General features: G+C 42.0%; 4 protein-coding genes across 14 annotated transcripts in view; 2 read left to right on the forward strand and 2 right to left on the reverse strand.

The window, feature by feature from the left end:
• Nucleotides 1-6802: 6802 nt before the first annotated feature.
• Nucleotides 6803-61814, reverse strand: ccdc172 (coiled-coil domain containing 172). Of its 3 annotated transcripts, none has more exons than XM_054799723.1 (8): nucleotides 61371-61814; nucleotides 59356-59441; nucleotides 57177-57293; nucleotides 56864-57029; nucleotides 56248-56349; nucleotides 54292-54394; nucleotides 40382-40531; nucleotides 26789-40317 (listed from the first exon to the last, which is right to left on the reverse strand). In XM_054799723.1, exons 1-7 carry the CDS (start codon nucleotides 61447-61449, stop codon nucleotides 40414-40416), a joined length of 771 nt encoding a protein of 256 aa, XP_054655698.1. In that variant the 5' UTR covers nucleotides 61450-61814; the 3' UTR covers nucleotides 26789-40317; nucleotides 40382-40413. The 3 variants fall into 3 exon arrangements, with proteins under 3 accessions (XP_054655700.1, XP_054655698.1, XP_054655697.1); XM_054799722.1 differs by having other exon boundaries at nucleotides 40444-40531; nucleotides 61371-61763; XM_054799725.1 differs by lacking the exons at nucleotides 26789-40317; nucleotides 40382-40531 and adding an exon at nucleotides 6803-11663 and having other exon boundaries at nucleotides 61371-61759.
• si:ch1073-126c3.2 (uncharacterized protein LOC555816 homolog) lies at nucleotides 36426-38752 on the forward strand. The gene is made up of 6 exons (XM_054799726.1): nucleotides 36426-36511; nucleotides 36577-36659; nucleotides 36765-36879; nucleotides 38145-38257; nucleotides 38334-38448; nucleotides 38538-38752. Exons 1-6 carry the CDS (start codon nucleotides 36466-36468, stop codon nucleotides 38711-38713), a joined length of 648 nt encoding a protein of 215 aa, XP_054655701.1. The 5' UTR covers nucleotides 36426-36465; the 3' UTR covers nucleotides 38714-38752.
• On the forward strand, nucleotides 56891-163693 carry gfra1a (gdnf family receptor alpha 1a). 2 transcript variants are annotated; one of them, XM_054799720.1, is made up of 11 exons: nucleotides 56891-62479; nucleotides 62705-63010; nucleotides 66409-66489; nucleotides 91768-91923; nucleotides 143185-143363; nucleotides 146271-146443; nucleotides 148048-148157; nucleotides 149749-149883; nucleotides 155947-156125; nucleotides 159448-159495; nucleotides 160744-163693. In XM_054799720.1, exons 1-11 carry the CDS (start codon nucleotides 62440-62442, stop codon nucleotides 160876-160878), a joined length of 1542 nt encoding a protein of 513 aa, XP_054655695.1. In that variant the 5' UTR covers nucleotides 56891-62439; the 3' UTR covers nucleotides 160879-163693. The 2 variants fall into 2 exon arrangements, with proteins under 2 accessions (XP_054655695.1, XP_054655696.1); XM_054799721.1 differs by lacking the exon at nucleotides 91768-91923 and having other exon boundaries at nucleotides 56899-62479; nucleotides 160744-163690.
• Nucleotides 163694-170561: 6868 nt separating this feature from the next.
• atrnl1a (attractin-like 1a) overlaps nucleotides 170562-288358 on the reverse strand; it is a 157182-nt gene continuing 39385 nt past the window's right edge. For 5 of the 8 annotated variants that reach the window (XM_054798007.1, XM_054798011.1, XM_054798009.1 and 2 more), the window contains 12 exons: nucleotides 277753-278004; nucleotides 277539-277676; nucleotides 270764-270857; nucleotides 262757-262809; nucleotides 258620-258714; nucleotides 258459-258537; nucleotides 255752-255909; nucleotides 241991-242052; nucleotides 230834-230912; nucleotides 190302-190397; nucleotides 175020-175134; nucleotides 170562-171059 (listed from right to left, as the gene is read on the reverse strand). In XM_054798007.1, coding sequence (XP_054653982.1) covers nucleotides 170947-171059; nucleotides 175020-175134; nucleotides 190302-190397; nucleotides 230834-230912; nucleotides 241991-242052; nucleotides 255752-255909; nucleotides 258459-258537; nucleotides 258620-258714; nucleotides 262757-262809; nucleotides 270764-270857; nucleotides 277539-277676; nucleotides 277753-278004 — 1334 coding nt within the window. In that variant the 3' untranslated portion in view covers nucleotides 170562-170946. Of the gene's footprint in view, nucleotides 171060-175019; nucleotides 175135-190301; nucleotides 190398-230833; nucleotides 230913-238153; nucleotides 239712-241990; nucleotides 242053-255751; nucleotides 255910-256010; nucleotides 256096-258458; nucleotides 258538-258619; nucleotides 258715-262756; nucleotides 262810-270763; nucleotides 270858-277538; nucleotides 277677-277752; nucleotides 278005-288358 lie in introns of those variants that run through there. The other 3 variants (XM_054798012.1, XM_054798010.1, XR_008573579.1) reach the window with 3 other exon arrangements.

Below are 288358 nucleotides of genomic sequence, written 5' to 3' on the forward strand. Positions count from 1 at the left end.
AATAATAATTATTATTATTATTATTATTATTATTATTATTATTATTATTATTATTATTATTATAACATCATTATTATTAGTAGTAATAATAACATTATTATTATTATTATTATTATTATTATTATTATTATTATTATAACATCATTATTATTAGTAGTAATAATAACATTATTATTATTATTATTATTATTATTATTATTATTATTATTATTATTATTAAGTCATTTATTTTACAGGCAGCTTTCTGGGCACTCAAGTACAAACAAAAAATAAGGATCAATAAAGGCAAAACAATTTTTTTATGAAACATAAAATGCAAGACTTCAATTAAAATTTCAAATGTGAGCTAAAACAATCAAAGTGAATAAGATGTCCGGGATAAGTGTTTTTAGTCTGAAGAGGGTAAAAGCAGCCCAGGCTGTGGTGTGTTTAAGAGATTGACTGTCAAGCGGTTGCTCGTCTTGCGATACCCGGTGATGTCTCTACAATCCCTCCATCTGATGGCCGCCTCGCGAAACTCATCGCCAACGCGTAGCAAATCATGCACACGGGAGGCAACCAGCGTCTGTGACCAGCGACACCCGTGAGTGACGTGTTCACATCCAGAGCGAATTGTATGAGTCTCCCACGGTTTTGATTGGCTGTCCGATGTGGGGGGAATTTGGGGGTATCAAAGTAGTTCAGAGGAGGAAAAGCAGCCGGTGTTGATCAAGTATTCTTGCTAGAACCGGATCTTGCATTGAAGATAAACTTACATAAATGTCTGTGTAAAATGCAGGTTCCATTGAAAATGAATGGAGTAGAGGCGATGTCACCTCCAGCGCTCGTAAGGATTTATGGCTGAGGAGGTTGCTACCATGCAGCTTCATCTCTCGCTTGTCAAACTGGATATCTGGTCACGTCGGCTTATCCTTCACAACCCTAGTTATTTCATGTTTGCAGGGCTCTAATGGTGTTAAAAATATTGATAAGGTACTAAACAGGTTTTCTATGCTCAACTATGAAAATATTCCATTTATAAGGAATCCTAATTCGCCCATGTACACTTATTTCGGTCAGGTCTGGAACCAATTAACCGCAATAAACGAGGAATTACTGTACAGTAGTATTTGATGTGGAACACAATTTCATGCCAAGGAAAATGTGGTCCTGAAGTTGAAAAAGACAACTACCAAAATGACGACTAATCTGTGTTTACAAAGCCATCGATCGCAACTGGACTGTTGGGGTTGTCTTAGGAGACGTTCCGCCTGTCATCCGAGCAGGGTCACGGGTACTGGACAAAGAATCACATTTTACTGACTACAAATGTATTAAAATTTTGGAAAAAACAACTCAACTGGTCCTTACCTCAAAGCAACTCTTCTTTCCTCTTCCTACCCAAGCTGCATCACGAGTGCTCAAAGAAGACCCGAGTTTCACTGACTCACAGGTAGGCCTACTCGATGAAGACTTGACTTTCACTGACTTGCAGATACTTGACAAAGACTCCAGTTTCACTTACTCATGGGTGCTCAACAAAGACTCCAGTTTCACTGACTTACAAGTACTTGACGAAGACTTGAGTTTCACTGACTTGGGGATACTGGACGAAGACTTCGGTTTCACTGACTCACGAGTACTGGACAAAGACTGGATTTTGACTGACTCATGATTATTCAACAAAGACTCCAGTTTCACTGAGTCACAAGTCCTCAACAAAGACTCAAGTTTCACTGACTCACGAGTACTGGACAAAGACTCGAATTTCACTAACTCGCAAGTCACAAGTACTGGACAAAGAATGTAATTTTACTGACGCATGGGTACTTGACTCATCCGAGCAGGCTTCATTAGTTCATACTCAAAGATTAGACAGGATAGGTGAAGTCTGACTATTTAGGACAGCTCTAGTCAGACTAGACGACAGACTAGAGGTTTTACTAGTCTGACTAGATAGGACAGCTGTCATGCTCTTCTTTACAACCTGAACGGTCCGGTTGCGATGGATTCAACGGCCTGAGGGTACAATGACCTGCATGAATGACAACATTGACAGGCATGAAGTGATCTAAATGAGGACCTTCCAATGTGAAGGAGACTTGAGGGAGGACGTGAGGGTCTTTATGAACGGGAATAAGCAAATGAAGCAGTGTTAGGATGCAAGGATGAGGCACTGTGACACGGCTGCAAAAGAACGTAAGATTGCACTAAGCTCCATTAGTAGAAAGTCTTGTTTGGATCCTTGGAGGCTTTGTGAGTTTAAGACGTTTAAGACCGCCGGTGTTGCTAAACTCTGAGCTTTAGAGGGTCTGTCTGTCAGAGTCAGAACAGATGCCGACCCGCCTGACTCGAATAATAAAGAGGCGTGCAAGCTGCTTGAAATAAAGTGTCTTTCTTGTTCAGGTGAGCACAATTACACACCTAACGTTCTCTTTTTTATCTCGGTGAAGGAGAGACTACTACAAAGAGAATAAGAAAACAAAGACATATTTGACGAGTAGTAAACGATGCTGAGAGCTTTGCAGACTCTCATGTCTGCCTCAGAAAATGAGACTCAACAGGGATGGTCACAGTAAAAATGTTCTTACCAGAGGAAAATAACTAGCTTCCCTCAAGCAGTAGCGTGGCCGAAGTCCAACACAAACGCGACAATGTACAATGTTTTCCCTGCTTGCACATGTAAACTAAAGCCAAGAAGACGTCCCTCAGGTTGGACCGCAGGCTGCGTGAACTTGAACGTCGCCTCCATCTTGAGTCCGCAGACGAGGGAGAAAGGGAGAGCAAGACCCCTGCTTCCTGTCAACACAGACAGCGGCAGTGAAAGGGCGAGGCGCCTGCATGCCGTGTTAGTCGCGACGCCATGCTCTCGTGCACAGGCTCACTGCGGCGACCCAAACTGATATGTGTGACTTCCCTGTCCCGTTGTAACAAGTCACACAGGTGCTTATCTGACATTATCTGAAGAAACACTCAGACGCCACAAGCAAAATCCATCTTTAATAAATAAAAGGCTAGCTTACCTTCACACACAAAGAGGCAAAACTAACAATGGCTGCATGTCCATGCACACAACATTCACGTATTAAAAATACAGTAAACATAACATTTGAGATTGCCAATTCCAACTGAAGGTCATTTTTTGGTTATTAACAATTCGGACCCCTGGCATCTGCAACAACCCTACCATCAACACAAAACACATCTGACTGGAATATTGAAGTCATTACTGCGCAGATTGCAAAGGATTTGGGGATTTGTTTGTAACATAAAGGCAAACATTTTGTCTTTGGGATTCAGTTTTTCAGCGGAAAAAAACCAATATTATGATTATGCTGATTTACATGTAAACAGAGATATTCTTTTTGCTTCTGAATGCAAAGACTGAAAGACGTTTCAACCTTCACCACAAAATTGAGTGCATACAAACATGGTCATTGAGTGAGGGTGCAAACCCCAACAAGAAATGAACTGAGGACTGAAAGCATTAGAGATGTGCGAGTCATGAACGAGTCTTTCAAAACTCACTCATGGGTACTCGCCTCCATTAATGCGTACACTTACCCCTGCTACAGCTGGCTAAATAAAAAAATGAAAGCAGGTAACATTGCATGAATTGTGCAACTGTTAATCTAACTGCCTTTATACTGTATAAATGTGCAGTATTAACCCTGTGGAAAAAAAAACAACCCAACTGGTACTTGCCTCAAAGCAACTCTCCTTTCCCCCTCCGACCCAAGCTGCATCACGGGTCCTCAACGGAGACTCCAGTTTCACTGACCTACTGGCACTCGACAAAGACTCAGGTTTCACTGACGTACAGGTGATCAATGAAGACTCAAGTTTCACTGTCTCATGAGTACTCAACAGACCCCCGAGTTTCTCTGACTCACGGGTGCTTGCCGAGCAACTCGATAAAGACTCGAGCTCACTCGGGGATCATGAATTCTGGACAAAGCATCTAATTTTACTAACTCGTGGGTACTCAAAAAAAGATTTGAGTTTTACTGACTTGCGGGTACTGGACCAAGACTCCAGCCGCAGTGACTCTCGAGTCCTGGACAAAGACTCAAGTTTCACTGACTCACGGGTGATCGATGAAGACTCAAGTTTCACTTGCTCATGGGTACTCAACAAACACTCCAGTTTCACTGACTTACGGCTGCTTGCCGAACTAATCTATGAAGAGTCCAGTTTCAATGACTCACAAGTACTCGATGAAGACCCAAATTTTACTGACTCATGGGTCACAAGTACTACTCAATGAAGACTTGAGTATCACTGATTCTCAGGTATTGGATGAAGACTCCAGTTTCACCCAATCACGAGTACTGAAGGAAAACTCAAAATTTACTGACTCGTGGGTCACAAGAACTAGACAAAGAATCTAATTTTACTGACTCACGGGTGCTGGACAAAGGTTCAAGTTTCACTTTCTCAGGGGTACTCAATGAAGACTCGCATTTCACTGACTGGCGGGTACTCAACAAAGACTCACGTTTCACTGATTCACGGGTGCTTGCCGAGCAACTCGATGAAAACTCCAGTTTCACTTACTCATGTGTACTTGACAAAGACTCAAGTTTCACTGACTCACGAGTATTGGACAAAGAATGTAATTTTACTGACTCACAGGTACTCGACGAAGACGTGTGTCACTGACTCACAGATGATCGACGAAGACTCAAGTTTCACTGACTCTTGGGTATTTGAAAAAGACTCAAATTTTACTGATTCGTGGGTCATGAATCAATTTTTTCTGACTTACGACTACTCCACAAAGACCGAGTTTCATTGATTCATGGGTAGTGGACAAAGATTGCAGTTTTACTGACTCATGAGTACTGGACGAAGCCTCAAATTTTATTGACGCGCGGGTCACGAGTACTGGACAAAGACTCAAATTTTTTCTGACTCATGGGTACTCGACAAAGACTCAAGTTTCACTCAGCCGCATGTCATCAATGAAGACTTCACTGACTTATGGGTACTCAACAAAGACTCAGGTGTCACTGACTCACGGGTGCTTGCCGAGCATCTACATCTTGAACTGGAGTCAGTAAAAGAAATGGAGTTTGCCATCACTAGAAAGCATGATATGTCATGATTTGAGTTTCTGGCCCTTGAGGTCAAGAAGTTGAGTCTAGCGCTCAAACATGACAAGCATGATGAAGCTTGAGCTTCTCACAGGATGAGCAAGAAAATTAAGCTACGGTAAAGTATGTCTGTGTGGGTGTCATTGTACAAACATTTTTCTTCAGTTCCAAATGGACTCTTTAGAAGACAAAGTGAAGAATCAAACAAGCCTTCACTTTATACATCATTGTTTGATAAACCTTCTCTATCAGCATTGTGAGATTTAATTAAGTACAGGCCAGCTCAGGGCGATATTGCAAAATCATTGGTAATTGCTTTAAGAGCTCCAAGTACTCGAGGATTGTGTTTCACATAGTGAATGAGCACAATTTGGCCCAAGAAGCGACTGATCGTGTTCTGATTGCAGGCGTCGGCAGACAGAACGGAATCAAATATGACAAACGACCTTGTGAGCTTTCAGTAAAATGAAGGAATTTTCTTTTGAGAGGGACATATTTAAATGTAAATAGATCATTTGCAACCAGTCTGAGCACAAAGTGATCCATTATCTCCCTGATTGGTTGAGTCACACAGTTGCCATTGATACAAGTTTCTTCTGAAAGTAAAAGGCCTTGAGTGGTAATGATGTTCTACACAGACAATTCACCTCAATGCTTGTGTTCATGCAGAGCATTTATGTTTGCTTTAGCACGGACAATGCTGGGAAGCAAAGTTTTGTCAACATGATTTACATGTTCCTATTTCCTGTTAAGTGAGGAGGATCTAGCATTGTGTCAATCAATAGCAACGCTGCTAGAATGTGTCGATTGGGCCACATCAATGCGGGCCCATCAGTATCGAAACTTCTGCCTCCCTCTTGGATGTGTGGGAAGTACAGCAGTTATCAATGACATCACTGGGATCAATACAGAAATCAAAATATCACCGCTCGGCTCACACACAAGAGAACACTATAGGGAAGTGCTAAAGTTAAAAGCCTCACTTAAACCAACGCTGTCCAGTGTCATTTGACGATGCAGCACCTCAGACAAAGTGACCCCTTGAGCGTTGAACCCATCATGTATTCATCCTTGGAGGCTGGAGGACGTTTTTCCAACACTGACGATGGATTTACACAACGTTGCTCAGCATTTATTTGAATGTGTGTCATGCCAGTTATGCAAAACAAAAGATCTTCAAACATGAATCAGGCTTGGATGATTTCCATAAAATCAGACATGAACGGGATATCTGTCAGTGTGACGGATCAGAGATCCCCTTTTATGGTACTACGAATAGCAATGGTTTACTGTTTTTCAAACATGCTTAAGAAAGGGCTGGAGTTTCAGATCAAGGTGACCAAGACTCGGTGCGCGGGCCAGTTGATAGCGCCCCGGCCTGCCTGACATCTCCTTTTCCTCACACTACTACTAATCGTTTAAATACTGTGCCGCTCGTGAATCAGTGAGGATACAGTACCTCTTTCTGTGGCAGGAGCCAATCACGAGCTATAAGTGAACTCACGATGAGCTTGTCAACGCATGGGAAATTGCAGACGGTCATTACTCAATATAACAGTCTGACTCACGGTGTCATCTTACAAAGAACACTAAAATCATCACACAGCAACCTAACACTCAAAAGCTAGGTAAAAAATATCTACAATTTATACATCTATAATTTCATTTGAATATAACTGATGGACAGAACAATATTTCTGGAGTGAAATTTGGTTTATTGGATTAACAAAAGGTGTGCAATTTGCATCACCACAGCACTTTCTTCCAAAATGAAGCTGGTTTGTCAAAATGTTCTTTTTGCATTCCTCAGGTGACTCTGTGTTGATGTTGTAGTTTTTTGGAAGTGGTCTGTGAGTTGTCTTTGACAGTTTTCATCATCTTTCTCCTTTGCCTTTCTGGTATTTTTCCTGGGCTCAGACCTCTCACGCTCGTCTCACCCAAAACTCTGGAAACTCGAGAGAAAATGTTTGGTCGTAATGTTTGGTCAATAGTAGTGATCTCATGATATTTCGTTAGGACAAATCTACAGGTACAGTCAGTCAAATTCAACTTTGCTTGAGTGGTTCATACCTCCAGGTGTGCCCAACACCATATACGACACTGAGAAGAGATAAAGACAGTCATAACAGCATTGAACATTCACATGGACAGTGTAACCCATGACGGGGCGACATGAGGATGTGTCCTATGGACCTGCGGCTCTGCAGGTTGCACAGCTGAACATTGCTTGAGAGGTTCAAGTATGGCCAGACCTTTGAGAGGGAGTGTGGGGAATGGCTCCAGGCTAGCGTGTTTGATTTGTCTCTGACTGCGTCTGTTCCACCACCAGGTTTGGTCAGACTTGAGTGCTGCCTTTCATCCGTCTGCACTCCACTCCTCCAAGGCGGAATATTAAAGAGTGAACAAATGGAATTTTCAGGTTCAAAGGTCTGAGAGTGCTCTACTTGGGTGCGAGAGGCTGCTTCAACTGGTATTAGGAGTTATATTTAGTTGCTGAAAAAGATAATTATATCAATCCAGGGAGCAATGTGAGAACATGCATGTCATCATTCCTTGATACAACACAAATGAGTCTCTTCTGGAAAAAAAAAGAAAAAAGACAGCAGCGGGGGAGAAAGAAATCAATTGTTGCCATAGCGACCCTGCTTGTGCACAGAGATGTAAACACCTTGTCTCCAACATCACTCTAAATCAATAGGAATCGTGAACGGACATAAGGCTATAATGCCTGGAAATTTAGGGACCTGCAGAACTCTCCATGGACACAGTGGAGCAGACTGATTGGAAATTAGGGCTGCACAATAATTATCAGAAAAATAGTTATCGGTCTGATATTAGGGAATTATGACATCATACCAATAAATCCAATAACATTAAAAATAGCTAAAACAACTATCCATTATATATATATATATATATATATATATATACAAAATATCCATTTTTCTCCTGCCTGTGACATTCACGACATTCATCGTAATTTTCCTTGAGTGCACTTTGCTGGGCCACAGAGGTGGCTCCTCCCGCTCTATACTCTGGTTCTCTTGAGAGTAGTGATGTGGTAGTAGTAATGTCATAATATTTGATTAGGATAAATCAACAGGTACAGTTGGTGAAATCCTAATTTGTTCCAAACCTTCTTACCTCCAGGTGTGCTGCAGTTCAATCTAAATAAAAAAGTAGATCTAAAGAAGTTATCGGCCTTGAAAAGCACAAAGTTATCGGTTTGAAAAAAAAGATAACGTGCATCGCTCATTGACGACATCTGCAAAGTCTGACTTTGCATTCATGATGAAATGACGCTAGGAGGGAGTACGTAAATTCACCGTACAGTATGGGTTCAAAAACTATTCATTTAGCACTGACTGTTGCACATGAACTTTTCTTCCCTAAGTATCTGTTGCAGTACTTTGAGAAGGGAAAGTATAGTAAACGGCAAAGCATACAAACGGAGTGATGGAGGACGCTAATCCTGTTAGCCACCTAATCGCCGTCAACACGTGGTCCAGACAGGCAATATGTGCGTAGAGACGTAGGAAGCTGCGGCCTCAGCATCACTCCAGCGTGTCTGTGAGGGAGGTGTCCGCAGATCCATTACCCATTATCATCCTTGGCTCTTGGGGATTAATGTGGATAAAGTGAGAGAGAAGGAGAGAAAGGGAAAGAATAAAGACTTAGCCTCATATCCTGTTGGCTTTTCGCCAGGGTAGCCTTCTCGCGGCACACTTACTGGGTCGAGGGAAAAGTCATTCTATCCCCTGTGTCAGTAATTGAAAAGTAGATTAAATAACTTCATATGTTTGCAGGCAGGAAAAGCCTCAGTGAGGTGTGTCAAGTCCAGTCTTGCTCCTCGATAGATGGAGGTGGAATCATTTCACTGAGTCAAAAGTATCGGAACTCAGCTCTTAATAAGTCATCATCAGTCTGTGACATTCAGTGTTTCCTGAGAAGGTTCGCAGCTGAGTGTGAAGCTGCCGAGATGAAATCAGGACCTCCAGAGGCTACGGTGCTTAGTGGGAAAAGAGTGGATTTCCAGAGTTCCTGGTACATCAAACTGGGAGCAAACCTCATACAAGACTTAGGATATGTTGGATGGAATGTCTCAAAGTTGGCCAGAGAATGCCTCTGGGTCCATCTGATGGAACTAGGGGAGGTGGCCGAGGACAAGAAAGTCTGGGAAGTCTGTTTCGACTGCTGACGCTGCTGACCTGGATCGATGTTCAACTTTCTACACTTGACCTGCTTAACCAATCCTATTTAGGAATGTGTACTGAAACTCAGTACCATAATGTGCTGGCACCATACCATACCATACCACACCATACGGTGCCAACATAAATGGTAGTAGTCAGAACAAAAACTAACAACAAAAGTAAATATCTATGCCTCATTTCTCTACTAAATTTTGTGGCGCTGAAGTGAGGCAAAGATGAGGTACAGTGGATATTCCCAAATTTTTTTTTTTGTGCTCTCTAAAAAGAGGCAGTTGTTTCCACAGAAAACACATCTCATTCCCCTGTATGTAATGCCAGGGTAGGGACTCTCAGGCTCGAGAGCCAGACATGGGTCTTTTGATGACTGCATCTGGCTCTCTTAACGCGCTAAAATCGCTCATCCCGGCGGATCCCGAGGCGTTCCCAGGCAAGTTGAGAGACAGTCACTCCAACGTGTTCCCCGAAGCCTTCTACCGGTCAGACGTACCCTGAACACCTCCCCAGGGAGGCGTCCGGGAGGCATCCTCCTCATCAGCCATCCTCATCTGGTTCCTCTCAATGGGAAGGAACAGCGGTTCTACTCTGAGTTTCTCGCAGATGACAGTGCTTCTCACCTTATCTCTAAGGGAGAGCCCAGCCACCCTACGGAGAAAACTCATTTTTGCTGCTTGTACGCCCCATTTTGTTCTTTCGGTCACTACCCAAACCTCATGACCATAGGTGAGGGTAGGAACGTAGATCCACGGGTAAATTGAGAGCATGGCCTTTCGGCTCAGCTCCCTCTTCAGCACAACAGACCAATGCAGACTCCGCATTACTTCAGACGTCGCACCAATCCGCCCATCAATGTCGTGTTCAATCCTTCCCTCACCCATGAACAAGACACAGAGGTACTTAAACGCCTCCACTTGGGGCAGGATCTCATCCCCGACTTGGAGATGGCACTCCACCGTTTTCCGAGCGAGAACCATCGACTCGGACTTACAGGTGTTCATTCTTACCCTAGCCGCTTCACACTCGGCTGCGAACTGATCCAGTGATCACAGCCCGCTGAAGCCAGCAGGACCACATCATCTGCAAAAAGCAGAGACCCAATCCTAAAGCCACCAAACCGGATTCCCTTAACACCCTGGCTGTGCCTAGAAATGTTGTCCATAAAAGTAATGAACCGAATTGGTGACAAAGAGCAGCCTGGTGGAGTCCAACCCTCGCTGGAAATGAGTCTGACTTACTGCCAGTAATGTGGACTAAGCTCTGACAGCAGTCATATAGGGAACAAACAGCCTGAAGTAGGTGGTCCGGTACTTTAAATGTGTATTGGATAACATGTAAATGTTACCCAACCCTAATCTTATTATGCCAGAAAAAGAGCTCTCTGATTCTGGTATCTGGACGCACATTGGTGAGGTCTTATCACATATTTCAGCTAATCTTCAAACTTGCGGGACCCCTGCTGATGTGACCACAAGGGCTCAAATCCTGTTGGTCACATGTGTCTTGACTTTCTGGTGCTTTCAGAAATGTTTCTTCATGGAGAGAGTCGTTGGATGCTTGATATGATATCATTTTTTGACTCCCCTAATGCTTTAGTCTGCTGCTCCTCTCACCATGCCACAGCACAGATGACTCATGCAGAGCAGAGGACGTTATGAAGTGAATGTCCTGCTGTTGTCAGCGAAGGCGCCAGGTCTCGTTCTCTAACTGACGGCCACTTTAATCGCCGTGTTCGACTATCCCCAATTTGCCTTTAATTATGATGCACTAAGCGCTAGCTTGCCATGCCCGGGAGGAAATGAAACATGTACAAATGACAGCAGCTTGCCGCTGAAAATCAAATCTGGCTCTTCAGCGACACAGACGGGCCACACCAGAGCCAGAGCGACTGACACCTTGCCAATCAGTGGAAAACTGGGTCGTGCTCGTCCATTACGAATAGGCGAGTTGTGCTGAGCGTTGTAATTTAGCAACGGTTCACACTTCGCCTGACTACAGGGTTGGCAATAGATGCTGTGCAGGTTGGTAGTCAGGAGTGGAAGCAGTCTTCATGTGGGCAGAAAGCTGAGATTAGGAGGAGGTGAAGGAAGGTGGCGCTCATTAAAGATGAATATGCTACAACAATGCTCTGCTTCATCTGGATGTGATGACGCACTGAAGCTCTGTTTCCTCTGCGGGCTCTTAGATTCATCATTTGGAAGCTGCTTTGGAGAGAGAGGTTTTGTATTACTGTGTGTGTGTGTGTGTGTTTCCTGGAAGTGCTTGTTTTCCTCAAAGCCTATGCGACGTGATGCCACACTGCCATCTGTGGGTTGCTGACTGGCCTGCACCACGCTGAAGCTTCTGATGAGATGATGCGTGATGTCACAGCTGGGAGAACCTGCCGGACAGGGCCAACCCAGTTAACATGTGACCCACGCGCTAACAAAGTAAGTCTGCCACTTTTTCGGGACTCATTGGCAGCAATTCGGTGATGCGCTGACCCGAGATCCACCCTGGCAGAGGGAATTTATCTCTGTCAACAGTTTTTTCTTACTGGATCCAACTTTTCTTTCTGTCGAAGTCTGGCTGCTTCCCCTTCCCTTTCTTGTCTCTCTCCCGCTCGTGTGCTCAGAGCTGGCTCACCCCGGTCGATGGCCGCTAATGAAAGGAGCCTTTATGAAGGTGTCAGCTGCTTTCCCTCACCGGAGCAAACTGCTCTAATTGGAAGTAATGGTTATTAGCTGGGCCGTTGATTTATTGAGCTGGTGATTAGTGCACTGTATCAGCAATGCTTGGTGGAGGAAGGCCACAGCGGGTGGGCGGCAGAAGAAGGCGAGCGTGTGCAGGTGTGTTTGATGTGGGAGGAAACATTCAGGCCCTCTCCATACGGAAAATGTTCCTGGGATTTTTGCTTTGTGGAAGGTTGAAAAAAATTTGCATCCACACTGTGCCAGATTAGCAAACAGTTGTGGTGTAAATTTGGTTCTTTTGGCTCGGCTCACTAAAAAGAGACGGCTTTTTCGGCTCCCAGGTGGCTCCTTAGATTTTATTTTGTCTAATTTTATTACCAATTTACATGTATTTTGTATAATAATATGTTAAGTACAAAAAGAAAAACCCGTCTCAAGAGACAAGGTCAAATCTCTGCATGCAAATTTCAAACTATTTACAATCAACACAGCAAAACATCAACAGAACACAAATGAAAACATGCAAAACAAAAAGAAAAAAGCAGCAACCAGGTAGCAGTTGTGTCTTTACTGAAGATTGGCATTAAAAAAAAAAAACAAGTGCCTCAGCTTTGAGGGGCCGGATCAGCTTTCTGTTATGATGTGAAGTGAGTAAAAACAACTTCAGTTTAGAACTACAAATAACAGAATAAATAGCTTGCTGACATCCACCCCGGCGGCATCCCGCACACTGACTGCTTTGGAGCGGGACGGACCAGCGGAGTAAGAACAGAAACTGCGGAACAATACATGCTTTCGCTTTTAAGTCCCCAAATACCAAAAAACTCTCCAACGACACCAGAAAAAGTTGTTAGTGCTGCCAGTAAATAGTTGCATCTAGACTGGAACGGATCACTTGGTGAAAAGGATGTAATACACGAGGCACACCTACATGTGGCGCTGTAAACAGACACACATACGGAACCACGTAACACACCAAACTATAGAAGAAGAAAGAACACATGCACATAGGTTTTTCGTCTTCTGGTTTCCAAGGCTCATCTATACTAGAGAAGTGGAATTACTTCTGTGAGTCATTTTGAAGAATAAGACAAGAAAATATGAGGAGAATGGCAACTGGGGTGAATCATGTCCATCCAAATATTCTGATATTATGTTGGCTTGTCATCAAAGGTCACTTATGGTCACGTGACGGTGAGGGGTCAGGGACGTCATCGTTTTTGTAAAACAGCGGTTTCGCCTGTCTCCACGGACGCGACAAGCCTGCATTTTCAGATTTTCCCACTCTGGAAGCCGTTTTCAAAAAATACAGTTTCAGGGCACCCAGAACGGCATTAACGTTGTGGATGAAAGGCTGAAACCATGAAATACTTTGCTGTAGGGCTGGGCAATTGTGGCAGCAATCAAAATCACGCTGAATTGAATGTCTAACCTCGATTTCGGTTCATGTACGATTAACCCAAACTCAGCTATTTATTCTGTAAATATGTATTGTAAAATATGTATTTTCAAACAAGTGACTCACTACTTTTTGGTCGACGTCATCCTCTTTGAAGTCAAAGTATGTCCCAACTACACATCACACGTAATTCCTTTCGGGAACAAGCTGCTCACTGCTGTACCGTCGACTCCATAGACTTTAAAAAGGTGCTGTGGTTTGATTCTTCCTCCACATTTCTCTGTAGTGTAGCAGTCAGACTGGATAGTGTCACGTGTTTACTTCTTCTGTTGGTGTTCTGGCAGCCTTGACGCTTTGTGTCCCCCGGCGACCTGTTGCGTAACTACACGACCGGTAGTGAACCCACCACGGCGGGACCCGAAATAACCAACACGGCAGTTTTATGTCGATTAGAAGCTCTAAATGTCGATTTTGGTTGTTTTTCAATTAATCGCCCACCACTACTTTGCTGTTTTGACCTGAAAACATTTCCGTGTGGACAGCCCCTTAGACCACTCCTGGCAAGACTCATCGCTGTCCTGGTTGAACATGCCTTCATCGCAAGCTAAACACTGTGGGTGCACTTTGGAGTGCTGGTTTCTACTTAGTAGTCCAGTCCAGCTGATATGAAGATAGCACAGGGATATCATGAATCAATACAGCAAAGTAACCAAAGGACAACATGGGCGTACATGTTGACCATTCTCTGTCTGTTGTCCTTTTGGTACCTCACCACTGCGCTTTCAGGGTTCCCAATCTTTACCTGAAATTATTTTCCAGGACTTTAACAAAACCAACTCTCCCTACCCTCACCTATGGTCATGAGCTTTGGGTAGTGACCAAAAGGACAAGATCGCAAGTACAAGTGGCCGAAATGAGTTTTCTCCGTAGGGTGGCTGGGCTCTCCCTTAGAGATAAGGTGAGAAGGGCTGTCATCAGGGAGAAGCTCGGAGTAGAACTGCTGCTCCTCCGAAATTGCTGTGTCTCCACATTGAGAGGAGCCAGATGAGGTGGGTTTGTGCTTCTGGTAAGAATGCCTCTCAGACCCCTTTCCGGGGACGTGTTCAGGGCACATCCGGCCGGTAGGAGGCCTTGGGGAAAACCCACAACATGTTTGAGAGACTCTCTCAACTGGCCTGGGAACGCCTCGGGATCCGTCGGGAGCAGCTGGACGAAGTGGCCGAGGAGGGGGAAGTCTGGGCTTCCCTGCTTTGGCTGCTGCCTCTGCGACCCGACTTCGGTTAAGCGGAAGAAGATACTGTAGATGGATGGATTTACCAAAACATTACTCCCAACACTGGTCATTACAAATACATCATGTTAGCATCCCTGCCCTATTCCTGAAGGATACAGTTGACCATAAATACATGTTGAACTGTCACAGTAAGAAGAGACATTTTCTCTTTCATGCACACAAGGCCTGCAGGGTCACAAAGAAAGCAGAACCACTATGTTCCACTTCATGTGAGGAGCCATAACCGTGAAAATGAATTTGAATAAGGACAAAAATGAGATGGCCTGTCACCTCACCGGGCCATTTTGTCGCGAGCCTCTTTCCTCGCGGCGGGCCGTCAGGTAGGCCGGTACTTCCATTAAGTAGGCTAATGGCGTACAGAGACAAGAAGCTGATATTAGCCACGGGGAAAGCTATTAAGAAGTGGGCCGGAGACAGCGGTGATGAAGAGCTGATTACAAAATCACTGAAAGGAAAATGACTCGGGAGGTCGAATCGAAGCGGAGCTCAGCCTCCGTGGAAAAATGCGAGAGCAGGTCAGATAAAGAAAAAAGCTCAGTCGCTGTGTGATAGTCCAGCTTAATAGATTTCCTGGTCTTTCTCACTTTCTGTGGGGAAAGAGTTGACTTGTGCTAATTATCCACAGATAGCATGAAAATATGTGTTATTTAGCATTACGTATCGTCAAATGAACACAACATTATGATCTTTGTCAAGCCAGATGGTAGACAGATAGAATGATCGATCGCAAGATACGTTATTCATCCCCAACAGGGGAAATTCATTTGTCCGGCAGCACATAGAAATCAATTCGCCAAATATACAGCTGTCATCAATAACAATAATACCTCTGACACATAACAGTCTCTCTATAAAGTGGACATTTGCTGCTGTTGAGTTTTCTAAAGCTGTTAAAGGAAAAATGTTTGCGTTTTTGAGTTTGGAAGAGTTAACGCTAGGTGTAGCGTTCCTTTCTATGTTGCTATGTGAAATCAATGCCCCGAGGAAGGAAGTTCTGCTAATGCTTCAAATGAGCAAAATACTGTAAGTATTCCATGTTATCATGAATGTAGCTGTTACTACCTGCTCACAGCATGGATAGAAAACCATAAAACCTTGTTGGAGGTTTTTGGAAGGTGTTTAATATCAGCCTTTGTGAGCGGAATAGGTGCGTCCCATTACATGTATTCTTAGCTGCCTCTTTTTACCTGTTTTTAGATCTTTATAACGCACAGGAAAGAGAAAGATGTGTGTTCATGTCTCACATAAGGACTGTGGACGATGGGCAAAATTCTAAATAAAGTGCACTTTTCGTTTAGAGTTGTAGTTATTAAGCTGTTCCAAAAAGTCCATCAAAAACCAAATTTTACAAAAAACAATTGTTTTTCCTATAAGAAATAATCTAAATCTGGGTTTATTCGTCCGTATTGAAGTGATGGCCCTTGCAACTATTTTTGGTCCCATGGTGGGATATTTTTCAGCCGTATGTATTTTTTTTTACATGAAGAAAGGCAGACTTGTGGTGTAACTGTGTTAGTCAGCAAAGAACAACGGTCAAGTGGTGATGATGTCATAGCGGGACGACGGAGTTAGTGGTGATTGAGACACGTTACACAAATTTGTTTTAAAAAAAAACTTTATTTCAAATATTTAATCTTGTTTACGATTCAGTTTTTACAGTGTATCATGTCCCATGATCTTTAAGTCTGTCGACGTTCGTTGTCTGTGATCTGGGTCATTCCAGAATTGGATGACATTATGAAAACACCGATTAGCTTAGCTCAGGTTTCATACACTAAACAAAAATATAAAGGTGATTCTCCTGGAGGGGGTACCAGAGAGGGTGCTGTGACTTTGAGTAGCATGACGCACAGACTAAAGTGATTTGACGCTATAACCATCTCAAAATATAGTGCAAACATATTGAATAAACAAGGGAAAGTGTTGGAAAAAAATAAAAATAAACACATGTTGTGAAAACAGTTGACTTATTCATAACGCCACAAGACTGAGGCAACAACGCGTGGGATTCTTTGTTTAGGCCCTTGGACTAGTTTGCTAGGCGCAATGTTTGATTGTACAATACCCAAGACAGTGAAGGAAAACCGAGACATATTTCTAGCAATCATTTTTGTTGCGCATAAAAACCGAGGTACCACAGTCTTTGTGTCCACTCTGTGTTGTTTATTTAGCAGAGTGCTGCTGTGCAAACACTCCAGTGTCCTCAGCGTAGTGTGAACGGGCCCCGGGGTCACTGAATGTGTTTGTCCATCTGGTCGTCTTCCTAACGGCTTCAAATGAACCACTGCCATGTGGTGACGTTCTCTTACTGTTGAACACAAATAATTACTGCAGTTTCTTTTCTGTGGCTTTAATATCACGCCGTTTACGTGAGGACTGAGAATACACTCCTGATTAAAAATGTCAAGAATGTACATTTTGCACTGTTGGATCTTAAGGAGGTTCTAAGATGCTTCACAATATAAAAATAAGAAATAGGAGTGAGACAAAAAAGCAATTTATTGCAAAAAAGCATGAAAGTGAAATAATCTGTTCTTCAGCTGCCTTTAAAAGGCAAAATATTGGCAAAAATGTGGGTTGATTGTGATTTAGTGTCAGGTGTGCACACTGTCATGCACTCTTGATGGCAAAGGCAAAAAAGCTTTCTCTCTTTGAACGCAGTGGGATTGTTGAGCTGCGTAAGCAAGGCCTCAACCAGCGCGCCATTGATGCTGAGGTTGTATGCAGTAAGACAGTCGTTTCAAACTTCTCGAAAAAAAAAAAGTGGTAGACCCCAAAAAAATGAGCTGTACGTCAAGACACAGGACCATCCTCAGCCCAAAAGATGGTTTTTACTGGTGCCGAGAGCAGTCCAATAACCATCAGACAGCACCTGCCAGAGAAGGCTTTTAAGAAGAAACACCGTCTTCAAAGGCCTCGTCTCCTTCAAGGTTTGGAATTTGCAGGAGAGCACCAAACATGGGACATTGAAAGGTGGAAGAAAGTTTTATTCTCCCTTGACGGTCCTGATGGCTTCCAACGTTACTGGCATGACAAGGAGATCCCACCTGAGATGTTTTTCCACACGGCACAGTGGAGGGGGCGCCATCATGATCCATCAATGGAACAATTGAGCTTCAGGTTGTGCAGGGGCGTCAAACGGCAGCCGGCTATGTGGAGATGTTGCAGGGGGCATCCCTCATGACTGAAGGCCCTCGTCTGTGTGGTGATGACTGGCTTTTCAACAGGACAACGCTGCACTTCACAAAGAACTTCTTCCAGAGGAATAAGCTCACTCTTTTGGACCATCCTGCGTGTTCCCCTCATCTAAATCCAATGAGTTCTTTTCTCTCCGTTCAGCTGATGGAGACTGCTGCGACGGGAGACTCTCCATCCGCTCATATAAACACTGTTGAACACACACGACAATGGACAGGCGAGAGTGCATAGTGATACGAACAGAGAGAAAATAACGCAGAGCGACAGAGAGGTCGGACTTTTTTGTTTGCAATAGTTTTGTGATGCACATGTATTACTCTCTTGAACGCATATTGTTTTGAGAAGCCAAACTCTTTACTTAAGTGACCCCAGCAACTAACCGGAACTACGTTCCTCCTCACCGAAATCCGACCAGAACTCGGGACAGCGTGGGGGGAAGTCACCGTTGATGCACTACACTGCTGATGGGGATGTCATACAACTTCATGTCAAAAAATCCCCACAATCCCTTTAAGATACCACAAGGATGTTGAAGACTTTCCGTGGAAAGCAGATGGTGACTCGATGAAGCTGGTGTGTGTGTCACATGTTTGATTTCACCTTTAGCGACACCAAGGCGGAGGAAAGAGACGACTTTCTTACAAGTGTCAACCACAGCTACTGCAGGAGTTCAGTGTGAGACAGTTTGTAATCCAAAAGACAATGCTGACACTTCAAAGTGACGCGGGAAGGAGCGCTCACTCTGATGAGGCGTCTGCTTTCGTTTTTTTTTGTGGAGATGAACAGAAGAGCACCTTTTTCCTTTTGTATTTTTATTTTTTTGTTGAGGTAAACACGAGCCGACGTGGGTGTCTGCTGTCTTTGGCGGCTATGCATTCTGTGGACGTGACTCGCATGCAAACGATGACCCACACAAAGGAAACGTTTATGGCAAGATGGTATAAAAATAGATGATGACCTGCGAGACAAAGTGAAGAGAGCTGCTTGATGGCTCTAATTGGATGCATTTAACGACCAAAGGACGTGTGATGCATCCACTTCTTACTCACTTTGCATTTCAGCTGACACAATCGATCATATGAAGCAGGGGTAGGGAACCTACGGCTCCGGAGCCAGATGTTGCTCTTTTGATGACTGTATCGGGCTTTCAGACATTTCTTAACACAATAAAATGTATATAATATAAATGTGTATGTTTTTTTTTGCTGACATTTTAAAGTGAAACATTACAGAAATCACAATGTTGAAAATAACATTCAAAACCTTCTTATGCATTTTAATCTGTATATCCATTTTCTAGCTCAATGTGGGTGGCCAGAGTCAATGCCAGCTTTATTTCCCATATTTTCCAGGTCAGAGCTGGAAGATGGAGCTGATTATTATTGGATAATGCAGTAGCCTCCTCCGGTCATTGAGATGTCAAGAAGTAAGCTTCCCTCCTCCCCCTGCTAAATCTGCAGAGCAAAAACTTTTGACGAAGAAGATGGCAAAAAGAAAGATGCAAAACCATGCAGAACCACAAGTTGCATTAATGGTAAGAAGTATTTTATTTATTATTGGATAGCTCCGGTATATCAATATTATTAAAAGCCATACATTCAGAGACTCATTATTCTGAAATTGTTGGTTTTGCTTAAAAATTAACATTTTTAGTTCGTATGCAATGTTGAAAAATCGTACGGCTCCCATGGAAATCAATTTTACAATATGTGGCTTCCATGGCTCTCTTAGCAACAAATGTTTCCTGCTATGAACAATGTTACAGAGGTAAGGGAGTTGTTGGGGTAAGACACACATTCATGTCACACTGACTTGCTATGAGGCCTCTTGTCTTCAAAACACGTCCTCCAGATGCTTATCACCTGATTCATATAGTCGTGGGTGTCTAGGCATGTGAGTCAGCCCTTCATTGTTTCTGTCCCTCACAAGAGGAGATCGCCCTCCCCTTGCATATGTGGTTTCCTATATTAAGTAACATTTTAGCATGAGTAGTCAGACATTTTCCCTGGAAGCCATCTGTTCAGGTTGTACTGATTTGTCTCCTTGCATGCAAGTTTTACTCAGGTATGCCTAACATTATTCTCAAAGAACTTGTCTCATCTCTTGTCTATTTTGGAGCCAGCAGCAGATTTTCCCTTTACATGCAATAATAGCAGAGTAGAAAAGCACCAGCAATGAATAAAATAAACAACCTTTAAATATATGGAAATAGATCTACAAATCTTGAATAAGAGGCTACTCAAAAATTACACAAAAAGTTTGCAAAAAAAAAGTGGTGTATAAAACAAATAAAAATGCATAAAGCATGTAAATGAGTGAGATAACAAAACATTTTCTTTTTTTTCTGTTTTTCTTTTTAACAAAACATTTCAAATGGAATATTAGTATAATGGAATGACTGTGATGGTTTGTCATGTGACAAGTGAGCGAAAAAAAAATGCTGATCATGGCAGCTGCAGGTCAGCGGTCGCTTGGAATGCGAGCGGTAACTTAACTCCATCCACTATCTCAACGCCGGCACTTTTACGAGCTTCTGTAGCTTTATTCAAATCACATTCATTTACAGTCACATAAAAGGAGGAAATTAAAGTGATAAGTCTCGGGCCGACAGACGCACGCGGCCTCGTATGGAAATGCACATAAAGGCCAACAGCGCAATGCACGAGGCGCACGCTTTCGATGCGAGCGCACGCCGCTCGCGCCACATAATTTAGACGCTACTGTTGTCTTTACTCAAAGTTGAGCTCAGCAAATGTTCCACGCTGGGAAAAGCTTTTAGTGCACATTAGCTGCATCAATCTATCGTGGAAGATCACACTCTGGGCCAAGAGGTTGCCACTCGTCTGTTTTTTAAATTATGCCATTCCCGCCTCCACAGTCTTTTTACACATGCACAGCAGCAAATTATTATAATTGGGTGTTTTTTTATTTCCTCGTTTGCTTTGCTCTAGGAAGAAACACCACTGGTGCCAGGATGCAACATGCCTGCTGCATTATCACTTATGATTTTTATTTCCAGGGACATCCGCCATGGCATGAATGTCAATTTATGTCAGTTTATTGCGGCCGGCAAAATTATCAAGTTTCCACCCATCCATCTTCTTCCACTTATCCAAGGTCAGGTCGCGGGGTAGTAGAGAAGTAGAGAAGCCCAGACTTCCTTCTCCCCGGCCACTTTGTCCAGCTCCTCCCGGTGGATCCCAAGGCCTTCCCAGGCCAGTTGAGAGGCATAGTCTCTCCAACGTGTCCTGGGTCTTCCCCGAGGCCTCCAACCGGTCTGAAGTGCCCTGAACACCTCCCCAGGGCGGCATCCGGGAGGCATCCTGACCAGGTGCCCAAGCCACCTCGTCTGGCTCCCCTCAATGGGAAGGAGCAGCGGTTCTTTTCCGAGTTTCTCCCGGATGACAGTGCTTCTCACCTTATCTCATATGGAGAGCCCAGCCACCCCATGGAGAAAACATTTGGGCTGCTTGTACTCGCCATCTTGTCCTTTCGGCCACTACCCAAAGCTCAGGACCCTAGCTGAGCGTAGGAACGTTGAATGACCGGTTATTTATCGTGCGGTTAGTCGATTTCTTGATTGTCGTGACAGGCCTACTAACATGCAAATAACACTGATGTTTTCTTCACAGCCCGAATAAAAAACCAAGGCAAACATCTGAAAGCACTTCGACGCCAGCCGACATCAAACCAGATGACTTTACATTCCAGATCAGAGTGTGTGCTTGATGCCAGAAAGACCTGAAGCCAAGGTGCAGATGACAGGTGGGAAAGAAGAGCTCCCCAAGCCAGCAGAGTGACATTTGCATCTTATAAATATTTGATAAATTAATAGTTTGCTCCATCTGCCTTGCGCTCTGGGCTGGAATGTGACGACGTGCTCATCATTCATGAACGCTTATCTGAATCATTTAACTGAAGCCATTATTGACTATTCCTTTGTTATCATGGCTTTTGGCTTTCACTCACACACCACAACCTGCAGACACTCTGAAACCACAGCAGTGGTTCAAGAGGTAAATCCGGTTGGTTGTTCGAACCCAGCTTCCTCCATCCCAGTCACTGTTGTGGTGTCCAGGCCAGTTAAGAGACATAGGCCCTGTCCTCATGGAAACATTCCTGGGATTTTTATTCTGGCAGGTTGAAAAAAATGTGCGTCCACACTGTGCCGGATTAGTAAATAGTTGCATCCGGACGGGAACGGATCACTGGGTGAAAAGGAAACAGACACGAAGACTGTAGAAGAAGAGAAGATGTCCATCATCTTCCGCTTTCTAAGGCTCGTCTAGACTTACGACAAAGTGCAATTCATTCTGCGAGTCATTTTGGAGTTGGAGACAACAAAATATCAGGAGAATGTCGACTGGGGTGAGTCGTGTCAGTCAAAATATTCAGATATTGTTTTGGCTGGTGACAGGCTGGTGACATCATCGTTTTCCAAAAAAAGCCTGTTGCTTTTCTACACGGAAACGACAAGCCGGTGTTTTCAGAGTTTCCCACTCTGGAATCGGTTTGTGTGGTCATCGTGTGGATGAAAGTAGATTATAAAATACTTTGCCGCTTTGACTTGAACACGTTTCCGTGTGGATAGCCCCGTATGTGTCCTTGGTCTTCCCAAGGCCCCCTACCGGTCAGAAATGCCCTGCATCGTTACGAGATGCTCGAGGAGTAGCAGTTCTACTCTTGAGTTCCTCCCGGATGACAACGCTTCTGACCCTACCTCTAAGGGGGAGCCCAGCCACCCACTTGTAGCTGTCATGTCGTCCTTTCGATCACTACCCAAAGCTCATGACTATACTCAAAGAGTAGGATTGTAGATTGACTGGTAAAATGAGAGCTTTGCCTTTCAACTCAGCTCCTTCTTCACCCCAAGGAACTTTACCTCCTCCACTTTGGGCAGGATCTCATACCCGACCCGGAGTTGGCACTCCACTCTTTTCCAAGCTTATCACCCCCAGTGGGCGAATAATGGGTTTCAGTGTAAAGTGCTTTATGTCTCTGGATAAAGGCGCTAAATAAATCCAATCCATCATCATTACTGCCATGAAACAAGTCACATGTGGAATCACATGGTTCTTTTCATATTGCATGCCAGTTTGCATTACAGCGCATAGCAAAGGTTGAAGACAATGGAAATAGAAGCTGTCACAACCTTTGAAAGAGTCGCTCTTAACCGTTGCTTGATGAGGCCCGACATGCTTATCCCACTTGCAAACATCATTCTTAATTAATTCCAGGAAAGAACCAGAGTGTCTTTTTGGAGCTTCCTGTTGTGCTTGCCGTGTTTGATGGCACGCTGCTGGAGAGTCGACTGTTCACAACTTGTTTGGAATTGAAAGCCTGAGTGTCAGCCTTCCGTCAGATGCTATTTTCACATGAATCCCACAAAAGCTCTAAGTGGACCGGTAAAACGTGTTTACAACATGAATTACTGTAGCCGCCTGCCAAATGCACAAAGGTAATTAAAATGAGCTAATAAATGTTATTAGTCATTCATCAGCAGCAAACTTCGCCTGGAGGCTCGCTAACGTCCATCACAACACAAGTCTTCAAACAGCGCACGTAGCGTCTGCCGGAATGCCAATGAGGCGCGACCGCTGTCTTTGCGGCTCATCCGTGTGAATCCTTTCTTTTCAACGGATAATGAATGAACACAAAGGATGAGCACAGAGCTGAGTACAAAATGTCACTTGGTTCAGACTACTAACAACTTTATTGTTTTCCAGTACCGGATAACTTAATTAATTACTATTTCAAATGTGGTGTGTTAATATGCACTGATATCTTTACCAGTCACCTGGATGTGGCTTCTGTCACCATTGATCACTACTACTACACAGGAAGCTAAATAGCTAGCCAACAATAGTTGTGGTTGCACACCCTCAGGAAAACACTGCCCCCTAGCGTTTTGGTAAAGAAATGCAAGTCACAAGCTCAGCCTAACTAATTCATGAAACATCTATCAATGGCACACGCCGCTACAAAACGATGTCCCAAATCTTTCTACATATTGGAAGGTTTTTCAAAAAAGTAGGGCAATAATTATTTATTACTATGAAGGAGTAATTACCTTACTAATTACCTTTATGGGGAAATTACCAAGTAACCGTAACCGATTACTTTTTTAAAGTAATTTGCTGAACACTGTATATAACACATATCATCACTGATCAAATGAGAATACAATTAAAAGTATTTATACTAGTACTTAAGTAAAACTTAAGTAAAAAATAAAAAATACATACAGTATAATTAGGGGTGCATGGTAATTATGGGGCCGATATGAGGAAATTAGGATGTCATACTGATAAATCCGATAACATTAAAAATAGCTCGGGTAACCGATAACTAAAAAAATGCTCCAATGAGGAAAGATTACCCGTACTGTACTGTGCAGGCGAGCAAATCAAGCGCTCCTTTTTTCTCCTGTCTGTGACGTTAGCGTCACAAATTGTCCAAATTGTTCAAATATCTTTCCATTCAACGATTTAACCGACACACAATTCAACCTTCTTAATCACCCATTATCTTAAGTCAATATTACACAAATACGAAGATCTGGAGTTTGTTATTGAAAGCACAGAAGCAGAAGATTTTGATGCCTGTATTAACCCTGATATTAACTTCTACCACAACATATCAGGTGTATTCCAGGGTGCTGGAGAGAAGGGTACGACCGTTAATCGAACCTCGGCTACAGGAGGTGCAATGTGGTTTTCGTGCTGGTTGCGGAACACTGGACCAGCTCTACACCCTTGCAAGGGTACTTGGGAGTTTGCCCAACCGGTCTACATGTGCTTCGTGGACCTGGAAAAGGCATTCGACCGTGTCCCTCGCGGTGTCCTGTGGGGGGTACTCCAGGAGTAGGGGATTGGTGGTGCGCTACTACGTGCCATTCAGTCCTTGTACAACCGCAGCAGGAGCCTGGTTCGCATTGTCAGCAGTAAGTCAAGCCTGTTTCCGGTGAACGTTGGCCTCCGCCAGGGCTGCCCTTTGTCGCCGATTCTGTTCATAATTTTCATGGACAGAATTTCTAGGCGCAGCCAAGGTGTCGAGGGAGTCCAATTCGGGGGCCTTAGGATCTCATCTCTGCTATTTGCAGACGATGTGGTCCTGATGGCCTCATCGGGCTGTGACCTACAGCGTTTACTAAGGACGGTTTGCATCTGAGTGTGAAGCTTCTGGGATGAGACTCAGCACCTCCAAATCTGAGGCCATGGTTCTCAGTCGGAAAAGGGTGGATTGTTCCCTCCATGTTGGGAATGAGGTCCTGCCCCAGGCGGAGGAGTTCAAGTATCTCGGGGTCTTGTTCATGAGTGAGGGAAGGTTGGAGCGTGAGGTTGATAGGCGGATCGGCGCAGCGTCTTCAGTAATGCGGTCGCTGTACCGGACCATCGTGGTGAAGAGAGAGCTGAGCCGGAAGGCAAAGCTTTCAATTTACCGTTCGATCCATGTTCCCACCCTCACCTATGGTCATGAGCTTTGGGTCGTGACCGAAAGAACGAGATCGCGGATACAAGCGGCTGAAACGAATTTTCTTAGGGTGAGGATAGGGTGAGGAGCTCGGTCATCCGGGAGGAGCTCAGAGTAGAGCCGCTGCTCCTTCACATCGAGAGGAGCCAGCTGAGGTGGCTCGGGCATCTAGTCCGTATGCCTCCCGGAAGCCTCCCTGGTGAGGTGTTTGGGGCATGCCCAGCCTGGAGAAGGCCCCGGGGAAGACCTAGGACACGCTAGAGGGATTATGTCTCACAGCTGGCCTGGGAATGCCCTACGAAGACTGCTGCCCCCGCGACCCGGACCCGGATAAAGCGGAGGAAAATGGAATGGAATGGAATAACATATCAAACCATAGCAAATATTATTGTGACAAACTTTTTAACACACAATTTAAATCCATTAACAGCTTTTCTGTAATTCACTTCAATGCTCGAAGCTTATAAGCGAACTGTGAAAATCTAGAACACATATCTGACACTTCTCGACAGTTCCTTTGATGTCATAGCAATCTCTGGCAAACAGATAATTTGGGAAACAGTTTTTTATTGGATTATAAATCCTTTCACATCAACTTCAGAGAGAAGTTTCTATATTTGTTAAAAACAGTATTTTGGCTAGACTTGTGGAAAAATGTCCATTTGTTATGAACATCTTTTTGAAAGTGTAACTGTTGAGATTGAATGTCAACAATCAAAGCCAGTTTTAATGTCATGCATTTATAGGAAACCTGGAACTAATATTGAGCAATTCAATGTGTCATTAGAAGACCTATTTGGTCCACTTAGAAACACAAACATTTATGTTTGTGGAGACTTTATCATTGATTTTCTCAAGTGTAATTCACATCAACATTCACAACTATTTTTGGAGCTGATGTTGTACTTTGGTCTTATTCCTTCCATTACAAAACCAACCAGAATAACCTGCATGAAAGAAACTTTAATTGACAATATATTCACAAAATATACTTGACAAACATCATAGCGGTGCGCTCATAACTGATATTAGTGATCATCCTGCAGTTTTCCCTATTAGTGAAAAATTAACATCAACCTTTCAGAAACAAGATACTTTTATCACAAAACGAAACCTAAATGAAAATGCAATCAACAATCTCAGAGCTAATCTAACTAATGAATCTTGGGAATCAGTGTACAAGATAGTTAACCCAAATCAAGCTTATAGTGAATTTATGAACTTTTTTTTTGCAAAACATGGATCAGATAAACGATAAAAACAAAGATCAAAACACAAAAAAAAATGGAGGCAAAATCTTGGTTTACAAAAGCATTAAAAAATACATGTAGAAAGAAAAACATGATGTATAGGAAATTTCTTAAAACTAAAAGCAACAGTGATAAAGTCAGATATAATGTAAGGTGTACAAAAGCAAATTGACTACGATACTTAAGAACAGCGAGAAACTTTATTATGATCACTTACTAGAAAATGCAAAAGGTGATATCAAAGTAACCTGGAATATCATAAATAAATTAAGAATCCGTGTAAAAATGGAAATGAGTATCTAAATTTATCTAATGGAACAAAATACTCTGAAAGCTGTTGCAAACGGGTTCAACGATTTTTTTGTTTTTTGTTTTGTTTACAAAAGTAGGCCCTAATCTTGCAAATAAGATCAAACCAGCAAATACGATTACAACAGATGCCTTCTCGAAAAACAGCAATACACACAGTATGTTTTTAGCACCCGTAAAAGAAAAAGAATTGACTGACATCATATGTATTTTACAAAATAAATAGTCACTACAACAGGGTATATTCCCAGATGATCTAAAAATAACAAAAGTAGGCCCTATTTTTAAGACTGCAGAGTTATAATAATTACAGACCCATTTCATTACTACCCCAGTTTTTCAAACTACTTGGCACACCTTGATTCATGTTGGACAAAATTCGATTTTATATATTTGAGTCAGTATGGTTTCTAGAAAAATCAGTCAACTTCAACAGCAGTTTTTCACTTAACTGAGGAAATTATAAACAATATTGAGAAACGAATGATAACAGTAGGAATATTTATTGCTCTTAAAAAGTCATTTGCCACTGTAAATCATAATATTTTGCACAAAAAAATTGGAACATTATGGAATAAGAAGAATAGCTAATGATTGGGTCAGGAGTTATTTAAGTAACAGAACTCAATATGTAGAAACAAATATTAAATCTCATGAATTACCAATAGAATGTGGTGTACCTCAAGGATCATTACTAGGCTCCAAGTTATTCCTTATTTATATCAATGATATTGTAAATACGTCAGAAACGTTGAAATTTATACTTTTTGCTCATGATACAACTATTCTTTGTCAATCCAGATTATAATCAATTAATTGAAACAGTGAATGCTGAGTTTGAAAAAACTTTTGTGACTGGTTTGCTGCAAATAAGCTTTAGCTTAATATAGCCCAAACCAATTATATTATATTTAATGATAAGCAATTGAACACTGGTATACACATAAAAAGTAGGTGTGAGTAAAATTTTAGGGATACTTATTGATGATAATCTCAGTTGGAAACAACATATTGTACTTTAGGCATAATGCGTTGCATGAGGAACCGACTTAACCAAAATACTCAAAAAATTTGGAGCTTATTTCTGCCATATCTAAATTATTGTTCAGAAATATGGGGCAACACATATCAGACTAACTTACGTAAAATAATTACAAGTCAAAAAAAGTAATCAGAATACTCTCGTATGCAAGTAAATATGATGACACAACCCCTTTATTCAATAACTTGACACTTTTGATATTCTTAGATATTGTTGAACTGACACCAACTTTGGTAATATACAACATTTTTAATAATCAAATGCCAAGGAATATTTTGCAACATTTTCCACATGAAACAATGTCAATATTCAGTTAGGCAAGTAAACCAATTCTATCAAATGCATATCAGAACAACAGTAAAATTACAGAGTATTTCAATAAAAGGAATACAATTATGGAATAAATTAATATTGGAACTTAACGATTTTAAGTCACAACTACTTTTCAAATCCAAAATTAAAACGTTCCTACTGGATAAATATAAGTCTTAACTGTCTACCACTTAATCATGCACCGTCATTGAGAAATTGCATGTACTGTATAAGTGTTATGAAATTGTAATGTAATGTAAGGGACATCTTGCATCAAATAATGTTATTTAATGAAATCAAACATAGTTGGTATAACTGCCATGTTGATTTTTAAATTAAAATATTTTAATGTGCATAGTGAAATTTTAATTTTTTTTGTCTTTGTTTATAGAATTATTTTTTCTTGTGTTAGTGAATTGAAGTATTTTGAATCTTGTGTCATTTTTGTATTCAATTATTTCTATATCAAGTATTTGGTATTGTGTTTCAGTGTATATTGTTGTGTTCTGACAAGTGCTGGACCCCAGATGCAGAGGCAGGAGGCAGGTGAGCAGGTAAGATGCTTTTAATAATGTTCGACAGAGGCCAAAAATGCAACAAAGGGTGATGATGAAAAAAAAACGGCAACTAAATGGCACCATGAAAGAAGGCCAAAAGTAACTTAAGGATAGCCAAGCTGGAGCACAGGGAACTACCGGGCGTACCTCCTGGGAGACGCTGAGCAGACTGATTCCTCAAAAGAAAAGAACTTGTGAAAGCACTTTAAGCAAGACCGCAATGGTTAATGTCCAAGGTTTCATAGAGTAAGAGTCCATAAGTGACAGTGGCAGTCAGTCAAAGAAATATCCAGCATCTCCCAAGTGCAGTCCATCTGCTTAAATGTGGTGGAACCCAATCAGGTGCAGGTGCGCCCAGACGTCCCGCCTCCAGCCAGAGAAAGAGCTGCTGAAATACCAAGAGTACAGCCAGGAGAAGGCAGGGCAGGACAGAGGGCAACAAGCAGGAGCATGAGGTGAAACATGACAGTACCCCTTCACCCCTGGCCTGCTGGACAGCCTGCCGGTGGGGGTTTGTTCTTGATAGCATCCACCACCTGCCTCTCAACATCCCACTAGAGTGCTCGTAGGATCCGAGTTTGGGGAATGATGGTCTCGTGGTGGGTGTCTTCCGTAGGTGGAGAGAATAGCCTGGAGAGGCAGTCCGGTTTGCCATTCTGCGAGCCCGGATGAAAGGTCAAGGAGAAATTAAACTTGGTGAGGAAGAGTGCCCCCCGTGCCTTTCTTGGGTTGAGTCTGTGGGCGGTGCGATGGCAGGCCAGGTTTTTGTGGTCAGTGAGTACAATGAAGGGGAGTTCTGAGCCCTCCAGCCAGTGCCTCCATTCCTGCAGCTTCAGGAAAACGGCCAATAATTTCCTACTGCCAATATCATAATTGCGCTCAGCAGAAGTCAGGCGGCGGGAAAAGAAGGCACAGGGGTGCAGCTTCCGGTCAGAGGTGGAAGGTTGAGAAAGGACGGCCCCCACACCGGTATCAGAAGCATCCACCTCAACAAAAAATTGAGAAGATGGGTCAGGGTGTATGAGAACACGGACACTAGTAAACAAAGACTTTAGTTTAGTGAAGGCAGCGTCAGCATCTGGTGTCCATGTAAACAGCACTTTAATGGATGTGAGCCTTGTCAGTGGTTCCGCAACCCGACTAAAGTTCCGGATAAAAGGGTCGGTAGAAATTAGCAAAGCCTAGGAACCTCTGAAGAGGCTTCCTTGATGTAGGAACGGGCCACTCAACCACAGCCTGAATCTTGGCAGGATCGGCTCTAAGTTGCCCCTCTTCCACGATGAACCCCAGGAAGTGAACAGAAGTGGTGTGAAAAACTAATTTTGCCGCCTTGACAAAAAGCCTGTCCTCTAGAAGCCTCTGGAGCACCAAACAGACTTGCTGGCCATGTTCCTCAAGCGTGAGGGAAAAGATTAATATATCGTCGAGATAGACAAGCACAAAACGACTGAGCATATCACAAAGGACGTTGTTAATAAAACTTTGGAAAAAAGCCGGGGAATCGGGTGTTGAAAGCGGTCTTCCATTCATCCCCCTCGCAAATCCGGACAAGATGGTAAGCATTGCGAAGGTCAAGTTTGGAAAAAAATTTGGCAGAGTGGAGTGAGTTGAAAGCAGAGTCTAACAATGGCAGAGGGTACTTGTTTTTAATGGTAATGTCATTAAAGGCACGATAGTCAATGCTGGGGCACAGTGATTTGTCTTTTTTCTCTACAAAGAAAAAACCTGCTGCTAATGGAGACGAGGAGGGGTGAATAAGGCCCGACGTAAGGGAGGAGGAAATGTACTCCTCCAGCGCCTCTCTCTCTGGTCGAGACATTACACAGGCGTGAGGATGGTAGTGCAGGAGGTTGATGTAACAGTTATAAGGGTGGTGTGGAGGAAGTGAGCGAGCTCTATCCTTACTAAAAACCTCCCGGAACTCATGGTAGACCGGCGGAACCAGAGAGAAGTCTATTTTTTCGGGAGTGGCGAAGCGAGCGAGGGAGGGCCGGGGACACGCCGACCTTTGTGCATGTGGCAAAAAACACTCCAGTTAATAATAGAAGACTTGACCCAATCAATATGGGGGTCATGCTTGAGAAGCCAGGTAAGCCCTAACACGATGGGAGCGGAGCGTGAGGGAATACCAAAAAATTGCATGGATTGCCGGGCAAGCGGAGGGAGAGGGAGTGAGTCTGATGAGTTACGCTAGCCAGGCGACAACCGTCAAGGGAGCGAACCACCTCCAAGGTGGTAATTTAACTATGGGGATAACTAGTCGTTTAAAACAATCGTCCGCTCCAGGGTCTATAAAGGCACAAATATCAGTCCATCTGCTTAAATGTGGTGGAAACCAATCAGGTGCAGGTGTGTCCCGCCTCCAGCCAGAGAAAGAGTAAAAGTGAAAAACCAAGAGTACAACCAGGAGAAGGCAGGGCAGGACAGACGGCAACAAGCAGTAGCCCGAGGTGAAACATGACATATATGATGATATATATACAGTATATACAGTAGTACCTCGCATAACGTAAACCTCCTTTTACGTAAATTCCACTGAGCATAAAGAATTTATGTAAAGTTTTTGCATCATATTACGTAAGAAATTCCATATAACGTAAAGCAACTTCATTAATGCCTTAGAAATTACACTAACAGTGCATCAAACCATGGGCATTGAAAAATAACAGTTGGATAACAAAAACACATAAAATAAATCACACAGGAATCGAGATTAAAGAAATAAAAACATAACAGAAAAGTGATAAATAATTAAATAAAAAATAAAGATAATAATAATAATAATAATAATAATAATAATTAAAGTAAATTACACCAGGGGACATGAGCAATGAAAATGAAATTGAATTAAGGATATTGAAATGGGAGCACAGATTTATAGTCTTGATAGCTTTCTTGTTATTAAGAGAGGATATTGATTTGAAGTACAGCTTCAGTTCTTTCATGAAAAAAAAGGGGTTTCACTTTGGCAAATTTAAAGTCGGTGCAAGTTTTTGTTTTTTTTTTAAAGTGGGTGCAAGTTCAGACTAACAGAGTACTGTCCACTTGGTGACGCCTTTCAGTTTTATTCATTTACAGTAATCTTATTTATTCCCTTATTTTATATTGGAATGTTACTCTACTATGTTTATGCTAACGTTTTCTTACATTTTCCCACCATATTTGGTGGACTTTGCATATTTTGAAGGGCCAAAGGGTGAGTTTGGGAAGATCTTGGAACGGATTAGACTATTTACATGTATTTTACGCTTCGTATAACATAAAAACCCTATAACATAAACGTTCTCGGAACGGATTTTTCTTTTATTGTTCATGGGAGAGCATTTTTATAGGCCTTGCTTCTGCCCTCTTATTTTCAACTAGTGTTGCATTATTTTGTATTTTGTAAATGTTTGTTTTATTTGGTTGGTTGAAATAAACTGGTGTGGCGTCTGCAGTGATGCGGACTCTACATCGGTCCATTGTGGTGAAGAAGGAGCTGAGCCAAAAGGCAAAGTTCTTAATTTACTGCTTGATCTACATTCCTACCCTCACCTATGGTCGTGAGCTTTGTGTTTTGTGAGCGTAGTGACCGAAAGGACAAGATGGTGGGTACAAGCGGCCGAAATTAGTTTTCTCAAGTAGGGTGACTTGGGTCTCCCTTTGAGATAAGGTGAGAAACACTGTCATCAGGGAGAAACTCAAAGTAGAAGCACTACTCCTCCGTGCTGAGAGGAACCAAATGAGGTGGCTTGGCCATCTGGTCAGGATGCCGCCCAGATGTCTCCCTGGGGAGGTGCTCGAGGCATGCCTTACCAGTAGGAGGCCTCGGGGAAGACTCAGTACACATTGGAGAGACTACGGCTCTCAACTGGCCTGGGAACGCCTCAGGATCTGCCGGGAGAAGCTGGACCAAGTAGCCGAGGAGAGGAAGCTTCCCTGCTTAGCGTGACCTGACCTCAGATAAGCGAAGAAGATGGATGGACAAACTAATCTGTTTGCCTTGTACTGTATCATTCCACAAAAGGAGCGCCCAAACAAAGCACGTTGCTGACTCACCGTCTGTGCATTTTGTATTTCATGTGACTACTAAGAAAGCTGTGAGTGCCAGGACTTTGATAAAGAAAGCGAGAAACACTACTGAATTCAATCTTGCTAGGATGTGCGGGAAGTCCACATCACCAGTAACTTCCATCCATTCCTCATTTGTAATTATTTTACATTGTTTTCTGCCTATACAACTCTAATTATACTCTGTAAAATGTATTTTTGTTAAAAATGTTAATATTTGTGGGTGTTTGGAATGGATTCATTGGATTTACATTATTTATGGAAAAAATTACCACGGTTTTTGAACGTTCATGGAAGGTACTATTGTACATGTAAATTTGTTGAGATCACTATGACAACCATGCAGCTTCAAATGAAACTGAAAATAAGCAAATTACACAATCAATGTGCACCACAAAAACTGTTTCTAGTGAGACTTCATCAGTAAATATTCTTTATTATTAATAAGTGTCAAGTCCCTTTTTATTATCAGTCCAAATGCATAATTGAGACTTTGTCAGGTTTCTGTTTGGCTAAAATGAAAATTTACCTTACAATTGGGGGGGAGTTTAGAGTGCCACCTGTTACTTCAGCATGCACTTGAGCCTGTGACTGTGTTATGAGAGATTGAAAAAGTCCACAAAAATATAATAAATCAACTTTTGTCATAGTGGTTAGCATGTTGGCCACACAGTCAGGAGATCAGGGTTTGTATCTTCATTTGGGCATCTTTCCGTTTGGGTACTATGGTTTCCTGGAACTTTTGTCACAGGCACAGCATGAACGCCTCATACAACACAAGCGACAAGCGATACGTATCATAGACCTTAGCTTTACTGGGACTAAAGCAAAGAGTTCAATGACAGTACAGAGAAAAGGAAGACAAGTCTCTCGGGCCAAGAGTTGCTGCTCAAAACAAAGACAAAGAGACAATTGTGCGTGTTAATGAACTCAATCATCTCTCCTAAAAGCTTCAATTATTCATGCGGATCCTGATTGTCACACATCCATAATGGATAACATCCCCACACTATTATTTACTTCCTTGCTGGCTGACATGATGTCACTGCTCTGCTGTGTCACTGCAGAGCTGTCTGCTTTCATGCTAACATATGGCTGAGCGTCGTTCGCCCCCGTCAGCATGACACAGGATGCACATCGCTAAAAAATGTCACTTTTTCTTTTGAGGAATCTTGACAGTGGAGGCTCACAGTAAAACCTTTTCAACACCCCAGTTTTCATACAATTATGGTTTCGACTAAAATTTTCAACAAAATTTTGCCTTGGTTTGCGTACACTCTCTCGGTAATTGTACAATATTGTATGTCTCTCTTCGGTGGTCCGTCATTATTGATGATGACACCCGACGTAAGAGTTGTTCCTACAGGCGTGGGATCTCATATGGCTCCGGAGCCCAAACGCTGAGGCACAGATCTTTCCACAGACAGAACAACAAACTCCAATCTCCAATTTTGTTGTTGGTATTGTCTGCGATGACGTTGGCAGAGAGCCTCTTTCAATTGGATTTAGCTTGTTTTGAAGGCATCTACGCTGCGAGCGCAGCTGTCCCACCAATACGTTCTGTCAACTGCAAGAGATTTTAGGTTGGCTGTTGGAATGTTGCATTGCTTCAAGATGGAGTGGAAGTAGTCTTTATGTTGTTGTGATTTTCTCCCTTGACTTCTCCAACCTCCGCAAAGTTCACCATAAAGGAATTTCTGTGGCCAGCGGTTCTCTGGCATGTGGATGACATGGCCAACCCACCGGAGGAGACGCTTGAAGGTTAGAGTTTCCATGCTAATCCAACCGGCGGAGCGCAGTATCTCGGTATGAAGTACTCTGTCTTCCCATGTTAGACCCAGGAAGCACTGCAGCGGATGTGGAAGGCTTCAAGGCTGAGATCTGTATGCTGTCCGTGTTTCGCATCCATACAACAGCGTGGACATACATACAGCAACTTTTGTGGCAGTGGTCAGACCACGATTACAAAACACTCTACGAAGAAGTTTACCAAAGGAAATAGAGGCACGATGGACTCGGTTATGAAATTCATCAAGTTTGCAGAGTGAGGATAAAATACTGCCAAGGTCTGTGAACTTGTGCTTTATTAGATTTCCAGCAATCGGGAAAATTGCGTGTAAGAAACTGTTGTATTTTACCCTTCGGTATGTTGAATCTTGTGGTATTAAAAAAGATGTGGACAATCTTGCATCACAAAGCCAAAACCAAATCTGAGCTACTTAACTGACCCAATACTACGGTATCCTGTATGGCACATTCTTTCGGCAACAAAGATTAGTGCTGTCAAGAGATTAAAAAAATATTCTTATAAATTCATTGTGATCTCCAATTATTTGATCTAATTTATCTCTTTTTAAATCTAAAAACCTAAAAATGCTGAGAAAAGTACTTTTGAAGTATTTTCATTCAAACGCAATACATTATTGTAGATCAAAAGAATGGTGGCTCGCTAAATTGCCAGTGACTTAGATGCTATCGTTAGCTGTGGCTGCACTCGTGACTAGGTGCTTTGCGTTGATATGGTAGGCTAAACCTGAGCTGCTTTGGTGGTCATCAAAATTCTTCTTACAAAGAAGGCACACCACTCTACATTTATCAATGCTGCCATCGGGGAGTTTTTGAAGTGTAAATTTCCCATTCATTGGACCGACAGATGAGGTGGCTCGGGCATCTGGTCAGGATGCCTCCCGGACGCCTCCCCGGGGAGGTGTGCACGGCATGTCTGACTGGTAGAGACGTGGTAGAGGCCCGAGTCCAGGGAAGACCCAGGACCCGTTGAACAGACTATGTCTTTAAGCTGGCCTGGGAACACCGTGGGATCCACCAGGAGAGAGAGGAGCTGGACAAAGTAACCAGGGAGAGGAAGGTCTGGGCTTCCCCCGTGCTGCCCCCGTGACCTGAAGATGGACAGATGGATGGACAGACCGACAACTCCCAGATGCTGCTCTATTTTCATGGCTCCTCTCTGCAACTCACAGCTCCTCACCTTGCCCTCCAAACTACAATGAGCTTATGCTAAAAAAGCCCAAACATAATGAATCAATGTCTACTTCAGGGTGTGATTGATCATTGTATTTCACCCCCAACAACTCAAGAAGAAGCCCAACACATAAAAAATTATTTTTGCAAAAAGGCAACGGGCATACAGAAACGGTAACGTTAGAGATTAAAAATTGAATTAACGCAATAAAAGAACACTAATATGACTGTAATTAATTAATTGCAATTAATGCTATAACCTGACACCTCATCACCAATAAGTTCCATCCCAGTAAAGAAAGAACAAACCAAGGAAGCTAACGTTTTGAAAGGGGTAAACATTTTTTCCAAAACAGAGATCACAAACGATGGAGGATTTTTGGTTGTCTGGTAAAGATTGGATTGAAATTATTTCCGATGGGAAAATTTGACTGGAGTTTGTTTCAGTTTTCATCGGACCTTTTGAAATAAAAAAAACAAAACCGAGGTACCACTGTTCATCGTTATGACGTTAATGTTTATAAAATGTTGCGCATCTCGGGCAGTTCAGGATTGGCCAACTCCGTAAACTTTGCCCCCAAAAGGCTGAGTAAATAAAAGGTCCCTGCACTGTTTTGTCCGTTTAGTTGTGGTGGACACCAACCAGCATGGCGGCGCTAAAGACAACAGCGGCTTGGCTTTGCTTGCTAGCAGGTAGAAGATGTATGTATGTGATTTACGCCGTAAGTTCATGGATGATAACATGCCATTTCTGGCAGTGTTGCCATGCTCCAATCAGGATCAGGTTCCAGTGAAGAACTGCAGCTCTCAGCTCCTGGAGGACCTGTCAGCTGATCTTCAGGTACACGTCTAATGTTTGTCATTCCACAAAGCTGGTCAAAGTTTCTGGACTTTCACAGTTGCTTTCCATGCCAAAACAAGGTGTGTTTCTCACATGAACCAACAGGTGGCACTAGAGTGCAGCGTAAGCCCATCAGCTAAGTGGTCCACACAGCAGACGGCGGCACTGCTTCTCCACATGAGGAATGTGACGGATGTACTGCACAAGCATCAGCAGAGTGGTAGGAAGACCACAGCTGTCACTCGCTCATTGTGCAATGCTTTGCTACTTTTATATTATTTTATATATTTGAATAGTTCCTGTGCAAACATTCATGTGTTCATTGTGCAATGTTTTGCTATTTATTTATTTTTAGATGATTTTATTTATTTTTATAGTTCCTTGGTACACATTCATTCATTCATTTGCTATTTATTTTCTTCTTTATATAGTTCCTTGGCAGGACTACACAAACCCATTTAACTTTGTTCACTTCCTGTGTGAAAATAAAAAAGGTGTTTGTGCAGTTTTAAGAAAGAGGTAGAAATACAAATGGTTAAAAATAAGGATGACATAATAATAAAATGTAATACAAGTAATACAATACGTATATACAATATATCCCATCCATCTATTTTCTATGCCGCTTATCCTCACTAGGGTCGTGGTCATGCTGGAGCCTATCCCAGCTGACTGACGAGCGAGAGGCGGGGTACACCCTGGACTGATGGCCAGCCAATGGCAGGGCACATATAGACATCCACACTCACATTCATACCCATGGACAATTTAGAGTAGCCAATGAAGCTAACATGCATGTTTTTGGAATGTGGGAGGAAACCGGAGTACCCGGAGAAAACCCACACACGGGGAGAACATGTAAACTCCACACAGAGAACTCAGGTCTTCCCGATCTCCTGACTGTGTGGCCAACATGCTAACCACTACGCCACCGTGCAGATACAGTATATCCATAAGTTAAAATAAATATTTAAAAAAATGAAAAATAGACATACAAATAAATAAACAAATGGAAAATAGACAAGCAGAGACATAAAACAATGATAAGAAAAGCAATACATTGAGAATAAATAAATATTATAGTTCAAATTTTGACTGATTCGCCCAATTCGTGTCATGAGTACTTTCTGTATATAAATTACGCCATAAGTTATTGGTCACTTTCAATTTTCCATTTCTTTTCCTTGCAGTGGAGATGATGGCATTCTTAATATTTGTCTAGTTCCTTGATGTCATTTTTCCACTGATTATTCTCAGTCAAAGGGAAAAAAACATGTGCAGCTCATTCGGGATGTGTGAGCTATTCCTATTCTTAGTCCAAAGAGGTTTTTTTGCCATAAAGTGAAAGCATGATGAAGAGCGTAGTTTACTCAGCATCCAATCAAATGACTCCAAGGTTAAAAACAGAAGATGACCTCCAAACTAAAACAGTCAACATAGTGTTTATGCATAAAAATAATGTTTAACAATGTTGTTTCCATTTAGAATGTTATGGAGCAGAGCCCGTGGAATGCCCTGAGCCCGAGGTTCCCAAAAATGGAGGCTTGGTGTGCGCCACGCTGGCTAACAGGCGGTATTGCAAACCCCTGTGCAACCACGTAAGTGGAGGACGGATGGTGACAAGCCAGCTGGTTAGAGTGCAGGAAGAAGTAACATTGCCAGTTTCTCTTCCAGGGTTATGACTTTGCGTTTATCAGGAGAAGTCGCTTGTTTGATGAATGCAGCGAGCAGACGGGCTACAGATGGAACAGTCAGTACATCGGTGGAAACGCGCTGGCTTTTTGTAACGGTGAGACTCGGAGTACACCGAGGACTTCGCTACATGCATTTAAGTTGAATTATGAATGAATTGCTTCTTTTTGTCTCTCCAATCTCTAGAAGCCTCTATCCAAGTAGCAGGAGGAAAGACGGCGTATTTTCCCAAAGACAACAGCTGCCTGGCCACCAAGACGAGCGACCACAAGCACAGTGACATCATCCAAGATTTTACTGAGGAGCTGAAGGGTCTCCACTTGGAGGCGGACGCACAATCGCTCTGTCTTGTTTGTGGGTGAGGCCATCGCAGCACTGACAATAAAAAGGATTTATTGACATTTAGGAACTTGGTCACTATATGGGACGTACTCACAAACACTCAGTGAGGGTTAAATGTGAGTTACCGACAAGAGACTTCCAATTTTCAAAAGTGTTACCGTACTACCGGCCTTGCTCCATCTTAGCCATAAACTATCAGTAGTTATGTCACACGTTGACCACTAGGTGGCAAACCATGCACGCTATATTGTGGTTCGAATAGCACTCCCTCACTGTGTTGCGTTTTTTTTTTAAATGATGGCTGCTTCATGGTTGACTATGGCCTATTATTAGTAAAACAAATTTTAGAAGACCAGTTATATGTACTATTGTATATATATATAAATATTTTTACAATATTTCTTTTAAGCATGATACCAAAAAAAACATATCGTTCATATCGAAATAGACTGGATTTGCGCGGTTCTCATTCAGCTGTGTGTCGGCCCTCCCCTCCGTTCTAGATTTGGCGACATTCCAAACCATCTTGGCGACATATTTTGTCAAAAGCGACTGGCGACAAATCTAGTTACTTTTTCTGGCACAGTGGGAGAGTTTACTGGTATTTGGAAACATAAAAGTTAATGTAAAGCCCCCGCCGCGCACTCCATAGCGGAGATGCACGCATCCTCGATAGAAGATGGATGGATGGATGGATGGATGGATGGATGGATGGATGGATGGATGGATGGATGGATGGAAAAGGAAGGAGTTCATGAAATTGGAATGCAATACCCAACTTACAGTGTGCTTGTCGCAACAGGGGGGGACACTATACAGAACACTAACTACAATCACGGTGCAAACACTACAATGGCAGCACAACATGTAAGTAAGTAAGTAAATAAAGTACAAAGGGCAACTACTACTACTACAACCTTACAGTACAGTAAGTCCAAACAAGTAACTTTTTATCAAAGAAGTGTCCCACGGCATGCCGGGAAGCCGCAGGCTGTCTATAAGTGCCCTGCCTTTGGCTGGCGACCAGTCCAGTGTACCCCGCCTCTTGCCAAAGTCAGTCTAACGTTCATTGTCAAGTTTGGCAGGTCTCACTTATAATTGTTTCTGTTCATTGAGTCTGAAGTTTCTCTGCTTGAATCCACCAGCCATCCACCTTGAATCCATTCCAGACACTGCCCACTAGAGGGCAGCATATCACCACACACGCTGAGCCCTGGAAGGGCATTAACTGCGTCACTTCTTTTATTTCTAGGGAATACATCCTGTTGTGTCTACTACATATAAGTTAGGTTTTTTTTAAAACAGCATAAAATATGACATAAGCTGCAGTAACTAGCATTAAGACGTGTTTTTTTAATAGCAACATAGAGATTAAACATTAATAGCACAGGAGGTTTGACCACTTTAAATCATAAACACTGTTTGTGCGACCCTTTTCTAACCACTGCAAAGCAAACATGTACAGCACAAAGGTTAAACAAATATTTGTGGAAGGTCTACTTCAGTATTTCTGCCAGAATATGATGGCCTGCCCAGCCTTCTTTCTTCCCTGTGCGCCAGCAAACAAAAACAGCACAATGTGGTGTTCCTAACGCTGCTCTCCACCCTGGCGGCTGTCCACCTCCTAAAGGAAACATTGAAAAGACTCCGGCTAAAAATAAGGCTGCAGAATGGAGATGAAGACTAACCTGACACGTGTCACAGTGACTACGTGGGAACGCTACTGAGCGCGACGCATGCACGCACGTACACTCTGAAGGAGCTGCAACTCCGAGCTCAGGGCCTCTCGCAGGCGCTCCATTTCTCCTTTTTTGTGCAACGCCAGCTCCTCCCTCATCCTAATGAAACAACGCAAGTGTCAGCATCATGTGCACCATCGTCACATTCTTTTCATACAGGCGGCGGTGTGTCAAAGAAAAGGAAAGAAAAGTTCACTAATATTGACCGCACTTTCGCTTGACTGTTGTGACCATTATTCAGGATAAAAATGAAGGATCCTTGCACATGTTAAACAAAAAGTGCATTTTTTAAAATTTTGTCCATCATCCACAATCGTTATGTAAGACATGAACACACGTCTTTCTCTTCTCTGTGCGCTGTAAAGATATAATAACAGATAAAAAAAGGGACAGCTAATTAATGGACATAATGGGATAGTATTCCCTCGTTTATCGTGGGGGATAGGTTCCTAAAATAGCCCACAATAACTGAAATCCACAAAGTAGCCAACTTAATTTTTTTTACAATATATGTTTTTAGGCTGTAAAACCTCTCACCATCCACTTTTCTCAGACAGGCATTAACACTTTCTCACATTTCTCTCGTGTTTAAACACGAATTTCGTTAGATTTTAATGATCGACCTACTAGGTTGGACACAAGAAATTAAGTGACTCACATGTATTTCACTCCTCTGACCACACCTCTTCATCCTGGCGCGGCAGTTCGGCACGAAGGAGATTGACTGACAATGGTCGACACACTGTAAGACCTAATAGCACATCTTTTGAAACCAATTAAGTTAATTAGACGAGGTTTTAAAAAAAATACCCTCAATTACTTAAAAGAAATTAAATCTACTTAAAAGATACCCACTGTTTTAATAACTCATCCATTCTGAGTTGATTTAAAGTTACAGAAACAGTGCTAATTCCTATCTGGTGCGCTAGCTAGGCGGCTAATATGGTACCTGTTGTGCAAAAACTAAATTTCAAGAAAATGTCCCATTTTGCTTATAAAGTATAGCTAGCCAATTCTTATGGAAATATTTTCTGCCAGAAATCAGTTGCTTTTTCTAATAACAAGCTAAAAACCTTATTTTGATTATTCCTCAACCGATTAAGAATATTTGTCTTAAATTAAGAATAAAACTGGTTTCTAAACTTTCTAAATTTAAGAATGGACTCACACAGAAAACAGAAAAGATTTGCGGATTTCGGACCAATGTGAAGGCTGCACAGCAAATTTTATCGAGCGTACCAAGATTTATAAATGAAATGAACAAACATGCAACAAAATAAGAAATCAGGAAGGCGGCAAACACTTTCGCTTGACTGTTGTGACCATTATTCAGGATAAAAATGAAGGATCCTTGCACATGTTAAACAAAAAGTGCATTTTTTAAAATTTTGTCCATCATCCACAATCGTTATGTAAGACATGAACACACGTCTTTCTCTTCTCTGTGCGCTGTAAAGATATAATAACAGATAAAAAAAGGGACAGCTAATTAATGGACATAATGGGATAGTATTCCCTCGTTTATCGTGGGGGATAGGTTCCTAAAATAGCCCACAATAACTGAAATCCACAAAGTAGCCAACTTAATTTTTTTTACAATATATGTTTTTAGGCTGTAAAACCTCTCACCATCCACTTTTCTCAGACAGGCATTAACACTTTCTCACATTTCTCTCGTGTTTAAACACGAATTTCGTTAGATTTTAATGATCGACCTACTAGGTTGGACACAAGAAATTAAGTGACTCACATGTATTTCACTCCTCTGACCACACCTCTTCATCCTGGCGCGGCAGTTCGGCACGAAGGAGATTGACTGACAATGGTCGACACACTGTAAGACCTAATAGCACATCTTTTGAAACCAATTAAGTTAATTAGACGAGGTTTTAAAAAAAATACCCTCAATTACTTAAAAGAAATTAAATCTACTTAAAAGATACCCACTGTTTTAATAACTCATCCATTCTGAGTTGATTTAAAGTTACAGAAACAGTGCTAATTCCTATCTGGTGCGCTAGCTAGGCGGCTAATATGGTACCTGTTGTGCAAAAACTAAATTTCAAGAAAATGTCCCATTTTGCTTATAAAGTATAGCTAGCCAATTCTTATGGAAATATTTTCTGCCAGAAATCAGTTGCTTTTTCTAATAACAAGCTAAAAACCTTATTTTGATTATTCCTCAACCGATTAAGAATATTTGTCTTAAATTAAGAATAAAACTGGTTTCTAAACTTTCTAAATTTAAGAATGGACTCACACAGAAAACAGAAAAGATTTGCGGATTTCGGACCAATGTGAAGGCTGCACAGCAAATTTTATCGAGCGTACCAAGATTTATAAATGAAATGAACAAACATGCAACAAAATAAGAAATCAGGAAGGCGGCAAACACTTTTCCACACCACTGTATGCCTGTCTTATGTTATACTGTAGGTGCCTGTCTTAAATGTTATATATGCCTATCTTATACATTATATGTGCCTGTCTTATTTGTTATACAGTATATGTTTGTCTTGCGCTGCACAACTACTGTCGTGGAGGCAATTAAACAAGGACAATTTGTCAAACAAACAATCATGTCAGCAATGATAGCGTCACAGTCGATGGAGTTCTTTCTTGACGGATAAAATGAACTACACGGATAAAATGAACTACACTTCACAGTATTGTAGTGATAATCAACATCTGCTACATTTTAATAAAGAACATGTTTCATCCATTTTCAGTTTCATATTACATAAATGTTGCTGACAAATGTTAAATAAACTACTGAAAAGTAACGCTATTTCGCTAGCAGTCCATGTGTCTCCTGTGAATTGCCATGTTTGTTATGGTGCGTCGACAGAAATGACGTAATCTGCGCTTCTGACTGGTTAAAACTGCCTTCACAGTCCATGCCTGTAGTGCCCCCTTAACTTTGGCATGCGTATGACAGCCTGTGAATGCGTATTCGTATGGACAGAAATAGTTTTAAAATGTCACCTAGTGCAGTGACATTTTAAGTTGCGTGTGCTAACTTTCTCTTGCCGCACAGATAGACTACTACTGTATTTTTAGCATTATTCTTTCACCTCAAATTTGGTCTCAAATGCTGATACTATGTGGGAATGCATAAAGATAAGTTTTGATGACTTATTGAGCTCTAATGTGCACATTTGTCTCAAGTTAATTCATGCTAGCCCACTGCCTTTTACCACACACGTCAAACAGCGATGTAATAATCTCTCTGGAAAAACTCCAGAGATAAGATAAATTAGGTTGCTATAATGTACGAACGCCAACCTGAGTCTGGTTCCCAGAACGTGTTCTGGTCGTGACGTCACAGCCGAGGTGGCGTCGGTTCAGAAAACTCTGTGCGGGGCGTGTCAAAATCCTGTCACCACTTGAGTCCTATTTCATAGTTGTATATAGTTTCATAGCAGTATGACAAACATGTTTTATTAAGTGAGTACCTTCAATTTGTTATTGTTTTTTCCTAGTATTTTTTGGTGTCATGGGCACTTTAAGGCTAATTTCCATAGTCTTAAGGTTCAAGGTGAAGCTGCTGCTGGAGATGACAAAGCAGCAAATAAGTGCCCTGATGCATAGCTGAGATTGTAAAAGGGATAAATATAAAAGTATAAAAATATATGGTTCTCTTTTTTATTGGTGTTTAATTCTTGTATTTAGTGTTTTTATTACTGCATTTTATGTCCTTCATGTGTTCTGTGTAAAGTGTGAGTGGCTTAAGTGTTAATTTAGATACGGGTTCTGACTTACATTAAAATTCCAATAGGAACGTAACGTGTTCATAACCCAAGGACTGCGCGTATAGTTATGTACAGAGAGTTATATATCATATTTGTATCTCATTAGATTGTGCAGTGCACCTTATAAAACAGCCATTGCGTGTAGGTCTACTTGGGTGCATGTGAAGGTCTTTGTAACAGTAAAAGAACCGTGATTGTATTATTATTTGGGAGGTGTAATTTCACTACTTGGCAGATGTTGGAAGGTTCAATACAGCATTACACACCTCCGTCTTTTAAATTGGAAAGTAATGAAACACCAGGACAACAAAGGCTAAATTACATTTTCCAAGTCGAAAGGGCAGCAGCATTGTTTTTGTTTTTTTTATGGTCCATACAATCAAATTTTGTAGGGGCATGTTGTGTTCCGCAGAATAACATCCAAACATTGGAAGATTGGCATTTTAGATTCAAGTGTTTTATGTAACGATTTATATAATGTTTCTGTACAAATAATGTCCTGCATGAAAGCTTCAGCAAAAGGACTTTGCTGGCTTTGTTTGTGATTGCTGTGGCCTTAAATGCCTGATTTTTTGGCATCTTTTTTCCAAAATATGCACAAACGTTTTGATCGGCTTGTGATTTCACAAATTTGTTATCAATGTTTTAAGTGACTTTGTAACCGTAACCGTGTCACACGGTGGCCTGGTGGTTAGCATGATGACCACACAGTCAAGATATTTGGGTTTCAATTTCAGTCGGACTTCTTTGTATGGAGTTTCAGTGTTCTCCCCGTACATGCGTGCGTTTTCTTCGTGTACCCCAGCTACCTCCCACATTCCAAAAATATGCATGTCTGGTTAATGTAAATTCCCGTGTATAAGTTGCTACCTTTTTCTTAAATGTTGAACCCTGCGGCTTATACAGCAGTGCAGCTAATTTATGGCTAAATTCCATTCTCGTGACTTCTCCTTTACTTCAGAACTACTAACTACGAGCTGTGAGTACACTCACAACAAGCTTGTCAACCCACTGGAAGTCAGTGGAAGTCAGTATATATACCAGTATAACAACATAACAGTCTGACTCACGGTGTCATCTTTCAAAGAACACTTTACTAACAGCACTAAATTCATCACACAACCACTTAATACTCCATTCCATTTTTCTTCCTCTTATCCGGGTCCAGGTCGCGGGGGCAGCAGTCTCAGTAGGGAAGCCCAGCCCCGGCCACCTCCTCCAGATCTACCGGGAGGACACCAAGGCATTCCCAGGCCAGCTGTGAGACAAATCCCTCCAGCATGTCCTAGGTCTGCCCCAGGGCCTTCTCCCGGCTGAGAAGGCCCGGAACACCTCACCATGGAGGCGTCCAGAAGACTAGATGCCCAAGCCACCTCAACTGGCTCCTCTTGATGTGAAGGAGCAGTGGCTCTACTCTGAACTCCTTCCGGATGACCGAGCTCCTCACCCTATCTCTTAGGGCGAGTCCAGCTACCCGACGGAGGAAACTCATTTCAGTTGCTTGTATCCGCAATCTCGTTCTTTTGGCCACGACCCAAAGCTGATGACCATAGCTGAGGGTGGGAACATAGATCGATCGGTAAATTGAGAGCTTTGCCTTCCGGTTCAGCTCTCTCTTCACCACGACGGTCCGGTGGAGCAACCGCATTACTGAAGACACTGAGCCGATCCACCTATCAACCTTTGAACTCCTCCACCTGGGGTAGGACCTAATTCCCAACCTGGAGGGAGCAATCCACCCTTTTACGACTGAGAACCATGGCCTCAGATTTGGAGGTGCTGAGTCTCATCCCAGAAGCTTCACACTCAGATGCAAACCGTCCCAGTAAACGCTGCAGGTCACAGCTCGATGAGGCCATCAGGACCACATCGTCTGCAAATAGCAGAGACGAGATCCTAGGTCCCCCGAACTGGACTCCCTCAACACCTTGGCTGCGCCTAGAAATTCTGTCCATGAAAATTTTGAACAGAATCGGTGACAAAGTGTAGCCTTGGCGGAGGCCAACGTTCACCGGAAACAGGCTTGCGAACAATGCGAACCAGGCTCCTGCTCCGGTTGTACAAGGACTGAATGGCACGTAGTAGCGCGCCACCAATCCCCTACTCCCGGAGCACCCCCCACAGGACACCGCGAGGGACACGGTCGAATGCCTTTTCCAAGTCCACAAAGCACATGTAGACCAGTTGGACAAAAACCCAAGTACCCTCCAGTACCCTTGCAAGGGTGTAGAGGTGGTCCAGTGTTCCGCGACCAGGACGAAAACCACATTGCACCTCCTGTAGCCGAGGTTCGATTAACGGTCGTATCCTTCGCCCTTCTTGAAAAGGGGGACCACCACCCCAGTCTGCCAATCCAGAGGTACTTTTCTCGAATTCCACGCAATGTTGAAGAGACGTGTCAGCCAAGACAGTCCCTCAACATCCAAAGTTCTACTCCGTGAATCACCACCTTACCGTGGTGGAAGGGTTTGTGTGCTCGAGTGATCCTAGGAGCTATGTTGTCTGGGGCTATATGCCCCTGGTAGGGTCTCCCAAGGCAAACAGGTCCTAGGTGACAGGCCAGACCAAAAGTGATTCAGAAGATCTTTATGAACACATGAGGAGGGACCGCACCTCGCCCGGACGTGGGATACCGGGCCTCACCCTGGAGACAGGCCTGGGGGAGGGGCTCTCACCCGTGGGGCCCAGCCGGGCTCAGACCGAACAAGCCACACGGGATTCCATCCCCCCCGTAGACCGACCACCTGCGGGGGCAAGCATAAGGGTCTGGTGCATTGTGTTTTGGGCAGGTGCCTAGGCGACCTGGTCTTCGGCGGCAAAATCTGGTTCTAGGGACATGGAATGTCACTTCTCTGGCGGGGAAGTAGCCCGAACTTGTGAGAGAGGTTGAGATTTTCCGACTAGATATAGTCGGACTCACTTCAACCCACAGTTTGGGTTCTGGATCCAAACTCCTTGAAAGGGGCTGAACCTTGTTCTACTCTGGAGTTGCTGCAGGGGATAGGTGGCGAGCGGGTGTGGGCTTATTAATAGCCCCCCCGGCTCAGTGCCTCTGTGTTGGAGTCATCCCCGGTTAACAAGAGAGTAATTTCCCTACGTCTTCAGGTTTTGGGGAAAGGGTCCTGACTGTCATTTGTACGTAAGTGCCGAACAGCAGTTCAGTGTACCCAACCTTCTTGGAGTCCATCAGAGGGGCGCTGGAGAGCACCCCAACTGGTGACTCCGTCGTTTTGCCCATGTGGGCAATGACAGTGTGACCTAGAGGGGCGTGATTGGGAGGAACGGCCTCCCCGATCTGAACCCGTGCGGTGTGATGTTGTTGGACTTGTCCATCACAAACACCATGTTCGAACATAAAGATGTCCACAAGTGCACATGGCAACAGGACACCCTATGCTGCAGGTCTATGATCGACTTTGTAGTCGTATCATCAGACCTGCGTCCGCATGTTCTGGACACGTGGGTGAAGAGAGGGGCTGAGCTGTCAAGTGATCACCACCTGGTGATGAGTTGGATTAGATGGCTGGGGAGGATGCCGGGCAGACCCGGGAGACCCAAACAGGGGGTGAGGGTGAGGGTGTGCTGGAAACGTTTGGCAGTCTCTCCTGTTCGTCGAGTCTTCAGCTCACAACTCCGGCAGAGCTTTGCCTGCATCCCGGGGGAGGACGAGGATATTGAGTCCAAATGGGTTCTGTTCCGTGCCTCCATTGCAGAGGCAGCTGATCGGAGCTGCGGCCGCAAGGTGGTCGGTGCCAGTCGTGGCGGCAAGCCCCGAACCTGATGGTGGACACCAGAGGTTAGGGCTGCCGTCAAACTGAAGAAGGAGTCCTATCGCACATGGATGGCTTGTGGGACTCCTGAAGCAGCTGATAGGTAAAGGCAGGCCAAGCGGCACGCGGCGGTGGTTGAGGCAAAAACTCGGGTGTGGGAGGATTTCGGTGAAGCCCTGGAGCATGACTTTTGGTCGGCCTCGAAGAGGTTCTGGCAAACCGTCCGGTGCCTCAGAAAGGGGAAGCAGTGCCCGGACCACATTGTTTACGGTGAGTACGGGGGCCTGCTGACCTCGACTGAGAATATAGTCGGACGGTGGAAGGAATACTTTGTGAGCCCTTCTCGATCCCATTGATACACTGATACTGAACTTAATACTCAAAAGGTGTATATACAAATATACAAAAATGTCCCAATATGAGTTTAAAAAAAAACAAAAAACAACAACAACATTTAAAAGTTTTCCCATAAGGGATTGTGTCTTGAGCAACACATTCATTGGGGCACTGCAATGACGTCAGTTTTCCTCTGGGCTTTGTTTGTCCAGGACCTCTGGCTCTCTCTGTTGGACAGAAGGAGCAGTGTAATTTTGTATGCTTTCTATGCACCTCCAATGAAATGCTTTTCTCAACCGAAATGCATTATGGGAACACTTTAAAGTGTTGGGTTTTTTTCATATTAAACTCGTATAAATACATGTTTCTACATTTCTGAGGTGTAACGTTTGAGTGTTAGTTGCTGTGGGATGAGTATAATGTTATTTGTAAGATGAAACCATGTGTCAGACTGAGTAATGACCTCCTGCAATTTCCAATGGGTTGACAAGCTTGTCGTGACTTTTTTCATAGCTCATGATTGGCTCCTGTTGAATAAAGAGCTGACTGGTCCTCACCGACTCGTGCATGCAACAATATCCCACTTTATGACGTGGACATGTGTTGCTTATACACCGGTGCACCTTATACACCGGAATTTACGGCAATTGGTAAATTGTCCTTAAAAAATGAATGAATGTAACCTTAACCCTCAAAACCACAGGAAGGTTATTGCAACAAATCTGTGCCTAACAATGTCCAGTTGTTGTCAGCAACCTATCCTGTCCTCGTGCTCAAGAAATGGAGCCTGAAAATCTCTTAAATGATACAAAACTCCGATAGTGAGAGTGGAGCTTTTCACTTTGACATCATTTCCTTCCGCTGGAAGTGTAGGTGAGAGATGTAGCTTAAATACTGTCAGCCTCAGACAGCGTCTTCCATCTGCTGCCATGTTTACATATGTGACCAGCTGAGTTTGGACGCAGTAAGTCAGACATTTAAAACTTGTTCAAATATCCTGAGGTTCATGAAACAAAAAAGCCAAGTGGTACACCCAAAAAAATGTCACCGGAGGATCCCACTGGCTGTCCGTCGAGACAAGGGATCATCCTCGGCCCAAATGAAGTTTGTTACTGGTACTGAGTGCAGTCCAATAACCATCAGACACCATCTGCCAGAGAAGGCTTTTAAGAAGAAAAAACATCTTCAAAAGAGACATTGGACATTGAATGGGACATTGAAAGGTGGAAGAAAGTTTGATTTTCCCTTGACGGTCCTGATGGCTTCAACGTTACTGGCATGACAAGGAGATCCCACCTGAGATGTTTTCCACACGGCACACTGGAGGGGGCACCATCATGATCCATCAATGGAACAATGGAGCTTCAGTTTGTGCAGGGGCGTCAAACGGCAGATGGCTATGAGGAGATATTGCAGGGGGCATCCCTCATGACTGAATGCCCTTGTCTGTGTGGTAATGACTGGCTTTTTCAACTGCACTTCACAAAGGACTTCCAGAGTTAACTCAGTCTTTTGAACCATCCTCTGTGTTCCCCTCACGTAAATCTAAATGGAGAACATTTGGGGATAGATGGCAAGGGAAGTTTACAAAAATGGAAATCAGTTCCAGACAGTGGATGTCCTCCGTGGAGCCATTTTCACCACCTGAAGCAAAATTCCTACTGGGAAACATCCTGGAAACACTGGCATCAAGCATGCCCAAACCCATTTTTCAGCTCATTAACAAGAATGGTGCAGCTGTGAAGCTCCTTAGAACCTCCTTAAGATCCAACAGTGCAAAATGTACATTCTTGACATTTTTCAACTGGTCTTAAAATTTAGTGTATGTGACCAATTCACACAAAAGTGTGCAGTTTACAAAACAAACTACACCAAAGGCTTATTTATTGCCCGTTGCCTGCTCTGTCATCCACAATGGTTAGTTGGTGGTTAGGGTGGTTCTTAGTGTATGTTTTGCGGCACACATTTTACCCCTACTTTGTTGAGAACTTTGGGGAACCACCGAGCGCCATTTATAGAGGTGATTTTTGTTGGTAAATGAGAAGCGGTGAGAGATTACAATCACATGCCCACATGCTCTGTCAATGTAAACAAGAAAGTGAGGACATGAGTGGGCCATGCAGGGACACATTTGATTGATTATAAATCAGGGACAAATTCGAGTGGCCAAAATGAAAATGGGAGGGATCTTCAAGGGTTCTTCAAAGTTGAGAGGCCTCACAATTTGCGTGAATTAGCGCGATAGCAACATCGCCAAATCCTGGTGGGGTCTTCCATACAGTACATGCTGTACATCCTGTCACATATTGTTTTGTGAGGCCGTCCTGTTCAGCACACTGAACACTTTCGAAATGACTGTAGCACTCATTCAAATTGACACGCATTCAATTTCCACAGATCAATAAGCGGGAAGTTAAATATGGCTTTTAAAGAGACAGTGTGGCCGGTGAGGGCTGGATTGATGGGGCCAGGCTCGGAGTGGATGATCCTAAGAATGAAAAGGGGGGGGGGGGCTTTCCCTGACAAAGCCACATCCTCAGCACTTCCCGGGGGCTAATAAGGCCTGAGGGGTAATGAAGGGCCAGTTTAATGAGACTGATGGATGAACAAGACACGCTAACCACATGCATGATTTAGGGTCAGTATTGGGGGGGTTGGGCAGCATAAACGTAAAGACAGAAAAATACATAAAAAAGTCAGCCTACTTTGTTGCTCGTCATTGCAATAAAAACACTTTCATTCCATTTTTGTCAGGTGTATGATAACTCTGTGTGTGAGTGTTATTATAGTGTAAATATTTATTATCATCCTACTCGTATTATATTGCTTTCATTCCATTTTGATTTTAGTAATGTTTATTCTCGGTATAAGTAAATCTGTTATATCACAACCGTGCAATTTCCCCAGTGTGGGATAAATAAAGTTCATCTTTAAAATATCTGATGAACTGCTATAAAAGAAATGCACGCAGTTTGAAATGAATAGCGACGGAGATGTTTAAAAAAAGTTGCGGCATCAGCAATAACAATGCCTCTTCCTTCCTGGAACTCTATTGATTTTCAGTCTTTTAATTAAATAAAAGGAGCAACCTGGTGGAGCGGCACTCACCTAGAAGCAGCAGCAGTAATGTTCTTTCACTGCTGAGCTAAGCAGGCATGACAAGTCATGTCTGTGTGTAAACTGTGTTTGCTACAAAAGAAAACCTTCCTTTTGATTGATGCGCCCCCATTTAAAGCACAACGCTTGAATAAAACCACATATTACCTTACACCCTTCCCGTTTGAGTACACCGAGCTTATTGTGTGATGTGAGTGAGTACAGCGGCTGTAGAACGTCAACACGCCCTTAAAAAACAAACCTTTTTTGGATCATTTTCCCTGTAACACCTGCTGCTTTTTCAGTTGAATTGCACCTCCCTACACGCAGAACACGCGCTGTGCGTACGGCCCCGTGACCCATGGGTGGCCCCATTTTGCACCAGTGATGTGCGATACTACTAATTTCGTTTTCAATCTGACACTGAGTTAAATTCAGGCTGGTATCGGCAATACCGTTCCGATACCGATACTTTGTGCAAATTCACCTAATGCAGTGGTTCCCAATTCTTTTCTGTCTATTTGAGATACACTTACCTGATGTGTCTGGTAAATTTTAAAAAGTAGTATATTCCATATCATAGCATAACGAATACAAGACATTTAATTCATGTATAATTTCATAAATTATGAATTTAAATAATTAATAAATAAACAACAAAATATATAATTAATTTAAGTAATTTATTAATTTATTTCATATACTTTATTATTTTAAACTCTGAAGTATATCGAGGTAGCAGGATGATTTACAATATAGCCAAGCTAATGTACACCAACTGAAAAAACTGATGACAGAATCATATAAAATATGTGAAAATGGTATTTTAAACAATAAAAAAGAAAACAAGTGCAATAATAAAGCCATTAAAATAAATGGCTAATTATTAAGAACTCCTATAGTTCTCAATAATTATTAAAAAATGTTATAATAGTTTATCATTTATTTTAATGGTTTTATTATTTTACTTTTCTTTTTTAAAATTTTATTTTCTTTTGTTTTTATAAAAACTTTATTCACAGATGGCTCCATTTCCAATCAACAGACACGTGTTTCAGACAAACATGACTTGAAAAGTATCGATATTTTGATTTGAGAATCACTTGTAGTATTAAGAGCTCGTATCAGAAGTATCGATATTTCAGTATCGATCCACACGTCACTATTTTGCACAAGCGGGCGCATTCCCAACCAACAACATTGCTGCCGTGAGGCATGGAGCAAGCCCGAGGCAGAAGAGGAAAAAAAGAGGGACAATCTGGAGAGTAATCTGACACAGTAGCATTTCACCTACTCACCTGTCACTCCCTGGTGGTGTAATGGTACAGCCTTTCCCTGCTGCCAGAAGATTTTTTTTCCTGGGGCATAGCTTTTTTATTTTTTATTTGTCTTTTGTCAATAGTACACGTTTGGCTTGTACAAGTGACATTATGCTCAGGTACATTCTCATGCACGTGCACCTCTCCAATATGCATGTGTGCCTTTTTCACTTGTTTCACAAAGCTGGCGGCCTCCATCACTTGGCCCTATTACGCCACACGCTGAATGAAGGAAATACGCTGCTGCTCAAAGTGTTAATTTTGTAAAACGGTTTTATTGTAGTGGGGGGTTTTTTTGTAATGATTCAAGTGGACTGGTGCCAGCAAGATCCAAGCTGCAGCACAGAGTACGAGTCCAAAGAAGGATTTGCTTGCAGGATGATGGTAAGTGTTCTTCTGCTTTTAAGCGCATTTAACTCGAGGAGTGAGATGAATCCTTATTAAGAAAGCAAACGCCCGCAGAAGCAAGAGACGAGACTTGCTTCCACAGCTAATTAAGCACCACACCGACTCGGCCTGAAAAGTGTATATACACTCCTGATAAACATTTTAAGACTAGTTGAAGAATTGCAAGAATGCATATTTTGCCCTGTTGGATCTTGACTCATTTGATCCTGACAACGTGAGAGGCAAAAAGAGGTGATGACGCAACTCTCCAGTAATGATTGTCACTTTCAGAGCAATTTTAAGCCATAAAAACGGCCACTAGGTGGCAGAAGTGCATTTGATAAGAACTCAGCAGGAATCATAGACAAGACAAATCACACACGACAGAAAGGAGGAAGTGAGAGAGCGGGGAGGAGTGTAGCGTGCAGAAGGTTATGCTTTGTAGGGACATTTTTATGCATGCACGCACACACACAAATGTGAAAATTGTAAATAGTTCAGGTTGTTATATTTGTTAATAAATTATTATTTTGATGTAAAACAACCCCTTTTTTGTTGGTATGTTTGTTAGTATGTTGGTATAGTTGTTTAGATATTTGAGCTGTCACAGAAGCAAAAAATATTTGTGTCAAGGTGAAAGTTATGCTTGAAATCTGTCTTTACACAAAACGCTGGTTTTCTCCCTCTTCTAGTCAGGAACTGTTATTTTCCTGAAACTTACCTATGTTATATTGCTGATTACAAAAGAACGTAAAAATGTAGAAACAAGTTTTTTTCGAATCAAAGACAGGAGTCTAATCTTTCTTTTGGTAGGTTCCATATTTATATAATATTCTGTGTGCCTTGAAAGATCAGTCAAAATCATCTAAAATGGCCGCTACTGAAGGGGTTGTCTTTTGAAAAATGACTGGGATTGAATGAGTTCAGGAGGTTCTGAGTAGCGCTTCAAAATGCAAAAAAACTTAAGATGCCTTTTGTGGTTGCTCCTTCTTTCCGAAGAACTGCCACAAAAACCCCCAAGTTCATCCTTTCTCTCCTGTGAGGTTCTCTGTCTATGTCTTGCAAAGCGTGGCGGCAGTTCAAGCTGTGTTGTTTTGTAGTTTTCCAAGGAGTATTTTTTTTGGTTTGTGTTGGCTTTTATTTCCATCCAAAAGTGGTGGCTGATGTGTGATTCGGACAACGCTAGAGCTGACACTCACCTGACACAGTCGCTGTCAGTCAGAGGTTTCTGACTGACAAGGTGGCACTCGGCCCTCAGAGCTTCTGTCGTTTTTTCAGCCTCGCTGAGCTGCTGCTCCACATCTGCAGACGACCCACCAAACACAACATTAATAAAAACGACACACGTTAAATTATGACACATACGGAGGACACAAACAAGTAGGACCCTTTGAAATCCGTTTTATTTTCTCCCAAATTCGGTATTATTTTTTCCGAAGTCCGTTTTTACCTTTTTAACGCATTCAATCCGAGCCATTTTTAAGACAACTCCTTTAGTACCGGCTATTTTTAGACAATTTTGACAGATCTTTCAAGGCACACAGAAGATTGTGTTCTATGTAATGTAAATATGTAAATATGTAAATATGTAAATATGGAACCTACCAAAAGAAAGATTAGACTCCTGCCTTTCACACACAAACAAGTTTTTGTTTCTACCTTTTTACGTTCTTTAGTAATCAGCTGTAGAACATTAGTAAGTTTCAGGGAAATATCAGTTTCAGACTAAAAAAGGGGGAAAACCAGCTTTTTGTCAAGCATAACTTTCACTTTGACACAGGTATTTTTTGCTTTTGTGACAGCTAATCTAAACAACTATATCAACATAAACAACACAAAAAGGGGTTGTTTTACATCAAAGTAACAACTTATTCACAAATATAATGCCATGAACTATTCACACATTGGGAACTGAAGTGTGTGTGCACGCTTTAAAGTTTCACAACAATGTGTAACCTTCTGCACGCTACACTCCTCCACGTTTTTCCACTTCCTCCTTGCTGTCAGGTATGTTTTTTTTCCAGTCAAGGCGAGCTCTTATCAAATGCACTTCTGCCACCTTGTGGACGTTTTTATGGCTCAAAACTGCTCTAAAAGTGACATCTATTAGTGTGCAGTTGCGTCATCACCTCGTTTTGCCTCTCACGCAAATAAACGTAAAAGATGTATATGTACATTTTTGGGATCAGGCGTTCGGGTTTATAATAAATGCTTTGAATGAGTTAATTTTTTTGAATTCACTTTTTTACCTTTTACACTTATTTTAACAGCATAGAGTGTGTGCTTTTATGACAAAAAACAGCAAATAAAAGTGCAAAAATCCTTCCATTTATTGATGCTCATCAATGAAATCAGCTGCTGGAGAAATTGGTGAGGCAGAAAACCTGCAGTGTCTCGGCCCTCCGTGGCACGGGTTTGACACGTGTGCAATACATCATTGGCCAATTTTGCACAGGCTAACTTTTCTAATGGGATGTCAGCCTCTGCACACATTGCTTCAAAACAAACTTGCACTCAACGAGCCGTGCTTGTGCTTAAATATGACGTAGTTACTGATGCAATTCCAATTGTGTTGCTAATGTACAATATTTTTTATGACACCCTTATTTTGTTGACACAATTAGACAGCATGTGGCGAACAGTGCTCCTATTTTGAAGGCCGGATGTGTGCTGTGTGTGTTGAGCATTTCTGTTTACGGTTAAGATGAGCTGGGTGCAAGAATAAACTTACCTCTTGTCTTTATTTCGCTCAGAACTTGCACAACGTCATCGGGCATCGTAAAACGGCGGTTTACATCAGCAAGCGGTAAATCACAACATGATGTAAACAAACTCACACAGCCGCACTAGCATGCTCTGCTAAATTAAGCCAGCCCCGCTAACATCCATTCACGATCCGTGAGAGGTGTTTCCAAGTTTTTTACGGCAATATTTGCAGGTGTTTTAGGTCGCCAGCATGTTTACTTCGGGAGGGCGCAGGACAGCGTTTGTGACAAGATTCCGCCACGATTGAGGGGTCTGCCGGGGAAATATTTCCCCACACAAATTTTCGAGAGATCCCGCTTTTAACAGTAAATTCCCTTTTTATTGTCCAGTCTTGCGATTCCGTTACCGCATAAATCATAGGGCCCTACACAAGACTTTTTGTTATTTACCTGCGTGCATGCTTTTGAGGGCTTGCAGTTCAAGCTGGTGAGTGCGCTTCTCTCCATGGAGGGCGCTCATGTGACTGTTCCTCTGTCTCATCTCCTCCATCTCTGCATTTTTTAAGAGAAAATTACAAAAAAAAATTCTAGGTGGGTCGCAGACAGCCAGTCAAAAATTACATTAAAATGTGTAAGATAACACTGATGACTTCATTTGAAGAAAATCTGTCATCTTTCTTTTTGGTATATGTTCATTGCACAGTTATAGGTGAACAATTGACTTTTGTGGTATTTTTTATATAAAATTTTAATGTATGCAGTATTTGCATGGATGCATTTAACATGTTCTTCCTAATTTTGTTGATAAAAAGTACTTTGGACATGTAATTATGCGTATTAATGTTTCAAAAGATGACAGGCAATTTTAAAAAAAACAAATACATTTGCTTGGTTAGACTTAAAAAAAGGATGGAACGAATACATATCAAAATAAAAAAGTCATTGAAAAATTAAGGAAAACATTCATCTACACTGGAATTGAATGTCTTCCTCCTTCCACAGGGTTTCATTGAAATCAGGCTCGTAGGATTTGTGCAGCTCTTTCCTCCAAAGAGTACTTAATGACCTTTGTGTAAGGAGTCCACCTCTCTGTCCAGGTTCAGGACCTCAGTGTGAGTTTGACTGGCCAACACGGTCTCTCTGCTGCCGCCAAGACTGTACTCGCTGTTGAAGCTGGAGATCTCCTGCAGGAAGACTTGCTCCTCATCTTGAAACTGTGTTCTTGTCTTGGCCTGTCTTGGAAGGGCGGACCATTAGAAATGTTCTCCACAGTCACAATAGTTGTGACGCAAACCATCGCAGTATTCACTCACTTGTCATCTGACAACACCTGCTTCACTGAGTAGTGTTCCACTTGGTGTGTGTGTGTGTGTGCCTACCAGACGTTCATTTAGGTGACTCTTTTGGCAGAGAAGCTCCTCAATGTGTTCTGACATGTGCTCTTCACATTTATTCATCCAGTCCCGCTCTAGCGTCATTGCAGACATCTGCTGAGCCTGAAAGACAGTTTCGGGGTTCAAAAAAAAAAAAAAAAAAAAACATGCAAAAAAAGCAGAAATCAGGAAGGGGCCAAACACTTTTTCACACCACTGTATAACTGCCAGGACGAATGCTTGAGCATGTTAAAGGATTTTACAGTAATAACTAAGCAAGGAAGTGTTTTCTAGTGCTTTAGCTGGAGGACCAGAATCAATGCTTCCACTGCAGCTTCCTGTCTTTGACTTGTGCGGTGCAGAGTTACGACGCAGACCACCACAGACAGTAACACGTAGCGCCAAATCCATTTGTGGCGGCTCCAGTGTACACTCCTGATCAAAATCTTGAAGACCAGTTGAAAAATGGCAAGAATGCTTTTGTTGTTTCATTTTTGCAAACTTCACTTGCCATCCATCCCCAAATGTTCTCCATTGGATTTAGATAAGAGGAACACGCAGGATGGTCCAAAAGAGTGAGCTTATTCCTTCAGAAGACGTCCTTTGTGAAGTGCAGCATTGTCCTGATGAAAAAAAACCTGTCATTATCACACAGACAGGGCCTTCAATCACGACGGATGCCCCTTGCAACATCTCCACATAGCCTCTGCCGCCCATGCACAACCTAAAGCTCCATTGTTCCATTGAAGGATCATGATGACGCCCACTCCACTGTGCCGTGTGGAAAACATCTCAGGTGGGATCTCCTTGTCATGCTAGTAACGTCGGAAGCCATCAAGGGAGAATAAAACTTTCTTCCACCTTTCAATGTCCCATGTTTGTTCCAAACCCTGAAAGAGACAAGAACTTTGAAGACGTATTTTCTTCTTAAAAGCCTTCTCTGGCAGATGCCGTCTGATTGTCATCGGACTGCACTCGGCACCAATACCAACCTTCATTTGGGCCGAGGATGGTCCCGTGTCTTGATGGACAGCCAATGGGATCCTCTGGCTTTTTTTTTTGGGGGGGGGTCTACCACTTAACTTTTTTGTTCCTTGAGCCTCAGGATATTCAAGGAAGTTTGAAATGATTGTCTTACTGCGTCCAACATCAGCAGCAATGGCACGCTGCAAGCTCAACAATCCCACTGCGTTCAAAGAGAGAAAGCTTTTTTGTCTTTGCCATCAAGAGATCATGACAGTGTGAATACCTGACACTAAATCACATTCAATGCACATTTTATTTTTGCCAATATTTTGCCTTTTAAAGGCTATGCTCTTCAACGTTTGATCAGCTGATGAACAGCCTATTTCACTTCAATGCTTTTTTGCAATACATTGCTTTTTTGTCTCACTCCCATTTCTTCTTTTTGCATTTTGAAGCTCTCCTTAGAGCCTCATTAAGATCCAACAGTGCAACGTAGATTCTTGACATTTTTCAACTGGTTTTAACATTTTGTTCAGGAGTGTATTAATGGCGGGCCGCCACAAGTAAGTGAATGTATGGTAAACACTTGGCACTTGGAACTTTCCAGGTCTGTTAGTGACACTGTCTAGAGGGCAGCATGTTTATTGTTTCTTATACAGCCATGGATTGTCAGCAAGTCCTACCAGCTTGCAGGCTTCCTTAAGCACCATAATTATCCTAAGACAGCTCTGTGAAACGCAGGCGAGATACATCACACGGGCTGTAAACACAGGCCACACACTGACACCGTGCAAACACTTTTGTGTTCATTTCCAAAAGGTCGAGAGAGGTTGTAGATGATGCTAACACATACAGTATAGAGTGTTCAGCTTGCTCTCTAATTACGCTCAGAGATTTGCTGGCCTGATCTCAAACGCACAGGAAGCACTTGCTCACTGGTGAGAGGTCAGAGGAGCTGGTCTTTGACATGGACGATCACACACCGCCAGCTTCCATTAATGCTATCCGGTGGAAATTAGACATTGATCTTACCGTGGCACCTGCAATCAATGGGCTGCTTAGTTCATAAATGGGAGAGATGAAGTGTTTGAAATCATAAAGCAGATCCGATCATCGATATTCCCATGTACATCAAGGAAAAACACCTGTCCCTGTTCGCTTCTTGGATGCGATACCCACGGTCCACATTGTTACATTAAACGCACAACTAGTTGCTCACCTTCATGTCAAGTTCTTCAAAGGTCTGCTGGTTCTTTTCAGTGGCAGCTTTCACCTGCGCATGGCATCTGATGATGGCCGCCTTCACTGTGACAACAAACATCATGGAATGATAATACCATCCTTTATTATAGGGTGACCACATTGTATATTGATGACACTCGACAATGAGACAGCGTAATCCATTGCCGCTACTCACTTTGCGGCCTTTTCAAAAATATATTTTAAAAAATCATTGTTTCATTATTTGTCAAAAAGTATGCATATTTGTATGTTTTTTTTTTTGGCTGAACTAAGTATTTTCAAGCATGGAAATGGTTAAATGAAGTAAAATACAAATATAAGGCATTCAGAAGAGGCATTCAAAGAGGTTTGACTTGATCACCAAAACAACAGGCTTTTATTGCATCTTTGATTAATTTCACAACAAGCACAATAATTCCTAACCTGGGCTACTCTGAAACCCCGACATCATTTCCTGTCTGCCCCACACACAGCTCCCTTAGCACTGGAACACATTTACAGCGACACACACAAGAACGATTCTTATTTATGTCTTATATGACCTATTTTCTCTTATTATGTCTACTATATTGGGTAATAGGAGAGTAAAGCCAACTATAGGGGTGTTGTTTCATGTCTAGCAGACTCTAATAATGTTAAAAAGCGTATTTAGAAGGTTTTCTAGGCTTCAACTACCAAAATATTCCTACTTTGTGGAAATTCACTTATTACAGTTGGATAAGGAACCAATCAACCACCATAAATGAGGGACTACTGTACTCAAAAGATACTCAACGTTTACTCAAACATGCCTGATAATTTCAATACATTTAAAGTATGCTTCCTATGTATGGATAAAAAATTATATTATTTGTTATATTACAAAATACTATGAATAACCAGACACACAAATTCATAAAGGTTACTCCACATTCATTATGCCTAAAATAATATCTATTTGATGAGGTTACATGGTGCATAAATAACTTTATAATCGCTGGAATGAAATAATGCATCTTGTGATGACATGTTGATGACAAAATTACCACAAAATAATAAAAAAAAAATTCTCTCTTTTTAAGACTTACTGGACAAAAAAATAACAAAAAAATATGTCAGAATGTTAGGTATTTTACCAAATCCCATCAATTTAATGGCACAGTGAAAAACGATCAAAACCTAGACATTTTCTAAAAAAAAACATACCGGGTGGCCACGACTTGAAATTGCCTGGGAAAAAGGGCGCTTGGGTCACCCCCCACAGGACCAGACTAGTGATGGAAATTTCGGCTCTTTTGCTCTTTGGCTCACTAAAGAGAGATGGCTCTTTTGGCTCCCAAGTGGCTCCTCAGATTTTTTCGTTGTCTTAATTTATTACCAAATTATGTGCATTCTGTAAAATAAATTCCATACATATCACATATGTATTATTTAAATTGATGTATGGAAACGTCAATTATTAAAAATATATTATAATATAATGTTATATTATACAATACAAAAACAAAGACCCATCTCAATAGACAAATTAGGTCAAAATAGGTCAAATCTCTTCATGCAAATGTTTCACAAACGACTCGGCGCCACGCCGTGTTTAACCCCGCCCCTCCCCCTGCTCAGTGTGTACAGATACGCTGCCACACATCTTGACCAATGGCATTCGCCTTTAACACAAAAAAAGACTAAGACAAAAAAAAACTAATCGGCTCCCAATTGGCTCCCAACGACGTAAACCGGCTCCTGTTGATCATTTCAAAGAGCCGGCTCTTACAAACGATTCCTTTGCGACCGACACATCACTAGACCAGACATGGCTGTGAAGATGATAAGACTAAACTACATTACACGTCATAAAGAATAAAGTACGGCAACAAATAGTGAGTACAATTCCATAAATATGAAAATGATAAATAAACTCCACCTCACAATCAGAATGTAAACAGGTGATGTTAACCCATTTTGGGTCTGCAGGAGTTCTCTTACTCTTCAACCCCGACAAGCAAGCATCCTTACCTTCTTTTAACTTCAGAGTCTGCTCACTTAATTGTTGTTCAGTCAGAAGGATCTGGTGAAATAGTTTGTCCAAGCTCATTGTGAAGATGAGGGCTGAAGAGACGACACTAAAGCATGCACTCCGCTAGCTAAACGTGAGCCTCTAACTTATTAACAGCGAGTGACTAATGACAACTCGAGCCACTAAAAGGAATCGAGTTTCCCTTTCTGCCAAATAATGCTCCCCCGCCTTGTTCAAGGGATCATGAGGTAGTTACACCTGTCCGTCACATCCAATGAGGTCACAAATACAAGAACTGTTATCATAGAGTGTGTCTTTACAAAGATAGTAGTGATAGAGAGTCACGTGGTCCATTGTAATGTACTGTGTAGACTTTAGTGATGTGTTTTGTCATAAACAACGATACGTGCTGTACCTAAAGCCACCAACAGATGGCGCCCGTGTCTAGTGTGCTCATGTCCAGCATTTAGCAGTACTGTAGTGAAGTATTAATCTTATTGTCCTTAAACGTGCTGTATTACATATTTACAGCAAACAGGGAGGTTTGCATCTATTTAGAAAGCTTGTTCGAATAGAAGAAATATGAGAAGAAATGTAATTATCAAAATTTGATTAATTTCTTTATGTAAACTTCGAATATTTTTTTGTAAATGTGCTGGGGCTTGTGTGTTTTAAATGCCATGTCTGCTAGGAAACTTTATGAAAGTGCTTGGACTTGGATAGCCATAGTTGGAGGGAAAAAAGCAGCAGTGATTGGAGATGGGTGTTAATTAGCGTTGGTCTTGCGTGTATGTTTGCGCTAATGTGCTCCACTGCTCTTGATCGCTCCTCCTGCTCAATGCGCCACTTGGCCGTGCGCGCTCAGACGCGAGCATCCCGCCGGACGACACTCGCTTTTCTTTGTTTTCCCTCTTGTTCTTTTCGGAGGAGAGCGTGTCTGCGTGGAGGCATCGTTTCCTCCGCTCCTCCATGGAATTCCTGGCAGCGGATTTCAAGTTCTCCTAAGTGCGCTTGGACTTCGCAGCTTTTCTTCCAACGAGGCTGTGCGTCGTGCGTCGGCAGAGGACCATGATGATGCTCGCTGGACTTCTTCTTCTGCCTCTTTTAGGTACATTTTGTTTTTGTTTTTTGGCTGTGTGCGGAGGTGAAGGCTGGCTGAGGAAGCATTTAAGACCAGAACCGAAGCACAAAGTCAGGAACTTTCTCATAGTGCTGTTTGAAAGTTGGAATGTGTGCTTGTAAAGGCTAAGTTGGGTGGATGTGGGACAGTTAAGTGTAATAATAAAGAGCATTTGGATTTATCATGAGGACGTGTGTGCCATTCTGCCTCCAGATGTGCTGTGCTCGGCCGAGGAGGGCGTGCGAGCTGGGGGCGGCCGGCTGGACTGCGTGCGGGCCAGCGAACAGTGCCTGAAGGAGCAGGCGTGCAGCACCAAGTACCGCACCATGAGGCAGTGCGTGGCCGGCGGCAAGGAGAGCAACTTCAGCACCGTGGCCCGCCTGGAGGCGCAGGACGAGTGCCGGAGCGCCGTGGACGCGCTCAAGCAGAGCCCGCTCTACAACTGCCGTTGTAAGAGGGGCATGAAGAAGGAGAAGAACTGCCTGCGCATCTACTGGGGAATCTACCAGACCTTACAAGGTGGGCCTTCACAAATCAGCCTCTGTGTGTGTGTGTGTGTGTGTGTGTGTGTGTGTGTGTGTGTGTGTGTGTGTGAGAGAGAGAGAGAGAAACTGATGTTGTTATATTGATGGGACACCCCCACCTTCTACAGTCAACACAAAAAGTCCAAAAGTAGCACACAGCTTCATATCTATTAACAGTCCAATTCTATCATGGGCGATCACTCATCTTTCCTTCAAAAGCTGCACCACCAAACCGCCCCCGCCCCCCATGCCCCTTTGCCACCATAGTCATGCAGAGGCGAGACGCCCTTTGACCGCCGCAGTCACTTTCTGCGGACGTAATGGAGCTTGAAGGCCCTCAGCTCTGCCCAGCGCCAGCGTAAAGGCCTGACCCTTGCACGGTGAAAGGAGGAGGATGGTGGGGGCAATGTGTGCGTGTGTGTGTGTGTGTGTGTGTGCGTGTGTGTGTGTGTGTGCGAACCGAAGACGATCAGTTCCTAAACTACATCCCGTCCCTGCGAGGCGACTTCCAGTTGTGCAACACAGCTGAGCAACCTGCCTAATCAAGCGTGTGGCTGTGGGCCAGCGTGGATATTGACTGACCCAAATCACCATGTCACATGCAGGCCAATGATAAACAACACTGCACTACACAACACATTTACATTGATGTCCTTTCAACAATACATGTATGTTTCATATTATTATTCTGCTTGTAATCTGCAGTGGCGTAGAAGTGTACGGCATCATGCTGAGGGATGCTGACCAAAACATATTATGTAAACTGTAGTAACCGGATCAAACAAACATCTAACCGGCTATCAGCGCCTCATTTTGGTGCTAAATGAATGCAGACTCAGCCACCTGCAACAAGTGCTTGAAGGTGATGCTGTGCAATTAACGTCTTGTAAGTAATCTCGCGTCCTGACTGAGGAACACCCTCTTTCTAAGCGTTATTGCCGACTTTAACACGCCAACAGCAGTGCTCAGTTCCAACAGCGCACACACGTTTCGTCTTGGAAGAAAATTAGTTACTCCAAGCTTTTTGTGGCCCTTAACAAGGTTTTGTTTCCCAACGGACTAACTACAGTAAAGATAAGAAATGAATTCATCCATGTGTTTGAACAAGGTCTATTATTGCAACTCAACCAATAAGGAAGTACTACATTGAATTAAATAAAGACTAAACTACAAACCCTAACAAAATGCAAAAGTAACGTAAATGTGAACATAAAAAAGTGTCGCCTGAGTAATCTGAATAGAAAACATTGAAATGTTGCAAATGAACCTCACTGAAAAATGTGCAAAATCTTTCATTCTGTGCGCTCTTTTCCAGCTGCAATTTTCTCTATTTCCGCCCTCAGCACCCCTCCTACAGCATGCTTTTCGGCGCCATTTCGGCGTCTAAGTGTTTGATTTTATGAGTTGCTAATGAAACGGAACCGTCCAAATGCCACTAGTTATTAAAAGCATAACCGTTGCGCATCTAAATCGACTTGAAAAGTGGCAGGAAGCTTTCTGAACTCCAAAAACATTCTGCCAATGGGGTAAGCAAAATTTGCTTGGCTGGAATTCTTATATCTAGAATATTTTTCTTGTGACTTTTAAGACTATAATGAGTCCTAAAAACACAGCTAGATTTAAGTAAAATGTTGTTATTACAACATGGACAATTTTTGAGTCTCTAATGAATCTATCATGCCTACTGTTGGAATGTGGAAGGATACCAGAATACACCCACAGCAGGAGCACGCGGGTTCCACACAGAACTGTTCCGACGGGGATTTGAACCTGTGTTGCCTGTTTGTGGGGCCAACATACAGTACTAACATCGCAGCCACCGTGCAGCTAACATCTATTCTTGTCGGCATGTTAGTTATGTTGGTTACGTCTTCAGCGGTCTGAGCTTTTCAACAAGTATGAAACAAACTGTATGGCTGGAACCAGTTGAAAGTGTCAAGTATCTAAAATGCACTTAATTTAGGAAAAGCTATTGTCATAAACACTATCAGAATTCTTTTTTGGCATGATTTACATGTCAATTCATAAGGTTTTAGATTTATAGACAAGCTCAAAAAGAGAGTAATAATCAAGTTGAATAATTTTACACATTTACTCAAATTTTATGACTAGATTTAACATGACAAATCTTGGTACACTCTATGAAATTTTCCGTGCAGCCTTCACATTTGTCCGAAATCAGCAAATTGTTGCTTAAAATGGGAATTTGTCTCACTTTCTTGAAATTTTGGTTTTGCATTGTAGATTTATTTTCTTGTGTGTGAGTCCGTTCTTAAATTTAGGAAGCTGAGAAACCAGTTTTATTCTTAATTTAAGACAAATGTATATGAATCTGTTGTTGATGAATAATCCAAGTAAGGTTTTTAGCTTGTTGTTAGAAAAAAGTAGTGATTTCTGGCAAAAAAAAAATCTTCATAAGAATTGGCTTGCTATAATTTCTTAGCGTAACATTATTTTTATCAAGTAAAAATAGATATTCGATCTCTTTAGTAAGAAAATAAGAAACGCTTGCTTAAAGTGGGACTTTTTTGTTACTTTCTTGAAATGTAGCTTTTCACTGTGGAGCAGGCCCTGTAAGTAATGTAGAATTCTGTAGCTTCCTGACGGAGGAGCACAGAGTCTGACGCTGACTATGACCGACCTTAAAACGTCAGCAGCAGTTCGCACTTCCAAACTCGCACACACGTTTCTTCGCCCCTCTTCACACTGGCAACAAAACTCCTTCTCATTATAAACCAATCACACTCACAATTGTCTATTTGTACACATCCCCTGTGTTCTGTATTGCTGTGACAATTATGGCAATTTGTTGTGGATTTTATTTTGTATTTATAATGCAGCATTCCGACAGAGGCTGGCATTGTTTTTATACCTCATTGCCGACCTTAACACACCAACAGCAGTGCTGACGTCCATGCTGCATACACAATTCACCTTTGCAACAATGAGCTTCCTCATTATCCAGACATTTGTTGTGCATTTATTACTTAGTTATCATTTTATTTGTGTTATTGAAGTATTTAAGTGACCATTCTTCTCAGAAAATTCCGTAAAAATAAAATATTATCGTAAAATAATATGATAAAAATGTTTTTGGTCAAAATTTGTATGTTTTAAGTACTGTTTTGGGCATTGTTTACACACTTGCGTTGTTTCAGAAGTACCGATTTGGCACAGATAATGCGTAAACAATACCAAGCCCGAGTAAGTGCTTCTATTATTTGGAGCCTGTTTTGTCGCTAACACATTGTTACGTTGGCATTATTGTTTTTGTAAAGGCAACTTTTATGATCCATCTCTTGTACTGTATCTGTGGGTTGTGCATGTGCTCCTAATGAAGCGACTGGTGAGTATACAGGTTGTGTCTGTAAGCCTGTGTTGTCCCCCTCACAGGGAATGACTTTCTGGAGGATTCTCCCTACGAGCCTGTGAACAGTCGCCTGTCTGACATATTCCGCCTGGCTCCCATCATAGGTGAGTAAAGCTGAGGACCACTCACTCTGTCACTTGTTTCCCGTCCGTTTGCCTCCCAGTGATGGCCTTGTGGCGGTCACACGTTTGTCAAGTGTTTAACCACCCCCCCTTCCATATTCCTTTGCCTCCTCCACCTGCATGGAAGTCATCCTGCATGGGGAGTTTGAGTTCTGAGTCTCATTGAGCAGGCATGAGAGGATGATGAAGAGGGGGAAGGTTGCTCCTATTTAGGCTTACTGGTTTTGTATACTTTTTGCAAAGCAGCGGTGTAGTGTGTGTGTGTGTGTGTGTGTGTGTGTGTGTGTTTAGTGAGTCAGTGTGAGCAGTGATGCCCATCACCCCTAGATGGCGATATTATTCCCTTCCCCAGCGGGGCCTCAGACCGCGTGTACATGTTATGAGATTTGTGTGATCATACATGCAGTCTGCCTCCTCCACCTCAAACAACCACACAGTTTAAGCAGCGGGCTTATTTCCCTGAAAATCCACCTATAGAAGCGTGACACCATAAGCGCCTGCTGATAGTATAAACAGCATCTTCATGACTATTTGCGTGCTAAGCTCCACACACACTAGAGAGCCCACCACGTCACGCTGTAACTGAGATGCAGCACTACCTCGCTTGTCCTTATTCATTTGTTCCAAAAGGTCAGATGCAAAGCAATTCTGTCCATTAAAAATGATGGAAATTCACTTAATCCAGCCCAGACATCCACAAATATTTACAAAAATATTTACAGTTTTACATTCAGAAAACAGTATGAACTTGTATAAAAATTAGGGCTGCTCGATAATGATCGGGCCAATATGACATTAAACCGGATATCCGATTTGAGGAGCAAACAATTCCGATTTGCCGGTAAAAGAATGCTGCATCGATAATAATCGGCCATAAATCTTTGGATTAATGGATTGTGGAGACATGCACCGGGTATTGCGAGAGAAGCAATCGGTTGACAGTGTCTTATAAACAACATGATAGCCTGGGCTGCTGGCGAAACGTGCCGGCTTGCTAGCCAGCTTGAATGGCTGAACACATTTATTTCAAGAAGGGTGCAGAACTTGACCAGGCAGACCAACAGAGGAGAGTATGCTAGCTAGCTAGCCGGCGTCCGAAAGCCGACGTTTAGAACGTCTTTGGATTAATTTCAAGAAGGGTGCAAGCAGAATTCACCAAGTGTTGGATTATTCACCCACTAATAGGGATCGTGATCTGGGTTTAGACTGTGAAACAGGTTAGTTTTACCCAAGTGATGATCTGTTGCAGTCGTAATCCTTGCTTGACCATCCAGTGTTGCGCCTGGAGTGTTGAAAACACGATGCTCAGTCTGAAATGTTGTACGATTACCATTGTTATGACATTTTGAGTATGGGATTGTTTACTTTTCCAAGCTAACACAGCATTTTCATTGCACTCATGTGTCAAATACTTCTATTTACGTATCCGTACTTGGAAGAGCTGCATCATTACTTAAAGGGGCTTTGCACTATTTATTTATTTTGTATTATTAATTAGACAGAAGGTTAAGACTTGTGTTTTTTCATTGTTATAGTTTATACAGATAGATAGACAGATGTTTATTGTCATTGCACACAGTATACAACAAAACTTAGTTTGGTCATTTCTTGTAACATTAAAACTTAAATGTATAAAAAAATATATATATATAGAATATATATTGTAAAATATAAAATGTAAAATCTAATGCATCTTTATTTAATAATGTAAGATTAATGTCTACATCAACAACCATTAACCGTAGAACTGAATCGAATCGTATCTTTTGTACACTGCGTCGAATCGTATTGAATCGTTTAAAATATATTGTTTTTGAATCGCATCCTCACCTGTGTATCTAGGTTCAAATCGAATCGTCTATCACAAAGAGATTTACATCCCTACTGATAAATGATGATTTAAAAAAAGGCTGCAATGAGGTGAGATTACCCGTACTGTGCGGGTGAGCAAATAAAGCGCTCCCTTTTTCTCCTGTCTGTGACGTTAACGGCCTGTCATAACTTCCCCTGAGCTCACTTGTAAACAAACATTCACTTTCCGAGGAAGACATTTTGCGTGCTAGTTGTACCAAATCTCCACGATGAGGGAAAAAAAACAACAAAACATCGAGCACACAAAAAACCTTATCAGGCACCTGAAACGCCAGTGCCGCTGCGTTTGATAAGTGCAAAAGGTTTGCTAGATACCTCCGTGGCATGCTCGGAGCATGTGTCCGCTCTATACTCTGGTTCTCCTGATAGTAGTGATGTTAGTGGTAATGTCATGATACTTGATTAGGACAAATCAACAGGTACACTTGGTCAAATCCTAATTTGTTCCGGTCCTTATTACTTCCAGGTGTGCACAAACTACACTTAAATCTAAATTAAAAAAGTAGATCTAAAAAACAAAAAAACTGGTTATCGGTACCATATCAGTCTTGAAAAGCACAATACAAAAAAAAGATGTTGTGAATCTCCGATAAAAACATATATCATTAAATATAAATATAAATTAAAGAATGAAGTGGATAAACATAACTTTTATATTTTATTGAAGACTCTTGTTGGTGAAGACAGACAGGGAGGAGGGGAGGGGGCGCACTTTTCGTACTTTGATTTCTTTCTTGAATTCTATCATGTTTGCTCGGGATGCTGTGAGGACTTCTGGGCCCCATAAAAAAAAAAAAAATCACATCGGTCCCAAATCTTTGCCCCACCCATTAAAAGCAAGTTTTTTTTATCCTATTTGACTTGAAAATGGAGAGAATAAAAAAGGGCTCAAACTCTACCTTAAAAGGCAGCAGCTGTGTTGACTCGGTGCTCCATGCCTCGTGCAAAATGGGGCACCTCGTGGATGGTGGCGCTCTATGCACAGTGTGTTGTCTGTGTGTAAGGAGGGACGGCTCCGGTCACACTCCATTAAAAAATGCCTGGGCTGTGAGTCAGCAAGGTAGGGTGCTTTGTTCGAGGACTCGATTTCGCGGGTAAACTGACTAGTTTGTTACAGACAATATTGTACGATAGCCGTACAGTGTACGGAAACCATGGCAAAATTATCACAATAATTTTCTTTGACAAGCGAATCACAGGAAACTGTTTTTTTTTTTTTTTCACCTGTTCTCTCACACTTCCAGGATTATGGATGCTCAGTTGTTGTAAACAATTAGATTACCTGAATTAAAGACCTTTGTTCAGCTGTTACTTTTTTTAGGTATGTGTGCCAGCTGTTACTTTTTTTAGGTATGTGTGCCGCTGGGCTGGCCGTTGGGCCACAGCTTCCTCTATCCCAGTCACTGCTGTTGTGTCTTTGGGCAAGACACTTCACCTACCTTGCTTCCAGTGCTGCCCACGCTGATGTAGAAATGTGAATGAATGTTTGGTGATGGTCAGATAGGCCATTGGTGCAAATTGGCAGTCACCTTTTTGTCAGTCTACTCCGTCAGTGAGTGAATAATTGGGTTTTCAGTGTAAAGCGCTTTGGGTGTCTGGAAAGGCAATATATAAATCCAATCAGTTATTCTTATTATAAATCACAAATACTTTCATGAGCCAGGCGGCCACGAGGACCCGCTAATTCTGTAAATTGAACCCGAGAGTCGCTAATCTCTGGTGGCATGCCTGTGTGGGACGCACACACACAAACACCTGTTCCCGATGACTGGCCCGCGTGCGTCAGTCTGAGATCATCAGGGTGAAATGTTCAGTGCGGAGTGGCCTCGGCTGCACGTACACTCATATGGCAATTTACTAGGCCAGCCCAGATCCAAATAATGCAGTCAAGCCTTTTTTCATGTGGATTAGAATGTTGGATGTGTTTAATCTCTGTATGTATTATTCACCTCCAACAGTCAGTGACAGATAGTGTTGGTAGTTCTCGAGAGGTGTCAGGATTTGTTGCAGACATTTAGCACTTTACTGGTCATAACTGTCAACTCTGTTTTCTTCTTCAAACCGTCAGACACTGTCTCTATTATGTGCGTGTGTGTGTTTCCCACAGGACTGCAGGTTCTTGTTTTTTTCTTGTTACATAATTTAATTTTATTACATTACTTTATTATTTTATTTTTATGTTATTTTATTTTATTTGTTTTTTTCTACTTCTTCTGTGTCTTTCACATTTAATGTGTTTTAATCACGTGGGAATTTGGAAAAAAAGTGAATGTATGGGAAACACTGCTACAGAGGTGTAAAAAGTGTTTGACCCCTTCCCGATTTCTTATTTTGTTGCATGTTTGTCACACTTAAATGTTTCAGATCATCAAAAAAATGGAATATTAGTCAATGACAACACAACTGAACACAAAATGCATTTTTTAAATGAAACTTTTTATTATTAAGGGAAAAGAAAATACAAATCTTCATGGCCCTGGTGAAAAATGTATTGGCCCCCACTCCCAGAAAGATATTATATTATATTATAAAGTTATGAAGCCATTTCTAAAGCTTTGGGATTCCAGCGAACCACAGTGAGAGAGCCATTATCCAAAATAACAAAAAACATCTTGATGATCTCCAAGACGTTTGGAAAAATACTCTGTGGTCTGAAGAGACAAAAATTAACCTTTCTGGAAGGTGTGTGTCCCATTACATCTGGCTTAAAAGTAACGCCGCATTTCAGAAAAACATCATTCCAACAGTAAAATATGGTGGTGGTAGTGTGATGGTCTGGGGCTGTTTTGCTGCTTCAGGACCTGGAAGACTTGCTGTGATAAATGGAACCATGAATGTTGTCTACCAAACAATCCTGAAGGAGAATGTCTGGCCATCTGTTGGTGACCTCAAGCTGAAACCAACTTGGGTTCTGCAGCAGGACAATGATCCAAAACACACCAACAAGTCCACCTCTGAATGGCCGACCAATCTTCATCTCTCATCAGACACGCTAGTTTCATTGTTGGCGGTTCGAATAAATGCGACTTAATTCTCTGTTCTGCAAGTTCTCTATTTCATCTCCAGATTTTTCTTCCTCCTCGAAAACTATTGACACATCGCTGAAATCTTTGCTATAATCACTGTAAACATCTTCTGTCTCGTCCATCCTCTTGTTTGTTTACTCTGCTTAAGCTGAGAGCCGTGCCTTTGCAGATGTCACTTGGTCACAGGTGAGCTTGGAGTCACTTTACACCAAGCAGCTGCAGAGACTGAGCTCGAGCATTATGCAAGACCCTCTGCACTCCCTGAACCACCTGCTCCTGTATCTGCCATCGGGAGATGCAATCAAGATATACAGGGACAATTTTATCCCAGCAGTGATTGGCTTTCTTAACAGCATGTCCTGTCGTTAATAAGGGCAATTGACTCACACCTTTTAATCTTTATTTGTGTATTTTTACCGTTAAGTGTTGTATGTGTGTCGCTGATATCATGCCTCTCTTGCACTGCACACACTGCACACTTTACCTGCGGTATTAATAGAGAAACCGGACCTGACCTAAGACGATGATTCCGATGAGGAGCAGCTGCAGCACATCTCATAGCTCCGCCCCATTTGGGAGTCGCCAGGGTTTACACGAGAAGCACAATGGCAGAAAAAAGGGCAAAGAAGGAGCAAGCAGAACAGAAAAAGAAAATACTGTAAATCAGGGGTCGCCAATCCGTCAATTGTCAGCTACTAGACGATCTTTGGGACTTTGCCGGTCCATCACGAGAACATTTTGAAAAAAATGCATTATCATTTCAGTGCCCTCACCTCCCTGAGAGCGACCAACAGACAAGCATTTTGTCCACTGAACAAGAAGCCCAGTCCCCGACCGGAGGTACACTAGTACATGGGCTCGCCCCGTGCCAAAGGTTGAGCGAAAGAGGGAGGGAGTGCTTGTGCCCACAACAGTAATTATTGCATGTTAATAAGGCTCAAAGTCTGCCTTTGCCTCTTCAAAGTTAAGGCACAAATATAACTCCATTAACGTGCGCCTCCACAAAAATCTTTCAGCCGCGACGACGACGCTCGTTAAGGGCTGACTTTTGTAGTGCATTGGCCAATCTCACCTCAATCTGCATCGCTCGTCCACGGCACTGAGCCAACAATAGTTGCCAAATAGTTCTGGTTTGCTCATGAAGCCGACACCACATGCCCAACCCGGACCGAGAGCCACAAAAGTAGGGGCGTAGGGGTGGCCAGAGTGCTGCCCATCTGCGGCTCATTTGTCATTGCATCACTGCAGAAACAAAATAAAACTTAAAAGGTAGATCTTGTGCAGTTTCACGGCCGAGACCAGGGATCTTGGCCCCAAAAAGGTTGGTGACCACTGCTGTAAATTAATATTACTGGTTCTTAGTAGTTTTTCAAATGGGGATGATGCTTTAAGGCCTATTGGTTGGACAACATAACCTCGGTGGTACGAATCACAGTCAATCAAATACATGACCAACAAAATTCCCAGCACAGATGACCTTATCAGGCCCCGTCCTAACATCATGCACGCTGTCTTCTTGAGTTTGTTGTAGAAGTCGATTCTCCGAGTGGATGATTTGACATCATGCTGGCCGAGTGTGATGAGAGCAATGTCAAAGTAAGGCTAAAAAGTGACATAATGGACTCTCTGGGCAGCAGCCAAACCTGTGGGTATATCTGGAAACAGATGAGAACATTAGCTTCCTAGAAGTCCCACTTAGGAATATTCCTACAACCTTCCTGTCACGCTCATCGTCACATTTGACTGTTTGGAAAAGATAATGCGGGATCTCATCTTTAGCGACCTTGGAAGAAACTTTTCAGCGTTTACTTTCAAATTAAAAGCTCTCGTCACCACTGGTTGTTTGGATTAGCATCAATCCAGACATGCTTTCTCTAGTTGGGGCAATTTACTCTCCAACCTGCATGTTTGACAAGCAGCGTTGTTGGAATGACAAACTGCTCTCCAGCTTGCTAGGGATGTTTTTTTTCCCCCTGCTTGCCGTGTCTTTAAGTCTGTTTGTCTCGCACCCGCTCCTTAATCTGCGTCCTCCTCCCTGTTGGCTGGCTGAGCATCACCCACTCAACGCTCCTCAGCTTCCATATGTCGACACTTCAAACACATCTTGTCCTCATCCTCGCTTCCCCCGCTGCCAGGGTCCACCTCGCGGCGGCAGCGACACATGTGAGCGTGAAAACATCTGCAAGTGCGCCGCGCGACTGTCGAGGCCATGCTGAAAAGCTGGTCGGCGCCTCTCAAACGCTGGCCGCAGAGGAAGTCATTCTCCTTATGGACTGCCAGGAGAGTGGCTTCCGCTTGTGTGTGTGCATGTGTGTGTGCATGTGTGTGTGTGTGTGTGTGTGTCTGTGTGTGTGTGTGCATGAGAGATAAAGACAGGAGGGATATGCGGAGGAGTTACAGAGGTACAAACAGGATTTATTTTGCCGTGAAGGAGCATCTTGCCTGATCTTCCTGCCCTTTTTTTTATTCCCAGTTAGCTGACTGAGATCTTGTTGCGTACGTTTGAGGTACGCGTTGCTGCATGGAGGCGACCCGTCTCACTCGTAGATTAGACCTGGATGGGATGGAATAGGCCTGTCACAGTAGTAAATGTTGCTGGCTGATAATTGTCCTACAAATTATTGCCCAAAAATGATATTGTCAACATGATTTTCAGACCATTTTTTCACGAATGTAATATAATATATGGCATAATAATGTGCTTACAGTGTTCCCTCGCTCCATTGCGGTTCACCTTTTGCGGACTCGCTGTTTCCCGGGGTTTTTTAGTGCAATTTAGTGGGGGTTTTTTTACAGTGTATGAATGCGAATTGTGTCCTGCGTCCTTATTGGGTAAAAGAGAACCCGCCTATTGCCTTCTGCCTCCTGGACGAGGATACAGCAACAATATATTTTAGCAAGAATACAAAAAAGGCTTCAGTGAAGCGGCGCCAGGGCGCAGAGACACGGTCAGATGAGTGAAATATATGTGAGTCACTTAATAATTTCTTGTGTCTAACCTTGTAGGTTGATCATTAAAATTCAAACGAAGGTTTGAACTTCTTCGGGAGTTTTTCAACATGAGAGAAATGTGAGAAAATGTTAGTGCCTATGGTGAGGGGTTTTACAGCCTTAAAACATATACAATAATAGTAAAAAAGTTGGCTACTTTGCTTTTTCACCTATTGCGGGCTATTTTGGGAACCTATCCCCAGCGATAAATGAGGGAACACTGTACACCGTATCAAAAGTAGTGCATTTTAATTTCTGAAAAGTATTCCATCCATCCATTTTCTATGCCGCTTGTCCTCACAGTTGCAGTGCTATGCTGGAGCCTATACCAGCTGACTTTTGGGCGAGAGGCAGGGTACACCCTGTACTGGTCACCAGCCAATGGCAGGGCATATCCATCCATCCATCCATCCATGCATCCATCCATCCATCCATTTTCTATACCGCTTCTCCTCTTTAGGGTCGCGGGGGCGTGCTGGAGTCTATCCCAGCTGACTTCGGGCGACAGGCGGGGTACACTCTGGACTGTTCGCCAGCCAATGGCAGGGCACATATAGACAAACAAGCATTCACACTCACATTCATACCTATGGACAATTTAGAGTCTCCAATGAAGCTAACATGCATGTTTTTGGAATGTGGGAGGAGGAGAGCTTGTGAAGAGTATTTAGCATTGTAATTGGAATGTCAAGAGCTTTTAAATAAAATTGATTCAACAAACAAACAACATAAAGACAAAAACACCCCAATGAAAATAAGTGTCTCTTTTAGCAACAAATGCACGTAAATAACAATCAGAACCAATCACAATATTTCTGATTTTGAATCAGTGTCACTTTCATTATTGTCTGAATATTGGGGGAAAAAAAGGACAAATAACCCACAAATACTGTGAAGCTGACTTTGTGTGTCGATGCAGACATCAGCTCATTTGCATATTGCAATTGTGTGTGGAATACGCTGTTTACGTTTAATGAGGTGTAACGTTTTGGGGGAGTTTGGTCAAAGTACATGTTTTGGATGCAGCAAAATGTGTTTGGTGCACAATGAGGTGTTATACTTGGGGAATCACAGCAGCTGAAATGTAAGTTCCAGCATTTTGTGTTATTTATTTCATTGTTTTTGTCACAAACATTTTCATGTGACAAAATGACCACGCGCAAACGGGCTGAAATTGAACAACAGACACCGAGAAAGTATTCCACACTGTTTCCTCTGTTTATTCAATATCCATCCATCCATCTGTTTTCGATGCCGTTTATCCTCACTAGGGTCACGGGTATGCTGGAGCCTATCCCAGCTGACTTTGGGCGAGATGCGGGGTACACCCTGGACTGGTCGCCAGTCATACGCAGAGCACATATAGGTCAAGAAACATTCACACTCACACCTATAGACAATTTACAGTCGTCAGCTAACCTAACATGCATGTTTTTGGAGTACCCGGGGAAAACCCGGAGTCTGTACGCCCTGACACTCAACATGTTCTAGAAAATTTTGGAAATTTTCCCTTCCTTTTTTTCCCCTATTTTCCACAAAATGTTCTTTATTTTTCCTTATTTTCTGAACATTTGCGTATTTTCTCTTACTTTTCAGAAAATTTCCCTTACATTCATGGAAAAAAATGATCAGACCACCCGTGTTTCTTTCGTTTCTTGTTCATTTTAATGCCTGATACAACTAAAGGTACCTTTGTTTGGACAAATATAACAATGACAGCAAAAATAGCTCATAAGAGTAACATTGTTTGGCATTACAATGCTATAGCTATAGCATTGTAATGCTATTCATGTAAGAACTTAAGTGATTTTGGTTACTATCATGAAAACCATGGAAGTGTCCTTGTTGAACTCGCTGACACGTTGCCGTCTTTGTCAACAATCACTTCTTCAATTTATCCCTTCGACTCATCATTGATATGCATTTCAAACTCGTTTTCTGCATCATTTTTTAACCAATTAATTTGATTTACATCATTTCTTATGGGAAAAGTTGGCTGGATTACGTTTGTTAGAGTCCTTCTGAAAACAATTTGACGCTAACCAATGGCCCACTGTACCATATAACGCATGGTGTGATACAGTGGGAGTATTAAAACAGTAGTCAGGTGAGCTGGAAAACATCTGGAGCTGAAGGAGACAGAGAAAAAAATAGGAATAGTGATATCATGAATTTCCCTGCACCGGGGGAGCTATACAAAGAATGCTCTCTGCAGGCTGAAATCTGAGTAAAAGTACAGCTCTCAGGTTGAACAGGCATGCCTTGATATGTACGTATGGTTAAAGTCCTGCACGTTTATGTTTAGCCTTGCCACAAGTAGTGGGCTGTTAGTCAAGTTGGCGTCCACCTGTTTCAAGCAATGTATAGAAGTGCTGTTTGCATTGCGTGTCTTTGGCAGTGTGATGATTCGAGCTCCATTTAAAGTTGTCTGGTACAGTTCTCCTCAGTCTAGTAGTCTGTCCATTCACTGTGTCCCGTGTCCATTGCCATTCTTAGGGCCCTATGATTTCCCCATTAATGGAATCGCGGACGGAATTGGCCAATAAAAACGGAATTTACTGTTTAACGCGGAATCTCGCGTAAATGGACATAATGTGAATGAACGTCGCCATCGCAAGGAGGCGGAACACTTGGGGAGTGAGCAGGTTTCACACCACGGTACTCCAATGGGGGATTTGAACCTAGGTTACCTGACTGTGGGGGCCAACATGCTAACCACTTGGCCGCCGTGCAGCTAACATCTATACCCCTCGGCCTGTTAGTTATGTTGGTTACTTCTTCACCGGTCTGAGCTTTTCAAAAGCATTAAGTAAATTATATGGATGGAACTTTTTTATTTAAAAGGAGAAAAGTGTGATTGTGTAATTTAAAATTCACTTAATTTATGAAAGCCTATTACCATAAACACTATCAGAATGATTTTTTGCCATGGTTTGCATGTAAATTCAGTAGTTTCTAGATTTATAAACTAGATGAAAAGAGTAATATTTTCTTGAATCAAGTTTAATAATTTTACACATTTACACAGATTTAATGACTAGATTTAATATGCTGTAATAAATCTTGGTAAGCGCTATGAAATTTGCCGTTCAGCCTTCACATTGGTCCGAAATCAGCAAATCTTTAAGAAATGGTTGCTTAAAATGGGACACTGCCACATACTCCCACATCTAGAATATGTAAAACATGTGGCTTGAATCTAGCCTCACAAAAGCTCATTTTATCTCAGTTTAGGAATCGTAGAAGAGCATTTGGACTTCTTACCTGTCATAAGAACATTTGACTTGAAGCTAGCTATGTGATTAAGAACAACTTGCTTATTTGACGACTTATTGTATTCTTAAAAGTCACAAGAAAAATATTCTAGTTATAAAATTCTAGCCAAGCAAATTTTGCTTACCCCATTGGCAGAGTTTTTTGCTTCAAATAAGAAACAAATTCTCTTTTTAATCTAATTTGGGCTTCTTTCAAGAATCACTGTTTTTGCAGTGTGCTTTGTAGATACACTGCAAAAAGTACATTTCAAGAAAGTAAAAAACTCCTCTTTTAAGCAACCATTTCTTATTTTTCAAAAAAAATCTTGTCTAGCAATTTTTACTTGAAAAAAATAATCTTATATTAAGAAAGTATAGTGAGCTAATTTTTATGAAGATATTTTTTTGGCCAGAAATTAGTTATTTTTTCTAATAACAAGCTAAAAACTTAATTTAGATTATTCTTCAACAACAGATTAATATACAGTATATTTGACTTAAATTAACAAATTAACAACTGCTTACCTAACCTTCTAAACTTTAGAACGGACTCACACACAGAAAATATACCTAAAGATTTGCTGATTTTGGAACAACAATGCAATTTTTATTCAATAAAAACAATCTTATATTAAGAAAGTATAGCTAGCCAATTATTATGAAAATATTTTTTTGCCAGAAATGTGTTTTTTTTTTCTAATAACAAACTAAAAACCTTATTTTGATTATTCTTCAACAACAGATTAAAAATATTTGTCTTAAATTAAGAATAAAACTGGTTTCTAAGCTTTCTAAATTTAAGAATGGACTCAGACACAGAAAATAAATGTAAAGGTTTGCTGATTTCGGACCAAAGTGAAGGCTGCACAGCAAATTTCATAGCACGTAGCAAGATTTATTACATTAAATCTCGCCATCAAGTCTGTGTAAATGTGTAAAATTATTCAATTTGATTCTAGAAAATATTACTCTCTAAAAACTAGTGGATTTACATGCAAATCATGCCAAAAAATAATTCTGACAGTGTTTATGACAATAGGTTTTCCTAAATTATGTGAATCTTAGATACAATCACACTCTTTTTAAATAAAAAAAAATAAGTTCCATCCATATCATTTGCTTCCGGCTTGTTGAAAAGAAGTAACCAGCATACTGTGACTAACTAGCCAAGCAACTTTTGCTTACCCCATTGGCAGAATTTTTTGCCTGAAATAAGAAAAGTTGTCTCGTTTTAATATAATTTGGGCGTCTTTCAAGTATGGCTGTTTTTGCAGTGTATATTTTCTGTGTGTGAGTCCATTCTTACATTTAGAAAGTTTAGAAACCGTTTTTTATTCTTCATTTAAGATAAATCTATATGAATCTGTTGTAGAAGAATAGTGTAAAATGTAAAAATCAGTAATCAGACAAAATGGGATTTGGGATTACGTAGGACCCTAAATAGTATCAAATAGTCTGTGATGATGCAGCAAGTTGACCAGCAGCACATCTGAATTTTCATGCAATCACTAGGCTGTAAAAGGTGAGATCTTCACACCAGCTCAGGGCTTCACTTTCATCTGACGAAATCATTGATATCACCCCCTCCCTCCCCCTCCTCACCACCATCATTTCCCAGAAAAGCATCATCATCTTTGTAGCGAGTCAATTCCTTGTAGTGCCGATGACATCAGCCAGGCTGCAACATTAACAAGCTTTGTTTCCATTTTCCTCTGCTTATCCGGGTCCGGGCCATGGGAGCAGCACTCTCAGTAGGGAAGCCAAGATTTCCAGGTCTCCCGCCACCTATTTTAGCTCCACCAGGGGGACACCAATGTGTGCCCAGACATAATCCCCTCCAGCGTGTCCTAGGTCTACCCCGGGGCTTCCTCCCGGTTGGGCATGGCCGGAACATCTCACCAGGGAGGCGTCTGGGGCTCCTCACTCTGAGCCCTACACCCAAGAGCCTCTGGTCTCGTGGGTCCACAAACCCTGAACCTACGGTTGAGGGTGTGGAGTTCTCATTACAAATTGTCCATTTTTACTTTCACTTCAGAATAATCCGTCGTAAGAAGATGTGAACCTAAGTTGGAACGACACTGGAGACAAGAAAGTGGGACATCCAGCGTCATCCTCTATCTAGCCTGATTACTTTTACGTTGGTGTCAACATTCAGGTGTTCTCTTCTTGCACAGACTAGATTTTGAGCGGCTAGTGAATAGGGGTGACGATACACGAGATTGGGTCCACAAAACGAGATTTTAACATTACTTTAAGCTTAGATTGGTGAAGTTTCGGAAGAAATTGCGTGTGAATGCTGGCGATGCAGACGCTGAATTGCAATGCCGTACTCTGTCGAATCCCGTGCCCCAACCATGACCGGCTAATGCTGGACTGAAATGCTGTAGCTAGCTTGCTAGCACCTAGCCCTGACGAGCTGACCCCGGACTGAAATGCTGTAACTAGCATGCTAACACCCAGCCCTGATGAACTGATGTCGGACTGCTGTAGTTGCTGTAGTTGGCATGTTAACTGTTAGCATGTCAACACCTAGCATGATAGCGCTAAGTATCAATGTAAGATAATAACTGGAAAAATTAGCTACAATGTTAACATTCTAATGTTAGCATAGTAGCATGTTAACAGTTAGCATGTTAAGATTGAACATGAAAACTCTGTATAAGTTTATACATTTAAAAACAGCACATGCTAATTTTAGCATGCTGACATGGAAATAGCTACCATGCTAACATCTAACTTGAAAACATTGTCTCTATGTATGTTTTTATCTAATGTTTGACTGGGTTGAATCTATATAATTTCTACTACGTTACCCTCTTCTGCACTCTGTGTGTATGCTAACAGCCCCGCCTCCACCCACCGAGATAAAGAGACTGTATGACTGACAAAAGGCCTCACTCCGTTCATACCGTTGTTCTATGGAACAAACGTTCCAAGGTGCTGAAAGCAATGAACAGAGTGACGTCTCTTCCTGCCTGTTTGGAGGCGAGAGACGAGGAAAACAGACACGCGTGCAGATGGCAATAAATTGATTATCCACTTCATTTTCATTTACTGTGCGATTAATTCACTCATTCATTATCATCGCAGGCCGAGTGCCCACAAGACATTTTTTTTTGTAAAAGAGAAATCTTGTCACGTTTTAATCTGGCGACATCTTGTGACACCCCTACTAGTGAAAAAAAGCACTGCTGGAAATTACTGATGCGCGCATCGATACTGAAATAGCGATACTTCCGATACCAGTGCTTCAAGCTCTAAAATCGATACTCAAATGAAAATATGGATACTTTTGATGAAAAATGAATGAAACCATAGTCATAAACAGAGTCATGTGTGAATTTTGAATAAACTTTTCATTCTTGTAATAGTTCTTAGTAATTAAATGTTTATTTTAATTGTTTTATTATTTTCCTCAGTCTTTTTTTGATTAAAATACTATTTACACATATTTTATATGATTATGATTAAGTGTTGCTATATTGTAAATCACCCCGCTACATCAATATACTTCAGGGTTTAAAATAAATCATGATTAATTAATTACGTTAATAATTGATTTATTCATATTGTTTATTCAACTCGTTTTAAAATTAAAATTAATAATTAATTAAAATTCACAATTTATTTATTTAATCAATAAGTTAACTACATCTCGTTACCTCCACCAAGGAGGTTATTTTTTGCCCAAGCTTATCTGTTTGTGTTCAAAGTAACTTGAAAAGTTCTGAATGGATTTGGATGAAATTTTCAGGAATTGTCGGAAATGGGATATGGCAGAACTGATTACAATTTGGGGGCGAACCGGTTCACCGTCTGGATCCAGGGATTGCCTAACATTGGGAGATAGGACCATTGTCGGCATTTGTGAATATAACGCCACAAAAAATGGTCAGAGCATTTGGAAAAAAAAATACGGGACATGTTTCCAAAAGGTTCTACAAAATACTGATCCAGATAATGGAATAATTCCGGATACTATGAACCTTTGTCATTTTCATCATAGAAAGACAACAAATGAAGCTATAAAAATGCAACAAACACCGTTATATAATTAAATTTAATTATTATATAAAGCCAAGACACTGTGTAATCTGCAGTGTGCCAATGGATTTGTTGTATCTCCAAATCTATGGAGCTAGATCCAGAAGAAAACCGCCATTACGGAAAATGCAATTTTTGTGAACAACTACTGAACTAATATTGATATCCAATTGCTAATGGTATGTTTCCATGGTCAAGGAATCTAAATATGTAGATAAAATAAATGCAGGTCTAATATTTATGGTGTAAATCACAATATGGGGGGGGCCTATGGCGCTGGGCGGAAGTCTGCGCTCTAGTATTGTAGTATTCTTTATGATATGATATGAAACTCACAACTTTTTAAAATGTACCAGAATTTGCACAAAGTACCGGTGTCGGATTGGTATCGCCGATGCCAGCCTGAATTTGACTCAGTATTGGATCAGATATGAAATCAGTGTGATGGAAACACTGTGGTAAAGTCAAAGAGCTTGAATTGCTGGTGGTAAATCTATGAGTATCACATTAGGCTCCTCCCCTTTCTATGGTGCGTCGCCATTACACAGCTCGGCTTGTTTCAGCATCCCATCACCAGCAGAGTTTGTTTCAACTCCTCCAGCACCTAATCAATACCACGCTGTGTTAGATTGGAAACTTGAGGCCGTGTCTACAAGAATCTATTGATTTCCCTCTCTTTTTTTTTTTTCCTCTGGTCCTCTGCTGTGGAAGCATCAAAAGCGTTATCCCTCAGTGAGGCCCGTGATGGACACTCGCAGCCTCTGATTCTCCGCCTGGAGAGTAGGATGCAGCCTGGTGGGGATTTGCTTTCTCTGACCTCGTCTCCTCTCCGCCGTGTTGAATTCTGGCGTACGGCACAGAGCTGATAGGAGAGGCGTCAGCAGATTCCCACTTAGATCCAGTTGTCAGATAATGAAATGGATTTAAGTTGCTGGTGGTTTGGAAGCACACATGAGACATCAAATAGAGCTGAGTGTCTTTATGGAGTATGATGTATTTATTAACCACAATGTGATGGCAGTCTTTTACATTTCATTTGCTGAATGAATGCCACGTGCGTCTCTTACAGACCACAAGACTGTGTTGGAACGCAAATCAAGTCATAAATGACACTAAAGTCCATTATCGCTGTTGCCATGGCGATGTTTACTGCAGTCAAGAAGGAAGCAATGCACCATGCCCACAAGTGTATTGGCAACACAACATATTAAAAGACCATTATCAAGCACATCACCACCAATTTAAATGCTCAAAACATCACGCTCTCATTTCAGGAAAACATCCCAAAACTGGCGCTGGTTGGAATTAGTTCAGAGATGGGTTGAACTGAATCGTTATTGTGCTCCTTTGTGCCTGCGTCGTTACAGTAATCCCTCCTTTACCACGGTTAACTGGTTCCAGACCCGACCATGATAAGCACATTCCTGCAAAGTAGGGTTCATAAATACATAAAATGATTTCTTTTTTTTTTGCAAACATTAAATGTGTTTTTTTATATTATAGATAGATAGATAGATAGATAGATAGATAGATAGATAGATAGATAGATAGCTCCCCCTCTGTTGTGTTGAAAAGCCGCATGCGTTGGGGGAGGAATGTTCTGCTCAGTCTTTGGGTGGAGCAGGACAGTGATAGTAATCTGCCACTGAAACTGCTCTTCTGTTGGGAGATGATGCTGTGCATTGGATGATGCTGGTTGTCCATGATGGATAGGAGCCTCCTCAGTGTCCTTTGCTCTGCCACACATTTCAGGCTGTCCAGCTCAGTGCCAATGACAGAGCCTGCCTTCCTCAGCAGTTTGTCCAGGCCTGTGACATCCTTCTTCTTGAGGCTGCTCCCCCAACACACTACTGCATACAGGAGGGCACTAGCTACCACACTCTGGTAGAAGATCTGTAGCAGCTTCTTGCATACGTTGAAGGACACCAGCTTTCTGAGGAAGTACAGACGGCTCTGCCCTTTCCTGCATAGAACGCTATATGCGATAGACTCTATACTTACACTCTATATGTGATAGACATACAGAGTGCATATTTACATGCGTGAGGACGTTATAAAACACAATACATAAGAGATAGGACAGGTAAGAGGAAGGGAGGGTTGTGTGATGTCGAGGGAGTTGTCGCAGAATGAGAAGTGGGCTGTGTACTGACAAGACTACTAATCAAATATGATTAAAAATAATTAATATGATTAAAAAAAACAAGGTAATGATACATAGTAGTCATGTAGTTGTGCTACATTGGAGAGAAATGAGAGGAAATAAAAAAATGTGCATGTGTATGTGCATAATAATAAAGAAAGGATGAATTAAAACAAATAAGGAGAAATAAAAATGGGCTTAAATTGGACAACAACAAACACAGAAATTGAAAAAATAAATCATTCAATCCCAGACATTTTTCAAAATGTATCCCCCTCAGTACCGGCCATTTTAGACGATTCAGATTGATATTTCAGGGCACACCGAATATTGTGTTCTATGTCTACATACACATGGCACGTACCAAAAGAAAGATTAGACTCTCAGACGCTACATTTTTCCATTCAGAACAGCAGTAGGTAAGTTTCAGGAAAATGTTATGTCCCCACAAGAAAAAGGAGAAAACCAGCTTTTTGTGAAGATACATTTCAAGTATAAGTTTCACTCTAACACAATTTTTTTACTTTTGTGACAGCCCAAATATCTAAGAAACTGCACCACAACATAAACAAGAGAAAAAATGTTCACATTTGGAGCTAAACTGTGTCTGTGCACGCGAATGTGCGTGTGGATGCGTTAAAATTTCCCTACAATTTGTAACTTTCTGCATGCCGAGTTTTTATCAAATGCACTTCTGGTGCCTTGTGGCCGTTTTTACGGCTTCAAACTGCACGAAAAGTCACCTCTTTTATTGTGCACTTGTGTCATCACCTCAAAAAAATGTAAAAGACGTATAAATACGTCTTTGGGAGCGAGCATTCGGGTTTAAAAAAATGTATAAGTAAATCTTTGGTATTGAATGAGTAAATAAGAACATAATAAGGGCCGCACGGGCCGCACGGTGGTCTAGTGGTTAGCATGTTGGCCAACACAGTAACAGTCTGGAGATCGGGAAGACCTGGGTTCGATTCTCCCTTAAGCATTTCTGTGTGGAGTTTGCATGTTCTCCCCGTGTGTGTGGGTTTTCTCCGGGTACTCCGGTTTCCTCCCACATTCCAAAAACATGCATGTTAGGTTAATTGGCGACTCTAAATTGCCCATAGGTATGAATGTGAGTGTGAATGATTGTTTGTCTGTATGTGCCCTGCCATTGGCTGGCCACCAGTCCAGGGTGTACCTCGCCTGTTGCCCGAAGTCAGCTGGGATAGGCTCCAGCGCGCCCCCGCGACCCTAAAGAGGAGAAGCAGTATAGAAAATGGATGGATGGATGTTTACTGACCAGTTGACTGAGATGCAGAGATTGTTTTCTGTTCACCCTGTGAGCCCAGCTCACCGAAAGCTGGCAGAGCCGAGCACCCCATAAATCGAATATTTTGCTGTTGAGTAGGAGTGTCCTGATCAGCATTTTTGGCTACGTTCACACTGCAAGGTATGATGCCCAATTCAGATTTCTTGTTCAAATCCGATTTTTTTATGTGGTCATTCACATTACGAAAAAAAGTGTGACTTGTTAACGTGAACGCAACACGTCCCCGAAGTGACGTGTATGCGCAGAAGCACAACGTCACACACTTGTCCGCAATTTCAAGGATTTTGTGCAACGAGGGAACAAATGATTCCACGTGGGAGATTTAAGAAGAAAAAGGGCAAGAATTTTGGCTATGGCAGTTTGTGTAGAACTTGCTGTGCCGTCTGTTCCGAGGAGCGTGTGTGGCAGGAGCCGCTTCACTGACATTTTTTTAAATCATTTTCGACTGGCAAGAACTTTCGTCTACAATTTTTTTGACCTCAGATTCGATCTTATTTTACGTCCCAACCGATACTTTGACCATGTTATTAGGGCTGTCAAAAAGTGCGTTTTTTTGCGTCATTAATGCATGCGCATGTCAAGCCACATACCTTGTTATGGCGGCAGACGGAGCCACAATAGCGTACCCACAGAGTCACTCAGAGTCTGCCGCTCTTTTGTAACTTTATTCTGACCTGAACACATCAACAGCAGTGCAATTTCAACACCATGCAGTATATGTATCTCCGACTCACAAACACCTCTCTCGTCCGCTTGTCCACGTCCTATAATGCAGAAGTACTTCCACATGGCTGACATGTCTTTCTTTACTTTCTGCTGCAAAAACAAAGCATTTTACAGCTGCTGCCATAAAGATCGTGTGGGCTCATCATCCGATCTCCAATCAATGAAAAAAGGCAAAAATTACCCTGATCCCCATCCCTAGATCAGGACATCTCTTGTAGCTGGAGCATAGAAAACCTGTTTAGCACCTTCTAAATATGGTGTTTAACATTATTAGAGCCCTCTAGACATGAAATAACACCCCTATAGTTACATTTACACTCATATTTCCCAATATAGTAGACATGATAAGAGAAAATAAGACATAAAAGACATAGGAAACCTGTTTACCACCTTGTAAATACACTTTTTTACATCATTAGAGCCGTCTGGACATGCGATAACGCCCCCATAGTCACCTTTGCACGCCTATTACCCAAGATATTAGACATAATAAGAGAAAACAAGACATATCAGATATAGAAAACCTGTTTACCACCTTCTAAATTGAATATTTTTGTCGTTAGAGCAGAGAAAACCTGTTTATGTTGTACTTTTTAACATTATTAGAGATCTCTAGACATGAAATAACACCCTTACGGTCCCCTTTACACTCCTTCTAAATGTCCTTCTAAATACACTTCTTAACATTATTAGAGCCCTTTAGACATGAAATAACACCCATATAGTCACCTATACACTCCTATTACCCAATATAGTAGACATAATAAGAGAAAATAAGACATATACGACATAGGAAACCTGTTTACCACCTTCTAAATCCTTTTTTTAACATTATTAGAGCCCTCTAGACATAAAATAACACCCCTAAAGTCACCTTTACACTCCTATTACCCAATATAGTAGACATAATAAGAAAAAATAAGTAATATAAAATATAAATAAGACATAATATAGACTCACACGTTAGCATCGGGACAGATCCTTATTGTTGTTCCCTTTTTACTTCGTGTTCTGTACATTACCTGCGGTGCCTATTGTGTCATCGATGTAACATTACTGACACCTAGTGCCCACTGTAGAATACTACATATCACAACAGTGATGAAGATACTGTATCTTCTGAATGCCTTATATTTGTATTTTCGTCCATTTAGCTGTTTTTTATGCTTGAAAATGCTTCATTTAGTCAACAAATATGTACCATGTTCTTGAATATGCGTATTGTTTAACTAATAATCGATTGTATTCAACCATGAGAGATGATTCATATACAGTATATAACATATTTTTGTAAAACCGTGATTGAGTGAAGTTGCAAAATCGCAAGGTATCCCTGTATAAATATTATATATCTTGTTTGTGCTGAAGGAAATGTGTGTTTGACAAACCTTTCAACCTTTAAACCTGCCAGTTGAGGACTGAAAGAGACAGATCTGTCATGTCTGAGCGGTCTTGTTATAATATTTAATCCAAACGCCAAAGAAGGTCACACGCTTTTTTAATTGTCTCCCTCATGGAGTCACCTGTCAGGTAGCTTCATCATTCATCACGCTGTGCCACAATCCACGCATCCAGCTGTTGGCGTGAACGTTCCGACTGCAGCCGAATCATCAGGTCAGCGGTCGGACCGCCGGCTGGCTCACCACGGGCCAAGAAAATCATTTAGTCAAAGGCGACCGGGTTTGAGCCCCTCTGAGAGACCTTTTATTGGATGTGAGGTGGCGCGGTGATTCGTCATCGTTAATAAATGCGGCTGACAGCTCAAATCAGCAGGAGGGAGCCTGCGCCAGGTCTGCTACCCGCCGTCACTTTACGCCGCATGCAAATACGCACAATTAACTTTTCAGAGCCGCTGACGGCAGTTTGGTGAAACTCGAGAAGACATTACGCTCATGCGGCAAAGTCAAGCGTAGTCTGATGGGAAAATAAGGTTCTATAGGCAAACACCCAACGCTAGACAGGAAGTTGCACGCAAAGCATGACCTGCTTGCTGGAAGTGATTGAGTCATTTGTAGACGCCAATAAAGAAAGCAAATGTCATTTAGTTTTATGCTGGATTTGCATAATTCATGCCACCACAGAGTGTTTAGTGATGGCCTGTAAAAATTGGACTTTGTGAGGCTTTCCGGGTTGTGACTGACCGTCGGCAGGTATAACGTTGGTGTCAGGTTTGTGGTGTAAGCTGTCAGCTGCTGGGATTAAACTGTCAGGCTTTGGAGGTTCGTGTCTTAATAGAATTTCCTCCTCCAACAAAGGGAAGTGGACACAGCCCAGCTATTCCTTCACTTAGCAGATTTGGGAAGTTTGTGCCTCTCTCCCTGTCTCACTCGTATAGTTGTTCTTTATTTGGTAACTTTTATCAAAGACAGAACCAACCGGGATAAGAGGATGCATTTCTGGAGAAATACAGTACATCTCATCATTTCTGCCTATATACAACGTGTGCCAGAAAATGTGAAACTCCTGTAGGGCCCTATGAAATCTATTTTAGTTTTTCCCAAATTCTGTCTTTTACCATTTCCACTTATTTTACCAGCATAGAGTGTGTGCTTTTTGGGTTGTTGAATCAAATGTCCATGAATGAAATGCAAAAGTCCTTACATCTATTGATGCAATACAACATTGGCCCATTTGGCCAGTAATTGAGAAATGGATGTAGCTTGGCTAAGTTTTCTAATGGGATGTCAGCCTCTGCACACATTGCAACAAAATCTTCAACAAACTGTAATGTAAAGAAAGATGCAGTTACCTATGCAGTTCCATTTGCGTTATTAATGTAAGATATTTTTTATGACACCCTTATTTTGTTTAACAGCGCTCTTATTTTGGAGGTCGGAAGTGTGTTGTGTGTGTTGAGAATGTCTGTTGATGGTTAAGACGAGCTGGGTGCAAGAAGAAACGTGCCTCTCGTCTTTTTTCACTAACTGGGCTAGCAAAAAGCAAGGTTTGACTGTAGTTTAATTTATCTTCTTAGCATGTCATTTGTTTGCTGTTTTGATTGTTCATGTCACAGAGGGGCTTACGGCTAAGGCCCTGTCCGCACTACATAGACAGAACCAAATGACTCACCAACACTACAGAAAAAGAAAGAACGCATGTGCATGACATCCGTCCTCTTTCGCTTGTCTGGCTTGTCTGGGCTGTCACTGGGAGTCACTTTGGATTATAAAACAAACAAATATCAGGCAAATGTGGACTGGGAGTCATGTCAGTGGAAATACAGTCGTCCCTCGCTATAGTGCGGCTTTCAAAAATAATTAATTAATAAATGATGGCTGTTTTGTGGTTGACTATGGCCTATTATTAGTCAAAAAATATCAAAAGACAAGTTATATGTAGTATTGTGGTCACTAGGCATCAGTAATGTTATGAGACATTACTTTTCACGCTTCATGGAGACAGCCTACTGAACAACTAGCAGAGCCCATCTGACATGCCATGGCCGAGGCGGACATGCCATGGCCGATGGCCAAGACGGACATGCCATGGTTGATGGCCGAGACAGACATACCATGGCCAATGGACGAGACGAATATGCCATTGCTGAGACTGACATGCCATGGCCGAGGCAGACATTCCATGGCCGAGGCCGACACGTCATGGCAGAAATCAAGTAAAAAAAAAATTCTCCTCTCATTCGATGTGGAAGTGGTAAGTTCTTGGCTTCTTTGTCCTTCTTCCCTGTTTTTAAAAAAAAAAAAAAAAAAAAAACAGTTTCAAGACATCCAGAATATCATTGCCGTGTGGATGCCAGCTCAAGAATTGTGAGCACTGGGACCCCACAGGGGTGTGTGCTGAGTCCGCTCCTCTACACGCTCTTCACCTACGATTGCGTGGCCTCCCACAACAACACCAGCATCATTACATTTGCGGATGACACTACAGTCATCGGACTGATCACTGGTGGTGTTGAAACATCATACAGAAGAGAGGTGGCGGACCTCATAGCTTGGTGTCGTGATAACAATCTCCTTCTCAATACAGATAAGACTAAAGAGATGATCATCGACCCAAGAACAAGGGAAAAGGAGCCGCATAGACCCCTGTTTATTGATGAGACTGAGGTGGAGAGGGTGAAAACCTTCAAGTTCCTTGGCACACACATCAGCGAGGACCTCACCTGGTCTCACAACACCCAACAAATTCTGAAGAAGTCCCAAAGGAGACTGTACTTCCTGAGAAGACTGAGGAAATTTGGCATGTCCACCACAATCCTGAGTTGCTTCTACAGATGCACTATCGAAAGTGTCCTTACCGCCTCCATCACTGTTTGGTACGGTAACTGTACAACACGTGATAGGAAGGCACTCCAGCGGGTGATCAAGACCTCACAGAACATTGTTGGGGCAGCCCTCCCCTCACTGCAAGACATTTATAAAACTAGAGTCCTGCGAAGAACACACAACCTCATCAAGGACAGCACACATCCACAACACTCATTATTCACACTCCTACCGTCAGGCAGACGCTACAGGAGTTTGAAGTCCAGGACCACAAGGCTGGCAAACAGCTTTTACCCACAGGCCATCAGGCTTCTCAACGAAGCACTCACACACGCCGCACGCAACACACACACACACACACTCATAACTCTATTTATTTATTTATTTATTTATTTATTTATTTATTTATTTATTTATTTATTTATTTATTCATTCATTCATTCATTCATTGGTATCCATGTCTCTTCTGCTGTTGTTGCTTAATTTATTGGTATTAATGTTTCTTATGTTCTTATTAATTTTCTTGTGTTTTCTTTCTTTTTTGGGAGAATGAACAGAACAAGAATTTCATTGCATAGCAGAACTACCTGTTTTACTGTGCATATGACAATAAAACTCTTGAATCTTGCATGAAAGGCTGAACGATTTCCCGTTTCGACCTGAAAACGTTCCCGTGCGGACAGGCCCTAAAATTGGCTTTCAAGCTGCATTGCTAATGGCTTTCAAGCTGCATTCCTAGAAGCACGGCAGCCGGAATCTTCCCTTCCAGCGCAACGCAGTTTGGCAATGTTCACTAGACGATGGAAATCGACGTGTCTTTCCGCTACAAATCATGTTTGTCTGCAGCCGCAGTATGTTGATTAAAGCGGCGGCTAACAATGCTTCTCTCTGGAGGACAATAGTGGTGCCTCTTTTCTCTCCCTTTTCCCTTTTTCATCACAAAGGCAGCATCCTGAAAAAGCAAATGCTTGCAAGCTACAACCTAGACACACACATACACACACACACACACACACACACACACACATACGGCAGTGTTTGCTGTCTTGGATGTTAAATGAGGGCATTGATACATACATTTGCATTTGTTTCATCTACAAGCGCTCCCCCCTAACTACAAATCTATAGCTGCGCGCCCCCAATTTGCCAGGCAGCTCGGGAAGCTTCTATTCTGGGCTCCTCATTTCCTCATTTTGAGTGTCCACTCTCCTCACACACACCAAACGATGTCTTTTACCATGTCGGCTGCGCAGCAGGTCAATGGGTCATGAAGGGAAACATCCTGTTGTTGTGTTGTGCTTCCACCACGTTCACGTAGCCCATAGCACTTCAGACATTTGACTCGACCTGTTCACATGATGAGGTGTTCCAGTGCACTGCGTAACTCTGAGTGTGAGGCTTTCAGACATCAATCATTTTCCTTCACATGTGCCCTGGGGCTACGTGGACCCCACTTTGGGAAACGAAGATGTTGACAACAGTTGAAAGAGAACTCCTTGCCCACTTTTGTCCCAATGCTCCTCCTATGAAACTCTGTACCCCCCACACCTCCCAACCTGCCAAAATGTTCCCAGTTGTGTGAGGTCTCCCCCCGTCAACCCCGGCCCCTGTGACCTTTGTGAGACCTGGTGGCAGTTGGTCGGTGGTCCTGAATCGAGCGCATCTCTTGCAGAGGGTGTGGAACCTTGGAGCGGCTCGGCCACTTTGCCTCCGGCGAGGGGGTTCAACCGGGCCAGGGCGCCCGCACTGGGCCGGGGGAGCCCCTCCTCCACAGATCTTCAGGACCCCAGTAGAAACAGGAGGGCTCACCCCAATTGGGCCATACTGGGTAACAAGTGTTTGTGTGTGTGGTGGTCAAAGTTGCCCCCCCCCTCCAGATCCTCCTGTCCTCCTTCACTATATCTCACCAAGAACACCATTGATGTCCTTCACCATCTCTCCATTAAGCACAATTTTAGGATCCCCTTTAGGGACTGTTGTCTTTTGTCAAAGAAAGAACGTTATTGATTTTAAAGCAAATGTGATCCTACAAGGCGTCGGTAGATAAGGTCCAAGGTCTTTCAGTAAGTGTTTATTGTCACTCACTGATGGTTTTGTGGCTTTGGAGATGATTTGTAGGGTTAGAGTTATGGTTTTGGTGATGAATTGGGATGTCTAATTATCAACAGGTATAAAAATGAGATATCGGATCTTATCAGTATCGTTTTGTCTGCTGATAATAACATTGGACAGAAAGACCAGCGATTTTTTTCCAAGTTTTTTTACTTGTATTGCATGTTGCCTAACCCTAACACTAACCCTACGTACACTACTAACCCTTAACCCTAACCCACTAACCATAACCACTAACCCTAAACCCTAACCATAACCACTCACTCTAACCCATATCCCTAAAACCTTTAGCACAAACAGTGTTTATCTGTGTACCCAGTAGAAGAAGCAGAATGTGTTAATTCCACGACATTAGGCTCAGTTTGAGGGAAAATCGGTATTGTATCGTAAATGAAGTGCTGGACAATATATGATATCGGTAAGAAAGCCACTATGGAGCATCTGTAGTGATGAAGCATATCAGGCATCGTGCTTGCTTGAGGAACATATGAGGTTCAGGAAGTACCAAGTAGGAGAGGTCTCAGTCCATTGGCCTGCCGTGACCGGACGGTGATGGACGTGTCCTTCAGAGGAGTTCTGCAGCAGATGTGCACCCTGTAGAGAAGATGGATGGATGGATGGATGGATGGAGTGTCAAAAGAAGCTATGTCTCATTTTGATATTCCCTCTGTGTCATTTGACCTCCTGCATTTCCCTTTTAGAGGTCAGCCTTCGCACTGTTTGGAAGATGGTAAAAAAAGACATGAGCAGACAGTCCAGTGTAAGATTTATGATAGTTAGTATTATCTTCTTCATCACTTTTCAACTGTGATTGACGCAATAAGTTGCTTTGGCACTGCAGGCCTGTGTGTGCGTGTGTGTCTGTGTGTGTGTGTGTGTGTGTGTGTGTGTCTCCACTAGGACGCTGCCATCCAGATTAATTAAAAATGAATCCCTCTGTTCTCTGACAGGAATAAGGATGCTGCCGAGGGCTTAACTGTAAATGCTGCTTCTCCCCAAAATTGTCATTTAAAAAGGATTCATGATCGCAGGCAATAATTGATGATTCAGGCGCCCCAAAGAGGATTTAAAATAAAGGAAATGGATTCACAGGTTTTCCTTTCACGTACTGTCACAAATGCAACACGCCCTGAAGGAGAATTTGTCTAATATTTAATATCACCACATGTTTTTAGCATCGTCATAGTTTTCTAATCTTCTTTGTCAAGTGTTTGATGCTGAAGGATGCGAGAGAGACTACGGAAAAGAAAAGACAGCAGCTTATAAAGGACAGAATAGAGCAGGGCTGGGCAAACTCTTTCACTCGCATTAGGTTAAAAAAAATGTGCATATACTGTACACATGTGCATACAGTGGTGTGAAAAAGTGTTTGTCCTCTTCCTGATTTATTAATTTTTTTGCATGTTTGTCACACGTAGATGTTTCAGATTATTGAACAAAATTAAATATTAGTCAACAACAACACAGCTGAACACAAAATGCAGGTTTTAAATGAAACTTTTTATTATTAATGGGGAAAGAAATCCAAAGCTACATGTCCCTGTGTGAAAAAGTGATTGCCCCCTAAACCTAATAACTGGTTGGGCCCCCTTAGCAGTAACAACTGCAATCAAGCGTTTGTGATAACTTGCAATGAGTCTCTTCCAGCGCTGTGGAGGAATTTTGGCCCACTCGTCTTTGCAGGACTGTTGTCATTCAGCCACATTGGAGGCTTTTCCAGCATGAAGCACCTTTTTAAGGTCATGCCGCAGCATTTCAACAGGATTCAGGTCAGGACTCTGACTAGGCCACTCCAAAGCCTTCATTTTGTTTTTCTTCAGCCATTCAGAGGTGGACTTGCTGGTGTGTTTTGGATCATTGTCCTGCTGCAGAACCCGAGTTGGTTTCAGCTTGAGGTCACCAACAGATGGCCAGACATTCTCCTTCAGGATTTTTTGGTAGACAGCAGAATTCCTGGTTCCAGTAATCATAGCAAGTCTTCCAGGTCCTGAACCAGCAAAACAGCCCCATTAAAACTACCACCACCATATTTTACTGCTGCTATGATGTTATTTTTCTGAAATGCAGCGTTACTTTTACACCAGGTGTTATGGGACACAAAGTTCAACTTTTGTCTCATCAGACCAGTATTTTCCCAAAGGTCTTGGGGATCATCAAGATTTTTTCTTGTGCAAAATTGAGATGAGCCTTAATTTTCATTAATTTTTGGTATTGAAACTCTGCCATGCAGGCTGTTTTTGCCCAGTGTCTTTCTTATGGTGGAGTCATGAACACTGGCCTTAACTGAGGCCTGCAGTCCTTTGAATGTTGTTGTGGGGTCTTTTGTGACCTCTTGGAAGAGTCGGCGCTGCACTCTTGGGGTCATTTTGGTTGGCCGGCCACTCCTGGGAAGGTTCACCACTGTTCCGTGTTTTCACCACGTTCATGTTTTGTGTATAGTGGCTCACACTGTGGTTTGCTGGAGTCACAAAATTTTTTAAATGACTTTTTAACCTTTTTCACACTGATAGATCTCAATTAATTTTCTTTCTGGGGTTGGGCAACAGGGGGACAATCACTTTTTCACAGAGGGCCATGTAGTTTTGAATTTTTTTTTTCTCCCTTAATAATAAAACGTTTCATTTAAAAACTGTATTTTGTGTTGAGTTGTGTTGTCATTGACTAATATTAAAATTTGTTTGATGATGTGAAACATTTAAGTGTGACAAACATGCAAAAAAAAAAAAATCAGGAAGGGGGAAAACACTTTTTCACACCACTACATATACAGTATATGTAATTTAACAGCTATAATCCTAACAGTCCACCTGTAGTTATTTGTCTTATTTTAGCTGTAAAAGTGTCCTACAATCTTCTGTATGTGTTTTTTTTTTAGAAGCACTTTTAACACTTTGCATTCCGGTAGCATGCAATAATGCAAAGTGTAAATGTCCTAATGACAGGCCCCATCAGAAAAATCTAATTTAATTGGGCAGCTTTGTATTGAATCAGACCTATCAAGTATATAACATAGAATATCAAGTATGTGAGCAACCCTCCTTGTTTACCTCCCAGATGGCCTCCTCCACATGTTTTGCAATCGGGCAAAAACACAGCAAAAAAGCAACAAACAACACAGCAAAACACAAATGATAAAAAGACACCCATAAAATATAAGATATGACTTTTGTACATATGTTTGTGGTAGAAAGCTCTCTGTCACACAAGCTCCATGTACTTTGTACACAAACCCCCACTCTGCTTTGTATCAAAGCAGATGATTACTGTTATTACCCATATGTCACAAGAAGACACAAGAGCGTCTCACTTCAGAAAGTACTGGAATAATTTGGATATTTGAAGACTGACTTATGAGCATTTAAAAAGTAGCTATTGCTGGCTACAGTTTCCATGTCAAAGGTCAGAAAAAATCATTTGGAAACGTCCGGTGGGCTGGATTAAAAAGCTTAAAGGGTCGTATATGGCTCACGGCTGTACAGTAGTACACCCATGTTTGGTATAGGGTAAAGGAAATAATGGGAATAGAAATCTTCTATGTGAAAGTCAAACAGCTGTAAATCTTTTATGAACTGGACAGGCAGTGTTTCAGGTAAAAAAAAAATAATAAAAAAGAAGAAAAAAAATGTTGACTTTGCCAACAAGTCTTCAATGTGAGTCCATGTACTTCACATAACTTCTTGTCTACTTTTCTTTGTTTTGTTTTACAACGACAAACTGGACCTCACAATGAACACACTGTGACACACGTAGGTGTGGACTCGAGTCACTCGACTTGGCCTCAAGTCAGACACGATTTTGATGACTTTGGACTTCACTCGACTTTGGACTATCTCGCTTGGTGATAAGGTGAGAAGCGCTGTCATCTGGGAGAAACTCGGAGTGGAAGCACTGCTTTTCCGCATTGAGGGGAGCCAGATGAGGTGGCTTGGGCATCTGGTCAGGATGCCTCCCGGACGCAGAGCAATAGGAGACCCAGGACACGCTGGAGAGACTATGTCTCTCAACTGGCCTTGGAACGCTTCAGGATCCGCCGGGAGGACCTGGACGAAGTAGCCGGGGAGAGGGAAGTCTGGGCTTCCCTGCTTAGGCTGCTGCCCCTACGTCACCACCTCGGATAAGTCGGAGAAGATGGACGGACGGATGGATGGATGGATGGATGGATGGATGGATGGAAGGATGGATGGACCGACTTGACAATATCATCTTTGCAACTGGACTTGGACTTTGACATCAATGACTTTAGCCTGATGACTTTAAAACACCTGAGATTTTCAGTGAGTGTGCTGAGTAAAATGTGTCCCAATTCAAAGATTTCATCTAATTTGATGGTTACGTCATTTAAATCAAAACATAGTATTTTCCCACAGAATCTGCCTCATTGAATGCACCTATTAACCTTTATTATTAACATCCAGTCAGGTTTAACAACTTAACAATAACTTGAGATTGAAGATGTGACTTACTTGAGGATTGACTTGGACTTAAATGTCTTTATTTGACATGATTGGAGACTTCAGATTAAAGACTTTAGGCTTACTTGAGAGCGAACTTGGACTTGCACATCTTGACTTGACTCGAGACTTGAAATTAAAGACCTGAGGCTAGCAAAGCACTGACTTGCTCCAACCTCTGCTCATTAGTGACACAGCGGACCTTTTTGGCCGGACAGGATTTAAAGCTTTACCACTTTCCAGCTTTGGATGGCCTGAGTGGAGCGTACTGAACGTTAGAGAGGGAATTTACATGATCCAGCTGCCCTCATCCCGTCCTTCCTATTGTTGAGACGTCTTACAGCCTGACAGTAAAGTCCTGATGATTAATTAGACCTTTGTTGAAGGATTATCGCACCTCGTAACACAAATATGACTCCTCATAAATAAAATGTAAGGAGGTGAGATGTGAAGTCGTTTGTGTTTGTCAAACAGCTGCTGGAACCAAAAGGTCGCTGAGCTTTGACACTTATTCTGGAATATTTGGAGATGTTCACTTCTAGGGAGTGAATCATCCTGCACCCGCTGATGCTTACCAGTCACAAGGACTTTGTGTGTGTGTGTGTGCGAGAGAGAGAGAGAAGAAAGGCGTAGGCAGTGTGCTTAAACTTGAGAGATTTACATGCAAAGCGCCAGTGCTGGTGCATCTTAACTTGGGAAGTGAAGGTTGAAATGTACTCAGAGCAAATGCGCTTAAAGAGTGGCGAGAAAACCAATTTCATTTCCAAGTGCAAAGTCAAAGTCGGGTGTTCCAGGCAAACTCCTTTTTGAGACGCTGGACGTCCACATCTGGAAAATGAACACGCTTTCAGACACAATGAGCTTCCTTTGTGTCTACAAATCAGTTAGAATGATGATGCAGTATCTCTGTGATCATACCTCGTTTCTTCTACCGATTGTTGGACTTAACCATTCATGACTGGGCGCTGGACTGATGTTTGAGATAACATTGTACAGCTGAGTGTTTTATTTACAATGGTTGCCTCTTTTTTACACTTCTATGTTAGTCAAGAAAATACTAAATAAACCTTCAAGCTTTTACAATTCAAGCTTTTGGGCCTTTCCACCCAATCGGTGCCATTTGCTTGTGGTGACACTCTCAAAATAAACTTATGCTTCTGTCTTTTTTAACTCAAAATCAGATAATACAGCCATCACTCATTTATTTTGGTTCATTGGTTCCACACCCCACCGTGACAAGTGAATTTCTGCGAAGTACGATTCCTTATTTGTAAGTGTTATATTTTCATAGGTAGAGCAGAGAAAAACTGTTTGCCACCTTCTAAATACACTTTTAACTTTTATCATCAAACAAATTGAAATGTTTGTCAATGCGAACACAACTGAACAAAAATGCATTTTTTTAATGAAACTTTTTATTATTAAGGCAGAAAAAAAATCCATACCTACATGGCTCTGTGTGAAAAAGTGATTGTTTTAACAGGGGGGGCCCTGTTAAAACATTACAGATTAATTGAGATCTATTAGTGTGGAAAAAGTTATAAAGACATTTCTAACCACAGTGAGAACCATTATCCACAAATGACGAAAACATGGAACCAAAACGACCCCAAGAGAACAGCGACGATGCATCCAAGAGGTCACAAAAGACCCCACAACAATATCAAGAGAACTGCAGGCCTTTCTTAAGGCCTCAGTTAAGGTCAGTGTTCATGACTCCACCATAAGAAAGACACTGGGCAAAAACGGAGTTCCAAGACCAAAACCACTGCTGAACAAAAAGAACATTAAGGCTCATCTCAATTTTGCCAGAAAACATCTTGATGATCCCCAAGACCTTTGGGAAAATACTCTGTGGTCTGATGAGACAAAAGTTTAACTTTGTGTCCCACCCATAACATCAGCTCGTCAATCTTGCTTGGTCGTGAATTCTTGTTTCCCATAATAATAGGAGGTACCGAAGGCTTGCATCTCCACTTCCTTGCTAGCCTCTTGACTTTCATCTTAGCCCCGGCTCTGCCGCCTCGATGTCAATGGATAGACAGGGAACCACAGCGGGATGTCACTGTCATGGCATGTGAAAATGTGCTTGAATAAACAAACAGAGCTGCTTGAAAGGCAGACACTCGTGGCGGCGGTGTTAATTCCACGACAGGAGATATGGTACGCATGTCGGTAATTGAGATATGGACAATATTGGTCAAGAAAAGTAGATAGATAGATAGATAGATAGATAGATAGATAGATAGATAGATAGATAGATAGATAGATAGGTAGATAGGTAGATAGATAGATAGATAGATAGATAGATAGGTAGATAGATAGATAGATAGATAGATAGGTAGATAGATAGATAGATAGATAGATAGATAGATAGATAGATAGATAGATAGATAGATAGATAGATAGATAGATAGATAGATAGATATAGGTAGATAGATAGATAGATAGATAGGGAGGTAGATAGATAGGGAGGTAGGGAGGTAGGGAGGTAGGTAGATAGGTAGGGAGGTAGGTAGATAGGTAGGTAGGGAGGTAGGGAGGTAGGGAGGTAGGTAGATAAGTAGGGAGGTAGGTAGATAAGTAGGGAGGTAGGTCGGTAGGTAGGTAGATAGATAGATAGATAGATAGATAGATAGTTAGATAGATAGATAGATAGATAGATAGATAGATAGATAGATAGATAGATAGATAGATAGATAGATAGATAGATAGATAGATAGATAGATAGATAGATAGATAGATAGATAGATAGATAGATAGATAGGGAGGTAGGGAGGTAGGTAGGGAGGTAGGTAGGTAGGTAGGTAGGTAGGTAGGTAGGTATGTAGGTAGGTATGTAGGTAGATAGATAGATACTTCAGTAATCTCCAAGGGAAATTTACATTTCCAGCAGCTCTGCAAAAATGTCATAATGAACTTAATCACAAAATAAAACAACCAAGGCAAGACATGAGCGGTAAGAAAAATAAGAAAAGAAAATAACAATAAATACGGACCAGATCATGTCAAATATGTAGTGCAATAATATAACAACAACAGCATAACAATTAATACATAGTAATAATAATACATAATAAGGTGATAAGTGATGATTGCACTACATTGTCATGTAGACCTACAAAGTACACTTGGAGGAACAAGAGGTGAATAAATGTATTGCAACTGATGTGAAACTGATGAGGGGTAGGATTAAATAAGCTTTGCCTCGTCCTACTCCTTTTTCAACATGCAAAATTGTGAATTGTACTATGTGGTGTGCTACTGTTTGACTCATATGCATGTTCAGGATGAATTAAAACCATGAACCATGATAATAGCAAGCCTAGTAGTGCTGTACAACTTTTATCCGCAGTCCGCAGTGCCCTCTACTGGTCAACATTATTATTATTATTTTCCCTTTTTTTTCTTTTTTTTCCCTCTACTGGTCAACATACAAACTGGACACCAACCTGTCTATAGAGGCCACCTGTCTATAGCGGCCACTTTTGCAGACTCCCTCTCGTGGCCGCTATAGACAAGTTTGACTGTATATATATATATATAATCATTTCTGACTCATTGAAATTAAATTTTTAGGATTGAGGAACTGGCATCAAATGTCATTTTTCCAGTGCTCAAGGTAGTTTTAATGTATCTTTGTATTAAATATGCAATTGGATCACTTTGCTTTGCTTCATAACAAATATATTGTGAATAATTTTATATCCTGCATATAACCAACTTGTTCGATGACCCGATTGCGTTCCTGCTTAGAAGTTCTTTTTGTGGCGGTGGTTTGTGAGTTGCTGTGCTGCAGAGGCGTAAATGCAGAGGCATGCTCATGCAAGTGTTTTGTCCTTTTACCAACAAGCTGTCTTATTGTCACACTTTGCAGCTCAATTAAATCCTCCAGACCCTCAGTCACTCCCTCTTTCCTTGTTGCTCGCCTTGTTTCCTGCCTTCTTTTCCTCCCCCTCCATCCTGCCTTATTTGGGATTAGCTACTCAGCTTGACTCTCCTGCTCCCGCCACCTCTTAGTGGCCTAAAGTACATTTACGTGGGCAAGCGAATAAGCTGCATGGAACTACTGGGTGCGGCGCTGAGACGATGAATATGTAGATTTAGCAGAGCTCATGCGGCTTCTCAGTGTGCAAACTGTTTAAGAAGGAATACATTTTCTTATAATTGACGTGTAACACACCAGAGACGCTCTGGTTTCATTTCCCTGCTTTGAGGTCATGCTCGTGCGCGGATATATCGGACTATTTCACACAACCCGACTCTGCCGAGGCAAACTCAACCTGAGAGTCTTCCAGCGGCGTTCTTAGCGAACAAAAAAAATCATTTCTAAATCATAAATCAGGCTTGAAGAACAGATGTGTGTGTGTCAAGTCTGGCCCGGCCCGATACTGACTGCAACTAATCTCAGCGTCTACAGAGCAGCAGCTCAAGTAGCAGCCAGTCAACAGGAAGTCACTTCATTAGGTACACCGCCTACTGCCATTAGAGCGGGATCATGCATGAAAATATAATAATTATAATAATAATGCTGAATTGTTAGGTCTTCATTTCCTTCAGACCCCAACATGACATAGTAGAGGAAAAACATGAAATCAGATCTCAACCAAACAAAGTAGCAGCTGCAAGTCACTGCGTTACGACACGAGATTTATTGGTGTAGACGTGAACACGTGCTGATAAATATTCCCTACAAAACCAAGGCCATATTTGCAACAGGAATGTTTTTGCCAGCTGCTAGTCTTTGTCGTCATCGTCGTCCTTTTCATTCCGCAGAATACAAGTTGAAAGCGAAACACAAGACACGTAAAGTGTGCAGTGTTTCCCACAGGGCTGCCATCTATCTGTGGCGTCGTCGACTCATTCGCATAACTGGCCATGATGCACGTGCATGTATTTTTATGGACGTCGTGGGAGACAAAAAGTGGGCAAAACAAGCAAGACTAACATTTTTAGAAATGGAACACACCTGGTCCAAACAGCCAGACTCGTCCAGTGCAAACCAGAGTCTGCAGAATGAGAGTCAAGAGCGCTAGCTATCTAGCTAAGAGCACGGTCGGTCAACTCGATGTCATGGCTGGCACCAAATTAAAAATTAACTTTCTTCTGTTGCTTTTTTTTGTGTTTTTGTTTCAATATCACAAGCAAGACGGAGCCTCCTCTGACTGCTTTTAGATGGGTGGAGGGGAGCGATAAGTGTATTCATGTCAGTGTCTCCAAAAGTGTCCAGGAAGGTGACAAACTAGAGGGGTTGGAAGACAATTTTAGGGCCCTGTAAAATCAGTTGTATTTTTTCACAAGTTCTGTTTTTCCGTTTTAATTTTTTCTCATTTCACTTTTTACCTTTTTCACTTATTTTACCAGCATAGAGTGCGTGCTTTTTTGGGTTAGTGAATAAAATGCCCAGGAATTAAATGCAAAAATCCTTACATTTATTGATGCACTACATCATTGGCTAATTTAGTCCAGTAAACTGAAAGGATGTAGCCTGGCTAACTATTTAACTTGCTACAAAATCTTCAACAAACTGTAATGCCCATGCTTGTGATTAAGGAAGATGTAGTCACCGATGTATTATTGAGTTATTAGTGTAAGCTATTTTTTATGACACCCTTATTTTGTTTGCACAATTAGACAGATGCAGCAAACACTGCTCTTATTTTGAAAGCCGGAAGTGTGTTGTGTGTGTTGAGAATGTCTGTTGATGGTTAAGACAAGCTGGGTGCAAGAAGAAACGTGCCTCTCGTCTTTTTTCAATAACTGGGCTCTGCAAAAAGCAAGGTTTGACTGTAGTTTAATTTATCTTCTTAGCGTGTCATTTGTTTGCTGTTTTTTTTTTAAAAAGACAATGTAAAGGGGTTGGAATACTCACAATCTACAAGGTTTGAAAGAAAATGTAGAGGCTTTAGAATACTTGTGATCTAGAGGGGTTGGAAGAAAATCTACATGGTTGGAAAACAATCTGCTGTAAAGGGGTTGGAATTGTCACTTCTGAAAAAGGCAATCTAGAAGGGTTGGAAGACAATCTAGAGGGGTTGGAATGCTCACAATCTAGAGGGGTTGAAAGAAAATGTAGAGGGGTTGGAATACTCGCAATTTAGAAGGGTTGGAAGAAAATCTAGAGGGGCTGGAAAATTCACTTTTTTGAAAAAGACAATACAGAGGGGTTGGAATACTTGCTAAGTTGGCAACACTGATCCCTCCTGCTACCTCTTCTTATTCTCTGGCAGAGCAGGTGCGTATTGGGTGTGTCAATAACAGGGTTACGATGCCATCTACTGAATGGAGTTGGAACAACAAGCTCCATTCACGGACAGTGCCATGATAATGTGTTTATGAGCGACGGCCAACAGGTCGCGCCAAATGTAGTTGTGGCAGGAAACACTGGCATAGCTGTCATTGCCTCAGCTTTGTTGTTGTTGGATGGCAATAGCTAAAAGAAGTTCAAGTTCCTTCCAGTTTCACCCACTCATTTATTCTGGCTTTGACATGCACGTGTACGTGTCGGCATTTGTCAGTCCAATACCCTATAACCCACACATGCACGTGCATGAGTACGGTACAAGCGTACGTGTACCTCCCCCAACCCCGCAACACAGTAAACCCAGAGGAAATACTGGTACTCCAGCCTTGGTGGAGGTTTTCACTGGCATGCGTGTGCGTGTGGGCTTTAATCAGGCCAAACAACACCTGCTTGTGTGTATGTTATTAATTTGTTATTATTATGTAAATGTGCTGCACTGAAAGCAAAACAAAGAGGAGAAGTTGAAGGCACGTCATGAGTGGTACATCATCATTGTTGCTGCCACCGTCATGCCACCGCACGCTGAAATTGCGGCTGTAAAAAGCAGGCGGAGCAAGCCGGCAGACAGACGTGGCCGCATGACCCGGTGCCGCCGCTCCAATTATCTACCTGTTTGATTGGTCTTGGAGAGGAAGCAAGTAAATTAGCGAAGCAGTCCGCGGGGAAGCTGTGACAGCGTCAATGCAGCTATTTGCTCACACTGGAAGAATAGAAAGCACACATTTGAGCTCAGGTGAGATGGTGATGAAGTGACAGAAAACTGGATTATGGAATGGTTTATTTACACTGTGAGTGCCACAAAAGCACAAATCTATATGTTGCATTTCTAACCAACAACATGTCCCAAAAGTCCAATAGGGATTTTTCCTCTTTGAAGCATGTGGACATTTGATCATTGGGTGTTTTTCTAACAGGCTTCATGGATTGCATGTACGGTGGTACCTCAGTTTTAGTTATTAATTAATACTCGCTATCTAGAGGAGTTGGGATACTTGCTATCTAGAGGGGTTGAAAGACAATCTAGAGGGGTTGAAAGACTAGCTTTTTGAAAAAGACCATCTGGGGGGTTGGGAAACTTGCTATCTAGAGGGGTTGGAAGACAGTCTAGAGGGGTTGGAATACTTACTTTAAAAAAAAGACAATCTAGAGGGGTTTGAATACTTGCTATCTCGAGGGTTTGGAAGACAATCTAGAGGGTTTGGTATACCCACTTTTTTGACAACGACAAATTATTCCAAAAAGCTTAGACTAAAAGTGAAATTTTTGAAAACCAAGGCAAGGAAATAATGTAAATCCAATTAATCCATTCCAGATAGCCAAAAATATTAACTAAAAATTATTTTTTATTGAGAATAATGATCATTTTACATGCAGAAAGCAATGCAAAAATAATTATAAATGAGGAATGGATGGAACTAATTGTTGATGCTGACTTTTTGTACGTCCTGGCAAGATTTAATTGAAAAATGTCTGTCTTTGGCCCCATGGTAGGTTATTTAGTAGGCACACTCAATAAGAAAATGCATGGACGGTGAGTCAACAACGCGTAGGGTCCTTTGTTTGGGCAGTCGACTCCACGGAGCAATAAAGTATTTATTTTTTTTACAAAAATTTAGAAAATTTTTGTTGAAAACCAAATTATACGAAAACTGGGGTGTATGAACACAGAGGTTTGACTGCATTTCGGTGGTGTTGCCCAATCTTTGATCCCAATGGTGTTTGCTGGTATGTGCACGCTGCACTAGGAGTGTGACAAAACGTCCACATAAGATCCATCGCCATATGTAACCTTACGATGGATAATCGACACGCCCTCGCTGCATATTGTTGTTTTAATTATTGTTTTTACAAAGCGTTCCTCCGCAGCGAGTGGAGTCACCATTTAGCATGTCATCCAGAGGAGTGGTAGAAAATTGGGCCAAAGTCATGAAGAAGAAAATGCAAAAAATGGCGGACGTGAGTGGTGAAGTTAAACGGAAAGCATAATTGAAATCAAAAGTGTGGACGCAATGTCAAGGGAAAATCTGCTTCTGGCTCCAAAATAAATGAGAGACAAGACAAGTTCTTTTGAGAATAATAAGAGGTACAATTGAATAAAACTTGTATACAAGGAGACAAATCAATACAATCTGAACAGACAGCTTCTGCAGAAAATGTCTGACTATTCATGCTAAAATGTTCGTATAGGGAAGCACGTATACGAGGGGAGGGGTGGCCGTCTCCTTCTGTGAGGGGCAGAGACGATGACGAGCAGACTCACATGCCTAGGCACACAAGGCTGTTTGAATCAGGTGATAAGCATGTGGAGGAATTGTTTTGGAGGGAAGCGGCCTCAAGCAGATAATCATAGCAAGTCATGTCACATCATGACATGACATCAAGTCATGTCACATCGTGACATCAATGTGTACCTTAGCAGAAATGTATGTTATTTATCTTTATGCATAATTATAATTACAGTTGTCCCTCGCAATATCGCGGTTCGATTATTGCTCCCTTGCTGTAATTTGCTGCAATTTTTGAGACATTCATTAATTAATAAATGATTACTGTTTCGTGGTAGACTATGGTCTGTTATTAGTCAAAACATATGTAAATACAAGTAAAATGTAGTATTGTGGTCACTAGGTGGCAGTAATGCCACAAAACATTAGCTTACATAACATTACCCTAACACTGCATGAAGTCACAAAGTCAGCCATGGCATGTCCCACATGATAGAGTCAAAAGAAGTTCTCACATTCTGTGTGGAAGTGGTAAGTTTTTGGCTTCTTAAGAGTAGAAGAATAAATTTGAGGCTAACTGGTTAGCTCACTTGCTTGGAACCAATCAACCGTGATAAATGGATACAAAACATTTTACCAGTGCAATAACAAACCATAGTTTCCTGACACTCTCTTTTGGCTTGTTATAGCAAAGCTGGATAAAGACTTTGCAGAAAAGAAATACAAAAAATGTCTCAGGAAAATACGACACACGGGTGTCAGAACGTTAAATTACGCTGTCAAGTATAAAGCATGACATCTATTAATTTGTGTTTCACCCTACCGCCGTATGGAGATATTATGGTTATGGTGAGCCATGCATCGCGGATGGTATGGTGTCGTGAGGCACCCTGAGCTGCCCATCATGTGGCTGTGATGCTCAGCGAGTGATAGTCTCTCTCTTTTCACAATGCGTGCTCACAGTCTCAGTGTGGATTTTAGTGGCAGCTTCACAGAGTGGATGGCTGCCAAATTGCTGCACTCCTGCTTCGTTACGTCCTTTTAGTGCAATTAGTTGACTTGTGTAATTACAAACGGGTGTATTGTTTCCCCTAAAAAGCACCCGGACGTTTGATGGATGAGGCCTGCGTAAAAAAGAAATCATAGCCCATCAGCATCATCATGAGGCACTCTCTATTGTCACTCACTGCACTTTATTTGTACCAAACTAATAGACTTATAGTAATTAGAAGTACATATTTTATTTTCCTACCCCCACAATGTTCATGGCAAGAGCTTGCATGTTGCCAGCATATTTATTTTAAAAGCGGTGAGTGTTCTTTATTACCATAGACCCTCATTTATGGTGGTTAATTGGTTCCCAACCCAACTGTGATAAGTAAATTTCCGCAAAGTAGGATTCAATATTAATAAATTGAATATTTTTGTAGTTAGAGCATAGAAAGCTTGTCTCCCAAGGCAAACAGGTCCTAGGTGACGGGCCAGACCGAGAGTCACAAGACCCTTTGAACAAACACAAGAGGACGTGGGATACCGGGGCCTCACCCTGGAGCCAGGCCCAGGGAAAGGGCTCACACCCGAGCGCCTGGTGGTCAGGACCTGTGGGGCCCAGCCAGGCCCAGCCTGAAGAAGCCACACAGGATTTCCTCCCTCGTAGACCTACTATCTGGGGGGGAAAGCATAAGGTCCAATGTGTTTGGGTGGCGGCCAAGGGCGGGCGCCTGGGCAACCTGGGCCCAGTTGTTCAAAACTCGGTTATTTTAACCCTTAGTTAAGCCCTAACCAACCCGCCGTTAGCTAACCGACCGTTAAATATGCGTTGTTAAAAACATGGTTAGTCACGTCGTTAGTTAACGGCACCGTCAAAGTGAACCGTGTGGTTGACATCATTCGTCAGCGCCAACATATCCCACAATTCCTCATTTTGTTGACTTGCGGTTTAGCGAAAAAATTGATAGCGAAAGGATTTAACAAATTTTAAAAAACAAAAATATCTTAGTTAAATATAGTATAGATTAAAGTAAGCAATATTTAACATAGCTTCCAGCTTTACAGCAAAATGAACCTCGGGCCCTACGCCGGATACCGGAACTACTTAGCCAGCCTTCAAAGTAAGAGCGCAGATGCGCTTACAGTCATTTAAAGATGTTCACATTGTATTCTGCAACAAATGAAGCTGAACATTTCACAAATGAAAGCAAGCAAGCAATTTATGAATTACACAATTAAATAAAAATGTTTTTGGTTAAACATATTTTGCTCAGCACAAACTGTTATAGTTTGGAAAAATACAGAAAGTTGGCTCGCCTTCAAAGTAAGAGTATTAGGGTTCAACGTAATATTGGTGCCAAGTTGATAATACGTGTAATAGTTATTCATTTTTAAACGACACATGAGCAATATTTATCAAACGTATGTTGTATTTTTTATTGTTACACAAGTGTACAGAACACAGCTTCCAATACATTGCAAAGACCAGCCTGTCCAACATCAGACACACTATACTTACAATTCCTCTGGAAAGCTTTAAAACCAATGTAACTATCGCCTCAAGTTGGAAGTTCATAAAAATACTATCTTGTGACGCCGATCAAGCCTCAAATAGCCCTTTGTGCAATTATTCCATCAAAATCGTTGTTCTTAAACATGACTAAGATCGAATTTGCAAGCTTAACACGGTTCAATAAAATAGTTTCCTTTTAAATCTAGGCACGTAAAAGGATGTTTTTCTGTTTTGCAAATACAAATAATTTGTCATGTGCTGAAAAGCTGCAATGTACAGCAAAGCGTGAGCAACAAGATAACGGTGCCGTTAAAGTTAATGGTGGGTTAAGTGTACTTAACCAGTGGTTAAATAAATAACCGAGTTCTGAACAACCGGGCCCTGGTCTTCGGCGGATAAATCTGGTTCCTGGGAGTCACTTTTAAACTCTGATTATTCTTTCTTTGCATCACATGGCACAGGCTACGGGATTATTGCAGGGACAACAGACAGCGCCGATAGCATAGCAAGCTAGCAAACTAACTAGGTAGCCTCTCCAATTTACTTATTCTCAACTCCAGAAAGTGTTTCAAACGGAGTGGGGAAGAAGGACAAAGAAACCAAATACTTACCACTTCCACACGGAATGAGAGGAGAAGCTTTTTTTCACTCGACCTCAGCCATGGCATGTCCGTCTCGGCCATGGGCTCTGCTAGCTTAGTAGCCAGTGAGCATGCAGTGCGGAAAGTAATGTAATCAAACATCATGTCTCATAACATTACTGATGCCTAGTGACCACAATGCTACATATAGCTTGTCTTTCAATATTTTTGACTAATTATAGGCCATAGTCAACCATGAAACAGCCATCATTTATTAATGATTTTTGGGGGTTTTTAACTGTAGTACTGTTGGGGGTTTGTAACTATAGTGAGGAACAACAGGAAGTGATTTTATTCAGTTGAGTTTTGTGAACTGAATTTTGAAGTTATGTGGAAACTTTTAATTGAATAAAAATTGTTGTTTACTTGTTGAATACGGCCTATTATTAGTCAGAAAATATGTATATTTATATTTATGTAGATTTTACGTATTTTATAAGTAAGTACTTTGAAGCCTAAAAATGAATAAATGAAGTCAAATACAAACATAAGGCATTCAGAAGACGCATTCAAAGAGGTTGTGATGATATGTAGTATTCTACACTGGTCACCAGGTGTCAGTAATTTGACTGCAATGTTGGGTGAGACACACAAGCACCAGACTTGATGGGTGTAACAACAAGCTTTTATTGCAGCTTTGAATGATCTCACAACAGCCACAATACTCCCTAACAAACTGAATTTCAAAACATGCATTTTGTTTCACAAATTTTATTCAATGAACCTTCCAGCCTAAAACCGTGATAAAAATATTCACTTCACAAAATTACCCCAAAAAATCATTAACATTAATTCAGTGTCTAAAAAAGGAAAGAAATGAACCTTCCGAGTGTGAACAATATGTATTCTTTACAGTATTTATTGTTCATCATCATCTTCTGTTGTTTTCGTGATCAAAATGTCATGTCCTCACCAGTCTTTTCACTGAAAATGTTCCTTTTTGTGCCGTGTGTGGCTCATAGTGCCGTAAATGTGCTGGTGATTATTGTGGACTGCAGGTTCATTTCCTAGCTGAGATTATTTTACCGCAAAGCTGTGGTCTTATCTTCATACCGTGTGAAGATGAGGGTTTTCCTTTTTTTTTTAACTTCGAAAAGCCTGAAATCTGCGCTGTGATTTCCAAGGAGTCCAAGCTGATTGTGATGTTATGTTATGTTTCTATTACGTCATCTCACTGCTTAAACTGCTTAAACTGCTGCTACTGATGGGGCTATCACTTTCACCTATGCCCACGTGAATACAGATATGTTTAAAAGTGCGTTGCTTTTTGATGCTTGTTGGCCTCTTGTCCACACACAAATGTAGGTTTTTGGTCTTAAAAACTGAGATTTGCAAAAAGTGCTTATCTGTTGTGTAAAATGTGGCTTTTTGGTTTGTGTCATAACATGAGCTCATGTCTTTTAATCTTTTTTTTTAAATTATTATTGTATCATTAGACAAATGCGTTAGACAAAAGACGTCTTGCTTCATGGCGGCCATGTTTTTAACCAATCTTGCTCAAAATTGACACACATGTGCTTGTCAGTCCTATAGCCTTCCAGGACAGCTAATAGATACTTGTCTTTCTGATGAGTTGTCAACATTGATGCCAACCGCCATAATACAGATGAAGAAGAAGACATTTGTAGACGGTCCCTGCGCTCCGGTCTCGCTGCCGGCTTCTCCTCAAGATCAATATAAGTCAGATTGCACAGAACACGGCTCGTTTTGATAAAAACTGGGCTGTAGCTGTTTGTCTGTGTCACCACGGTTGGAAAGAGGTATGGTTTGCTGTGTTAGAACCATTCACTTGGGAGTTATTGATCCCGGAAGTTTGAATATGTGAATATGTTTCCAGCTTTACCGCAGTCTCTCTTGCATTCCCTCGCAAAAGTTTTGCATTATCTCGCAAAGGTTTAGACTCGCTGGAGCCTAATATTCCAACAACTAAAAAAGGGAAATTTACATCCATGGGACCACCGCTCTGACAGTACTCATAAAGGAAAGAGAAACAGGGTTCCTCTTTAGAGATCGATTGGACTTTGGCAAAACTTTGTTGGCAGCTAATCTCTCTCTCTCCAGCGCTGGCATTGCAGTTGTTTGTATCTACTCCTGTTTGAATTAAATTTATCAACTGTCCTTGAGACTCCTAGACTCATTTCACAGCTGTTAGAAGGAAAGAACTCGTGTGGCCTTTTAAAAGGGCAGTCCGACCACAGCAGTAAATGCACATACTGTACGTACGCCTTACAACACGCACAGGACGCTAAAAAAATACATTCATGATGTATCCTGGGCTTCTTGTAAACATAATGTATCTAAAATCTCACTGTATTGATGACAAGATGCGTTATATTGTGCGACCAAGTCAGCTGCGGTTGCTTCTTCAGGCTTCTGATTGACCGAAATGCGCATGACATTTGTGAGTGTTTTTATTTGGACAGACATATTTTTTTTAAGAAGACTAAACTAGACTAAAGTTGTGTGAATGCAGTGGTGGAAATGTGTGTTGTTGAAAATATCTGTGTTAGTGTGGACCCAGCCTGAAACTTCAGCTTCTTCCAGTGTTTCTGTAACGGCTGCCAGCTAGTGTGGCTGTATGTTGTGTAAACATACAACTTCAAATAAGATAAAATAAGATAAGATACATCTTTATTAGTACCACAAGGGAAATGTTATGTGCATTGTTAGCGCCCTCATGCAAGCCGTTCTTCTCTTTTTCAGAATGCACAGAATAGGGAAAGACATATATTGTTTTTAATTCTGTTCTACATTGTTACATTTTTGAAAGCGAACTGTAAATTCATAAAAATGGCATTTATAGTTGATGGTGCTAGCCATGACGAGCTATCTCTTGCTGTTCAGTCTCGTTTCCGGAAGTGACATCATTGGGGTGACACCTCTCAGCTAAGGCAGAGTAAAGAAAGGCTTTTTAAGGTAGATGGTCGTCTTGGTTGCGTATATTTTTCATTAAATTAGTAGTCATGCGGAAATTTGGTGTTGCTGCTGGATGTTTATAGTATTCAAGTGAAACTGTACGTTTGTTTTCTTTTCCAAAAGAGAAGGCTTAATACAACAATGGACGAAGCAAGTGCAGAGAACGAGAGACAGATGGACGCCCACCTCGAGTTCTGTTCTTTGCAGTGATCATTTCATTGATGACTGCTATGAAGGAACACCTTTACAAGAAGCATTTACTTGAAAGTAAGGTATAAACGCATTTTGAAAAAGGATGCTATTCCGCCGGTACACCTGTAAAAAAGACAAGAAGAACGACGTTAAAGTTGCCACAGAACAGAGTAACTCATGTCTTGTTTACATAATGTCTTCTAAACACTGTTCCATGATAGCAACAAGGCCGTAAGGCAGCGACAGCGGCGAAGTAGCCGCATTTTGAAAAAGGATGCCATTCGCTTTAAAAAATGTAACAATGTAGAACATAATTCCAAACAATATATAACATTTAAGCAAATTTGATCAATCATGTCAGAGTCTTACTGGAAGTCGAGTTCACAGTCTGGAGGATTTTTGCTCAACGGCTAGCACTCTCGACTCTCAAACTGGCTAAAATATCATTTTCAAAGGCTGTGATTTCCCACGCTAATTTAGAAGCGTCAGATTGCCAGGTAGTAGAAAAGTCAGCGCACACGCATGTTGTTGTATCGTGATATTAATAACGTGTGAAGGAAGCAAGGGAACGACGAGACAGCAAATTAGCGTAAGAGCAGCCTCTCCAATTAGCTCTCCTCATTTTTCCTACATGTCAGATGGAAGGGAGCACAGCAGAGACAAATCAAACCTCCCCAGGCAAAGCACGTTTAACATATCCTCCCCGGATGGCGGCGGCGGCATGCGGATTGGGAAATTAAACAGGAGGATTTCCAGGGAGAAACATGCCGACGGTTCCACACCTGCAGCCATCTGACGCCGTGATGGAGATTTGACAGCGGCTCAAGTTTGCTGCGTGCTTGTTTTACCTTCCCTCAATAAATGCTGAGACATCTTCACGTGCTGGACGGCGGCCAGCCAAGTAATGGACTGTGAGTGCACTCACATCCAAAACGATCCGAGGCGGTCGTGCTGAGTTCCTCTTTTTTAAGTCTAGTCGGAATGTTGCTCCACCTGCACAAGAACGTTGATTGAAGCCCTTTCAGCCATTAAAAGCGACAAGAAGTGTGCTGACTTGTTCTCCGGCCTGAGTGAATTTGTCTCTATCAGAAAATGGAAAAAGTCTTGCAAGGAATGTTTCAGGACTCAAGAGGATAATTGCACTTCAGGAGAAGGCATGGATTTTCTTTCTTTCTTTTTTTTTTTTTTTAATAGCAGCCGTTCTACTGTTCCCCCCCAAACCCCATTTTTACAACCTTTTAGGCCCGCTAACACGCTTTAATGGAAAATGAAGCACAATTTAAAGCAGCTCATGTGTGCATCAATATCGTTTGATTTGATTACAACACTGAAAGAAGAGAACACACTCTCTCTACATCTATTTAGAGATGATTCATATTGGCTTTCTTACCGATATCCGATATAGTCCGCACTTCATTACAGATACCGATATCAACTAAGGATGTAAATCTCTTTGTGGTGGACGATTCCATACGCATCTAGATGCACGGGTTACGATGCGATTAAAACAACGATATATTTTCAAAACAGAACGATTCGGTTCAGTGTACAAACGATACGATGACATTTGTTGATGTAGACGTGAATCTTAAGGCCCGGTCACTTTGCTGTAGCGTTCCTGGAGCGGTGAAAAAAATTCATCACCTCGTAACCGCGCACAAAATGGGAAAAAGAATCGAAAACACGGGCGTTGTCCTAGCGGTGTACCGCTGAAGCCGGCGTTGCTTTAGCGTTGGTTTAACGGTAGCGAACGTTGGTTTAGCGGTGATGCGAGCGTTAATAGAGCGGCGTTCTGCGCATGCGGGCTGGTGGCATCCTCATGAAGTGCTGGAACGCTCGTGGATCCTCATTCCTCAGCTCCAACATCAGCTTGTCATACAGTCCATGTCCAGGCCTTCTCAGTATCCACTGTCTGACCCACACTACTCTGTCTCTCCTCCTTCTCTCTCTTCTCCTTCTGTCAACAGCTTGTTGCAATCTGAGGAGGTTCTGATTCTGCTGCTGGACTAGTGCACCAATCATAGCAAGTCTCTCAGCATCCATGGTAGTACAGTTTTACTGTAACTTTGAGCAAATTCGATATAACTGAGGTCTGCACTCTGCGCTATTCCAAATGGGCTCCTGGTCCATTTCTCCCCGTATTTATAGCCAAATTCTGGTCCCCCTCCGACACCTCCATACCAACGCCAAACCAAAGTTCATCACCACAATGGATCGCTGCTTCAACGCCTGACACCGTTCCAGCAATCCCGTGTCCGCTCGTAAAACGCCTACAGCCGCTCCACCAAAGTTTGTGCAACGTTTAATCACCGCCGGGCAAAGCTGGCGAAGCAGCAGTGGTCCAGCGTTCAAGATTTCTGCGTTGGCGTAGCGGACCGAAGCGTCCACGAACTTGCGTCTAGCGGTGCCAAACTTTGAATGGGCGTTGTTGAAGCGGTGATGAACTTTGCCGTGGCGGAAAATGGCCCGCTCCTCACCGCTCACAATATTTTGTGCAACTCAAAACTTTCGGAACGGTAGGAGGGACCATCAGCGGTGGCTAAGCGTCTACGGCGTTGCCTTAACGGAGGCCAACTTCTGTTAAACGGTGGTGAACGGCTACAAGCGGTGATGAATTTTTTTCACCACTCCAGGAACGCTACAGCAAAGTTCGGGCGGTGTGATCGGGCTTTTACATCAAAAATAAAGAAGCCAATTGTATAAAAGTGACATTCTTACAGTGTTTTCACATGTGTAAAAGAGAACATCCCCATGCTGGAAGGCTGGGGTCCCCAATCACCACACAATGAGTAAAAAAAACAAAACACAAATTTGACATAAATGGATGTACATTTTGGAAATATGGGCCATTATTTTATATAAAAAATAATATAGTTAGAAATCCCACAGTTTGTCCATTTTTAGTTTGTTTCTTTTGAGTGGTGACCTGGCCCACTTTGTTTGACGGTCCTTGAACGCACCATCTAACTTTATCCCATGCTGCACAGATCGACTACTATTATGTATTCTACCCTTTTGTTTCGCTTCATGTTAAATGCTGATACTATGTGGGAATGCATAAAGGTAAGATTTGATGGCCCTATTGAGTGCTGATGTGCATATTTGTTCTCTGAAAAACAAAGTCCAGGCTGGTGCTGGTGGATGGTGGCTTTGTATTCATTTAGTGCTTTTAATTTGATGTTGTTCCTGTCTTAGTTTTACACGATACATAATAAATAAGATCCATTAGACGGTTATAATGTTTGTATGTTTTGCAGATGTGTTGAAAATCTTTCCCGGTGACTAGTTAGCGCTGCTAATGCTAGCGCTGCTAATGCTAATTACATCCATTGTGGTCTTCAGTCATGCTCAGCTATGCAGCCCAGGTTCTCGCGTTGCTTAAGAGATGGACTGTCAATCGGTTGCTAGTCTTGCGATACTCGGTGCACGTCTCTGCAATCCATTCATCTAAGGATTTACAGTATGACTGATTCTTATCCATCCAGGAGGCTGCTACCCATGCAAACGCATCTCTCACTTGATATCTGCTCGGTTTATCCTTCACAACCCTAACATCAACTGATATCGGCGTCAGCTCTTCTTGAACACATCATGCTTCTTGTGCTGGATGCATGTCACAAAAGCATTTATCGTACTCAGCATGCAATTTGACTCTTTAATACTCTTTAATGCTTCACTCGTCTCCATTTTGTTGCATTTTCCTGCTTTCAGTTTCAGAGGCATTGTGAGCGAGTGTGTGGCTAAGCTAGTCGCTAGCCAGCTATGTAGTGGTGTCACTGCGCCGGGAACATAGTTCTTGGGCGTAACAATGTTAATAAGTATAAGAATAAGAATAAGAATAAGAATAATATGCAGGTCACATGATTTAAATGGAGCGTTGTTGGCACTTTTGGAGGGTTTTTCAGAAGGCTTTATAGGCAGGTTAGCATTCTTAGCTGACTTTTTTTAACCTGCTTTTATATCGTTAGAAGGCACAGAAAAGAGAAAGACGTGTGCTAATGTCTCACATAAGGATTGTGGATGATGGGCAAAATTTCCAAAAAGTGCAGTTTTCCTTTAAAGGAAAATTGATTGGGTATTAATTGAGTAATTGAGATTGAGTATTAATCCGTTCTGGAACGGATTAATGACACCAGCCAAGGTTCTGCTGTTAGTTTGTTAACAAAAAATCCAATATTGTACGGTAACCAAGGCGGTGTACGAGAACAGAGGCAAAAAGATTTTTGTCGAAAACTGAAATATACGCAAAGTGTGGGGTTTGAAAACCGAGGTTTGACTGTACATTATTTTGTCAAACAAATCGTGTCTCTTGTGCTTCTATTCTGCCAGAAAAGCAGAGAATATTTGGTCTACGTTCTAATCAAATCGTATGGTAGTAATGTGTTGAACAATATGTTTATTATTGTGCTGGAGCAAAAACGACACTTTTACTGACGTTAAATCCTTTTTAACAAAACAAGAGGTTGAGTTGCGTGAGATTCACCAGATGGAAACAAATCTTTTGCCTGCCATACTGGGGGGAGGGGCTGTCAATACATGTGTGTGCATGTGCAGCTGTTTGACCTAAATGTGCACTTTTCAAGGTCAAAGCTGATTTGCCACACTGGATGGTCAATAAGTGGTTAAATTTGAGCATGCAGTGTGTCAATCGTGTTACATTTGACCAACAAACAAGCGTGTGTGATGTTTGATCCTTAAAGTGTCTCCCAGTCAGCGGTAGATGAATAATTCCACTTTTGCTTCTGATAATGATGTTGGGGAAGTAATTCACGATTATAGTCAGCTGGGATCTCTGCAAAGTGCGAGAAGGTCAGTCGACAGAAAGTGTGGAAGCAGAATGTATGGCCATTGTTTGGTCCAAATGAAGGAATTCACATTTTAATGAAGGCACTGGGGTCTTTAATATGGATGTCGGCTGGACCGTGTTGTGCTGGCAGCACTTAAAAGAGAATTTGTTCTCTGCTCCTACATTGTCTCCTTTAAGTCAATGAATAAATCACATTCCCTTCATCGGAGCAACAAGCTGAAGTTCACCTTCTGCGCTGTGAATATTCACACTCATTCATTTTTTCCAAATATGTTTGAAATAACAACGCTGTCATCCTGGGGAATATCTCACTAATAGATATTCTAATATCACCAATCAGGCCAGTGAATCCATCGCAACTGCACTGTTCAGGTTGTCTGAGAAGATGTTTGGCCTCTGGAGCTGTCCTATCTGGTCTTTGAGCGTGAACTGATGAAGCCTGCTTGTTTTCGCCTCTGGAGCTGTCCTACCAGGGCTTTGAGCATGGACCGATGAAACATCTTGTTTAACGTCTAGAGCTGTCCTATCCAGTCTTTCAGCATGAACTGATGAAACATCTTGTTTCAATTCTAAACCTGTCTTATTTAGTTTGTAAACATGAACTGATAAAACTTCTGGTTTCACTTCTTGAGGTGTCCTATCTAGTCGGAGCATGGACTGATGAAACATTTTGATTCACCCCTAGAGCTGTCTTATCTCGTCTTTGAGGATGAACTGGTGAAGCCTGCTCGTTTTGTCTCTTGAGCTGTCCTATCTGGTCTTTGAGTGTGAACTGATGAAGCCTGCTTGTTTCAACTCTGGAGCTGTTCTATCTGGGCTTTGAGCATGGACCGATGAAACACCTGGTTTCACTTCTGGAGGTGCCCTATCTAGTCTTTGAGCATGAACTGATGAAACATCTTGTTTAAATTCTAAACCTGTTTTATCTAGTTGTTAAACATGAACTGATGAAACATCTGGTTTCACTCCTGGAGGTGTCTTATCTAGTCTTTGAGCATGGACTCCTAGAGCTGTCCTATCTTGTCTTGGCCATGAACTGATGACGCTAGCGTTTTGCCTCTAGAGCTGTCCTATCTAGTCTTGAGCATGAACAGATAAACCTCTCATTTTGCTTCTGGAGTTGTCCTATCTAATATTTGAGCATGGACTGATGACACATCTTGTTTCACCTCTGGAGCTGTCCTGTCATGTCTTGAGCATGAACTGATGAAGCCTCTCATTTGCCCTGGAGCTGTCCTACCTAGTCTTTGAGCATGAACTGATGAAGCCTGCTCGGCTGAGAGGCAAAATGTCTTCTAGGACAACCGGAACAGTCCAGTTGCCATCCATTCAATTCCTTGAGAATGTGACCTGGATGAATGAGAATATTCATAAGTATCTCACAAATCAGCGAATTAATAAGATGATTTTGTGCATTTGAAAGATTAGACTTTGGGCTTTTACAAAAACTGCCAAAGGTGAGCTCATGAACGGAAAAGCAGTGATGCCATGGCATTGCCAGAAGATCACAGCTCTTACAAAGCATGCAGTCTCTGATGTCATCCCTCCATGGCACAGCCACCAGGGGGCATATTTGCATGGTGTCATTACATTGCTATGATATGTTGTTTTTTTGAGGGAGGGCCTGTGCTCCACACTTTCACAAACCAAACTAAAAGTTGCCGAAGGCTCGTTGATGGAGGTAACAAAGCTAGACACAGTACATCATGGAGAGGAAAACTATGGCATTGCCAACACATATGGAAAAAGTGTACAGTAAAAGAATATACAATGGTGCGGAAAAGTGTTTGCCCCCTTCCTGATTTCTTATTTTTTTGCATGTTTGTCAAATTAAATGTTTCAGACCCTGAAACAAATGTAAAGATTCGTCAGTGACAACACAACTGAACACAAAATGCAGTTTTTTAAATGAAACTTTTTATTATTAATGGAGAAAGAAAATCCAAACCTACATCAGCCTGTGTGAAAAAGTGGTTGTCATTCCTGTTGCCCACCCCCAGAAAGAAATTAATTGAGATCTATCAATGTGAAAAAGGTTAGAAAGCCATTTTTTAAATTTTGGGACTCCAGCAAACCACAGTGAGAGCCGTGAGAGTCATTCTCCACAAATGGCAAAAACATGGAACAGTGGTGAACCTCCCCAGGAGTGGCTGGCCAACCAAAATGACCCCAAGAGCACAGCCACGACTCATCCAAGAGGTCACAAAAGACCCCACAACAACATCCAAAGAACTGCAGGCCTCACTTGCCTCAGTTAAAGTCAGTGTTCATGACTCCACCATAAGAAAGACACTGAGCAAAAATGGCCTGCATGGCTGACTTCCAAGACCAAAACCAATGCTGAACAAAAAGAACATTAAGGCTTGTCTCAATTTTGCCAGAAAACATCTTGATGATCCCCAAGACCTTTAGGAAAATACTCTGTGGTCTGACGAGACAACAGTTGAACTTTTTGGAAGGTGTGTGTCCCATTACATCTGGCGTTAAAGTAGTGCTACATTTCAGAAAAAGAACATCATAGCAACAGTAAAATGTGGTGGTGGTAGTGTGATGGTCTGGGGCTGTTTTGCCGCTTCAAGACCTGGAAGACTTGCTGTGATAAATGAAACCATGAATTCTGCTGTCCACCAAAAAATCCTGAAGGAGAATGTCCGGCCATCTGTTGGTGACCTCAAGCTGAAAGCAACTCGGGTTCTGCAGCAGGACAATGATCCAAAACACACCAGCAAGTCCACCTCCGAATGGCTGAAGAAAAACAAAATGAAGACTTTGGAGTGGCCTAGTCCAAGTCCTGACCTGAATCCTATTGAGATGCTGTGGCATGACCTTAAAAAGGTGCTTCATGCTGGAAAAGCCTCCAATGTGGCTGAATGACAACAATTCTGCAAAGATGAGTGGGCCAAAATTCCTCCCCAGCGCTGGAAGAGACTCATTGCAAGTTATCACAAACGCTTGATTGCAGTTGTTGCTGCTAAGGGGGGCCCAACCACTTATTAGCTTTAGGGGAAATCACTTTTTCACACAGGGCCATGTAGCTTTGGATTGTTTTTCTCCCTTAATAATAAAAAAGTTTCATTTAAAAACTGCATTTTGTGTTCAGTTGTGTTGTCATTGACTAATATTTACATTTGTTTGATGATCTGAAACATTTAAGTGCGACAAACATGCAAAAAAATTAAGAAATCAGGAAAGGTGCAAACACTTTTTCACACCATCGTATAGATACTGTACAGTACTGTATGTACTGTAGATCGTGTATATAGAGGACATTTCCATGCTTCATCACCTGGATGTCTTCTGACAAAACAACCTAGCTTCAGCGTGTAGGCTGCTTGTAGATTCTAAAATCAGATTGAGAGCTGGAAAGTGCTGGAGGGAATGTTTTGTCTGCTTTCGCTGTACGATAAAATAATGTCTTTTCAAGAAGCACCGCGGCTCTTGTGTCACTTGGCTTCGGTGATGCATCAACCTCAACACCGGCCTTGTTTTTACTTTTATTCTCCCCTCAGAGACCCATGATAGTATCTGCTGTCGCCAGTGGAACATTGCACAAGATGCTTATAACAACATTGTGGCTGCTTTCTTTAAGGGAAGTTCTGACTGTGGGCATTGCTGAGGAAGTTAGACCAACATTTGAACAACTTCTCAGGCTCAGCAAAGAAAGAAATCTCAGCCAGTGGGTTGTGTTTCATGAGTTCCAGCAGCTCAGCGACACGGCGCAACAACCTCAACACTCAACCAATGGTCGCTCAAGCCAAACAAGAGAGGGGCCTCTGTTAACTCCCCCGCTCCCTCCACCACTTTGTTTATCTTTGCCATCATCTTTACAACCTGAGAACATCTCTGCTGCTCCACCGGGCGGAGAGAAGCTGACATCTGGACTGTGTCTGGAGGACAGGAGTGCTGGCAGATTTGGGATAAATGGAACTCGTAATGCTCCACTTCATGCTGAAATGAAGAAAGGAGCTGAGAGCTTTAGAACACAACTGTTGTCACTTAAAGAACAGATGCAGATAGTCTCTACATCCCGGCAATCTGCCCTCAGGTGTGGATGTGTTCTTTGCTCACGCATGTTTACACGGCACGCTCACGTGCACGCCTCCATTCAGTCTGGCGTACTCACGGACCACGATGGTGGTCATCTGCTCAGCTTGTCACAGGAGAGTTCACAGTGCAGTCACCTTCATGGAGGTGCCGGACACGTTCAGGACAGTGTTATTCAAACACTGTCAGGGCTCTGCTTCTCAAGCTGATGGATGACAAAGCCGTTTAACCCTCTGGGGTCCCTTTAATTTCCCACCCTTTCGGATCCCTAGAGGATAAAAAAGTCTACTCCCAAAAACTGCAATAAAAACAGGACAGATTCATGTTTTTTTTTTACACTTTTTTTGCTTAGATCTCTCAATCAACTTGAGTTCTAATAAAAAATACCAAACATGTGAATATTTTTATGGTTTTAACCCTCTAAATGAATTGACTGACTGATGTCACTGTTTTTGCTTAGAAAAATACATTAAAAATGACTTATGTTCCATATAATTAATGTTAGGAGGCTGGGGCTCTACGTCAAAGATTTTCTATACATAAGATTAGCAATAAAATTGATTTTGATGCTTTATTTTTATTTTATTTTGCAGGGTCAGATTCAAAATTTGCCGCCTTTTCGGGTCCTTAGAGGACAAAAAATAAACCCATTGACTTCCGTTATAAACACTATTTTTCAACGCACTGAAATCAGACAATATAAACATAATTTTTTTAATTTCAGGAAACACAATCCCCTACAAGGTGAAACTTGTTCATATAAATTATGACAAATTGGACCATTTTTCATCAAAATGATTCCGTTTATATTGTCTAATTACAATGCATTGAGAAATGGTGCTTATAATGGATGTTTTGCCCTGGAGGGATCTCAATGGGTCGTAAATTTGGAATCTGACCCTGCCAAAAAAAAAAAAAAAAAAAAAGCATCAAAATCAATTTTATTACTAATCTTATGTATAGTTAAGCCTTATTTTTGACATAGAGGCCCAGCCCTGTAATATTTATTATATGGAAAATAACTCATTTTGTATGTATTTTTCTAAGAAGAAACAGTGACATAATTAAATCAAAAGGGGAATTAGAGGGTTAAAATCATAAAAATATTTACACGTTTGATATTTTTTATTAGAACTCAAGTTGATTAAGATATTTGAGCAAAAAAATTTTATGTTTTTATAATAATTTTGGGGAGGAGACTTTTTTGTCCTTTGGGGACCTGAAAGGGTGGGAAATTTGGCCTGAGCACCTGGTTGACCTAAATTGGAATTTTATTATGAAAAAAAAACATCTTAGGAAAAATCATGTCATATGGACCAACACAACCAAAATCGTCAGCAATATACAAGCAATAATTTACCTGCAAAGACAAAAAAAGTTGTGTGTGTGTGCGTGTGTGCGTGTGCGTGTGTGCCTGCGTGGTTTCAAACAAATCAGGACCTCTGGTGTCATAGCCAGGACATGCTAGCTTCCTCCATCATGGCAGCACGGGTTACTAATGGACACCACAGTTTGTTTATCCAAGTCACAGCTTTAGTCTACTTCCTCAGAGCAGCCAACATTTGGTGTTTGGAGCTCCTGCTTTACACACAATTTGAAACCCATTTTGAGTATGGATGCGTAGCCAAACTCAGTCTCGTCACGGCCGACGTATTAACCGAACTGAAAAACAAATTAGCTGACGGTGCCTCATTTGGGTGTGAAACGAACGCAGACCTAGCCACCTGCTACGAGTGTTCGAAGGTGATATTGTACAAGTACGTAACATCCTGACAGTGAAACACAATCTGACGCTCTTTCTAAACTTGTATTGCCAGCCTTAACACAGCAACAGCAGCGCGCAGTTCACAACACTTCCTCATTACCCGCCAATCACACATCACACAAGTGAGGTGCATTCACGAACACTGGAATATTACTACTATCAAGCCTTATTGATATGCATTTTCCTTGCATTTTTGAGGGCATTAACACGCATGAAAACTTGCTAAAATTTGGCAAATGTGTAAGGTTTGGTGAAAAATGTAATATTTCAGGGTTTCCAAACACAAACTCCAAAAACATACTCAGTAGCGCCTCCTCTAAATGTTGGAAAAGAGTAGCCCCTGCCATCAGTTTCACGGATCGTCAATCATGACAAGATGCACAAGAAAGTCTCAGGAACCCATGTTCCAAAACAGCAGGAGGTCACGGGGATACGGCGGGAGACAAATATAACGCCAAGCGATTTGTGAGGTCTGATTTTTTTCCAGCAGGCATTTAATACTCCTTACTTAAATGACCCAGCAACTAAGCTCGTCACGGAATCCAGACCTGGACTCGCCGGAGCAAGTGGAGGGGTAAGTCACTGTTGATGTAGTACACTGCTGATGGGGATGTCATACAAGTTCTTGTCAAAAAAAACAACTATCCCTTTAAGTGTAAGGTTGGGGCTATGGGGTTAGGGTTAAGGGTTAGTGTTGTGACTTGGGGTTAGGGTTAGGGTGAAGGGTTGGGGTCAGGACTAGGGGATTAGGGTTAGGGTTAAGGGTTAGGGTTATGACTGGGGGGTTAGGTTTGGTATGTTCAAACAATATTGATTGTTTCTTTTCATTTCATTGATAAACATCACTATTTTCTATCCACACAAACACCTCACGATCTGGGAGGATTGTCAGAGACAAGGGACATTTCTGTAAATCTTGGGAATTCGGGAGAGTTGGCAGCTCAGCCTTCGTACTTTTCTTTGTTAGTTGACACAGAGCTTCTCGTGTGTGGCTCCTCTTCTCCACACACTCAAACAAGAACCTGTGATATCATAAAGGATTCCATGGCACGACAAGCCGAGCATTCAGTTATGAATAGACCGAACAAGAGCAGAGAGTGAAGGTGAGTGGAAGTGGAGTGCACTCGACCGTGTTGATTGCTGATTAAACGTCTGCTGCGCAGCTCTGAAGGTTTTGATGAGTGCTGTGGAGATAGACACTGGGCAAAGTGTACGTTGATGAATACAAAGCTGCAGGATTTGTTGACGTGTTGACTGTAGCTTCATCGCTCAGCGCTCTGCAGGGCGTCATGGTGGGACGCTGGCAGGCTGCGCTTCCTTCCAGGGGAAATGCAGTCAATTAGTGAGTGGGCACTCCACTTAGAAGACACGCTGCAGCACACTCGCTCTCATGAGTGGATAGCACATGTTGAATGCAAAGCAGCAGTCTGCAGAGGCACAAATCAAAGCGGAATGGGTGTGTTAAAAACCTGTGACACAAGTGTCGTGAAGAATGAGCCAACAGCGGACGTGTATGAAGAACGGTTAATGACGAAAACTTCATTTCTCATGAAAAGTACTCTGAAAATAAAAAGTTCACAAAAATAAAGCACACGAATGTCAACTTGTGAAAGCAGTATCATGAAAACAAAGTTATGGATGTGCCAACTTCACCATCTTGGGGAACCTCACTCCATTTGCTTTAAACCAAATATGCCATACACTATATAAGATATTGCAACACAGTAAATTGGCAAAAATGGCATTTATAGTTCAGGGCGCCATGACGAACTAGCTATCGCCGCTCAGCCTCATTTCCGGAAGTGATACCATCGGGACGCTATCACTCAGGTAAACAAACATAGCGGTGTACGAGACAGAGGATGTTTACCGTGATTACAGTGACGATTTGATCGCTGTGTCAATAGTTTTCGAGGAGGAAGAAACATTTGGAGATGAACTAGAGAACGTGGACGTAAGCCTTAAGACATGGAGATGAAGATGGGTCATCTGTGTATTTTGTGTGTAAAATGTCCCAAAATCTTGTTGAAATGACATCATGAAACACTGTGCGGTAGAATTACAACTGCTTTACACACCTGCACGCTCCTCCGTTCAAGCGCTCGTAAATAAAAACAACCATCGTGTCGAGTGACGGCGCCTCAGGCACCGTCTGCTGTCACGTGATCAGCTTTCCCATCAATGCCATTGATCATTTGATGAACGCCGCACTGATCGGTGGAGGGCAACCCAAGTTAACGTCCAGTGAGTTGCGCTCTAAACCAGGACACGCGGCGCATTCGGCACCTTTGGCGGCTTCGTTAGCGACCGGGCCGGGTCGAAACTTACCGCCGCCGCCGCCATCCGTCAGTAACAAACAGAAGCGTGTTTGAGTGATTCGTTTCTCATCGTTGCGCTCCTGCTCGGGTCGATCTGCCGTACGGGATGATAGATGCTTTCATTTTTCCCACGTCAGGCAATATGGACATGTGTGTGTGTGCGTGTGTGTGTGTGTGCATGTGCGTGTGTGTGTGTGTGTTTTAGGTGTTAACAGATAAAACATCCCTCCTGTCCTGTGTAACCCCAGCTGTAATGGTCCTGTAATGAATATCCATAAACCACAGCCAGGCATCTGGACAAAAAGCAGTAACCACACACACACACACACACACACACAACATTAATATTAATGTAAGTGCACGCACCATAATAAACACACAAAGAACGGCATAAGAGCAGTCAAAGTAGTTTTGTGGTCATCTTGCTTTGCGGTTGCCATGGGGACAAGGGGAGGGAGGATTATTTTTTGGGAGGGGGGTAGTTTGAGGTTCAAATCTCAGTCAGTGGCAGCGGTCAAGGTGTCGTCTGTTTGAACGAAGATGAACATGTCTCAGGACTTCTTGACATCCTGCAGCAAGTTTGAAAAGTCCACCAAAGTCCACCAACCCTGCGTGAGTGACTGGAATACACACACACGCACACACACACACACAAAACGCTTCTACCCTGTTAATTCTCCTCTCACCTTGTTGTGATGGAAAGTAAAAGCTCCCCATCACTGATTCACTCAGCAGGCCACCCTGCAAACCAGCCACACAACCTTCCACTCTAAGCCACTCCAGTCGGGCTAAATGGAACAGTGCAGCCTGCTGGAGGCCACCGTTTTAATTCTTTGAGTGCTTTCTATTTGCTGTTATTGTAAAGAAAGGTTGGACTTGTTAAAGGCAACATGAGCAGAACGAGAGGAGCCGGTAGACAAGTCAGGACATTGATGATGGCAAACAGAACGGAAAGTTTCAGCTGTGGCTGGAGCCATTGCAGGGATTCCCACATACAGTAATCCCTCCTTTATGGCAGTTCCAGACCCGACTGTGACAAGTGAATTTCCACAAAGTAGGATTCCTTATTCATAAATGGAATAATTTGGTAGCTAGAGCATAGAAAACCTGTTTACAACCTTCTAAATACATGTTTTTAACATTATTAGAGCCGTGTGGACATGAAATAACACCCCTACAGTCACATTTGCACTGCTATTTCCCAATATAGTCCAGACGTAATATGGACATAATATGGTTGAATTGCCAGTTGTACTTTGTGATGTATTTCATTGTAACTTTTATGCATGTTCATATAAATTAAACCATTACCATAATTCATTGTGAACATGCATACAAATTACACTGGAATACATCACACAGCACAATTTGCAGTTCCAAAGCTTATTTAATCCTACCCCCTAATAATAATAAGAGAAAATAATACATATAAGACATAGAAAACCTGTTTACCACCTTCTAAATACGCTTTTTAACAATATTAGATCCTTCTAGACATGAACTAACACCCCTATAGTCACCTTTACACTCCTATTACACAACATAGTAGACATACAGTAAGAGAAAATAAGTCATATAAAACACAGAAAACCTGTTTATGAACTTCTGAATATGTGTTTTAACATGACAGTATTAGAGCCATCTAGATATAGATGTAATAGATATAGTCACCTTTACACTCATATTACCCAATATAGTAGATAGCATAGAAAATTTGTGTACCACCTTCCAAACACACTTTTTAACATTATTAGAGTCCTCTGGACATGAAATAACACCCCTATAGTCACCTTTACACCACTATTACCCAATATAGTAGACATAATAGGAGTAAATAAGACATAAATAGGACTTGTGCGTTTTGCTGTCAATGTGTCCCAGTGCTAAGGGAGCTAGGGGGGGGGGGGCGTTCGGGGATTCAGAGTTGAGTGCTAGCTTGGCGTGACATTACTACTAACACATCACTACTTTCAGGAGAACCAGAGTATAGAGGGGAGAGAGCCACCTGCTGTGGCCCAGCAAGGTGCACTGTATTCGGACACATGCTCAGAGCAGCCAGCGTGACGCCAAGGAGGTCTCTGGCAAACCTTTTGCACTTTAAAAGTGCCACGGCCCTGGCGTTTCAGGTGGCTGATAACTTGATTGGTTTTTTTTAGGTTTTTTTCCCCTTCATCGCAGAGCATTTGGTACCACCAGCGCACAAAATGTCTTCCTCGGTTTGTTTACAAGTGAGCTCAGAGGACGTTATGACAGGCAGGAGAAAAAAATGAGCGCTTTATTTGTTCACTCGCACAGTACGGGTAATCTCGCCTCATTGGAGCGTTTTTTTAAAAAATGACCAGTTATAGTCTGAGCTATTTTTAATGTTATCAGATTTATCAGTATCGCCCCAGTAGTAAGTAAAGTAAATTTCCCCGCTGTGGGATAAATAAAGTACATACAATACAATACAATAGTTCTCGTGCACACCTAGTATGAGTGTTGTACGCTGGTCACTAGGTGGCAGTAATGTTACTGTCACAAGCACCAGACTTGATGGGCGGAACAACAGGCTTTTATTGCAGCTTTGAATCATCTCACAACAGACACAATAATCCCTATTGATCATTTTCATCAATGAATGGGATGTTTGGCTTAGTGATATGTTTGCCTCATTAAAGAAAAAGTGCTAATGAGGTGTTGTTGCTTTGGCGGTCACCCACTCATTGATGCCAAGCACTGATTATTTGGAACCTCACAACGTTGTCTAATGCTCCTGCAATTAGGAATCAAACGTTGGTGCGTGGCTGCACAGCCAGTGTTTGAGTTTGCGGGAGTTGACTTCCTGTATTTGAAACTAAACAGCGTCCGGGCTTCATGTGATTAGCGCGCATGCGAGCACACTGAGCCTTTGTTTCTCTCCTTGCCAAATAATGAGCACGGAGGGGGAAGTCATCAGCCAACGAGCCCAGGGTCGCCTGTCCAGTCGTTAAGTCATCATTAACTAATCTCATTTGATCATGACCTCATCGTCTCTTCGTCCCACACCGCCATAACCCCCGCCCCCTCCCCACCGCGGCGAGTAGAGCAGACATTGTCGTCTCAATTTGTTCAGTGAAATGCAATTTAGCCTCCGTATTTTTACCCTCTCTTTTTTTCCCACCATACTCCCCCTCACAAACCCACGCACTCTCAAACCTCCAGCAGAGGTAGGGGCATCCTCATCCATCTCGCCACGTCTGGATGTTCCATCTAGCACGTAAAGTACAGAACAAGCACTCTGTGTGCACCTTAAAGGAAAAGTGTACTTTTTGGTGGAATTTTGCCCATCAACCACAATCATGTGAGACCTGAACACACGTCTTTCTCTTTTCTGGGTGTTCTACAGATATAAAAACAGATCAAAAAGAGGCAGCTAAGAAGAACTGGAAAACTTACTACTTACACATTTCTCAACAGTTCACTTCATTCCAACATCATCTCATTCAACAAAATCAGGTCATTCATGCTACTAGCCACAACACAAAAATTACCACATTTTTCCTTTCGGAACACAAAATGCCTTTGAGCTAAAGAGTTCTAGCTACAACCGATTCAGACTGTTCCAAAGTTAAAATTGTCAACTCATTCAGGACATTTAGCCTACCCGGTACATCAGGCTGGGTGTTTGCATGATTTTAGCATTGTTAGCATACTAACATTAGCATACTGGCATTTTCAGCTATTTTCATGGGTAGACACATATATAAACACTTTGCACCATCCTGCTAGGTGTTAGCACGTTAACCTTAGCATGTTGGCATTGCCAACATGTTAACATTAGCATAGTAGCATTTTTAGCCATTTTCGTAGGTAGACACTTGTATAAACACTAACCACTATTATGCTGTGTTCGCATGCTAATGTTAGCATGTTAGCATTGCTAGAATGCTAACATTAGCAATCTAAATATATTGATATCGAACTAAATGTAGGACTAGTATATACTGTATGGTCTGCGATTGGCTGGCAACCAGTCCTGTCGCCCGAAGTCAGCTGGGATAGGCTCCAGCATGCCCCTGCAACCCTAAAGAGGAGAAGCGGTATAGAAAATGGATGGATGGATAGTATATATGGTATAAATCACAATATGAGGGGAACTATGGCCCTTGGCAGAGGTCTGCGCTTGAGTGCTTTTCTAGTTGTGTGAATGCCCGTCCGGGCACACTTATAAGATTTTCCACCATTATTGTTATTGGTGTGAATGCGATACCCAATCACACCATTAATATTCTACGCCGTTTTTTTTCTTTATTTCAAGAGGAATAAGATTCTCTGCCATTTTTGTCTTTATTATTATTGTGTGAATGCCCTTCAGGGCATGGATATATAACCATATAACTTTTTTGGAGCATTTTGGAGGTGTTTTAATAGCGGCCTTTTTAGGCAGAATAAGTGTGTCCCTTTACATGGATGAATTAGCTGCCTATTTTTAGCTGTTTTTATATATTTCGAACGCACAGAAAAGAGACAGACATATGTGTTCATGTCTCACATAAGGATTGTGGATGATCGGCAACATTTGGAAAAAAGTGCACTTTTCCTTTAAGCGTCAGAGGCACAGCTTGCAAGCTGAACTTCATCCATCGTGAGCTTCCTGCGATGTGCCTGCAGACAAACATCACGGCCAAGAAGCTGAGTGTGAAAACAACAAGCATCGTGTAACCTGCTTGGGGGTCGAACCAGGGTTTGCAGAATGTGAGTCAAGATCGCTAGCCGTCGAGCTACAAACCAGCCAGGCCTAGTGCCCATGTTTTACGTTTTAATCTTTTAGAATTCTGTTTTTTTACTTTTTGACACTTATTTTACAATCATGGAGTGTGTGCTTTTCGGGGTAGGGCTAATGCAAAAATCCTTACATTTATTGATGCAATACATCGTTGATCAATGTTGCCCAGTAATTGAGAAATTACAGTAATTACAGTAAATTCAGTTTTTATTGGCCAATTCCGTTAACGCAGAAATCATTTCACCCTGCAGCTCCGAGCTCGAACCAGCGTCCGCAGAACGGGAGTCGAGAGCACTGGGAGTCGGGAGTCGAGTCCGGCGCGACTCTTAAAGGGTCCCGAACATGATTTATCAACTTTGCTTAAATATGTTATGTATTGTTTGTAGTTATGTTCTATACTCTTCAATTTTTGAAAGCAAACAGTTAATTTGCAAAAATTGCACTGATAGTTCGTGGCACCAGCCATGACGAGCTAGCTGTCACTGTTTAGTCTCATTTCCGGAAGTGACGCCACCAGAGTACTATCACTCAGGTAACAAGCATGGAGGTGTACGAGACGGAGGATGTTTACAGTGATTACAGCGAAGATTTGAGCAATGTGTCAATAGTTTTCGAGTAGAAAAGAAGGGAGAAACATTTGGAGATAAAATAGAGAACTTGCAGGACATGGACATAAGGCTTAAAACATGGAGATGAAGATTGGTCGCCTTCAAAACTCTCTAATTACTCCGGAGTTGCTTGTCCTTCAGTTATTGTTCTATATTGGCTTCTTTATGAGCACGAAGGGCTCTTCATACTATGCTCATGTTTGCGCCTGTTTTATTGTATACTTTGCTGCTGTGGCTGCCTTCCAGCCTTGTTGCTATCATGGAAAAGTGTTTGGAAGACATTATGTAAACAAGACATGACTTACTCTGTTCTGTGGTAACTTTAACATCGTTCTTCTTGTCTTATTCTTTCATGTGTACCGGCGGCATAGCATCCTCTTTCAAAATGCGTTTATACCATACTTTCAAGCCAACTGCTTCTTTTAAAGGTGGAGATCAGGAAGATCTGGGTTCGAATCTCCGCTGGGCATCTCTGTGTGGAGTTACTCCAGTTTCCTCCCACAGTCCAAAAACAATTAATTGTCAATCGGTATGAATGTGAGTGTGAATGGTTGTTTGTCTATATGTGTCCTGCCATTGGCTGGCCACCAGTCCAGGGTGTACCCCGCCTCTTGCCCGAAGTCAGCTGGGATAGGTTCCAGCATAACCGACCCTAATTAGGATAAGCGGCATAGAAAATGAATGGATGGGTTCACTTCCATTTGTTTTATGTGACTGCTAACATTTAAATGGTTTGTTTCACATCTCCACTCAGTGTGCCCCTTTGCCATTCAATACAGGCGTCGTGTTTGAATAGAAAACGTGTAAAAATACGAAGAGGTGAAGCAAATATTCTTTAGAGAACTACTCAACATCAGCTGGTGAGCTACTGCTAGCTTATGAGCTACCTGTTGGAGACCCCTGTGATAGCGTCACTGCCAAAAGCTGGACGCACTACGTGTTTCTGTGGCACAACTTCGACACACAACTGGTGTTTTGAAGACAAGCTATAAGGATTATCATGACAGCAAGAGAGCAAGATTGTTAAGTGACACTTTCAAAAAGTAAGTCGTGATGGTGATCGATCCCGTGAACGTAATAGCCACTTGTAGCTCAAAAACAAGCTAGCTAGATGCCACCAGCCAGGCATGTGCCTGAAAGTAGAATGATATCGAAACGTGAGCGATCGCACGCGCTGGCACAGATAGTCTTAGCATGTGACAAGCCGTCGTCAATTGACTACACATTTTACGGGCTATTGTTCATTCTCAAGAAACAAAGTGAAAGTCAACACAAGCCGTGTGGCGTATCTGGTTTGTGCAAGTGCCAGCAAGACAGGCCGGTGATTCTGTTGCATGCTTAGCAAAATAAAGCGCAGTGTAACATTTTCATGACATTTTTAATTATTTTCTAACTAATTGTGGTCAATGTGTGTGTAAATAATAAGCTATATAGGTATCTACATAGCATATATATCCATTCTTACAAGTTTTCAAGTAAAAAAAAACAAAAACAATCAATTACATGTAGCTGAAACCCTGAGATAACATATTTAGGCAAAGTTGATAAATCCTGTCAGGGACCCTTTAAGGTGTCAGGGAGTGACGTTTCCCAATGTACCTTCGCACAGCTCCACCAGCTGGCGTCCGTTACGTTCGTACAGGCGGGAAAAGCAGCAGCACTGATGTTTATGAGGTGGGTCAGAAAAGTCCCAGGACTGGTCTGGCAAAAGATATATATCAAATTTTCCTTTTGGAAGTAATCCCACCGGAGTCTAACACATTCTCCCAGCCATCTCTGCCATGCCGTCATGTACTCCAGGAAGGATTCTTCCAGGATCTCTCAACTGTGTCGTCACGGCCGTCTTAATGTGGTCTACGTGTTCAAAACATGACCCCTTGATGACCCCCTTGAGCATGGTGATGTTCTTCTCAAGCAGGAAGTGTGGGATGCTTAGGGCATAGTGAGCAGGGGTGTTGTCATGTTGCAGCTCTCTTTGTGCTGGTTGATGGTCTGGCCCTGTGGCAAGAACCCACAGTGGATGATACCACACATCCACACATATCACATCCAAAAATGCCATCAACATCAACCGTCCTGCAACTTTCCTGACATACCTGGTAGATACAACTGTGGCAAAGACTCATGGTGCCATTATGTTATGTTGTGTTTGTTTCCATGCAGTGGCGTTGTGCAGCATTGAATATTATTATTTCCTGCAGCTTATGTTTTCTTTTGACGACATGTGATTGTCAAGTACTGTATCGTGGGTTGTGACATGACGACACAGCCAGGTAGCTGAAAGGGCTCTGTTTTGCTCCAGGCTAGTTACCGCGACGAGCCGCGACCATCCCGCCCCCCCTCCTCCCAGCAGCTCGGTCCTGCTCGGGGTTGGGGCTGCGCACATTGTTGCCGAGACTCTAAATCAGCCTGACGGCCTCTGAGGTGAGCTGCTGAATACATTCATGTGCCGTGTGCTTGTAAACCGGCCGTGCACTTGTTCATGTCCACATCCATCTCCTCACAAGGCTGCTTGATGCTCACAGGGGGGACAGTAGATGTGGAGGGCTGCGAGATGATTGGAGGTAAGGGAGTAAAGTGAGGTGATTTGAGGCAGGGGGGACAGTACGGAGACAGGCTGGATATATAAAAAAAAGGAAATGGTCACTGTGGGTATAGTCCTCATATGAAGACGGTCGCCCTGCTCAAGTTGGGATAATGTTCTGCCACCAGCATGCAGTAGCTGAAGAAAAAACATCTCCTTTGTCTTTGATCATGAAGCTAGGTCTCATCTTGAAATCAATATTGCTGCTCCCTTGTAAATTACAAACACAGGTTTGTACATCACATCAGATCACAACAACCCCTAGATACCGTGGCTGTCACACGCCTGGACAAACTGCTGAGGAAGGCAGGTTCTGTCATTGGCACTGAGCTGGACAGCCTGAAATGTGTGGCAGAGCAAAGGACACTGAGGAGGCTCCTATCCATCATGGACAACCAGCATCATCCAATGCAGAGCATCATCTCCCAACAGAAGAGCAGTTTCAGTGGCAGATTACTATCACCGGTCCCACTCCACTGATGGAATGAGCAGATCATTCTTCCCCCACGCCATGTGGCTTTTCAACACAACAGAGGGGGAGCGATAAAAACACACAAAGGACTGGACTTAGTACCTTATCATGAATAATTAAATTATTATTGCACTACAAATTGGAAGTGAACCGTTCCGTATTATTTATTTATGTATTTATTTTTATTCAATGTTTTTCTTTTCTTTGATCCATCTGAAACCAAATCGTAGAAAAACTGAAACAATTTTTCCCATAGGAAACTACGTAAGTCTTTCATACGTTTTGCTGGTGTCAGGTTTGGGCAAAATGCACCCGTCACACGTGCACCCCACATACTGGATGTAATTAGTGCGGCCAACATGCATGCAGATATTTATCCATGCGTGTCGAGATCTTACTCCTTCATGGTCCCACAACTACGTTATTATTTCCAAAGGATCCGTCTAAAACCAAATCATAGAAAAAGTGAAAGCATTTTTCCAATAGGAAACAATATAAATCCAATGAACCAAATAACGTTTGAGGTGCTGATGTTGGAGCTGCAGACTGGCTGCACATGTTCTTGTCATGTCAAACAAACGCTACGGTCACTTAGGTTTTTTTTCAGGTTACAATGCAAACGTATGCACTTTGTACGTCTTTGTGCGTCATCCGTACGGCCAACATGTGTCTTTCATGCATTTTTATGGTGTCAGGTTTGAGCAAAATGTCATTTCTTTATTTTCCTTATGTGTGTCGAGTGCCACACGTGCACCACACATACGGAATTAGTGCAGCCGACACACGTTCAGATAATTAATACGTCCTTCATGCGTGTTGAGATCTTGCAATTTCATGGTCACCATAACTACAGTACGTTCTCCACAAACAAAGAAAAAACTACCAATTTGGGGAGCGCAACAATCGCAAGGCCAACAAATCGCACATCCGGTTGTGACCTAGGCTTCAAGGGCGCATAAAAAGCCATTTAGTCATGTGTATGGACGTTTCCAAGGCTGGTTCTGTCTCACGTGTAGGAAAGTCCAGAACCAGAACCTTGGTTTTGTTAATTCTTTCCAAAGGATCCATCTAAAACCAAATTGTAGAAAAACTGAAGTCGAGTAGGAAACAATGTAAATCCAATTGACCTAACCTATGGTCATGAGCTTTGGGTAGTGAAAAAAGGACCAGATGGCGGGTACAAGTGGCCGAAATAAGTTTTTTCTGTAGGGTAGGCGTAGGTCCCAACCGGTCATACAGGCTCCTAGTGTGCAAAAAAAAAATGCAGGAAATGCATGGATTTTTGAGCGCCAGACCGACCGCAGAGGTTCTTTGTCATGTCAAACAAACTTTACCGATGTTTACGTTTTTTTCAGGTTGCAAGGCAAACTTAGGCACTTTGTACGTCTTTGTACGTCTTCGTTCGTTGTCCGTAAGGCCAACGTGTGTCTTTCGTATGTTTTGCTGGTGTCAAGCAAAATGTCAACTATTTATTTTCCTTATGTGTGACGTGCGCCACGCGTGCACCCCCACATACGTAATTAGTGCGGCCAATGCACGTTCAGATATTTCATATGTCCTTCATGCGTTGTCACTCCTCCATGGCCACCATAACTACGTTCTCCACGTCTTTCTTAATACCACAAGATTCAACAGCAATGTGCAATATCGTACGATAACCAAGACCTGACAAAACATGGGTGAAAAGTTTAGTTGAAAACCGAAGAATGAGAAACCAGGAGCGTTTAAAAAGCGAGGTTTGACTGTAAGTGGTACAGGAAATGGTGTAGGAAGAAAACTGAAATTCAAGCAGGTCATGTGACTCAGCCTGACTCAGCCAACAGTGATTGTGTCGTCTGCATGGCAGGGTAAACCTACTACATAATGCGTGTACCTGTATAGCTCCACACACACACACACACACACACACACAGGCAGTGTTAATCCTCTGTGCATGAAGGTAAATCTTGCTGAGCTCCAGAGAAGGCAGCCAAGTGGTGGAGTGAGTGCACGGCGGCTCCGGCCCAGTGTGGCGAGGGAGCGGTGCGGTTGCGGCGAAGTGCACCACAGTGTAGTGGAATGTGTTTGTGGAGATTATTAAAGAGCCATATATTTGTGCTGCAGCCCCGCAGGGCCCCCTCTCCAGGCTGAGCTCCACTCTGGCAGACGGCTAATGAAACCGGCCTCTCGCTGGAGAATCATCACGGCTTTTCCCCCCACGCTTGCTCTCCGCTCTCATTTTGCTTTCTCAGTCTTGCTTTGTTGGACGTTGTGCAAACACACAAGCTGGCATCGCATCATCTTCTGCACAGTCCCTGAAGGGGTGATGTCACTTCAGTGGTTGTTCCTGTCCACCTCTTAGTCAAACATTTATTCCAACAATACACAGCTGAAGCCAGTTGGCGAACTCTTGCGCACTACACAGAAACCTTACCAGTAGCATCACACAAACTTGAAAGCGGTCCTAAAAGTCAGTCACGAGACTCTTAGAGGTTTGTGTTGCAAAGCAGAACGGAAGAGGTTCAAACATGAATTGCTGTGTTGGTACAGAAGAGCAAAACCAGGTGAGGAGGGAAACTTTCCTACCGTACGTGGTATCCCACCAGAGCAACTCTGGAGCTGTCCTATGTAGTCTTTGAGCATTAACTGTTAAATTACAAAAACTTTGAAGGTTGCACTCCAACGACAAGAAATTGTACCCCTAAAGATACAATAATGTATACTGAGGGCATTGAATGGATGCCAATTGGACTGTTCAGGTTGTCTTAGAAGACGTTTCGCCTCTCATCCAAGCAGGCTTCATCAGTTCATGATCAAAGTCTAGATAGAACAGTTCTAGTCAATGAACAATCTGAAGCATTTATCCTCTAAAGTCGAGGCATTCTCAAATAAGAACTGTTTCACAGACTCCTAAGAGATTCAATCATTTATCCTCTAACGGAGTCCCCACGACATTGTATTTTGTTAGAGGATAAATGATTGAATCTCTTAGGAATCTGTGAAACAGTTCTTATTTGGGAATGCCTTTAACAAACAGAGTCCCCACGACATTGTATCTTGCTAGAAGATAAATGATTGAATCTCTTTGTAATCTGTGAAACTGCTTATTTGGGCATGCTTCAACCTTAGAGGGTAAACGCTTCGGATTGTGCATCAGCCCGTCAGACGAGACCTTTCTTATCTAGTCTTTGAACATGAACCGATGAAGCCTGTTTGGATGAGAGGCAAAACGTCTTCTAAGACAACCTCAACAATTTGGTCTGAGGGCTTGGTGTAGGATACAAAGTATTTATCTTCTAACAAGAACAGTTTTACTTTTTTGTAGTGCAAACAAACAGTTGTTTAGAAACAATGTTGTGGGGACTCTATTTGTTGGAGGATGATAAATGATTGAATCTCTTTGGAATCTGTGTAACCCATTTTAATTTGGCCATGCCTCAACCTTAGACGATAAATGCTTCGGATTGTGCACCGACTAGAGCTGTCTTATCTAGTCTTTGAGCATCAACTGTTAAATTATTAAAAACTTTAAAGGTTTCATTCAGATGACAAGAAATTGTACCCCTTCCAACAAAAGGCTGCCAAACAGTGGTAGAGCATGTATCTTATTCTGGTCCTCTTCATAAGGTTTGAGAAAAACGGAATGTAACTGTAACTACTGCTTGGTACAATCCAAGTGAAATTTCCAGCTTGGAAAAAAAGCATTTTGGACAGAGGGTGACGTTTGTGGTAAGAAGATGAATGTGTGATGAGGAATCCAGCACGTGTTATTTAAATCTAGCACTCTCGTAACGCTACAGCCCAAAGCGTTGATTCTGAATGGTGAAAAGACTAAAATAATTGTCTCTGGCTGATTTCCTTTATTGGGCTGTGCCACTAAAGCTCAATAAACTCGACGGAATTGGAGAGAAAAAAGTTGAGGGAGTCTATAAGGTGGAGGGGCAGGGAGCGGCGTGGATGGAGGAGGAAAACAGAGAGACTGTTGCACTGCAGGGATCAATTACTGGGAAATGTGAGTTATGGTATTTGCTGCAGCGAGTGCCATGTGGCTTTATTGCACTGGGACGGAGATTATTAACTGCATCCAAGGAGAGACAAAGTGAGGGCCGGAGAACCGACGGAGAGAAGAAGTGGGGATTTCTGGAAAGAAAAGATGAGCCAGCCTTCCTCCTCATCCTCTGCTCGCCTCACACTCGAGAACGCGGCGCCATTAAGGGAGGAGACGGCGGCGAGATCATCAGACATGAGACCTCAGGCTTTATTTGGCATGGCATATCTTTTTACACAATCCTCAGGAGGTGCGTGGAGGTGTATTCTCACAAGATACTGATAAATCTACTCCATGATTCATGACCAGGGAGAAACATTATTATGACACCTAATGAAGAACCAAGGAGTCATTTTGCTCAATCAGTCAATAAAGGCTCACTTATACTGTCGGTCTTCTACTTGTTGTTGATTTGGTGGAAGGATCCAACAAAGCCATCTCACATGAAATGTTAAGAACCAATGTTGGACGAATTCTTGTCGCCGTCTCAATTTTATTATTTTTTTTACTTCCGTAGATGTCCATATGAATAATAATAATAATTAGGGGTGCACGATAATTAAGGGGCCGATATGTGGGAATTATGACGTCATACCGATAAATCCAATTCCATAAAAAATAGCTCAGATAACTGATCATTTAAAAAAAAAAACATCTCCAGTGAGGCGAGATTACTCATACTGTGCAGGTTGAGCAAATTAAGCGTGCCTTTTTCCTCCTGCCTGTGGCGTCGGAACATCCCCTGAGCTCACTTGTAAACAAACATTCACTGTAAGAGGAAGGCGTTTGCCGTGCGGGTCGTACCAACTTCTCCGCATTGAGGGTTGGCTTCGTCATTTTCTAATGTAATATTCATGTCTACATCAACAAACATTAACTGCAGAATCGAGTCGTATCGTTTGTACACTGTGTAGAATCGGCACGGTGACATTTTGTGTTTCTTCCTCATTTTACTCCAATAACACTCATTTCTGCTTGCAACAACAAAACACTCATTCAGCATTCGTACTTACCGTGGCATGTTCACAGCAGGGAGTCGAACATTGCACACGTAGCCTCGTCGGCGCACTTCCGTGACGTCACTGCCGGCAGTGGTGGTTGTTTCTTGTTGGGGTTTTTTTTTTCTATTTTCTGGGTACATGTTTATTGGTTCTAGAATGTTAATATTTACTTTGATATATTTTTTTTACATTTTTGCCAATTGTGGTTGCAGCAGAATAAAGTGTTTGTATTATTTTGTTAATAAATGGTTTTGTGGGGTTTTTGTCCAACAAAATTAGGTAAACGTGATGTTAAATGTTCGCTTGTCATTTGTAATTACTTTTGCATCGTTTTCTGCATGTAAAACTAGAATTAATGCCTTACCAATGCGGTTTGTGTTAACATATTTGGGTGTCTGGAATGGATGAATTCCAATTACATTGTTTTTTTGTGGGAAAATTTGCTTTGGTTAGAGTCCGTTTTGGTTTGAGTCGGACCTTTTGGAACGCATTAATGATGTTAACCAAGGCACCACTGTAGACCATTTACAGAAAAGGACAGAAATGACGCAGTGCAGGCAAAGAGAAGGAGAAGATGGGATGACAATTTCATGCGGGGGGGAGTGGAGGTCAACATTCGACCCTGTCCCGTGCTAATTGTAATTAGGTGGGGGGCGGGGTGACTGGGAGGGGGGTCGGCCGGACCGGAGGAAACAGGAGACGTGATAATCAATTTGTGGCTGGATCGGAAACATGAGCCACCGGGGGGTCTTCGTTCCCCCAACCAGGCATCCAGATGGCCCCGGCCCCAACCCTCTGTGTGTGTGTATGTGCGTGTGTGTATGTGATGATACCATCTGCCAGGAGTTGATCATATACTGTATTTGCTGACACTAGGTGGTGCAGTGGCACACATACATCAACGGATTAACACGACAACAGTGGAACTATCCCAAGACCCCTGAGGTCATACATTTGGAAGTTAGTAAAGTATTTTGTAAACACGGTGTGTGCAAACTACTGCAATATGCAATGTACGCTATAGTACTGCATTTGAAACATTTTGTCTCAACAAAAGTCTAAATAACAAAATCATGAGCAGCAGTCAACTAAATTTGCATGTTCTCCGAGAGTCATCCCTTGTTTATAGCGTTTAATCGGTTCCAGACCCGACCACGATAAAGTAGTTTTCACGATACAGGGTCCAATGTTAATAAATGGAATATTTTCATGGTTAGAGCAAAGAAAACCTGTTTATGACATTCTGAATACGGGTTTTAACATGATTAGACTAAATACACTTTTTAACATTATTAGAGTCCTCTAGACGTGAAATAACACCCCATAGTCACCTTTAAACTCCTGTTATTCATTGTTTACAACACATTGCAAAACTCTTATGCTGCAGGGACTCGAGACAGCCATGAGCTAGTGAGCTAACCAGTTAGCCTCAAATGTATTTTTTCTCAACGTCTCAACTCTCAACAGCCAAAAACGTACCACTTCCACATGGAATCGGAGGATAACTTTTTTTCAGTCTGTCATGTGGGACATGCCATGGCTGACTTCATGCAGTGTTAAGGTAATATAATGTAAGCTAATATCTCAATGTTTTGTGTCAGTACTGCCTCTTAGCGACCACAGTACTACATATCACTTGTATTTACATATGTTTTGACTAATAATAGACCATAGTCTACCACCAAACAGTCATCATTTATTCATTCATTCATTTCTGAAAAAACGCGATACAGCGGGGGACCACTATATCAACAAGTAAGACAATTTAGTCTTCATAAATTCACAAATATTGTTAAGAATTAGTTCAATAACGTTGGCAATGATACAAATTTGAAGCTGCACATTTCTATGCACCACAAACATCCAAATAAGTGCAAAGTGCAAAGCATGAAAGTCTGGCCTTTTAGTTCTTTTTCGTTATTCATTTTAAATAGTTACGCTCCACTTTAATGGTGTTATATTATATGGTTTAAAAATGACTGTTTTGACTTGATTTTTTTTCCTCTTTTCAAGAAAGATATTTCAAAATAACACATTTTAGAGCTGTAATTATAATACAGTGAAACCGTCAAAGCATGATATTCTTGCCCAAGGTCATCATACCGCCAGAATCTCATTCCAAGCAACATTCCTCAAAATCAATGCACGCTATGTGCACATTTTGCTTTTTCAGAATTGCTCTTTGCTGGTTTTTCCCCCATTTTTTTCCCCTAATATTTCAACTCTCTTTTTAAATAATTTTTGTAAATATTCCTGTATTAATATTCTTTATTCTCATATTATTTGTAATTCCCCGCAACCTAATTTTCCAAAAATGTCACCTTTATTTTTGTTTTGTTTCTCATAAGCTTTCTGTTTTTAATTGTCTTTTCTTTAATATTTCACCTCTATGCAACTAAAAGAACATTCTTATTCCTCATAATATGACAAGGTTACTCTCATAAAATTGCAACTTTTTTCCTCATTAGAATACAACTTTTTTCTCTTAATATTTTGACTTTATTCTTGAAAAAATCTTTTTTTTCATTTTCTGCTGTTTTTTTTCCAACTATTTTAACTCTCTTCTTGTAAATGTTCTTCTTTTAATTATGAATTCATTTTCATAATATTTAAACTTTTTCCCCATCCTAATTTTCCAAAAATTACAACTTTATTTTTTTTTTGTTTGTTTCTCTAATATTTTAATTTTTTTTTTTACATTTTTTTCTTTATTATTTCAATTCTATGCTGCTAATTATATTTCCTTGCAATGAGTTTGTTCTCGTAAAATTGAGACTTGTTAGAATACAACTTGTATTGCTAGTAGCTAGCCGGTGCCGCGTGGCGAGGTGTCACTACACCAGTATTGTAGTTCTTGGGTGCAGCAATGTTAATAACAATAATAATAACAATGCTGCTGGAGCTTGGTTCATATGCAGGTCACATTATGTAAAGGAGGTTTTTTTTCAGAAGGCTTTATAGGCGGAATAGGTGTGTCCCATTTCGGGCATTCCTAGCTGCCTCTTTTTAGCTGTTTTTTATACCTTTAGAACGCACAGAAAAGAGAAAGACGTGTGTCACGTCTCACGTAAGGAATGTGGATGATGGGCGAAATTCCCACAAAAAAAGTGCACTTTTCCTTTAAGAATGTCTGATGTGACTTCAAAGGTTGCCTGTACTCTGCAAAGGTTTTATGTTGGCAACAATTTCAGGATTCTTTTCCATTCCAGGATGTCCCAAATTGCTACAAATTGAGCTTAACACGTTGAACTGTACGTTTAGTTCGATGTCGCCTATGGGCTCCTGTAGCAGTCGCTGCTCGAGTACCACGATGGAAAGGCAGGCTTCTCTCTGTCGAATGGCTCTGCCTCGGCGGGGGTCCGGGTTCTGTGGAGGCGTAGAAAGAGCAGATTCGCTATTGATTGTTTCTTCCTCCAACATAAGCGCACAAAAACACCACAGCTGCCCGTTAAAGAATCAATGTCAAATTGCAGCTGGTCACATGACCAAGGTATGGATGGGTCTGCATGTTTCCTACTGGTTCAATTCAGCGAAGGTCTGTTGTTGACGAATACGTCGCCAAATGGTAAACCGCGACCCCTCCCTAATGCACTACTTCTCATCTTCATAACTTGCCCCTCCGCTGGCGTTTTGAAGTATTGCGTCTCATTAGCACACTTTTTAATTCAGCTCATCAGCCCTGTTGACTCGCCGCCTGCCCTCCCCTCCTACTCCCAGATGTTTGTCACCCCGGCCCGCCCCCTTTTTAATTGGTGCTCGTTAATTAGACAGGAAATGCACTCTTTTCGCTCCATTTTCACCAAAAGTGGGTGAGAATGATAATTAGCTGCTGATGTCTGAGTGCTCTGGGAATGCGTGCTGGCTGGCTGGGATGCATGCATGAGGGTTTGATGCAGGAAGTGACATCACAAACCTCGTTTGCACATAATGTGACATGTATGTGCCAGAATTTTTGTTTATTTTCACACGGTGGACTAAATATAAGAAATGATGCGCAGCCCTCATTATCTTTGCACGAGAAAGCTACTAAATAATAAAGTAAATATCATGTAAATATTGTCATTGTACTCTCAGGGTATTGGATTCATGTCAACTGGACTGTTCAGGTTGTCTCAACCAAGCAAGCGTCATTGCTTCAAGCTCAAAGACTAGATAGGACAGCTCTCGTCTGAGGGGGTTGCAGGATCCAAAGTATTTATTCACGTTCCCAAACGTTGTCAGCTGGTACCCATTTTTTCCAACCACATGTATTTAAGTCAAACCAAGCAAATTGTTTTTTTTTTTTTAAATTGCCTCTGTCATCTTTCTAAACATGAATACACATAATTATATTGGAGGTGAGGTTTTTATACCTCTGGAGGTCATCCTATTTATTTGTTGGAACATCCATCCATTTTCTATGCCGCTTCTCCTGATTATGGTCGCGGGGGCTGGACTTGCTGGACTTCGGGCGACTTGCTGGGTACACCCTGGACTGGTGGCCAGCCAATGGCAGGGCACATATAGACAGACAAGCATTCACACTCACATTCATACCTATGGACAATTTAGAGTCGCCAATTAACCTAAATGTGGGAGGAAACTCCACACAGAAATGCCCAACGGAGATTCAAACCCAGGTCTTCCCGATCTCCTGACTGTGACTGTGTGGCCAACATGCTAACCACTAACCACTAGCCCACCGTGCGGCCCTATTTGTTGGAACATAAATGATTGAATCTCTTAGGAATCTAGGAAACCGTTGTTGTTTGGGTGTGACTCCACCTTAAAGGATAAATACTTCAGATCAGAGATACCTGTCCTATCTAGTCGTTGAGCATGGACTGATGAAGCCTACTTGTTTCACCCCTGGAGCTGTCCTATCTAGTCTTTGAGCATGAACTGGTGAAGCCACTCATTTTGCCTTTAGAGCTGTCCTATCTGGTCTTTGAGCATGAACTGATGACACATCTTGTTTCACTTCTAGAGCTGTCCTTTCTAGTCTTTAAGCATGATCTGATGAATCATAATTTTTTTTTTGTTTTGCTTCTGAAGATGTCCTATCTAGTCATTGAGCATGAACTGATGAAGCCTGCTTGGATGAGATGCAGAATGTCTTCTAAGACAACCTGATCAGTCCAATTGCTATCCATTGCCTTGAGAATACATGATTGTATCTTCAGGAGATATAATTTTGTGTCATTGGAGTGGAACCCTCAAAGTTTTTGATACATTTGACTTTTACTACTTGGGAGCATAGCTGAACAACGCTGACCTGCAAGTAATAATTAGTCTTCTGGGAGTACATTAGAGTGGATTGTACCTTAAGGCAGAGAAAATAATTCCTACAGCAGCTGCTGCTGATGCACTCTCCCTCCCTCCCGTCCGTCCAGGTGAGCCGGCCGTGGCCCGGGAGAACAATTGTCTGAACGCGGCAAAGGCCTGCAACCTGAACGACACGTGCAAGAAGTACCGCTCGGCCTACATCAGCCCGTGCACCAGCCGCGTGTCCACCGCCGAAGTCTGCAACAAGAGGAAGTGCCACAAAGCCCTGCGCCAGTTCTTCGACAAGGTGAGACCACGCCCCTCTAGGAGTCTGTACCAAATTCACTATCAAAATGGCTCTGATGCCGACATAAGGTGACAAAGACTGACAAACTAAGTAGCTATAGGCATTTTATGTTTAGTTTATGCCATAGTTCCAGTTTTATGCTCTTATTTTGTAGTTCTTCCTTTTTACCTGCATTCGGATCTCGTTCTCTGCATACTGAGGTCGTGGTCACAACACCACAATGCCGAGACGTGACAACACTGCTCTTAATTTGACGTTTCAACACCGCTCTGAACACAGAAGTAGCGGAAGGGCAATGCTTTTAATGTAAACAGTTTTGTGAAATCTTTTTGCATTATTTGAAAACTCGCAAAAGTATTGTGCTATCTCGCAAAACTTTTGCGTTATCTCGCAAAAGTATTGAGATAGCTTGCAAAAGTTTTGCGAGCTCTCGAAAAAGTTTTGCATTGTTTCAAAAACTCACAAAAATGTTTGTGCTATCTCGCAAAAGTTTTGCGTTATCTCGCAAAAGGATTGTGTTATCTCGCAAAAGTTTTGTGTTTTCTCACAAAAGTATTGCGTTATCTTGCAAAAGTATTGGGCTGTATTGCAAAAGTTTTTCAAGCTCTCGAAAAAGTTTGGCATTATTTCAAAAACTAGCAAAAGTATTGTGCTATCTCGCAGAAGTTTTTTGTTTTCTCACAAAAGTATTGCGATAACTTCCAAAAGTATTTTGCTATCTCGCTAAACTTTTGCGTTATCTCGCAAAAGTGTTATCTTGCCAAAGTTTTGCGTTATCTCGCAAAAGTTTTGGGATATTTTGCAAAGGTATTCCATTATCTTGCAAAAGTTTGGTTTTCTCACAAAAGTATTGCGATAACTCGCAAAAGTATTGCGCTGTCTTGCAAAAACTTTGCGTTATCTTGCAAAAGTTTCGGGTTATTGAGTAAAAGTCTTGCGTTATGATAGAAAAAATTGTGCGTTATCTCGCAAAACTTTGTGTTATCGGCGCCTCGTTTGTGTGTTAAATGAATGCAGACTCAGCCACCTGTAATAATGACATGAAGGTGATATTGTGTAGTAAGCACCCTCACAGATGCATGCAGAGTCTGACGCTCTTTTTAAACGTCGTTGTCCACCTTAACACACCAACAGCAGTGCTCAATTCTGTCCATCGCTCTCCACTCCAGCACACAGTTCCACAAACAAGGAAAAGGCATTGTTTTTGGACAAAATGTGAATGTTTTCCTATTTTTAAGCGCTGTGTAAGCACTGGCAGTGTTTGAAAAATAGCGATTTGGCACCTGTGTGGGATAAAATGTAAAGGACACCCGATCCTAATCTGATAGAGTGCACGTGGCGGCCGCTGAGGATTTGCTCGTCATCCGCCATAAATAACCACGTGCCACACAAAGCTGTGACATTGATTCCATCATCAAACACAAAAGATGTTTTCTGGCCGTGTGCGGCACGGGGGAACAGGGCGATCGTTCCGAGCCGCCTCCGAGCACGTCCCTGCGGAACAACTTAAGTGGGAACAATTCTTGTAAATAACAAGATGAATAAACAGAAGAGGAAGAAGCAGCAGAGAGCTGTCACGCCGGCTGTGAACAACTGTATACTTTTATTGTCTTGTGTCGCGCTTTACGACGACAGCCTCTTAAATCTCCACATTGTTAGTCCGCTGAATAGGCCACGCCGCAAACCTTCCATAAAATCATCCAAAGTGTTTCATGAAATGTTTAAGTGCTTATTGCACATTTAGACACATAAACCCGCACACTCATCCACCAAACTACTTTTATTTTACACCTTCCATCTACACTTCACTGCACTTAACTGAGGATGGGAAAGAAGTCTATTTGTATATGATAATCATAACCTGGTAAGAATAAGACACTAAAGAAATCTGCATGATGATCATAATAAGACAGTTATGTAAATGCTTTCATTTATTATGACCATGCATACAAGTTATACTGGAATACATCACATACTTGTAGTACAATTCACAGTTCTACATGTTCAAAAAGGTGGAACAATGTGAGTCAAAGTTTATAATCACTGTGAAAAATATCCTATTAAAAAATACCTTTATATAAATGAAGTAAAAAAAACAAATATAAGGCATTCACAAGACACATTGAAAGACATTGTTATGATGTGTAGTATTGTGCACTGGTCACCAGGTGTCAGTAATGTTACTGTAATGTTGGGTGAGACACACAAGCACCAGACTTGATGGGCGGAACAACAGGCTTTTATTGCAGCTTTGAATCATCTCACAACAGCCACAATAATACCTAGCACGGCCTACTAGTGTGGCCGTAAAATTCAACTCAATTCAGGCTTCCCGTCTGCCACTCCACCCCCCAGCCTCCCACATTTACAGCAACCCACATGAGCACATGTCTTATTTATGTCTTAAATGTCTTATTTGCTTGTATTATGTCCACTGTATTGAGTAATATGAGTGTAAAGGTGACTATAGGGGTGTTATTTCATGTCTAGAGGGCTCTAATATTGTTAAAAGCATATTTAGAAGGCGATAACTATTTTTTTATGTATTATATGTCTTATTTTCTCTTATTATGTTTACTATATTGAGTAAGAGGAGTGTAAAGTTGACTATATGGTTGTCATTTCATGTTGACAGGGCTGTAATAATGTTTAAAAAAAGCACATTTAGAAGGTGGTAAATGTTTTTTTATGTCTTATACAGTATGTCTTATTTTCTCTTATTATGTCCACTACATTGGGTAATAGGAGTGTAAAGGTGACTATGGGGTGTTACTTCATGTCTCGAGAGCTCTAATAATGTTAAAAATCATATTTAGAAGGTGGTAGGCAGGTTTTCAATGCTCTAACTACATTTATAAATAAGGAAGAATCCAACCACAGATGTTCTTTGACCACCTCCCTGTCCAGGTCCCCCCCAAGCACAGCTACGGCATGTTGTTCTGCTCGTGCCCACTCAGCGACCAGACGGCATGCTCGGAGCGCCGGCGCCAGACCATCGTGCCGGTCTGCTCCTACGAAGAGAAACAAAAACCCAACTGTCTGGAGCTGCAGGCCTCCTGCAGGACCAACTACATCTGCAGGTAGGAAGCCTCAGAGAACATCACGGGACAGTTACCAGGGCAACCAGACCATGGTGTTCTTTTCCGATATGGAAAAGTAAATCCCGACTACTTTGGAGGATGATGATGATCTTAACAGGCTACCATCACCGTCTTTTGTGTTGATAACGTTTGTGATCTCAGGCAGCGTTACATACTAGTGCTAGTGCTAATGCTACACCAATTATGAGTGTTTGAGTGTGTGTGTGTGTGTGTATGTGTGTAATGCAGTCTCTGGAGGCTGCAGCATGTGGCTCACCAGAATTAAATTGAAGCATCATAAATGAGCTCCATTTGGACCTCCTATACACACACACACACACACACACACACACGCACGTACAGTATGCACTGACTGCAGTAAAGTCTAACCTCAAGTTTGTGTCCGTCTTCCTCCGGAGGCGTTCTGGGGTCTCGTCACACACATACGTCTCGCTTGCTTGTAGTCCATTTGTCAGGTAGCTGAGATTAATTCAAGTGTGGCATTTCCTCGCCATATGTCAGCCATTTGTAAGCTCGCTGATGCTGCTGGGTGCCGACTACAAGTTGAGGGGTGTGTGTTTCTTTGTTTCACTTCCAATTACAGTTGATCCCCGCACATTCGCCATTCAGCATTCACGGCCCACAAATTTGCTGATTTTATTTTTATTTTTCTATGAAAATAGGCTGGTTGGAGAAAAAAAAATTGTTAATTACATTTATTTGCCCGAAATAGGCCAAAACATTAATAAAGATAAAAATTAAATAAAGAAATAAAAATAAAATAAATTAAATGACAAAAATAATACAAATAATACAAATAATTTAATTATTTTTCTACAAAAATAGGCCATTTTTTGCACTGCAGAAAACACATCTAACTGCCTAACTCAGGAATAGTTTATATTAGGGGTGCAGGATGATTATCCGATATGCCGATATGAAGGGATTATGATAAAAACTGATACAAATTATGATAAAAACTGATAAATCCCATAATCCCATAAAAATAGCTCCAATAAACAATAATTTTAAAAAAAACAGTCCAAGGAGGCGAAAATACCCGTACTGTGCAGGTGAGCAAATCAAGCTCTCCATTTTTCAGCTGCCTGTGACGTGAACGGCCTGTCATAACTTCCCCTGAGCTCACTTGGAAACAAACATTCACTTTCCGAGGAAGGATGTTGTACGAAATGCTCCGCGATGATGGGGGAAAAAAACCCATGGAGCGCACAAAAACCTTATCAGGCACCTGAAACCTTTGAAAAATGCAAAAGGTCTGCCAGAGACCTCCGTGGCGTCACGCAGGCTGCTCCGTGCGTGTGCCCGAATACAGTGCACCTTGCTGGGCTACAGCGGGTGGCTCCCTCCACTCTATACTCTCCTGAAACTTCCTGAAATCCTCAAATATTGATCCAAAACCAAAGGAGAACATCAACATCAGGCTAGCGGGAGAGTTAGCCGACATTTATATGGGCTGGCAGTTTTTGGCCATTTGCCAGTAGACCTTGAACATAACCTTGGCAAAACGCAGGCATCTACTGTACACGAAAAGAAATAAGTGATGTGTAATCCATATTTTTGGATGTGTGTGTGTGCATGCGTAGGTCTCGTCTGGCGGACTTCTTCGCCAACTGCCAGACTGAACCGCGGTCATTGTCGGGCTGCCTGAAGGAGAACTACGCAGACTGTCTGCTGGCATACTCGGGTCTGATCGGTGAGTTGATAGTCAGCCAGTCCAACTTTTTGACTTTGTCTTTTTAATCTCAATCCACCCTGAGTCAGCGTGTGGAGAGCGAGCCAAAACATCCTCACAAGTTTCTAAACCAGACGGCACCCAGCTCACATTGTCCTCATGGCACCCCCCCCTGCAAAACAAAAGGCTAAAGGTTCTGGAGTCAGGCCAGCACCAGGGAGCGGCCTGTTGGAGGAGTGAAGAATCACTGACTGAAGCAATTTACTTCCTCTCGCTGTGAGAGAGCCTCTTCACTCCTCTGCACTCCACTTCCTGCTAACACGCACACACACACACAGCTGTATCAATGAGCTCAGACTATTGTTATCCATCATGTAACACAGAAAGTTTCAGTGTCTCGAGACACTCCATCCACACAAAGACAATCCACAGCATTACAGATGAGACGTGCCCAGTCTCAGGATGATAAACCTCAAAGCTCATCTAACATGAGAAAACTTTTCCTCCTATTGTTTCACACGGTTGTGTGCTTCCAACTTTGTGCTGACACCCAATCACTTCCTCACAGGTAGTTTTGGGTGATTTGTGGTGGTCCCATCATAGCTGCAAGCCCACCGGGATAATGGAAGCACATGGGCTGGCGTAAACGCTCTAACCAAGCAGCTATCGTGGCCCATTTGGGTGCTAAATGAATGCAGACACAGACACCTGCAACGAGCGCTTGCAGGTGATATCGTGCAAGTAACGTCTTGTATGTCGTGTTACATCCGGACCAAGAGCCCGACGCTGTTTTCAAACTTGATTGCCGGCCTTAACACGCCAGCAGCAGTGCTCCGTTCCAACACCGCATGCGCATTTCACCATCACAACACTTCCTCATTTGCCGCCAATCACAGCCAGGTGCATTCACGAACACCGGAATTCTGAACTCAACATTAAGTAGACTCAAATCTACCGATTCTTTGGCACATTCCATTCCTGGAATATTTCTTTCTCATTGCTGGTATTGCTGTCGTTACTATGACAATTACATGTGGATTTTATTTCATATTGGGGAATGTATTCATCAGTGTAGCTTTTTATTATTTTTTTAGAGTTTAGGGGTTAGGGTTAGGTGTCACGGGTTGGGTTTAGGGTTGGGTTTAGGGTTTATGGTTATGGTTTAGGGTTAGGGTTTAGGGCTGGTTTTAGGGTTAGGGTTGAGGATTTAGGGTTATGGTTTAAGGTTAGGGTTTAGGGTTGGGTTAGGATTAGGATTAGGATTTAGAGTTAGTGTTAGGATTAGGGTTTAGGGTTGGGTTTAGGGTTAAGGTTTAGGGTTGGGTTTAGGGTTAGTGTTAGGGTTAGGGCAAGTATTTAAATGACTAGTTTGGTCAACTTGCATGTCACAAAATTTCATAAAAATAAAAAGGCATTGTTTTTGGACAAAATATTTATGTTTTCCATTTTTGGGCACTGTTAACCACCGTTTCAAAAGTACCAATTTGGCGCTTGTATAGCATAATACGTAAACGATACCAAAGCTGACGTAAAAGTTACTCAAACCTGTCAAACAATGCAGACACGTCGCTAACCCTGAGGGAGGCTCACATGTTTGTTCGTCCATCCACAGGGACGGTGATGACTCCAAACTACCTGCGCTCGCCCAAGATCAGCGTGTCTCCATACTGTGACTGCAGCAACAGCGGCAACAATAAGGACGAATGTGACAAATTCACCACCTTCTTCACCGACAACACCTGCCTCCGTAAGTCAGCCGCCACGATGCGACGCTCATCTCCTCTGCTTGATTTGCTGCTCATGCATGCAAGTGTGATTGCATCCTGTAAGATGATTTGCAGTGGAAGTCATTATTGATGTGCTGTTTGAAAAATATACACACAATTTCTGCTACACAGATAGTATTGACCAAGTACAGGAACTTTGGAAAACCAATAACGATGGTTACCTTTCCTGTCCATAGCCGTCGCATGCGTTTACTGGCGTGGAAAGTAGGCTGGTTACCAGTTTCAAGGTGTATCACGGTATGAAAAGTGTAATTGTCTAATAAAACCACTAAAATTGTTTGTCATACCGTTTTTACGATACGAGGGAAAGCGGAGGTCCAGCGCGGCCACTACGTGGAAATACTTTGTGTTATTCCTCGCAGTCAGAACTGGGCTTCCATATGTTGAAACTACAGACGTGTGCTGTGTTGCTAAAAGTCGGGCATAGATAGCAACGCCTTGTTAGCGCTGAGCGGTGCCGGTACGGCCGCACCGTTGCCGCTTGAGTGTTTACAGCAGTCGTAACATTAGAAGTTTTGAAAACAATATTAATGTTGTGACCTTCTTGAGCCACTTGATTGCATTTTGTTTTGTTTTTCTTCAGTAAGAAAACATTTATTGTTGTGACTTGAGTTGCAGGATTTGCCAAAGTATACTGCATTAAGAACTGCTTTTTATTTATTTGTCATTGATTTAGAAAGAATTCCGTTATATTTTGTTATATACTGTGAAACCGTATGCCTAGTGGGAAGCGCTTTGAACACCTTGGACGCGTAGTTCCATAGGTGTGGGGCCAAATGACTCTACGTCTGGAAGTCTTCCAGAAGATGTGCGACAATTCTCAACTTTGTTCAAATCCAGGCTGAAAACACTTCTGTTCAACTGTGCATTTGACAGCCGCAAGTATTTTATCTGCACTCTTATTTTGTATTGATTTTAAGCTTTTGGTTTTATGGGATGATTTATGGAATTGCATGGAATGATCTTAGAATGATGTTATGTTTTATGGAATTATTTTATAAAGTCAGTTTACCTTTCTATTCTGTAAAGCACTTTGAATTACTTTGTGTATGAATTGTGCTCTATAAATAAACGCTGGTAAAATAAATATAAATAAATGCTAATTAAATAAACTACATGACTAAAACGTTACGTTAGTTATGTATCGATATCTAAATATGGTGTGGTGTCCAATGATCATGATTGTTATCACTGACATTGGTGTTTTGTGAGTGCAAGGTTTTATGTGCCACTACAGTCATCCCTCGTTTATGGCGCTTACTGGTTCCGGACCGACCGATAAATTCATTTCTGCAATATAGGATTCAATGTAGCGCGAGATGGACAGGCAGATTTGTGCGCCGTCTGCAGTGATGCGGACTCTGCATTGGTCCGTTGTGGTGAAGAGGGACCTGAGCCGAAAGGCAAAGCTCTCAATTTACCGGTCAATCTACGTTCCTACCCTCACCTATGGTCATGAGCTTTAGGTAGTGGCTGAAAGAACAAGATGGCGGCCGAAATGACTTTTCTCCGTAGGGTTTCTGGGCTCTCCCTTAGAGATAAGGTGAGAAGCACAGTCACCCACGAGAAACTCGGAGTAGAACTGCTGCTCCTCCGTAATGAGAGGAGCCAGATGAGGTGGCTCAGGCATCTGGTCAGGATGCCTCCCTGGGGAGGTGTTCAGGCCACGTCCGACTAGTAATCGGCCTCGGGGAAGACCCAGGACACGTTGGAGAGACTATGTCTCTCAACTGGCCTGGCTATACCACCGGGAGGAGCTGGATGAAGTAGCCGAGGAGAGGGAAGGCTGGGCTTCCCTGCTTAGGCTGCTGCCCGCGCCACCTTACCTCGGATAAATGGTAGAAGATGGATGGATGGATGGAGGATTGAATGTTAATAAATGGAATATTTTTGTAGTTAGATCATATAAAACCTGTTTATGACTTTCTAAAAATGCTTTTTAACATTATTAGAACCCTCTAGACATGAAATAACACGCCTATTATTCTGTGTTTTGCCCAACTCTTATGCTGCAGGGACTCGAGATGGCCTCGTGCTAACCATTTAGCCTCGAATGTATTTCTTAAGAAGCCAAAAACTTACCACTTCCACACGGGATGGGAGGAGAACTTTTTTTTCACTCTATCATGTGGGAAATGGTCTCAATGTTTTGTGTCATTACTGCCGCCTAGTGACCAGGATACTACATATCACTTGCATTTCCGTATGTTTTGAATAACAGACCGTAGACTACCACCAATCAGCATTCGTTTCTGAAAAAACGCAATATAGCGAGGGAGTGATGATGGCGGAGGATGGCTGTACAGTGTTTTTCCTGAACTTCACATTGTTAAGTTACATTTTGACATGTTTTGAGACCATCATTTTCACAAATTTTTAACTATTTTCCAGAAAATGTTCCTTTTTGACAGGTATGGTCAGGACTGAGATGTGTGGTTGCCATGACAACAATTTGTAGATGTTTCTCAGTCGCCCTTGTGGGCGTCCTGGTGCGTTTGTAACGTGCACTGTTTGTATTGGAGGGAGGTTAACTTGGGATCAAACATCATCTCTGTTATTCCGCAGTGTGGAGGACGGAGAGGACGAACACCTGCTCTGACTTTTCATTACCTCTGTCTCTATTTCTTTCATTCTTTGTCTTGGCTGCTTCCTGCCCCCCCCACTCCAGTCCGCTCTCATTAAGCTGGCTCAGCAGTAACAGGAGCTGACAACTCGGATCGTGACACCGAGCGGCCGCAGGGTCGCCGCTAAAAGGAAAAGAGAAGGAAAAAGTCCAGAAATGAAGAGCATGGAGAGATGGAGGCCATTTGTGTAGTTAAATTATTAGTGGACTTCTTTAGTCTTCGTGGCTTTATGCTGGAGACACGTCCTGCCATGTCCTGGTCCATGATGTTTGTACATTGCAACAGTTAGCTTAAGAGTGCATCATAAAAGGAAAACATGCATGTTAGGTTAAATTGCCCGTAGGCCAACAGGGAATGGCAGCGTCGTGTGATTGGCGGGCGACCAGTCCAGGTCCTTCTCAAACCAAAGTCAGCTGGTAGCGGGTGCAGCTTACCTGTGACCTTAATGACCCTAATGACCCTAAAAGCGGTATAGAAAATGGATGGATGGATTTGGCATCAACCAGTGACAGAGCAGAAGACGTTTTGGTACCGGATGGAAGCAAGAATCAGCACCTTTAAGTCCGAGTCCGTGGTTCTCGCTTGGAAAAGGGTTTAGTGCGATCTCCGGGTCGGGGATGACAGCCTAACCCAAGTGGAGCAGTTCAAGTACGGCTGAGGAAAGGAAGGATCATGAGCTGGAGCTTCATGATGAAGACGAAGCTCAGCCGAAAGGGAAAGCTCTCATGAGCTTCCTACCGTCGTGAGTTTTGTTTGGGTAGTGACCGAAAGAACAAGGTGGAAATGAGTTTCCCCTGTAGAGTGTCTGGACTCTTCCTTAGAGATCAAATGAGAAGCTCTCTTATTCGGGAGGAACTCTGAGAGGAGAAGATGAGGAGGCTCGGGCATCTGGTCAGGATGCTTCCCGCACGCCTCCCTGGGGAGGTGTTCAGGGCACGTCCGACCGGTAGGAGGCCTCGGGAGACGCAGGGCACGTTGGAGAGACTATGTCTCTCAACTGGCCTGGGAGCGCCTCCGGATCCCCCGGGAGGAGCTGGACAAAGTAGCAGAGCAGAGGAAAGTCTGGACTTCTCTGCCGAGGCTGCCGCATCGCAACCCAACCTCAGATAAGCGGAGGAAGCAAGAACACATTTTTTTTGACGACTTGACTGCTCGAGCCATGATGCGTTTTTTCACTGGGTAGCCGTATGTTGTTTATGACAACTTGATGCTTTATTCCTCCCGAAGGAAGTTCAGGATTCAAACTTCTGATCTTTATGGGAAGACAAAGTCTTTCCAACTTTGGGCGGGTGGTCACAGATGTTTTTCTTGGTCATGTTGTTGAAATGTTGGCGGTGGAACCAAGTGAAGCCTTCTTTCTTGGTTTAAACACATGCTGGAAATAACACAACAGCTACTATTTTGTGGTGATATTTCTGCTTCTCTATTGTGGTAAGCACTTGTCTCATCATCCAGTTCACTAAGTAGTGACTTGGAAGGACCAAAGAGCAAAGACTAGTCGTAGTCGACGTGGACTGATGTCTTTGCACATGCATATAGAAAGATTTAAGTGGGGTGAAAGTTGTTGACGGTCACTGTGGGCCAGAGTAAAGTGTGTAATGTGCATCAAAGCCATAGGAGGCTATTAATAGGCCACTAATGGACTCTTGATGCTAAATGGCCGCATCAGCAGTCATCTTTGCGACTGTGTGCTGAATGGATAATGAAGCAGGTGATAACGAGAGCTAAGTAGCTCCTCACTCTCCTTTAATTGAGGCCTCAGCCTGAACGCCATCACGTTTTATTTTCAAACAGGGACGACGCAAAGAAGCACCTGATTGATGCAGCAGTGACCGTCTTGGAATCACTGGAAGAATCATGTGTGGAATCATGTGGACAGAGCTGCTGCAGGCTCTTCTGGAATTTGTTGGGTTTTTTTGAGGGCCTCAACATGCATGAAAACTCACGGAAATTTGCAAGCACACCACGAAAAATGTGATATTTCAGGGGTCCCGAACATGAACCCCAGAGACTCTTCCAGTAGCGCCCCCTTTCATTTTTGAAGAAATCAGCCCCTCCCACCAGTTTTTATTGTTGCATTTCCTCACATCCTCACAAGATGCGTGAAGTTTGTATGTGCATCAGAGCCTGTGAAAAATCCAAACACAATCCTCAAGAACCCGCTCATTAACAGGCCCTACAATTTGAATGCGAATGCTTTCAAAGTGCACCATTTTCTATTTATTCTTCCGCTTCTTCTTAGTATTATTCTGCCTTATTTTTTGTCCGCTAACTGCCCCTTCATTTCTCAACCAACCCGACGTCAAAATGAGTCAAGTTGAGGTATTCAGACTTTTCCAAACTTTCCCAGATTTTCATATACTTTCATATTTTCTGTGAAAATGTTCCCATTGAAAATCAATGGGCAACATATTTGGCGTTCCATACTACTACCCCCTTCTGGGGGTGATGTGGCCCAGGTGGTAGAGTCCTTGATTCCCCACCCAGAGGTTGCCAGTTGAGTTCCTGTGCAGACGTTCATCAAGTTGTGTAGAATTCTATGATGTCAGACAGAAGTCACTGTAGACTAATTAGGTTTATACATTTCAAAATTCGGTCTGCATTCTCCATTTTCAACATTTCTGCTGTTTTATTTTGCTGAAAATGGTGGAAGGTCACCTGTATAACTTCTATAACATACAGTATATTACTATGACGACCCCCCTATTCCACAGGTTAACATAGCTCAAGCGATAGCATGGTTGTCTTTCCCCCCACAAAGGTTCAAAGTTCAAGCGCTGTCTAATTGTTTGAGGTTTGCTTCAGCTCTTTGGCATTCACACACGATGTGATGCAATCTCTCCTGGCATTGCATCATCTAGTTGTTTTTTTTTGTTTTTTTAAATGAACCCCGACCACCAGTTTTACGGATCACCACCAAATTTCATGGGAACATGTTGTGACAGGACGCACAAACCAATAACACGTTTGCAAACAAACAGGAAGCCCGCCATTTTGGGCCAAAACTAGGGGTCGTATTTTGACAACTCCCCCGACAGATACTAGACGGATGCATGATGACGTATTTTGAAGTATTTCAGCCTACGCTGTAGGATGTGGGCGGGGCATGGCGAAAAGCTATGATGGTCACAAAAATGTGATGGTTAACAACTCGACTCCACGCGGTCAGATCACGACTGTGATTGGTGCGCAGCTCTGCACTGGTCACTTCCTGAATGAGCCACAACGCCACCCGGTAGCAACAGGAAATGGCTCACGTGCCTGAACCCGTAGTCGGAGGGTCAAGGGCCGTTCAACGCAGCTTGCAGAAAATTCCAAATATGTCCAGGGGGATACGTTGTGGTGGTCTACCAACATACATTAGTAGTGATGTTATGTTTACGTTTGTGTTCTCCACAGGCAACGCCATCCAGGCCTTTGGGAACGGGACAGACGTGGGGGTGTGGCAGCCGATGTCGCCCACCCAGGCCAGCGCTGCCGTCACATCACCGCAGCAACGCAACCGCCAACGCAACAACAACATGGACAACAACATCAACACGGACCCGGGAATATACCACTTCTGTGGAAGTTTGCAGGTGCGTGCAATCCTCCATCATAGTGTGCGTACTTGCTGGAGTGGCGGCGGCCCCCCGGGGTCTGATGGGCCTCGAGGTGTCAGCGTGAGCCACTCATGCTCGGCAGGCGACGAAGTGGTGTGTGATGAAAGAGAGCGGCGACTGGTGGCAATCGTGCCTCCAGGGCAGGGAGTCAGTGATCTTAGCATCATTAGCAGGAGAACCCTGACACAGACCCAGTGGACCACAGAACCAGAACCAACTACATCATCCTCATGCTGGTCTTAACTCGCAGCTCAACAACTTCTTGTTTAGGACTTGCCGAGCTGAGGAAGACCTCGGTTTCCCCTTCCTCTGTGTTCCGCCTGGTTCTGGTGTGGACGAGCGCAGGTTGTGTTTGTCGTGTTGCTGTGTGGTTTCATGTATTTTGTCCTGGCAAAATCAAACCCACGCAGTCTTGATAATGAGCTGCGTTATGCTAATTAACATGACTTTAATGAGAGATACCATCTGTGTGTGTATTCCTTTAGTGATCCTGTGTATTGTGTATTAATGACTCACAGGACATTATAGCACAGTCGAGCCCCGCTTTTCGCCCACCAGTGAATGACGAAAATCTGCCATGAATTGATACGCTCAGAAAAATGTCCATTTTTGACTCAACCCAAACCCTCCTACTGCCTTGACATTCATGTTCTCCAATTTTGTATCAACATTTGCTCTTAAATTCGACTCTCTTCAGTTGCCATTGTTCACTAGCGATGGAAGCTAACAAGCTAAATGCTAAATCCAGGCTTCATCCCTAAATATGCCTCACACGCTTCTAAAACACATTTAAAGTATCAAATGTATAGCTACTCACCCCTAATCAATGATAATGGAAGAAGATCCATGAACACTTTGGCCTGGTCGTCAGGCTAGCGCTAGAGGCTAGCAGGCTAGCACTAGACCAGGGGTGCTGACACTTTTTTGGCCTACGCGCTACTTTTTAAATGTATAAGCTCACACAAGTCGGAGTTCAGTTCAGTATGGAAGTAAAGATAATTACACACAATTCCTCAATACATAACTTATGTACGTAACTTCAGTCAAAATAGCTACGTCGCGTTCATCCAGTTAGCATTTACTATCAAACATTACAGAAATACGAGAAACGAAAACGATTACGCAAAAGGCAATGCAGCCGAACATCTTACAAAGCTTTCAGCAGTGGGCACATTTTCCAATTCATCATGAAATAATAGTTTAACAAACGGAAGTGTAGAAAACACGCATTTCTATAATGGAGTTCAGGACACGACGCAACGCTATCAAACTACTGACTTTTTCTACATAACTCGCCGCTACAAGTGAATGCATAACTTTTGTTGTAGATATCGACATCTTACCGCTCACTTAGTTTATCCACAAGCAGAATAATAAAGATAAAAGTTGCATCTCCGTGGGTGGCTTCACCGCTTCATCTTTGCCGCGGGGGAGCAACAGCGAATCAGGAGGGGAGCTTTATGTGACGTTTATGCGATCGAACCAAACTACCTTTGCAATCCACCGGTAGCTCACGAATGGGCACGTAACGGGCACCCCTGCACTCGAGGCTCGCAGGCTACGGAAGGCCTTTCTCTAAACTAAAGAAGATGTATGACTTTATTACTCGACGAACATGAATACTTTACCTCACCAGTCTTCTTTTGTCAACAACATGGAGAGGGACCTAGCAAACATGCAACTCACACACACACAGTTTACAGGCCGCGGGGCTTCGTCCCATGAATAAGTCTTCCTGTCTGCGCGGTATGGAAATGTTCCACATGCTAATGTGACTTTTGGGTGCATCCAGGTATTAGACAGAGCCGAAGAGTACAGGAATTCATTTGCATTGCGCTGATGTCTTTTCTCAGAATGGGAACATTAATCATAAATAATAATCGTGTTTGTACTTTCATGCCAAGCAAAGGTTGGGCTTCATGTTTGATTTAAAAAGTTCAGAGCGGCAAACCAACAACACTTTCAGATTTCAGTCTTTTATTCTCATAAACATTTATTCAACGCTATTCTACAGACGCTTCATGGTTAGCACTGGAACCTTCCTGTTCCATAAACAATACAAAGGATTCCTGCTGGGATCCACTGTGGTTGTCAGAAAGCGTTGCGCTGGTTAACTCCAGTGCTTGGATGCAGTATTTGATGCAGTATTGCAACATGAATGATGAAAGCAGCAACCAAGGACGTGCAGGAAAACAACAGGACAGAATACGTGCAGTTACTATTGTCTATTTACTGTATTTTTACTGCATACAGTATTTACTGTCTATTTACTGTCTACTGTATCTTTACTGTGTATTTATTGTCTATTTACTGGCTAATTATTGTCTTTTCCACAAGCAAAACATCCAGTAGTTACTAGTTACTAGTTACTAGTTAGTAGTTAGTATGCAGAGCTTTCACAGCAAAAACACACACTGACTCATTTACATCCAAATGAACTTTAACAACTCGTTCAAAAGTACGCTTCTACTTTAACTACTCGTTTAAAAGTACGCTTCTACTGTAACTACTCGTTCAAAAGTACACTTCTACTTTAACTACTCGTTCAAAAGTACGCTTCTACTTTAACTACTCGTTTAAAACTACGCTTCTACTGTAACTACTCGTTCAAAAGTACGCTTCTACTTTAACTACTCGTTTAAAAGTACGCTTCTACTGTAACTACTCGTTCAAAAGTACACTTCTACTTTAACTACTCGTTCAAAAGTACGCTTCTACTTTAACTACTCGTTTAAAACTACGCTTCTACTGTAACTACTCGTTCAAAAGTACGCTTCTACTGTAACTACTCGTTCAAAAGTACACTTCTACTTTAACTACTCGTTCAAAAGTACGCTTCTACTTTAACTACTCGTTCAAAAGTACGCTTCTACTGTAACTACTCGTTCAAAAGTACGCTTCTACTTTAACTACTCGTTCAAAAGTACGCTTCTACTGTAACTACTCGTTCAAAAGTACGCTTCTACTTTAACTACTCGTTCAAAAGTACGCTTCTACTTTAACTACTCGTTCAGTACTACGCTTCTACTGTAACTACGCATCAAAAACTGCGCTATTAACACTACGCACATTAAAAACTACACTACGAATTTTAGAGGTTAAAAACTGCACATGAAAAAGTACTCTAGATTGTACTCCTTAAAATGACATCCTGAAGTATTCCACGACTTCAACTGCTGCTTCAAAACGCCACACATCGAGTGTTCGGCAGACGTCAGGTCTTTCTGTTGACGTTTGTCCCACGTGTCAACCAGTCAAAGCATTCCAGCGTCATCTGGTCTTCTCTTTGCTTCCACAGGCTCAGAAATTAAAGTCCAACTCATCGTCTGACAGCATCTTCTGTGTGGTGAGCTCAAACCTTCTTTTCACGCACGCACACGCACACACACCTACACACGCACACACACACACACACACACACACACACACACACACACAATGGCAAACTGTTTTACTCAAAGAAACTTTTAACTTGAAGCAGAGTCATGAAATCATCTCAAGGTGTCACGTGACCTTCATGCAAAGTCTGCCGCCTCCCCGGCCGGCGATCCGGCTCGCCTCCTTTGGACGTCCTTTGAGGCGGGAACGTGACGCCGGCTTGTGAGGCTTTTAAAGTTCACTGGAAATGTCATTGTACAATAATAATACGCTGCTATGACATTTAATGCACTGACCTAGCAGTTAGCTCGCAGCTTCATTAGCTAGACTTCTGCATACACACACACACACACACACACACACACACACACACGGTGGCATTTTGTTTGAATAAAAACAACCTTTGAGTTAGTTGTGGCGTGTCAAAGCAGATGAATTCATTTACGTGTTGTTAGCGCTGCTGATTGAATAAAGCTGCTGTTGTCGGGTAGATTTACTCTGCATGCACATGCTCTCCTACCTGTTGGCCTACCTGCTAGCCTGCCTGATAGCTTACATGGTAGCCTACCTGTTACCCTATTTGCTAGCCTACATGCTAGCCTACCTGCTCGCCTACATGCTACCTGTTAGCCTATGTGCAAGCCTAACTGCTAGCCTACCTGTTAGCCTGTTTGCTAGCCTGTGTGCTAGCCTACCTACTAGCCTATATGCTAGCCTACCTCCTAGCCTACATGCTATCCTATTTGCTAGCCTACGTGCTAGTATACCTGCGAGCCTACGTGCTCGCCTACCTGATAGCCTACACGCTAACCTACCTATTACCCTATTTGCTAGCCTACATGCTAGCCGACCTGCTCGCCAACATGCTAGCTTACCCGTTAGCCTATGTGCTAGCCTACCTTTTAGTCCATTTGCTAGCCTGTGTGCTAGAATACCTGCTAGCCTATATACGAGCCTACACGGTAGCCTACGTGCTAGCCTACCTGATGCCATACCTGCTATCCTATGTGCTAGCCTATATACTAGCTTACATGCTAGCCTACCTTCTAGCCTACCTGCTTGCATACATGGTAGTCTATGTACTAGCCTACATGCTAGTATACATGCTAGCATACGTGCTAGCCTTTTCTTTTCTGGACGTTGGTTTTGGGAATGAGTGTTGATGGAGTGGTTGCTAGGTTACCAAAGCAGAAGTTGTCTCACTCGTCCCTTCCAGGACCCCCAGATCGACGGTCCGAGCACATCCAACGCCATCGTGAGGAACTCTGCCACCTCCAGACGGGCCGTCACTCTGACCTCTCTGCTGCCCCCTGTGGCGTGGCTGCGCTACTGCAGCCGGTGGACTCACTGACGTGTTTGTGGAAGCAAGTTGTCGTGGTATTCTTCCTCCTCCTCTACTTCCCCCGTGGAGCTCTTTTCTTGCTTTTTCTTTTAGCGTGATTTACCGTTGATGTCGGCTGTGCGTTCTTTTTGCGTAAGTCAAGAAAAATAAGACGTGCGGCTCGGGGACCACGTAAAATAAACCCCAAAACATTTCAATAAAAAGGTTTTTGTGTCGACGCTAAAGATTGCCGTCGTTTGCGTACACGTTAAAGAAAGTTCAGCGACGAGGACGGGGGTGGAGGTCCATGATGATTAGACACGCCCACATTCATCGCCATTTGCAAAAAGCACACAAGACGCGCACCTTTTTGTGAGTGCCTGGTTTGGCCAGCAGAGGGCAGCGATAAAAGAAGTGTACATACTTGAAACCTTGTCTCGAGACACAAAAGCTGCTCCACTCCTTTGTTTACTTGTTGTTTTTTTTTAACTTTTGATAGAACATTTATTTTCGGCCTCGTGTGCGCGTGTAAATGATTATCCTCACTAGCTTCAGCCATGAAACAACCAATATTTGCTAATCGTATGAATGTTAGGGTGTTAGCCGTCCACTGAATGTCGGCTATCGCTCAGCTTTAGCTTCATATTAGCTTCTTTGTTGTCTTTGCTCACTTTCCTTTCTTCCAGTTCAGGCTGATAGCCAACACTGAGTGGACTCCAGCATCCTAAACAAGCTAGCTAGCCATGCTATCGTTCGCTGCTCAGTGCTCAACAGCCATTGGCCTGCTGCCGTTGGGGGGGGGGGCTAACTTTGAGTTAGCCAACGTAAACACGAAGTTTGTACTTGAGACAAAAACATTGACTATTGTTTTGCAGCTGTTATTTTGATATTTCATATTTCTCCTGTGTACATGATATCGAGTCATTCTTGCATCCCAAACAAACAAAGGATATCAATGTAACGCTCCTGTTGTGGTTCAATATAAGCAGATTGTTGATGCTGTTTATGCTTAAATATGACCTTATTTTTCTACATTTTCACCCTTTCATTTGCTGTTCTGATGAGTCGAAATGACCGAAGGCTTGTTTGTAAGATGAATAACGGCTAGGGGCGCCAAATGATTCCAAATTTCAATCAAATTCATCACAGTTTTCAGATTAATTAATCATCATGTGTGAGAATGTGGCCATTTTTGCCGTATTTTATGAAGATAAAGATAAATAATAGGACAGAATGATAATTTTTTGCATGATTTCACTTAAAATCAAGCTAAAAGATACCACACATGCCGGAAAATGTATTTGCCCAGCGCTAGTCTCTTTAATAGCAGCAGAATCACGATTTAATGGCGTTATTTGGGTCACGAAGGGTTGCGTTCAAAGACACCACGTAACGTTTTGTACTTAAATGCGGCAAATTGTACTTCCGCAGTAAGAGTTACGTCATTGAGAGCCAAGAGTAGCATTCTTACTGTTTTCTTTGTTTTTCTATTTATTTAAAACACATGTACACGCATAATAAAGATGTTGGTGTGATTTTCGGAATGTCTATGAATGCATCACGCGTCGTCTGGTGACAATGAGGAAATGTCGTTTCCAGGACGAATGTGAGTTGTAGATACATGTATGGTGTTGGAACTGCATTTATAACTTTAATAACTTTTAAAACTTTATTCTGACCCGAACACATCAACATCAGTGCAATTCCAGCTCCAAATATACAGTACATATATACATATATATATATCACAACGACACTTCCTCATTGTCGCGAGATGCATTCAGGGACACTCCGAAATTCTTATAATATCTTCATTATGCGTGTATGTGTGGTCTAAATCAACAGAAAGACAAAGAAAGCCAGTAAGTGGATATTCTGATCCCTCACTAACGTAACTCGTACTGCGGAAAAACAATTTGCCGCATTTCAGTACGCTCGCAAATCCCCCAAAATATGTCTACACCCAAAACGTTTGAATTGGAGTGAAATTACTTGGTGTCTTTGAACGCAACCCTTCACAGCTCATAATAAGGCGGTTAAAGTGTGAGTCTGCTAACTATTAAAAGAGATTAGAGTAAGGCAAAGACATTTTTCAGGCATTTCGTTTAAACTTTCACTTCATTTGGAGTTGTTAATACATACAAATATGTCCTGTGTCCTGTCATTTATCTTTCTCTTCATAAAATGCAGCCAAAATGGGCATATTTTACACACAGTGGCAAATGGTGATTAATTAATTTGAAAACTGTGATTAAATTAACAGATTATTTAATCATTGGACAGCCTTAATTAATACTAATAATAATAACAGATGTTTCAATGCTAATATTGATGATAAGGAGAGCTGCATGCTCGTAGAGAACATCTTGGCAGACGTTCAGGAGGTGAAGATGGCATCCGTCGCTTTGGGAAAGCGATGGCGATTACGTTTGCTTCATTTGTTTGTCATCTTGGCTTGTGGAAATGTCACATTTATTGTACAGACCATTAAAAATGTCAAAAAATCTCACAAACCCACTTGACTCTGTGCTCATGGATCATTTACTCCACCACTCCGCCACACGTGCGCCGCCAAGTGCAACGCAACCTCGGTTGGCATCACGAGTCACCGTTCCAGACGGTCCCACGGTCTCACCGAAAGCCAAAAATGTCAACACAAAACACCTTTTCATAGTTTTACAGTGGCAAAGACACAATGCGGCAGGGAGAACAACACGGACGCCTCCTTCCTGTTTTGCCATCAGTTGTTTCTTTGTTTCTCACCTCAGGTCTCTGCTTTAGTTGTGATCATAGCTGCACAAAAAACCCAAATCAGCCCAAAATGTTGCTAAAAAGTGTGAGAAACATTATTGAAGTCATGGAATAACTCATAGCTAAACACTGAGGTGTTGATCCCGCCGCCACATGGTGTCTTTGGCAACAATCACGCCTTCAGTGCAGGCAAACGTAAGCTGAAATGTTCATTTATCCTTTCAGTCATCATTTATATGCATTTACGATTGTTTTATCCATGTTTTCTTTTTGGAATGTTAGGATTTTAGTCCCATAATATCGGAGCTTTTTTACCCCCAACCTAATTTTCCAAAAAAATGACAATTTTCTTTATTTATTTTTTTCATAATCAAAAATAATGTATTTTTCCTTTAATATTTCCACTCGAAGCTTCCTCAAAGACGTTGTTTTTCCTCACAGTATTTGTTACTAGTTTGTTCTGTAAAATTACATACATTTTTCTCGTTAGAATGCGACGTTTTTCTCTTCGTATTTTGACTTTATTCTCGTAAAATTACCGCTGTTGTTTTCTTTCCATTTCTGCTGTTGTTTTTTTGTCCCAACTACTTCTTTCTTGTCTTAATTTTTCTTCTCGTAATTTTGACTTTATTCCCATCATATTTTGACTTCATTCTCATAGCATGATCATTTTCCCCCAACCTAATTTTCCAAAACTTTATTTTGTTAACAAGAAAAAGTATTTTTCCGTGAATATTTCAAGTCTTTGCTCCTAAAATGACATAATTTCTCTTCATAATATTATTACCAGTTTATTCTCGTAAAGTTGCAACAATTTTTCTTGTTAAATTACGACTTTTTCCCCTTAATATTTTGTTTTTATTTCTCCTGAAATTACAGCAGGTTTTTTTTTCCATTTCTGCTGTTGTTTTTCCCCCCCAACTATTTATTTCATCCTTTCATTTCTCTTCCTGTAATTTTTCCTTTATTTAATATTTAATATTTTTGACTTTATTCTTGTAACATAACTTCCAAAAATGACAACTTTATCTCTTGTTTTGTTTGCTTCTCATATGTCTTTTTTCTTTAATATGTCAGCTTTATGCTTTTATGTAAGTGTGCTAGCTAGCAAAGAACTACAGAGTCAACCGCTGATGCTATCATACACGAGCGACGGAGCTGACTTCCGCTTCCTGTTTCCATGTATTAGCAAGCTAAGAGGATGCTAACAAGGATGTTTTGTGATTAAAAGTACATGAAAAATGCAGTAGCGCTCACGCAGTGTATTAATAACACGCAAACTGGAAAATGTACGCAAAATTGTGGCGTAATTTTTAAAATTTTAACCAAAAAACATGCTAACCGGGGCATACGCTAACCGAGGTTCCACTGTGCTTCATCCATCAACTTAAGGTCATTTAATTAGTAGTAAGTGAGTTCAGCAAAGCCTTTCCAAGCCCCGCCTCCACCAATTTGCTGTGAAAGGCCCTCCTCCGCCACGCACTTAAGGACCGCACCTCCGTTAGTAGAAAAAAAACAAAAACCCGCCTATGAGTAAGAAGTGAAACAGGGTGATGGTCATCATCTGATCAGGTGCTGCCTGATTCTCGTTGGAGGACGCTTCCTGTGAAGACGTTGGCGTGGGACACAGACAGGAAGTGGCGTCCATTGCAGGACATCGTCGATGAAGAACAGTGAGACTTGCTTGTGGGAGTCATGCACCAAGACACTTCCACAACCCCATCCATCCTTTGATGGAGGAGTGATGGTGGGGGGTTGGGGTGTAGAAGGCGGGGTTGGTTTTCTTGCTGACGTGACGGGCAGAGGCGCTGCCAGACGTCCACTTAAAACGCTTCAAACGCTCGTCTTTCATGAGGAAAGAAGCACTTAGCACGGCTAATGGACCGCACCGCCTTTTAACGTCTTTTTGCAAGAAAAAAAAAGAAAAAAATGACGTCACATCACGTTTGTCAGGCAGAGCAGGAAGATTTCAACTTTACTTTCCATTGTTTTTGCTTTCAACTTTCTTATTTGTACAAACAAAACTCATCTACGTGTGCATCTGAGCTGCAATTTTATACAACTAAAATGTTTAAAAGTACTTGTAAAATAAATACAGTAATCCCTCATTTGTGGCTGTTATTTGGTTCCACCCGACCATGATAGGTGAATTTCCACCAAGTAGGATTCCTTCTTTATAAATGGAATATGATCATAGTTAGAGCATAGAAACCTGTTTACTCACCTTTTAAATACGCTTTTTAACATTATCAGAGCCCTCAAGACAATGAAATAACACCCCTATAGTCACCTTTACACTCCTGTTACCCAATATAGTCGACATAATAACAAAATAAGCCATAGAAAACATGTCAACCACTTCTAAATATGCTTTTTAACATTATTGGAGCTCTCTTGGCATGAAATAACACCCCTATAGTCACCTTTACACTCCTATTACCCAATATAGTAGACATAATAATGGAAAATAAGACATAAAAAACCTATTTACCACCTTCAAAATACACCTTTTAACATTATTAGAGCCCTCTAAACATGAAATAACACCCTTATAGTCACCTTTACACTCCTATTACCCAATATAGTAGACCTAATAATGGAAAATAAGACATAAAAAAACTGTTTACCACCTTTAAAATACACCTTTTAACATTATTAGAGCCCTCTAAACATGAAATAACACCCCTATAGTCACCTTTACACTCTCATCACCCAATATAGTAGACATAATAAGAGAATATTAGGCATAAAAAAAACTGTTTACCACCTTCTAAATACGCTTTTTGACATTATTAGAGCCCTCTAGACACAAAATAACACCCCTATAGTCACCTTTACTGCCTAATATAGGATAGATAGATGGAAAAGTTCCTTCTTCTTGTTCTTTTTTTACTTCCTGTTGTGTACTGTACTTCCTGCAGTGGCTATTGCCTCATCAGTGTAACATTACTGACACCTACTGACCAATGTGGAATACTACATATCATCACAACCTCTTGGAACGTGTCTTCTGAATGCCTTATGTTTGTATTTTAGCTATTTTTATCCTTGAAAATGCTTTATTTAGGCAAAACAATACATAAAAAGGTGCTGAAAAATGTTTGGTTTTTTTTTACTAATAATCATCTGTATTCAGCCCAAAACAGCGTGGTTTATTAATGAATCTATTTTTATTTTTTTTAACGTGGTAGAGTGAGGCTGCAAATTTGGAAGACAGAGAGAGATTACAGTATTTTTCTCCAAAAACAGAGCATTTTTTCCCAACGTCAACGTCAAGCTAGCAGGAGGGTTTGGAGGGGGAGGAGCAAGCCAGCGTTTGCATACGGTGGCCAGTGACTTTTCTACAAGCTGTGACCCCCCCAGCCCGGCTCAAAATCAACAGCATCAGTCAGCACACATAGAGAGTAGGAGTAAGTTTTTAATTGTAAACTACGTCCTGATTGGCTTCCGTCCAGGGCCAAAATATTTGTAAATGTGAAAAAGACATTTGTATCAAAGGACGAGGACACACAAGGTGAGTTCTTTCTACAGGAGCGCTGCTTAAACTTGATGATTCTTCTTCTACAGCATCCTAACATTCACCAGTGGTCCTAAACTTCAGCCAAGTACAAGAACAGGTTCTTAACAAGTACTTAACAAATCCTAAACAAGTTCTTCACCAGTCCTGAACAAGTCCTTAACCGATTGGTAACCACTTCTTAACACGTCCTTAAGAACTTCTTAACAAGCCCTAAGAAATACAAATCCTCAACCAATTCTTAATGTGTTCTTTACCAGTTATTAACAAGTCCTGAACAGGTTCTTAACAAGTCCTTAACAAGTACTTAACAAGTACTTAAAAATTACTTATGTATTTCTTAAGTCCTTAACAACTTCCTTAAAAACAACCTTAACAACGAGTCCTTAAAAAGGCCATAATATGTCCTCACCAGTTATTAACGAGTTCTTAACAAGTCCTTAACAAGTACTTATGTCATTCTTGACCTGTACTTAACAAGTCCTTAACAACTTTTAACAAGTCCTCAAAAAGGCTTTAATGTGTCCTTACTGGTTCTTAACGAGTCCTGAACAAGTCCTTAACAAGTTCTTTACCAGTCCTGAAAAAGTTCTTATCAAGTTCTTAATCAGTTCTTAACAACTTCTTAACAAGCCCTTAACAACTACCTGACATTGCCTTAACAAGTTCTTAACCGCTTTTTCAGTTTAGTAGTTCTAAAAAGTTCTTAACAAGTCCTTGAACAGTTCCGAATAAGTTTTAACAAATCCTTAACCAGTTCTTAAGAAGTTCCTAACAAGTCATCAACCATCTGTGTAGGCTCTCAGTCGTACAGGAGTTGTCAATCGAGGGAAAGGCTTCTTGAGACGTCATCTGTACTTCTGTGAAGAAGGTGTCGGACGTTTCGCTCCTCATCCGAAGAGCTTTGTCAGCGAACTAATAAGTGCTGGTAGCCTAGGCCTTAAATACAGTAAGAGTGGGCGGAATTGGTGTGCCAACACCCTCCTCCTATTGGTTCCTTACACTAAGCCTGGGCGAAGTAGTGGTATAATCCTCTCCTGCCATTAGCACCTCCGATCAAAGGGAAGTGTCGCTCCCTGTAGTTGGGTATGAACGACTCTGATACTGGCTCGTTAGCATCTATTGTTCTGGCTCGGCGCTGGCTCCACCTCATTTGCAAGAGCTGTGGGTTTTGGTCTCAGTAACCTGCTGAACACAGGGTCCAAATTAAACCTCAAACCACCATTCCGATTCAATGATGGGTTCTGTTGTTTGACAAAAATAGCTTCCTTTACTCCTCTTTCAAACCATCTGTTTTCTTTGGCCAAAATCTTTACCTCGCTGTCCTCAAAAGAGTGATTGGTAGCTTTAAGGTGTAGATGTACTGCTGATTGAGGACCACTAGAATTGTCCCTGCGATGTTGTCCAATATCACGGTAGGTGAGAGGAAAGCATTAGCGGCTCTGCAGAAAGATGACAGCATCACCATCTTACCAGCTGACAAGGGCAGATGCACAGTGGTTCTCAACACATTGGACTATGAAGAAAAAATAAAAAGTCTAATTAGTGATGCCAACACATATGAGCAACTTAAAAGGGACCCATCCAGTAGGTATAAGAAAGAAATCATAGACTGTCTCCAAAAGTTAGAGAAGGAAGAACTAACTGACAGACAGATGTATCATAGGTTATACCCTGGGGAGGCTACACCATGTATCTATGGCCTTCCAAAAATTCACAAGGAAGGGTTTCCCCTCAGACCCATTGTCTGTAGCATAGACTCTACCACGTACAATGTAGCTAAATATGTAAAAACAGTCTTATCCCCATTAGTAGGCAACACTGATCATCATATAGAGAACACAAAAGGGTTTGTGGCGAGTATCAAAGACCTCAGATTGGAGCCAGAGGAAACTTTGGTGTCTTATGATGTGACTTCACTTTTCACATCTGTCCCCACCTCAGCAGCAGTCTCGGTGGTGAGGAAGAGACTGCTCGAGGACTCAACTCTGCATCGGAGAACAAAACTTAGTGCTGACCACATCTGCCAATTATTGGAAATTTGCCTTAACACTACATATTTTCAGTTTAGAGGGAAATTTTACAGACAAATCCATGGTTGTGCTATGGGCTCACCAGTCTCACCCATAGTGGCGAATCTGTACATGGAAGAGATGGAGAAACAGGCTCTCACATCCTTCTCAGGGACAAAACCAAGGCACTGGTTTAGATACGTGGATGACACCTTTGTCATAATCAAAAAACAGGAAATTCAGTCTTTCACAGATCATATCAATGCGGTGGACACCAATATCAAATTTACTCGCGAGGACACTAAAGAAAACCAACTAGCCTTCTTAGACTGCAAGGTAATTATAGGAGAGGACAGACAGCTACTTACAGAGGTCTTTAGAAAGGCCACACACGCTGACCAATACCTGCTTTTTGAATCAAACCATCCACTACAACATAAACTAGGGGTTATTAGGACCCTCCAACATAGAGCGGACCAAATACCAACTAGTGCTGAGGGAAGGAAAAAGGAGACACAACATGTCCAGAGAGCGCTCTCAACCTGTGGGTACCCACGGTGGGCTTTTAACAAATGTCAAAAGAAGAGAGTAGGGAAAGAAACCCAAAAGCCCACAGAAGCAAAAAGGAGAGGAGTGGTAGTCCCTTATGTAGTGGGGGTCTCCGAAAAACTCCAGAGGATCTTATGGCAACACAAAATTTCTACCTATTTCAAACCAGTAAATACCCTGAAACAAAAATGAGTGCATCCTAAAGACAAGGCTCCAAACCAAAAACAAAGCAATGTGGTCTATTCCATCCACTCTAAAGATGAGGAATGCAAAGAGCACTACATTGGGGAAACTAAGCAAATGCTCCAAAAAAGGCTTTATCAACACCGCAGGGACAATTCTAGTGGTCCTCAATCAGCAGTACATCTACACCTTAAAGCTACCAATCACTATTTTGAGGACGAGGTAAAGATTTTGGCCAAAGAAAACAGATGGTTTGAAAGAGGAGTAAAGGAAGCTATTTTTGCCAAACAACAGAACCCATCATTGAATCGGAATGGTGGTTTGAGGTTTAATTTGGACCCTGTGTTCAGCAGGTTACTGAGACCAAAACCCACAGCTCTTAGTCTTGCAAATGAGGTGAAGCCAGGGCCGAGCCAGAACAATAGATGCTAACGAGCCAGTATCAGAGTCGTTCATACCCAACTCAGGGAGCGACACTTCCCTTTGATCGGAGGTGCTAATGGCAGGAGAGGATTATACCACTACTCCGCCCAGGCTTAGTGTAAGGAACCAATAGGAGGAGGTGTTGGCACACCAATTCCGCCCACTCTTACTGTATTTAAGGCCTAGGCTACCAGCACTTATTAGTTCGCTGACGAAGCTCTTCGGATGAGGAGCGAAACGTCCGACACCTTCTTCACAGAAGTACAGATGACGTCTCAAGAAGCCTTTCCCTCGAAAGTCATCAACCAGTTCTTAACAAGTCCTTAACACGTCCTTAATCGATTCTTAACCTGTTCTTAACAAAATCCTTAACCGATTTTTAACACATTTTTAACAAGTCCTGAACCAGTTCTTAAAAAGTCCTTAACAAGTACTTAACTAATTCTAACCAGTGGTTAACAAGTCCTGAACACAAAGGAGTTTGTCATCATCATCATCATCAAGGGGTGAAAGAAAACAGGTGAGAAAGAAAGGACAGGTAAGGAATTGTTCTTCTGGCGAGTGGGAAGGAAGAGGAATCCCAGGTGAGGACGGGAGAAGATCCAACTTCCATCCTTTCCAGTCTGTGCGGTCATGTCCGTCACATGACTTGAGGTGTGGGGTTCAAAGACACGCCCCCTGGTGGTGCACCACATACTTGCGCTGCCTCAGGCCGAGTCCTCCTTCCCGGAAGTCCTGCTGGGACGTGTCCACCAGAGCGCTCGCCATGGACACACCTGCACACACGAGCACATGACTACTCACTGCTTCTATTCACATTCTTACAAGACCAATTGTTTCTCTTCATAGTTTGACTTGATTCATATACATATATATATCGTATACATTACATGATGTATAACACATAGAATGAGGTGTATATGATGTATAACATGTAGAATGAGGTGTATGTGATGTATAACACGTAGAATGAGGTGTATGTGATGTGTAACACGTAGAATGAGGTGTATGTGATGTATAACACGTAGAATGAGGTGTATGTGATGTATAACACATAGAATGAGGTGTATGTGATGTATAACACGTAGAATGAGGTGTATATTACGTATAATATCAGTGCGTTTGTGTGTGTGTGTGTGTAGAATGATCTAAAGTAGAAAGCGGAAAAGTGAATAAGAGTTGCGTAATTAGCATTTAGTAAGAATGTTTACTTTGGTTGTTCTTATTTTGAACCGCATGGTTGGCGTTTTTGGTGTTTTGGGGGGGGGTCAGTTAGTGGGAAGACCCCCAGGGAGGCGAAGGAAAAGGAGGACGATGCAAACAAAGAGTGCGGAAAAGAAGCTAAAATTGGATTTCTAATTGACGATTCCTCTTGAAGTGTCTCCTGGCGAGGGTGGGCGGAGCTAGCCTGCAGTGACTCGATGCTGCTAACATCAATGGAGGACGGCGCTCTGACCCCCCCCCCCCCCCCCCCCCCCGCTCGGGGCCTCCCCAGGGAGCAGAGACCACTTTTATCTCCACTTTTACTTTCCCTAATCGCTTTTCTCTGTCGCAGCCTCACCAGCAACACTTCCTGTTTGGAAAGCTAACTCAAGCTACAGCTAACATGCCAGCACCAAAGCACACACAAGCCAAAGAAAAAGCCAAATGTACACACGCCACGCTTTCATGCTAACTCGTGTCTCACATCATGTCATGCATGCTTTGATCCCTTTAATCACCACCCGCACAATCACACACCTGTTATCTACTTTACTTATCATCATCATAATACGTGTGAAAATACTAATACCAGTAATAAAATAACCATAATAAATATGTAAAAATACTAACAAGAAAATAAATAAATAAAATAGAAAATAACAACTAAAATTTGACGACAACAACAACTACTACTACTACTACTACTAATAATAATAATAATGATAATAATAATACATGTAAAATACTAACAGTAGTAAAATAATATAAGAATAAAATATGGTAGAACAATAATAATAATAATAATGCTAGCCAATGTTTTTTCCTGTATTTTTTCAATGGCAAAAACAACATGAAATAATTTATGGAATCAAGAAAAGAGGACTTATAACTTATCCACCTGCGCCATGGATATGATATAAAAATAAAAAATAAAACATTGATTATGTTTCTCAAATCTCAATAACTCCTCCTCCCTGAGCTACCACCTAATTCAGCTAATTCCGGCTGTTCGTTCCCTGTATGACCGGTGTCAGACTTTGGTTCGCATTGCCAGCAATAAGTCGGACCCGTTTCCAGTGAGGGTTGGACTCCGCCAGGGCTGCCCTTTGTCACCGATTTTGTTCATTATTTTTATGGACAGAATTTCTAGGCGCAGCCAGGGTGTTGAGGGGTTCCGGTTTGGTGGCTGCAGGATTGAGTCTCTGCTTTTTGCAGATGATGTGGTCCTGCTGGCTTCATCGAGCCGTGAACTTCAACTTTCACTGGATCGATTCACAGCCGAGTGTGAAGCGGCCGAGATGAGAATCAGCACCTCCAAGTCCGAGTCCATGGTTCTCGCCCGGAAAAGGGTGGAATGCAATGTCCGGGTCGGGGATGAGATCCTGCCCCAAGTGGAGGAGTTTAGGTACCTCGGGGTCTTGTTCACGAGTGAGAGAAAGATGGAACGCAAGATTGACAAGCGAATCGGTGCGCCATCTGCAGTGATGAGGACTCTACATCGGTCTGTTGTGGTGAAGAGGTGAGGTCCTTTGGTGTGTGCAGGACTCTCTTACGGACCTTTTATGACTCTGTGGTGGTCTCAGTCATCTTCTATGCTGTGGGCTGCTGGAGAGGGGGCAGCACGGACAGGGACAGGAGCAGGATCAATAGGCTGATCAGGAGAGCGAGCTCTGTACTGGACGGTCCTCTGGACTCCGTGGAGGAAGCGGGGGAGAGAAGGATGTTGGCTAAGCTGAAAAAGAGAGAGCTAAGCCAAAAGGCAAAGTTCTCAATTTACCGGCCGATCTACGTTCCTACCCTCACCAATGGTCATGAGCTTTGGGTTGTGACCGAAAGGACAAGCTCGTGGGTACAAGCGGTTGAAATGAGTTTTCTACGTAGGGTGGCAGGGCTCTCCCTTAGAGATAAGGTGAGAAGCACTGTCATCCAGGAGAGATTTGGAGTAGAACCGCTACTCCTCCGGTCGGGATGCCTCCCGTACGCCTCCCTGGGGAGGTGTTCAGGGCAAGTCTGACCAAGTCTGAAGGCCTCGGGGAAGACCCGAGACACGTTGGAGAGACTATGTTTCCCAACTGGCCTGGGAACGCCTCGGGATCTGCCGAGAGAAGCTGGACAAAGTGGCCGGGGAGAGGAAAATTTGGGCCTCCCTGCTTAGGCTGTTGCCCCCGCGACCCGATCTCGGATAAGCGGTAGAAGATGGATGAATGGATGGATGGATGGATGAATGGATGGATGAATGGAATAACGTTTTTGGGTGACGTCTATTGCTGCTGTAAAATAGATGGACGGATGGCGTAGATTACACATGCCTAACCCGCGCCTGCCGAATGACAGGCCGACCAGACGGTACAAATTGTGTAATGACGGCGTGTCAACGCAATACTGTCGCCGCGTTATCACGTAGCTGACCCCACCAACACACAAGACTTCATTTTCCGACCCATCTCCATCAGGCAGTTGCGGTGGTGATGCCACCACGTCCTGTGTGGATGGGGGGGTTCGTTCAGCTCCTCCAGTCAGAAGTCATCAGGAGCCACGAGCCGAGCAATACGGCTAAAGAGGGGGAGGATGAGGAGATGTGCTGAGTGTGCACCACGCCTGAGGTCCACCAGGACGTATCCGATGTCTCCATTGATCCTCTTCTTCTTCATCCTTCTTCATCCTGCACACTCACTTCCTCTCTCAAACGTCTCTACTCCCTTATTTACATCTTTCATCATCTTATTCCACCCTAACAATAACACCTTCATTCCTTCCTTCCTTTCCTCCTTTGATCCACTTTCTCTTGTCTTTTACAACATGGCCGTAAATGTCCCCCTTGGGCTGCAAATTAATATCAATCTGTAATAATAATATTTAATATAATAATAATAATAATAATAATAATAATAATAATAATAATAATAATAATAATAACAATAATAACAATAATTACTATTATTATTATTATGTAATAATTACTATAATAATAATAATAATAATAATAATAATAATAATAATAACAACAATAATAATAATAATAATAATAATAATAACTATTATTATTATTATTATTATTATTATTATTATTATTATTATTATTATTATTATGTAATTATTATTATTATTATTATTATTATTATTATTATTGTTATTATTATTATTATTATTATATTAAATATTATTATTGCAGATTGATATTAATGATAATAATATAGTTATTATTATTGTTGTTGTTATTATTATAATATTAATAGTAATAATAATAATATTAAAGAGATAATAATAGTAAATACAATAATAATCATCATGATAACAAATGAAGAGCTGGGATAGGCTCCAGCATACCCGTGACCCTCACGTTGCTTGCATTTCAATTTCATGTTTGTTCTAAAAGAATTGGTCTGTTCCAGGGTCAAACTCTCACCATCATCATGTCATCATCGTGTTAGTGGAGACATGTCTTCATGGCTGATCAATAACCAAACATCATCGCATGCATACAGGCTGCAGATCATCATATCATAAAAGTGGTGCGTTTGAGTGGGCGCTACCGGACAGTCCAGGCGGGGGGTTGCCAGACAGCATTCTGGGTAAAAACATCAAGATGGTGAGAACCGCCGCTCTGCTGCCCCAACATGGCTCCATGGCGATGGGCTTTGGCACCGCCTACACACACACACACACACACACACACACACAAAAGGACACGTTAATAAGACAAACATGACACGGGATCCTTACACGCTCGTCCACTTGGATGGCGTTACACCATGTGATGCTACGGCTACGGCTAATGTTTCCTGGCTATCGACCAGGATTCACCTCTGACACCGCAAAGGTCGCACACAAAGACCTGCTAATTAACAACAACAACGCCAGTACCGTACATACACGCTGTACTGTAGTACTACAGTAGTACACTACACAGGTATTGATCACAAATGTTGTCATGTCAGGAGACGTGGGTGGACCACCAAGGACTTGAGGAGGACTTGGAAGGACCTCTGGGTTACCTTCACGTGACTTGTCATCCAATGTCTACCAGACAGAATCCACTGTGGACATCCTATCATGCAGGGGTGTCCAAAGCGCTACCTGGGGGGCCATTTGTGGCCCACACCTGCTTTTTTTATTGGCTCACGGCACATTCTAAAAAATGTTTACAAGAAAACAGGAAAAAAATGCAAAAATTGAAAAATCAGCAGTAATCTCACAAGAATAAAGTCAAAAATTGTAATCTAACAAAAAGTCATAATTTATATATTGTATTATATATTCTGAAAAACAAACAAAACAAATAATTAAGCTGTAATTTTTTGCAAAATTACATTGGGTAAAAAGTTATACTGTATATATTATTGTAAGAATAATAATAATCATTATAAGAATAATGAACAATCTAGTCATAATAATAGTAATTATTATTATTATAATTTACAAGAAGAAAGTTGAAATAAATGGAAAATGTAAAAAAAACCCAAAAACAACAGTTGTAATTTGACCAGAAGGAAGTCAAAATATTAAGAAAAAAATTGGATTCTAATGACAAAAGTTGCAGTTTTACATGAATAAACTCTTAATGTGATGAGGAACAATGATGCCATTTTAGTAGCATAGGGTAGAAATAAATAAAAAAAATAGGATTTTTTTTTAAAGTCATAATATTATGAGAAACAAACAAAACCAAATAAAGTTGTCTTTGTGGAAAATTAGGTTGGGGAAAAAATATTAATAATATTAATAATAATATTAGAATTAATAATATTATGGGAATAGTCAAAATATTATGGGATTGATGTCCGTGCAACCCGGACTTCCTTATATGGGCATGCCCAACACCCCCGCTCTGCTCTGTTCACTGTTAGCACGTATGGCTCCCAGGAAATGTTTGTTGGGGTGTTCCTAAAGAGGCAAGCATCGGGCAGAAGTGGTTGGAGTTGCTGCTTCCCGGCCAGCAAAAGAAGAATATACTCATCTGTCAACGGCATTTCACACGGGACTGTTTTGTGAACACGGGCCAATACGGAGCTGGACTATCCGTCAAACTGTTGCTGAAGTCCGACGCCTTTCCAACGTTACTTTGTCACGTTGAAGAGTCAGAAGAGCAAGCGGTAAGTAACAATTTAGCAGTGTCCTAACTGTGTTCGGACAAAAGGGGTTCGGCTGCTGTCGGAAGTGTTTGGGAGCACTTAGGAGTGTGACCAATGACAGCGGAGTGTGCTCAGCGGGAGGCGTACCTAGAAAAGGTTTGGGCGGGAGGCAGGAAACACTGCAGGAAGTGGTGCAGAGTCTGGAAGATCTAGGAAGCTTTCTGTGCGGGTTATCGTGTGTACCTGCTCTAAACGAGTCCAGAACTCAATACAAAGTACAACACACGGTATCATAGGTCCCCTTTAAAAATAATAATAATAAAAATAATTTTACCAGAACAAAGTCTAAATATTAAAAAAAAAAGTTGTATTGTAATGACAATGGTTGCAGTTTTACAAGAATAAACTTGTAAGATGAGGAGGAAAAGTAATGCCATTTTAGTAGCAGAGAGTAGAAATATTAAATAAAAATGTTATTTTTTAAAAGTCGTAATATTATGAGAAACAAACAAAACAAAATAAAGTTGTCAAATTTTGGAAAATTAGGTTGGGAAACAAAGTTATATTACGGTAATAAAGTCAAATTATGAGAACATTTATAAGAAAAAAGTTGAAATGGGTGGAAATTAAAAAAAAACCAGCAGAAATGAAAAAAAGAGCTGTAATTTGTAAGTGGCATTCGAAAGAGAAAAGTTGCAATTTCACAAGAAGAACCTTAATATGATGGGGAAAAATAATGTCATTTTAGTAGAATTGAGAGTTGAAATATTAAAGAAAAAAAATATTTTTAATTTTAATTTTTTTTTAATTCTTCAGGACTGCTTTGGCTGCACAAACTGGGATGTGTTTAAAACTGCAGCGGGGAGGGAAGATTGTACTGTTGATTTGGATGAATATGCTTCTGCTGTTACTGGCTACATTAGCACATGCATAGAGACTGTTACCACCACCAAGTATTACAGAAAATACCCTAACCAAAAACAGTGGATGAACTGTGATGTAAGGGCTAAGCTACGTGCTCGTTCGACTGCATTTGTCATGGGCACCGCTGAGGACTACAAAAAGGCCAGATATGACCTGAGGAGGTCCATACGAGAGGCCAAAAGACAGTACAGACAGAAGCTGGAGGGCTACTATTCCACCTCAGACCCTCGGCTCATGTGGGCGGGGCTCCAGCACATCACAGACTGTCGACAGCGGAGTAGCGTAGCCACGTCCAGCCAAACCACACTTCCAGATGAGCTGAATGAGTTCTATGCCCGCTTTGACACCCAAACTCCTGATGAGCAGAGAGGGTGGCTGGACTTGGGGAGCACACAGGACTCACCTCTCATGGTGACATCAGCTGATGTGCGCAGGGTTCTGAACAAAACAAACCCACGAAAAGCAGCAGGCCCAGACAACATCTCAGGACGTGCACTTTGGGTTTGCTCATCAGAGCTAGCTGATGTGCTTGCTGACATATTTAACCTGTCGCTTGCACAAGCATCTGTACCGACCTGCTTTAAGTCCACCACCATAGTGCCCGTACCCAAGAAGAGCAACGTGACCTGCTTGAATGACTATCGCCCTATAGCACTCACTCCTCTTGTTATGAAGTGCTTTGAAAGATTAGTCATGACCCACATCAAGCCCCCCCCCGCCCGCCCCCGAGGTACGCACACTCCTACCGTCAGGCAGACGCTACAGGAGTTTGAAGTCCAGGACCACAAGGCTGGCAAACAGCTTTTACCCACAGGCCATCAGGCTTCTCAACAAAGCACTCACACACGCCGCACGCAACACACACACACTCATAGCACTTTATTTATTTATTGATTTATTTATTTATTTGTATTATTTATCTGTATTAATGTCTCTTCTGTTGTTGCTTAATTTATTGGTATTTATGTTTCTTATGTTCTTATTCATTTTCTTGTGTTTTCTTTCTTTTTTGGGAGAATGAACAGAATAAGAATTTCATTGCACAGCAGAACTGCCTGTTTTACTGTGCATATGACAATAAAACTCTTGAATCTTGAATCTTGAATCAAAAGAAAACGTATAAAGATCATTTAAAAAGAAAGTTGAAATATTTGAAAAAAAGCAAGAGCAAAAATAAGTATAAAAAGAGTGAAGTGACCAAGCTGACGTGGGCTTTTTTTCTTGAAATATCTAACGTATAACCAGCATATCCACATGTGAAAATGTCAACGTTTCATTTTTCACTACGTGGCCCTCGCTGGAGGGAAGAAGTCTGGCCACACCGCTGGCGTAATGTGAAAAAGACGTCTTTGGGCGGTTACCGTGGAGACCAGGCTGACCATTCTTTTTCTGAGTGAGAGGCGTATTTAAGGTTTAAGGTTTGTGTTTTAGTGTTGGTGTTCTGGTGTCCCACGTGAAAAGGTCCAATTGTGTGACCACTCCTTTCCCAAAGAAATCACGCTGCCAGGGGCCCAAGCAAGACTTGAACGGGAAAAACAGACCACCGGGATGGGGTAAGTGTGTGTGTTGATGTGTGTTTGAGAGCAGCTGATGATGCTGAAATCATTTATTGGAACAAAAAAACAACAAACTTTGACGCCTCGTCTGCTGCTGACTCTGCAAACTTGGCTGCTTGTCAACGTCCAGCAGGCAGCAAGGGCGGGAAACCATCCAGGAAGGTTCTAGAGCAGTGCTTTCAAAACCCTTCTCACGTCCCACCCCCCCACACTCTGCACTCCTTAAAAAACATCAATCGCACAATTATTTCTCACTTGTTTGATAGATTGAATGAACTATGAAATATGTTTTTATTATTCAATAAAAGAATGCATTATTTATTTAAGAATTATTATATGCAAAGATAATTTTTTTGTCCATATAAGGCACACAAAAAATTAACAACCGCTGAACTGTACTCCCTGCACGTGATGAGGCGTTCACACGCACTGCGTAACTCTGAGTTTTAGGCTTTCAGACGCCAATGTGGTCACGCTGTTTTCATTTTATTCACATGCACCCCAATTACAACTGACATGTTACAATTGATGCCTTCATATTTCTGCTGCGCATACGTAACGCTTTTCCAGCGAGGGCCAAATTGTGAAAAATGAAACGTTGATCATTTGTAAGGCGACACATGTACACTAGATACGTATGCTATGAAGGTGAAAGGTGAAAAAGTGCACCGTAGTATTAACTTCATCCTTTGCTCTTTTTTTCTTCCATATTTGCTCTTTTAATTTGCCAAATATTTCAGCTTTCTTCTTAAATAATCTTCATTTCATGAAATATATTTTTTGGAATATTTTGACATGATTCTGATAATATTCAGACTTTATTCTGATAATATTATGACTTTATTTCCATAATATTTTTGACTTTATTTCCATAATATTTTGACTTTATTCTAATATTTTTGACTTTACTCCCATAATATTTTGACTTTATTTCCATAATATTTTTTACATTATTCTAATATTTTTGACTTTATTCTAATATTTTTTATTTTAATCCCATAATATTTAGACTTTATTTCCATAATATTTTTGACTTTATTGTAATATTTTTCAATTCATTCTAATATTTTTACTTTATTCCCAAAATATTTAGACTTTTCCCCCACAAACTAATTGTCAAAAAATTCCAACTTGATTTATTTTTTTCCCCCTCATAATGATATGACTTTAAAAAAAAAGTTTTTTTTTTCCTGGAATATTTCAACTCTATGCTACTAAAATGATTTTTATTAGCAGTTTATTCTGGTAAAATGTAAAGCTTTTTTTCATTAAAATATGACTTTTTTCTGTTAATATTTTCACTTTATTCTCCTCAGATTACAGCTCCTATCTTCAGTCTCTGCTGCTGTCAGCTATTGCAACTTTCTTCTTGTCAATTTTCTTTGCGCAATTATGATTTATTTCCTGTAATATTTTGACCATATTGTCACAAAGTTAGAACTCTGCACTCTAATCTTCCAAAAATGACAACTTTGTTTGTTTTGTTTCTCATAATAACTCCAAAAAAGTACCTCTTTTTTTCTTTAATATTTCATCTTTATGCTACTAAAATGATGTTATTTTCCTCATGATATGACAATGTTATTCTCCTAAAAATTACAACATTTTTCTCAAAATATTCGGACTTTATTCTTGTAAAATTACTGCTCTTTTTTCTCTTGTTCAATTTTATTTTTAGAATGTACTGTGGGCGCATAAAAAAACAGCTGTGGTCTGCAAATGGCCCCCAGGACGCGCTTTGGTCCCTGGTATAGACGGTCATTTTGGGTCACAGTGGTGTACCCCCCGACAACAAGACCTTACAAGACCTCACAAAAGTGTAGAGTTGAATAAAGTCCTGTCAACCCCCCCCCAACCCAACAACAACCCTCTCCACCCCTACACACACAGATTAGGGCGTCCATGCATGTCGGCCCCCGCCGTGTACAAAATTGTTCTGTCCAATCTTCTCTGTTGAAAAACCTTCCATTTCCTCTCGCCTCTGTCTCTATCTGTGGCTGTCCTCCAAGGGGCATTGGGGGGGGGGGGGGGGGGGGGGGGGGTTACATGGATTCACAGGAAATAGCTATATCACTGTAAGTGTGTGTGTGTGTGTGTGTGTGTGTGTTGCATTCCACAAATAAAAGGAGTGAAGATGTGCAGCGTTAGCGTGAAGAATCATCTCATTGCGACATGAGGGGGCGTGTCCACGTGTGAGGTAGACCATTTGTTTTTCATTGAAAAAAAAAAGAATTTGAGATTCCGAGAATAAAGACGTACTTTTACAAGAAAAAAAGTCCCCTCCACATGCCCAAGGCCAAAGGTCACATAAGTCCCCCCTTTTTCATCGCTGTCTCAGGCAATGCCTGGAAGATAAAGTTGTGAGTTTTTTCTTGTAAATTTACCATTTCTTTTCTCGTAAATGTACGACTTTATTATTGTAATATTACGACTTAATTCTTGTAAATGTATGGCTTATTTTTGTAAATGTATGCCTTTTTTCTTTTTGTCATAAATGAACAAATTTATTCTCATAAATGTAAGACTTTATTCTCGTAATATTACAACTTTTTTCAAGTAAATTTACGACGTAAATTTACGATTTACGAATCTCGATTTCCAACTTTATTCTCATAGATTTCTGACTTTTTTCTTTTAAATTTCCGACTTTTCTTGTTGTAGATTTATGACTTTATTCTCGTAAATTTACAAATGTTTTTCTCATAAATTTATGATTTTATTCTCATAAATTTGTGACCTTTTTCTCGTAAATGTACAACGTTTTTTATCATAAATTTCCGACTTTTTTCTCTTAAATTTCCAACCTTGTATCTCGTAGATTTACGACTTTATTCTCATAGATTTAAAACTTTTTTTCTCATAAATTTTACAACCTTTTTCTTGTAAATTTACAACGTTATTCGCTGAAAATTCTGACATTGTTTCTGGTATTTTTGCGACTTTATTCTCATAGATTTCTGACTTTTTTCTTGTAAATTTATTACTTTGTTTCTCATGGATTTTGGACTTTTTTTCTCATAAATTGACATCTTTATTCTCGAAAATGTATGCCTTTTTCTCATAAATTTCCGTCATTTGTTTTTCATGAATGTACAACCTTTTTCTCTTAATTTACGACTTAATTCTCGTAAATTTCTGACCTTGTTTCTCGTAGATTTATGTCTTTATTCTCGCAGATTTTATGACTCTATTCTCGTAAATTTACAACTTTTTTTCTCTTAAATTTACGACTTTTTTCTTGTAAATTTACGATTTTATTCTTGTAAATTTCTGACCTTGTTCCTCGTATATTTAAGACTTTATCCTTGTAGATTTTTTACTTTATTTCTCAGAAATTGCCGACTTTATTCTTGGAAATGAATGCCTTTTTCTCATAAATTTCTGTAATTTTTAAAATGAATTTACAACCTTTTTCTCGTTAATTTACAACTTTTTTTCTCTAAATTTACAACCTTTTTGGGGGGTTTTCCACTGTGGCCCTCATAGTCCATCGTAAAAGGTGATGTTGGCCGTTCAATAACTTTTGCTGACTGTGCACTCATTCTGCATCTCTGTCATCTTTGTCTTAAGTCCTCCTCTTCCCCTTTGAGTCGTGCACGTGGGACGCCATGTCACACACACCTGCATCTTAAACGCTGTGTGTGTGTGTGTGTGTGTGTGTGTGTGTGTGTGAGATAGATGTGTTGAATCTCCAAGTGAATCAGCACGTGGTGCAGCAGACAATACCATTAACGGTGAGAAGGACAGAAGGTCTCTTCCTCTTTGTCCCGCCATCGTTTCGTCTCCAAGACGACAAATGAATCAACTCCCTAAAGTCTCGTTATTCATGACTGTGTACACACACACACACACACACACACAGATAGGGATGTGTGATTGGTGAAATGATATTTCCCGTGTATCTTCCATATTGATGGATGAGGAGGAGGAGTATTGATGTTTTCTTAAGAAAAGATCTAATGAGCGAAAGGTAGCAGCTACTGTACGTGAACAACAACAGGACACTGTCTGCAAATGGACACAGCGTCTATGCGTGTATAAAAAATACTTGTTTATTTCGGAGCATACGCATGTGTGTGACACCGCTTATACTAATGCTGTGCCGGGCGAACTGCGGCCTGTGGACCACATCAGGCCAGCCAAACATCTTAATCCGGCCCACCGGGCATTTCCAAATTACTTTTTCGAAACCTTTAGCATCAAAAGTGTAGCTGGCAACATGACGTGCAGGAAATAGTCAGATGCAATATGTAGCTTGTGCAAAAAAGCGGTCGAACACGTCAACACACACGTGACACACAATGTAACCTACCATGTGGGCATATGTAACCCGCCCTGCTTCAACACTGCCCGCTCCGGGGCTCGAACGCAGGATCTTTGCAATGGGAGATGAGAGCGATGACCACATGGCCAAAAGCCCAGACTGTCAACTGCGTGTTCAGCGCAGCTCTCAAGGCAGAGAGAGTGAGGTTTACCAACGTAGACTTGCGTAGCCTCACAGGCTGGCATCCGTTACACATACCAATAAACGTCTACGCACGACACCCATGCCTGAATCACACCCATATACTCCCACCGCAAGGCATGCCAGGTAGTTTGGGACAGTCTCCCAACATGTCGCCGTGTTTGTTGCATCTTTGCTTAACAGCAAAACATGTTGAGGAGGTCTTCAGGGAACTAAACAAGAGAGACGTTCCAGTGTTTTATCAGTCATAGTTCATATTGCTGTTGCCGCAGGACTACCCAGCATGCCCTGCGGCCACTTCTATGTGAATTACAGTTGAAGTTGCATGTTATGTTTAGCGCTTAGGTGTTGTTTATTACCCGCGAAGTAGCACTAGTTGATATATGTGATGCGTTAACTTGCTGTGGATGCGTTCTGTTATTTCGTTGCACTGCAAGTAAGTATGTTTTTTTTCAATGAGCACCTACATGTACAGTAGACGGCCCCTCGCCACATTTTTTACCCAATGTGGGCCGCGCGTCAAAACGTTTGCCCGCTCCTGCTCTAATTGAATACTTTCGTCAACGCGTATACTTTGTACATTGTGTACTTGTACTTCCTGACAGTGCAGTGCAGCCCTCAATCCACGACCGTGGCAATATTTATCTTCTTCTCTCCTTTTTAATGATGTTTTTCCAACCACTCCATGGAGCATTATTGCCAACATTTGCATCGCCATCTATGGACCCCCCCCCCCATAGAACAACGCCATGGACGGAGGGAGCCCTTTTCAAGATTCAAGAGTTTTATTGTCATATGCACAGTAAAACAGGTAGTTCTGCTATGCAATGAAATTCTTATTCTGTTCATTCTCCCAAAAAAAGAAAGAAAACAAGAAAATGAATAAGAACAGAAGAAACATAAATACCAATAAATTAAGCAACAACAACAGAAGAGACATTAATACAAATAAATAAATAAATAAAGTGCTATGAGTGTGTGCGTGTGTTGCGTGCGGCGTGTGTGAGTGCTTCGTTGAGAAGCCTGATGGCCTGTGGGTAAAAGCTGTTTGCCAGCCTTGTGGTCCTGGACTTCAAACTCCTGTAGCGTCTGCCTGACGGTAGGAGTGTGAATAATGAGTGTTGTGGATGTGTGCTGTCCTTGATGAGGTTGTGTGTTCTTCATAGGACTCTAGTTTTATAAATGTCTTGCAGTGAGGGGAGGGCTGCCCCAACAATGTTCTGTGAGGTCTTGATCACCCGCTGGAGTGCCTTCCTATCACGTGTTGTACAGTTACCGTACCAAACAGTGATGGAGGCGGTAAGGACACTTTCCATAGTGCATCTGTAGAAGGAAGTGCATCAGGAAGTACAGTCTCCTTTGGGACTTCTTCAGAATCTGTTGGGTGTTGTGAGACCAGGTGAGGTCCTCACTGATGTGTGTGCCAAGGAACTTGAAGGTTTTCACCCTCTCCACCTCAGTCTCATCAATAAACAGGGGTCTATGCGGCTCCTTTTCCCTTGGTCTTGGGTCAATGATCATCTCTTTAGTCTTATCTGTATTGTCAGTCATACAGTCTCGTTATCTCAACGGGTGGAGGCGGGGGCGCTAGTAATACACACAGTGAGTGAGTGCAGAAGAGTGTAACATTGTAGAAATTCAATGACTAGATTGACTAGATAAATTTTATCTCACTGTACTTTTAGTAAAAGTAAAGTTATAATCTCATCTCGTCCCATAGACCCAATCTTGTGTGTCGTCTCGTCTCGTCACCCCCAGTAGCCAAGATGGCGCCTATGAAGGGTCGCACGTGTCCATCAAAAGGACACAGCATAAGTACAGTAATCCCTCTCGCCACTTCAAATCTCACGGCTTCAGTCTATCACTATTTTTCCTAAATATGTGACTAAATCATTGCTGTTTCATGGTGAATAGAGCCTATTAAGCAAATGTTTCATATCTTTGCCTAAATAAAGCATTTTCAAGCTTAAAAATGTCTAAATTGAGTAAAATACAACATAATATATACCAGGGGTAGGGAACCTATGGCTCGAGAGCCAGATGTGGCTCTTCTGGTGGTTGCATCTGGCTCTCTTCTCTGGCTTTAACACAGTAAAATTTTTTCATTGTAATTTTAGTTGACAAAAATCACAGTGATAAAAATAACATTCAAAATATAAAACTTCTTTATGCACTTTAATTCATTCATCCATTTTCTACCACAAGCACAGAAGTCACATTAATGGTAAGAAGTATTTTACAGTATTTATTATTGGTTAGTTTCAATATAACAACATTATTAAAAAGAATAAATTCAGAGAGTTATTATACTCAAAAATTGTTGGTCATGCTTAACAATGCACACATTTAGTTGTATTGTCAGTTGTTGTTAGTTGTATATGGCTCTCATGGAAATACATTTTAAAATATGTGGCTTTCTTGGCTCTCTTAGCAAAAAAGGTTCCCGACCCCTGATATATACTGTATAATATAAGGCATTCAGAAGACACTTTCAAAGACATTGTGACGTGTATATGATATGTATTCCACACTGGTCACTGGGTGTCAGCAACGTTACACTGATGACACAATAGCCAGAAGCACAAAAAACCAGCAAGGAATTCTCCCAATGCTAACATGTGTGAGTCTATATTGTGTTTTATTTATGTCTTATTTTATCTTATTATGTCTACTAAAAGAAATGAAAAGGGCTTCTAATAATGTTAAAAAGTGTATTTAGAACAGGTTTTCTATGTCTTATTTTCTGTTATTGTGTCTACTATATTGGGTAATATGAGTGTGAAGGCGACTATAGGGGTTTTATTTAATGTCTAGAGGGCTCTAATAATGTTAAAAAGTGTATTTAGAAGGTCATAAAAATGTTTTCTAGTCTTTAACCACCAAAATATACCATTTATGAATAAGGAATCCTACTTGGTGGAAGTTCACTTATCACAGTCGGGCTTGGAAGCAATGAACGGCCATAAAGGAAGGATTGCTGTAGGCAAGCATACACAAGAGTTGTACTGTATTGTTATTGTGGTACAGGAGCTTGTGGAGTCAGCTGTCCATGCCAATGTGTGTTTACTGTAAAAAGAAAGACAGAGGAATGGCGAGCAGAAGTAAAACGATGTTGGCACATGTTGCTGCTACACTTAGAAGCACAAAGAAAGAAAGCTAATGAGTTTCTTTAGGCCTCGTTAGCCTCGTTCGCGTCTGTGACTAATTGATGACTGACGAGGACGTCCCATGACCACTTTTATTTTGAAGGAGAAGAAGAGGAGCAGGTGAGCGATGTCAGCATTTTGCTCTTTTCATTGTCATCAGCGGCAGTGTGTGTTTGGTTGTGTATCTTCTCCCTCCCACACGTCATAAATATTCTTAATCGGCGTCTTACCAACCCCACCCCCCACCCCACAACACCCCCAGTGCTGATGCATATTACAGCCCCCACAATCGCAGAGTAAATACTCCACATTAAAAGAGGACGTATGAAATTGATTCATTGGGTACTTGCAGCAGCGTTATGAAAATGGCAGACCGCCGTTAATCAGTTGTAAGGTGCGAGCAGGGGCTCCTCGGGGGGGGGGGGCGGGTTGTTTGCAGATGCTCGTTCATGGCGGCCTCATCGGCTTTACAACGTAACCGCGCCGTCGTTTTATAGCGAAGACATCGATTTATGTCCATGCCGCATCCTGAGTCCTATAATGCAGCCGTGACGCTGTAAAGTCAACAAGGGTGTGTGTGTGTGTGTGTGTGTGTGTGTGTGTGTGTGTGTGTGGGTGGGTGGGGGGGGGGGGGGGGGGGGGGGGCGCCTGGACAGGGAAAATGTACAGTACCTTTTATGTCCAGTACACATTTTGTATGAGGCCACATCATATTTCATGAACGTAACACAGGATAATTCTCATTCTGATTAGGATGTTTTTCCCTGCATTTACTTGCTTACTTAGGGTGTACTCACACCAGGACAATGACACCATGTCAGGGATCTGCTGTACATGCATATACTCTACATAAATACACACAGTCTTATATCTGCACACAGGGAGATGAAATAGGAACATTGTGGTTTCTTTGGGGGTTTTGGGACCCCCACAAGGGGGGAGTTATACTGTAGAATGAATCTCTCTGTGGACTCCAACTACGCTAAAGAAAAAGTCAAACTCGAATCAAGAAACAACCAAGTTGAACTGTACCAAAGTCAATAAACCATGTGTGTACTTTATAGTCTTCTCATATCAGGACACAAACAAGGGACATTTTTGATAGTTTGGGGGGTTTTGAGAGCCCCAAAAGGGGGTAATTATATTGTAACTGCACTTTACAATCTTGACATATCTGCACACAAGGATGTAAGCGAGGGACATTTTCATATGCTTTGGAGGTTTTGGGACACCCAAAAAAGGGAAATTACATAGTAGAATGAATCTCTCTGTGAACTCCAACTACACTAAAGAAAAAGTCAAACTCGATTCAAGAAACAACCAAGAACAACCATGAACTGTACCAAAGTCAATAAACCATGTGTGTACTTTATAGTCTTCTCATATCAAGACACAAACAAGGGACATTTTCGATAGACTTTTATAGTTTGAGGGACTTGGGAGCCCCGAAAAAGGGGGGAATTATTGTAGAATCCCAATTTTACCCCTTAGCTATTCCGCTTTGTCTTACCCCTTGATAAGAAGTCAAACTCCAGTCAAGAAATGACCAAGTTGAACTTAAGCAATTTTATCAATCGTGTGTACTTTACAATCTTGACATATCTGCACAGAGGGATATGAACGAGGGACATTTTCGTATGTGAATTATATATAGAATTAATCTCTTTGTGAACTCCAACTGCAATAACGAAGCGGTCAAAGTCGATTCAAGAAACGACCAATTTGAACCGTCCCAAAGTCATCAATCATGTGTTGAAAACAAAAATATCTCACCATGACAATTGTTGGTGGACTCGGATTGGCTATAATTCACAGCAAACACTATGATGGGCTGCGTTACATGAGTGATTAGACAGCTCATACAAAACACCAACGTCACAGTACACTTCACTAATGTACATTCCCCTTGCTAGCTAGCTAGCGAGCTATTTTAAAATACAACTTACAACAAACAGGCTAATGTGGTCGCCATCCAATCATTGTTTCATCATTCATGAAATGCAGTAGATTGCAGTGAATGTAGATTTCGGTGTTAGCCGGCTAGACAACCACCCGCAACCAACACATCAAAACATAGAGAATATTTAACTGGAGTAGCAAATGATAGAATATCTAATAAAACACGAGTTACGTTACTGAAAATCACTGATTACGTTTAATTACTTACATTAATATGCTTCTTTTCGTCTCCGCTCTGCCGCTGGAGTGTTGTATCCGAGTGGACTCCGCCTACCCCTTCATTTCAAATCTGGTCACGACCACACTTGGTTTCTCGGGCTGTACACCCCTTTGCGCATACCCCTTACCCCTTGATTTAAGGAGAATGGGGACACCACTTGATTCTCGTGAAAGCGCTAAACCTTGGGCTAAGATAGGAGGTAAGGGGTAGAATTAGGATTCAGCCTAAATGTCTGAATTCCAACTGCTCTAAAGAAGAGGCCAAACTCTTGAGGTTGAACTGTACCAAAGTCATCAATCATGAGTGTACTTCACAGTCTTGTCATGTCAGGACACAGGGGTATAAACTAGGGACATTTTTGTTAGTTTTGGGGGTTTTGCGACCCCCAAAAGGGGATAATTACATTGAAGAATGATTCTCTCTGTGAACTCCAACTACACGGAAGAAGAGGTCAACTTGACATGATGTTGTTCTTTCATAACATGTTTAGCTAAATTCCTTGAGTGTGAAATGCATCCTATGTACAGTATATGATGTAAGCCCAGGGTGTGCCATAAGCCACATTCCCGTACAGTAGATGGAAGGATGTCCAGTTCTTATGGTTTAGAACGCTACTTAGCTGTTGTTGATTAAACAAGTGGAGTAGACGTGTCTCAATACTCCAGGACATTAGTTGACAATGACGTCATATTTAATCATATATATGAATCATATTCATCCACAATGCAACAGCAGACGTGTGTGCAGCAAGACTTGTGATGTCGACACGATGCAAACGCGCCTGAGGACAACAACAGGTGTTGCCTTTGCCGACTGCGCTGTAAACGGTCCATGAAACGGGCGGATGGCGCCTATTTAGCCGCTGCTGTTGCAGCATAAAGAAGACGGAGCGGCGCGTAAACGTGCTTTATGGCGGCATTACGCCGAGCGGCGCGTTCTCACTCAAGCAGATGTTGTGTCATTACGCTAACAAACATCATTAGCATGAAGATGAGGGAAAGGTTTTTGCTACAAAAGGTACAAAGATGTCAACAGAGTATTGATGGCGATCACGTGACCTTCCGTGTCTTCTCAAAGTCGTGTTAGCGGCAAACAGCAAGACACAGCTAGTTGCTATTCACGCAGCGTCCTCGTCTCTTTATCTAATTTACGTGCACGTCATTGAACGCAGCACAGAGGTGATGCCATCTCATTGGCTACCTTCTCCTCTTCTGCTGCAAGGTCACATGACTCTCTACTTCCTGCCCTTCATGATGCTGAGCCTCAGCTAACTGACCTTTCAACATCTCCTGCTCAAACGGCTCCAGTCTAGGTTGACTTGAGCTGTCCTATCTAGTCGCTAGAGTTGTCCCACCTAGTCTTTGAGCGTGTACCAAGCATGCTTGGATGAGCGGCCAAATGCCGTCTTAGACCACCTGATTGACCCACTCGCCATCAGTTCAATACCCTCAAAATTAGCTTCTTCGTGCTCACCTGTAGCCACTCCTCCTGGTCTCCGCCCACTTCCAACGCCACCGTCACCGCCGCAAAAGGACGACTGGCCATCTGCTGCCGCTCTCTCATCAGCTGCTGCGCACACAGACGCACAAAAACATGACGTTTTCAGCAACAAGACTTTTAAATGTAAAAGCTCCAATTGACAAAACATTTCATGTTATCATGCTGATTATTGTCATTATTATCATCGTTTTTATTTGTATTAATTATTATTATCTATTTTTCTTATTATTATCAATTTGATACATTGTGATTATATAATAATAGTAAGATATTACAATTATATTATTTGATATATTATTAGTGATTATATATATTATTATAATTATATTATTTGTTTTATGTGTTTATATGATTGTACATAATTATATTATTTGATAAATTCTTTGTGGTTATATAATAATAATAATAATAATAATAATAATAATAATAATAATAATAATAATAATAAAAATAATAATAATAGTAATATTTTATAGATTTATTTTATAATATTTTATTTTATAACATATGAATTTTATAATCAATCAATTTCATAATATTGTTATATTATTATTTTATAATATTATATATATGTACTATTATATATAATATCATTATATTGTTTAATAATAATATAATATATAATAATATAATTATATTATTTAATTGATTATTATTTTATAGATTTGATTATATTATTAGATTATTTGTGAAAATTGTGATTTTTATTTATATATTATCATTATATTATTTTTATAATTATTTGTGATTACAAAATAATAATAATTTTATTACATTTATTATTATTTATATTAGTACTAACAATAATATATAATTGTAATTTATGTATTTGTATTATTATTTTATAGATTATTATATATGTATTATTTTTTAATTAATATGATTCTATTATTACTAACAATTATATATTATCCATCCATTCATCCACTTTCTATGCCGCTTCTCCTCACTAGGGTCGTTGGGGTATGCTGGAGCCTATCCCAGCTGAGTTCGGGCGACAGGCGGGGTACACCCTGGACTGGTGGCCAGCCAATGGCAGGGCACATGTAGACAAACAACCAATCACACTCACATTTATACCTATGGACAGTTTAGAGTCTCCAATGAAGCTAACATGCATGTTTTTGGAATGTGGGAGGAAACCGGAGATTCGAACCCAGACTCTTCCCGATCACCTGACTGTGACTGTGTGGCCAACATGCTAACCACTAGACCACCGTGCGGCCCCAATTACATATTATAATTCTATTATTTTATGTATCTGTATTATTATTTTACAGCTAGTTAATGTTTGATTATTTTTAATTTTTATGTTGTTACTAATAATACATTACTGTTATGTTATTTTATAGATGATGTATTATGAGTATATATATATATATATATATATATATATGATGAGTGTACTTGATGTAGTACCGTAGTACAGCACAGTAAACAGAAAAAGAGATGCTAATGATGTACTTCTGCTTACCTGACCACCTCAAAAAAGGCTATTTTCACGCACACGCACACGCACACACACACACTCCCTAAAAGTGTGCTGTGACGTTAACAAGCTGTCGGGTGTTTTCAGCCTCTTGAAGCGTGAAAGAGCTCCACCTGTAACGGCTACAGCTTCTCCTGCTAGCAGTGCTAGCATCGTGTTAGCATGCGCTAACCCCAGGTCATGTGACACCTTGACTGTCAGTGTTGTTATGCTAACACGACTCACATGATAGCGGTAGCCTGCCAACTTCTATCTGGAACAACATGCACGTGTACGTGCGTATGTGTGTGTGTGTGTGTGTGCGAGAGAGACTGCATCACCTTTAAAATGTCCTTTTCTGTCCTACTTTTCATTTACTGCAAACAAGAAAGTCATTTATCAAAATAAATGTATTTTATTGGGACCAGGTCCAAAAGAACCATTCTGGAACGCAGATTGACTTCTGATTTGTTCCGAATAGAAGCAGAAATAATCTGTTCTACAATATCACCATCTTAAAACCACATTTTAAATTGCAAATTGCACAACGTCAGAGGTTGTACTGTATGTAAAAGTGGTCTCCATCCATTTTTAAACCTAAACAGTTTCAATGATGCGTTTAGATCAGGGCGTCCAAACCTTTTTCACTGAAGGCTGCTTAAAGAAGACATGAAAGGTCTTTCACGTACATACACCTGACAACATTTGCATTAGAAAGTAAGGGACATTTTCCCCAAAATAACATCATTTTTTAGGAAAATAAAGGTAAAATAAGAGAAAATGAGGACAAATTACTGAAAAATAAGGGATTTTTTCCAGAAAATATGAGAACATGACTGAAAATAAGAGACATTTTCGGGAAAATGAGGGAAACTACAGGACATTTTTTGTAGAAAATAAGGGGAAATGAAGACAAATCTGGTCTTTCACCAGAATTTCCACCAGCACAAAGAAAGACAAAATACAGGAGGAAAATAAGGGACATTTTCAGGAAAATGTGTGAAAATAAGGGACATTTTCTGGAAAATTTGTGAAAATCAGTGGAAGTAAGGGACATTTTCAAAAAGACCATTTTCCAGAAAATGAGGGAAACTCAGTGAAAATAAGAGCAATTTTGTGGAAAATGTGTCAAAATAAGAGACATTTTCTAGAAAATAAAGGAAGTTCAAATCAGGGACATTTTCTACAAGATATGGTAAAATCAGTGAAGATAAGGGACATTTTCTGGAAAATTTGTGAAAATCAGTGAAGATAAGGGACATTTTCATAAGGGCCATTTACAGAAAATAAGGGAAACTCAGTGAAAATAAGCAACATTTTCTGGAAAATTTGTCAAAATAAGGGATATTTTCTGGAAAATAAAGGAAAATCAGTTAAAATAAGGGACATTTTCTAAAAAATATGGGAAAATCTGTGAAAATAAGGGGGGGGGATGTAAAATGCCGGAAAATAAACAAATAGAAAACAAGGGAAATTATCCAGAAAATAAGGGAAATTTTGCAGAAATTGAGGGATAAGATGAGACAAAGAAGGGCAAAACAGGGAGTTTTCTAGTGAAAGCGGGTATGGTTTGATTTTTGATCTTCTTCATATTTCATTGCATAATTGATTCAACACACTAATCAATCAGCTCATTGTTGGTGAAGGTATACTAAGCCGTGCATTAATGTGAAGAAAAAGTTTCTTATTCTTATTCTTGACTGTCATTTTTATTATTTTTTTGGAAAAATTATGGCCTCATTGACAACTTAAACAAAATCTAAAGTTTTGTGAGCATCATGGCAATATTGTTCCTTAAAAAATAAATCTGCTCAGTAGCGCCCCCCAGAGTTTGAGAAACTTTTCTGTGTAACATTTGGTTGTGGTAGAAGAAGCCAATAAAAACCGTTGGCCATCGCTTGGTGTGAAGATGAGTGTATGCCATGTCAAAGTTACGACCTTACTTTTTAACACCGTTAACACTCCTCGTCTTTATTAGAAACCAGTCCGTCACTTTGGAGGCGGCCATGATGAATGATGAGATGACAAAGCGTTGTCAGCACGATGATGACGCGCATGACAAATGTGTTTGTGGCGCCTGGCGGTCCAGACTGACTGAGGTGTTTGGGACCTCAATCTCATTCCAATGATGACAAAGATTTATTCTTACCTTCATTCTCGCAGACATAAATACATAAATACTTGTGTGTCTCAGCACTTTTTCACGTCTAGCCGTGGAAACTCAGCATGATTACTGTTAGAAAGGCAAAGTGTCATACAGTACTCCCTCCGTTATCAATAGTTTCCCTTACCAATTCCTTAGTAAAGACCCCATAAAAACGTAAGAAAAAATCCAAAGCAAATGAAAAAGATATGAGGCAGTTGGTATATACAGTATATAGAACTGTATTCTCTCCCCGGGTACTCTGGCTTCCTCCCACATTACAAAAACAGGCACGTTAGGTGGACTGGAGACTGGTGTACCCCACCTCTCACCCAAAAAGACAACTGGGATAGAGTCCAGCATACCCGTGACCCTAGTGAGGACAATCCATCCATCTATCTTCTTGTGCTTATCTGAGATCGGGTCATAGGGGCAGCAGCCTAAGCAGGGAAGCCCAGACTTCCCTCTCCCCAGCGACTGTACTTCGTCCAGCTCCTCCCAGCAGATCCCAAGACGTTCCCAGGCCAGTTGAGAAATAAAGTCTCTCCAACGTGTCCTGCGTCTTCCCCGAGGCCTCCTACCGGTCGGACGAGGCATCCTGACCAGATGCCCAAGCCACCTCATCTGGCTCCTCTCAATGAGGAGGAGCAGTGGTTCTACTCCAAGTTTATCCCAGATGACAGTGCTTCTCACCTTATCACGAAGGGAGAGGCCACTATACGGATAAAACTCATTTCGGCCCCTGGTAGCCATGATCTTGTCCTTTTGGTGACTACCCAAAGTTCATTACCATAGGTGAGGGTAGGAACGTAGATCGACCGGTAAATTGAGAGCTTTGCCTTTCGGATCAGCTCTCTCTTCACTACAACGGATGGATGCAGGGTCTGCATCACCGCAGACAGAGCACCAATCCACCGGTTGATCTCATGCTCCGTCCTTCCCTCACTTGTGAACAACATCCCGAGGTACTTCAACTCCTCCACTTGGGGCAGGATCTCATCCCCGACCCGGAGATGGCACTCTACCCTTTTCCGAGTGAGAACCCTGGACTCAGACTTGAAGGTGCTGATTCTCATCCCAGGAGCTTCACACTCAGCTGCAAACTGATCCAGTGAGAGTTGAAGGTCACGGCTCGATTAAGCCAGCAGGACCATATCATCTGCAAAAAGCAGAGACCCAATCCTGCAGCCAACAAACCGGAACCCCTCAACACCCTGGCTGCGCCTAGAAATGCTGTCCACAAAAGTATTGAACAGAATTGGTGACAAAGGGCAGCCCTGGCGGAGTTAGTGAGGACATGCGCTACATAAAACGGATGGATAGATATAAACAGATAGTACACAGTGTTTTTCATATGCAGTATCGCTGTGTGCATGTGCATGTGTGCATGAGCCTGTGCATTCAAGGAAAATCCCCAACAGTCTCACAGACGTAGGAAAGAAACTATTCCCGAGGTACGTTGGTGCGGCTTCCTGACGGGAGTGGGCTAAAGAGTGTGTCATTCCTGATGCAAGTGGCACTTATCCTGCATCTGCTCCCAAGAATCTTCTGCTTGTGCAACCATCACCACCCTGTGCAGAGCTGACTTCTCTACTGTATGACACAGTGATGCTGGAGCAGAGAACTCTCCAACACACCTGTTGGACTGCGGAGAAGTTAGGACTGAGCCCCTTAGACCAGGGTTTCTAGTTTCCTCAGGAAGTAAAGGCCCTGTTCAAAGTGGAGGTCTTGGTTGAGGTGGACACCCAGGTACTTGGAACTGAAGAAGTTACTGCTTATTGCCCTTGCCCGATATTTCATTAAAACCCTTCTACTCGTTACTAAGGAGTGGTTCCTGAGTTCTCTGTGATCTAAAAGAGGAAGCATTTTTGTCTGAGATAGTTGCTTATAGGTTATTCTGGTTATGATAAAGGCTTACAGTTCCCTGTGATCGAATATAGATGAGTAAATTATCCCAGGTCCATAAGAAGTGCAACAAACCAATTAGGGGGAAAGCAGCTATAAAGTAGAGGATCCAGCATCGGGTGCGGTATAAACCGGTTACCCTATCGTGCCTGATCTGGATTAAATGGGGCCGTGTCTGCACAGCAGGCTGTGAAAAACGGGGTGAATTTCCGTCGCCCCTGGCTTTGAGGTCTCGTCCCTTGGAGGGGGAGACGTAACCCTTCATACGGAGCCAGGTAGAGAGGTGCGTGCGCTGGAACCAGAAGAAGCATGGTTGTGCACCACCTAGGTAAGTAGGGTTTAGACACCGCTTTCACAGCCGTTCCACCAGTGTTCAGGTTGGGGGTTGTTGTTTGTTCCTCTTGAAGTCTACAATCATCTCTTCAGCTCTCCAGGTGGTCCACCTCCCTCCCCATTGGCAAAAGAGCAGGCACATATACTCTAGGTGTCCTTACTCTCCAGGTGTGTGAGGGTGGTGTGGAGAGATGTCTGCATATTGGCCAGGGTCTACAGAACCGATGATGGTATCTTTGATGACGTTCATGACAATCCTCTCCAAGCACCTGTGTGACGTGCTTTCAACCAATTATGGTATCAGACATGACACAGAACATGAATAACCACCATCCCCTTCTCTCCAAACACGACCCAGCACTGTTGTAAAACAAAAACAAACACACACACGCTCATCAGTCTGATTGCTACTGATAAAAATACCCGTAATGCTCTTTTTGAGATTTTTGAAGCTCTGATTTGAGGAGTCTTCTCAGCATGAATAAAAAGGCTTTCTTTGATTTAAACACACGCACACGCACACGCACACACACACACACACACACACACACACACACACACACACACACACACGGCTGTCATTGTTAGCTTCAAAGCGTCTGCATTACAAAAGGACACACAGCAGCACACTCTTGGATTTCCATCATAAAAACACTGAAAATATTGTGGCCAATTACTGACTTGTTTGGCCAAACAGGTGCGTGTGCACCAACAGAATCCGTGTGCCGGGCGGCCGCAGCGAGAGGCGATAACAAATCTCATTTCCGCCATGTTTGTTCGCCTCGCAGACAGCATTTGTCTCCCGCTCCGATGTGGCGAGGCCATCTGAGAGGCGTAAACAAAGAAAGAGATTTCCTCCGCTGATAGAGCTCCTCTCTGTGAACAAAGCTCTTGAGACTCGTGTGGAGTGGCGGCTGCAGGAGGACTTGGGTTGAAGCTGAAGGGTGCTGAGACGGGCCTGAGGTGCTGATGTGCTTTTCGGGCTGCAGACATTAAATCCCCACTGATTTGTATTGAGGACTAATTAGCCAGGCCCGGGAGACAAAGAGAGACAGAGGAGTTGTTGGACTGCACACTCTGCTTGTTGTCTTCTCCACTTCAAACTAAGTGGACGCCAATTACTGTGAAGCTAAGAGTGGATGACTAAAGTTCTGACAGAACACAAGCAGAACACCAAAAGACTTTGACAGGAATAACACAATTCAAACACGTTCCAAAGCAAAGACAATCACTACTTAGAAAATCATCAATTGTTCCATCTGACTCCAAAAACTAAACTACCAACTAGGCTTGCACTATAATATCACCATGAAAATGGGATACGGTTTCGTATCGCCATCGGTTTTTCTGTTGATAATGATATCATGCTCTGTAATACCTGGCCACTTCGTGCTTCCAATTTAGCAGCTTCGCTCCACCATGGTTTGAAAATATATATTAATAAATCATGCTCTTTTGTGGTATGAGTATATAAAATGCTTATTTAAGCAAATTTTACTTTTTTTTTTTTGCTGAAATGAATCATTTTCAACCATAAAAATTAATAAATGCAGTATAATACAAATATAAGGCATCCAAAAGACGCATTGCAAGTGGTTGTGATGATATGTAGTATTCTACGCTGGTCACTAGGTGGCAGTAATGTCGCTGTAATGTTGCCTGAGACACACAAGCACCAGACTTGATGGGCGGAACAACAGTCTTTTGTTGCAGTTTTGAATGATCTCACAACAGACACGATAATCCCTAACACAGCCTACTGTTGCAGCTGTAACCCAAGCCAAGCTAAAACTCAATTCTGAACCCCTGACGTCACTTCCTCCTATAGCACCAGAACACATTTACAGCAACACACACCAATATGAGTCTTATTTATGTCTTATATGTCTTATTTTCTTTTATTATGTCTACTATATTGGGTAATAGGAATGTAAAGATGACCATAGGGGTGTTATTTCATGTGTAGAGGGCTCTAATAATGTTAAAAAGCATATTTAGAAGGTGGCAAACACATTTTCTATGTCTTATATAACTTATTTTCTTTTATTATGTCTACTATAATGGGTAATAGGAGTGTAAAGCTGACTAAAGGGGTGTTATTTCATGTCTAGAAGGTTGTAATAATGTTAAAAAGTGTATTTAGAAGGTGGTAAACAGTTTTTTTATGTCCTAAATGTCTTATTTTCTCTTATTATTTCTACTATATTGGGTAATAGGAGAGTAAAAGTGACTATAGGGGTGTTATTTCATGTCTAGAGGGTTCTAATCATGTTACATAGTTCATTTAGAAGGTGTTTTTTTTTCTGTGTCTTGTTTTCTTATTTTTTTCTTATGTCCACCAATAGGACTAATAGGTGTGTAAAGGTGACCATAGGTGTGTTATTTCATGTCTAGAGGGCTGTAATAATAATCAAAATAATAATAAAAAGCATATTTAGACGTGGGTAAACAGCGTTTAACTATGAACATATTCCATGTATAAATAAGGAATCCTAGTTGGTGCAAATTGACTTATCATGTTTGGGTCTGGAACCAATGAGCCGCCACAAACGAGGGATTAATGTATGCAATTTGTAATCAATGTAAAGCGCTGTGATGGGGGAGTGAGGCATCTTCCTTAAACTCTAACTCTAAAAACTAATAAGTGATGGGATACGTGTTGAATGAGCCCAGTTTATCGAAATGCAAGATGGCGCTCTCTGTGGCAGATGTCTCTGTTTCACTCTCCCGTTTTTCTGCGGCTCTGGTGCACTCAGTACCCGAGGTGGAAACGAGGCCTGATTTAATTAGACAGGAACAAATTAGGATTTGACCAACTGTACCTGTTGATTTGTCCTAATCAAATATCATGACATTACTACTACTACATCACTGCTATCAGGAGAACCAGAGTTTAGAGCGGGAGGAGCCACCTGCTGTGGCCTAGCAAAGTGCGCTGTGTTCGGCCACACGCTCCTGAACAGCCGGTGTTTTGCCACGGAGGTCGCTGGGAAACCTTCTGCACTTTTCAAACACGTTTCACGTAGCTGATAAGGTTTTTTGTGTGCTCAATGTTTTTGTTTCCCCCCTCATCACATAATTTTTGGTACAACGTCCTTCCTTGGAAAGTGAATGTTTGTTTACAAGTGAGCTCAGGGGAAGTAAGGACAGGTTGCGAACATCACAGGCGGGTGAAAAACAGGAGCGCTTGATTTACTCATCTGGACAGTACGGGTAATTTCACATCATTGGAGCGTTTTCTACAATGATCAGGGCTATTTTTAACGTCATAATTCCCTCATATCGGGCTCATAATTCTCATGCACCCTTAGTACCAATATATTATGTTTTACCTTACTGTACTCAAGACCACAACAAAAAGTTCTTGTGACGCTGAACTGAGTGGAGTTCTAGGTCCTGTTGCTAGGCGGACTTTGTGTGGCGTCATCATGTCTTCCTAGAAGAAACGCCACTCGGCTCTTTTACGTCTTTCACATTCACACCAGCTTGTGTCTGATAGTTGCTCTCCATGTGCCGACATCAACTTTTCTCTGCAGTCCTTTTAATGTATGCAAAAGAGACTATTAATATTCAATCTAAGCTTTTCTTCTTCAACATCGTTTAGCGGCCAGACAGCGTCTGAGCGGACTAAACGTCTTAAAAACAGAAAGTGAGCTCAGTCGAGCGTTAAATCAGGAATATTTCCAGTCTGATGAGACGACGTCTCTCATGATGATGTCTGACCGCCGCACCGAGGGCGAGCGGCATGCAGGCAGAGCCGGAGACGCTCTGAAGGGGTTAAAAGAAGGTCAGAGGTCATCTATTTTAACCGATGGCGTCCTCTGTCAGCCGCCATCCATCAGCGTGATTCCCGAGAAGAAAGAACATTCAGGATGACAAGAAATCTGCTCGCGTGTCCACAAATGTTCCGCATCATTTGCTCACATGAAGAAGAACAGCTGGAGTCAATTTGCGGACCTCCAATAAAACACACGCCAATGTCCTCAACACTTACACCACCACTGCAGCTCACAGCTCACGTACACAAATAAGTATTTCATCCCCCAACAACCAGCAAAAACACCGCCTTTTATTTCATGCAGGTAAAAGACACCTGTCACACACACCGTGGGAAAGACCAGAGGGCTGACCTCATGATTGCAGACCTGCACTGCAAGAGGGGCTTCCAACGCGCCGCCCGGGGGCCATTTGTGTTTGTTTATTGGCCCATGGCACATTCTCAAAATAAATTAAAAAAACACACACACACACAACAGCAGCAAAAATAGAAAAATCAGCAGTAATCTTGCAAGAATAAAGTCAAAATATATAAACAAAAATAAATAAATCTAACAAGTGAAAGTTGTAATTTCATGGGAATAATGTTGTAATATTATGAGGAAAAATAAGGTCATTTTAGTAGCACAAGGTTGAAATATATATATTTTTTAAAATGAGAAACAAAACAACAAATAAAAATAGCATTTTTAAAAATGAAAAATGAAAACAACCTTGTGGAAAAAGTTCATGGTATGCAGTTTTTTTTACAAGAAGAAAGTTGAAATAGTTAGACATTAAAAAAAAGAAAGCAGAAATGGAAAACAACAGGTGTGCCTGCCGTGTTCCCTCGCTGCACCGCGGTTCACCTTTCGCAGACTCCCTGTTTCGCGGATTTTTTAAGTGCAATTTTGCAAGCTTTTTTTTTAACAGCAAATGAACGCGCATTGTGTTCTGTGTCCTTGTGGTGTATTAGAGCGAGCTTTCGGTGCTCTGTTGTATGTGTTTGTTGTTGTATTTAGTACTGCCACCAGTAGAGGGCGTTGTACACTCATGTGACAGTTGAAGATGTGCAGCTGGAGTCTCAGTATGTGTTTGTGTGCCTGTACGAGCATTTTAGGAACCCACAGTAGACAATAGCCGGCTAAATATAGAGACAATTGTGTTCTGCGTCCTGATTGGCTGCAGGCCATTGTCAGTCACTCTCTTTTGTGCCGTTTCCTGTTGTGGTCAATGGTCACTAGCAAACTAGCTAACCATGTGAGCTGCTTGCTAACCGCCAATAAACAAGAGAAGAAGAAGAAGCAGCTAACCGGCTTTAGGACGCCTTTACGGAAAAAATGAACCTTCGGTTCAAGGAGCAGGACGAGGGGGAAGGAAAATTCGATGAGGAGAAGGAAAATACGACATCAAGAGCAATATGTTTTAACAAGGATACAAAAACACTACAGCCGAATGACGCCAGCACGAGGCAGAGGAGTGAAATACGCGTGAGTCACTTAATAATTTCTTGTGTCCAACCTAGTAGGTTGATCTTAAAATTCAAACAAAATTTGAACTTGGAGAGTGTTTAAACAACAAAAATGTGAGAAAATGATATTGCCTGTCCGGGAAAAGTGGATAAAGTGTATTGTGAGGCGTTTTACAGCCTTAAAACATATATAATCATTGTAAAAAATAAAGTTAGCTACTCCCACGATAAATGAGGGATTTTACAACATAAAGTAAAATATCAAGAGAAAAAAAGTCACAATTTTACAAGAAAAAAGTTGTAATATTATGAGGAAAAATAATGCCAATTTTAGTAGCACAGAGATGAACTATTAAAGAAAACATGTTATTTTTTTTAAAAGTCCTAATATTATGAAAAAAAACAAAACAAAATAAAGTTTTCGTAAAATGAGGTTGGGGAAAAATGTTATTGAATCAATAATAAATAAATAAATACATTATTAAATAAAGTCAAAATAAGAATAAAGTAACACTATTACAAAAATAATATTTTCAAAAAATATTTAAGAAAGTTGAAATATTTGAAAAATAAAAACAGCAAAAATGGGGGAAAAAAAGCAAAGAGTGAAGTTGACGTTAATAATACGCTTTTTCACTTCTGTGACAAAGCTGAGATGCACTTTTTTTCTAGAAAAATACATAACTATAACATATCTACATGTGTTGCGTTACAAACTTTTCACTATGTGGCCCTTGCTGGAAAAACGTTTGGACACCCCTGCTCTACAAGACTGTTTGTGAGATAGAGGGCAGTGTTAAAATGGACGAAATACAAGATTCCACCTGGTGGGATCAGGATGACCGTGAGAAATGTGAGGGAGGAGGCCAGAATGACAAGGGAGCTGCTTGGTGATGTCAAGGGAGTTGGGAGCACAGTCAGTATTAATAAGACACTTTGCTAGGTGTCTTCAAGGTCCCCCTGCTCAGGATGACTCATGTACAGACCCGTCTGAACGTCTCAAGACTTGGGGGCAGGTGGTGTGCCTACATGACACCAAAATGGAGCTCTTTGGCATCAAGTGGAATCCCCCCTGAGATATGTGCAACTCCACCAACTACTAAGTCACGTTCTGTTGTGGGATGTTTTATTTTGAAAAGTTGTATTTCTACAATAAACCTGCCATAAAAGTGTTGAAATATTTGCAAAAGGGGTAAACTTTGCTTATTTTCCCCACTTGAAATAAAAGTGATGCTCCATGTAAAGCTTGGTCATATGCTAACACAGCACGACATGTAGCGATCACGCCACTTTGGGGACATGATGTTACACACAGACAAGATAAAGGTCATAGGAACTATTGGTTTAAGTTCCTACGTATACAAAATCACCTTTTATCGTTTAATGCTGACCTGAAGTTGACCTCTTCCTTAGTGTAGTTGGAGTTTACAAAAAGATTCATTCTACAATAGAATATAATTCCCCCTTTTGGGGTCCCAAAACCCCTAAAAGCAACAAAAAATGTCAGAGGTTTATATCCCTGTGTCCTGATATGACAAGACTGTAAACTACACACATGATTGATGACATTGGGACAGTTCAATTTGGGTGTTTCTTGAATCAAGCTTGACTTCTTTAGTCCAGTTAGAGTTCACAGAGAGATCAATTCTACAATATCATTCCCCCCTTGCGGGGGTCCCAAAACCCCCCAGACAAATGGAAATGTCCCTAGTTTATATCCCTGTGTCCTGATAGGAGAAGGCTGTATGTACAGTATTCTGTATACACTCCTGATCAAAGTGTTAAGACCAGCTGAGAAATAGAATAGCAAGAATGTACATTTTGTACAGGAGGTTCTAACAGGAGCTTCAAAATGCCAAAAGAAGAAGTGGGAGTGAGACAAAAAACATCGAAATAGGCTGTTCTCAGCTGATCAAAGGTTGAAGAGCACAGTCTTTAAAAGGCAAAATTTAGGCAAAAATGTGGATTGATTGTGATTTAGTGTTTAGTGGTATTCACACTGTCATGATCTCTTGATGACAAAGGCAAAAAAGCTTTCTCTCTTGGAATTGTTGAGCTGCATAAGCAAGGCCTCTCGCAGCACGCCGCTGCTGCTGAGATTGGACGCAGTAAGACGGTCATTTCAAACTTCTTCAAACATCTTGAGGCTCATTGAACAAAAAAGTCAAGTGGTAGACCCCCAAAAAATGAGCCGGAGGATCCCATTGGCTGTCTGTCAAGACCCAAATGAAGGTTGTTACTGGTGCAGAGTCCAAGAGTCCAATAACCATCAGACACCATCTGCCTGAGAAGGCTTTTAAGAAAAAAGCTCTTCAAAGGTCTTGTCTCCTTCAAGGTTTGGAATTTGCAGGGGAGCACCAAACATGGGACATTGAAAGGTGGAAAAAAATTTTGTTCTCCCTTGACGGTCCTGATGGCTTCCAACATTACTGGCATGATGCTTCTGAGATGTTTTTCCCACAGCACAGTGGAGGGGGCTCCATCATGATCCTCCATCATGGAAACGATGGAGCTTCAGGTTGTGCAGGGGCGTCAAACGGCAGCCGGCTATGTGGAGATGTTGCAGGGGGCATCCCTCATGACTGAAGGCCCTCGTCTGTGTGGTGATGACTGGCTTTTCAACAGGACAACGCAGCACTTCACAAAAGGACGTCTTTCAGAGGAATAAGCTCACTCTTTTGGACCATCCTGCGTGTTCCCCTCATCTAAATCCAATGGAGAACATTTGGGGATGGATGGCAAGGGAAGTTTACAAAAATGGACATCAGTTCCAGACAGTGGATGCCCTCCATGAAGCCATCTTCAACACCTGGAGCAACATTCCCACTAGCCTCCTGGAAACACTGGCATCAAGCACGCCCAAACCCATTTTTCACCTCATTAACAAGAATGTTGTGAAACGTTTGATCAGCTGATAAGCAGCCTACATGTATTCCACATGAATGCTTCTTTGCAACAAATGTTTTGTTGTCTCACTCCCACTTTCTGCATTTTGAAGCGCTCAGTTCAGCCACAGTTCAGCCAGAGAGTGTTGGTTGGGGATGCCTGGTTTGATGGACTGACTGCAGGACCAAGGTCTAAAGTTTTAAACACACCTTCCACCTTTGGACCACGTCCAAACTTCTGACTTCTCCAAACAGAACAAACAGAAATCCATCATTTCTTAAATGTCTTTCAAGAGTACAAAACTGTAGGTGGTTCTTGTTATCACCCTGACACTGTGATTTACTACTTTTTAACAACCATGCATCCTCCTTTTCACCTCTCTCTCTTTGACACACACACACACACACACACACACACACGCACGCACGCACACGCACACGCACACACACACACACACACACGAATGAAAGCCTCCAGCAGCAGCAGACAGATGTGAGGTTGATGCTAATGGGACACAACACTAAATGTCTTTAATGGATACCATCAACACACGCACTGTGTGTGTGTGTGTGCGTGTGTGTGCATGTCAGATTGTGTTTACCTTTCTGTGATCTCCTCCACCCCCCTACAAACTAATCAAACAGTCCCACCTGGAGCGAGCCGCCACAAACAATCATGGTGTAGAACCAGCAGGTGGTGCGTACATTTGAACGCACCGTCGCTGCCTGCTAAACTTGCTAACATGCTAGTAGTCACACAGGTCACATGGAGGTCAAACGGTGGAGTCATTCCTGAGACCACAAGACTTGATGAAACACATCTACGTGTGTGTGTGTGTGTGTGTGTGTGTGTGTGTGTGGACGACTCAGCATGTCTGCCAGTCAGCCTGCAGGTCTTGTCTCCAGAACTTTCTAACAAGGAGTGGCCCAATCAATCGCCAATCAATAGCCATGTTGAGCCATTAAGGTGTGTGTGTGTGTGTGTGTGTGTGTGTGTGTGTGTGTCATAGTGCCAGCTAGCGGCATGTTTGGGTCAGTGATCAGCGCCCGAGACGAGAAGCTGGCAGAGAGGAGACGTCGATAGAAGCCTGGATGGACAAAATGTTCTGAAAGAGGCGGAACAGCCAGCTTCCAAGACGTGGCGAGTGAAAGACGATGACACAACACAAGACGAGACGACACAGAGCCACAGTGACTTGTCTGCCAACTCAACTGGCAACTCTGATGAGGCATTCAACGTAAAGTCTGAAATGTGAGCCATCCGACTTGCACACTCGAAAGCTGGAAGGTGAACACTTCAAATCAATAAACTTCAGTCAAACCTCGGTGTTCATACGCCACAGTTTTCGTACGATTTGAATTTAGGCGAACATTTTCACCCAAATTGTCTGTTTTCCTACAATATTCCACGCAACAAAGTACAACCATCCCTCGCTTATGGCGGTTCATTGGTTCCAGACCCGGCTGTCAATTTCAAGTAGGATTAGTCCTGTCACGATAAATCGATTAATCGAACCATAAAAAACACAAAAAACAAAGACAAGAATTGTGCCGGCCTCGATGAACTGATGTGCTTGCATGCGTGTTTCATTTCCTCGTCTCTCTAAACTACACAGGCTGGAGGACAAGAGGGTTCACTCTGCATCTGTCTGTGCTCATTGCAGAGTGCTAGCAGCAAGTTAGCCCCGTGAGCCAGCATACGCTAACATGAATGAAGGCACAGAAGCGATGGTTTCTAAGGTGAATGCCACAGCCCCAGTGTGGGAATATTTCGGTTTTACAGAATGAACAAGGTGAGCGCATGAACACCGATGACCGACGCCGACAGTTTTCCCATGTGGGGGGAAAAACTGCCGATGGAGGTGCTGTCGGCAGCGTAGCCTTCGTCCCGACAGTCGACACTTACTGAGGCGTTTGGTCGGCAAAGTGAATATAAACAAAATAGTGCAAAATGGTGCACGCTCACAGTGTCGTTAAGCCTTCCTGTTAAGGAATAATACCCAATGTTCATTTATTCAAGTGCAGTTTTGTTTAGAGAGACTCCATGCTCCATTTGATTTATTCTATCTATTGCTTTGTGTGTGTTTTTTATTGGAGTGAGAGAGACAGAGACAGGATCTACTTTTTATTGTTTTTGGTTACGATTGTGAGCTTTATTTAAGTGCAATTTTTGCTAAAAGAGACAATTTTATGTAATTCACTATGTTGTTTATTTAATTTCTTTTATTTAAAAGCTCTTGACATTCCAATTACAATGTTAAATACCCTTGAGAAATTAAATTTATTGCTTTTTGATGCGATGTACTCGCATCATTATAACATTATAATTAATGAAAAAATGGTCTCAAAAAATGCTAATAATATCGATTATCAACAATAATTTGTAGGACAATTATCAATGAGCTAAATTTGTCATCGTGACAGGCCTAAGCAGGGTTGAATATTAATAAATGGTATATTTTCATGGTGGGGGCCGCACGGTGGCCTAGTGGTTAGGATGTTGGCTACACAGTCAGGTGATCGGGTTCAAATCTCTGTTGGGCATCTCTGTGTGGAGTCTGCATGTTCTCCCCGTGCGTGCGTGGGTTTTCTGCGGGTTCCTCCCACATTCCAAAAACATGCATGTTAGGTTCATTGGAGACTCTAAATTGTCCATAGGTATGAATGTGAGTGCGATTGGTTGTTTGTCTGTATGTGCCCTGCCATTGGCTGGCAACCAGTCCAGGGTGTACCCCGCCTCTCGCCCGACGTCAGCTGGGACCCTAGTGAGGATAAGCGGCAGAGAAAATGGATGGATGGATGGTTTTCATAGTGAAAACGTGTTTACAATCTTCTAAATATGCTTTTTGGCATTAATAGAGCCTTCTGGGCATGAAATAACACCCCATAGTCATCTTCACACTCCTATTACCCGATATAGTGGACATAAGAGAAAATAAGACATTAGACATAAATAAAATAACAGACTCACACGTTAGCAGTTCCTTTTTTGTTGTTTTGTTTTTTTTGGACAAACGTTGGCACTGCGAGCCAATATTCAAAAGCTTTTGTTGAGTAAGACCTAACGGGAATAAAACAATAACCACAAAACTGCACACCAAGAAGAAACGCTGCGCTCCACCATCTGGACGCCTCACCATCTTTCAATTCATTTCTTTTCTTCAATTCAGTTCACAAACGAGGCTGAATTTGTATGAAAACAGGCTATTTATAACAAAAACAAACACATTCTGTGGAAAAATGCATGCTCAGCAGCAGCCGTGGGCACCCCCATGTAGTGGGCACCCCCATGTAGTCACAACGCTACAGTCTTCATCACATATACTCCAAATGGAACAGGTATAACAAATATAGATATAAAATATAGAATGTAAACTATAGACAAGATTTACAGCATGGTGATGATCTGAGCAGCATTGAGTTATTGCACATGAAATACGATAAAATATGCGGAATATTGTATAATATAACGAGAGTATGCACACTGACAGATGTACTGAATAGTTGAATACAATAAACAAGGTATAAGTGTTGTATAGTATTAGTTTTTATACACACACGTCCATTCCGTACTCGGCATGTGTGTCGGGTGTGTGAGAGATTGATAGTCCAATCAGACTCCTCCAAATCGAAGCGTTGAGGAATATTCTTGTAGCCCAAACAACTGACGTTACGGTTACTTTTTCATAGAATTGTGTTTTGGACAGACAGAGATTAATAACAAAAACCGCTTGTACTGTACGTGGATTAGCACGTACGTCCTGTATTGCTGTTGTGTGGAGAAATATCACATCTTCTTCGCTGTACTGCTGACGGCCACCATAGGGGGCGTGTTTGCACATATCTGGCTATGATGTGCTGTGATGTATAAAGCAGCCGCTGTCGTCATGACAATTTTAACAGTGACTCTTTTTTGTCTGTTGTAGCAATAAAGTTGGATTGAATATGTTTCTGAAATCAGCGCCCATCTGGCGTCCTCGTTTAATCTCTTAATGGTCAGTGTGTGTGTGTGTGTGTGTGTGTGTGTGTGTGTGTGTGTGTGTGTGTGTGCACAAGTAGTAGGTAGCAGCTTATTATGTGAGCAGATTTCCATCTTCTTCCCCCGAGGGCCGATCCAATCACGCAATCATTGATTGGCTGCACTCGCTCCAACAATGCACGGCCAACGCGTGAAGAGCAAAAACACTTTCAGGCCGTTCCATACGTCTGCCCGCCTTTTCTACTCCACCGCTGCATGGAAATGACACGTTCATCACTGCTTTTCATATTCTTTACCTTCAATCAAGAAGATCTTTACAAGCGAGGACTAGACAGTTGTAAAAAAAATAAAATCAAATAAAATAAAGACTTCAAACACCAAAGCTACTCATTTTCCATACTTATTTTTTGAAATAACATGCATGGAAAAAAAGAAGCTCAGAGAAGAAAGTCAACAAAAATAGTCAAGCGCATTGCAGTGAAGCCACTGTTTCCAGGCTTTAGCAAAAAAATAAAATACAAATAAAAATGTAATTAAAGCGTGTCATCATCAGTATTAGTAGTAGTAGTATTTTTAACACTACCATCTTCCCTCACCTTTATGATTATGATTATTATTGTTGTTATTATCAGTATATTATAGTAGTTTTATTAGTAGTATTAGTGGTGTTATTATTAGTAATAGTTATTATTTGTACATTATTAGCATTGGTATTATTATTATTGTTAGTTGTTGTTGTTATTATTATTAGTAGTAGTAGTAGTGGTAGTAGTAGTATTAATATTAGTAGTATTGGTAGCAGTATAAGTAGTAGTATTGGTATTAGTAATATTATTACTAGTTGTAGTAGTATTAGTAGTAGTAGTAGTATTGGTATTAGAAGTATTAGTGGTATTATTATTAGTAATAGTTATTATTTGTATATTATTAGCATTATTGTTAGTTGTTATTATTATTATTAGCAGTAGTAGTAGCAGCAGCAGGAGTTGTAGTAGTAGTATTAGCATTAGTATTAGTAGTTTTATTTGTAGTATTTATGGTATTATTAGTAGTAGTAGTAGCAGCATCAGCAGCAGCAGCAATAGTAGTAGTAGTAGTAGTAGTAGTAGTAGTAGTAGTAGTAGTAGTATTCATATTTATATTATTGGTAGCAGTAGCATTAGTAGTGTTATTGCTAGTATTAGAAGTAGTATTATTAGTATTGTATTGTTGTAGTATTGGTAGTGGTAGTAGTATTAGTAGTAGTAGTAGTAGTTGTAGTATTGGTATTAGTATTAGTAGTAGTAGTAGTAGTAATAGTAATAGTAGTAGTAGTAACCGATATTTGGAAGCATGTCAGTTCTGGTGATATTTCAAGAGTCATGAACACAAACATAAGTCACTCAATAGCGCCCCCTTTAAATTTGGAAAAAAATGAGCCCCTTACAATGTTTTCAACATTATTAGAGCCCCGTAGACATGAAATAACACCCCTATAGTCACCTTTACACTCCGATTACCCGATATGGTAGACATAATAGGAGAAAATACAACATTTAAGACATAAAACATTCTCATGTGCGTTACTATAAATGTCGTCCCTGTGGGACCTGAAAGAGACTGACAGGAAGTGATGACAGGGTTGAGGGTTTGTCATTTACTTAACTGAACACTTCAGCAAGCAGCGATACGCCAACTACTGATGGAAGAGTCCAGCTCTTAGAGATGCACTGAGGGTTTTTTGGTTTTTTTTGCTCTGGTTTGGTTCACGTGATTGGTCAAAATGCATCGGGGCTCAAACCTGTGACCCCACACCCCCACCACCAGTGGATAGCAGCTAGCAGCACTAGCCAGTGAGCAACTACGGCTACACAACGTACCATCACACACACTCGCTGCATCCTTTTCACTAAATGAAGATGTTTTCAACAAATAACGTAACTTCAGTCCCCTTTGTGCCTCTTGGTGACCTTCAGAGAAGGTCATTTCCAGTCAAAGCTTTGCTCGGTCTTCTCCTGCACCCCACTAACTGTAGCAGCTAGGTCACCTCTGGGAATCCTCAAGGATGTTTCCAGAAGCGTTTGGTGAATGTGAAGCAAAGAGATAAGCAGCGTTGTTTTGTTCCCTGCAGCTCCTACAGGACTGATCATGAAGACCAGGTCACACACCACGCCTCCTCAGCCTCGCCTCAACGCTCAAAGTCAAACATTTCTCAGGAGGACAAATGTCTTAGCCATCCCGATCATACTCACATGCTAACTGGCGACCACCGCTATGCCATCAACACTAACAAAAGTACAGTCCACCCTCACAATATCACGCTTTTAAGAAATGAATGAATGAATAATGATGGCTGTTTAGTGGTAGACAATTATTGGTCTATTATTAGTCAAAGCATATAAAATACAAGTGTAGTGTAGTATTGTGGTCACTAAGCGGCAGTAATGACACAAAACATTGAGACATTAGCTTACATGACATTACCTTAACTACCACTGCATGAAGTCATGAAGTCAGCTATGGCATGTCCCACATGATAGACTGAACAAAAAGTTCTCCTTCCATCCCATGTGGAAGTGGTAGGTTTTTGGATTCTTAAGTTTAGAAGAAATATATTTGACACTAAATGGTTAGCTCACTAGCTTGTTAGCTTGTTAGAGTTGTGCAATGTGATGTAAAAAAGAATAATAGGAGTGTAAAACTCATTCTAGGAGTGTTATATCATGTCTAGAGGGCTCTAATAATGTTAGAAACCATATTTAGAAGGTTGCAAACAGGTTTACAATGCCTAATATGTCTTATTTTCTCTTATTACGTCTACTATACTGCTCAAAAAAATTAAAGGAACACTTGGAAAACACATCAGATCTAAACTGGGGGAAAAATGATGTTGAATATGTTTCCTGATAATAAGTGGGTGATGTATTAGTAACAAAATGATGCCACATCATTTGATAGAAATGAAAATGATCACCCTATAGAGGGGGGAAATCAAAGACACCCCAAAAATGAAAGTGAGAAAATGATGCAGCACACTGGTCCATTTGGCTAAAATGTCATTGTAGCAACTCAAAATGATTCTCAGTAGTTTGTGTGGCCCCCACGTGCTTGTACGCATGCCTGACAACGTGGGGGCATGCTCCTAATGAGACTACGGATGGTGTCCTGGGGGATCTCCTCCCAGATCTGGACCAGGGCGTCAATGAGCTCCTGGACCGTCTGAGGAGCAACCTGGCGGCGCCGGATGGACCTAAACATAATGTCCCAGAGGTGTTCTATTGGGTTTAGGTCAGGTGAACGTGGGGGCCAGTCAATGGTATCAATTCCTTCATCCTCCAGGAACTACCTGCATACACTAGCCACATGAGGTCGGGCATTGTCGTGGACCAGGAGGAACCCAGGTCCCACTGCACCAGCGTAGGTTCTGACAATGGGTCCAAGGATTTCATCCCGATACCTAATAGCAGTCAGGGTGCCGTTATCTAACCTGTAGAGGTCTGTGCGTCCTTCCAGGGATATGCCTCCCCAGACCATCACTGACCCACCACCAAACCGGTCATGCTGAATGATGTTGCAGGCAGCATAACGTTCTCCACGGCATCTCCAGACTCTTTCACGTCTGTCGCATGTGCTCAGGTTGAACTTGCTCTCATCAGGGAAGAGCACAGGGCACCAGTGGTGTAGTTGCCAATTCTGGTGGTCTATGGCAAATGCCAATCGAGCTCTACGGTGCTGGGCAGTGAGCACAGGGCCCACTACAGGACGTCGGGCCCTCAGGCCACCATCATGGAGCCTGTTTCTGATTGTTTGGTCAGAAACGTTCACACCAGTGGCTTGCTGGAGGTCATTTTGTAGGGCTCTGGCAGTGCTCATCCTGTTCCTCCTTGCACAAAGGAGCAGATACCGATCCTGCTGAGGGTTGAAGGACCTTCTACGGCCCTGTCCAGCTCTCCTGGAGTAACTACCTGTCTCCTGGAATCTGCTCCATGCGTCCAGGTACCGCAGTGATGCCCTGGTCCAGATCTGGGAGGAGATCCCCCAGGACAGCATCCGTAGTCTCATTAGGAGCATGCCCCCACGTTGTCAGGCATGCGTACAAGCACGTGGGGGCCACACAAACTACTGAGAATCATTTTGAGTTGCTACAATGACATTTTAGCTAAATGGACCAGTGTGCTGCATCATTTTTTCACTTTCATTTTTGGGGTGTCTTTGATTTCCCCCCTCTATAGGGTGATCATTTTCATTTCTATCAAATGATGTGGCATCATTTTGTTACTAATACATCACCCACTTATTATCAGGAAACATATTCAACATCATTTTCCCCCCAGTTTAGATCTGATGTGTTTTAGAAGTGTTCCTTTAATTTTTTTGAGCAGTGTATATTGGGTAATAGGAATGTGGCGGTGTGGGGTGTTATTTGATGTTTAGAGGGCTCTAATAGCGTTAGAAACCGTATTTAGAAGGTTGCAAACAGGTTTACTATGCCTAATATGTCTTATTTTCTCTTATTATGTCTACTATATTGAGTAATAGGAATGTAACGGTATAAGGGTGTTATTTGATGTCTAGAGGGCTCTAATAATGTTAAAAAGTTTACTTAGAAAATTGCAAGTTGAAGAAGTCTGATAAAGAAGGTGAATTCAAGAAAGAAGTGGTAGCAAATGTATGAAGGTAGCGTCTGTTCCAATAGGATTGTAAATAAAGGTTCCTTTTTAACACACGTTGCAGGGGGAACGCTTTAATCCAAGGTCACAACTGGACCTACCATTTTTTTGGCATTTTTTTGTTTGGAGAACGTAGTTGTGGTGACCATGAAGGCGTAAGATCTCCACAAGCATGGAGCACGTAGAAATATCTCAACGTGCGTTGGCTGCACGAGTGGAGCACGGCACACATACGGAGTCCGCAAAAGACCGGCCGACGTTGGCGCAAAGATGTACCAAGTGCGTAAGTTTGTCTTGCAACCCGAAAACAACCGCAAGCGCCCGTAGCGTTGAGCACGTCACACGCACGCCCTCTGTGCGTTTCCATACGACCACTTGTGACCTGGGCTTAAGGGAGACACATTAGCGTAAAATATCTATAAAGTGTGTTTTCTTTTCAGATTTTAGGGCGTCTGGAGCAGATTCATTGGATTTACATAATTTGTTACGTGAAAAACTTGTTTTAGTATGTTTCGATTTTTGTTGGACCGTTTGGAAGGAATTAGTGACAAAATCTGAGGTTCAAATGTAATTTGCATTGTTTTCTGCATGTAAAAGTATTATTGTTGTTCTCTAAGAAGTATGCTTTGTGTTCATAATGTGGGGTGTCATTGGATTTATAGAAGTTCTTATGGGTAAACTGATTTGTTTTTGTACGCTTTGATTCTTTTTGGACCTTTTGGAACAGCTTCATGATGAAAGCCGAGGTTCCCGATGATATCTGATCCACACTCGCAACGATTAGTTTGATGATATTTATGTGTGAGTGACGCGTACCTTCGATATCCTGTGCATTTTTATCTTCCAGCGTTGGGAACGGGGAGGAAATGACTTGGTGAGTGTCAAACTTTGAGAGCTGATATCTCATTTTGCCACCAAAGTCTCCATTCAGCTCATAATACAATCAGTACGTCAAAGTTATTTAGAGTAATCTTCTTCAATATGAAATTTCATCATTTGCTGTTTGGAGGCCTGCTGGCTAAAATGCTAATAAGGCGGCTAATAAAAGCAATGGAAGTGTTTAGACTGTCATGGCTGACTTGGCAGCTGCAGGCGCGCTGCTGTTTGTTTTCCAGCGCTAATAATGGCGGCGCCGACTTATAATTATGAACTTAGTGAGGTGAGGAAATTACACGAGATGAATAGACAGCGGGGGAGACTTGAATATCCTGACTCACTGCCACGACGGGAGGCGGCGAGCAACGAGCCTCATTGCGAAGCCAAACATTGCAAACATTAAAGACTCTTTCGGAAGACATTTTACTGCTAATCTTTCCTCTCCAAACAAAACCACCGAGAATACAAAGTAGCACCTTACAATTCCAGAACCCATTCACCAAATGACATCTTTTTCTAGAGATGAAAAGCTCTCCCTCCGCCGTGCCGTGTGTCCTCCCTACTTGATGGAAATCTGTGTGTAGATTCCATACGCTCCAACGACGGAGTTTAGAAGATGATGGAGGAAAGAATTCGACACAGTGTACGACGTTGATTTGACCCAATAGTTCCATTTGTTGATGTGCACAAGAATCTTACATTCTAAACTAAAGAAGCCAATTGTACAAAAGTAGCATTCTTAAAGTCTTTTCAAATGTGTCAAAAAAATTTGAATACAGTCAAACTTGTCTATAGCGGCCACTAGAGGGAGTCTGCAAAAGTGGCCGCTATAGACAGGTGGCCTCCATAGACAGGTTGGAGTCCAGTTTGAAGGTTGACCAGTAAAGGAAAAAAAAGAAAAAAATGGGGGAATTTTTTTTTTAATAATAATGTTGACCAGTAGAGGGCACTGCGGACTGTGGATAAAAGTTGTACAGTACAACACTACTAGGCTTGTTATTATCATGGTTCATGGTTTTAATCCTGAACATGCATATGAGTCAAACAGTAGCACATCACATAGTACAATTCACAATTTTGCATGTCCAAAAAGGAGTAGGAAGAAGCAAAGCTTATTTAATCCTACCCCTCATCAGTTTCACATCAGTTGCAATACATTTATTCACCTCTTGTTCTTCCAAGTGTACTTTGTAGGTCTACATGACAATGTAGTGCAATCATAGCCAAGGTTTTTACTTACTAAAAGGAAGCTAGAGGCTTAATAATAACTGATAGAATATATCCACCACCCACAGAACAAAGCTGTGCTAATAATGTCTTACGCTTGTTCTTAATATTTTACTTTTTACAGCTTTAGTTCATCAGGAAGTGACGGGAAGTGACGGTGGGCGTCCCGAGCAGGAGAGCTAGGCTCAGTGCTAGCTGTGAGTTTGGAGAGAGTTGGGAAGTTTGTTTATGTTGGCATAAAGTCCTGCAGTGTTCTCCGCTGTTAATAAAGCCATTAAAGTGCATCGGCGACGTGAGTCTCTCCTTCCCCACAACAAGCGGCATTACAGTATTGACACACATTGTGCACATTGTCTCACACCAGGAAATAAACGGTGTCACTTGTTACAGGCATTGGCTGGACAGCTATGTAGTGGGGCTTGTTTAACCTTTGCCTTGTGGGCAAGCAGGAAGGAGAGACGATGCTGAGAGATGTGTGTGTGTTCTGAGCTGCTGTCTGGTGGCCGCGTTCAATAAATAAAGTTGGCAGAAGCAACAGGAGAAGTTTCTTTCTTTGCTTCGGGGCTGAATAACACTGACAAGTTAACAGACTAGTAGCGAACGGAAAGGAAGACGGCTTTGTTTGTGTCGAATACAGAAGATGAGGACTTTGGATTTGTGGATGAGGATTGATCAAAAATAACGTGAGTACATTCTAAAATACTTCAATTAAGTACAACTGAACTCAGTTTTGCTCCCGCTGCCGCATGCATGCTAGCGTATGTTTTTTTTTATTGTAGCGTCGCTGGGAGCACGTCCTGTTCCCAGCGTACTTTGCAGAAATGTTTTGGTGCAAATGCTCTTAAAGTTACATGTTTGACCAGGAAATAGCAAGCTCAAAAGAAGACGGCTTTTTTATGTGGAACAACTGACAGTTTGTGTGGATCTTGTGAATGATTGTGACTGAGCTAGGACTCAGTAATTAAAGTCTACAGACGACGGCTTCATTGATTGAAAAACGAAACTTTTTCGTGCATGAAGCTGCTACTTGAGTTGGTAATTTGGCCGCTATATGCAGGCAGATATTGACCAAGGGAGACAAAATGGGTGGCCGCTGGCCGCGTTGGACAGGTGACTGCTATACACAGGGTCTTTAACATGTAAATTTGCTGGGGGGGATTTTTCAGTGGCTGCTATAGGCAGGTGGCCGTCCTATAAAGGTGGCCGCTAAGACAGGTTTGACTGTAATTTAAAAATAACTACATGAAATATAATGTAAATGGACATCAATTTTGGAAGTATGGGCCCTTATTTTACTGAAAAAATAATGTAAAGTTAGAAATTTGTGGCGACTTGTCCCACTTCCTTGGACGGTCTTTGAACGCACCATCTAACAGATAGCCTTTTTCTTTCACCTCTTATTTGGGCCCAAATGCTGATAGTATGTGGGAATGCATGAAGGTAACATTTGACAGATGACCGTATTGAGTGCTAATGTGCATAACGTGTCCTAAACGTGTCAAGTTGATTCCATGCAAAGCAAGAATGAGCAGGTTGGAAGCCCACCATCGCCCACAATAGACTTTATCTCCACATCTTCCATCTGCGTCGCCAAGTAGACGAAAACAACACACGGCACAGACCCTGGTAGAGAGACTGCACGTGATCATGCTATGGTGCCCCCCTTCCCATGATGACCTCTGACCTGCAGCAGGTGTCCCAGCGAGAAAAAAAAGGTGTCTAATGTAAATATTGGATGCATTTTATTCACGTGAATATTTACGTTGTGATTTTAACATCCAAGTCAGGCTATTCAACGTGACAAATGATACTTCTAGCAAACACAATCCCACTTTCATACCTTTAATACGCGTGATGAATGGCCACATTTCATCCAGGAGCTGTATTATTAATATTTCTGTTATTAAAGTGTGGCATTTACAAGCATGATGGATGACTTGATTGTGTTGGAACAACAACAAACAAACAAACAAACATGTCGCATCACACTTCCTCACCAGGACCCTCCACATCCTCCTTCCTCAAAGTCACATGACCACGTGCTCACCATTGCTACACCCGCACACGTCACAAAGTTCATCCGTCCAAAAAATTACTCTTTGTTCAATCATAAAAGCATTTTTAGTCCGTGCACACATTCCTCTAAAGGCTAACCACCCAAAGACTGGACAACTCAACGCGCAAAAGACCACCACACAACCACGCACCAAGGACACAACGGGTGAAGGAAGAAACCAGACAAGGAGGGTATCAAGGACACCGCGTGGCAAGCACACAGCGAGGTAAGGAAGGAACAAGGTAAGGAGATAATAACGCAAGGACACAGCGAGACAACAAGGCCACAAGGCAAAGAGACAACGAGGCAATGAGGCAACAAGGCAAGGTGACAACAGGGCAACAAGGCAGTGCGGCAAGGTGACAACGAGGCAAGTAGGCAACGAGGCAAGTAGGCAACGAAGCAAAGAGACAACGAGGCAATGAGGCAACAAGGCAAGGCGACAGCAAGGCAAGGAGGCAACGAGACAAGGTGACAGTGGGACACCGAGGCAATGAAACAAAGCAAAGCAAGGAGGTAAGGAGGCAAAGAGGGAAGGTGGCAATGGGGCAAGGAGGCAAAAATACAGCGAGGCAACGAGGCAAGGAGGGAAGGTGACAACAAGGCAAAGAGGCAAGGAGACAGCAAGGAAACAAAGAAAGGAGGCAATGAAGGAAGGTGACAACGAGGCAACAAGGCAAGGAGACAGCTAGGCAACAAGGCAAAAAGACAGCTAGGCTACGAGGCAAGCAGGGAAGGTGACAACAAGGCAACGGGGCAAGGAGACAGCAAGGCAACGAGGCAAGGTGACAACGGGACAACACAGTAACGCGGCAAGGAAACAGCAAGGCAACGAGGCAAGGAGACAGCGAGGTAACGAGGCAACAAAGGAAGGTGACAACAAGGCAGCAAGGCAAGAAGACAGCGGGGCAACGAGGCAAGGGGACAGCAAGGAAAGGAGGCAACAAAGGAAGGTGACAACAAGGCAGCAAGGCAAGAAGACAGCGGGGAAACGAGGCAAGGGGACAGCAAGGAAAGGAGGCAACAAGGGAAGGTGACAACAAGGCAGCAAGGCAAGAAGACAGCGGGGCAACGAGGCAAGGGGACAGCAAGGCAAGCACACAGCAAGACAAGGAGGCAATGAGGCAAGGTGCTAACGGGGCAAGGAGGCAACGAAACATTGACGCAAGGAGACAATCAAGGCAAGGCGACAGCAAGGCAAGGAGGCAACGAGACAAGGTGACAATGGGATAACGACGCGACAAGGAAACAGCGCAAAGCAAGAAGGCAATGAGGGAAGGTGACAACAGGGCAAGGAGGCAAGAAGACAGCAAGGCAAGGAGGCAATGAGACAAGGGGACAACGAGGCAATGTGGCAAGAAGACAGTGAGGCAATCAGGCAAGAAGGGAAGATGACAACAAGGCAAGGAGGCAAGGAGGCAGCAAGACAACGAGGCAAAAAGACAGTGAAGCAATGAGGCAAGAAGGGAAGGTGACAACAAGGCAAAGAGGCAAGGAGCCAGCGAGGTATCGAGGCAACAAGGGAAGGTGACAACAAGGCAACAAGGCAAGGAGACAGTGGGGCAACGAGGCAAGAAGACAGCAAAGCAAGGAGGCAAGGTTACAATGGGGCAACGAGGTAAAGAGACAGTGAGGCAATGAGGCAAGGGGACAGCAAGGCAAGCACACAACAAGACAAGGAGGCAATGAGGCAAGTTGCTAACGGGGCAAGGAGGCAACGAAACATTGAGGCAAGAAGACAATCAAGGCAAGGAGGCAAAGAGATGTGGCAAGGAGACAGTGAGGCAACAAGGCAAGGAGGCAACCAGTCAAAAACATTTGGATACACTTGGACAAGACAAGCCAATGTGAAGCAAATGTGCATCACAGCAGTGGTAGCACCCCCTGTTGGCCATTTGAAGGCAATGCAGGCATATTGAATGAAAAATTAAGAGTTAATTAAGTAGTTTTCATGATGAAAAAATGAATTAATGTTTACAAATCAGACAACGTAAAAATATTCCTCATCTTTCTGCTCCTCAATCCAAATGTTTTTATCAAAGTGCAGCTAAAAGTTTCAATAACGTAACACAAGCGAAGAACTGGAATGTTTTAATGAAGCTAACAAAAGTTAGCATACTTGAATAACTTATCGAGAGAGAGGAACTGGAATCTTCTAATGAAGCTAACAAAAGTTAGCATACATCATTAAGGTAACGCAAGAGAAGTACTGAAATGTTTTAATGAAGCTAACAAAAGTTACCATACTTGAATAACTTATCGCGAGAGAGGAACTGGAATCTTCTAATGAAGCTAACAAAAGTTAGCATACATCATTAAGGTAACGCAAGAGAAGTACTGAAATGTTTTAATGAAGCTAACAAAAGTTCGCATACATCATTAAGTGTGGCGTAATTAAAAGAAGGCAAGAAAGTGTCCAAGCAATGCTACACACCCACACACATGCACAGACACACACACGCAGACACACAAACGTTTGTCAAAGTTGATCACAATGCATGCAGTGTGTCGCCTGTGTTCGCCATGGGGGGTTAATGTCGTCTGTGTTTGGCTTGATTGTAAACCCCCCCACACCTCCTCACCCCACCCCGTCAACATTCTCTGCTGTTTTTTCTTCTTTTTTTATTTTAGTTACAAAAGTTGATCACACAAGACAAAAGCTCATTAAGTTGTCTGATATGCAAATGACTTGAAAAGGCACTGACTTGTGGTGTTTGTATTATTTCAACACAAAACACAACAAAATAGATGCAGTGAGGCACCATCGCTTCTGCTACTTCCTCTGAAGATGAGATATTTGCAGGACGACTTGTCCTTTTGTTCCTGTGCCATGGCGGCACGGCATAGATGTCCCAATTTACCAGTCCACCTACGCTCCTACCCTCACCTATGGTCATGAGCTTTGGGTAGTAACTGAAAGGACTCCCAGCTTAAAGGTTGCGGGTTTGATCCTCCCATGATCATGTCTAAGTGTCCTTGGGCAAGATGCTGAACCCCCAGTTGCTCCTGATGCTGCATCATCAGTCGGTAAATGTGCTAGCAGTGTCAAAGCGCTTTGAGTGCCTTGGAGGTGGAAAAGCGCTATACAAGTGAAAGACCATTTACCATTCACATGGGTGACCACAATGTGGAAAGTGTGTATAAATACTCCAAACTAATAAAGTGAAATAATCACTTTTTTAGATTAGTAGTGCAGGTAATTACATGCTGGTGGGGGAAGGATGCCGGTCAGACCCGACAAGCCCAAACACATTGTGAGGTTCTGCTGGGAACGTCTGGCAGAATCCCCCGTCAGGAGGAGTTTCAACTCCAACCTCGACTCTCATCCAGCTTCGACCGTGTTCCGAAGGAGGCAGCAGATGTTGAGTCCGAGTGGGCCATATTCTGTGCCTCCGTTGTCGAGGTGGCTGATTGGAGCTGTGGCTGTAACGTGCCTGTGATGGCGGTAATCCCAGAACCCGTTGGTGGAAACCAGTGCCGTCAAGAAGGAATCCTATCGGGCTTTTCTGGCCCATGGGACTCCAGAGGCTGCTGACAGGCACCGGCAGGCCAAGCGGTTTCCAGCTTTGGCACTCGCCGAGGCAAAAACTCTGACGTGGGAGGAGTTTGCGGATGGCTTTGAAGATATTCTGGACCACCATCTGCTGTCTCAGAATGGGGAAGCAGTACACTGTCAGTACTGTCTATGGTGGGGTGATGCTGAACTCGACTCGAGATGTTGTGGACGGGTGGAAGGAATCGTTACAATACTAAGATCTCCTCAATCCCACCAACACCTTTTCCAATGAGGAAGCAGTGCCTGGGGACTCCATGTTGGGCTCTCCTATCTCTGGGGCTGAGGTTGTCGAGGTGGTCAAGAAGCTCCTTGGTGGCATGGCCCATGGGGTTGATGAGATCCGCCCGGAGTTCCTTAAAGCTCGGTTTATGCTTGACGCATCCGCGAGGTCCGCATCCCCAACTTTTCCGCACCGCACACCAAGAAATTTTTCTAACTATGCGAACGAGCAAGAGCTCCTGATGGCGGAGCTTCGTAAATACAGACATTTGTATGATTTAGCTCATGAAGATCACCGCGATTAATAAACTGTGAATAATTCTTGGAGGGAAATTGCTGCCGCTCTTGGAAGAGAGGAGGAGGCAGTTAAAAAAAGTTTGAAAAGTGGTGATCCAAGAGAAGGCAAGAATGCCCCACAAATTCTGAAGCAGATGAATTGGCTAGCATTGTTTTTCAAACACAGAAAAACAGACGCAAATGTGACATCAGACACAGAAAAAGCCCAATTTTTTTTTTGTTAATCTAGAAAAACTGCTTCAGTAAAATAATAAGTCTCTTATTTTAAAGGTGGAAGAGTCTCAGTCACAAGTAGATCTCTTCCAGCAAATCCCTTCACTCACCCCTGCACCATCACCATCTTCATCCAGCGCCCCAGAATACAGCAAATATGCCCCAGCGCTCTCCAAAACACCGTTACCTTCATGTCTCCAGTGGAAAAAGTCAACTATTCCCCAGCATCCAGCTGTGGTAGGTGCAGTTGTACCTTGTTTTGGACTAACTTATGTTGTCGGTTGTTATAACAAAGCAGTGCCACAGAGGGTCCAGGCCCGAAACCGAAGAGGAGAAAAGGACTGAAGATGCTGTGCTCATCGAGAGGACTGATCAAGAGAGAACATCCCAAAAAGAAAATGAGGATGTAAGATTTGGCTATGTTGTTCCTGACATGCTGGAAAAAATAGTACCTCGGAAAACTCCAACTCAAAAGCCACTTTATGAGGCTCACAGGAAGGTTTTCTATGGATAACTCGTTTTTTTCACAGTTGTTCATAAACTCAGTTTGAGTTACATGTTTTCAAAGTGTTTACAAGAGGCAAATTTGCCTGAATACTGAACTAAATACTTTATTTTCGTAAAAAATAAAATGCACCTGAATGTTTTGCAATTGACTGGCGACCAGTCCAGGGTAAACTCAGCCGCTCGCCCGAAGTCAGCTGGGATAGGCTCCAGCATGCCCGCATAGAAAATGGATGGATGGATGTTTTGCACTTTACTGTATACATTAACTGTGTGACAGTTAAAATAAAAATGTTGAAATTGAAACGCATAGTAGAGCTGTGTTTTTATCAGCCTTTAAGTCACCATCCCTCTTCTAAGCACACTGTGCTGCCAAGGTACAAGTCCTTGTGGGGACATGAAGAATGATTTAAAGTCATTTCTTGCTGAGACTGCAGCCCGAGTTGCTCGTCCTCTGCTGAGCCGTCCAGTGTCCAACCAGTTGCTGTCCCCTTCTACTACTCTCCTCCATTCACCACACACAACATCACCTGCAGGTGTTAAAGAGTCAGACGACCTGGGAGGGCTGTAGCGTGTGGCTGGGGTGTTGGCAGCATCTGTGCTGCTTAGGTCATTGTGTAGAGCAACACAGGCCTTCACAATGTTCACTGTTTTATCTGAGTGCAATTCAATCGGTCACCTCAGGATTCGCCATCGTGCTGCCAGGATGCCAAAGCTGTTTTCTATCAGCCTCCTGGCACGTGAGTGGCGATAGTTGTAAATCCACTTTGCTTAATCAAGGGTTGTGCCTGTGTAGTTAAGAGAGATTAGGTTTTTATGGAAAATATGAAAGCATCACCCTCATATAAATGACATACCCGGAACAGGCGGCTTTACGTTTTGGTGGAGAGGAAAGGCTGCATCGCCCAAGACGTGTGGAACAGTGATTGAGGTACAAGAAAGGTTGGCAGGGGGTGGCATGTCCAGGGTCCCATGTAGTAGGTTCTTCCCAAATATGTACTCCTGAAAACCCCACCATAAATCTCTTTTCCATATGCTCCCATGTCCACTAAATCGATAATTTGCCTCACGAACTGCCATAAGGTCAAGGGAATGAGTTCCTTTATAATTAAAATAATCACTCTCCACATTTGGTGGCGCTTTTATTGTCACATGCCTTCCATCGATGCAACCCAAACAATTTGGGAAATTCCACACACGCCATAATTCCCGAGAGAACTCTGCCCACTTGCTTTTATCAGGTCATGCAACAAAGTCGCTGCACAACGCCGACCAAAGTGCCTCACAGCCTTCTGTGACGTTGAGGGAACTGTTGCAGCTCCCAACATGTAGCTGTGTGCCACGCTCAGCTGACTGTTTCCTGATGCAAGCACACGGAGAGTGACAGCAAGTCTTTCTCGTAATTTTACAGGGTAAACATGTGTAGCTGCGTGATTAATGTAGGGCCGAATACGATGCAACAAATCGTCAAACCTGCAGGCAGACATCCGGAAATACTGAAAATGAACTTGTTCGTCCACTCCACGCACTGGTCTCACAAGTAAATTATGTTCCTTCGCCCTAAACTCCCCCTATCGCCTGGGAAAATATGGGCTAACAGCGGGGACATTCGCTTTCGCTATAAATGCTGCAAAAGTTGTCTGTCTGAATCGGCATGTTTCATTTCCGCGCAGCGCATACATGCATCAAGCATAACCCAAGCTTAAGGCCCTGGATGCTGTGGGGGTGTCTTGGTTGACACAACTTTGCAGCATTTCATGGACGTCAAGAGCAACGCCTCTGGATTGAAAGACCGGGGTAGTGGTTCCCAGAGCGTGTGTTCCAACTATTGTGTGATCAAACTTCTCAGCCTGCCTGGTAAGGTCTATTCAGGGGTTCTGGAGAATCCACCGGATAGTTAATCTGGAATTCAGGAGGAGCAGTGAGGTTTTTGTCCTGGCTGTGGAAATGTGGACCAACCCTGCACTCACAGCAGGGTCCTTGAGTGTGCGTGGGAGTTTGCCTAACTAGTCCACATGTGTTTTGTGTACTTGGAGAAGGCATTCAACCGTGTTCCACAAGGAACCCTGTGGGGAGTACTCCGTGAACCACCTGATTCAGGTGGTTTGCTCCCTGTATGAGCGATGTCAGACTTTGGTTTGCATTGCCGGCAATATGTCGGACCCGTTTCCAGTGAGGGTTGGACTCTGCCATTTGTGAACGATTCTGTTCATTACTTTTATGGACAGAATTTCCTGGTGCAGCCACAGCGTTGAGGGGATCCGGTTTGGTGGCTGCAGGATTGGGTCTCTGCTTTTTGCAGATGAACTGGTCCTGCTGGCTTCATCTGGCCGTGATCGTCAACTTTCACTGGATCGGTTCGCAGCTGAGTGTGAAGCGGCTGGGATGAGAATCACCATATCCAAGTCCAAGTACATGGTTCTTAACTGGAAAAGGATGGAGTGCCATCTCCGGGTCGGGGATGAGATCCTGTCCCAAGATGCGGAGTTGAAGTTGAAGAGTTGGGGTCTTGTTCACGAGCGAGGGAAAGATGGAACGCGAGATGGACAGGCGGATTGGTGTGGTGTGATGCAGACTTTGAAGAGGGAGCTGAGCCAAAAGGCGAAGCTCTCAATTTACCAGTCCACCTACGTTCCTACCCTCACCCATGGCCATCAGCTTTGGGACAAGGACAAGATGGCGAGTACAAGCGACCAGAATGAGTTTTCTCCATAGGGTGTCTCTCCCTTAGAGATAAGGTGAAAAGCACTGTCATCTGGGAGAAACTCAGAGTAGAAATGCTGCTCCTCCGCCTTGAGAGGATCCAGGTGAGTTAAGAGGCCTCGGGGAACCCCGGACACGTTGGAGAGTCTATGTCTTTCATCTGGCCTGGGAACGCCTCGGAATCTGCCTGAAGGAGCTGGACAATGCTGCTGCCCCCGCGACCCGACCTCGGATAAGCGGACGAAGATGGATGGATGGAGGAATCGAGTCAATGTGAAAGGGAAGTCATCAATACTGTATGTGATCATTTATAAAGCTGTTGTGTGACAATGAGTGTGTGTGTGTGTGTGTGTGTGTGTGTGTGTGTGTGTGTGTGTGTGTGTATGTGTGTATAGCATGCACAAGTGTTGTGTTTGTGTGCTGAGCGTTGATGAAAAGCCTCTTAGAGGAGAAGGATTAGCATGATGTGATTGTCCATGTACTTATGATGACAGGACAAGGCTTTGCTTGGTGCAAAGATATGTTTAGCAGCACATCCCACAATTCCCGCTCCCACAAAAGGGGTGGAGGCATGCCAGGATGGAGCTTAGAGACCATTTTGGGGTTCCGGCGTGTGAACAATTTAAAATCTGCAACAGTCCTCTCAATTTGTACGTGCACGGTGTCGGCTAAGTGAAACAAGGATAGTGATGACTCAGCTCATTCTAATCGGACCCTCCAGGATTTCCCCATCCTGATCATGCCAACTGACAAAAATTCAACCAATCCCTGCTCATTATTCACAGCCTCACAACTTTATTCTTCCCTGCACATTTTGGCCAATCACACACACCAACTCTCTAATCGGTGAACTGTGTCCTTGCATGGCCCACCCACGTCCTTCCTTTCTCCTCTACATTGGCAGGGATGTGGACTGTTATAGATCACTCTCATGACTTCCAGCATCTGGTCAATTAAAGTGGGGGTAAACTAGGAACTTGGAACACAAAGGAAAGTTTAGGATGGACCAACACTTTTCAAGCGTGAAACACGCAAAGAATGTCTGCTTTGTAAAGTATGCACACATTTGTGTGAAATGTGCAAAAATGCGAGTGTGAGGGCATTCACACAGTAAGAGGCATAACATTCTAGAAGAATACACTGAACACGCCCCTCGTTGTTCGAAACGTATCAAACACATTTTCACACCAAAACTTCATTTTTGTATTGAAAATAGAATAAAAATAGAAAATACTTGTGTGTATTTGGTTAGTGAGTAATGAGTACACAACAATAACATAAAAAAGTATAACTTAAGTCTCTCATGGCCCTAAATAAAGACTTTACCTTAACTTAGTGATTCAAAGTACAGTCCAACCTGGCGTTTGGTCAGAGAGGAAGATATATTGTCACAGGTGCGCCGCGCCGCCAAGGGCGCTTCCCGGGAAAAAATCCTAAACGGATGGGACAGACAAACGCAAGCGTATCACGGCGTCTCCAGCGGCAGATGTCTTTGGGGAGATGTCCTTGCCGTGTCCCTTAAAGCACAATCCACCCTCTCTGTATCTGGATCTGGATCTACATCCCCGCCTCATCCCCAAGACAAACTTCGTCATAGGTCATCATGTACCTAATGCAGGGGTGTCCAAAATGTGGCCTGGGGGTCATTTACGACCCACGGCTGTTTATTTATTGGGCCTGGGCACATTCTAAAATACAATTAAACAAAAATAATTTTTAAAAAAACAACATGGAAAAAAGAGCAGTAATTTTTATGAGAACAAAGACTAAATATTAGGTGGAATTAAGAATATAAGAAAGTTGCAAATTTTGGAAAATTAGCGTATTTTATGAACTACAAGTCTTTCTATGAGTTTTTCATGGTTTGGCTGGTCCTGCAACTTGTACTCCGAAGCACTGATGTTTTTTTTCCCACACTGACAGCCGTGAGAAAGCGCTCTGGGCTTGTGTGCCAGTATCTGCTGCTCCTATCACTCCTGTACCACTGAAAATGTACAATGTAAACATCAATGACAGATGACGTAACAATTATTATTTCCACATTAGATAAATATAATTGAATGCTAGCAATGGCACACATAACATTTGTAACGGATGCCAGCCTGTGAGGCTGTGCAAGTGTACGCTGGTAAACCTCACTCCCTCTGCCTTGAGAGCTGCGCTGAACACGCGGTCGACAGTTCAGGCTTTTGGCCGTGTGGTCAGCGCTCTCATCTCCCATTGCAAAGGTCCTGTGTTCGATCCCCGGTGCGGGCAGCGTGAAGCAGGGCAGGTGACACATTGCTGCTTTCAGGCATGCTGAAATGACTTTTTGTGCGTATAAGAGTAGACATACACCTACTTTCGCTTTACATTGACAAAAAAAGGCGCCACTGTGGACTTCAGAGAACGCTAAACTGCTGCTGTTTTGCTCGTTAAATGGCTAAGACACCCCCGCAAACAACGGCAATTTGGGACAAGACCCGATCGGACGTCTACCTGGTGGGACAACTTTCACAAGCATGTCGTTATTTTGGAACAATGGCATGGGAATGTTAGCATGGCAGGAAGATTGTGATTGCTTCTACTGTACATCTCCATGTTTGTATTATACGTCTACGGTAATGACGTCATCGGCGCCTCAGGTTGGTTAAAACTGCAACAGACAGCCACAAATGCCCCCCAAAAAGAAAATCCTATTTTGCAGATTACAAATTTGCAGCTAAAAACGGTAATTGAGCAGCAGAAAGAACGTTTGGAGTGGCTGAGGAACTTGTGAGGGACTGGCGAAACGAGGAGGATACTCTAACTGCAACGAAGGAAGCAAAAAAAGCTAATTGTGGGCTAAAAGCTAGATGGCCACGGCTAGAGGAACAAGTTCACAAATGGGTGCTTGAACAACGTGCTGCCGTGAGGTTACGTCTCACGGCCAGGTAGGTGCCAAGGCGATAAAAATACATGACTTTGCGGGTTGTTTACGCTATAGGGTTGACGCCTATTCACATTACGTTAACAAACGCCTATTTAGCGTGTTGTTCTCCATTTATTTAGTTATTACTATAACCTGCCTGACAGGATGATATGTCTGCTCTTGCTCTCTGATTTTATAAAGTAAATTTCCCCCCAAAAATGCAACTTATAGTCCAGTGCCACCACACTGACTGGTGTGACTTGTACTCCGGAGCAACTTATAGTCCGGAAAATACGGTAGGTTTGTAAAAACTAAAACACTGTGACAACAAACTCAAAAAATATTATGTGAAAAGAGTCATGTTATTACAAGAAACAAATGTTGAAATATTTGTCAAAAAAAGAGAAAAAGTCATACTAATAATACGCTTTGTCACACATGCTATCTTCATATCTTATATAGCGAATATGCTAGTTTTACCTGAACATTCACGAAATGCTGGTATCCACAACTCACATTTTGCATTTCACAACGCAATTCTTTCTAGTCTTCTCACATCATTAAGTGACAACCCGAATGAAAGACAGGCTTGCGGGCGCGTCATGTGGTCGTGGGGGGCTACCTGGCGCACACAGGCACCGTGTTGGTGACCCCTTGTGTAAGTTACCATTTCAAAGCTGGTGTGAAGGCCTTTGGACTGAATTGACTTTGGACCTTTTAGGAGATCTGGGATCCGTCCTTGTTACTTTTTGGTATCCTGGTATCCTGCTGCTGCACAGCAGCTATAATTAATGAAATAGACATTTTACCTGCAGTCATGTCTCATCTCTCGCATCCTGGGGTTGCCGCCACAACACCACAATGCGCCAACGTGACACGACACTTACTTTCTAAACATGAGTTTGTTAGTCAAAACAAAGACAGCACTTAAAGGACAAGTGCAGTTTTTTGGAATTTTGCCCATCATCTACAATCCTTATGCGAGACATGAACACAAGTCCTCCTCTTTTCTGTTCATTCTAAAGATATAAAAACAGCTACAAAGAGGCAGCTAAGAATGCACGTAATGGGACACACGGATTCCATCTATAAAGCCTTCTGAAAAAACCTCCAAAAAGCACCAACAACGCACCATTTACATAATGTGCATATTAACCAAGCTACAGAAACCATTGCTATTATTGTTAACATTGTTACGCCCAAGAACTAAGTTAATGGAATAGTGACATCTTTTCATTCTTTAACTCTTTAATTCTTTCTAGGCGGAATAGGTGTGTCCCATGACTGTTTTATATCTTTACAACGCACATTTGCACATTAATTCCACCTGCGTCCAATCAGCTCCTTCCCTCCTGGTGTCCTGCTCACCTGCAAGCACCTTTAGTCTGAGTTTAGTTCTTTCTTAGTTAGCTTTCTTTTTAAGAGATTAAGATTTGATCCATCACGTGCTATCCATGAAAGGCTATTTATCTTGCCAAGCTTGTTGGTGAGGAATTAAAGATGAGGACGAGGCAGCAGGACAATTAGCGTGACTGCTTCCCATCACCTTCTGCTGGGAGGTCCCAGGAGAGACAACAGCTGGCTGGACATGCTGGGTAATGGATGAGCCTCCAGTAGCAGAGTGGTTAACAATGCCAGGTTCCATTCCCTCCATGACCGGGGGAAGGGAACGCTCCATCTCGTCCATCATTTGTTGTATTAAAAAACAAGCAGTAGCCCCCCCAGCAAGGAAGCAGAGAAGAAACATGGCTCCATAAAGGAAGCATTAATGCTGCATTGTGCTTGTGCTGGCTATGCTTCTCATAAATAATGTAGCCCAACGAGCGGCCTGCGGTCACAAGAACACACGGCTGAAACAACACAGGCGGGCGCTCGGGTCACAGGCGGCTCATCATAGCTAAGCTAAGCTAGCCGCTTCCTTAATATGATATGGAAGGCCAGGTCACCAGGGAAGGAATGATCATTATATTGATGGAAGACTGCTTCCTGCCGCATAAAAACTTTGGAGGCTGCAGAACAACAAAAGCACAAAATGTGTTGGACAACTTTGTCACACCCCCTCGTGGCCAAACTCTTTGTCGAGTACCCCGTGAGTCAGTGAAATCTGAGTCTTTGTTGACCACTCATGAGTCGTAAGTCAGTAAAACCTGAGTCTTGTGTAAGCACCCCACACTTGGCGAAACTCGAGACTCCATCGAGCACCTGTGATACAGTGAAAGTCGAGTCTTTGGCAAGCACTCGTGAGTCAGTAAAACTCTAATACACGTTCAGCACTCGTGAGTCAGTGAAATTTTAGTCTTCTTTGACCACCCATGAGTCATAACTCGGTAAAACTCGTAGATATGCTCAGCACCCGTGAGTCAGCGGAATTTTAGTCTTTATTGATCACCCGTGAGTCGTAATACAGCAAAACTCGAATATACGTTCAGCACCTGTGAGTCGGTAAAATATGAGTTTTCGTCAATCACCCGTGGTGCAGCTCAAGTAGGAAGAGGAAAGGACAGTTGGTTGGTGGCAAGGATGAGATGTGATGTTCTTTCCATGGGGTAATATGTTCCGATATGCATTTATATAAACACACGTAACAGCATGAATATAAGGTACCAAAGTACTGACATGATGAAGTGTTTACCATATTTATACAGTATATACACATTTATAGAGTAACAGCATGAATATAAGGTACCAAAGTACTGACATGATGAAGTGTTTACCATATTTATACAGTATATACACATTTATAGAGTAACAGCATGAATATAAGGTACCAAAGTACTGACATGATGAAGTGTTTACCATATTTATACAGTATATACACATTTATAGAGTAACAGCATGAATATAAGGTACCAAAGTACTGACATGATGAAGTGTTTACCATGTTTAATGTTTGAAAGCATCTCACCATCACTCAGCAAACCACAACATCAACACTCAGAAACAAGTCTGCCAATTGACTCTGTGTGTCTGTGTGTGTGTGTGTGTGTGTGTGTCTGTGCGTGTTACTCCATTCCACTCCATTTAGCACCCCTTCATTGGCCTTAATTGGTTGATGAGGAGCGCTAATTAAGGGGAACGGCCTTGTTTGCCATCTCAGTGACGCTCGTTAAGTACAGACATTTATTTTATTTCTTCCAGGACCGGTCACAATCTCACCCTTCACGCGTGTAAGGACCAAATTAGTTTGACGTGTATTAAAGTCATGCTTTACTGCTACACACACACACACACACACACACACACACGCACAGAGTTGATATTATTTCTAGTTGTCATGTGTTTAAGTTCAATGATTTTTACATGTTTGCATGATTTCAGGTTTCTTTTTTCATACTGTCCAACCCAAAGACGTGCAAACACAGCCATGCGTCCTACCTCTCTCCGCCGAGAAGCCCAGCATGTCTGTTTGACTTTCCAAAGCACGGCGGCGACCAGCAGCAGAGACAGGAAGCAGCTGAGGGGAGAACATGAGTCCAGTGAGAACGCCTGAATGAAACTCAGAAGCAGAACATCTCCGCTGGCCTGGTAAAACCACACAGTTTGTTTCTGTGGCGTGCGGGGATGTCGTCTTAGTGCAGAACTTTGGTAAAAGTGGAGATTCTGAGGAGATGAAGCATTTTCATTTGCTGTGTAGACCGTGGAGCTCCTCATGCAAGACAAACATGCTACATGAATACAAAGTCAATTTAGCACAGTTCCTTCAGACACAACTTAAATCATAGGTCTAATTAGGAAGTACTGACCGGAGGTCTCATCTATAAAATGTGTGAGGAATTCTGACAATAAGTCTGCGTACGCCAGAAACCTAAAATGTGCGTAGGGAGAAAAAGAGTTATAAAAAGTGGCGCACGCACACATTCTCGCAATTTATTTGGTTCATAGATTCCACCGTGAGTAGAGGTGTAGTGTGCGTATGCAACTAAAGTCACGCCCTTTCCACGCCTCCACGTCATCATAGAAGGTCGTTGCAAACTAACTCATGAATGTGGCGTCCATATTTAAAAAGCCTTGACTGCTTTGGAATCACGGCTGGTGGGAAGACGACGAGGATTGGCTTCCAGTGCATGTTTATTTCCAGCATATGATTCCACTGCACCACTGAAAAGGTGCGTTGCCTTTTTTCCCAGGTCTCCGAAAACTGCAGCTATAAAGGGTGCGTACCGGTGCACACATTCTCACGCCAGGTTGTGTTTTTATGCAGTGGTGTGAAAAAGTGTTTGCCCTTTCCTGATTTCTTTTTTTTTTTTTTTGCATGGTTGTCACACTTAAATGCTTCAGATGATCAAAGAAATATAAATATTAGTCAATGACAACACAACTCAACACAAAATGCAGTGTTTAAAAGAAACTTTTTATTATTGAGGGAGAAAAAAATCCAAAGTTACATGGCCCTGTGTGAAAAAGTGATTGCCCCCCCCCATAACCTACATAACTTAACGGACATAATTTAACTGAGATTAATTGAGGTCATTCAATCTGGAAAAGTTATAAAGCCATTTCTAAAGCTTTGGGACTCCAGCCAACCACAGTGAGAGCCATTATCCACAAATGGCGAAAACATGGAACAGTGGTGAACCTTCCCAGGAGTGGCCAGCTCTTTTCACACAGGGCCATGTAGCTTTGGATTTTTTTTCTCCCTTAATAAAAAGTTTAATTTAACAACTGTATTTTGTGTTCAGGGTTAGGGACTGGGGATACGGGTTAGAGTTAAGGTTGGGGTTAGGGTTAGAGTTGGGGTTAAGAGTTGGGGTTTGGGTTAGTAGAGGTTAGGAGGTTAGGGGGTTGGGGGTTAGGGTTAGTAGAGGTTAGGAGGTTGGGGGTTAGGGTTCATAGAGGTTAGGAGGTTGGGGGTTAGGGTTAGTAGAGGTTAGGAGGTTGGGGGTTAGGGTTAGTAGAGGTTAGGAGGTTGGGGGTTAGGGTTAGTAGAGGTTAGGACGTTGGGGGTTAGGGTTGGTAGAGGTTAGGGGGTTGGGGGTTAGGGTTGGTAGAGGTTAGGGGGTTGGGGGTTAGGGTTGGTAGAGGTTAGGAGGTTGGGGGTTAGGGTTAGTAGAGGTTAGGACGTTGGGGGTTAGGGTTGGTAGAGGTTAGGGGGTTGGGGGTTAGGGTTGGTAGAGGTTAGGAGGTTGGGGGTTAGGGTTCGTAGAGGTTAGGAGGTTAGGAGATTAGGGGGTTAGGGTTAGTAGAGGTTAGGAGGTTGGGGGTTAGGGTTAGTAGAGGTTAGGAGGTTGAGGGTTAGGGTTGGTAGAGGTTAGGGGGTTGGGGGTTAGGGTTGGTAGAGGTTAGGAGGTTGGGGGTTAGGGTTGGTAGAGGTTAGGAGGTTGGGGGTTAGGGTTAGTGTGTTTGTCACATCATGAAATGAGCAGGAGGGCATCACTGCACAGAACACCAACTACAATCAAGGTACAAATACAAAACTGATAGCAGAATATGTAACTTACGTAAACACGCAAAGCGCAACTACTACTATGATGGGGAATAATACCTACATCAACATTAAACACGTAATTGAGCAACTCTTTCACAAAACAAGTGCCGCAAGGCTAGCTGGGAAGCTGGAAGCATGGAATCATGCTGTGTCCAAAATAGTGTTGCATTTGGGAGCAAATTCATGCACTCACACTAGTTGTATTTGTATTTGTACTTTATTTATCCCACAGCAGGGAAATTCACTTGTTACAGCAGCAAGCAAGATACGCAAGTAAAGAGTACAGTGTAAAGAATACATAGTGACTACAACATGGTTCAGGTGGTGCAGGTGTTGTAGAACCAGCGGACAGCGGTCGGTATGAAGGACCTGCGGAACCTCTCCTTCTTACACCGTGGGTGTAACAGTCTGCTGCTGAAGACCCAAACATGGTACGATTGACCTTGTGTGAGACGACTGAAAGAGGAAATGAACATTTGGGAGAAGATCCAAGACCTCAGTGACCACAAGCAGCTGCAGATGTCACGGTGGCGACCAGCACTGAGGGGTCACGGAGGGACAGCATGCTAACAATGAACACACAAAGTTCAATGTCTGCAGGCCAAAGTCATGCGGCCAAACAAAGCTGCTGTTCAACAAGAACTTGTGAGCAGCTGAGCAGAAGCCTCAACCACAGGAAGAGCATGACAAAGCGCTGAATAGGCATCTCCCCAACAATCCGCCTCTTCATGCGTGTGTGGGGTTGGACATGTGAGCACGTTGAAAAGGCTCAAAGTGGGGTAATGAGTGTGACATTTGCACACACCGCCCCAGCATTGGCCTCTCCACTTGGAGCTCGACCTCATCACACCGAGAAAAAACCCCTCTGATGATGACGAGGACCAGGCGAGGAGTCACCATGGCAAAAAACATCATAAATGTATCTTCCACCTTGAAGATGCTCATGAGCGCCGCACTCCTCACCACAGTTCTGGACCCATTTGGAGCTTTCCTGACCACAAGAACCGTTGGCCGACCCCTTTGGCTTGAACCGGTTCACGCAGGAGGTACGGACTCGTAGGAATAAACAAGCTAGCAAGCCAGACATTCAAACAGACATTCAAGAGCACAATGAGTGGAAAAGGACATTAAAGATGTTTCATGGTCCCTGTACTGAGGACAGGCGGTAAGGAAAATGGATGGATGACACATGAAAGTATAGCAATGCTTGTTTGCATGCACAACATACCAATGCAGGGCGAAACATGGGAAAAAGGACCAAATAAGAGTTAGGGTGGGTAGGAAGCAATGTGTGGCGGTTTGTCTGGCCTTGGATGTGGGGGGTGGGTGGAGGGAATTGGGTGGTAGGGGTGCTGGGGCCCTGCCAACTTTCAGCAGGCTGCGCCCACCAAGGGGTGAATAGCAAACAATCTCTGCCTCTCAGTCAGCACATACTTAACAATATTCATTGTGTGAATGCTGGAAGCATAAATATCAAATAATAAATATCAAATTCTGCAGCACTTCTAATCTATTTATTGTGTGCATTCACATGCAATTTCTCCAAAAATTGCACACATCTAGTTGTATTTGTTATTCATTTTTGTTTTTGTCCGATTTCTCCCTTTTTTATTCTTATACACTTGCACACACATTCTTTTTATTTTCGCTCTTTCTCCAATATAGCACAACGACATGACTACTATTTATCACAATCTTGGTTGTTTATTTTCTCCTATGTTTGATGAATAGTCTTTGTCCGTTTACAACCCAGCTCTCATTTAGTGACAAATCTCTCGACATCGCACAACCCTCCCTTCCTGGTTACCTGTCCTATCTTATGATCCTCCTCACGTATGTAAAAATGCACTCTTTATGTCCATCACTGCTGTAAATACACACTCTATGTTTCCAAATGAAGAAACAAAATGGATGGATGTTTCATGATGGCAAAGATCTCATAGAGAGACAAAAGACGAAAATGAAACATCTGGACAGGAACGTCAAGGGTTTGGAAAATAGCATCAACATCATCCAGGCTGACAGGATGGATCTACGCACCGTGTCAAGCTCTCACGGTAGACAACGGAGCAAAGGAACAAACAGGGAACAACTAAAGCGTAGAATGGATGAGATGGAACAGAGTACACACACGAACGAGGTCTAAATGAAGTAAAATACAAATATAAAGCATCAGAAGACGCATTGAAAGACATTGGGCCTCATTCACGAAAATCTTCTTAAAAGTCTTCTTAAGAAGTGTACTTAAGAAGGCGCGGGTTGGAAACTGCGCCACATTCACGACACGTTCTTAAGTAGGGATAATTGTTCGCACCGGTGTTCTTAGGTTGATGAATGCCAACTGATGCACGTGCATGTGAGCCCTAATTTGCATAGGTCACCGCCCATTATTTCCCATACAAGGTAAAAAATGTGCCGTGTGCAACAGGCAGCTGGAGGCGGAGATGGCAACGCGCAAGGGCAAGACTGAGGAGCAGCTGGACAACAAACGAAAGAAAAACTTCAATTCGACTGAAATAGAGGTGCTTTTACAAGGAGTGACCGAACACCAGACCACCTTATTTTCACGTGTATCCACCGGTCATCAGGCCATCCAAAAAGAGTCGGCATGGAGCACCATTGCAGGAAACATAAATGCCGTTTACACGGAGAAACGCACCACCGCAGAGGTTAAAAAGAAGTGTTTTGACTTAAAATAGACTAAAAAAAAAAAAGATTGGACTGCACCGGAGGGATCTGGAGGAAACCGGAGGTGGGCCATCAATCAGAAACCAAACCATTTCGGAAACTCTAGAAAATATTTACACAATCATGATGGAAAAATAAAGTCAAAATACATAGTTTGTGTGTGACAATGTATTTTTTCTGTGGTTACATTTGATAAGACGCTGCCTAATTAATACAGCAGCCCCGTGCTCTGGCTCAAGACGTGGCTGGGGGCGCATGTCGTTATCTGGGGGTGCTCCGTGCGCAATAGACACACCACGTTTCATTGCGATGTTATTCTGATGATCCTGAACACCTGCAAGAACAGAGAGGGAAGCCTGAAGCCTGAAGCGGGACATCAAATATTGGTGGCTTTCAGCAAATAAATCTAATGGTCCCTTTACATTCTCTCTCTGCGCAGCGCACGTCCAGCCAGCTACTTTTTTTTTTTTTGATGGATTGGGATTTGAATATATATTTATCCATGGAGTATATTTTAGTTGTTTTGATGATAAATAATTGTTGGGATATTTTATTTGCACTACATTTTTTGGGATCAGGTTGCAAAATCCATCATGAGGGCGATTGCGCATTGAAAGTGCAAGCTTTGCTTGTGCGTAAGAGTCCTCCTGAGCGTTCGTAGAATTTGTTCTTAGATCTAAGAACTGTGAGTTAAGAACACGTTTCATGAATGCCAAAAATCTTCGTAAGAAGGCTTTAAGAACAGATTTGTGCGTAAGAACGTTTCGTGAATGAGGCCCATTGTTATGATGTGTAGTATTGTGCACTGGTCACCAGGTGTCAGTAATGTTACTGTAATGTTGGCTGAAACACACAAGCACCAGACTTGATGGGCGGAACAACAGGCTTTTATTGCAGCTTTGAATGCTCTCACAACAGCCACAATAATCCATAACACAGCCTACTGTTGCAGCTGTTGTCATGCGCCGCAGGACAGGAAGGGTGACTTCCTGTCTGGTGCTCTTATTTTGTGTGGTGGACTTCCTGCCGGGTGCAGTATGCAGTGCATCAGTGGATGTGTGCAAAGCTGTTTGCAATGGCAATTAGTTGGGTTTATAAGTCCAGCGTCGTCACAGAGACAGCGCTGGTTCATTGCCTCTATTCTCCTCGCCTGTGCTGTCACCTAAATGACTTCCTTACCTGCTGTTACTATCCAAGATGTCCTGTTGTGTTTTTTTTTCACAGAACTTTTCCCTCTGTCGCTTTTTGTTGCTTGTATCCTGCACTACTGTGAGTACCTGTACCTGATCGTGCCTAATAAAAGGACTTTTAATTGCACTCTGCGTCTGTCTCTGCATACTGGGGGTCCGCCATTTGACAGAGCACCGTAACCCACGCCAAGCTAAAACTCAACTCTGAAACCCCGACATCACTTCCTGTCCGCCCTCCACTCAGCTCCCCTAGCACTGGACCACATTTACAGCAACACACACGAGCACAAGTCTTTTATACAGTATGTCTTATATTATTTTCTGTTATTATGTCGACTATATTAGGTAATAGGAGTGTAAAGGTGACTATAGGGATGTTATTTCATGTGTACAGGGCTCTAATAATGTTACAAACTGTATTTAGAAGATGATAAAGACGTTCATTATGCCTAATATGTCTTATTTTCTGTTATGTCTACTATATTGGGTAATAGGAGTGTACAGGTGACTATAGGGGTGTTATTCCATGTCTAGAAGGCTCTAAAAATGTTTAAAAAAAAACATATTTAAAAGGCGGTAAAGAGGTTTTCTATGTCTATATATCTTATTTTTTGTTTTTTTGTGTACTATATTAGGTAATAGGAGTGTAAAGGTGACTATAGGGGTGTTATTTCATGTCTAGAGGGCTCTAATAATGTTAAAAAGTGTATTTAGAAGGTGGTAAACAGGTTTTCTACTCCAAAATATATACAAATATACCAAAATATTCCATTTACAAATAAGGAATCTTACTTATCACAAGTGTTACTGTTTACCAGTTAGGATGCACGAGTGTGTGCAGGCAATTATCTTTTAATAATTAGCCTGTTTTGCCTCCTTCTTCACACGTCAGTGAGAAATGAAGAGGCAAGAAGAAGGAAAGTCATTCAAGGTGGTCCTGCTTTCCCCTGATAGTGTCGTCTGCATGAAAAAGTGTTGTTCAAAACGCTGTGAGGCGTGAGAGTGGCCATATTACGTCACAACCAGTCCAAAAAGACACGGAAGAACATTTTTAGTTTGGTGCTGAATGAACGCTAATGACACACCCGTCATGATGAGTAATGTGAGTGACACTTCATCTACATGAAGAATCATGCATGATGATGCACCTTTCCTCTGACTGCTAATCAACTCCAACTCCTGCTAAATGTGGAACATCAACAACATCAACAACAACCTCAAATGGACCACAAGTCCAGCGGTTCCAGTGTCTCTCACACACACACACACACACACACACACACACACACACACACACACACACACACACACACACAGTCCCTCAGTGATGACATCATCCCTCTGAGCTTGCCTAAAGGTCGTTGATGTCTGAAGGCGGGCCTTGGGCACATAAACAGCTCACTTCCTCTCACGGCTGCATACACACACACACACACACACACAAACTTGTCCGAGGTGGTGGTGAGTGGCAGAATGTTGCCTAAGGACAGCAGACGTCCTCCTCTCCTCTCATTAGCGGACCGTCTGCAGTGCATGACTTCCCTGGCTCCATCAAAACAGTAATGCACCTCACGTGTGTCCAGGAAATTTTAAGCTTTCAACAACAACAAAAACAATAAACACACTCCTCTTTACTCCTCTTCAACATCAGCAAAATACAAAACAAAAACAAACCCAAGCAAGAAGCTTTTGGTCAGTCACAGGACAGGTTGACTTCTAGTACTAACACTTTAGTATTAGTTGGAACGTTTACCTAAATTTACCTAAATGAACTCTTAAATCGCTCACACTGTACATCACAGATGAAATACAAGAATTCAATGAAAGAGTAATAAAAAGAACACTGGAAGGGACGTTGCAAGGCAGGGAGAGACAGACTAAAGCGGTGTTTACGCTTACATGCATTTTGCCTTCGCATTGCCCCGCAATTTGCTATGGCAATAGGTGTCATTTATTTATTTATGGCACACCTGAAAGAGACGTGGGGACTGGCTTGGGTACTGTTTGCGTCCTGTTTACGCATCAATTACGCACTTGGCATGCAATTCACACAACACAACTTATTTACACCTTGCCAAGTAGTGTTTTCATCTAGTGCATGACAATAGTACACGTGATGTGCATTGTTCCTGCATGGGGATGTACTGCTTCCACTGCTTCCCACATCCGTGAAGCAGTCCTGGCATTATTTGGTCCCGCTGTGTCCCGCATGACCCCACGCAACAGCAGGCATTAACCCCAAAAGCTTCATTAATTCCTCTATTTGCAAGGAATCTTCAAGATATTGGACTCCAGAGAAGAATCTCATGCAATAATGAAATCTAAGTCTATATTTTAGAGAATGTGCAAAGAGCAGGAAGGAGGCAATATACTAGAAAAATACTACTAGGGAATTGCTGACTAGAAGACATGTCTTTGGGTATTATGATTAGTTATTAACAGAAAATCACAAGGAAGATCCAAGACACGACAGAAATGACATGAGAATTCCCCCGACTTGCTCCTATAGGTGGTGGAAAGGTTAACCCTTTCATGTGAATGAGACACGATTTGATACGCACCGCCCACATTGTTTAGTTCTTGACTAGTTCACAGAAGTGATGCGTGCCATAAATTTTGAACATTTAAACATTTTCTTTGCGTACTGACACACAACCCAGGGACACTTGACACTTCACACTTGTTTACCACCAATTTACTCATTGGCGCACAAAATTGCATACCACTGCGGGGACAAAGACGCTTTATTGGGCTATCATCTGCAGAAGGTACTCAGGTAGAGAGTACAGGATCACTTGCAGGTCTTTCCACCTAGTTAAAATATTGTCCCAGGCAATGTTCCCCCTAATTTTTCAAGTATCTGAACATACACAAAAACGACCTGAGCATTCCTTTGACTTCTGTGAGCACCAGCAGACGTGCACACTGCAGTATCACACCTGTCCAAAACCTGAAAACCGAGAACATTCAATCTGTCATATTTTGTATATGACTGGTTTCAAACAGGAATCCATAATGTAGCTTTCTTGATTTTATACCTCAAACAAAACAAGCCATGGTCTCATGCAATTAACAATCTGAATCTTGTCGAAAACCACTAGTTTATCATTTTATTTTCAATTTATTTTCTTGTTTACCATTTGCACTGTTAATTAGGTATACAGTGTTCCCTCGTTACATCGCGGTTCACCTTTCGTGGACTCGCTGTTTTGCGGATTTTTTTTTAAGTGCAATTTTGTTTTTTTTTTAAATGGTGTATGAACGTGCATTGTGTTCTGCGTTCTTGTGGTGTATTAGAGCGAACTATCGGAGCTCTGTTGTCTGTGTCTGTTATTGTATTTACTAATGCTACCAGTAGAGGGTGTTGTATACACATGTGAGAGTTGAAGACGTGTCCAGACTGTCCGGTTCGTCTCAGGAAATATAGAGCCACAACAGTCCTGATTGGCTAAGGGTGAACCCGCCCAGTGTGTTGTCACTCAATCTCCTTCGTGCAGCACTGCCGTCTTTCTGTATTGTGTACTGTGTTGTACTGTATGATCGCTAGCATACAACCACAGTGTGACTCTGAACTCTGTATATTTGCACGTTTTCTCCACAAAAAAGCCCACAATGTCGACCAAATGTTCTGCACCCAAAAGGCAGAGGAATCCAGCCATCACACAAAAAGTTGGACTTGTGGACATGCTGAAGGAAGGCAGGAGTTATGCGGCTGTAGGGCGCCATTACGGAATACTGTAACTGAATCGTCGGCTCATGAAGGACGATGAGGAGTAAAATACGACGACAGGAGCAATATGTTTTAACAAGGATACAAAAACGCTACAGCCGATCTGCACCAGGACAGAGGAGTGACATAAGCGTGAGTGACTTAATAATTTCTTGTGTCCAACATAGTAGGTTGATCATTAAAATTCAAACAAAATTTGAACTTTTAGAGCGTTTAAACAAGAGAGAAATAACGGATAATGTTCATGCCTGCCTGAGAAAAGTGGAAAAGTGTATGGTGAGAGGTTTAACAGACTTAAAACATATATAATCATTGTGAAAAAATTAAGTTGGCTCTACTTCGCGGATTTCACCAGGGCTATTTTGGGAACCTATCCCCTGCGATAAGCGAGGGAACACTGAAGTAATTTCCTTATTTGTCTTTCACTTTCTTTTTTAAAGCAGCCTGTTGTGGCACTATTTTATCCTGGAGATTTACTTCAAATTGATGCCATGTTTGTTATACTGTATAAGGTATGTTTACTTTGTCTACATTTAAAAAAAATTGAATTAACTCTCCACTGACCTTCAGCAACACAGCAACACGGTACGTGCGGCCATCAAAATAAAAGCACGGCAATAAAACATGCACAGGTACGCCACACATTGAGTCCACACTTTTCGTTTGGAAAACTGGCTTGCCACTTTGGCTTTGCGGCATGTTTTATAACGCAACCCTTTCTCATTCAAAAATGAAAAAAAAAAAAAAAATGACCGCGTTTCACCTCTTGTTCTCCTGTTTGCACGCCGACAGCCATCCATCCATCCAGCCATCTATTTTCTATACCTTACCTATATCTATACCGCTTATCCTCACTAGGGTCGCGGAGTACGCTGGAGCCTCTCCGACAGCCAGCCCACCTTAAAAGAACTATTTTTTTTTTTTTTTACTTTGGCTTGGTGAGTCGCTTTTGGACTGCCCGTTTGTTTAGCCATGATACAGGGTTAGCAAGCAGCCTTAGCTGTACGCTAACCTGCAACAGCGGCATGCACTACATAACGGGCTGTTAATGAACTGATTGGCTGTGGAAATAAATACGTGCAAACAGGATCTTATCAGTGGCTGTTTTTATCGCTTGTTGTTCCCTGTTACACTCTGAGTTGCATAGCAAAATGGTACAGAATAAATTGTTTTGTGTTCCCAGATCTCCTTGCAACAGTGCACAGAATCCATGACCCCTCTATAGCATTCATTAGCATTCAATCATCTTTGTCCTTGATGACGGTCGCCACTGTTCGCTCTCTGAGCTTTATATGATGTTCATTTTCCCTTCCACGCTGATGGCTTTCCTTTTCTTTGGCACACTGCCATAACAAAGTGTAAAAAGTAGTGTATTCTTGCGGCAGTACGCACAGATGTAACTAGTTCTCCAGGGAGGCTTGTGTTTAGGGACCAAAATGAAGCTTTTAATGCACTTGGTAAACCGAGGACCACCGTTTTATGAGGAAAAACAAGCCTACCTGAAGAAGGTGACAAAGAAGTGCACCAGGTCCATGATGCTGTTGTGCTGAGAGAACGCAATCTGTTGGCAGAGAAGACAAACACAATATACGCTGTGCAAAGCTTACAGTGATCACAAAAATTTCATAAACATCCATGAATTACATGATGCATGCCTTTATGGAGGTTGTCTGTGCATTGGGAACACTAAAGCGTTTCCACAAAGTTGGATGGATAAAATTGCTGAAAATGTTTTCTAAAGATGAAGAATGAAGATTCAGGGATAACTAAAGACTCCAATCCGACCTCTGATTGATTGACTGAGACATCTGTCCCAATACTTTTGTCTATATAGTGTATACAGCAGGGGTGTCCAAAGGTTTTCTAGTGAGGGCCACATGGTGAAAAATGAAATGTTGATATTTTGTAAAAGCTCCACATGTTATGTATATACAGTATATGTATATGTATATGTACAGTATATTAAATAATCTTCTTACATTTTATCTTGGTAATAACCTAATATTCCAAAAATAATATTATAATAATAATATAATATTATAATTATCATAATATTTTGACATTTAAAAAATGACATTTAAAAATATTAAATCATTTTTTCTTCAATATTTAATCTCCATGCTACTAAAATGTAATATATGATAGTTTATTCTTGTAAAATTGATCATTATTTTCTCGTCAGAATACGACTTTTTTCTCTGAATAGTTTGATTTTATTCTCATAGTTACAGCTTTTTTTCGTTTTTTTTTTTTAATTTTCAAAATATTCCAACGTTTTTCTTATAAATGCTATTTTTGTAATTATGACTTTATTCCCATAACATTTTGACTTTGTTCTCGTAAAAACGTCATTCAGTGTTTTTCATAATATTACGACTGAAAAAACATCTTTTTTCTTGAATATTTCAGCTTTATTTTTCCTCATAATATTACATTATTCATATAAAAGTACGACTTTTTCTCTTAATATTTTGATTTTATTCTTGTAAAATTACTAATGATTTTCCCATTTTTGCTGTTTTTTTTGGCCAATATAAAAGTAGCTGCGGTCTGCAAATGGACATCGGGCAGCACTTTGGACACCCCACTTTGGACTATACATAAAGAAAGTGGCTAAAAAGACGTATTGAATGTCATTTGACTGGAACAGACTGGGCATAGATTCAGCCTGGGGAGATTTGAAATGGCTCTAATAGCTGCAGAATCACAGTTTGTCTTTGGCGACTCCACAGGGACCACTCGGGGGGGAAGAAATGGATCAGAACCGGCTTAAGAGGTTTAGCATGAGGCAGGTAAAATGGCCTGAACGAGAAAAATCTGCAGAAAAGATGTCTTTGGTCTGCAGGGATGCAGCATTAAAACAAGAATGGGGGGGGGGGGGGGGAGGTGTATAATGCAGCAGTTGACATCATGCCCCCCCCCATACGAGGTGTTAGGATGGCTCCTCACTCAAACATGTATGAACGTCACTGCATAAACACGTGTAAACTGTGCAATAAAGACAACCTCCATCATCTCCCTCTGCGCTCATTATTTCACTTTACAACAACTGCAGTCCTTAAAACTCCTCAATTAGGCCACGCCCACTTCTTACCGCTGCTGCAGAGCTGCACAGTGTTCATGTGCCCGAGCGCTTGCCCTCAAGAGGTGCTAGTGAGCCGTGAGGAACAACATTATTATGTCTACTATATTGGGTAATAGGAGTGTATAGGTGACTATAGGGGTGTTATTTCATGTCTACAGGGCTCTAATAACATTAAAAAGTATATTGAGAAGGTTGTGAATAGGTTTTCTATGTCTTATATATGTCTTATTTTTGCTTAATTACTGTATGTCTAATATATTGTGTAACAGGGGTGTAAAGGTCACTGTAGGGGTGTTATTTCATGTCTAGAGGGCTCTAATAATGTTAAGAGCTACAGTTAAAGAGCTCTAATAATGTTAAGAAGTGTATCGAGGGAAAGGCTTCTTGAGACGTCATCTGTACTTCTGTGAAGAAGGTGTCGGACGTTTCGCTCCTCATCCGAAGAGCTTTGTCAGCGAACTAATAAGTGCTGGTAGCCTAGGCCTTAAATACAGTAAGAGTGGGCGGAATTGGTGTGCCAACACCCTCCTCCTATTGGTTCCTTACACTAAGCCTGGGCGGAGTTGTACACTACACAGACGTTACAGCCTACACAGACGTTAAGAAGTGTATTAAGAAGGTGGTAAACAGGTTTTCTATGTCTTATTTTAGCTTATAATGTCTAATATATTGTGTAATAGGGGTGTAAGGGTCACTATAGGGGTATTATTTCATGTCTAGAGGGCTCTAATAATGTTATGAAGTGTATTTAGAAGGTGGTAAATAGGTTTTCTATGTCTTATTTTCTCTAATGATGTCTACTATATGGGTAATAGCAGTGTAAAGGTGACTACAAGTGTTATTTCATGTAGAGAGGGGTTTAATAATGTTAAAATTTGTATTTAGAATGTTGTAAATACGTTTTCTAGGTCTTATATGTCTTATTTTCGCTTATTATGTCTACTATATTGGGCAATAGGAGTGTAAAGGTAACTATAGGGGTGTTATTTCCTGTCTAGAGAGTTTTAATAATGTTAAGAAGCATATTAAGAAGGTGGCAAACAGGGTTTTTTATGCCTTATTTTCTCTTATTATGTTTACTATATTGGGTAATAGCAATGTTAAGGTGACTATGGGGTGTTATTTCATGTGTAGAAGGCTCTAATAATGTTAAAAAAAAGTGTATTTATAAGGTGTTAAACAGGTTTTCGATGTCTTATATGTCTTATTTTATCTTATTATGTCTATTATATTTGGGTAATGGGAGTGTAAAGTTGAATATAGGGGTGTTATTTCATGTCTGGAGAGCTCTAATAATGTTAAGAAGCGTATTCAGAAGATGTAGGTTTTCTATGTCGTAACTTCTTTTATTATGTCTACTATATTGGGTAATAGGAGTGTAAAGGTGACTATAGGGGTGTTATTTCATGTCTAGAAGGCTCTAATGTTAAAAAAGCATATTTAGAAGGTGGTAAACAGGTTTTATATGTCTTATTTTCTTTTATTATGTCTACTATATTGGGTAATAGAAGTGTAAAGGTGTATAGGGGTGTTATTTCATGTCTAGAGGGCTCTAATAATGTTGAAAAGCGTATTTAGGTGGCAAACAGGTTTTCTATGCTCCATTTATAAATAAGGACTCCTACTTTGCAGAAATTCAAGGTCTGGAACCAATGAAGCGCCATAAACTGGTGTTTAAAGATGTTTAAAGCGGTCCTGAAAAAAAGATTGTATGAGACTTTGACAGCTAAAAGAAGAGAAATAGTTGCAGATGGACCAAATGATGCTGCTGAAATCTCTCGCCAAATTCCTGCTGTTTCAATGACATCACTCCTCACGTCCGCCCGACGGACCCCAATCGCAGCCTGGATGAGCTGCATCAGCATGTCAGACGGTTAATTGCTTCAGCTTTTGTTTAATCCAATGAAGGACACTTTGTCACCCACGTTGTGTGTGTGTGTGTGTGAGAGAGATATCTGATTAGCGGAGACTTCCTATCAAAGGACGGCAGGCGTAGAAGATAAATACGTCGAGTAGTGAGCAGCAAATCAAATCAGGCGACCAATCACGCCGGCCCCTCTCTTCACCTCCGGTGGAAGACTTTTAATCAGGCGACGCAACGTATGAAACATAAATAGAAGCAGACGCTGCATGGCTGTGATTGCATGTGAACATTAAAGATGCTTCTTTGATGAAGAGACATTGTAGTCTGGGACCGTGCGGGACGTGCGTTTGAGAGTCTTTAACTAAGTTGTACGTGTTTTCATGAAAACAGTAATTGCAACAAACGGTGTGACCGTGAGCGCGGAGCAAGTGTTGCTTCTCATGGCACGGAGTGAGCAGGAAAACCATAAAGTGCTAACTCCTCCTGACAACACACCAGCGGCGGCCGTCAGGTAGCAGCGGCGTCACGGCGGTGAAGTCGTGCGAGCGAGAGCGAAGGCGCAAGGTCGGCGTGACACAACTCATCAAATCTGTTCCGGCACAACGAGCCATCGCAACACCTCCGTCTGCCTCACCAGCGGCCCTCGGCGGACATGACATCACACCGCCGCCAGGGAAACACTCACAGGTCACGTCGGTGTGTGAGTGTAGGAATTTCTGCCTGACATACTTTGAGAAGTTAGTGAAACATGCAAATGATCAGCACGCTTTGCTCTCAGATGTGTCTCAACGACGAACATAGACGTACAATGAATAGAGAGGCTTTGTGCAGGGCGTCCAAAGTTTTCCCAGTGAGGGCCACACAGTAAAAATGAAAGGATACAACTTTTCCACTGATATTTGTTTAAAGCAACACATGTAGATATGCGAAGAAGTTACAGTCGTCCCTCGTTTATAGCAGTTAATCCGTTCCAGACCCGACCGTGATCAAGGAATTTCCATGATACAGGATTCTGTGTTAATAAATGGAATACTTTGGTAGTTAGACCATAGAAAACCTTTTTCTGACTTTGTAAATACAATTTTTAACATTATTAGAGCCCTCTAGACATGAAATAACACCTCTATAGTCACTTTGCACTCCTAACACCCAATACAGTGGACATACAAGTAATAAGACAAAATGAGACATAAGACATACAAAACCTGTTTACCACCTTCTAAATACGCTTTGTAACGCTATTAGATTCCTCCAGACATAAAATAATACCCCGATAGTCAGCTTTACACTCCTAACACCCAATATAGTAGACATAATAAAAGAAAATAAGACATATAAGACATACAAAGCCTGTTTACCATCTTCTAAATACACTTTTTAATGCTATTAGTCCTCCAGACATAAAATAACACCCCGATAGTCAGCTTTACACTCCCAACACCCAATATAGTAGACATAATAAAAGAAAACAAGACTTATATATAAAATATACAAAACCTGTTTACCACCTTCTAAATATGGTTTTTAACGCTATGAGAGTCCTCTAGACATGAAATAATACCCCTATAGTCAGCATAATACCCAATATAGTAGACATACTAAGAGAAAAAAAGGCATATAAGACATAGAAAACCCGTTTACCACCTTCTAAATATGCTTTTCTATGTTATTCGAGCCCTCTAGACATGAAATAACACCCCTAAAGTCACCTTTACAATCCTATTACCCAATATAGTAGAGATAAGAGAAAATAAGACATAGAACACCTGTGAACCACCTTCCAAATACATATTTTAACATTACTAGAGCCCTATAGACATGAAATAACACCCCTATAGTCACATTTACACTCCTATTATTCTTTGCTTACATCACATTGCACAACTGTTATGCGGCAGGGATTCGAGACGGCCGCTAACTAGCAAGTTAAATTTATTTCTTCTAAAGCCAAAAACGTCCCACTTCCACACGGGATTGGAAGATAACTTTTTTCCCTCTATCGTGTGGGACATGCCATGGCTGACTTCATGCAGTGTTAAGGTAACGTCATGTAAGCTACTGTCTTCAAATGACATCATACTCATATTTCAATATGTTTGCACTGATTCTATACCATAGTCCAGGGGTGCTCACACTTTTTTAGCCTGCAAGCTACTTTTAAAATGACCAAGTCCCAAAGATCTACCTACTACTATAAATATACAAAATGTGTATATTTACTATATGTATTTTTTTTAAAATACGAGTAGGTATTAATGTAGGTTATACATGTATATCTGGAGTGCACGCACTTTCTCAGCATGCAAGTACAAGTCAAAATGATCTACCTCTTTCTATAAAACATATAACGTATCAAAAACGTAACCAGTAAACTCTGAAATTCTATTGTAAATATGAATGATTAGTATTTCACATTCAATCACATTGCTATCATAACTCACTTTAATGTGGAAATAAAGATAATTACACATAACTCCTAAATAGTGGTGTACTAGTGAGTGAGTACTGCTGATATGTCAGTCACATTAACTGTGTAACGTTCATTAGGGCACACACTTCATGTATTACATCCAGTTAGCATTTGCTATCAAACATTAGCCACATACAAGAATGTAAAATGATGATGCAAAAGACAATGCAGCCCAAGTCAAGGCAACATATTGAAAAGGTTTCAGCGATGGGCACATTTTTAATTTCATCATGAAATAATAGTTTAAGGAGCCAACGTGTAGAGAACACTGATTTCTGTAGTAGAGTTCATGACGCCAAGCAAAGCCAGGAAACAATACACTTTTTATACACTTGTAACTAGCCGCTACAAGTGAACAGATAACTTTAGTTATAGATATAAACATCTTACCACGGAGTTAGTTTATCCATAATCACAATCATAAAGATGAAAGTTGCATCTTCGTGTGTAGCTTGAAACGCTGCGGGGGAGCAAGCGCGAATCAGGAGGGGAGCTTAATGTCAGCTGACTGATGTCACATGACAACTACAAAGTGACGTTTACGCGATCGATCCCAAACTACCTTGGCGATCTACCGGTAGCTCGCGATCGACGTAATGGCCGCCCCTGCCATAGCCTAACACCAAACAGCCATCATTTATCCATTCATTCATTTCTGAACAACCCCAATATAGTGAGGGACACTATACATATATATTTTTAAAAAGTGCATCTCAGCTTTGTCATACAGGTTAATACGCATATTATTAATATCAACTTCACAATTTGTGTTGTTTTTTTATTTCAAATATTTCAACTTTCTTCTTAAAACTTTAAATTTATTTTTAATCTGTTGACCCAATCTAATCTTCCAAAATGACAATTTTATTTTCTTTTGTTTTCTATATTACACCTTTTTAAAATTTTACGTATTTTTCTTTAGTATTTCAACTCTCTTTTATTAACATGACATTATTTTTCCTCATAATATTATATTCAGATTATTATTTTTTTTTAAATATTTCAACTCTTTCTATTGTGTTCTCATAATTATGACTTTATTCTCTTATCATTATAACATAATTCTCCTTTATTTTTCTTTATTTATTGTTTGTTTCTGAACATATTAGAAAAATCTTTTTTCTTTCTCTTCTTAAAAAAAGTCTTTTTTCTATAATATTTCAACTTTATGCTACTAAAATGATATTAATGACTCATATTTTCTTCATAATTTTACCATGTTATTCTCATAAATGACGACTTTTTCTCGTTAGATTACAACTTTTCTTCTCGTAATATTTTTTCTTGTAAAATTACTGATGATTGCCCATTTTTGTTTTACTTTGTTGTTGTTTTTGTTAAATTATATGTTTGGAATGTGCCGTAGGTCAAACAAAAAAGCAGTGGAAGGCAGCAAAGGGACCACATTTTGGACACCCCCGGTTGAGTGTGTCTCTTATTAGATAGTGTACCTAATATAGTGGCGAGTGAGTGGTGTGTGTCTGTGCAAAGATTAGATATATATCGGGTCGGGTCATTAACGATTCTCCGGACTTTTTCTCATCCTGTTGTGGCGTCAGAAGGTCATCAGACGAGACACGGCGAGCTTCTCATGTTACACGGCGTGGAGATAGGCGGTAATTACCATATCATCTTTCTAGTAGCCGCTATATGCGGCTCTAATAACGCACCACTGATGGGAACAGCACTGGGGGTGGAGGTGGAGGTGGGGGCCACATGAAGAGTAAATGACTCTTAATGAGCTTTTCCTTCTATGCAAAGGATGATGTCATCACATCACATGACATATGAATAGTCAGTAAACTACACGGAGAAAGGCTTTGAATCAATCGGTCAATGAGAGGTTGTTCCCGAGTCTTCATTCTTCACCTTAGCAAGACCTTTTGGAGGACTGCATGCCAGGTCCACAAAGGCATGCTTGGAGTTTGGCGTGAAAATCCATGCAGGACATGTGCGCGTCTCTTTCCATTTTCCCCATTTTTGCATGTAGCCAGCACGTAGGAGCACGTATGTCGGGATGTAAGGACCACTTTATGGTTCATGGTTTTAATTCATCCTGAACATGCATATGAGTCAAACAGTAGCATTGTGCATGTCCAAAAAGGAGTAGGAAGAAGCAAAGCTTATTTAATCCTACCCCTCATCAGTTTCACATCAGTTGCAATACATTTATTCACCTCTTGTTCTTCCAAGTGTACTTTGTAGGTCTACATGACAATGTAGTGCAATCATAGCCAAGGTTTTTACTTACTAAAAGGAAGCTAGAGGCTTAATAATAACTGATAAAATGGCTGAAAGAGTGTTTGATTGATAATGAGTGAGTACAGACCATGTACTCACCACAATGAAGAGTTAGTAGTCAGTGTAGTAGTGGTTAGATATACTGTAGTATTGTATGTACACAGTAGTTCAGGTCTCTTCTTTGTATTTTGTGAACATCAACTGCTTGTACTTTTTCTTAAAATGGCTCATTGTTGTGCATTGTTTGAGTTCCTTACTCAATCCGTTCCACAACTTCATTCCACATACAGAAATGCTGAAGGTTTTCAGTGTACTCTGTGCATAGAAGTGTTTTAGGTTCAATTTACCCCTCAGATCATATTTCTCCTCTCTTGTTGATAAGAATTGTTTTACATTTTTCGGTAGAAGGTTATTGTTTGCTTTATGCATCATTTTTGCCATCTTAAAGTTTACGAGATCCGCAAATTTTAATATTTGTGATTTTATAAATAAAGAGTTTGTGTGTTCTCTGTAAGCAGCATTATGGATGATCCTGAGTGACCTTTTTGTACAGTTAGTGACTGGAGTGCACTTTTGTAGTTATTACCCCATAACTCGGCACAATAAGTTAGATATGGTAATATCAGTGAACAGTAGAGCATATGTAGTGCTTTTTGGTCTAGGAGAAATTTAGCTTTATTCAGTATTGAGGTGTTTCTTGCCACTTTATGTTTTACATTTTTAATGTGAGATTTCCAGTTCATCTTCTTGTCTATTTTAACCCTGAGAAATGTATTTTCGTTCACCCTGTCAATGTCTACACCATCAATGTGTATTTGCTGATACGCTTCTTTTGCACTTACCAAATAACATTACTTTAGTTTTACCTTGGTTCAGTGATAGTCTGTTTTTATCAAACCATCTTTTTAGTAGAGTTAGTTCATCTGTGATTTGTTGTACTAGCTCTGGTGTGCTGTCTCCAGAACATAATGCGGTTGTATCGTCTGCAAATAATACTAGCTTTAGGTCTCTCGGGACTTTACAGATGTCCTTTATATATAGATTGAATAGTTTTGGTCCTAGGATTGACCCCTGGGGAACGCCGCATGATATGTTTAACCCCTCGGACGTATGTTCTACTAGCTTCACATGTTGCCTCCTGTCAATATGAATTGATGTTTGTTTCCATTTTTAAAGATTGGAACTACTTTAGCTATTTTCATTTTGTTTGGGAATTTACCTGTCTGGAATGATAGGTTGCTAAGGTACGTTAGCGGTTGTGCAATCTCATTTATAACCCTTTTTATCCTTTCCATTTCTATTCCGTTGCAATGGGTTGATGTTTTTGCTTTGAATTTATTAACAATATCAATGATTTCCTTTTGTGTGACGTTAGTGAGGAACATGGAGTTGGGATTCCTGTCTATAATCTCATTTCTTTCCTCTACTGGCGGGTCATTTGGGATCTTTGTTTCCAGTTCCGGTCCAATCTTTACGAAGTAGTTGTTGAACTTTTCAACTACCTGATTCATATTGTCATATTTATCATGTGCATGTATAAAATAAAGAAGGTAGTCTGCTTTCTTAGCACCGTTCCGTATAATACTGTTTAGAATGCCCCATGTTGCTCTCGTGTTGTTTTTCTTCTTGTTTAATAAATGACTAGAATATTCTTTCTACACACTCTCAAAATATTTGTTAACTTATTTTTGTATGTTTTATATATTTTTCCTGCTTCTTTAGTTTCGAATGATAAATCTCCTATATAGTGTATTTTTCTTCTTACAGGCGTTTAGTAGTCCCTTGGTCATCCACGGCTGAATGTCTTCCTTTGCTTATTAGATACTTCTCTCAGTGGCCAATGTCTGTTACAGCACTTCATATAAATATTAAGAAAGTTTTTATACGCCTCGTTCACGTCATTCTCACTATATACGCACTCCCGTCTTTGTTTTTCCAAATCTTTCCTAAAAGCGCTAATACTTTCCTCTGTATGTGATCTTCTGAATGTCCTGATATCGTCCTTCTTTCTCTTTTTATAGTTTTCATTATAAATCATAAACACCGGAAGATGGTCAGTAATATCATGAATTAACAGTCCACTCGTCCTGTTGCTATGGAAACCATTGGTGAATATGTTATTAATGAATGATGCGCAGTGATCTGTAATCCTGCTTGGCCTGGTGATTTTAGGATAAAGACTTAAACTGTTCATTGTATCTATAAAGTTATCTATTCTGTTTTGCTTATTTGACTTTAGAAGGTCAATGTTGAAATCTCCACATACAAAGATTATTTTTTGGCTAATGTCTGTGAATGTTGCTTTGATCCAATCCTCAAACATTTCAATGCTAGACTTAGGTGTTCTATTTATACAACTTATTAGTACGTTTTTACTTTTCTCTTTACACAGCCACTCCTCCACCACTTTTGTTGTTCCTACTGATGCAGTTCACGTCATAACCTTCCAACTCAAAGTCCACGCCTTTGTTGACATGAATCCAAGTTTCTGAAATAGCGATGATTTGAAAGGGTTCCCTAAATAGACTCAGGTATTGTCTGATATTATTATCATTTGCATACATACTTCTACTATGAATGTGAATGATTGACAACTTATTACCTATATTAAAGTTGTCATTATATTGTTCATGTGTATAGTAGCAGCAGTCATTTCTAATATGAGAAAAGAAGTTTGTGTGTGGGTCTATGTCCTCCTCCAAAATGTTATGAAATGTAGTAGTTTATTGTCCACATGTGTTAACCAGCTACCGTTATCATGAGGTCTACCATGAGCTATTATAAATAAAACAGTTGGATTATATTAGTTTGTCCAGATCCTTCAGACTCCTGAGCATTAATACTTTTGCTTGTTCTGGTGTTCCATTTAACTTTATGTACATTTTGCAGTTGGAGGTCCAAGTTGCTTGTATTTTTTTTCTTTCCGTAGATATCTAGCTCTCTTTGCTATTTTCCGCATTATCAGGTCAGGTGTTCATTAAGGTAAACATTTGTTCCTTTAAGCATCTTACCTTGCCGCAATAATTTGTTTTTACATTTTCTGTTGAAAAACCTCATGATGATGGCCGCTGGTTTGCTTGTGTCTTTTTGTGGGAGAGGATGACAGGCTTCTATGTTGTCTATGTCTATATTAATTCCTTTATCCTGCAAAAAAATCTACCACTTGCTGCTTGATAAAGTCCAAATCTTGATTCTACCAAAGCACTAAGTGTTTGTGTTTGATTCATATTTATTTGGTCCGTCTAGGACTTTGGTTGGCAAACGGCGGCGCTTAAGCCCCCTTGTTGCAGCTCCCAGGCTGAGCTCTGTGATTTTCTTTAAACACCAAATCGGAGGAAATGTGCATTTTCAAAAAGAGTTTGAAATATCCGACTAAGCGCGAGCCCATGAATGCATCTACTCAGCGTTCTGACTGTTGATTGGATGAGCAAGTGAAGAGGGAGGAGGGGAGGGCAAGTGTGATAATGACACGCGGAAAAGACGTCTAGAGAGTGTGCTACCGCTATGGTAAGCTACCCATAACTATGAATTTGTCCCTAAAAAAAAATGTCAGAAGAAAATATAGTTTAATTATGAATGCACATATTCCTTTGTTTATAATCTGTGTCTTGTTTTAACCTTTACTAGAAGAGGAGGCAAAATGGCTCTTTTGATGCCAAAGGTTGCCGACCCCTGGTGTGGGACCTAACCCATGACTTCATCCATCCAAACAGCAAGTTTCAAGCTTCTATTTGCAGCCATAGTGCACGTTGTTCTCACGTTTCACTTCCTAGTGGTGTCCCAATACTTTTGTCTTTTTGCAGCTTCCCTCTGTGACAGTGTCTGTCAAAAGTGAGCATTTTTTCTAAATCAGGATGTTTTTTATTAGAAAACATTTGTAGGACATGCTGGAGGAATTAAGTCTCACAGCTGTCCTGGGAACGCCTTGGTGAACGCCTTGGTGTCCTCCTGGTGGAACAGGAGGCGGTGGCTAGAGATCGGGAAGTCTGGACTTCCCCACTGAGACTCCTGCCCCCGCGCCCTGAACCCGGATAAGTGGAAAAAAATGGATGGATGGAAAATCCAATCCATTTTTCTCATAAGAAATAAATGTATCAAACCTCCGGCACTTGCAACTTTTTATGGCCCAAAGGTGGTTCATTTTGCAGCCGTACGCAATAAAACACTGTCTAAAATCATATTCGTCTAATACTCAGAAATACGCAGTACGCTTAAACTCCTCATCAGCTTATTAGGAAGAAAGGAGACAGAGCCTGAGTTGGTCATCCAACTTGGACACAATGAAGATGAGTAAAGGATTCTCTGGCTGGAATCTGTCTATAGTGTCCCAACTCTACAAGACTACTATCCGTTCTTCACAGAGACCGAGTGACCAACGCACGGATACTTTGTTTGGGCACGCCATTCCTCAGACTAGTACGTACTGTTTGTCCGTACGACAACCAAGACATATTTTTGGCAATAATTTTCATCGAAACCCAAATCCTACAAAACCAAGTTTCCACTGTACTTCAGCTGGACATCCATCGTCTCATCAAACGTGACCGTGTGGAGGTGGTTCACAGCTACAAATACCTGGGAGTGCATCTGGATGATAAACTGGACTGGACTGCCAACATGGATGCTCTGTGCAGGTAAGGGCAGAGTCGTCTGTACTTCCTCAGAAGGCTGGCGTCCTTCAATGTATACAAGCTGCTACAGATCTTCTACCAGAGTGTGGTAGCTAGTGCCCTTCTGTATGCAGTAGTGTGCTAGGGGAGCAGCCTCAAGAAGAAGTATGCCACACACCTGGACAAACTGCTGAGGCACTGAGCTGGACAGCCTGACATGTGTGGCAGAGCAAAGGACACTGAGGAGGCTCCTATCCATCATGGACAACCAGCATCATCCAATGCACAGCATCATCTCCCAACAGAAGAGCACTTTTAGTGGCAGATTACTATCACTGTCCTGCTCCACCCAAAGACTGAGCAGATCATTCCTCCCCTACGCTTATTTTTCTTATGTCTCATGTCTTGCCTGGGTTGTTTTATTTAGTGATTAAGTTCTTTATGATCATTTTGCAGAGAATACCTGTCTGTCTGTCCTCTTCTCCTTGGGTCCATGCCCACTGAGAAGCATCCAGCACAGTTTGCGGTCTTCTGCCACTTCCTGACTCCATCAATCAGACGGAAGATGAATATGAAATATGGATGTCCAATGTCCTCTTGGATTGAATGGCCGGTGAGGCGGCGGTGTGAACGTTGTCTCAGATAGAGCAGCGCACACACTCCAATCGACGTGGAAAAGTCACACGTCATTAAACGTGACAGAGGACACTTTGGAGGCTCTGTGCAGTGAAATACGACCAGCGATGAGGCTGGCGGCAGATCTATGTGCCGCGGATCTACATCACTCATCTGACTTGATTAAAGCCGCTGATGCCAAACATACACGTCTTGTGATGTGTTGCCATGGTTACAGAGACACTGCGTCTTGGTGGTTATGTCACTATGATGGCAAAACACTCTAAACACCAAAAAATATCATGATTTATATTTAATACCAATAATAATCCTAATAATTACTGTGTGGTCCAAAGTGTGTCTGGTAGTGATTACCTGGATCTTGATGGGCCAGCTGAAGTTGGACACGTAGATGTAGAAGGTGATGTTGTGATGTTGTTTAAAATTAAATGTGTCACATGAGAAGCTGTCTCGGTGCTCCTTGATGTTGCTTCTGGCCATGATGGACATCTCTTCTCCTGAGATGGTTCCAGCTAGAACACACAGTCACAAAAATACACCAGAATGATTAGGAAATCAGCACCTCCAAGTCCCATTCCATGGTTCTCGCCCAGAAAAGGGTGGAGGGCCGTACCTTGGGGTCTTGTTCACGAGTGAGGGAAGGATGGAACGCAAGAATGACAGGCGGATTGGTGCGGCGTCTGCAGTGATGCCGACAGCTGTGGTGAAGAGGAGGCAAAGCTCTCAATTTATTGGTCCACCTACGATCCTACCCTCACCTATGGTCATGAGCTTTGGGTAGTGGCCAAAAGGACAAGATGGCCAAAATGACTTTTCTCCGTAGGGTGGCTGGGCCCTTAGAGATGAGGTGAGAAGCACTGTCATCTGGGAGAAACTCTGAGTTGCTCCTTCGCATTGAGAGGAACCAGATGAGGTGGCCCGGGCATCTGGTCAGCATGCCTCCCTGGTGAGGTGTTCAGGGCACGTTCGAAAAGTAGGAGGCCTTGGGGAAGACCCAGGACCCAGACATTGGAGATACTATGTCCCTCAACTGGCCTGGGAACGCCTCGGGTCCGCCAGGAGGAACTGGACGAAGTGGCCAGGAGCGGAAAGTCTAGGCTTCCCAGCTTAGGCTGCTGCCCCCGCGACCCGACCTCGGATAAGCGGTAGAAAATGGATTGATGGATGGATGGCTGGATTAGGAAATTATATATCAATGTGCCTGGTGTGGTATGATGAACACATGACGCAAACATTGTCCTCCATGAATCCATCCTGTGCTGCTTGGATGGCGCAAGAAAGAGGAGGAGGTCATCTACCATGGGGAGTGTTTCCGTGACAACGTGCAGTCATTCAGCAACTGATTGTAAATTTGTCAGCAACTGATTTCAGATCAGCAGCTTCCTGTGATGGACGACGACGCTGGCGCATACCACAATAAAATATTTCCAGCTGTCGCTTTAAACACTTGCTGATATTCACACGGTCTGGGCTTTTATCTTAATTAAAATCAGGATGAAGGATGGATAAAACACGCCTACAACAAAATTCTAAACAGGTTCTGAAGTCTCGGGAGAGGCGGCTGTAAACAGGCAAACAGGAAGTGCTAAACTTCACATAGGATGGTTGTTAGATCACATGACTTATACTTTCCCATGACCAATACCTTTTATGATGACTATCATTATTTTTTGACTGTTTTAACACATCATTGACCTTCTCTCTTTTCTCGCTTTTCGACTTTGAGGGGTAAGCTTCTCACTCAAATAGTCAAAATGAGCTTCTACCATGAAAAACCACCCTGTGGTCCTGCTTAGAAGCTTCTCTGACTTTATGTCCATGTCAGGATGAACTCCTTTCAGTCTTAGAAACTCAAAGGTCTGACAATGAATCACATCAACTTGTCCATGACCATCGTTCCATTCTAACCAGTGTTATTCCACCCAATGACTGTCGTCGGCTGGCAGAGGTCTCGTGCCACTGTATCCTAACGACTGTCGTTGGCTGGTAGAGGTCTTGCTCCACTGGATCCTAACGACTGTCGTTGCCTAGCAGTGGTCTCACTCCACTGGATCCTAACGACTGCCGTTGGCTGGCAGAGGCCTTGCTTCACTGTATCGTAATGACTGTTGTTTTGCAACACAAAATCATCAAGAGTCATGCCTCTACCTTTAGAGGACAAATACTTTGAATCCTACACCAAAACATCAGACTATAGCTGTCCTATCTAGTCATTGAGCATGAACCAATGAAGACTGCTCAGATGCCCCTCGAAAAGTCTTCTCAGGCAGTGTTTCCCAAGCGTTTTTGTCTTGTGTACCCGCAGAGCCTTTTAGTCATACCATGAGTACCCCTCAATCATATGTTCTCATTTTTTATTAGGTGGCTATTTAGTTAGGGCGGGGGGTGCTCACAACCAGGGGTGTAGCTTGCCACCGAGGAAAGAGGGCAACTGCTTGGGTTGGGAACCCCAGCCCAGTCAGAGGCCTCTGAGGACTGACAAACTCAACTTCTACAAGCAGTGGCGCTTTGCGAAGGGGCCATGTGTGAATTTTTGCCTCGATCCCCAAAAGACACGAGCCTCTCCTCGTACCTGATGCACCCGGTTTGCTTTCCTGTGTTTTTGCTTTTCTTGTCCTGAGACCGACGGTATCTGTGTGTTGGACGCCTTCTTGGCTACCTTGGTTAGGCGTATTGCTGTTTCCACCTCCCATGGTGAGTTTCTCTTAGCCCGAGCTGTGCCTCTTATCCTACTTTCTTGTGTTGCTAATTTGTCTTTTAACGTGTGCCATTTGGACTCAGTGTGAGCTGATCTTTTGTTAAGAAAAGGACTTATTGACCCTTCCTGCCACCATGTTGAATCAAATCACAGCAAGAACGTGACAGATGTCAGAATGACTCCAATCAGCAGGCCATTAACGCTGACACACGTCAGTCAAACACGACTTCATTATGTTCTGGCCATGAAAAATCCTGTTGGAACACATGCCAATCAAAACCACCACCAGGAAGTGGCACTGTGTCTGGTAGCCGTCAACAAAAACACAAACTGATCATTGAAATCCAAGAGAGAGAAAAGAACCTGTTGAGCTGAAGGACCAGGTGATGTTGAGGTTGAAGTTGTTAGAAGCGTTGATGGACATTTCCAAGTTCTTGGTGGTCTGCAGAGGGCAAACAAAAACGGTCATCGAGGTGCAGTGTGCATACACACACACACACACAAAGTAGGTGAGCATGTTGTACCTGTTCAGGGGTGGTCATGAAGTTGATGGCTGTGTAGTAGCGGTCGTCTTCCTGCAGCAAACTGAAGGTGAACTGGTAGTCGATCAACAGGTTGTCTAGAAAAAACATATACAAAACATAGAATAAGTCATAAATGATCAAGTCTGTTTATTGTGTTGCGTTTCCACGGCGGCCAGCAGCAGACATCATCAAAGACAATGTCCCATGCAGCATCCCTCTCATGCACACGCGCTCGAGGCCCACTCATGCACGCCTGCCGCTGGCTTGTTTATGCGAAAAGGCTCGTCAGCACCGACTGATTGATTACCTGCATGTGTTTGAATGGTCTCACACACACACATACAGAAACACGTGTTTGATTTCATAGCTGTTAGCGACAACAGTTGAAAAGTTCATCTCGGCTAATTGCAATTCCCCCGCTGAGATGAGCGCACACTCACTTGGGCGTGCACGAGTGCCGCCCGCCGTCACGGCAGCCGAGTCACATCAAGGTGTCGCTAAAGGTAGCGAGCATCGCCACAAGACGTGCGACTCAAACGCGCTCACTCGGGTTCACAGATGGGTGAGCTAATTAGCATAGAGTGGCTAATCTCATGCTAAGCAGGTGTGAACTCACCTGCAGTATCGGCTTGTGTGCCTTCACTCCAGGCTCGTTAACCATTCTTTATTTCACATTTGGAACAGCACAATGACACACACACACAGACACACAGCGCATCATAAGCACAGGCGTGTGGGGTGGGACAACATCACCTCAATTTGAGAACAAAATGCAGCTCAACTCAACCTGTGGAATCCTGAGGTCACATGACCCTGAGGCTGGGGGTCCAACTGGGTCACGTTACGCGCTCACTGCTCAGTTTCTTCCATCCAAACTCTTGAATTGCCATCAATAGCCAGTCAGTAAGTATTTGGGATCTTCTGGGTGCAGAGGGGTTCCCTGAAGGCATCAAGGGGCTGGTGGTTGACTGGTGTCATTGCTGGTCCTAATTGACCGCCACCGTCCCTAATTAAACAGCCCTCGCAGCTCAACGTGATGCGGGATGGCGGCGCTGTCGCCCTGAGGCATGATGTTAAATGTTAGCCTGGCAGGGGGCGGGGTCTTTACATGGCATTAATTAGCTGCTGCATCAAAACCACACCCTTACCCCGCGACCCCTGACCTTGTCAACAATGAAGACCTCTGGCTCTGGTATCCAACTGTATACAGGGAGTGCAGAATTATTAGGCAAGTTGTATTTTTGAGGATTATTTTATTATAGAACAACAACCATGTTCTTATTGAACCCAAAAGATGCATTAATATCAAAGCTGAATATTTTTGGAAGTTGGAGTGGGGATTTTTTAGTTTTAGCTATTTTAGAAGGATATCTGTGTGTAGGCGACTATTACTGTGCATAATTATTCCTGTAATATTTTGACGTGATCCTCATAGCATTCTAACTTTTTCTGCAATCAAATTTGTCAAAAAATGACAACTTTATCATTGTTTTGTTTGTTTCGCATAGTATGACTGATAAAAAAAGCCTTTTTTCTCTAATATTTCAACATTTTGCAACAAAAATAATGCTTAATATTAATTAATATTAATTTATTAATATTAATTTATTAATATTAAATAATGCATAATATTAATAATAATATAATATTGCATTATTCTCATAAAATTGTAACTTTTTAATGTTATTTTTCACATATTATGTTATTTAAAAAAAGTTTTTTTAATTTTATTGAGAATAAGTTTGTAATAATATGATAAAAGTATAAATAATTAATTTTATAAGAAACAAACAAAAGAATGAATAAAGTTGGATCCATCTTCTTCCACTCATCCAAGGTCGGGTTGCAAGGGCAGCAGCCTCAGCAGGGAAGCCCAGACTTCCCTCTACCCGGCCACTTCGTCCAGCTCCTCCTGGCGGATTCAGAGGCGTACCCAGGCCAGTTGAGAGACATAGTCTCTCCAAATTTACAATAATAAACTTGTAATATTATGAGGAAAAATAATGTTATTTTGGTCAGATATTTTTTTTTGTCTTAATATTATGAGAAACAAACAAAACAAAATGATGTTGTAATTTTTGGAAAATTAAGTTGGAGGAAAAAGTCCAAATATGATGGGAATAAAGTCATAATTTTAATTACAAAAGAAACATTACAAAGATAATTTAATAAGAATCTTCTGGGAAAGGTTTGGGCACCCGTGGTGTATGCTGTATCCTATATACAGTATGTATCTGTATGACGTGTACAAGTTGATCCAACACTCAAATAAGTGAAAAACACCTTTACCTGGACTTGTAGGAACGACCTCAATAACTAACCAACAACAAAAAACAAAACGTCTCCACTTGGTTGTTGACTTTGCAATTTCTGTTTTAGCACAAAGATGAGAAGGTTCATTGACTCGTCCAACATCTGTCTCATTTCTTTGAAGGATCACCTGTGGGCGGGGCTTATTCCAACAAGCAGACTGATAATGCAGCATTAATGAGCACACAATGCGAGGCGGTACGTCATAAAGACATGAAGGTGAGCGCTGACCATGGCGACAGAGGAGTACTTTGAGTGCACTTCAAACATTTGATATCACGTAGTACACCGCAAACATCACGTACAACCTCTCACACCATCTGCCAACTCTCATCTCCATGGCAACCTCACTCAGTCAACAAAGAAAGACAAAAGCAGAACCAGAACCTAACCTAACCCGAACCAACCAGACATAAAAACGTCTTAAAAAACATAAAAACCAGACAACCTCAGGTTTTTACTTTTCCTGAAGTTCAGGACAGAACCACTCCAGCAGACTGTGGAATGTTCTGGAACAACTAAACATGTGATCTTGAACCCAGGCATCTTAGATAAGAAAACAGGTGACCTATCACAGTGCACTAAAACCTAGTTATAACCACGGTTCATTGGTTCCAGACCAATGTAGGATTCCTTATTTAGAGCTGGAATATTTTAGAAAACTTGTTTACCACCTTCTAAATACACTTTTTAACATTATTAGAGCCCTCTAGACATGAAATAACACTCCTACAGTCACCTTTACACTCCTACTATCCAATATACAGTAGTAGACATAAGAGAAAATAAGACAGATAAAACATAAAAAACCTGTTTACCACCTTCTAAATACACCATTTAACATTATTAGAGCCCTCTAGGCATGAAATAACACCCCTATAGTCACCTTTACACTCCTATTACCCAATATAGTAGACATAAGAGAAAATAAGACAGATAAGACATAGAAAACCTGTTTAGACCTTCTAAATACACCATTGAACATTATTAGAGCCCTCTAGGCATGAAATAACACCCCTATAGGCACTCTTACTACCCAACATAGTAGACATAAGAGGAAAAATGACATATAAGACATAAATGAGATTTGTATGTTGCTGTAAATGTGTTCTCGACAGGAAGTGACATCAGGGGTTCAGAGTTGAGTTGTTAGCTTGGTAGCCCGTGTTAGGGATTATAGTGCCTGTTGTGAGATCCTTGAAAGCCGTAATAAGAGCCTGTTGTTCCGCAAGTCTGGTGCTTGTGTGTCTCACCCGCCATTACAGTAACATTACTGACACCTAGTGACCCGTGTACAATACTACATATCATCACAGCCTCTTTGAATGAGTCTTCTGAATGCCTTAGATTTGAATTTGACTTCATTTAGACATTTCTATGCGTGAAAAGGCTTCATTTAGGCACAAAATATGGAAAATGTGCTTAAATATTTTACACTAATAATTAAACCACAAAGGAGCATGATCTAGCATGAGTGAAGCAAAATTTGAAGTGCGGAGTGGCGAGGGATGACGGTATTATGAATAAGTAAAGTATGTTTAGGGTGTCGACAGTCAGCTGGGGTAGGCTCCAGCAAATGCATGAACGGATGAAAGGGTTCTTGCTCTGACATCTCAGATGAAGGTGACATTTATGACGTCACACGCTGCAATCACGTCTGGACTAACTGCTACTTTTGTGATTGCTGCGTCCTGGCTGGTCCAGCCTGCCTCTCGTACCACAACACACTGACGCTCTGTTGTGGTGAGGATGACTGAGTGTGTGTGTGTGCAGGCACAGGGCAGAGGGGTGAGGAAGACTCAGGTGTCATGGCATCAGGATACTCACAATAACACGTTCCTCTGAGAGGGTTTCCAAGGTAACGGTTCTCAGAGTCACATCTGGAGAGACACGGGGAAAGAAAGGAAACAGCAGAAAGGTTATTAGCATTCCACAAATGTGTGTGTGTGTGTGTGTGTGTGTGTGTGGCTATTGCTGCAGGTTGGCCTTGACTGGGCTCCTTGTGATGAAATTTCCCTTGACAGTCTCACCCACTAATACACTCACACAGCTGATGTTTAATGTGCACATGCTTTGAAAGAAGTCAATCATATTCAAGCGTGACATTGTCTGTACACTTGATACAAGTTTGATGATGGGCACAGTTTGACCCTGGAACAGACTTCCTATTGGTATCATTTGTCATATATTTAGCATCTTCCACTTTCCCTCATTTTATTTTACAGTTGGACAAAAGTCATGAACTGTCGGTGAAAGTTGGTGAGATGATGAGCACATCATGAGGCCTGCAGGCTTTTTAAAGGTCCTGCAAGGCAACAATGAGTTCAAGTACCAAAATGAAAGCTTTTATTTCCAACAAGGCAGCAACCACTTGCACGCTTTTAAGGCCATGAAAGTGTCAAGATGGATAACATGCAGCTAAAGCACACTTTACTGCCACACTTATTGTTTCTTTGTTTTTCTTTTGTACTTTATTTATTCAACTTCTACTGCAGCCTGACTGAAAAACAGCAAGTTAAATGTTATTCTTATGGCAGCACTTTTATCATGGTAGAGTCCAGTCTCCACTCAGCCCCCCAATTAAAATAATGAAAATTAAAATTAAAAATAAAGAGATGCATTCAGATCATAAAATAAAAATAACAATATTTTAAAATATATAATCAAAAATTAAAATTAAGAAAAAAATGTAAATAAAACATGTAAATAGTAAAAAAAATGTAAATAAAAATTAACATATTAAAAGATACAATGTAAAAAAAACACTTTCAAAAATAGAAGATATTAAAAATAAAATTACAAAAATAAAATTTAAATAATGAAAATTTTAATTAAAAATTCACATTCAAGTCATAAAATAAAATATATGTAAAAAAGGAAAATTAAAATAATGAAAATGAGAAAATAAAGCGCCACATTCACATTAAAAAATATTTAAAAAAATTTAATTAAAGTTACAATTAAAAAAATAGAAAATGTAAAATATTTTAAAAATGTTAAATTAAAATATATATATTAAGAAAATAAAATTTGTAAAAAAAAAAAAAAAAGAAATCAAAACTAAAATTTGAAAGTTTTGGGCCACTTTTTGACAACACCCCTTAGTTAGGATACCATGCGCAGTACTGTGGTACCTAAAGTGGGTGGAGCTAGGCCCAGTGCAGTGTGTTGATTACTGGACAGAAGAAAGCCGTCCTGCATTGTTGTCCTTTTGTGAGTGTCCACGCTATGATGTCACCGTGCCCTTCACTGACCCCGCCTCCACACACAAGACACGCCGGGATTGACACTACCTCACCTTCAAACGGAGCGGACCGTGTCCTCCATCACCAAAGGGAGACAGCTTGTTTTGCTACAGTCCAAGATAGCGTGCCAGGCAGCCAAGCAGGCTCATTTCTTATTCATTTACAGTAAACAAACTCCTCACGGGGCGAGTAGGGAGCACCCCGAGGTGGTTGTGCACGTGTGTGTGCATGCTTGTGTGTGTGCATCACAGAAGGGTGAGTGAAAAATGAAAGAGAAGTTTCTTCCTCCAAGCAATGAGTCTGCTGGTTTTCATGGTGTGTTTCTATTGGCTTGTCCATTATTCATAGAATAATGTTTCATATATTTAAAGCAGTACAGACACACTCACTGTATCTACACCTGCAGGACCCCCAACACAGTCACCTTTGACTTTGTCCGCATTTGCGCGTCTGAGTGGGTTCTGCGTTTTAAGCGACGTCTCAGTCCGGTCCTGTGAGGCCATCAGTAAGCCGCTTAACTGTTGGTCCTCCTCATTGCTGGCACTCTGAGTCCACGGCTTAAGTGCCCCCCTGAGAGGGAGAGCCACTTGTACCCGAGTCCTCGCACACACACCCCTGTCACATGACCCCTGTAGCACCACGTGGCGAGTCCATGAAGGAGCGCTTCTCCACCCACCACCCATCAAAACATTCTAAAGCTCAACAAGAGACAGGAGTGCCACATTCAACTTCATTTCATGTTGTTGGTCTTCTTTGTTGGAACAGAAAGCAATCAATGGGAGGGTGGAGTTTGGATAAGACCCTTGCCTGTCCTAGCACAAAGCAAGCTCCATCAAGGCATGCTTGGAAGAGTTTGGTGTGGAAGAACAGGTCCTTCCTCTGACATAAAGAATGATTCCTGTGGTGTGTGTGTGTGCGTTATATCAAAAATCTATATTTTATCTCTATAGTGTCAAAACCAATGACATCTCCATTGTGGATGTTTTTTTCATGATAAGGTGAGACAGAAGTCCAAGGAGAGCACGTTTGGCTCCAAGGAGAACTCGTGCTAATTTGTACCATCCCATTTATCACAATCAGTACCCAGGCCAAATTGTCTGAGCTGCGATTGTGCTGCTCGGGAGCGACTCCAAAGGCTTTTTACAGCTGCAGTTGTCTTGAGAGGACGCCGCCCCTCTCCAAGTGTGTCCTCTACATCCTAAAGCGTCTCTCTGATAAGCTCCTCCCTCTCCTTAGCTGCACGTCTAGAGGACGCCTCGTCCTTGTTTTTATCTTAGATGTCCCTGTTTGGACCTTTTCCTGCTTGAGAACACTTGAGCCACATGTCCACCAAGTGGTCCGGTCCATTTGAAAGTGAGGAAGTGTCAATCATGTGTGTGTAGGCGGGGTCAGATATGTAAATAACACTGTGACTTTGCACTTTCAATTTCACAGCTTTCCAAAATCTGTCAATTCATAAATCATGCTGTTTAGTGGTTGAATACTATTGTTAGTCCAAAAATATGCATGCAGTCGTCCCTCGATGGCGCATAACTGGTTCCAGACCCGACCTCGATACATTTATGTGATATAAGGTTCCATGTTAATAAACAAACAAAAACATTTTTGGCAGTTACAGCATAGAAAACCTGTTTATGACTTTATATATAAGCTTTTAAAGTATAAGAGCCCTCTTGAAGTGAAATAACACCCCTATATTCCTCTTTACACTTCTATTACCCAATATAGTAGACATAATAAGAGAAAATAAGACACAAGGCATACAAGACGTGTTTATGACCTTCTAAATGTGCTTTTTAGCATTATTAGAGCCCTCTAGGCATGAAATAACACCCCTATGCTCACCTTTACACTCCTATTATTATTTGTTTACATCACATTACCAAACTTTTACACTGCAGGGACTCGAGATGGCCGCTAGCTAACAAACTAGCGAGGCAACCAGTTACCACTTCCACACGGGATGGGAGGAGATTTTTTTTTTTTTTATACAAATATAAGGCATTCAGAAGATGCATTCAAAGAGGTTGTGATGGTATGTAGTGTTCTCCACTGGTCACTATGTGTCAGTAATGTTACTGTAATGTTGGCTGAGACACACAAGCACCAGACTTGATGGGCGGAACGACAGGCTTTTATTGCATCTTTCAGTGATCTCACAAAAGGCACAATAATCCCTAACGCGGGCTACCGTTGCACCCATAACACACGGCCAGCAAACAACTTAACTCTGACCTAAGTTCCTGTCCGCTTCACAATCAACTCTCCGAGGACCGGAACACATTTACAGCAACACACACAAGCACAAGTTTTATTTATGTCTTTTATGTCTTATTTTCTCTAATTATGTCTATTATAGGTTGTTTGTCTATATGTGCCGTGCGATTGGCTGGCGACCAGTCCAGGGTGTACCCCGCCTGTCGCCCGAAGACAGCTGGGATAGGCTCCAGCGTACCCTTGCGACACAAAAGAGGAGAAGCGGTATAGATAGAAAATGGATGGATGGATGGATGTTTATTATATTGGGTAATAGTAGCGTAAAGGTGACTATAGGGGTCTTATTTCATGTTTAGAGGGCTCTAATAATGTTACAAAACATATTTACAAGGTGGTAAATAGGTTTTAAATGATTTATGTCTTATTTTTTCTTATTGTGTGTAATATATTAGGTAATAGGGGAGTAAAGGTAAGGTGGGAGGTAAAGGGGTGTTATTTCATGTCTAGAGGGCTCTAATAATGTTTAAAAGTGTATTTAGAAGGTGGTAAACAGGTTTTCTATGTCTGATATGTCTTCTTTTCTCTTATTATGTCTACTATATTGGGTAATAGGAGTGTAAAGGTGATTATAGGGGTGTTATTTCATATCTAGTGGGCTCTAATAATGTTAAAAAAGCGTATTTAGAAGGTCATAAACTGGTTTTCTATGCTCTAACTAGGAAAATATCCCATTTATAAACAAATAAGGAATCCTATTTGCAGAAATGTAATGTACTTTTCACAGTCGGTCTGGAATCAATTAACCACCATAAACGAGGGATTACGACACTGTGAATAGTGCGTACAGAAATACACGTGTGCACATTTAACACCTGCACACATTTGCATGTAAGAAATATCCAATAACACCAGCTTTTCATACTACAGCACCTAGCACTTTAGCACTCAAGTACTTTAACACCTCAACACTTTAGCCCTTTATGTCTCCCCAAATTCATGACTGTTTTTATCTATTCTTTCTACTCTTCTTTTATGTCAGAGAATATTGTTACTGGACTTTACATTAACCTGCCGTCAGGGACTAAAGATGGAAATTGGCTATAATCTGGCTACAATCTACAGTATGTATATGGATGGCTACTGCTAATGGCGATAACCTTGCATATTTACATGAAAATGTTGATGAATATGCGCTGTCCCTGTCTTTATTCAATGAGTACGAGCAACACTGGAGGACATCTTTCAACACAACGCCCTCTACAGGTACCCCACCACTGTGCTTGGCACCACCATGTACTGTATGGGTGCCAACACCACGCCTACCCAAATAAATGATTACTAGAGTGTGAAAGACGTCAGCAAACTAGCAAATAACACAAGTACTCCCGCTTGCCTCTCCTGCCTTGTCAGACTTTATGTTCTATTGGCTGCACACACACACACACACACACACACACACTTCTCTGCTGCTGGATTTATGGATGCAGCAGTTTGGTGTGTGTCCACATGGTGCACAGGTCTGCCAAGCCATTTAGAATATTATAGTGCTGCAGTGGTCCAAAGTGGCCCAGTCAGGAAAAACACACATACAGTAGACTGTATATATATATATATATATATATATATATATATATATATATATATACATACAGTATATATACACACACACTGCTCAAAAAAATTAGAGAAACACTTGGAAAACACATCAGATCTAAACTGGGGGAAAAATTATCTTGAATATGTTTCCTGATAAGTGGGTGATGTATTAGTAACAAAATGATGCCACATCATTTGATAGAAATGAAAATGATCACCCTATAGAGGGGGGAAATCAAAGACACCCCAAAAATGAAAGTGAGAAAATGATGCAGCAGACTGGTCCATTTTGCTAAAATGTCATTGTAGCAACTCAAAATGATTCTCAGTAGTTTGTGTGGCCCCCACATGCTTGTACGCATGCCTGACAACGTGGGGGCATGCTCCTAATGAGACTACGCATGGTGTCCTGGGGGATCTCCTCCCAGATCTGGACCAGGGCATCACTGCGGTACCTGGACGCATGGAGCAGATTCCAGGAGACAGGTAGTTACTCCAGGAGAGCTGGACAGGGCCGTGGAAGGTCCTTCAACCCTCAGCAGGATCGGTATCTGCTCCTTTGTGCAAGGAGGAACAGGATGAGCACTGCCAGAGCCCTACAAAATGACCTCCAGCAGGCCACTGGTGTGAACGTTTCTGACCAAACAATCAGAAACAGGCTCCATGATGGTGGCTTGAGGGCCCGACGTCCTGTAGTGGGCCCTGTGCTCACTGCCCAGCACCGTAGAGCTCCATTGGCATTTGCCATAGACCACCAGAATTGGCAGCTACACCACTGGTGCCCTGTGCTCTTCCCTGATGAGAGCAAGTTCAACCTGAGCACATGCGACAGACGTGAAAGGGTCTGGAGATGCCGTGGAGAACGTTATGCTGCCTGCAACATCATTCAGCATGACCGCTTTGGTGGTGGGTCAGTGATGGTCTGGGGAGGCATATCCCTGGAAGGACGCACAGACCTCTACAGGTTAGATAACGGCACCCTGACTGCTATTAGGTATCGGGATGAAATCCTTGGACCCATTGTCAGAACCTACGCTGGTGCAGTGGGACCTGGGTTCCTCCTGGTCCACGACAATGCCCGACCTCATGTGGCTAGTGTATGCAGGTAGTTCCTGGAGGATGAAGGAATTGATACCATTGACTGGCCCCCACGTTCACCTGACCTAAACCCAATAGAACACCTCTGGGACATTATGTTTAGGTCCATCCGGCGCCGCCAGGTTGCTTCTCAGACGGTCCAGGAGCTCATTGACGCCCTGGTCCAGATCTGGGAGGAGATCCCCCAGGACACCATCCGTAGTCTCATTAGGAGCATGCCCCCACGTTGTCAGGCATGCGTACAAGCACGTGGGGGCCACACAAACTACTGAGAATCATTTTGAGTTGCTACAATGACATTTTAGCAAAATGGACCAGTGTGCTGCATCATTTTTTCACTTTCATTTTTGGGGTGTCTTTGATTTCCCCCCTCTATAGGGTGATCATTTTCATTTCTATCAAATGATGTGGCATCATTTTGTTACTAATACATCACCACTTATTATCAGGAAAGATATTCAACATCATTTTTTCCCCAGTTTAGGTTAGATCTGATTGTTTTTCGAATTTTTTGTTTTTCTTTAATTTTTTTGAGCAGTATATATATATATATATATATATATATATATATACATACATACACACAGACAGGAAACTATGATGAAAAAAACATTCTTACTAAAACTACCATCTGCACTTTTTGCTCAAGGCTTGAATCAGGGTTGTTTTGTTATCAAAAGACAGATTTGTTCAATTAAATATGATTTATCTTATACTATTTGAAGGTTTTGTACACCAATTACTTGCAAGATAGAACATAAGTTCACAAATTGTTTTCAAAACCTTGAGGCATGATATGTATTGGGCATAAAGACCAGAAGATCGCATTTTGACCTGTAATGCAGCTTTGTTCCTTAAGAGGCAGCAGAGACTTAGCAAGTAGGTGCTACTCGGGCTACGAACAAGTCGGAACATGAAGGACAAGAAATACAGTCTAAAAACACTGAATAGAATTTGGTTCGCATTGCCAGCAATGAGGCGGACCCGTTTCCGGTGAGGGTTGGACTCCACCAGGCCTGCCCTTTGTCACCGATTACTTTTTTATTACTTTTATGGACAGAGTTTGTAGGCGTAGCCAGGGAGTTCACTGATCACTGCAGGGACGTAAGAGACGGCCTCTGCTAGCATATCAAGCTACCAAGCTAACTATTTACATATTTAATTTATTTATGAAGAAAGTGTTTCAAACGGAGTGGGGAAGAAAGGCAAAGAAGCCAAAACCTTACCACTTCCACACGGAATGTGAGGAGAAGTATGTTTCAGCAGACATGTTATGGCTGACTACGTGCAGTGTGAAGGTCATCTTATCTCATTTCATGTAATGTTACTGAGGCCTCGTGGCCAGAATACTACATGTATCTTGTTTTTCAATAGTGATAGACCATCGTCAACCACCAAGCAGCAGTCACATTTTTTCATTTATTTTCAAACAAACCAGATAGAGTGAGGGAGAAATGTTCCAACCGTGATATTGCAAGAGGTGACTTATATGTTTTACTGCTGCCACGAGGAGGCGTGTGTGACAGTGGCTGAGCAGTGCTAGCCACTGAGCTAAATCCATTGTCCAGCGCACCTCTTAAGGAGTCAGGGAGTGAGGTTTACGTAGCATACTATCACACAGCCACACCAGCTGGCATACGCAGCACAACCAGAAGAGTGTTGATGATGTAAGACTTACAGCTGACAACGTTCTCCTTTGATGCCTTTGGTGGAACAAAAGCACTTTCCGCTGTTGGCGTGGCACACGTGGGCGTGGCTGTTACACCGACAAGCTGCACAGACAAGATGGAGAAGTTCATACTTCATGTCACCTTCATGTTCAGCTCCAAAGAAAACAAATCATCAAAACACGATGAACACAACATCCAGTGGACGCTGGGACAGGACCTGTGTCCAATCTGTATCATGCGAGCGTAGCAGGATGCCAGCAGATGATTGACACGCTGCCCAGCTGCTTATTGAGCTTCATCAATCCTGCACAGCATCCTCACCAAGCTGCCTCAGATCGTCTCTCAGCTTCCAACCTGGTTAGTATTTGGATGGAAGACTTCAAGGCGGAAGGTCTCAGGTCTGATCCTGGAGTCGGACTATGATTGCGACTAATACTGAAGACCATAAACGCTTGGATTTTTCCAAAAATGTCCATCAGGTTGAGTGTATGTTCTCCACCAAAATACAAAATACATAAAATGACTTTTATCATTGCAGTAAAGGCATTTAGGCAGCACAAAGTCAAACATAGATAAACGGACAGATGGATATACTGTACATAGATGGATGGATGGACGGACGGACGGACGGACGGATGGACAGATGGATAGATGGATGGATGGACGGATGGATGATAGCTGGATGGATGGACAGATGGATAGATGGATCCTGTTTCTTTTCTCCTTTTTTCTTCTTTTCTTCTTTATCTTTTTCTAATTTCTATTCTTTTTCTTTCCTTTCTTTCATGTTCTATTTCCTTCTTTTGCCCTTTTTCTTCTTTGGCTTTTTATTTTCATCTTTTTTCTTCTGTTTTCCTTTTCTCCTTCGTTCTTCTTCCTTTCTTTTTTATCCTTTTTTGTCCTCTTCTTCCCTTTTTTGTTTTTCTTTTCGTCTCTTTTCTTATTTTCCTTTTCATTTCTTCTTTGTGTGTTTCTTTTGTCTTATTCTTTTACTTTTCTCCTTTTTCTTTGCTTTCTTCTCCTCATTTTTCTTCTTTTTCCTTTCCTTTGTCTTCTTTTTCTTTTTTTCTTCACATTTTCTTCTTTGTGCCTGGGGGGTTGGATGTAAAGAAATATATATTTTGTGATGTCAGCGAGGATCAGAGCAAGCTCGGTGGAGCGTTTAAATGTCAGAAGGCTGACCGTGGACGCGTCATTCCTCAGAACGCAGCGGTACCACGGACCATCCCATTGGCCCAACACCAGGACAGTCCATGTCGAGATGATAAACAAATGTCAGGTGTGTTGGAATGGGTGGGCACTACCCAGGGGTTCATTGTGAATCCATCTGGCAGCAGAAGCGCATGTTCACCTGCTGCCAGGACCATAAGCTCGATAATGAGAGACAGACAGGACTGAAATAGTTTGTTAGATTCATCATCACATTGTTACACTTGAAGGCAGAACCTGGAGGTCTGAACAGAACCAGCCTTTCTCCTCTAGAACAAATAAACAAAAAGCTTAAGTCCAGAAACCTTCTGGTCCGGTACCAGCTTCTCAAAAAAGTCAAAATTGGACCAGAACCCAAAACACACCAGGGCACACATGCACTTGAAAACTACTGGCACAGCTAAAAAGTCAACTTTTATGGCTTCATAGCACAGAAAGTCCACAAGAAGACGTCCGTCAAGGTTCTGCTTCATCCACAAAGTTGACTAATGTGCTGCCATTAACAAATAATAGTCACATTTAAAAAGCAATTTCACCTTCTTTTCTCATTCAGCTTGTTGAAACGTCAAGAAAATGAATTTCAAAAGACGTCAGCCAGCCCCCCCGGGACGCCATCGCCTCTCTGACATGTCAGCACGGTTGCCTAGGAGACGCCGCATGTTTATTTCTGCACTTTTCATGGCACCACTAAAAACACTCACATTTTATTATTCATTGCTTGGAGGAGGGAGACACGTGATGTGGGAGCGCCATGGAGACTGAATGATACGGACGGGGGACACAACGACACACAACGCAAAACGCACAACACTCATGCTGACCACACAAAAACTACAAAGTTGATCTCTTTGCAAAAAAAAAAAAAAAAATTAGCTGATTTGATATAAAACAGTTTTTTCTTGTGACTTGTGTCCCCAGAGGAGAGTGCAATTTCTCCCTCCACTGCCTCACACATGCACACGCAGATGGAGACGCGCGCACACGCACGCACATATTGGTCCTGAGAGAAGAAATATTGAAATTCAATGCGGTTTGAGTTTATAAATGTAAACATTCACTTGATTAGGTACACACTGTAATGAGATCCCAAAGGAAATTCTGCCTTTAAAAGATAATAATGCTGATTTGTCATTGATATTGTTAAGGAGGTATTGATTGAACAATAATATTCTTCCATCATGTGCTCATACCATTCATCATCATTAGAAATGTTCGATATTGGCTTCCTTACCAGTATCCCATATCTGACGTTTGTCTAGCACTTCATTATTGATACCAATATCAACAGATACCGATATTGGCAGAAGCGCTTCCTCAAGCTAATGTGGTGTAATAAGCACATTCTTCTTCTTCTTCTTCTTCTTCTACTGGATGCTTTTCATAAAGTTTGATGATGTCTCACTCATGCGCTGATATCATTGACGGTAGAAAAAGTAATACTGATTTAGTTCTCCAAAATCAGCCATCCCTGATCATCATCAGAAATGTCTCCGTCCACCTTCAGGAGATGTTAAGAGCATAATTTGTTTCCATAGTTCATTCCTTTTATCCCTAACTATCTTTTATTCTCCAGAATCAAACTTAAAAGAATTTCGAAGTTTTCTCGCGTCCGGTCAGGGCAAGGTGATCAGCTCTAGCAGAGACGGACGCTCACGTCCACAATGATGACGGGCTTAGTTAATCATCTCCGCTAAACATCTCCTCCGTCTGCCCTCCCTCACGCTTCTCCATCGTCCCTCACTTACTTCGCCAGCCGTCGTCCTTCGACGCTCGCATTAACCTTGCGGGCCCACGTCTCGCTTTCATCCGCTTCTTGCGCCCGTCTATCAGCCGTCCAATAAGAGCGGGCCGCCCCAATTCGCCTCCCAGGTAGCTATCAAACGTCTCACCATCACTCAGAACGTTAATCAGCATTTAAGCCAAGGTAAATGTTACCCTGATGGAGCAGACAGAACAGAAGGGAAAGAAAGGAAAGGAGGGTGAAGGAAAGGAAAAAAAGAAAGGAAGGCTGAAGATAATATGTAGGGAAAGAAAATAAATAAGAGACAGGAGGACAAAAAAGGAAAGGAGATGTGAAAGAGGAAAAGGAAAGATGATGGTAAATGAGGACAATGAAAAGAATTGGTGAAAGACAAAAAGAAGAAGAGATAGATAGATAGATGATGAAAGAGAAAAACAAAAGCATATGGTGAAAGAGGAAAAGGAAAGGTGACGTGAGAGGAAAAGGAAAGATGGTGTGAAAGAGGATAAGGGAAGGAGATGGTGAAAGAAGGAAAAGGAAAGACAATAGTGAATAAAAATAAGGAAAAGAAGATGGTGAACGATGAAAATGAAAGAAGATGGTGAATAAAGAAAGATAAATAAAGATGTGAAAAAGGGAAGAAGATGGTGAAAGAGGAAAAAGAAAGCAGACAGTAAATAAAGACAAGGAAAACAAGATGCTGAAAGAGAAAAAGGAGGGGAAGTAGATGGTGAAAGAGGAAAAGGAAAGAAGACGGTGAATAAAGAAAAGGAATAGAAGATAGGGAAAGAGGAAAAGGAAAAGGAAAGAAGATGGGGTATAAAGAAAAGGAAAAGAAGATAGTTAAGGTGAAAGAGAAAAGGAGGAAAGCAACCAAAAAGAGGATGGATGCAGAAGAAAAGAAAAGGGAAAGTAAAAAGGAAATGTATAAGAAAGGAAAGGATCAAAGTAAAAAAAAACAAAAGAAAAAGCAAAAGAAATGGGAGAGAAAAGGAATGAGAGAGAAGGAAGGAAGAGGAGCATTTAGATAAGAGATGATAAAAATGAAAATAGACAACGATAAAAGGTAAGACGATACCAAAAGAGGAACATAAAGGACAGAATCCAAAGAGGAATAAATGACTGTATAGGCAGAGTCATGTAAAGAAAAATGAAAAGACGAGGAAAAACAATGAAATAAAAGTGAATAAAGAGCAAAGACACAAAAGCTTTAATGATGCAGAATGTCAAAGAACAAGAGTGGAAATTAGCTGTGGATGGAAGCAGTGAGAGGGAGGATGAGGAGGACCAGAGAAGGAAGTCAAGGAAAGTGCACGTGAGGTGTGCACATCTATCATCGCAGACGCAGTCAAGTCAGGAAATAAGAAAAAGATGAAGAGCGATTTCACCTCACGCTGCTGCCAAAACCCTCAAATGTCAGTATACCCCCACCCCCACCCCACCTCAGATGTCACTATACCGCAATCATACGCCTCCACCCCCCCATACACCCAATGAGGGCTCTTAGCTACTTCTTCCACACCACACTCTTCTCGCAAGGTTGGAAGCATACAAAATATGAAGGATGAACACTTTGTGTGTGTGTGTGTGTGTGTGTGTGTGTGTGTGTGTGTGTGTGTGTGTGTGTGTTTGTGTGTGTGTGTTTTCAGGACAATGTCAAAACAAACAGGAAAAAATAGAGAAGTTGGCAAGAGAAAATCACCCAAGAAAAAATCCATACATTTGTGGAGATGAAGACTATAAGTGTTTAGTTCAGGGGTGTCCAAAGTGTGGCCCAGGGGCCATTTGCAGCTGTGCAGCTTGTTTTTTATTGGCCCACAGCACATAGAAAAACACTTTAACAAGAAAAGCAACAGCAAAGGGTAAAAAGACGTAATCTAATGAGTAAAGCTTGAACTGTTGATAATACTACTACTGATAACAGATCTCCTGGTAACAGCGCACAGACTCCTCGACCCCTCCAGCACTCATTAGCATTCAGTCATCTTTATCTTTAATGATGGTCGCGAGAGTCGAGTGTTTGGGACCAACATTTAAGGGCGTGCTTCTGTATCTGAGCTTTTTGTGACGTTCATTTTCACTTCCGTGATGGCTGTCCTTTTCTTTGGTCTTCTGCGCAGGCACACATGGAGGCACACACTGCAATCTTGTGCTGCATGTGGCGCGTATTCTTCCAAAAATGCACACTGTAACTAGTTATTAACGTTAATGTTTTCATTCATTAATGGGCGTATGTTCGTAACCATGAAACGATGCAACACGGAACACGTAAACAAGGGCTCACCAACTCGTCAATCGCGAGCTACTGGTCGATCTATGGGACTTTGCTGGTCGATCGCGAGAATATTAGCAAAAAAATATATTATATCAGTGCCCTCCCCGCCCGAACAGCGACCAACAGGCACGCATTTTGGCCACTGAACACGCCCGTACGCCTTGCCGGCCTGCAGGCACACAACCCTCCCGGCAGGAACCCAGTCCCCAAAACCCGACCGAGGTATCGGCGCACGTACAGCAGATCACCTTCCCTCGCGACGTTAAGCGAGGGAGAGAAAGTGAGTGACAGAGCGCGCAGTGATGTGCCTGACAACACAACAGTAGTTATTGCACATTAATGTGACTCCAAATCTGCCTTTGCTACTTCAAAATTAAGGCACAAATATAACTCCATAGACGTGTACCTCCAAGGAAAACCTTCGAGCTGCGGCTCGTTACGGCTGCACCGATCAGTCTTTCTCTCCTCACCATCGCTCGCCCACAACACACAGCCAACAAGCCGAGGTGCAACTTGCTCACAGGGCCCACGCCACAAGCCCGACCGTGACAAAGGTCCACAAAAGTAGGGGTGGCCAAAGTGCGGCACAGGGGCCATCCGCGACCCGTGGCTCATTTGTCATAGCATCATTGCAGAAACAAAATTAAATGTACATAACAGCAAAAACGGTAAAAAAAAATTTGAAACAAAAAAATAGAGCAAAAGACACGAGGAAAAAGATGAAATGTTGACGCCAGCAACCCATCCATCCATTTTCTATACCGCTTCATCCTCATTAGGGTCGCAGGGGCATGCTAGAGCCTATCCCAGCTGACTTCGGGCGACAGGCGGGGTACACCCTGGACTGGTTGCCAGCCAATGGCAGGGCACACATAGACAAACAACCATTCACACTCACATTCATACCTATGGACAATTTAGAGTCTCCAATGAACCTCACCTGCATGTTTTTGGAATGTGGGAGGAAACCGGAGTACCCGGAGAAAACCTACGCGCACACGGGGAGAACATGCAAACTCCACACAGAAATGCCCAAGGGACAATGGAACCCAGGTCTTCCCGATCTCTAGGCTGTTCCTGTGTTGGCCAACGTGCTAACCACTAGACCACCGTGCGGCCACGCCAACAACCAATAATAAAAATAATAACGCTTTGTATTTAAAGACAAAGCTATATATACACACACTGTAAATATATTCCTTCTATTTTTCGAGGCAGATATGTACATATATATATATATCCTGGTTGGGGGGGAGAGGGGGTTACATCTTGTGCCGATACCAGAGATCTTGGTCTCAAAAAAAGACCACTGAAATAAACCAAGGACCACCAGTATGCTTTATTTCTGAGACGTGATGAATAAAACCAGTACCTTTTGGTGCAGATCCAGATAAATGTGCTGATATATATTTTTTCCTCACTTTTCCTTCATTTTTCGGTCTCTCCTACATGAAAGCTAATGACTGGACAGGTAGGAGGTGAGTACAGTATGGTTTTGGTCTTTTAGGTGACAATGTTAAGAGTGTTGGAAGTGAAAGCGAATAAGTTTCTCACTGACCGTTGCACTTCCCTCCATTGGTGGGGTCGCCATAGTAACCACTCATGCAGTTCTGGCAATGCGTCCCAGACGTCAGGTTCCCGCAGCGCTCGCACACAGTGCCGTTCAGACACCTGCTGTGTCCGTTACACTGACACGCTGGGAGCAAAGACACACACTGGGTTCTGGTTCTGCTATCAATATGGAGACGGGATCATGTGATGCGCTCCCTCACCTGGGCACTGGATGAAGGCCCAGTTGTAGCCCCTGTCGGCTGAGCACAGATCTTGATCCAAGACCATGTCCCACTCTCGTAGTCCAACCTGGTCCCGTCGGGGTCCGGTCCAACCATGAGTCGGCCTCAGGGGCCCCCGGTAAGACCCCTCCAAGCAAACGCCTCTGCCAGTATTGGTGGGGTCACCGCACCAGCCGCACTCGGGCCGCTCCAGACACTCGGCACACGTCTTCAGACCCGAACAGTTCTGGGCTGAAGGTCCATGTCCACAAAAAGGAACAGATGAGTCATTAGTCTAGACTGTGAACATTAGGGTTAGGGGCTTAGGGGGTTGGGATACAAGTCTGTTAGAAGTTGAATCATTAGCCTTCGCTGTGAACATTAGGCTAGGGGTTAGGGTTAAGGAATATGGTTAGAGTTTGATGGTTAGGGTTGGGGTTAAAAGGTTAGGGTTAAGGAATATGGTTAGAGTTAGAGGGTTAGGGTTGAGGGTTGGGGGTTGGGGTTAGTCAGAAGATGAATCATTTGTCTACACCATATGTGTCAAACTCAGGCCCGGGGGGGTAAATTTCATCCGGCCTGCGGAACTATTTGGAAAATAGCGCTGAGTTGGCGCACCTCACGGACCTTATCAAACCTAATCAATTTGGCCTAACCTGAAAACTCATCCACAGGAGTGCATTAGAGGTGTGTAGGCTGCTTACTTATCTAGTCGTCAGTGCTAATGAGACATTTTCTCAAAATCTGACCATACTAACTACGATTTTTTTCAGCCTGGATTATTGGGGCATGTCATGTCGGCAACTTCAAACGAGCATCTGTGCGTGTGCACCGACGAGTGTGCTTCATTCACCAATTATGTTGCTTAAAAGGACAAGAAGCTTTTAGCATTTTAACACTTTCAATATGCAGAAATATACAAGTGTTCAATATCTCAGGATAAATAATAAGAACGACACAAACATTGTGGGGTGAGGGGTAATGTCCAGTTCGGCCCGCAACCTAAAGTAGGCTTTGAGTTTTGGCCCCCTGTGTGATTGAGTTTGACACACCTGGTCTACACTGAACATCAAGTTTGGGGGTTAGGGTTAAAAGGTTAGGGTTAGAGTTAGGGAATATGGTTAGAGTTAGAGGGTTGGGGTTTGGGATTAGTCTGTTAGAAGATGAATCATTAGTCTACACTGTGAACATGAGCCTTGGGGTTAGGTTTAAAAGGTTAGGGCTAGACAATATGGTTAGGGTTAGAGGGTTAAGGTTAGGGTTATGGGGAGGGTTAGATGATGATAGAAGATGACTCAGTCTACGCTGTGAGTTAGGGTGTTAGGGGTTAGTGTACAAAGGTTAGGGTTAGGATTGGATTGGATTGGGGGTTAGGGTTTAGTCTGTCAGTGCACGCTGTGAGCATTGTCCTTTTGGAAGACAAATAGTGTGTCAGAGATTGCTGCTGACTTTGAAGCAGGAAGTGGTCCTCACAGACACAAGAAGTCAGCACATTGTGTCCATCAAATTCAGCGTGAAACGCTGCAGCCAAGCATTAACACAATCAAAGCCTCAGGAGACGTCATTAATATCCTTGCACTGGTGTGTTCTCACCTTTCCCCTGACCCTCAGCATTTACAAAGAAATGGACTTTTCCTTTCCCCGAGCACTCGCTCCAAGTGTGGAGACATTTACAACATATAAACCTTCACACTCTCCAAAATGGATGTGGCATTAAAAACACTTGTGAGCACATTAAAAATGAGCGGCGTGGCATTCAACGGCAGGAAAGCAAAAAGGGAAGAAGAAGAAATAAAATGTTTCATGCTGACCTCCAGTCAAACAACATGGCCGAAGTGGCAAATTACTACATGGAAGAAAAATGTAATATAATATAATGTAATATACAACATTATCTATGTACATGTAAGCAGTCAAACTACAGATGTTTTCAGTCTTGCAGTACTTCCTCCACTCTGCAGGGGGCGACAGGGAGGCGTACACGTCACACACACACTTGTGATGGGAAACTTAATTCCTTTTACTGACTCGAGATCTTATGAGTCACTCACTGAATTGAATTGGTTACTCAATTCACTTGAGTCACTCCTCACAAACTGCATGTACGAGTTTCAGTTCGGTAGTGAGGTTGTAAATGCTGGAGCACCCGTAAGTCAGTATAGCTTGAGTCTTCGTCAAGCACCTGTGGGTCAATGAAACTCTAGTCTTTGTCAAGTCCCGCATGTCAGTGAAACTGGAGTCTTCATTGAGCAACCCGTGGTGCACCTGTGGGTCAATGAAAGTCGAGGCTTAAGTGAGGACCTGCAAGTCAGTAAAACCTAAGTCTTTGACAAGTAACTGTGAGTCACCAAAACTCTTGTATCTGCGGATCAGTGAAACTGGAGTCTTCATCAAGCACACATGAGTCAATGAAACTTGAGTCTTCATTGGGTACCCGTGGGTCAATGAAACTATAGGCTTAGTTGAGAACCCGCATGTCTGTGAAACTGGAGTCCTCGCTGAACAGCTGCCAATCAATGAAACTTGAGTCCTCATCACCCATGGGTCAGGGAATCTGGAGTCGTGAAACCGAAGTCTTCATGGAGCACCTGCGAGTCCATGAAAGTCAATGCTTCACTAAGCACCTGTGAGTCAGTGAAACTCGAGGCTACATCAGGTACCCGCGAGTCAATAAAACTCCAGACTTCATTGAGTACCGACGGATCAGTGAAACTGGAATCTTCATCGAGCACCTGTGAGTCAATGAAACTTGTGTCTTTGTTGAGTACCTGTGGGTCAATGAAACTTCAGGCTTATTTGAGGACCCGCAAGCCAGTGAAACATTAGTCTTCATCGAGTACCCGCAAGTCAGTGAAACTGGAGTTGTCATTGAGCACCTGTGAGTCAATGAAACTTGAGTCTTTGTTGAGTACCCGTGGGTCAGTGAAACTTGAGGCTTATTTGAGGACACGCAAGCCAGTGAAACTTTAGTCTTCGAGTACCCACAGGTCAGTGAAACTGGAGTCTTCATACAAGGTAATTCAAGTCAAACTTTATTTAAATAGCACATTTTAACAACCAGGCCTGACCAAGTGCGGCACAGGTTATATAGACAATGAGAAAATAAAATCAAGCGGTAAAATAACCACACATAGACAGCGAGTTTAACTAAAACAAACTATAAAATATAAATAAATAAATATAAATATAAATATAAATATAAATAAAATAATAAAATCAGTGTGCTTGTTCAGTTTTCGTTGAATGCCAATGAAAAGAGGTAGGCTTTCAGGAGGTTTTTAAAGTGCTGAAGTGTTTGTGCATCTCTGATGTGCAGAGGGAGGCTGTTCCAGAATTTAGGCGCAGCCACAGAAAAGGTTCTGTCCAATCTAGTGTTAGTGTTATCTAGTCCAATCTAGCAGTTTGCCTGCATTCATTGAGCACTGATGGGTTAGTGAAACTTGAGTCTTCATTGAGCACTCATGGGTCAGTGAAACTTGAGTCTTCGTTAAGTACCCATGGGTCATTGAAACTCAGGGCTTATTTGAGCCCCCCCAAGTCAGTGAAACTGGAGTCTTCGAACACCTGTGAGTCAATGAAACTTGAGACTTCATTGAGCACCCATGGGTCAGTTAATCTTGAGTCGTGAAACTGAAGTCTTCATCATGCACCTACAAGTCGAAAGCCAGGTCTTTTTTAGGTGAAGCCACCACAGAAGGGTACCAGTGATGGCATAAAAGGAAAAGTCATCTAGTACCTGTGGGTCAGTGGACGTCGAGGCTTCATGGAGTACCCGTGAGTTAATAAAACTTGAGTCTTCATCAAGTACCCGCGGCTCAGTGAAACTTGAGTCTTCATCGAGCACCTGTGAGTCCATGAAACTCAAGTCATCGTTGAGTACCAGTGGTTTAATGAAACTCAGCTTAGTTGAGGATCTGTAAGTCAGTGAAACTTGAATCTTTGCCAAGTTCCTGTGAGTCAGTGAAACTGTAGTCTTCACAAAGCACCTGCGGGTTAGTGAAACAGGAGACTTCATCGATCACTCGTGGGTCAGTGAAACTTCAGTCTTCGTTAAGTACCCATGGGTCAATGAAACTCAGGGCTTAGTTGAGGACCCACAAGTCAGTGAAACTGGAGTCTTTGTCGAACACCAGGGTCAATGAAACTTGAGTCTTCATTGAACAACCATGGGTCAATGAATCTGGAGTCATGAAATTGGAGTCTTTGAGCACGTGCGAGTCACTGAAAGCCAAGTCTTCGTGTACCTGTGAGTCAGTGAAACTCGAGGCTTGGTTGAGTACCCACAGATCAGTGAAACTGGAGTCTTCATCAAGCAACTGTGAGTCAGTGAAACTTGAGCCTTTGTTGAATACCTGTGGATAAATGAATCTCGAGGCTTAGTTGAGGACCCGCAAGTCAGTGAAACTGGAGTCTTCGTCAAACACCGGCCATTCAATGAAACTTGAGTCTTCAGCGAGCACCCGCGAGAGTACTTCTGGGCCAGTGAAACTCGAGGCTTTGTCAAATACCCGTGAGTCAATAAAACTCCTGTCTTCGTCGAGTACCTGCGGGTCAGTGAAACTGGAGTCTTCATCGAGCACCTGTGAGTCAGTGAAACTCAAATCTTCATTGAGTAACCGTGGGTCAATAAAACGCAAGTCAGTGAAATCTTTTCCAAGTACCAGTGAGTGAGTGAAACTGTAGTCTTCATCGAGTACCCACAGGTCAGTGAAACTGTAGTCTTCATCGAGTACCCAAAGGTCAGTGAAACTGGAGTCTTCATCAAATACTGCGGGTCAGTGAAACTTTAGTCTTCGTCAAACACCCGCGAGTCAATGAAACTTGAGTCTTCATTGAGCGCCCGCGAGTCAATGAATAATGAGTCAATCAGCGACATGTTACCCACTTTCCTTTTTAAACGTAGTTAGTAGTCGCAGGGTTCAAGCAATGAAAGGGTTAAAGGAGACGAGCACCTGTGAGTCCCGATTCACTACAACTTTTTCATGACTTAAGTGGACTATAAAATACACATTTAAATGCAGCGGGACAGCCGATGTGTTTACTTTGTAAGCATGTAAACGCTGCTTCCAAGGAATATAACCTGCAGAGGCACTTTCAGACCAAACATCAGAACTTTGACGCAGTCCAGTCGGACTTGTGGATGTACAGTAGATGTGAATCCTTTCAAAGCATTTCCTCTCACTCTTTCCTCTTTCTTCTTGTTCTTGTGTTTGGTCGGCATGACAGTCCATCTTCTCTGACACCATTTCATCCCATGCCGTCCAATTCCATCAGGCAAATGAAATCGCACGGGAAGGAAGCTTGTGTTTATTTCCTCTCATCTCATGAGTCCTTCCCGTGTGAGAAGGGAGCAAGAGCGCGTTCAGTTGAAAGACGAGAAGATGTTGATCCTCCACAAAGCCAAAACACATATTTACTCACTTCATAATAAATACATGCGCTTTCTCGCTGATCAACTTTCAAATCATCCCAGCTACTTGCTCTCAGAGGGCGACCTCCCCCAAGGCCGGCCTTCTTCTGACCAAACATGAAGAGAAGCAGTCATCAAGCATGCAGATGATGCTTTTAATGCAAGTTAGCACACGTACAGTCCGACTTGACAAAGAAAACAACACCAACCTTTGACTGACACTGCCCGATCAGTTCAGTGTTATCACGATTGAAAACTCATAAAAAAGAATCACAATCACAAATTGAAAAAATCACAAACTTTAAATATAAAATAACAAAATAAAAATATTTTAAAAATAATAACAAAGGGGAAAATAAATATTATGAACCTATAATATTATAAATAATAATAAAATAATAATTAAAAAGCACAAATTTTCAGGACTTCAAAGTCACACAAAAGGTTACAAAGGACGTTTCAGGTCTCAATTTAGTAGTGGATCTACATTCCTACCCTCAACTGTGGTCATGAGCTTTGGGTAGTGACCGAAAGGATGGCGGGTATAAGCGGCCGAAATGAGTTTTCTCTGTAGGGTGGCTGGGCTCTCCCTTAGAAGATAAGGTGAGAAGCACGGTCATCCGGGAGGAACTCGCAGTAAAACCGCTGCTCCTCCGCATTGAGAGGAGCCCGATGAGGTGGCTCGGGCATCTGGTCAGGATGCCTCTCTGGGGAGGTGTTCAAGCCTCGGGAGGCCTGAGAACGACTCGGGATCCGCTGGCAGGAGCTGAACGAAGTGGCGGGGAGAGGGAAGTCTGGGCTTCCCTGCTTAGGCTGGATAAGCAGTAGAAGATGGCTGGAAGTCGTATTCATGTGAAGAGACTCACCTCCCAGGCAGGTTCAATACCACATCGACAACATGAAAGTTAATGGTGACGTAGGAATGCTAAAATGTGCCCTAAAACACTGCCTGTACACGTAATAAAGCTTTTATGATGGAACAAACTATTCTTTTTTCTATTATTTCTTCTGGAATCTTCTTCCAATCATTTGGAAGAAATAAGGTCAAGCAGTCTCCCTCAAAGGATTCTTTTCAAACATCAAACAAGGAAGTTCCACCTGAAGCAGGAACATCTTTTTTTTTTCTTTCCTTTTTTTTTTAACCATACTTCCCACATGCGTTGACATCTGCAGCATCCCTAAAATAAAGACTGTGAGGGCCGTTTGACAGCAGCCCACTTGGGAAGCGTATCAAAGCACAGCAAATGAATGAGATCAAGTGTAGTTCCGCCATCAACCTGCACGCCGCAAATATCCTTAAAGCCCCCCTCAGGGCATCGCATGACGACAGCAAAGACTGGAAAGCCACTCTACATATTCTTAGATGTTCTCCATGTAGATATTATCCTTTAATATCATTTGTTCACCACGCTTTCTACCCACGAGTCTCTTCTATTTTTAATAGCACATCCAATTATCTGACTTGATCTGTGTTCCGCCCTGAGAGGAGTTACTCGCTTGTGATCAACGTGAGATTACAAACTACACGCACCAGAGAGCGCCTGCAGCCTCCTTAACGCTGGCAACTTGGCTTAGACTCGGAAGCTGCGTCGACAAGCTTCACCGCGGCTTCGCTTTCTCAAGAAGACCCTTTTCTATTCCCTTGGTGGCCTTCCAAAAAAAACAGCAGCAAAAATTGACAAATCAACAGTAATTTTACAAGAATACACTCAAAGTGTTAAGAAAAAAAAGATGTAATCTAACAAGTAAAGAAAAAATCATTTTACAAGAATGATGTCATATTATGAGGAAAAAATGTCATTTTTGTAGCATAAAGTTGAAATAATATGAAGTTATAATGGCTTGAGAAACAAACAAAACAACAAATAAAATTGTAATATTTGGAAAATTCGGTTGGGAAAAAAATAATAAAGCTAAAATATTCTGGGAATAAAGTCATAAATACAAGAAGAACATTTTTAATTTTAATGTTAAAGTTCAAAAAAAATAAAAAGCAGCAGAAATGTAAAAAACAGCTGTCATTTTATGAGAACAAAGTAAAAATACAAAGAGAACAAAGTTGTACTTTGACCATATTTCCACATTTGCTACTTCCTTGCTATTGCTATTTCCTACTGAAATTGCTTCACGTGCTCGGTAGTATCTTCACTGTCAATTTCCACCTTTGTTGCAGTTGTTTTCTTGTAGTTTCATGGTAGTTTGAAAAGGATGACTTTAGACGCTGAGAAAGGTGTACTGTTGACGTTAGCTTCCGTTGACCAATCAGCTTGTTTTGCTTATTTGGGATTGAGACGTGAGCGAGCTAACTGGGTCAAATATGATCAGTGAGTGAGTTTGCAAACTTTGATGAGTTGTTGTCAACAGGAAGTTGTGTCAGGAAGCCACATGAAGAAGCTCAGACGCCGCTTGTAATACCTGCCGTCCTTCTGATACAAGCATCCAAACGTGCACGCCTGTCTCTTAAATGACGCAAATCATCTGGAGGATGGCAAAGACGGCGCATGACGAGCACTGCGAGGACTTTGGGGCTGACACGCTGATGCGGCTCATTCTCGCGCTGGGAATTTTCATCTCATGAAAAATTCTTTCAGCGCGTCTGTCTGGTCTTGTGTTGATCACACCCAGCTTCATGTTTGTTGTCCCTGGATGCTGCGTATCGTTTGCTCTCATCCATTTGCTCCTCCGCAGCCTGACAGCCGGCGTCTGCACACATCTGTCAGCCTCGCAACTTCACACATCAACACACGCACACGCAGCACACACACACACACACACACGAACAGACACTCATAGGCCGCCGAGCTGTTAAACTGTATACAAGACGCCACATTGGCCAGAAACACACACACACACACACACACACACACATTACGGAAGAAAGCTACATTGTGATTGGCTGGCATCAAAGTACATAACCTATAAGTGCGTTTAGCAGATCAAACTTCTGTGTCAACCCTCCCGTTTGGACGGGAAACTTGCCCTTCTTTCTCGGTGCACTCCTGTTTAAATAAAAGTTGTGGGCCACTCAGCAACACGCGGGCAGCAGCGCCGTAACACATCCTGTACGCCGAGGGGGTCCGAACCTTTTCCACTCAGAGCATAGTGAAAAATCATGGATGGACCACTTTTATATATCATATTTTTTTTTAAAACTACATCTCAGCTTTGTCATATGCAGTAGGTGAAAACCATATTATTAGTATTTCACTTTTTTCTCTTTTGGATGCTCATTTTTCCATTTCTCCTACTGTTTTTCCCAAATATTTTAACATTTACATTTTTTTCTTTAATGTTATGTCTTTCTTCCCATAATAATTGGACTTTATTCTCATAATATTCTTAACTTTTCCCAAATTACTGTCATTTTCCAAAATTAGTTTCTCAAACATATTAGGACTTGGAAAAAAAATCCTTTAATATTCCTACTTTATGCTTCTAAAAAAAAATGTTTTTCACCTCAGAATATTACAACTTTATTCTCATAAAATGACAACTTTTTTCTCTTAATATTATGACTTAATTGTCCTAATATAATTACTTTTTTCCCAACCTAATTTCCCAAAATTTGCAAAATTCATTCTTTGTTTTGTTTCTCTTAATATTAGGACTTTTGAAAATATCTTTTTCCTTTAATATTTCAACTTTGCTTCTAAAAATGCAGTTTTTCCTAATAATGTTATTATTTTTTTCTCATAATATTTTGACTTTATTCTCCTAATGTAATTAGGGAAAAAGTAGCAATATTGGGTTAATATCGTTACTTTTTCCCAACCTAATTTTCCAGAATTGCAGCTTCATTCCTTGTTTTATTTCTCACAATATTAGGACTTCAGAAAATCTGTTTTTTCTTGAATATTTCAACTTTATGCTTCTAAGAATTACATTTTTTTCTTCAGAAAATTACAACTTTATTCTTGTAAAACGACAACTTTTTTCCCTCATAATTATTCTCCTAAAATCATTACATTTTCCCAACCTAATTTTCCAAAATGTGCAGCTTCATTCTTTGTTTTTCATAATATTACAACTTTAGGAGAGATCCTTTTCCTTTAATATTTCAACATTATGCTTCTAAAAATGACATGTTTTCCTTAATAATATTTATGATTTTATTGTCATTCAATTATGACTTTTTTTCACCATAAGGTAACCATTTTTTTCGCATAATAATGACCTTGTTACCTCCGCCAAGCACAAGCGCAACGCGGAGGTTATGTTTTTGCCCACGTTTATCCGTCTGTCTGTGTTCAAAATGATTTGAAAAGTTCTGAATAGATTTGGATGACATTTTCAGGAATTGTCAGAAATGGAATATGGAAGAACTGATTACATTTTGGGTGTGATCCAAAGTTTTCCCAAAATTCACCCTTTTCCATATAACTAATTATTACCTGCTCCTACTGCCACATTTCTCAACCGATTCAAGCCATTCCAACATCAAACTGTTCAACACATTCAGGACAATCAGGCTACCTGTATTTATACTGAAAACAAATTCTACATTTTCCCAAAATTCACTCCTCATAATGCCTTTGCTCTAAAGAGCTCTAGCAACTTCCACATTTCTCAAAGGATTCAGACCGTTCCAGAGTCAAAATTCTCAACTCATTCGGGACATTCTTCCCTCCCGGTATATTGCACTATCATGCTAGGTGCTAGCATGTTAGCATTGCTAGCATGATAACATTAGCATACTAGCATTTTTAGCTACTTTGTTGTCGATACATATATAAACACTTAGCACTATTATGCTACGTGTTAGCATGCTACCGTTCGCATGTTAGCATTTACAGCATGCTAACAGTAACATAGTAGCATTTTAGCCATTCTCATAGCTAGACACTTATATAAACACTTACCACTATTATGCTACATGTTAGCATTCTAATGTTAGCATGTTAGCATTATTAGCGTGCTAACATTAGCATAGTAGCATTTTTAGCCATTTTCCTAGCTTAGACACTCAATCTAAATATGTAGATAAAATAAATGTAGGACTAATATTTATGCTGTGAATCCCAGTATGGGGGAACTATGGCGCTTGGTGGAGATCTGTGCTTTCCGAGTACTTTTCTCGTTCTCCTAATATTTTGACTTTATTCTTGTAAAATTCCAGGTTTGTTTTTCATATTAATGACAACTTGTTTATTGTATTTTTAGAATGTGCTGCACTCCGCTGCTGTATGTAGGCGGTGA

Source organism: Dunckerocampus dactyliophorus, chromosome 14, assembly GCF_027744805.1.
Source record: "Dunckerocampus dactyliophorus isolate RoL2022-P2 chromosome 14, RoL_Ddac_1.1, whole genome shotgun sequence".
Lineage (NCBI taxonomy): Eukaryota > Metazoa > Chordata > Actinopteri > Syngnathiformes > Syngnathidae > Dunckerocampus > Dunckerocampus dactyliophorus.

Coding starts and splice junctions, on each gene's coding strand:
- si:ch1073-126c3.2 (XM_054799726.1), top strand. CDS start 36,466: ATGGCGGCGCTAAAGACAACAGCGGCTTGGCTTTGCTTGCTAGCAG. Junction 36,880..38,144: donor GCACAAGCATCAGCAGAGTG/GTAGGAAGACCA, acceptor GTTTCCATTTAG/AATGTTATGGAGCAGAGCCC. Junction 38,449..38,537: donor CGCGCTGGCTTTTTGTAACG/GTGAGACTCGGA, acceptor TCCAATCTCTAG/AAGCCTCTATCCAAGTAGCA.
- ccdc172 (XM_054799722.1), bottom strand. CDS start 61,449: ATGAGCTTGGACAAACTATTTCACCAGATCCTTCTGACTGAACAACAA. Junction 57,294..59,355: donor TTGAAGAACTTGACATGAAG/GTGAGCAACTAG, acceptor ACTGTCTTTCAG/GCTCAGCAGATGTCTGCAAT. Junction 56,350..56,863: donor GGTGGACTCCTTACACAAAG/GTCATTAAGTAC, acceptor TAAAAAATGCAG/AGATGGAGGAGATGAGACAG.
- gfra1a (XM_054799720.1), top strand. CDS start 62,440: ATGATGATGCTCGCTGGACTTCTTCTTCTGCCTCTTTTAG. Junction 149,884..155,946: donor CACCGACAACACCTGCCTCC/GTAAGTCAGCCG, acceptor TGTTCTCCACAG/GCAACGCCATCCAGGCCTTT. Junction 159,496..160,743: donor CTGACAGCATCTTCTGTGTG/GTGAGCTCAAAC, acceptor CGTCCCTTCCAG/GACCCCCAGATCGACGGTCC.